At 36.5% G+C, this 261,321-nt stretch overlaps 2 protein-coding genes across 3 annotated transcripts; one reads left to right on the forward strand and one right to left on the reverse strand.

Annotated features, from left to right (window-relative positions):
* Nucleotides 1–6,746: 6,746 nt before the first annotated feature.
* LOC150094420 (BET1 homolog) lies at nucleotides 6,747–68,744 on the reverse strand. Its single transcript, XM_090411898.1, has 4 exons — nucleotides 68,453–68,744; nucleotides 55,254–55,348; nucleotides 41,096–41,152; nucleotides 6,747–6,907 (listed from the first exon to the last, which is right to left on the reverse strand). Exons 1-4 carry the CDS (start codon nucleotides 68,472–68,474, stop codon nucleotides 6,752–6,754), a joined length of 330 nt encoding a protein of 109 aa, XP_090268024.1. The 5' UTR covers nucleotides 68,475–68,744; the 3' UTR covers nucleotides 6,747–6,751.
* A 112-nt stretch (nucleotides 68,745–68,856) lies between these two features.
* LOC150094421 (pleckstrin homology domain-containing family J member 1-like) lies at nucleotides 68,857–206,697 on the forward strand. 2 transcript variants are annotated; one of them, XM_090412248.1, is made up of 7 exons: nucleotides 68,857–69,181; nucleotides 91,534–91,619; nucleotides 105,373–105,451; nucleotides 127,489–127,579; nucleotides 128,036–128,099; nucleotides 175,071–175,164; nucleotides 206,172–206,697. In XM_090412248.1, the coding sequence occupies exons 1-7, from the start codon at nucleotides 69,088–69,090 to the stop codon at nucleotides 206,228–206,230; spliced, it is 567 nt and encodes a 188-aa protein (XP_090268374.1). In that variant the 5' UTR covers nucleotides 68,857–69,087; the 3' UTR covers nucleotides 206,231–206,697. The 2 variants fall into 2 exon arrangements, with proteins under 2 accessions (XP_090268374.1, XP_090268375.1); XM_090412249.1 differs by lacking the exon at nucleotides 206,172–206,697 and adding an exon at nucleotides 193,704–193,764.
* The last annotated feature ends 54,624 nt before the right edge of the window (nucleotides 206,698–261,321 follow it).

Raw genomic sequence — 261,321 nt, forward strand, 5'->3', positions numbered from 1 at the left:
AGAATGGATAGATAAAAATATGACACTATATGAGGGTCAACATGGCTCTGTGAAGGGTCTATCATGCCTTAGTAATTTACTTTTTATAATAAAGTAGCAAATGGCTAAACAATGATACTGCTGAATTTTTCAAAGTCATTTGACAGAATATCACATGGAACTCTGTTATACAAATTAGAACAAATGGGGATGGATATGACACTGGTTAAGTGGATAAGAGGGTGGCTGCAAAAAGTGGTGTATGGAGAGGCAGAATCAAGGCAAAAACAGGTGACTAGGGGTGTGTCACATGGTTCATAAGGGGTCCATTGCTGTTTAATTTGTACATAAATGATATAAAAAATAACCTGAAAGGAAATATTCAGTTGTTTGCTGATGATGCGAAATTAGGTACAGTAATAGTTAATCAAGGTGATGTGAAGATCTTGCAAGATGATTTAAATAGGCTCAGTATGGACAAAAGTAAATGGGTGTCAGTTTAATGTTGAGAAAAGTAAAGTTATGTATTTTCAGATAAAGAGATTAAAAGCCAAGTACCACATTAATGGCACTGTACTCCAGGAAATAGATGAAGCTAGAGATTTAGGAGTGATGGTAGACAGAGAATTAAAGTTTAGAGGACATAATGCTAAGGTAGCTCATAAGATTACAAGGTTACTGAAGAACACATCACCAAGTAGAGATAAGTAAGTTCTCATTCCTCTTTATAAGGCCTTGATACGTCACATATGGATCTCTGTGCTCAAGTCTGGTCCCCTGAATTTCTTGGATGGGGAAGTGGTGAAGATGATTCAGAGCCGAGTGACCAAGATGATGAGTTGCCTGTGAAATGTTCGTATGAGGATGGATTGAAGATGTGTGGATTCCATTAGTTTATTTATAGGAGAAAAAGAGGGGATATGATAGAAACATTTAAGTTGCTTAATGGGTTTTACAGGAGAGATCCAGGGAAAATTGGCTAGAGGGACCAGAACAAGGGGACATCCCTGGAAGCTGAATAAAGGTGTGGTTAGTAGGGGTGTGAGGACTAGATTTTTTGCTTGGAGAATTATCAATGAGCGGAATGCATTGCCAGAGTCAATTGTGACTGGTCATCATCATATTCCTGATATATATATACCCTCAAGGGGTGTACAGGATATGATAGTACTACATGAAAAATTACATCATTACTAAATTCCTATCTACAATTTTCCTCCAAATCAGTCTGTTACCTGTCAAGACTCGAACATTATCAGATCTTATATTTCAATCTTCTAAGGCACTTTTTACTGTATCAATCCACCTATACTTGGTCTTCCTCTGGGTCGTTTTCCTGCCAGCCTGGCAGAGAACACCTGTTTTGCTAATCTTTCCTCTCCCATTCTTTTTAAGTGACTATACCACCTGAGATTAGCTCTGCTAATGCATTCCTGGATGTTGACAATGTCAAGTTTTTTCCTAATATCCTCATTTTTAATATGATATTGCCATTGATGTCATCTGTTCAAGCCCATAATTTTTCTCAGGACTCTCATATCTGCAGTCTCTAGTCTTTGGTCAAGTGTTTTACTTCTGACTCAGCTCTCAGATCCATAAATTAAAACTGGTTTAAACACAGTCTTGTATACAGCTAATTTAGTGTTCCGACTAATTTCTCTCTTATTCCATATGAATTTATCAATTGACTTCCTATCATGCCAGCTTTGTTCATTCTGTTGTCTATTTCCATGTTTAATTTACCATCTTCGCTAAAAATCGTGCGTAAGTAGCTGAAATATTTTACTTGTTCCACAGGTTTTCCGTTCACAATGCAGTTGACATTTTCAAATTCTGCCTATTTTCAGTGTCTTTTTATTGCTGACCTTCATACCATATCTCTTACAACAGTTACTCAATTTAGTCAGGGAATCTTGCAGACTTCTAGCGGATTTATCTAGAAGTATAGCATCGTCCACATAAAGCGAAGAGCTGACATTAACATCTCCAATTTTGATATCAGATTTAATACCACTTTCCTTCATAATGTGATCCATATAGATAATGAATAAGAGCGGGGATAATGTACATCCTTGTCTGACACTAGATTTAACATTAAACCATCTCCTGTACTTCCTTCAATTCTAACGGCTGACCTACAACTCAAATAAAGACGAAGTATCGTTTGATATAATGTCCCATTAACACCATATGACTGTAGCATTTGGAATAACTTCTCTCTTGGCACCTTGTCATATGCATTTTCCAGTTCTATAAAACTTAAATACAGATCTTTGTTATATTCCATTGAATTTGGCCTGAATCCAGCTTGTTCTTCACCAAGCTTCTCTTCTACAATCCTTCTCAAGTATACTTACATATATCTTACCAGTAACACTCATTAATGAAATCCTCTGTAATTCTCACATTCAGTTTTATTTCCCTTTTAATATATGGGTACTATGAGAGCTCTACTCCAATCATTGGAATTCGTTCCCCTGTTCAGGCTTTCTGAACTATGCGGTGCAGTCACTGTACAACTTTTATATCTCCATACTTGAGCATTTCTGGTCGAAAATATTATCTACTCCTGCTGCCTTTCCACATTTCAGGCTTTTTATGGCCTTTTCTATTTCAAGTATGGATATGTATTCCTGACTGCATGCATGGTCAGTGTTTTTTACCACTGTGCTGTCACCACTGCTTTTTCATTTAGCAGTTTTTCAAAGTAATTACTCCATACTTCAAGGATATCGTTTTCTCCTGTTTTCGTGTCACTTTTATTATCTTTAATTCCTTTTACAGCACTGTTTCCTCCATTTCTGAGCTTCTTCAACAACTTCCAGAATATCTTGCTGCTTCTTGATATTTATTTTCTATGTTCTTGCCAAAGTTCTCCCATGACTTTTGTTTAGCCAGTTTTACACGGAGTTTAGCTTTCTTATATTTGTCTCTGTATTCTCTAAGAGCACAAACTGATTTATTTGCCAGGAACTTTGATATGCTTTCTTCTTTTCCTTCACTGCCTCTTTAACTTCCTGTGTCCACCATGCAGTTCTAATTTTTCTATCCTTGCAGACAACTTCACCACATGCCTCTCTAGCTGAATCAATCAGGGTTTTCTTCAAGGCTTGCCACTGAATCTCCAAAGTTTGGTTTCTGCTCTCAAACTCTTTCATTTTTTCTTAATAATGTTTGTGTATTTTAGTCCACAGTTCACCGCTGAGAACTGCTCAACTTTTATTCACTTTAAAACTTTCTTACATGTCATTCTTTTCAATATGAAATTCAATTTTATCCTGCTCAAGACTAAATAGTGATCGCTTCCCATTTCAAATCCTCTGTATACTCTGTCCTCACCAAGGAGAAAATATCACTATCAACAATAACACAGTCAATGAGACTTTTCTTATTCCTTGCCACTTCTCTCCATGTGAATTTGTGCACATTTTTATGTTGGAACATTGTGTTAGTAATAATCAGTCCACGTCCTGACAACAGGTATTTGCTATTATTATTAGCTTTGCTCTTTTCCCCAAATTTTCCCAAAATATTTTTGTATGTCTGACAATCATTTCCTACTCTGCTATTTAGATCCCCAACAAGGACCAACTTTTCCTTTTTCATTATGTCAGTTGCTTTTCTAAAGCCTCAAAAAATTCCTTTTTTGGGGATTACAGAGTACAATTTAGTCGGCTAATTCCCAAATTGCCAGCCCATCCTCATCCGTTCAGTATCCAGGTAGATACCTAACAGGGTGCACTACGAGAAGATGAGGATTAGACATTAGGTCAGAAGCCAGGGCTTCTGACCTAATGTCTAATCCTCATCTTCTCGTAGTGCACCCTGTTAGGTATCTACCTGGATACTGAACGGATGAGGATGGGCTGGCAATTTGGGAATTAGCCAATTATGGTCCCACAGAAAAATTCCTTTTCTGTGGGACCATAAATTCCTTTTATGGTCCCACAGAAGGTTCTACCTTAGTAGAACCTTCTGTGGGACCATAGGCACAAATAAGTCTCATTGTCCAGTTCCCATTCTCATATTTACCCACATCACACTATTTGAGACTGACTGCCATTCAAGAAGATTAACTTCGTATTTAGTGTTGAATACTATGGCTACTCCTTCTTTTCCTTGATTGTCATTGCCTGAATATAACATTTTGTATTTATTGCTCAGAAAGATGTCACCAGTTTTTGTCTTTTTTGTTTTAATCACTCCTATTATGTCGATCTGGTACTTATCCAATTCCTCAGCTAGCTCCATTTTTTTGCCATTCAGGCTTCTTATGTTGATGGTACCGATCTTTAACTCTGGGGATGTTGAGTTTTGGTAAGTTTTAGGATTTGTTCCAGTAGCTAACTTTTCACTGTTTGCCTGGTTTCCTGACAAAAACAATGGGGGGGGTCTCGTTTAACCGGGAAATGTCCCAGCCGGCATGAAATTCTGTCATGTTGTATCATCATTGCTTAAGAGGTGTTTAAGGGTCAAAGCTATATAACTGATAGGAGACCTCCACATAGCCTTCAAAGGAATGCAGAGAACCGACCAGGGCTTCTGACCTAATGTCTAATCCTCATCTTCTCGTAGTGCACCCTGTTAGGTATCTACCTGGATACTGAACGGATGAGGATGGGCTGGCAATTTGGGAATTAGCCGACTAAATTGTACTCTTATTGGTGTAAAGCAAAATTTCAAATGATGATGATGATGATGATTGTGGAATATAGATTGAGAATTTATTCTTTCCCCATTCTCCATGAAATGAAAAATGGAATTTTTCATTTCATGGAGAATGGGGAAAGAATGCAAGGGCTTCCATGGAAGTTAAAAATGAATGTTCAAGAAGGAGTTTAGGGCAAGATTTTTCTCTCATAGAGTGGCACATAATTGGAATGGATTGCTGTTAGATATTGCATGTGTAAATAGTGTGAATGAATTCAAGAACAGGTGTGACTGCATGTATAATTAGTATGGCCTCCCTCGATGAGTTCTTGACCATCGAGGTTCTTACTGATATTAGTGAAGAGATGTTCAGGAATCATTATAATAAAATTTAAAACAAAAAAGATATGAAAAGAAAGGCATGTGTACATTGTGGATAAACATGCCATCCACAAAGTTAAAAAATTACCGTATTTTTCCGTGGGGCAGATCGGTTAGCTAGTGGCTGTGCGCTTCGCAGCCATATGCCTGGGGAAGGAGTGGCCTAGGTTTGATTCTGGTCGGTGATGTGAGGAGCTGAAGGATCTTCCTCAGCCATAGCCAAGTTAGCTGGTCTTGGGTGTGGACAGTAGGGTTTTTTCCCCCCAGTTTATCCTGGGATTTTTTATCCCGCAAAGCAGCCTTGAGAACTCAACACTATGGACAAGGGATACACCGGGGCATAGGGCTGACCACCTTATCCTGTGAACAGTTTGAGGTCCGATGATAAATAAACCCTTGACACTGCAAGTTAAAAGGGAGATGAGATTTTTCCGCGTATAAGACAAACCCTACTTTTTCAAACCCAAAATTAAGAAATCAATATTTTAAACATAAAACAGAACACAATTTGATATTTTTTTAAAATATTCAAAGTATATTTAGTAATTAGGCAATATTTTTAAGATACATACTAAGATGCATTTTCTGGGCTAACTTGGTTGGTGTTCTCATGGCCAACCCTTCTCTCCTCATGAAGTTAAAGCACCATTTTGCCTTTCCTGTGAAATCGACAATGTTCATTTCTCTTTGCAAACCTTTTTGCCTCATATCGAATAAGCTTGGTTGACACATATCCCACTCTGGCACTGCTCCATAATCCAAGTCTTAAGCCTCTGATCCAAGTTTAGCCATTTTGCTGGTTTTCCTCTTAAGGCCCCTCTTCTTTTTTGACATGTTGAGTAGTTGTTCTTCCTGTTTTCTCCACTAATCATATACTCAGTGGGAGGAGGTCCAAACTATCTCTCCGAAGCTTTATTTCCATGTTCTTTTGTGTAATTGATGACTTTTAACTTGAATTTTGAAGAATATGACAATCGTTTTTTATTTTCGGACATTTTTATGGGCTAGTGCTCAAAATATGGTTAATGCATTAACTTAGCTCACCAATGAGTTGCAGACGAATGAATGCTATCAGAGCTCTGAATAGTTTATTTAGAATCAGCCATTAATAATGTCAATCGACAGAGTTTAAGAAAGGCTAATGATTGGCGGAAGTTGCGGAAACAAGGTACTGGCAGTTTTGCCATGGCAACCGTGCCTCTCTCAACCGGTTACCCCCCCCCCCCCCCTCCGTGTATAAGGACCCCCAATTCTTGGTCTAAAAATTTTAGAAAAAAAAAGTATCATCTTATACACAGAAAAATACGGTATATACTGTACATATGTGGTGATGATGACGGTATGCATCAGCTGCTTTAATCATACCATCATTGAAGAATTTCCTATTTTTTTTAAATATGTTATTGGACTACCTATAACTTAAATGATCATCATTCATTTTTTTTTTTTAATTTCATAACTTTTAATTTTATCTGATATGTACAAAACTAAGACTTCATTATATATATAGCTCCAGTAATATGGCACTAGAGTATACAAGGCACTTGGGTGGTAATGATTTGAATTCTATATCACTCTGAACATATATGGAGGGCAAGAAAATTATTTTACACCTGTCATTTATTGCAGAAAATGCCAAATGTTTATCTAAAGGTGTGAAATACTATACAATAGTAAGTTTGATTGTAGCATCATCTTGCAGTCTTTCAAAGGTCAGTATTTTATGTTTCAAACTCTTCTTTTACTTGAATTTTAATATAAGATATATAACAAAGAATACAAACAAAGAAAATAGCAAAAGATACAATATATATCTATTATGGCCAGCTCTAGACATTTTTCTCAATCTTCCCATTGTCGAGGAAAGAAAACCTCCTGAAGCATCAAAGTCATCATCCTGGTTTAAATAAAAATAAAAAAATAAAAAAAAGTAGCTAAGACATTAAAGTGTTAGTATTATTCATTTTAAAACAAAAACTTAATTCAGTTAAAATGTTTAAAAACTGAATATGAGCAATCATAATCTTGTGTAATATGAATTCAAAATGGTTTTATTTTCCAAACTGAATATGTAATGATGTAAATTTTATTCCATCTTCATTTCTTACTAATGCAGGTTAAATATAATTCAGCATCCTATTCTCTTTCTAAACCAAGAACTTCATTAGATATGTAATCAATGGATATTAAAATGTGAATGGGAATAAAATTAAAAATTGTATTCAAGGTAAACAAGAAAGGGGAAAAAACGAACAACTAATTTCTAAAATACAGAGCCAAAACTTAATTCAGTTATAATGTATAAAGACTGTCTATGAGCAATCATAACCTCATGTAATTTTTTGATAATGAATCCAAAATGGTTTTATTTTTATTTTACAAACTGAACAGATAATGATGTAAATCATTATCTCATTTCTTTCATTTAATTTCTCACTTTTGCAGGTTACATATAATTTATGCATGCTATTACTCTTTCCATCTGCTGGCCAGGGTTATCAGACTATGAGACATTTTTATGAGTTGCTGCTTTCCTTTTTTATCACTGCAGAAATCCATAAATTCATTAGATGCATAATAAACAGATATGAAAATATATAAAAATTCACTGTCAATCTCTTAAAGTCATTATCTACATGGACCACATTATGAAGGAAAGTGGTATTAATTCGAGATGTTAATTTCAGCTCTTTGCTTTATGTGGACAATGTTATACTTCTAAATAAATCTGCTACAAGTCTGCAAGATTCCCCTGACTAAATTGAATAACTATTGTAATAGATATGGTATGAAGGTCAGCATTAAAAAGACAAAGACAATGAAAATAGGCAGAAACATTGAAAATATCAACTTTTTTAGGCACAATTTTTAGTGAAGATGGTAAATTAAATATGGAAATATACAACAGACTCAACAAAGCTAGTATGGTAGGAAGTCAACTGAATAAATTTATATGGAATAAGAGAGAAATTAGTCAAAACACTAAATTAGCTGCATACAAGACAGTGTTCAAACCAATTTTAACTTATGGATCTGAGAGCTGGGTCAGAAGTAAAACACTTGACTAAAGACTAGAGACTGCATATATAAGAGTCCTGCGAAAGATTAGGGGTGAATAGATGGCATCAATGGCAATATCATATTAAAAATGAGGATATTAGGAAAGAACTTGATATTGTCAGCATCCAGGAATGAGTTAGCAGAGCTAATCTCAAATGGTATGGTCACTTAAACAGAATGGGAGAGGAAAGATTAGCAAAACAAGTGTATTTTACCAGGTTGGCAGGAAAAAGACCCACAGGAAGACCAAGATATAGGTGGATTGATATGGTAAAAAGTGCCTTAGAAGATAGAAATATAAGATCTGACAATGTTGGCGCCTTGACAGGTAACAGATTAATTTGGAGGAAAATTGTAGACAGGAAGTTAGTAATGATGTAAATTTTTCATGTAGTACTATCATATCCTGTACATCCCTTGAGGGTAAATGTCAGTAATTTGATGATGATGGTCTATTAAAGATAAACAACAGGAAAAGAAAACGGCAACAAAAAATTACTAAAAGTTTTGAAAAGCCAAAAGGCTTTTCGGCAATTATACATTGTCATCGTCAGGAATCACAAAACAATGATATGTGCATGCAGACACTGACACTAAGCAAATGAGGCTGAAGAAAGGAAACTGAAGTTGGTCCTAGAGAGACATAAAGGTGCCCCCCCTAGTGAGAAAATTGGGTTGTCTTGGCTCTTGGGCTGATGTTCTTTGAATACAAGCTTTCCAAATTTGAGGCAGTCTCATGCACACAAATTTGTTGAGGTTTGGGAAGTTTTTCAGAGGTGAGGTTGATTCAAGGAATAATCTTTTATATTTGTACTTGCTGCAGTGTAATAAAGTGGCCTTCTTCTAGCACTGCAGCAAGTACAAATATGAAAGATTATTCCTTGAATCAGCCTCAACAAAAATATCAGAGGTCTCCAGTCTTTGATCGAGTGTTTTATTTCTTACTCAGCTCTAAGATCAATAAGTTAAAATTGGTTTGAGCACAGTCTTGTATATTTACGAGGTGGTATCAAAAAGTTGAGACTAGTTTTGTAACGCCAACAGATGGCAGCACAAGGCTGCACACACAGTCACACGGAGCATTGATCGTCATAAGTCAGTGTGCCAAAAGACATCATCCTGTGCACATCGGGAGTTGTGCAACTGGTGCTATTCTGACCACATGCGTTACCACACATCTGCAATTTAATTATGGACAGCAAGTTAGAACAAAGAGCGAATGTGAAATTCTGCATGAAACTGGCAAATCTGCCACAGAGATGTTTGACATGATTTGGCAAATTTACAGCAATGCTGCAATGAGTCGTTCAAGGCGTTCTGAGTGGCATGCGTGCTTCAAGAGCGAAAGAATATCACTGGAAGACGACGAGAGATCAGGAAGACCTTCGAGCTCAACCCCTGAAAATGTCGAAACCATTCGGCAACTCGTGCATGAGGATCGTCAGAGAATTCCACAACATTGCTGCCATTGTTGGTGTGTCATACAGAACAGTCCAGGTAATCCTCACGTGTGATTTGAACATGCGCTATGTTGCTGCCAAGTTTGTTCCCAGGCTGCTGACCCAGGAGCAGAAGGAACACCGCATCAAAGTCTGCCAAGAACTCTGTCAGCATGCCGTGGATGACCCGTCCTTCATGTCGAGGATTATTACTGGTGACGAAACTTGGGTATACGGGTACGACCCTGAGACAAAGCAACAGTCTTCACAGTGGAAGAGCCCATCACCTCCACGACCGAAAAAGGCGAGGCAGGTCCAGAGCTCTACTAAGTGCATGCTCATAGCCTTTTTCAACATTCACGGCATTGTGCATCGAGAATTCGTCCCCAGGGGCCAGACCATCAATAGTGAGTTCTACTGCCAGGTTTTAAGGCATCTGAGGGAGAACATTTGGTGAAAGCGACTGGATCTATGGCGCGCAAAAAACTGGATGCTCCACGATGACAATGCACTGTTACTGAGCTCTCCTCTCACGAGTTTCTCACCAGAAACAACATAATCTCACTTCCGCATCCACTTTACTCGCCAGATTTGACTCCTGCAGACTTCGCCCTCTTCCCGAAGATGGATCCAGCTCAAAGGTCATACGTGTTGACCCCATTGCGGAGATCCAGTACAAATCGCAGAAGGTGCTTGACATGCTTCGAAAAGAAGACCTCCAGGACACATTCTAGAAGTGACAGGAATGCTGGAGCGCTGTATTGCTATGCAAGGGGACTATTTTGAAGGTGATAGCGTGTAAAGTAGATAAATAAAGTAATTTTTCGTAAAAAGAGCTAGTCTTGAAACTTTTTGATACCACCTTGTAAGTTTTAGTGTTTTGATTAATTTCTTTCTTATTCCATATAAATTTATTCGGCCAACTTCCCACCACACCAGCTTTAATAATTCTGTTGTCTATTTCCAGATTTAATTTACCATCTTCACTAAAAACTGTGCTAAATAGCTGAAATGCTTTATTTGTTCGATAGGTTCACCATTTGGGATACAGTTGATGTTTTCAACGTTTCTGCCTATTTTCATTGTCTTTGTCTTTTTATTGCTGATTTTCATATCAAACCTATTACAGAAGTTATTCAATTTCATCAGGTGGTACGTAACGGAGGGTACTAAGGATGAAGGGTATTGAATTTGATCATCTCATCAGATGATGTTATTATAATTCGGGTGTCAAATCTTCCATCAATTGGTGAGAGTGACCAGTCATTTAAGGACGTCTATTAGAAAGGGGTATATTTGGAATTATAAGGCTGCTAATTATGAAACGCTCACAAAACAGCTTGCGCTAATAAATTGGAAAGAGGAACTGGATGGAAAGGATATCAATGCTGCTTGGGAACTACTCAAAAACTATTTGGTGGAGGCAATATCAGAATGTATTCCAAAGGTTAAGAGGGTAAATATAGCAGGCGCAAAATGGATGAATCAAGAGATAAGGTATGCCATCTGGAAGAAGGTATTATGGAAGAAGTACAAGATGAGTAGTTATAACAACCAGCTGCATGAGAAGTACAAAGAGCAGGTGAGGAAGGTGATCTGCTTGGTAAGGGCAGCAAAAGTGCTGTATGAGCGGCAGTTAGCTAATGCAGCTTAAAAAAAATCCTAAGGAATTATTTCGATATATGGCCAGTAGAAGAAAGAATGATTATGGAAGGATGAGATTGATTGGTGAAAACAGAGGAATGGTAACCACTGTGAAGGATATTGTTGAGATATTTAATGAGGTATTTCATTCTTACGAATGGGGCATCATGCGGAACTTGAATGCAGTGGGAAAGGAAAAGGAGGAATAACTGTTAGAAAGTGAATAGGAGGTATATGAGATATTGAATAGACCTGATGTAGATAGGGCTGTAGGACTTGATGCTACTTCACCATGTGTTTTGAGAAAATGTTATGGAGAGTTAACACCTTTTGCATATCTTTTCAACATGAGACTTGCACTGTCAAGTTCCAAAGTAGTGGAAAGAGGACAAAACTGTTCTGATTCATAAGGGAATTGATAAGAGCAAGGCTTTAAATTATAGACAGTATGTGTGTCTGGAGTTGTGGTTAAGGTGTTAGACAGGTTAATTAGGACAAAGATTCAGAATTGGGTTGACAACAGAAAAATACTGTTTGGCAGCCAGCATGGATTTGTTGAAGGAAGATTGTGTTTTAACAATGTGATTACTTTTTATAATAAAACGACGAATGCATTGTATAAAGATGTTGCATATCCAGTGTATTTTTAGATTTTGCAAAGGTGTTTGATAAATTGTCACATGACAAGATGGTAATTAAACTGGAAGGAATGGATCTGAAAAGTAGATTAGTTCACTGGATTGCAGATTGGTTGTCTGATAGGTATTAGTGAGTTGTCTATGGAGGAGTGATATCCCAAAAGAGGAAAGTTACTAATGCTGTACCTCAAGGGTCTGTTTTGGGTCCATTGCTATTTATTTTGTATGTAAATGATAATGGGAGAGGCCTGAATGGTGATATGCACTTGTCTGCATATAATTCAAAGTTGGAGAGAGCTATCAGGAGTAGAGTGGATACTGTGGCTTTGCAAGAGGACTTGAATACAATGGGTAAATGAGTGGAGATATTAATTCAATGTTGTGAAGTGTAAGGTTTTGAAATTTGGGAAGCAGAGATGGGATGTAGAGTACACAACTGGAGGAAATATCTTGAAAGAGGTAGAGAAGACCTGGGAGTGATTGTAGACAAGGATATAAAATTTTGTTGCGATGTTAGTAAAATTGTGAGGACAGCAAAGCAGATAATGGGCATGATGCGGAGGCTTATGCTTCCCTTGTATAAGGCTTTGATCATGTTACATATGGATTACTGTGTGTGCAGATTGGTCAGCTGGCTTTTAAAAAGATGAAGATATATTGGAAAAGGTTCAGAGATGATGGACTAAGGTGGTTTCCGGTCTCTGGAATGTTGAGTATGAAGACAGATTGACAAAATGCTATTTGCAGAAATTGGTAGATAGGAAGAGGAGAGGGATATGATTTGAGACATATAAGCTGTTAAGAGGTTATTACTAGATTAATGTTGAGGAGGTTTTTCATAGAATGGGTGAAGATAGGAAGAGAACAAGAGGTTGCACAGAGACAGTGAACATATTTAAGGAGCGGTATGATAAACTGCATGTGTGTGCAACAGTGGACCGTCCGTGAAGAGTCTTTGACTCCATGGAGGGTTTTTATAATAATAATGAAGTTTTTTTTATGTTGAGCCTTTTATATGAGAGGTTGGTTGATCGATCTATAGTAAATTCATATATGGGTAGTGGGTTGGGAAAGGAAAAACTTGTTTACATCTGATTTAAAAGCCTGTATATTGTATTCCTTGGGAAATACATCAGGGGGAAGACTGTTCCACAGTACAGCAGTAGCTGGAATGAAGGAGGAGGAAACAAAACTTGTTCTGTGGGTTTCAAGGTGTACTGTAAAAGGATGTTGGGTGGCAGCTGTACGTGTTCTAATGGGCTTAGTACTGAGTGTATGTCGGAGAGATTATTGATGCTATTTCAGATGAACATTTGCTGTGGAAATATTTATAGAATACACAAGTTGCAGAGATCAAATGTCTGTGTGAAATGGGGGGGGGGGGTTAGTTGGTAAGAGAAGGGTCATTTATCAATCTAATTGCTCTCCTCTGTAATGAGTCATTTTGAGGGAGCTTTTAAAAGCTCCACTCCAAATGTGAGAGCAGTATTTGATAGGCAGATTTGTGATTTGTATAAGGTAAACAGTTGTTCAGAGATGAAGTAACATCTAACATCTTGAGAAATCCTAGTTTTATTGAAAGCTGAGGATGTAATGGTTGTGATATGTTTATGCCAGGAAAGGTTTGATGTCAGGGTAATTCCATGAAGAGAAATCTCATCTTGTCTAGAAATTTGATTGTTATCAAAAATAATACTGGGGGAAAACAGTTCTTTTATTTTTTGTGAGAAATAAGACAGAACTGGGTTTTATTAGCATTGAAACTGACGAGGTCATCTGAGCCCCACTGGAGGATGGCTTGGAAATCAGAATTGAGGGCAGTGGTGGTTGATGTTCTGTAGGTTGAGGTGAGTTGTGTAGCTTAAGGTTTATCAAAAGAAAGGGGGGGAGTGCAATGTGCTGTCATCGGCAAAACTGTGTATTGGATTGGAGGCCAACTGAAGTAGGTCATTGACATACAGAAGGAAGAGGGTTGGTGAGAGGATAAGGAACCATCTACTATCACACAGTGTGCACCCAGACAGAAAGCTGGCAATCCAAATGCAGAAGTCCTGAGACAGTCCAAACGATGGAAGTTTGCTTAGCAAGCATTTGTGCAAGACCAGGTCAAAAGCTTTGGAGATAAAGTGCAACCGCTTGAGATTTGCCAAATTTCTCCATGGCATTTGTCCAGAGATGGGTGATATATGAGAGTAGATCTCTTGTTGATTGGCAGTGACAGAATCCATACTGTTAGTTGCTTAATTGTTGAGTGCCTTCAAGTTAGTGTAGGAGTTGAGAATTGATGGTATTTCTCAATAAATTTAAAAAGAACTAAGGTGAGTGAGATGGGGTGATAGTTAGATTGCAGTGATTTGTCGCCCATCTTGGGAATGGGTTGAATATAGGCCAATTTCCAGGCTGTGGGATAGATACCAGTGGAGTAAGAGAGTATATACAGGAGGCATAGGATAGGAGTCAGTTCTGGTGCACAAACCTTCAAGACAAATGATGTCGGGAGCCAGGAGACTTTGTGTCTAATTTAAACAATATTTTTCTGATCTCTTTCTGGCAAAAGGATATAGGAGACATTGTATGTTGGGAAGCTGGAAGGTTGGGGGCTTTTACCATTGTCAATTATGTGTGCATTGGAGAAGTGTGAGGCCAGGAGATTAGCTTTTTCTGTGGTTGATAATGCAATAGAGCCATTTGGGTATGATGAGGTGGCAACAGTGTTGGGCAAAAGATACAACCAATTGCTTTGGAAAGAGACCAAAAGGCACGGCTTCCATTTGGGCAGGCTGCAAGTTTCCTGCTTTTCACCCATTCAAATTCTTTTTTGGAAGTATCGATAGTTTTCTTGCATCTATTTTGGGCTTGGGTATAAAAGCATTAAAGGAGGAGGAAGTTATTGATGTAAGTCAGTTGTGGTATGATTGATTTTTCATTTGTACAGCCTTGGCACATCTTTTGGAGAACCCAGGGTTTAGTTAGGAGACAGTAGTTCAGAGAAGTGTGGGGAATGTATGTTTCCATGTCTGTGAGGATTACTTTGGTGATACGTTTCAGTGCATATGCTTGAACTAGAAGACCAGAAACAATAGTCCAACCATGATGGAAATGCGGCACAGAAATCACAGAGGCTGTCCCACTTGGCATTGTTAGAATGCCAAACTACTCTTTATGGTAGTGGCTGTGTAAGCATTGTTGCATGGGGAGGAAATGAGCACAAGATTGTGGTTGTAATTACCCAGAGGCTCACTATATTCAATGTGTATTTGGAAGGGTCATTGGTGAGGAAGAGATCTAGGGTGTTTGAGGAGTGGTTTGGGTTATCTGGTATTCTGGTTGGCATCTGAACAATTTGTGTAAGGTTTTAGTGATGACACTTTCAGCATCTCTGGCTGCAAGATCTGTACAACTGGAGAAGGAAAGCCAGTTGGTCTTGTGGACATTAAAATCTCCTAAGAGGATGATTTAGCTGTTAGGAGAGTGGGACTGGAGAAAATTAATTTTTAAGGAGAGGAAATTAAGGAACATAGAGTGGTTGGTGGCATTAGTAGAGCAACAGAGACAGCAAATGAATTTTACTGAATGGGAAAAGGAGTATTTTCAACCAAAGAAGGTCAAAGTTGCATGCTCTCTGGCAAGGTATGTCAGAGTGGATATGTGTGCAGATGCTGCCCTTGGGTCGAAAGGAGTTAAAGAATGTGTAGTTTGGAAGGTTGAGATGGATAGTGTTGGGGGGAGGTGAGATTTGGGTTTCTGCTAAAAAGAATAGGTGGGGTTTTGTGGACTGAAGATGGTAGTGGATAGTACTTTACATCATGACTGATGTAAAGAATGAAGAGTTAGCTGCAATGATGGAGATAGCTCGGTTGTGGAGAGTGATATACAGGGTGAAATGGGAGCTGGATGGAAAAATGTCTGGTGAGTGGGTCAGCTGATAACAGAAAGAAGTGTGAGATAAGAGAAATGAGGGCTTGACCAAGAGAGAAAGAGAGAGAAAAATCAAGGAATGAGTTTTGTACAGCAATTCAGTCATACAAGGTGTGATCGACAAGAGGCTAACAAAATTCGGGGTGCAAAAATTAATGATGTTAGTGAGGCTATTACAGCACAAAATGGTAAGGTGAAAGAAGTGATTGTAATGGCTGGAACGAATGATTTAAAAGGGTAAAAGTATGGCATGAGAGAGTTAAAATAGTATGTTGCCACGGTATGACAGATTAGAGCTGAGGAGGAGGTCCATAATAACAAATGACTCAATACGTAGGTTATGCAGAAGTGAAGTGAAGTTTGGATGTATGAAGCGAGGTTTGATGGGTGAAAGGACTTTTACAAGGAGGATGGTTTGCATCTGAAGATTTGGTGTTCAGAGAATGGAAAAAGTGTTGCTGAATGAAATGAAAGTGGATGTGCAGAATCAGGAAAACTAGCAATTTTAGGGGGAGGGAGAGCTGTTGAGTGGATATGCAGATATCAGTGAGGCAGTTGTTCAGTGTAAGAATGTGTATAATATGCCTAAGTTAGTACCACTCGTAACAAACTGGAATGGGATAGTTAGTATAAAGTGTGAGGATAGTGGTGGACCTAAGGGACTTCTGCACTTTATGTACAGTAATGCCAGGAGTATTCGGTACAAGCAAGAAGAATTTTTGGTATTGGTTGGCTTATCCTGGCCAAAGGTTATTGGTATCAGTGAGACATGGCTAACAGCAGATGATACATTTAGTGGGATAGAATGAATGAACGATATAGTGTGTAATAATGATCCCTGTATAGAAATGATACAGGAATCATTATTAAGCTGGAGCTGCAAAAAAAAAGAAACAATTGTGGAGGGAATTTAAAGAGAAAGGTGACTTGCAGGTTCATGAAGAGTACAGGGTACAGGCCAGAAGGGTAACCAGTGAGGTAAGAAAGGCAAAAGGAGATTATGAAATGAAGTTGGCAATGCAGGCTAAAGAGAATCCCAAAAAATTTTTTTGATATGCTGAAAGTAAAAGAAAGAATATATATGGCAGAATGATTTTAATGAATGCCAATAGTAGGGAGGTAACTGAATCAGTCTAAATAGTATAATTACTAAGTGAACACTTTGCAAGTATATTATCCAGGTGATGATATTGCAGGAACGAGAGAGCCAATGGCTTATACAGGAACTGAGGTAAATGAAATGGAGGTTTATAGCATATTACAAAACCTTAATGTGAATAGAGCTGTAGGATTCGATGGTATACCCAAGATTTTACATGAGGTGAGAAGGAAATTGTCACTGTTGTTGACAACATTGTTTAATCTAAATTTCAGCTGTGGGTTAGTCCCAAAGGGGTGGAAAGAGGGGAAAATAGGTCTGTTGCATAAAGGATGTTCCAAGACTGATGTAGAAAATTACCGACTGATCAGCATATCAAGAGTTGTTTGTCGAAGTAGGATTCGATGGTATACTCAAGATTTTACATGAGGTGAGAAGGAAATTGTCACTGTTGTTGACGATATTGTTTAATCTAAATTTCAGCTGTGGGTTAGTCCCAAAGTGGTGGAAAGAGGGGAAAATAGGTCTGTTGCATAAAGGAGGTTCCAAGACTGATGTAGAAAATTACCGACTGATCAGTATATCAAGAGTTGTTTGTCAAAGCATTGGAGAAGTTGGTCAAGAGCAAAATACAGGAATTTGTAGACAGAAATGGGATACTGTATGGGGGCAGCATGGTTTTGTGAATGGTAGGTCACGCCTCAGTACCTTGTTCATGATTTATAATACAGTCACAGCTGAGTTGGATAAAGGTAATGACTATACAGTGATACTGCTAAACTTCGCAAAGGCCTTTGACAGGATATCACATGGAATTCTAATCAGTAAACTGCAGAACATTGGAATGGATATAGGGTTGGTGAGATGGAGAGATGTCAGAGAGTAGTTTATTCAGGAGTAGAGTCCAAAAGAAAGCATGTGACTAGTTGTGCTGCAGGGTTCTGTTCTTCTATTGCTACAATTTAATTTTATTAATGATATAAAAGGGATCTGAGAGGAACTGTTCAGTTAGTTGCTGGTGATGCAAAGATGAGTAGAATAATAGTTAATACAGATGATGTCAAAATTTTGCAGGATGATTTGGATAGATTGGCAGACTGAGCAAAGGAGAATGGATGTCAGTTTAATGTGGCAAAGTGTAAGGTTATGCATTTTGGTATGAAAAGATTATCAGCTGTATATCACATTATATCACATTGATGCAACTGTACTCCAGGAAATTGATGACGCCAGAGATTTGGGAGTGTTAGTGGATAGAATGTTAAAGCTTAGGAGGCACATAGCAAAAGTGGCTAAAGCAGCTTGTCAAAGAATACTTTGATGAATAGAGACAAGAAGGCTATTGTTCCTCTTTATTGAGCCTTGATAAGACCCCATCTTGACTACTACATACAGATCTGGGCACCAGGGTGTCTTGGTGATGAGAAGATCCAGAGGTGAGTGACCAAGATGCTAGCAGGTCTATGGAATAGATTTTACAAGACCAGATTGAAGATTTGTGTGTTACAGAAACTAGTTGATAGGCGGAAAAGGGGTGATATGATTGAGGCATCCAAATTACTGAAAGGTTTTCACGAGATTAATTCAGAAGAAATTTTTCAGAACAGGTCTGGTGTTGGGAGAACTAGGGGCCATCCATGGAAACTGAGTAAGAGTATAGTTAGCAAGGGTGTTAGAACTATGTTTTTTGCTTGGAATAGACTTTACGAGAACAGGTTGAAGATTTTTGGGTTAGAAACTAGTTGATAGGCAGAAAAGGGGTGATATGATTGAGACATCCAAATTACTGAAAGGTTTTCACAAGATTAATTCAGAAGAAATTTTTCAGAACAGGGCTGCTGGTGGGAGAACTATTGGTCATCCATGGAAACTGAGTAAGAGTTTAGTTAGCAAGGGTGTTAGGACTATGTTCTTTGCTTGGAGATTAGTGAGTAAGTGGAATAGGTTGTCAGAGTCTGTTGTGGATGCCATGACTGTGAATGAGTTCAAAGCAAAGTATGATAGATACTGCACAAATGTTGGACAGTTCTTATGCTGTTTAGACTCACTTGATGAGTCTAAGGACTCCTTAGAGTTGCCTGTAATAATAATGAATAACAGTAGAGATAATGTGCATCCTTGTTGCACACCTGATTTTACTTCAAACTGTCTTCCTGTACATCTCTCAATTCTAACTGCTGATTTACAACTTAAATAGAGTCTACGTACTACTTGATTTAATGTCTCATTTACACCATCTAACTGTAGTGTTTGAAGAGTTGTTTCCTCTTGGCACCATGTGATATGCCTTTTGAGATCAACAATATTTAAATACAGATCCTTGTTTTATTCCCAAGATTTCTCAACTATTTGTCTTAAATTGAAAATGTGATCCTGAAAACCTCTATTTGGCCTGAATCCAGCTTGTTCTTCACCAAGCTTCCCTTCCACATTTTTTCTTAGCTATTTCTCAAGTATACTTGCATAAATCTTACCAGGAACAAACCTCTGCAATTCTTACATTCAGTTTTATTTCCTTTATATAGATGGATACTATAAGAGCTCTGTTCCAATCCCCTGGAATTCAACCATTTCATCAGGCATTCTGAATTATTCAATGCAGCTAGTGTAAAACTTTTATGCCTCCATATTTGAGCATTTCTGGCAGAATTTCATCTACTCCAGCTGCCTTTCCACATTTCAGGTTTTTGATGACATTTTCTATTCAAGTATGGATATGTATTCCTGACTACGTTTCCATTGGGAGTTTTCTACCATCATGCTGACACTGCTTGTTTCATTTAGCAGTCTTTCAAAGTAATTACTCTAGACATCAACAATATCGTTATCTTCAGTTTTCATGTGACCTTTATTATGTTTGATTTTTTTGATACTACCTTTTCCTCCATTTCAAAACTTTTTCAATATCTTCCAGAATATTTTGCTACCTTCCTGATATTTAATTTCTATATTCTTACCAAAGTCTTCTCATGACTTTTGTTTAGCTAATTTTACACAGTGCTTCACTTTCTTACATTCTTCTCTGTATTCTCTAAGGGCACAAGCTGACTCACTTGCCAGGAACTTTTGAAATGCTTCTTTATTTTCTTCCTTCACTGTAGCATTTTGAATTGTTTCTCCTTGGTCCCTTGTCATATGCTCTTTGAGATCAACAATACTTAAATGCAGATCCTTGTTATACTCTCAATATTTCTCGACTATTTGTCTTAAAAAAATCTTTAACTTCCAGAGTCCATTATGGAGTTATAATTTTCCTATCAATACAGAGAACCTCACCACATGTCTCTCTGGTTGAATCAGTCAATGTTTTCTTCAGCATTGCATTTGCCAACGAATCTCTAATTTTTTGTTCTTGTTTTCAAATTCTTTCATGTGTTCACCTCTGGGAGCTACTCAACCACGATTCATTTTAAAACTTTCTTACACACTCTTCATTTGCAATATGAAAATCAATTTTATCTTGCTTAAAACTAAATTTAATTTTATATTTGTTTGTATTTTTATTTATTTTTTACATAATGTAAAAACCCTACTGTAGAGACCAAACATAAAATTTTTCAAGCCACTTCAGGCCTCCAAAAAGCAGGATGGTGGTTTCACACTAGGTGATGAAATTTGTCTCCCAATCATACACATCCATGCCTACAGCATGATTTCAACATGCAACCTGTTGATTGAAGAGTAGCTTATACTAACCACTTAAGCTGGCAAATATGAAAACAAATATCATCAACAGAAACATGCATCCGAACAATCAGTGATACTTGTGGGACTGTGCATACGTACACACACAGACAACACACCAGATGTGCATGCATGCATGCATGCACAGCCAACTCTCACTATGAGAAATCTGTAAGAAACAGGAGCAAAAAAATATATATATATATAGTTTGTTATAGTGGAAGGTTTGCTATTGTGAATTTTGTTTAGCAGCAATGCAGTTCTAGTCAAGACTCTTCAGGTGTTGAGAAATTTCTCTATATTCTTCAGGGGATCATTTCTAGTGACCATAGAGAGTGGCAAACCTGAAGTATTTGACGTTGGACCAAGCCCTTTACTTCACAAAATGTACATCTCTTTATATATAAGTGACGTCCTGTGTGCATTTAGGTTGGGTTTGCATTTTTATTGATATACGAAAGTTTTAAGAGTGCACAACACATCAGTGCTCATCTTCATTGATCCAATGCAACTAATTGTAAAATAAATTGGAATGCTTTAATTTATCAATTAATATAATTTCAAATATGGAAAGCATAAAGGGTTTACTCTTCATGGTGAGATTAGATTATGATTGGCAAATATTAGAGTGAGACATGAGTAATTTGAATTTTGATACAATTTTTAAATACAGGCATATAATATGCAGAGAAATCAGAAAAAGTAATCAGTTGGGAAATTATTATTTTTCTGTATTGAACCAAAGAAAGGCTGAAATAACTAATTTTTTCTTACTTATTTATACACAAGTTCCAACTCTCTTTGACTATAATCATACAATCCATGAAAGCTCTAGTGGAAAATGGGATATTTAGTGGATTGTCAACACTATTTCCCATTATAAATATAGGCAAAAAAAAAAGTTATAAATTATTTATAGAAAATTATATATTAAAACTTGTCTATATCACTGTCATAACACGTCAATTCACACTTCACGCACGTAAAACAGATGAAACTCAGGAAATAAAAACAGCAACATGCGACAATTAACAACATTCAATTGGACTAGTTGACAAAATAACTAATCACAGCCACTGATTTCTGGATGCTATTATCTCAGAGCACACTCTGCCTTGCCTTACCTTCTGGATGGTTTAAAACCATTGGAATGCTATGGTTTGACCTGCAGCACCATCTGTAGGTCTGTTCCAAGGGTTCAAAGGTTCAAATTAATGCGAATGTGATGCAATGTTGATGCATCGAAAGGCTGAAATAAGTCATTTTTCTTACTTATTTATATACAATTTCCAACCTCCTTTGACTATAATCATACAATCCATGAGAGCTCTGGTGGAAAATGGGATATTCAGTAGAACATTAACGCTGTTTCCCATTGTAAATGTGGGCAAAAAAGTCATAAATCATTTATAGAAAATTATATGTTAAAAACTTGTCTATATCAGTGTCATAAACATGTCAGTTCATGCTCGTAAAACAGATGAAACTCAGAAAATAAAACTCATGGCAAATGACAATGAATGTGTTAGTATATTGTGTTTTTAATTTTAGGAATCACTCGGAGCGTGGAAACAATTAGGGGAGTCTTTAACAGGAATAAATGCAAAAATATAACATCTTGATATTGCTATGCCATGGATGTGCACTGCACACCTAGAATATACGCCCATGATTATATATATATATTATTCCCATACACAAAAGGCAGAAGGTTCAATAGCAAATACACTGCTTGGAAAGAAGTCAACAGACACCCTGCCCCTCGCAGGCAAGGCGCATTGCGCCATGTAACGAGTCGTGTTTGTAGCCAGTATAAATTGGAGGAATGTAAATTAAAGATACCAGGAAATTATATACTTGGTTTAATCCTTTATCCCAGTGTAAGCAAACAAAGTTTGCACATGAAGTATTTTCAGGACTGGAGCAAATCATATTAAAGGTAGTATGACTTCACATCACTTGCTTTAGTATCCCATAATGCAAAGCACATCTTGTGGACATGTATAATGCCTAGACCGTTTACACTTGGATAAAGGATTAAACCAAGTATATAATTTATCCAAGTGAAAAAATTTCCAACAACCTTTCTCTAATCCAGAGTAATTTAATAATAATGTGTAACACCTTTCGGTAACTGGTATAGGAAATATGACTTCTGCATTACTTCAACCTTGGTATCACCACTGGGTCTGGCTCCCACTGAAGAGACCTCAATAAAGGTTGAAACCTGTCTGGATAGTGACCCTTCTCATAATGCATAGCATTATACATGTCAGCAAGATGTGCTTTGCATTATGGGATACTAAGGCAAGTGATGTGAAGTCATACCACCTTTACCACGAGTTGCCCAGGTCCTGAAAATACTTCAGGTGCAAACTTTGTTTGCTTCTTGGATAAAGGATTAAACCAAGTATATCATTTCCTGGTATCTTTAATTTATAGTATAACCAAGTGAAAAAACTTCCAACATTGGAGGAATATGATGCTCCCAAGTGAGGGGAACTATGGGTGAAATGGCTGCGAGAACTAACAGAGTTTGAAAGCGACGTTGTGATAGGATGCAACGTTACAGGCCTATCTGTTCATCAAATTTTTGACAAATTGGGCACTTCTACACAACATGGCCAACAACATGGGTTTAGATGGTAGGACCATAATATGTAAGCCCCATATTACCTGAACCAACATGCAGCATCATCTTCAGTGGTGCAAAGAGCTATGTTAGGGCATCACTGGGGAAACGAATCATGCTACATCCTCTAACAAGTAGATGGATGGGTATGGTGAATGGTGTACATTTCTTACCAGAGTGCATAACCCAAACTATGAAATTTGGAGGCACAGGTGTGAATGGCATGATCCTGTTTGTGGTGCCACAAATATTGAACTCCAAGAGGTATCCGAAGATTCAAGAAAATGCAATGCTTCCTACTTTGTGGCATTTCTACAGAACTGACCAGCAAGATAATGCACCATGTCATAAGGCTGCTGCTGTAACTGCATGGTTTGTGGACATGAATGTGATCAAATTTGACTGGCCTCCACAGAGCCCTGATCCCAACCCTAATGAACATCTGTGAGATAAACTGGAGTGTCAGGTGAGTTCAAGGGACATCTGCCCCACAACAGTTTAGGACCTCATTACATGTCTACAGGAAGAATGGTCAAAAATTCCCATTGACTGCTATTGCACACTTGTAGAAAGTATGATCCTGTAAAATTGCTACAGTCATCGCAGCAAAACGAGGTGCTACATCTTATTAAGATGGGTGCTAAGGCTGTTTATTCTTCACACATTGGTGTCCACTGACTTCTTTCCAAGCAGTATAAATGGCATGTGGACAGGCATCAGCAGTAGAGTAATCTGTTGATATTCTTCTAGCACTGTTAGTGATTGTAGTTGATTGGAAATGCTTTGGGGGGGGGGAGGCTGTTCCATGGAATTCAGGCAAGCAGAATTAAAGATAACTGGGAATAGTAGTAGGTTCAGTGAGTATGCTGTTCATCTGTAAAGTGATGATGAGCAGATGTTGCTTGAGTTCCTGCAGATCCAGTAGAAATGAAAGGCATAATGGATGTCAGCTCTGCTGAACAATGGTTATGGAAATATCTGTAGAAGAGACATAATGCAAAAGCTGATCTTCTATTGGGAAAGTGGATGAAGAGAGAGAGTGTAAGAGATGTGTCATTAGTCAAGCGAACTATTCTTTTCTGAACAGTATCAAAAATTTTAGGAAGGTCTTTGGTGTACCATTCCAAACATGAGAACAGTATTCCAAGGTTGGTTGGATCTGGGATTTATACAGAGCAAGTAACTATTCAGCAGAGACATACTGCTTTGAACGGAAAAGGATGCTCGGTTTTTTTTTTTAGAAGCTGTTGATGATATAGAAATGATATAATTATGTCAGGAATGGTTTGAAGTAAGAATCAGTCCAAGAAGAGAGAGAAATCTGGTCTTGACTAATGAGCTGGGCATTATCAAAAGTAAGTGGAGAGTCTTCTCCACTTACTTTTGATAATGAGGTCTTTTTTGTGTGAGAAAACAAGAAAAGCAGTCTTTTGGAAGCACTGAAGTTGACTAGGTTGTTTTCACCCTAATCAAGGATACTGTTGTAATTAGTGTTAAGGGCACTTAATACAGATGATCTTGAAGATTGAAATGTTTGAGCACTGCAAAGTTGTCATATGAGCAGGATGTGTGGATATGCTATCATCAGTAAAACCACGAGTAGGATTTACAGTCAATGAGAGCATTTCATTTATATAAATCAGGAAGAGGCGAGTAAAAGACAGAGCCCTGAGTGACATCAGCATTAACAGAAAAGCATGAAGAGAGAACACACCCACCATTACACATAGGGATTGATCTGAGAGAAAACTGGCAATCTAATTACACAAGAATGAAGGAAGTCCAAATGATGGTAACTTGTTGAGAAGCCTTTGATGCCAGACCCTATCAAAAGCCTTGAAGATGTCAAGAGCAATCGTACAGATTTCTCCAAACTTTTCCATGGAATGGGTCCAGGGATGCATGATATATGCCAGGAGATCTCCTTGTGAGTCTAGATTGACATAATCCATATTGGCGGTGACTAATTCGATGACAGTTCTCTAAGTGTTGAAGAAGTTGACTTTTGATAACCTTATCCATTACTTTAGACAAAACTGAGGTGAGAGCAATAGGTTGACAGCTTGATGGCAAAAACAGATTGGCTGAATGATAAAGCAGACAAATGTACAGAGGCCTATTTAGATCACAACTACAAATTTCTCTACTTTACAGTTAGAGATTACCAAAGGCTGCATTCCTTTATTACTAAAGATTTTCAAAACAACATAACTGGAAATATTAGAGAAATAGAACACATCTGGCAATTACTTCTCTATTATCTTTAAAGCAGAAAGCTTTCACCTATATATACACTGTAGTGAGAAAGATACAGTATCGATAATATAGGGTGGCTCATGGGTCACAAAGGGGTTCAAAATGCGAATAACTTTTTTGATTATTAATTTTTTCATTTTATTTATTTATTTATAATTTCACAAAGATCTTCAATTAATTGACCATCACATTCTCCAGATTTGATGGTTCTCAACTTCTTCCTATGTAGTTACCTGAAGAAAAATGTGTGAACAAGCTCCAGATAATCCAACAGCTGAAAGAGAACATTCATGCTGCAGCCAGAAACATTGACAGCTGTCATAGAAAATGCTACAGAAAGGATCCATTTTTGTGAAGCTGAAAATGGAAGGTATTTGTGCAATATGGGTTTTCATAGCTCATCAAAAAAAAATCTTCAGGTTTTTATAATCTTCAGGATTTTATTATGACAAAAATAAAAAGAATAAAAATAATTAATAAATAAAAAAAGTAATTAAATGTTTAACAGAGATCATAAAGGGATGAAAATGATTAATTAATCAACCAACAAAACTGTTCAATAATATTGTTTTCATTGGGACCATCCCAAACAACTGGAAATTAGGCAAAATCATGAATAAAAAAAAAGATGTTAAAAAATGTAATAATTATAGACTGATTGGTAAAATCTTTGTAAAAATAATATAGAATCATCTAAATAACGTTTATGAACAACTAATAGAAGAAGAACAAGCTGGATTTAGAAAAAAAGGTGAACAATTGACCCTCCTATCTTTACTCTTCGTGATCTGGCAGACATCGCATGAGTCTAAGGGAGAGACTCTAGTGCTATATTATGGATTTTAAACAGGCATTTGATTACATGAACAGAGAAAAACTTATTCAAATATTAACAATGAAAAACACAGACCCTGAAACACTGATTTCTTTCAAAGTACTATCAGAATACAAGTGCAACAGTTCAACATAAAAATATTGCAACTAAAAAACTTGAAATCAAATTAGGAGTTATACAAGGATGCCCACTCTCATTATGCCATTTTATTCAAGAGCTTATTAAAGAAGCATTTCCCCAACAAAAGGAGTGAACATCAATGGTAGACCGATCACACAGATCACATACACAGACAACGCAGTAATTATAAAGAATAACAAATAGAGTCTCTGATACCAGCATGCAAAATCACAAGAAACCTGCAGAATTTATAATATGACTGTAAATTCAAATAAAATAATGATAATAAAAATTGGAGGACACCTGGACGATCAATTTGTTCTTTGATTTCCTGATTAAGTGCTATCTATATATCTTCCAGGTGTCCTCCAACATGAAATTTAAATGACCTGGCAACAACGAAACACAGACTCTCCATAGCAAGGTCAACAATGAATAAACTTAATAAAATTTAGAAAAACAAAAATCGTACAACTCTAACAATAAAATTCTATAAAAATATAATACTATCAATAATTTTCTAGAAAACTTGGACCTAAAATAAAAAAAAGAAGCAGCAGAGAGGAAATTGTTGGCTTTTGAAATGAAATGCTTCAGGAAAATAAATAAAACTCAATGGACAGAACATAAGACTAATACACAAGTGCTACAAGATTTATAAACCTCTAATTCAACAATTCTTAACACAGTTAAAAAACATCAGTTCTGTAGTTGGCCACTTTATAAGAATGAAACCAGAACAGACTTACTTTCACATGGTGTTTGGGTACATAAAGGGTACAAGATGTTAAGGAAGATGGAAATTGATATGGCATAGAGGCCTTAGAACTGCATTGGGCTTTAAGTCGTTATAATATGAAAGAGCTTGCTTTGGACAGAGAAGGATGAAAGGCTCTTATCCATGAGGGACTCGACCCATCTTGAGGATGCAAGAGAAGAAGAAGAGAGAGTTAAAATCTCAGCTTGCTGGGGAATAGCTTCTGTTATGGGTAAACCAAAAACGTTCCACAGGGATTTTGGATCATGCAAGCAGTTGAATTCCTACTGTGAAAAGTTTGTTCCAATTCATTTAAAATGTGCAAAGTGGGTTGAAATCATTGAATGAGCAGGCTGATGAAGTAAAGTTGCCATTTCTGATTGATCTGTAACATTTGACATGACACATTATTTGCCAAACAGATAAAGTGTAAATATGAAGTTATGCATGTACCAGAAGGATATAACATTTGGACGTCATTCTCTTGGTATCATGTGACTGCCAATGGGTGGATCTTTTCTGGTTTAAAAAGTCCTACCTATTTTTTGGTCTGAACAGTAGGTTTCTGGATTAGCTCATCCCTTGGCCTACCTAAGGTAGTAATGCATTACAGGTTTGCAATATTTTGTGGGTGGGATTTACATTAAAAAATTTATTAGTACAAAATGTGTTTATGAATATTCTATGGAAGTTCTCTTGATACTGCAATGGCAATCATACTGTGGTCATAGCTATAAAAGTATATTTGTATTGCAATGCAATACATAGGTACTAGAAGCACAGTACAACATTCATAATATGCTCATAGTATGACTATCAATAACGGTATCATCATTACTCCATTATTTTTCATACATGTTAACAGTTTTTGTTTCATTAAACCACACTTGTTCAGTTGCTTTATACAGCCTAGAATAGACATGACACTGTGTCTGATTAAGTGGTGGATTTCATGGGTGACTGGGATATACCAAATAAAATGACCACATGAAATCTGAATTTCTGCTCATTCATTTAAGAAGGGATCACCAGATCTCACATAGTGGTTTTATGACCTGGTGTGAGATAACCACTTTACTTACCTGAAACTTGAAAAAATACCATGTACATGGTTCTTGAATTATCTAAACATTAGGACCTACCCTCATGGTACTAATGCACTATAGATTTTCAACCTTTTGAAATTAGGTTGTCAGCAAAACTGCACTGATTTATTAGTCATTTTGGAAGATCTGTCATAGTGCTGAAGTTTTATTATTTGGACATAAGCAGATAAAAATCCATCTCATAAAGTCATTTGTTCATGCACTTTGCAAATTTACAATAATCGACCTTGCAGGTGTAGACTTCTGTGGCTAATTGGTTCAAAAGATATATTTCGGTGATTACACCACATTTTTTATTATTCAGTTATACAAAATACTGAAATAATAGTTCCCGACAAGTTTCGTAAATCGTAGGATTTACATCTTCACGGGGTAAATAGTATAACTTAAAGTTTAAACAAGAGAACTAATAAATACAAATCACAACCGTCTGCTATTCATAAACTCAAATAACAGAATGCAGATATAAAATGTTATTGACGTTGAACAATACTGGACGATGTCACGTGTTCTTGTTCTCGTTCATACAGTCCAAGCTCAGATTGAGGTAGATTTTTTATTAGAGCTGACCCTTGATTTTTATTGCATTGGGTTGGGTTTTTTAGCATATTACCAGCTTCTTTAAATTTTCTTATATAACTGTTGTTTTCTATGTATGACATAGTCGTTTTTTGGCAGAGTACATCGTGTCCAGTGGACGTGGTATGGAAAGCAAGACCCGTTTTTTGTTCTCTTTTGTATTGTACATCTTTTTGGTATTCAGCAATTCATATTTCTCCAGATCTTCCTGTCTGTCCTACGTAGCAAATCCCGCAAGAGCAATGGATTTTGTAGACTCCTGGTTTTTTAAGAGGATGATGAGATGGTTTTGGTGGATGTAGGAATCTTGAGATTTTTTCCATAGGAAAGGCTACTTTTATGTTGTGTTTGTTCATTAATTTGGCTAGCTTATCTGTAATATTTTTGATATAAGGAAGCAAGATTGCGTTTTTGTAATCCTGTTTTATTGTGTTGTTAGTTGGAGGCATTTTAAGGATTCTCTTGATGGTTTTTGTTTCATATCCATTCTGTTGGAGGATTTGTGTTAAGTATTTTATTTCTTCATTACATCTTTCTTGTGTGCTGGAGATATTGTATGCTCTGTCTCGAAGAGTTTTAATTAAGCTTATTTTTTGTGAAGGATGGTGGTGTGAGGTTGCATTTAGAAATCTTCCAGTGTTTGTTGGCTTCCTATATACTGAGAAGGGGAGAGTTTACTTTCTTCATTAACTTCTAATAGAATATCCAGAAAGGAAGTTTTTTATTTTCTTCTTGTTCTAAAGTGAATTTTATGGTGTTGTGCAAATTGTTAAGATAATCTTTGAAATTGATAAGTTTATCTGTTGTTCCATTGAATATGATGAAAATATCGTCATTATGACAATATTTTTGTCATCCTTTAACTTTTTAAGGCAAGCGTATTCATTGTAAGGTAGATTCCTACGAGGTAATCTGCTTTTTAACAGTAAAGCTGTACTACTTTCTATATGGATAAGATCTGCCGTGTTGTCCGGTAGATTTCTAATTCCTTTTTCTATTTGTGCTATGATATCAATTTTTGGTAGGAAACGTGGGGTTAAGGCAAAGTTAAAACCCTTAAGTAAAAGGTTATTCTCCTCTTTTGTTAGGACTCTCGAAGAAAGGTTAATAACTACTTTTGAATGATCTAGTTGTTTTTTTATGTATTTCCTTCTTCTGAAGGAGTAAGTTGAACTTATGAATTAATGTATGTTTCTTCTGTTCTGAGATCGCTATTGCTTTGTTGAATGTAACACTATCAATGTTGTTCCATAGGTAAGATGGAAGAGATGTGACCAGTTCATTATGAAGAGAAAAAGTGTTATTACTAATTAATACTAATTCAGCTCTAGTGACTGTAATTCTTTCTCTTAGAAAAGCTAGTTCCATTTTATGATAAATTCTGGAGGTCTTGTTTGTATGGAATATGTGTTTGATTTTGATGAATTTTGGGATGACTTCATTATCTCTGCATTGGATGAGGAAAATTAGATGGTTAAAGAAGTTGAGATGTTTAATGTGTAGTTTCTCTAGTTGTATAACTTTGTGCCAAAATCACTCACTGTAAGTTTGTAATTGCAGACGTAGTCTTCTGTGGCTAATTGGTTCAAAAGATATATAATGGACCTGTTAACACTGCCTTCTTATTTGACTAGAGAAAGACAGCAGACTTACTGAATACAAAATTTTTAATCTTTTTTGTTAGGTAGTTCTTCTAATCATACATAATGCTTTGTTACTTGGAGCAGAACTACCTAACAAAAAGATTACAAATTTTGGATTCAGAGTGTCTGCAGCATGAGCCATTTATTATGTCCAGCACAGTAGAATGCAATCTGAAGTCAAGAGTACAGCATAATTCCTTCAATATCAATAGTGTGCAATCATATAAAAATGAGGAATAAAAGAATTTGAATTATAAATCAACAACCATAACAATCTGAGCAAGTGAGGTGGTGAGAAGCTGGATATACTGGTGTTCGGTGAAGGAAAGTGTTTGCTTAGACAGGGAAACAAGAACTGGGTAGTAGGTTTTTGAATGTAGGCACTGAAGGATAATTGTGGGGGTGAATAGTGGTGGGATGTCTGATGGGGCTGTAGGAATGGTCTAAATGACATAGTTAAAGGTATTGTATGATTGTACGAGAGGGTGAGAAATTGTGGAGATATGAAGGAGGGTTATTCATGAGTGCTTGAGTGTGCTTATTAAGATGGGTGATAATCAAGTTTTATGAGTTGTCTGAATTCTCATTGGGCTGGTTATTGTGCATGTTCAACTAATGCAGGAACCATCACAAATAAATGTAAGGAACACATTATTACTAATAGAATTGTCTGTCACCAAGGTCTCACTAATATTAATAATTTTTTGGCATTAGCAAGACCTAGTTGACAGATAAGTATATCCTTATAGATATAAAATGTGATAGGTGTACAACATATTAAGTAAAGTCAGGAAGAATAAGAAAGAAGGGGAAAGGAGTATTGCTAATGATTACAGATGAATTGCAGTCAACTAGAGCAGACATTGAGAATGATGAAGAAGATAGGGTGAATAGTCATCGACCAGCTTCGAAGCCTTTGGCGTGACACAGAAGTCTGCAGGACAAAATGCATGACTAGATACTGCTATCAGGGGCAAATGAAGAGTACTTGGAAGTGTACAGACAAATTAACCGCATGGCTATAAGAAGGGCTATCATTATGGATAATTTTGATTATGAGGATATAGACTGAAGGGAAGAGAAAGTATGCAAGAGGGAAGAGAAAAGAATTACTGAAGGACAACTTCTTTAAGCAGAGCATTATGTAAGGGACTCAAGGTGACAAAATATTAGATCTAGTAATAATATCTGGAAATCTGACTGTAAATGACATAAATGTTTTGTGTCCAACTGGAAAGAGCTCAAGCAGTTTTGTTTTGGAAAGTGGAATCTTGCAATGCATGCAAGATCTTTCACTAAGAAGGGACAAATGTGGAACTATAAAGTACGTGATTATGACTTCAAAGGCAGTTTTTAACTGTATCATGATATGAGATATTACATGGTAGAAGAATTAGTAATGCATGCGAAATGGTCAAGGGATGCCTGACAGAAACTATAAATGATTGTGCTCCCAGAGTCAGAAGAAGTAATCATAGGAGTATGAAATGGATGAATAAAACTTTAAAGTATGAGCTAGATACAAGAAAATGTTATAGGATATATATTGGGTGAAACAAGGATAAGTATTCATATTAGGAGTATAAAGGGAAAGCCAATGACCTTGATATGAAAGTTGAAATATCAATTGTTATTTTATCTTAATTTTAAGCAAAGTAATTGTACCAGCACAGGAGTTTCTCCCCATAATTCTACACAATAAATGCTGACCACTATGTAATTATGAAAGAAAGCATCATGCCTTTAGTTAAGACTATTACAATACTTTGAATTGCATGGTAAATGAAAAAGAAAGGAAGCCATGTTTTAAAGCAGGGATGGGGAAAGTCCGGCCCACGGGCCATATAATGCCTGGCCCTGCCAAGTCAACTGCAGGCAGGACTCAAAATTCAATAAATCTAGGAGCTTTTTTCATAGCAACATAAATTTATATTAAGTGAATCATAATAATGACATAAATTTTGAGGGACAAGCAAGAAACATCCATTACGGGATAGACAGGACACGTATTGACCTCGAGAGTCGATGGTATGAACATTGAATATGTTCCAAATCCAGAGGCAAATGCTGGTCTTGAAATTCACACTTGCTCTTGTTATCATTCAGGAAATGAGAGGTGTGATTGAACACTGATTAGCAGAATAATGAATTACTGACCATTTAAAACTATGTACAGGTAGCCCTCGTATAATGCGGATGTTAGGTTCCGCAGAAATGCCGCGTTATATAAATCGCGTTATGCGAGTCTCAGATCACATAGAAAAAGTAGGGTTATGTTCCGAAATTGTTTTTTTTTTTAAATTATATAAACAACAATTACATATCCAACAAAAAATATATTTTTATTTAATTCAGGTAATTCATGTAAATTAAGAAAACATATAAACTACGAAACAAATACATACTGCATAATATAAAATTTACAAATTGTACTTAAACTTCATTGCACATAATGCATAAATGTTTTAGGCAAAATAAAATAGTGCATATTTTAATCTTTCATAGCACGAGAATTTGAGGATTGGTTAATTAACACTGGTTTTGTCATGTAATCACCTGATGCATTACTACAAAACAGTAGAGTAATTCTAACTTTGGAAACTTTGAATCCAGGAGCTGATCGTTCATTTTTCGAACCAGAGGTGAGTTTCTGCACTTTTTTCCAATATAACTCTGATTTATCCGCATTGAATACCTGGTCTACACTATAAATGTTTATAAACTTTGATACTTTTTTGTTTAATAAGATTTCCATCCATAGGAATTTTCTTTTGAGGTGCAATCTTCTATCGAAATCATGAGAGATTTCTCCATTTTTCCATTAGAATATCGCGTAGACGAGCATGTGCTTTGCACTCATCGTTGACCCAGCAATAAACACTTTCTCGGATTTTATGTTCATTTTGTTTGATTGTTCAAACTGCTGATTCATTTAAATTCAAAGTCCCTGCAAAAACTCCTGGTTTTTCTCAATTTTTCAACCAATTCAAGATTTTGAATATTTTCCTTCGAGAGAAATTAATTTTGTTTTCAATGTTGGTTTTTCCCTTTCGCTACAGTTTGTGGCCATTACTATAAAAATAATTTTTTTACACAAAAAAGCAAGCATTACATACTGTATGCAACTCACCAGAAAATAAAGTGCTCAGCTTGAGATGAACACACTTATAATTTTTAATGCACTTTCCTGGCAGAAACGAGGACAATTTTCAATAATAAACGTTTTATACAGTAAACAATTGAGGTACATGCGTGCTAAAGGGTATTTCTCCTAATATAAATTCGCTACTTATAATTACATGCAGGATACAGGCAGACACAAATTTAACGAAGATAAAATTTGATTTTTAAGTCACATATGAAAAACATATGAAAAGATAGTACCTGTATTTAGAAATTTATGTACATTTAATCATACAAACACAACATTTATTTTACAAATGATATTCTATCTTTTTCAATTTAGCTACTTGAATACAAATTCTACCCTACAGTTCTTCTTTATGAACTGGTCAATAACATCGTCATAGAAAGTTGGTTGTAACTTAATTTTCCGAAGCAACATGCACACTTGTAAAGGCTGGCTGAAGCTCACTGGCTAGAGCTACTTTGACTGTGTATGGCCCGTGTTTAAGCAACAGGGTGAGATGACGTGGAGGGAGCAGAAACAGCTATGCACGTGCATGAAATCACAGTGCTGAAGCGAGGATCTGGATGCTCCCACAACCGAGCAAGCCAAGATAGCTTGACTAGCGTTGGCCTTCAATACACAACGCAAAGCTCAATTATTGCCACGCAAGCTTAACGCGTCTTCTGTCTACAAAAATAAAAGCCTAAATGGAATGCTTATAAATACATGCATTTATTAACAAATAAATATTACTTCTTTCTCAATTAATGAGCTTGCAGCAAGCATGGAGAATTCGCCACTGTCCAAATCCAAGATGCGGGATTAGAACAGCGATCGAAGCAAAATAATCACGTTGCTGGAGACACACACACACACTGGATAGTTATTAAAATTTAGGTGGTGTGACATCTTACAAATGGCGACTACAAAGAAAAGAAAAGTTGATGCAGAGTGTCGATCTTTCCAAGAGAAATGGACAAATGATTATTTTTTTGTTGAAGTCAAAGGCAAACCTGTGTGCCTAGTTTGTGGCAATGTGTTAGCAGTCATGAAAACAGCCAATCTGGAGCAACATTACAGCTCAAAACATGCTAAACTCAATGAATTGGGAGGCCAAATGAGTCTGGATAAAATCAATGCTCTTCAGAGGAGTTTGGAATCACAACAAGCTGCTTTCACTAGGCCTTATTGTGACAGAGACAATGCTATTCAGACGAGTTATGCAGTGCACGAGCTAATGCAAAGAAGCTAAGGCCTCAGGTAGAGGGAGAGTGTGAAAGAGTGCATGGTGGCTGCTGCAGAGTTGTTAGCACCAGACAAAGCAAAATTATTTCGAAGTGTTAGTTTCTCAGAGAACCATCTCAGATCGGATTACTGACTTGGCAAAAGATATTGAAAAAAACATTCAAGGATTCTGCAGGAGATTTCCAATTTTTCTCTCTGGCTTGTGACGAGACAACGGACATAACAAATACTGCTCAACTGGCCGTTTTCATTAGTGGAATAACTGCAGAGTTTGACAAGCGAGAGGAACTGCTGTCACTGGAAGCCATGCATGACATTACAAGAAGTGAGGACTTGTTTTATCAATGAAAAAACTTGAGCTAATATTTGAAAAGTTAAGTGGCCTTACTACAGATGGAGCTCCAGCCATGGTTGGCTCGCAAAAAGGGTTAATTGCATTTGTCAAGAAAGAACTAAATCGTCTCAGTCTTGATCCAAGTGATTTAATTATGTGCCACTGCATCATACACCAAGAAAGTCTCTGTGCACAGTCGTTGCCTCAACAATGTGATGTCAACAGTAGTGTCATGCATAAATTTTGTCAAAAGCAGAGGGTTTAACAGCTGCCAGTTTAAGGAGTTAATAAATGATCTCGAGTCCGAGTATGGTGATCTTGTTTATTAACTGGTAATTAGCTTATGGAATTAACAACGCATATAAAGGATATTAATTAAAGGCAACTTTAATGAATAACGTCAATATTTTGGCCATTGGGTTGAAGTTTTCATAATGGGAGACTTACATTATGAGAACTTCAGCCCAACGGTCAAGACAACCCAATTAGCCCACCAGATGGCACCATGAGGACTTTAGGAACAATATTAGTTTCTTGCCTTCTTCCTCATTTGCTTTTGTTAGTGCCTGCGTGCACATACCATATTTTTATGTTCATGAAGATGGTAACGTGACATTGCCGAAATATTGAAGTTATTCATTAAAGTTTCCTTTAATTAATATCCTTTATATGTGTTGTTAATTCCGTAAGTTAATTACCAGTTATGTATGACCAAAGTATAAGCCTTGCTACTTGTCTATTACTGTGAAGTGCAGTGGCTGAGTCGCAGGAACATCCTCATGATGTTTTAGAAACTGTGTGATGAAGTCAAGCAGCTCATGGAGATGAAGGGAAAACCTGTCGAGGAATTCAATGATAGCAAGTGGCTGTATGATCTAGCGTTCATGGTGGATATTACCAAGTACCTATCAGAGCTGAATGTCAAGCTGCATGGCTTCAACCAGATTTTCAGCTCCCTGCTTTAAAATGTGAAATTATTTGAAGCTAAATATTGCTTTTGTTAGTTTGGTTCGAGGTTATATCGTAGTGTGTAGTGTTCGTGCAAGCTCCTGATAAGATAAGTATTATTTTCAGTTATTGTTGATAAAATGACCTAATATTGCATAGTTTTGTTTGCCTTGCGTATTTTAGTGCGTCTGTTTGTGTGTTTTTGGTGTGTTATAACTTATAATTTGATAAAACACGTTGCAAATAAGTATAGCACCTGTACGAAGGAAAATGGCGGCCAGTAATGAAGGTTCGCCATCGTTATCAAAGAACGGTAGCAAAAAGAAATGAGTCAGTGTACTAGCTGTGAAATGTACGCTTTGCGGAGTGCGGTCGGAGTGTGGTTAGATGATAATAAAGGATTGAATGTGTGTAGAAAATGTAGGGAGAATGCGGAATTGAAGTGTATTTAGGATCGTGAGTGTGATATTCTTGTCAACCTTCAGAATGAAGGAAATAGGGATATGACAAGAAACGGCAAGGTTGTACATGAAAATTGTGAGAGTGTGAATGTAGAAAGTGTGAATGATAGTATAAATGGTTTCTCAGAGAACAAAAAAGATGAGATAGATGCATTGAGTGAGATCGCGTTGTTGAATAATGCGATAGAAAGAGCAAAACAGCAGCTGGAGTGCATGAACAAAAGTCGACTGAATGAACCAACCAATAATAAAAGGTATGACAAGAAAAATAAACGTATGAATGTGAACATGAACAAAATGAAGGATAGAGTGCTGTATGGAGACTCGTTAGTATGAGGTGTGTTAATAGAGGATTTGACAAAATCGTACCAAACTGGTGCGACCATAAAGGATGTAACTGAGTCTATTAGAGAGCAAAAGGAAAGGGTGAAAGAAATGATTGTTGTGGCAGGTACGAATGATTTGAAAGGAGATAAAATGGAAATGATAGAAGACCTGAATGAATTGTTTGAGGTAGCAAAAGAAAAGAGTGAGAGAGTTAGAATGATTAGTCTTTTGCCATGGTATGACAGTGAAATGTTTAAAAGGAGGGCCATAATTGCGAATGACTTTATGCGTGGGTTATGTATGACGAGTGTTGTGGAATTTGTGGACGTGTGGAGTGAGTTTGATGGGCGAAAGGATCTATATAAGATGGATGGCTTGCATTTGAATGGTTACGGTGTAAGAAGACTTGAGAAAGTGTTGCTGAATGTAGTGGATGTGCAAATTCAGGGAAACTAGATTTGTTAAGGGGGGGGGGGGAGTAGATATACAGTCCTTAGGGAGGCAGTTGAATGTAAGAATGAATATAATATGCCAGAGCAAATAAGGACAACAAATCAGAGTGGGATAGTTAATATAAGGCATCAAGGTAGGGTTGGGGCTAATGGGGGTCTTAAATTCATGTATACTAATACTAGGAGTATTAGGAACAAGAAGGAAGAGTTTTTGGCCATGGTTGGCACTTCCAGACCACAGGTTACTGGTATTAGTGAAACATGGCTGACTGTAGATGATATAGCTAGTGGGATTGAATGTGATGGGTATAGTGTGTTCGGGAATGACAGAGAGAATAAAATGGGGAGAGGAGTATTGTTGATGATAGCTGATGAGCTACAGCCAAGGAGAATAGAAGTTGAATTGCAGGATAGAGAAAAGAGCACATTTGAGGCCATTTGGTGTGAGATTGTGGCTAGCAGAACTAAATATACAATTGGGTGCTGCTATAGACCAGGTGATGGAAAAGATGGTGGTGACAGTATGCACAAGCAAATAGAAGAAATGAGTGGAAGGAGGGTGATTATTATGGGAGATTTCAACTATGGTCGTATTGATTGGAGTTAGGAGAGGACACACGGGAGGAAGGAACTGGATTTTATGCGGTTATTAAGGGATAACTATCTGCGACAGCATGTAATGGAAAATACTAGGGGTCAGAGAGTGCTTGACCTAGTAATTACATCTGAGGATTTGGCTGTAACAAATATGACCACATTGCCACCAATCGGTGAGAGTGATCATAGGGTCTTGACTTGGGAGGTGGCTAAAGGTGTAGAATTTTCAATTAAGACAGGGTACATGTGGAATTATCGGGCTGGAAAGTATGACAAGCTTAGGAGTTTGATTGGTTCAGTGCCATGGCATGTACAACTGCAAGGACTAGAAGTTGATAGTGCATGGGAGGTAGTTAAGAAGTGCTTGCATGAAACAATGGCTGACTGTATACCTAGAGTCCGAATAATAAATCAAGTAGGGATTAAATGGATGAATAACACCATTAAACTTGAGCTGCAAAAAAAGAAACAACTATGGAGGGAATTTAAGGAGAAAGGTGACCGGCAGGCACATGAACGGTATAAAGCGTAGGCCAGAAGGGTGACGAATGTGGTAAGAAAAGCAAAAAAGGATTACGAAAGAACATTGGCCATGCAGGCTAAAGAGAATCCTAACAAGTAAAAGGAAAAATGTACATGGCAGAATGATTTTAAAGAATGCCGATGGTAGGGAGGTAACTGAATCAGTTGAGATAGTTGAGTTACTGAGTGAGCACTTTGCAAGAATATATCATTCAGGTGGTGACATTGCAGAAATGAATAAACCAGTAGATTATACGGAAAATGTGGTGAATGAAGTGGAGGTGAGTAGTCTATTGCATAATCTCAATGTCAATACATCTGTGGGATTGGATGGTATACCAGCTCGTGTTGTACGAGAAGCAGCTAAAGAATTGTCAGTACCCTTGACCATTTTGTTTAATTTGAGTCTCGAGTCTGGGTTAGTCCCGAGCAGGTGGAAAGAGGGGAAAATAGTTCCACTGCATAAAGGTGGTTCCAAGACTGCTGTTGTAAATTACCGACCGATTAGCATATCAGGAATCATTGTCAAGGTCTTAGAGAAATTAGTCAAGAAAAGAATACAGGATTGGATAGATGAAAATGGGATATTGTATGGGGGACAACATGGTTTTGTGAAGGGTAGATCATGCCTCAGTAACTTGCTCATGTTTTATAACACAGTGACGACTGAACTGGATAGGGGTAATGGGTTTACAGTGATACTACTGGACCTTGCCAAGGCCTTTGATAGGATACCACATGGAACCCTAATCAGTAAACTGGAGCAGATGGGGATAGATATAGGGTTGGTGAGATGGATAGGAGGGTGGTTGAAGGAGAGATACCAGAGAGTGGTTTATTCAGGAGTGGAGTCTAAAAGACATCTTGTGACTAGTGGAGTGCCGCAGGGCTCTGTTCTTGGACCACTGCTTTTCAATTTGTTCATCAATGATATTGGAAAGGATTTGAGAGGAAGTGTTCACTTGTTTGCTGATGATGCAAAGTTGGGTAGAGCAATTGTGAGTGCACAGGATGTCAAAATTTTACAGGATGATTTGGATAGTTTGGAGAACTGGACTAGGAAAAATGGATGTCAATTTAATGTGGCAAAGTGTAAGGTTATGCACTTTGGGGTGAAAAGAATAGCAGCAGTATATCGCATTGGTGGAACCGTACTCTAGGAGATTGATGAGGCCAGGGATTTGGGAGTGTTGGTGGATAGGGAGTTGAAGTTTAGGGGGCACATTGCAAAAGTGACTAAAACAGCTCACCAAATCACTTGGCTTCTGAAAAATACTTTAACATGCAGAGACAAACAAGTTGTTGTTCCTCTGTATCGAGCCTTGATAAGACCCCATCTGGACTTCTGTGCCCAGTTATGGGCACCAGGGTTTCTTCGTGATGGGGAGGAAATGGAGAGGGTCCAGAGACGAGTGACCAAGATGATAGCAGGTCTGTGGAATGAACCTTATGAGAATAGGTTGAAGATTTGTGGGTTGCAGAAATTGGACGATAGGCGAAGGAGGGGTGATATGATTGAGACATTCAAATTACTGAAGGGTTTTTATAAGATTGATCCAGAAGATATTTTTGAAAATATGACTGGTGGTGGGAGGACTAGGGGCCATGCATGGAAGCTGGGCAAGAGCGTGGTTGACAAGGGTGTTAGAGCTAGGTTTTTTTACTTGGAGAGTGGTGAATGAGTGGAATAAGCTTCCAGAGTCTGTTGTGGGTGCTACGACCGTGAATGAGTTCAAGGCAAGGTATGATAGATACTAAGTGAATGCGGAATAGTTGTTCTTGACATGATGTTAGGGCCTCCCTCGATGAGTCTGTCGACTCCTTGGAGTTGCCCGGAACAATAATAATAATAATAAATTAAGGCTGTGAAAAGTGCAACTCAGAAGTCATAATACGGTGCACTTCCCTACTCTGGAAGGACAAAAGCCTTCTACGACACTTGAATATGCTGGTGAGTGTGCAAAAATAATTGAGGCATTTAATGAAAGATTCAAGGATGTGAAAAGTAAACAAATGGAATTGAACCTGTTTGCTACACCATTCAATGTGGAACCAACTGATGTGCCTGATAACCTACAACATGAAATCATTCAGTTGCAAAGTGATGATGAGCTGAAAGCTAGGTACAACAACCTCCCACTGCTTGAGTTCTATAAACGTTACATAAGCAATAATGAATTTCTGACTTTGAGGAGACATGCATTGAAATATGCATCTTTGTTCGAAACAACTTACTGCGAGCAGTTCTTTTCAAAACTTACCATCACAAAGAGTCGACTGTGCTCTAGACTGACCGATGCAAATCTGGAAAAGCAGTTGCGAGTAGCAACATCATCAATACCAGCTAATATCACATGCCTCACCAAAGAGAAGCAGTTCCAGCCATCACATTAGAGGCAAGTTAATTAAATGTTTGACCAAATATAGCAGGCTAATTTTTAAGTTGAGAATTTTGTATGGCCCACGAATGATGTTATAAATATCCAAATATTTATAACAGGCAGAAAAAAGGTTCCCCACCATGTTTTAAAAGATGCAATTTTTTAATTTTTTTTTTTTTTATTTCTGCTAAAAGTGTCTAATCTTTTGATACTTATAAGCTACTGGGTATGGGTGTGTATATTTGTTTTATATATATATATATATATATATTACTTACCATTTCTTTGAGCATTTTATTCTGATTTCGAACTTCATGACCAATATCAATGGATAACTGTAAATCAATAAAAATCGTGACATGTACAATATTGGTCAACTTACTTGACACAACTACAGCTGAAAACACTAGTTGTCTTAGATTATCTTAAAGTCTAAATAATAAGTATATTAAATCTCTCAGAGATTATTTATAATCTAGAAACATAAAGCTAGATAAATATTAAAAATTTTGGCTAAGTTTCATAGTCATTGTCAATACAGTTACAGGAAAACTCTAAAAAGAACAATTTAATTGAAAGCATGTAGTATTATGTGCACTATAGGCTGCAGGAGAATAGCTCCACCTGCATTAATAGATATTCAAAATAATAAATTACAATACAGTAATTTAGTTAATTTTTAAATATAAGCAAAATTTAATTACAATTAAGAAACACATGAATGCTGACTATTAGTTAATATAACTTTGCAAAATTATATAGCTTTTGTTCAGGTTCAGGTTGTGAATGTGTTCTTCATAGCTTTCTTTGTAGTCTTTCCAGAAGAAAGTAACTTTTGTGTAACATTTTAGTTTTGTTCTGAATCCTGTGTTTTGTAGATAAAGTTTAACTTGCTAAACTGGATTTATTGCATTCTTTAAGAGAAATGTATTCTTATGTTCTTCAAGATGAATCTATGTAGATCGACCAGTTTGTCCATAATAACATAAGCCACAATAGCAGGGAATTCTGTGAACTCCAGGATAAGATAGAGGAGGATATTTATTTGTCTTTTGGTGGGATAAGGAATGTATTAAGTTTGTAAACTGGATGGAAAGTGACTTACGTTAATCTGTTGAAGTAATCTTATTATTTTTTCTGAAAGTCCCTTAACATAAGGAATATAATTCTGGTAATTTCTACTTGAGGAGAGTTAGAACAATGCCCATAATTATTTACTTATTATTTTTTGATAGTTTTTTTCATTATAACCATTAGCAATAAAGGTAGGTCTGATAATAAAGTTCTTTACTTAGAAGAGAATCTGTAGAAAAAATTTTAAGAGCTCTGTCAACTAAGGATTTGATTACACCATATTTCTGACAAGAGTGATGATAAGAGTTAGAATCAATGTATTTACCAGTATGAGTAAAAGACTAAGTTCTCAAAAATAATTATTCTCATCATGAATTACTTCGGATTTTCAGATCATGAATTTCTTTGGACTCAGCTAATAAAGTTTTTTGTCAGTTAAACAATGTCATGTTCAGGCCATCCTTTATCTAATGACAAAATATCAGTTCTATTCATAGGATTAGACCAGTGTTTCTCAAAGTGTGGTACGCGGACCCCCGGGGGGTCCGTGAGGGGTCTTCAGGGGGTCCGTGGCAATTTTCGGCTATGCATCATTAATGCATGGAATAAAATTTAAGTTTGAGATCATAAAACGTTCCTATTGTATCATTGAATAAAGTACAGAGACATCTGCAGGCTGTGTAATATATTTCTCAACAAACAGTGCAATTAGAGACAACTGGGATAAAAAGTACTAACTAATGAATCGCATGACCCCTCCAACATATAATGCTGTATAGTAGACAATCAAAACCATATGGTGCACCGGCAATATATGGTTTTGTTTGAGTGAACGTGTTAAAACTAAGAAATATATAATGAACGTGTTTCAGATATCATATAAGGAATTCGGTTGAAGAGAATTAGCATTTCAACTGAACTGTCGGCTTGCCTTTGTCAATTAGTAGCGCGATCTTTTGTTAATACCTCACCAATCATATGAACTTCTTCATAGCTGCTTTATCTCTACAATTGCTGTCTGTTTCGAGTTCTGCTTTCACTAGCCATTTGTTGAAGGACTGTTCGTTAAATACGGTAATTTTTTTTTAGCTTTCAAATTCTTAAGTATGGATCACTGGTTAATGACTGGATTTTTAAAATGTGCAAAAGAGAGGAACATAGTAGATACAAGTAGCTGTCAGCAACAAGAAAATGGTGATACTGTATCTGGATCAAGTGAAATTGATAAGTATGTGTCGCCTGACATCTCTAAAGAACCAAATAGGAAGAAGATGAGAAAACTTTGTCAGTATGATATAAATTACTTGAAATGTGGATTTTCATGGACGGGAAATGAAGAGGAACCTATTCCATTATGTGTAATTTGCGGTGAAACAACTTTAAAAAATGAAAGCATGAAACCATGTAATTTAAATCGTCATTTTGAATCGAAACATAATCAATGCAAGGACAAACCTGTCGAATTTTTTTCAAAATAAACTAAAAAATTTAAAAGAATCTCAAATAGTGATTTCGATCGTGTCAGGAGGTGAAAACATGAAGGCTTTAGAAGCTTCATATCGTGTGTCGCTATTAATAGCAAAAAGTGGTGCAGCAGAAACAATTGGTGAAACTTTGGTCAAGCCTGCAGCAAAAATAATAGCGGAAATTATGATCGGAGATAATGCAAAAAGATCTTTTGATCGGATTTGCCTTTCAAATAGTACCGTTCATCGAAGAATCACTGAAATGGCTGAAAATATAAAACAAACATTGTTATCCGATATACATAATAGTCGTTATTATGTGTTGCAGGTAGATGAATCCACCAACGTTACAAATTTTGTAAATCTTCTAGTGTCGTTAGGTACGAAAAAAATCAAAATATTCATGACGACCTTTTATATTGCCAATCCTTGCCAGAACATACAACAGGAGAAGAAATATTCAACAGTATAAATACCTTTATGCATCAAAACAAGCTTGATTGGAAAAGTTGTGTTGGAATAAGCACGGACGGAGCGAAATCCATGGTCAGATCTAAAAAAGGGCTTGTTTCAAGGATTCAAGCTGTTGCACCAAATGCAAAGTCGACACACTGCTGCATACACAGGGAGGCTTTGGCTACACATATGATGTCTACAGACCTAAGAAAAGTTCTTGATGAAGCTGTAAAAATCATAAATTATATTAAAGGCCGTCCTCTTAACGCCAGACTTTTCTCTCAACTTTGCAAAGAAATGGGAAGCAACTATACACAACTTCTTTTCCATACTGATGTTCGTTGGCTTTCTCGTGGAAAAGTCCTTACTCGTTTATTTGAACTTCGGAATGAACTACAAGTTTTTCTTGATGAAAAGTTTGAATTGAAAAAGCATTTACATAATTGGAAATGGCTCAGTCAATTAGCATACCTGGCAGATATATTTACTGTATTAAATAGTCTTAATTTATCTTTACAAGGCAAGGAAATTTCTATATTTCATGTCCGAGATAAAGTGACCACCACGTTGGCAAAAATGAAGTTATGGCAAAAGCGGGTTGGTAATGGAGAATTTGATGCATTTCCATCGCTTCATGAATTGCTCGCAAGTTCAAATGAACAAATTGATGATGATGATGTGAAAATTACCATCATGTAGCATTTAAAAAGCTTACAAATGAATCTAGAAAAGTATTTCCCTGAATTGGACATTAATATTGAGTGGATAAGATACCCTTTCAATAAAAACAAATTTATGCCAATGGGTCTATAGAAGAAGAACAACTTTTAGAACTAGCTTCTGATGGTTTGCTAAAAAATAAATACAGCGAGAATACGTTATCATCATTTTGGCTACAAATAGGGAATGAATTTCCTGAATTAACAGATAAAGCTCTAAGGTTCATTTTTCTATTTCCAAGTTCATATCTGTGCAAAGTTGGATTTTCAACCCTTGTAGATATTAAGACGAAGAAGAGGAATCGCATTATAGATGTTGAACCGCACCTGAGATTGAAATTAACAACTATAGAGCCAAATTTTGCTGAAATTTTATCTCACCATAAGCAATTTCACTCCTCTCATTGATGATAAATTATTTCAAGTAAGTAAAACTTTATAGTATCTTTATAAAGTTTGTTCTATTAAAAATAAATCATATTTTTTGTTTACATGAACATATAAATTCAAATAAAATAGATATTTAATTTTTTAATATTTTAAATTAATTTATTAATTTATTTTTTAATTAACTAATTAGGGGATACTTGGTAATAATGAAAATTTAAGAAGAGGTCCGCAGATATATCTGAAGTTTTAGAAACATTGGATTAGACTATGCAATAGTACCAAACACCATTCTGATCATGGACTTCATGTATAATATACATAAAGGCCTTTGCAACTGTTCACATAATTTAGTGAGTAAAATTAGATTTCAATCAGCGTATATGCCGGCCTGGTTGGTCAAGTGATTAGCGTATCCGCTCTCCAGCCAAACAGCTGCGGGTTCGAATCCCGCCATGGGCATGGATGTTTTTGATTGTTTGTGGGAATACTAGTGATGGTGGTGATCGGCGGTAGATGCCGTTGGTGTAGTTGTGGTTAGTCATAGTTGGTGGATTTCAGTGGTGGAGACAGAGAGTTATTGAGTAGATGCCCTCTCTCAATGAGTCTTTGGACTCCCTGGAGGTGTTATATAATAATAATAATAATATATTTTATTTAAATCCATACCTGCTGAATATAATCTATCTAACAAAGAATTTCAACCCTTATCTGCTCTAAAATATAATAAAAACCTAATTACTAAAGCCAACAAAGGTCGAGCAGTTGTAATTCATGAAAAGAATAATTATTTTAAAAAACTTAGTCTTCTACTTTGAGATCATTCTATGTACAGAAGCACTGATGAGACCCTACTCAATTGCAAATCAATAAACTCAACAGCCTCTTGGATGAAGTTCATTCTTGGGATGAAAAACAGTAAAAAAAGCTAAAAGTTCATCATGCTTTTGCTCATAGACTACATGACCTTCCTAAATTGCATAAAGAAGATGTGCTGTTAAGACCTATTGTGAACTGCATAGGATGACCTATGCATAAAGTCTTAAAATAATTATCTAATCTTCTTTCTACATTTACTAGAAATTCTGCTCCCTTCATAAAAAAAAAATTCAATAGATTTTAAGAATAAAATTTCATAATTATCCTTACAACCCAGATATCTTCTAGTAAGTTTTGATGTAAACTCACTCTTTACAAATATCCTTCTGACAGATACGACTGAACTTTCCTCCTGATACTGTAAAATTATTCGACTTTTTCATTAATGCAGGATACTTCATCTGTTTATACAGTTTGTTTTGACATCTAGAGAGAACAGCTATGGGGTTTCCCCTTTCCCCAACTCTAGCCAATTACTTTATGGAAGATTTCGAACAACATATTCTGGACGTTTTTTTCACACATTCACAACCTGAACTTGAAAAAAAAGCTATTGTCTAAAACTTTCTCAATTTTAGGAAATTACATTAACTAATACTCACCATTCGTGTGTTTCTTAATTGTAATTAAATTTTGCTTATATTTAAAAATAATTAACTAAATTAATTTATTTTGAATATCTATTAATGCTGATAGAGCTATCTCCTGCAGCCTATACACATAATATCACGTGCTTTCAATTAAATTGTTGTTCTTTTTAGAGTTTTCCTATAACTGTATTGACAATGGCTATGAAACTTTGCTGGAAATTTTACAAATAAAAATATCAAACAAGTGATTCTGGTATTAATATTTTATGATGAATTATTAAATATTTATTAATAAATGTATGATACTAAATTATACTACTAGTAGTACTATTTGTAATAAGTGAGTCTCGCAAGAATCTGTATGCACTTATTCATTTCATTTGGTCTGTTTGTCTGATACATATAACAACTCTGCTCTGACTGAACAGATTTCTATAAAATTAAGTTTTTACATTTTTTTTTTTACAAAATTATCAACTTCCCTTAGTTTTGATATATATCAGATCACTCTGGAAAGAAAAATACATAAAAGAATACAAATTTAAATGTTATTATAGTATTACTAAGAAGAAGATGAATGATTGTAATGAGTCAATGAAAAGACTGTGTAGGAAGAAAGGATGTTTATAGATGTATGTAGTGACCATTCACTCTTAGCAATGAGTACAGTAAATAACAACACTGCATGAAATCCCTCATGTTGAACTCAGTGAATAAATAGGATTTTAGGTTTGAAGAAGATGGTTCATTTGATGCTGTATGATGTGAGATAGGGGTCAACAGGACAAATATATTGTTGGCTGCTGTTATAGACCAGGGGTCCACAAAAAGATGTGGATGTGATACATCAGCAGATTAGCACAATGAATGTAGGCTAAACAATTATTATGGGGGACTTCAACTAAATTAGAGGAAGGAAAGGCATGACAAAATAGATATGGAATTTATAAAGTTACTAAGGGATAATTAAGTGAAACAGCATGTCACAGAGGGGATGTGTTAACATATCCCTGTTAATTTTAAAATGCTTTTATCCAAGATTTGCTTATAAATAAATTAACAGGTTATTTTTTGTTATTAATTTCCTGTTATTTTTAACAAATTTTGGCAAATAGAACATCATATGTTGGAAAAACACTGTAGTAATTTAGCCAACATAAATGAGTCACCGTTCATAAAACATGTTCGGCGAATGATTAGGACATGATCACACCAATCACACTGTAATTGGTTCTTTTGTTGCGTGGCGTCATTTTCTGTGGCAGTTTTATTACATGCATTTTTGTAATTTTAGGGAGTTAATTATAAAAAAACAGCAGAATTCAAAAGTTCAAAAAAAACAAACAAAAAAAACATGATAGTTTTTTCAAAGCAGGATTACCTAAACCAAATGCCTCAACATTGAACATTAACTTATCTAAGAGTGTGTGTAAAACAATTTTTTTTGTTATTACAGTGCTAATATTGATAAAATTGCAGTATAATATTACTGATATTTTTCTTTTAAAAAATTCGCGATTTAACGGCCATCCCTTAGCCCCTATTAGTCCGTTAAATTGAGGGTTTACTGTATGTGGAATTCAATTTTCAGTCAAGAAATAGTTTATGTGAAACTACAAAGCTGGTGATTATGACAAACTTAGGAAATAGCTTGGAGCAGTGGTATGGCTAAAGAAGCTACAAGTAAAGAATGTCAATACTGAATGGGAAGTAGTGCATAATATACTGGTTCTCCAACCTGTTGGTTGGAGAACCAGTATATTATGCACTATACTGGTTTGAGTCCCACCACAGGCATGGATGTTTGTAAACACCTGCTCTGGACAAGCTTATATAGCTACTTGAAGTTTAAAGTTTTGTTGTTGTTTTTTAAATTAAAGTGGTAAGGGATTGTTTGAAAGAAGCAATATCAGACTGCATAGCCAAGATCAGGAGGACAACCAAATAGGGATTAAGTGGATGGGTAGTAGTTAAAATATTGGGAAAGTTGGTTAAAGGTAAAATCCAGGAATGAGTGGATAGAAATATGATACTCTCTTGGAGGGAAGAGGAAGCACAGATTTGTCAAAGTAGGTCCTACTTTAGTAATTCATTCACATTTCATAATAAAGTGACAGCTCTTATAATTTGGAGCATATGAAAGTGGACATGAAACTGGTGGCAAAAATAGGGTGAGCTGAAAGAAAGATATTAGAAAGTGGAATATGGTAAATGGAATCTAAGAGAATGAGGGTGACTAGTGAAGTGCCCCAGGGCTCTGTACTAAACCACCACTCTTTAATTTGTATATTACTGATATAGAGGATGATTTAAGGAGGTGGAGAGCTATTTAGTTTTTTCCCAATGATGCAAAACTAGAGAGGGCAATAGTTGATGAAGGTGATGTAGATATCCTGCAGGATGATGTAAATAAATTGTCATTGTGGACAAAGAATAATGGATGTTAATTTAATGTTGCAAAATGTAAGGTTACACACTTTGGGATACAATGATGATATACTCTGTATCACATTGATGGTACTGGACTGCAGGAAATGGATGAAGCCAGAGATTTGGGGGTAATGGTGAACAGAGAATTTAAGTTCAGAGAGCATATTGTAAAAGTTACAATATAACTCAAAGGATTAGTTGGATATTGACATACACTAACAAGTACAGAGAGGGAAGGTATTATCCCTCTTTATATAAGGCTATGATTTGGCTGTGCATCTTGACTACTATGCACATATCTGGTCACCTGGGTTTCTTGAAGACACTGAGGTGGTGGAGAGGATCCAATGATGCATGACGAACTGGTGACAAGTCAATTGCTATTATTAGTTGACAGGCAAAAAAGAGAGGACAAAAATTTACTAAAAAGTTACTAAATGAGTTCTATAAGATTGACACAAAAGAAATTTTTTTTTAATATATGGCAAATAGAGAACTACGGGTCTCTCCTGGAAGCCACGAGGGTTGCCCGAAAAGTTCTTGGCCTAACAATGAAAAAAACGAATTCATAATTTTAAATAGAAATTATATTTTTTTATTTTTCAACATATTCTTCCTTAAGACTATTCCAGCAATGCTCCAGTGGTTCTCAGTAAGATCTGCAAAATACCCCTCTACAGCTGCAATCACCTCTTGATTTGAAGAAAAATGCTGACCAACAAGGAAGAGTGTTAGTTTTGGGAAGAGATAAAAGTGAGGGAGCCAAATCTGGGAATAGGGTGGATATTCCAACAATTCGTAGTGCAGATACCTTAATTTTCCCACTGCCAAAACACTTCATTGTCCGGTTATTGTTTTACCCTTTTCAAGATAATTAATAAACAAAATGCCTTTAGCATCCAAAAACACCGATGCCATGCCCTTTCCTGCTGATGGAACTGATGGCACTGTTCAGAGATTTTCATGAGAGAGTGTGTTTTTGATCTGCTGTGAGCAAGCACTGCACCCATCTTGTGCAGAACTTTTTCATATGTAATTCTTCGTGCAAAATATATCCTACACATTCTTTTGAAATGCCTTATAGTCTCAGCAATTTTACACACTTTGACTTGCCAGTCATCCAATACCACATCGTGCACTTGATCTGATTTCTGGTGTTTTTACACTATGGATGTCCTTCACATGGATCATCTTCAAGGCTGGTACGCCCATGTTTAAACTCAGCAGCCCATTTCTTAATTGTCAAAAACGAAGGAGAAGAGCGCCCATAAACTTTTATGAACTTCGAATGAATTTCTTTTGGCATGAAATCTTCTTTTACAAAGAATTTTATAACCACACGATACTCAATTTTCTCCATTTCAAGGGATATAGACAACGCTTTTGCTTCAGACAGCTATATAAAACAAAGTACTTGATAGAATGACTTGCAATTTCACATGGATGCTTACAACAGATGTACCAACTTTGAAAAAAAAAAAAAAAAATCTTGATGATAGCGTTGCGATCTATGGTCGAGGCCGAGAACTTTTCAGACCACCCTCCTATGTAAGAGTGTGGTTATTAAGGGTGTACAGACTAGATTTTTTGCTTGGAGAGTGCTGAATGAGTGGAATGGATTGGTTGAAATAGCTGTGAGTGCCACGACAGTCAATATGTTTAAGGAGAGATATGATAAATATTGTGTGTATAAGGTTAGTGTGATTTTTTTCTGCAATGAGACTTGTGACTTCATGGAGATAATTACACTAATCACTGAAATTTTTGTGACTGAATGAAGTGTGAAATTGCTGTATTCATGAATGAATGGTGTGACTCTGTATAATCATGAATCATTCAATTATCCATTAAACTTTTTTTTTTTCCATTTTTCAATAATTTGCATACTTATTTTTTGTGATTTTTTCCTCATAATCAGAACCAATTAGAAATGTCATTAATACTAAATTTTTTGTAGCTTTGAACAATATCAACTAAAGAAAAGAGAGAAAGGGATTGGAGTACTTGTTAATCAATTGCACTTGGTAACCAAAACTAAAAAAAAAAAAATTGTTTATTGCAGAGATTTCAAAAAATATTCTATACTGGTTGAAACATTTACTTTGCAATCTGAAACACTTGGATTCTTAGATAATCATACTGCTGAGTGATCTGAAAGGCAGACTGCTTTCCTTTCATGTGAACTGAAAACTTAACATAGTTTTACCCTGAAAAATTCACTGTGCATCAGAATAACTAAAAGCATATAAGAGGAAACAACTTATTTTGGAAAGGTAGAGAAGAAAAGGAAACAGTGATTGCTATTAAAAATTGAACTCATAAGGTAAGCTATTTGAAGTAATGGTTGTTGAAATGAACAAGTATCTCATGACCTGAAGTTGACCAGGAATCAGCAAACTGTTATTATCACTGCATGTTCCTCCCTCCCCCACAACCCTGGATGCTTACAACTCAAACAATTTTTATGACAAACTAGACATGATCTCATGTAACACAGCATGATTCTTTCTGGTGACTTTAATGTCAGAGTTGGGTAATGCTCAACAATATGGCAGGAAACTACTGGGAAAGAAGGTGTTAAAGAATTGCCAGTAGAGATTAAACAGTTTAGTCTCCTGTGATCTACAATTTGAAAAAAAAAAAGAAGAAGAAGAGGATAAGTTTAGATATTAATTATTAGTGATATACTATAACTTTAGTCTGATTTGGTTGTGACTGAGTGTGGTGTGGCTGTGTTTGAAAGTTATTCAGTTTGAAGCACTTTTACAAAATGACAGTTAACAGAGGTAAAAATGGCAGCAAGAACTATGTAATCCAGATGCACGGTGTGAAAATCAAGAGTGTTGAGTGTTGTGCATTTTACTAAGATAGTTTGTTGTTGGGAGTGTAATATTTTTGTGTTGGTGAATGTGGCAGATGTGTTTTTTGAAAGAGTAAACAAGAGAAGTGAGAGAGTGAGGGTCTGTAGAAAAGGTGATATGTTAATAGATTGTGGTGATTTGCATTAAAGTTGGAAACTAAAAGTGAATCATTGCCTTTTGCCTGATTCATTCTTGTAAGACTAAGAATGACATCCAGAAGAGTGAGTGTGAGAATATGAGAGTTGAGAATGTGACCGTGAATATAAAAATGATTAAAAAGGAAAACTGGGTGTAATTACCTGACTGATGAAGTAAAATCTGGTATGACTGTGGAAATGGAAAGAAATCTGATTGATGAATACTTCACTGTTGGCTGTGTTTGGAAGTTATTCAGTTTGAAGCACTTTTACAAAATGACAGTTAACAGAGGTAAAAATGGCAGCAAGAACTATATAATCCAGATGCACGGTGTGAAAATCAAGAGTGTGTTGAGTGCTGTACATTTTACTAAGATAGTTTGTTGTTAGGAGTGTAATATTTTTGTGTTGGTGAAAAATAATAATAAAAAAAAAAAGAATAACAAAAATAAGAGTTAGTTTTTTTTAAATTTTTTTATCGTTTTTTTTTTACAATTTTACAAAGTTTTGTTTTTTACTTGCACTACACTTAAAAAATGAAAACATGAAACGTCACACTAAAAAGTTATTTTTGAAACAAACACCTCACTCTTACATGATTCAATAACAAATGAAGTTAAGAAGCAACCAGGTGAAACTTCCTATCTCGGCAATGCAATTAGTTTTCATGACCTTGAAGCTGTCAACAGCGCCGTGCACCGACATTGGTAATGAGGTTTAATTTAAAGCGTAGATAGCGTGCGCTGTTCAAAATACAAAGCTTGTCAACTAGTGCCGACATTGGTATTGCGGCATTATTTAAAGCATAGATAGTGCGCACTGTTCAAAATACATATTAAAACGTAATAATTGTTTTGAAAAAATTTTCGCTTAAAATAATCCAGATTTTTATGATGTTTACTGAAAACATTAAAGGAAAATATCTTGGCTTGGGAGGCCCCTAGGCACATGCCTCATTGCCTTAACGGGTAATCCGCCACTGACCTCAACTATATCCTCTGAAGTTACTAATTCATGCATTAACATTATTTTATTATAATTATTCTTTCTTCTACTTGCTAAACATTGACAGTGCCCTAGGATTTTCTTAGCCTTTGTTGGCAAATCTCTACTCATGCTGCACTTATCAGCTAAATAACCTTCCTGGTCTGTTCTTTATATGATATTCTTGATTCAACTGATTATTACCAGTAATGGAGTAATTCATAATGTTTTGTGAACTCTGTCTGCAAAGTCTGATAATCATGTTGAAAATAAGTGCAATGTGTTTCATTCCTTTTTTTTTTTTGTCATAAATTTTTTCTTCCTTACACAGATGCCAGTATTATTATTATTATTATTTGACACCTCCAGGGAGTCCAAAGACTCATCGAGGGAGAGTGCGCCAACAGCATCGAATGATTGGTCCCCTTCCAACTACTAACCACGCTCAAACTTACTTAACTGAGCCATTAGTAGCAAAGGCTCTACCAATCGACCAGTATACTGTACAATTTTTTTTATTTTTTTATTTTATATATATATAATGTGGATCATTATCAAAGTTTGTACAATGATAATGGAATCAAGAAGAATATTACTGGCAACTATCAAAATTAACACACATTACACTTGTATTTTTAGTAATCTGAAAATGTTTAATGCTACTTTAACTGCATCCTGTTCTAATATAAATACTTATTACCTTAAATGTTAAATATTAAGACTGTATACCGGTGGTTAAATTCAGCTGGGCTCTCCGGTGACCGGCCCCGGAACTTTTTTATGCACCAGACCTTGAACTTTTTTCTATTTACGGTAATTAAACCTAATGTGAAACAGACAGCAATGGCAGAAGACGTGCATATGACTGGTGTGGTATTAACAAAAGATCCCGTGACCGAAAGATAAAAGCATAGCTGACAATTGAGTTGAAATGCTAACTCTTCAACTGAATTCCATATGTTGAAACTGCCATAACAACATTCACTATATATATATATATTTCTAAGTTTTAACACGTTTGGTTGAATTTTACTGCTGTTTTGGAGCAGGCGAACTCACACACACATCTAATTATAATAACAATAGTTAGATACTGTATTTCCAGGTGCAACATATGGTTTTGCTTGAGCCTATACAGCATAGTTTCTGTATGAGGGAATGTGATTCATTAATTAGTGTCGTTTTTATCCTAGTTATCTCTAATTACACTATTTGTTGAGAAATATATCACACAGAGAAATATATTACCTTATTCAATGACATAATAAAAGTACTTGTTTTTCTTGCCTCTGCAGTATAGTGACTGTTGGGGAGGGCGTGTTGTTTACTGCTGCAAGCGAGTTATTATCACCCGACGTAAACATATTTAAGTTTTTTTTCATGTGCGAGGTATATGCAAAATTTTTTAATTTCTTTTTTTGAAAACTAAAATCATGGGTTCGAGTTATATTCAAGCAAATATGATATTTCAACTATGGATAAGTACACTGATACCTTCTTTAAATGGAAAAATAGCTCGGATGACAGTGATAATACAAAACGAGTTTGTAATGATAGTTTGTGTGTAGTTTCTGAAGAGAAAGAGGTATGTAACGAATGCACAGACTTCCCATCAGCTGCAATGAGATAATATTAATACACTGAACGAAAGGAAAGATTTGCTGACTTGCTGGACACTCGATCAATGGATCATATTCAAAGGTAAATACAATTGTTTTCTTTTCTTTCATGCTTACACTGTGATCAGAATACATTATGGAAAATTATGGAGACAACTACCGTGTTAGAGCAAAACTTTAGTTTAATATAAACCAAAATGAAAACTCGATGTTTCAACCTTCATATCAAGGTCATCATCTGGAGCATACACATATATATACAGAGAAACAAGCACTACAATTACATGGTTTGCTAAAGTTACTGACCAACCATTACAACAATTATTGGCCTGACCTCTGGTGGAAAAAAAAAACCCTTTACTACATCAAAGCTAGAGTCCTATTATTATTATTATCTGTTGGGTTACAAAATTAAATTGGGCTGGAGAGCAACATGTTTACAATTGGTTATTTTGTAGGAACATTTTTCTGTTTTTGTGACTTTTCTTCCTTTATGATAATTATGCCTACATTATTGTCTTATTATTCAACAATTGTTTACAGTTTTCAATGTGTATAGAAAGTCAATATCAACAGTCGCCTGATTATGAACGCATGATGCAAGGGACAGGGAAGTTTGGAGTTTCCCCAAATAGCATTCAAAGGTAAATACAATTGGTTATTTTGTATAGGGCCCCGGAACTTATTCATTTAGAATTTAACCAACAAGTACACTGCTGTATACTTGTTAGTTTCAGTTTGTAATAAAACAAAAGCAAGTCAAATAATCTTAATTACATCAGGTATATTAATAAAAAAAAATCTGATTTGGTAATTTTTAATCAAAACACTTACGGATTTCAGGGTGGAAATTTTAGTCTCAAGACCATCCACAAGTTGCTCACTATCACCTTCAACTGTATCTCTAGAAGAACCAACTTGGGCTCCATCTGCAGGTTATTTCATTTTAATTAATTATAAAATACATGTTTCAACAAAGCTTCAGCTATAGCAATTTATGGTTAATAGCAAGATTATAAGATAAAAGAAGTCTAAATCATAACATCTCAGCTTGTTAATATCGAAATCCAAGTGATCATAGAGATGTGTTAATGTTACATTGTATAGTGATCTCTCAATTATTTAACTGTGAAATAATCAGCCCTTGAATAGGTATGTTTATCAATCGAATTCTGGTACAGTAGTACGTAACTGTATCTTCAGTTAATTGACTCTTCAATTATCCTACCTACAAATTCACTTACTACTGCAGCAGCAAGTGAATTTTCAGGTGGAATGACAACAATGCAATGTGATGGAATGATAACTCTCTTATCTCTGCATGTCAGCGTCCTTCTCAATATAGCAGCAATCCCCTGGGTTACCTTCATCACCTTTGCTGTATGTTCCCTGAATTTCAAGTTTCTATCAATCATCACCTGCCCCCCCCCCTCCACAGATCACCTGCATCCCACTTCTTCCAGTACAGTTCCTGATTTATCCCAAACTTCAAGACTTTACATTTAGCTGCATTAAACTGATACCCCATTCATTTGCCCATCTATTAATTTATTGAAATCCTCTCACAGAGCTACCACATCTGCACTATTACTAATAACTCCTCCCAGCTTCACATCATCTACAAATAACTGAATATCTCCCTGCAATCCATTGACAATGTCATTAATATTGCCCTGTGAGATCCTACCTGTAACCTTCTGCTTCCCTGCAAGGAATTTCCAGAAAGTCGATATTTATTTATTTCATATCCAAACACAAGTGGTACAGTAGTAAGCGGTACAACATTATTTACAACAAAATAGGATACATTACAAATGAGAACAGCTTAAATTGGTAGGTGAATTATACAGAGAATAATAATTAAATATAAAAAAAGGAAACTATACATAACTTATATATACAATAAATATGGTCAGATGTTCCTCCGTATCTTGCACAATCAACTGCTCTTTCTGTGCAGGATATAAGATCCTCTTTTGTGCAAGGTGATGGAAGAAAGGGAAAAGAAAGATGTTCCATGGACTGGGTTGTCCCACACTCATAGTTATCTGGGCCAGTGAGGTAGCCCCATTTTATGAGGTTTTGTTTGCAGTGTCCTTTCGTTCGAAGTCTGTTGAAGTTTTACCAAGTATTCCAGTCCAAGTGGGCACCACGTGGAAGATTCGGCTGTTGGAATACCAGTATTATTTTCAGGATATAGTGCAAGCCATTGTTGAAGTCTTGTCTCTGGGAGGTTTTTAGGTGGTTCAATAGTTGCCAGGAAGCTATGTGGGGATCTTAGTCTTTGGGGCACTGCGGTCTGGTCGAATAGTGGGTGGCGTTCATCATTCATTTGTCTGCTTCTTTCGTCATTTGAGAATGCAGATCTTCGAATTGAAGAAGGTGCAATACCAGCCAAAGTATACAGGTCTTTTAGTGGTGTAGGTTTCAGGCATCCTGTAATTAAGCGGCAGCTTTCATTCAATGGTGAGTCAAGTTTTTCAGCATGGCAGGATCTGGATCATACTGGGCAGGCATATTCAGCAGAAGAATAGCCAAGGCAGAAGATCTCAGTGTGCTAGGGTCTGCACCCCATTCGAAGGAGGTAAGCTTTCTTAGTATATTGTTTCTTGCATTCACTTTTGCCTTTGTTTTTTCTGTGTGTTTTATATGAGAGGATGCGATCGAGAGTCACACCGAGTTAGATTGGGTTCCAGGAATGTTCTATATTAGAGCCTTCCCAAGAAATCTGTAGCTTCCTGTTGACTTCCTTATTGTTAAGGTGGAAAAGGCTTGTCTGGGTTTTCAAGGGATTTGGTTTTAGTTGATTGCTGCTATAATATGTGGTTAGACTATTTAAGGCAAGTGATACAGTAGTTTCAATGGACTTGAAATTTTTTGATTGAGTAGCTATGGCAAAGTCATCAGCATATATAAAATTTCTAGTTCCTGGAAAAATGGGGAGATCGTTGACATAGATGTTGAAAAGCAATGGTGATAACACAGTTCCCTGGGGGAGGCCATTTATTTGGAGGTGCCAGTGGCTCTTCCTACCCCCCCCCCCAGGTCCACATAAAAGCATTTGTTTTCTAAAGAGTGATTGGATCAGGCCAAGGTGATAGTCTCTAGTTATTCTGTATATTTTATTTCTGATTGTGAGATAGTTTATGGTATCATATGCTGCAGTTAGGTCTACAAAGACTGCTCCGATGGCTAGTTTTTGCTCATAACCATTTTCTATATATTGAGTGAGGTTGAGAATTTGTGATGTTCAGGATTTGTCTGGTCTAAAACCAGCCTGTTCAGCACTAATATGTGGTTCGATTAGGAGTTGTAGCCTATTCAAAATTAATCGTTCATAGAATTTAAAGTAGTCGCTGAGTAGTGATATAGGTCTGTAATTTTTTGCTTCTGTTGGAGTTTTCCCTGGTTTCAGAAAGGCCACCACTTTGGCATGACTGCAGATAGTTGGTATCCTTAGGGTTCTGAGGCAAGTGTTGTATAGGTTTAATAACCACTCTTTAGTCCTGGTTCCAAAATGTTTAATCTGTTCATTACAGATCATCAAGGCCTGCAGATTTTCTAGGTTTTAATAGTTTATGGCAGCATTGCATTCAATGATGGTAAAATCTGAGTTAATCACATTTTGTTCCTCACTTGGGGTACTAAGTAGCTTATTTTTTGGGTGCTTAGGGAATTTTCCATTTAGCAGCAGCTGGTGAGCAATTTGATTAGCTGTTACCTGCAGATGCTCATATGGCTTAGTGAAATCCTTTCTAATTCTGTTGATAAAGTTCCATACCTTTCTGCTTCTATTTCTTTTTTCCATGAGGAACGCCTTTCCCCTGCCATCTTGGAGCATAATTTTTCTCCTGCTTGGATAGTCTCTTCTGAGAAGGGGTTGGTGTTGTAAAGTTGTATGTAATCAGCATACTGAGCTTGTATGTCACTGGAAAGGGCTGGAATGCAGTTTGTGCAGCATCCTCGGGGAATGTGTTTGGTGGAGATTTTCCTCAGTATTTTTATGAATTCAGGATACTCTTGAGGGTTTGGAGGGACTTGTTCTATGGAGCGGTCGAGATCTTCCATAAAACCCTTCCAATTAGCTTTTTAGAATGTTGAAAGTTTATTTTTCACTAGGTTAGACTATAATAAATTTAGTTTAATCCTTTATCCCAGTGAGAGCAAACAAAGTTTGCGCCTGAAAATATCTTCAGGACTGAATATAGTGTCGTGACGTTGTTCTCTTGATGTTCGAATCTGCCATCTTGTTAAAAGTCACTTTCATAAAATAAAAGAAAACTAATTGTAAATTGATTACTAATCTATGGGTAGAGAAATTTCTATTATACTGCGCCACTCTATCCTTAGATAAGTCTATATGAAATAGTAGGATCAATTCAAAGTTAATAAGCAGTCTTCTCATTCATTCAGGCCGAAGTATTTATTTTCTCTCTTTGGGATTCCCGCTAGATTCGAATTTTTGTGAACGGTGCAGTAAAAAGAATTTCAGGCAAATACAACAGTTAGGTTAACAAATAAAGCATTTAATATAGGTCTTATAACACTTACATAAATTTTACTGATAATTTTAAACAATAGAAATAAGTCAAACATTAAGTCAAGTCAATTACATTAGCACAATCTTCCAAGTCTGCACATACACCTTCTTAACTTCTGGGTTATAAAGTCTTTACACTTAAATGAATATAACTGAACATCCAATCTAATTAGTTTTCACACATTTTTCAGTCATGCTATAAGTTCAAAATATTACAGGATCTAATAGCTGAAAATATCTTTCAAACAATTCTTATCTCCAACTCTCAATCACGAAGGGTTTCCACAGTTAAAGTTAATAATACACTATGATAGACCTTACCGGAAATGGTTCCTAGAACATCTATTAAGTTGTGAGCAAACTTCTGGAATTTATTTATCACACTTAAAGAATAAAAAACACATCTACAAAACTTATCCGCAGTTATACTTAAAGCATTATCAATTACGCTTCAGAATTCTAGACATCAATTACAGGGCACTTCAACCATCCTTATTACCACTCATAAATTAATTAAAACACTGTGAGGTTCTCTTTAAGGCAAATCGGAAATAAGCTGCAATACTAGACCAGCTGGGTTTATTCAGAATTCTTCCTTGAACGTTCAGCTTTTTATTTTGTCCGTTTGTAGCTTTAATTTCCCTTCTATTATTACTGCTGATTTCACTTTCAGCTAACTATAAAATTCGTTACGTTCTCCCTCACTTGTAAAAATTATCCACTTAACTCCTACCCTTAAGAACCTTTTATTTACTTCTACTTCTTTATTTTATCACCCTGCTTCCTTTCACTTCCAAGTTTCCGTCCCAACTCTCTCACTTCGTATACATTTCCTCCTCTCTATTTAGTCCACGCTCTGTTCCACTCACGCTCGTTTATTTCACGCATCTCTATGACAACCGATAAATGTAAACATTCTCGCGAATGTTACATTAGGCTATACTACTACATTGATTTATTACATAACATTAAGCTTTCACAAAATAGGAATAATTAGAATATTTGCTTTTCAATAAATGCGTAATTAAATTACAAATATAAGTTCTTACAATATTGACATAACAATAAATAAAACAGCTTAACAATATTTAATATATAATCTTATTATCATTAACATATTCCTTTGATTAAATATTTAAATATTTGTTATAATTAAGGTGGTTATATGATATCAAATTATAATTTATATTATTTACATTAAATAATATTTACAAATGTAGTTCTTGTGATGGAAAATCATGTTGGATTCTGAATCAAATAACATTTATTCTAATTTCCAAATAATCAGAATCCAACAATACTGTTGTACTATCTTACCTGTGTAAGTAGTGCAACACCAGGGCAACTCATAGCAAAGGTGGAGCAAGCTACCAACACTCCTATCCCAGTATCTCCCATAATGCAAAACACATCTCCTTGTGGATATGTATACTGTTATGCATTAAGGGATTGGATAAATCTAAGAAAGCTAAACACTGTATAAAACTGGCTAAACAAAAGTCATGGGAGGAATTTGGCAAAAGAACATAGAAAATAAATATCAAGAAGGTGGCAAGATATTATGGAGGTTGTTGAAGAAGCAGCTCAGAAATGGAGGAAAGAGTGCTGTAAAAGGAATTAGAGATGACATGAAAACAGGAGAAAAAGATATCCTTGAAGTATAGAGTAATTATTCGAAAATTGCTAAATGAAACAAGCAGTGATGACAGCACAATGGTAAAAAACACTGACCAGGCATGCTGTCAAGAATACATATCCATACTTGAAGTAGAAAAAGCCATTCAAAAGCTTGAAATGTGGAAAGGCAGCAGGAGTAGATGATATCTGACCAAAAATGCTCAAGTATGGAAGTATAAAAGTCTTTACAGTGGCTGAACTGCATAGCTCAGAAGGCCTGGACAGAGGGACGAATTCCACATGATTGGAGTAGAGCTCTCATAGTACTTATATATAAAAAAGGGAAATAAAACTGAATGTGAGAATTACAGAGGTATTTCATTACTGAGTGTTCCTGGTAAGATATATGCAAGTATACTTGAGAAATGGTTGAGAAGGATTGTGAAAGAGAAGCTTGGTAAGCTGGATTTAGGCCAAATAGTCCGTCAGGATCAGATTTTCACTTTATGACAGATAGTTGAGAAATCATGGGAATATAACAAAGATCTGTATCTACAAAGATATGTTTTGTAGAAGGTGCCAAGAGAGAAGCTATTCAAAATACTATAGTTATATGGTATGGGGCATTATATCAAGCAATACTAGTCTCTATCTGAGTTGTAAGTCAGCATTGAAGTTAGAATTGAAGGAAGTTCAGGAAGGTAGTTTCATGTTAAATCTGGTGTCAGACAAGGATGTACATTACCCTCTCTTATTCATTATCTATATGGATCACATTATGAAGAAGAAAATGGTATTAAACCTGATATAAAATTTGGAGGTGTTAATCTCAGCTCTTTGTTTTATCTGGATGATGCTATACTTCTAAATAAATCCGCTACAAGTCTGTAGGATTCCCTGACTAAATTAAATAACTGTTGTAATAGATATGGTATGAAGGTCAGCATCAAAAAGACAATGACAATGAAAATAGGCAGAAACATTAAAAATATCAACTGCATTGTGAATGGAGAACCTGTAGAACAAGTAAAACATTTCAGCTACTTTCATCTTCATCTTTTTAGTGAAGATGGTAAATTAAATATGGAAATAGACAACAGAACAGAATCAACAAAGCTATATGGCAGGAAGTCAACTGAATAAATTTATATGGAATAAGAGAGAAATTAGCCAAAACACTAAATTAGCTGTATACAAGACAGTGTTCAAATCAATTTTAACTTAAGGATCTGAGAGCAGGGTTAGAAGTAAAACACTTGACCAAAGACCAGAGACCGCAGATATGAGAGTCCTGAGAAAGATCAGGGGCATGAACAAATGGCATCAATGACAATATCATATTAAAAATGAGGATATTAGGAAAGAACTTGATATTGTCAGCATCCAGGAATGTGTTAGAGAGCTAATTTCAGGTGGTATGGTCACTTAAACAGAATGGGAGAGGAAAGATTAGCAAAACGAGTGTTCTCTGCCAGATTGGCAGGAAAAAGATCCAGAGGAAGACCAAGATATAGGAGGATTGATACAGTAAAAAGTGCCTTAGAAGACAGAAATATAAGATCTGATAATACTGGAGTCTTGACAGGTAATGACTGATTTGGAAGAAAATTGTAGATAGGAAGTTAGTAATGGTGGAAATTTTTCATGTAGTACTATCATATCCTGTACACCCCTTGAGGGTATATATCAGGAATTTGATGATGATGATAGAGTGGCACATGATTGGAATAAATTATCACTGGAGGTGGTGAATACGTGTGATATGTGGCCTCTCCCAATGAGTCCGTGACTCCCTGGAGGATGCTTCAAATAACGATAATAAATCAATTCTCATAGTAGAGAAAACCATCAGAAACCTGAAATGTATAAAAGGCAGCAGGAGTAGATTTGTAGTAAATATTTGATAAGAAATAGTCAAAGATGGAGGTATAAAAATTTTACAGTGTACATAGCATAATTCAGAAGGCTCTGGACAAAAGGTTGAATTCCAAATAGCATAGGGTTCTTATAGTACTAACCATAAGAAGAGAAATAAAACTGAACATGACAATTTTGGTAAAAGTCTAAGAAGAAGAAAAACCAGGAAAATTTGGCCAATTCAAAACAAATAAAGGTTGTTAAGATCAGACAAATTTAAAACAAACAGTTCGAAAATTTAAGTTTTATAGATCTACAACGGGCATATGATAATGTGCCAAGAGAAAAGTATTTCGAAACACAGCAATTATAGGGTGTAGATGGGACATCATAATACAAAGCAATCTTGAGTTTATACTTAAGCTGTATGTCAATAGTTAAAATTAAAGAAGGTACAGGAAGATGGTTTGATGTAAAATCGGGTGAAAACCAAGGATACATGCATTCTTCTGTACTGTTTAATCATCTATATGGATCACACATTATGAAAGTGGAATTATACCTGATATGAAAATTGTAAATATTTAACTCAGTTATTTAGTTTATGAAAATGAAAAAAAAATGTTATATTCCTAAATAAATCCAGTACAAATCTTGTACTCTAAAGTGCTGTAACAAATTTGGTATGAAAACTGGTAAAAGGACACAAAATTTGAAAATAGGCAAGAATATGGAAAGTAACTGCATCAGCAGAGAACCTATGGATTAAATAAAATACTTTACTATTAACCATATATTTTCCATATACTAGCAGTAAATTGGTGTCTTCTTCTTTGGTGCATCAATCCGAAAATTGGTAAATATAGCAGCACATCACAACATCCTGTCTTGTGACTTCCTTTTTATCTCTTCATAACTCTTAGTGCCAGTTAGCATCATTATGTTATTTATATATGAAATTCTTGGTCTGCCTTGTGGCCTCTTTCCTTCTACAGTCCCCTCCATTATTTCTGTAATCAGTCCCCCATGCCTCAAATGGTGTTCAATTAGACTTTTTCTTCTCTTATTGATGTGTTTCATTAATGACCGCTCTTCATGAACTATATTCAGAACTTCTTCATTACTTTTCTTTTCTGTCCAACTAATTTTCATCATCTTTCTCCAGCACCAAATTTCAAATGCCTCCAACTTTTTCATGTCTTGTTTCAGTCCAGGCCTCACAATCATATAATGCAATGCTCCATATGTATGTTTTCACTAGCCTTTTTTTTTGAGTTGGATGCTAAGTCCTTTACTGGTAAAAATGTTTCTTCTGTTATAGAATGCTTTTTTGGCTAGGATTATTCGTGCTTTAATATCTGATTGGTTTCTTCCATCTTCTGTGATAAGACTTCCAAGATATTTAAAAGAGGATACCTGTTGTAGTAGGTTATTATTTATTTCCGGTTTATTTTCATTGGATTTGCTTTACTTGTAATTAATAATTTTGTTTTCTTATAATTAATTTTTAGGCTGTACTGTGTGAAGATTTCTTCCATCTTTGTTAGGGTGGCTTTCAGTTTTTTTTCATTATCAGCTAAAACTGCTATATCATCAGCAAACCGTAGCCAGTTAATATCAATTCCATTTATCTTAGTTCTTTCAGTTTATTTATTGCATCTTCAATGTACAGATTAAACAATATGGGTGAAAGAGAGCACCCCTGTCTTACACCTCTACGTATTTTTGCTATTGCGGCTTTTGTTGTATTGCTGGCTGCTTCTATTAAAGCTTCTTGATGCTTGTAAAGATTAAATATGAGCCTTCTATCTCTCCGTATCACTTTATTATTGAAATACTCAGGACCAGAGAAAGTTATAGAAAGCTTTCCATTTAGTTACAAATTGATGCAAAGTCAACAATATATTCTGAGATGATAACAACAATCTCTGTATACAAGTCTATTCATGGAATACTTCATGTGCAAATTATATAATATAATGCAATATAATTATATTATTGTTAAATCCTTTACCCAAGTGTAAACAAACAAAATTTTCACATGGAGTATTCCATGACTAGGCTACTTATATACAGAGACTGTTGACTTTACATCAGTAGCCTCAGGATACCAAGGTAGATTCAGTCTTGGTATCTTCCTGGTAAAGAATTAAACAAGTATATAATTTACTTTGTCCTCAAGGGGGGGGGGAAGGACTTTTTACCACTGATTCAACCTCAATAAAGGTTTAAGCCCATCTAGGTAGTGTCTTTCCCATAATGTTTATGCATTATGGGTTACTAAAGCAGCAATTAATGTCAATAGCCTTTACATACAAGTAACCTAGTCATAAAGATACTTTTAGTGCAAACTTTGATTGCTTATACTTGGGTAAAGGATTAAACAAGAATATAATTTCTTATGTAATATAATTTATCTTGTAATGAGTGAAAATGCTTTCTGCAACTGGCTCTGAAACAATGATGCAATTAAAATTAAGGCAATTTTCACCAGAACAAGTACATTTGTATGGATTTTCCATATGCAAATCTCACTGTGTGTGTTCTTGTATACTAAATCTGTCTTTTCTTGTACTTCAACAACAAAAATTAAATAAGAATAAGCAAAATAAAGAAAATAACAAAAAGAAGTACATTGAAAACAGAAAAATAAAGTTATTACTAACACAGTCACATGCTATAATTTAAACCGTGTTGTCAGTACTGAAGAGTACAGTCATTATTATTTTATTTTTTTAAATATAACTTAAGTGAACAGTTATAATTTTATCATTATTGAATTAAATTCTGAACAAATGGAATATCTTATTTAAAAAGAAACCCAAATAATCAAGAGAAAAAATTATCATGTTTTCCAATGTTTAGAGGAAATGAAAAATTCAATGAATAATGATTTATAAATATTTTGCTCTGATAGCTGCACTTGCTTGCACACTGTTGTGTTATACTTCTAAATAAGTATAACACAACATCAATAATCAATGATCTATTCTATATACATACTGTATATAGAAAGGTTAATCAAGCCCCTGTTACTGACTTCACATAAATTTTTTTACATGTGGAAAAAAAAAAAAATAAAAAATCAGCAACCTGGGCAAACAGTGAAAAGTCTGAAAAAACTGGGAGAAACTCAAACTAAACATTAGGTTACATACAAATGTCTTTCTGACTCTATAACCTTTTGTCATTAGATATGGCAGTAGAATAGGTACCCACAGTTCTTTAATTAAAACATTTCAGATTTAATTAAAGATGGGCACTATCAATGTTAGAAATATTAATGAAAAAGTGGAAGTGGCAAAGGGATTAAGGAAGTACCATGTTGACATAATTGGTGCTACCAAAACAAAGAAGGCAAAAACAGGCGATATTCTGAGATGATAACAGGCTTACTAACTCACAATACAGGTTTGTATTGTCAGGCAGTACTGTACATGGGAAATGACTGAGGAAAGCAACTACCTATGGCTACATCACAGCAAATGTTTGAAATAGATTCATGTGCAGTAATACATATCATGTTGTACCATGTGATATGTATTACTGCTATCCACATTTGATAAGTTCTGGAATATACTGCATTGTCATACAACTATTCAGGATCTTTTAACAAAGAGCCAGTTCATTAAGCACTGTTGCAGCATATATACATCAGCCTTCAGCTGTCCCCATACAAAGAAATCCAGTGGCATCATATAGGGAGATTATGGTGGCCAACTTGATCTATCCAATGGCTAGGATAGGCACAATCAATATGTTCCCTAACAATTAAATGAAAATACACTGGCTCTCCATCATACATGCACAAGTGTGGTGCTAATGACACGTCCTCTAACAACTATTGTAATTCTCCCTCGAACAAGTGTTGTTACTGCCAGTCGTTGAGCAGCATCAGCGGCAAGAACTGACTAGTGAGGTGTTCCCGTATGATGCCAATCCAAATGCAAATAATGTTTATTTTCATAACGCTGTGCCTACTGCCAAGTTTGCACACAAGGGACATTGGTTAGCCTAACTGCATTTTGACTGTATTTATGTGAACTTTTTTTTTTTGTCATCAGACTTTACAGTAGAACAGGCACCCACAGTTTGCCCAAACATTTCAGAAAGATTCTGTGTGTGTGTGTATTTTTTGTGTCCAGCCAACTGTGCAGTTGTCTGTACATTTCATCTAGCGATGCATTCGATACCCCGACAGCATACTACATCTTTGTAGGAAAGTCTTTCTGACTTTGTATGTAACCTTTTGTCATTAGATATGGCAGTAAAACTTGGTGCCCACAGTTTGACCAAACATTTCAGAAAGATTCTCTCTCTCTGTATTTTTTCCCCTTTATCACTCCCACAAAAATGTTGTAAATGTATAGCAAATTAGTACTGCACACAAGCTAAGGATTTTATTATTTTTATTTATTAATTTTTTACATAATATGTAACTCTGCTCTAGAGACTCACATGGAACTTTTTCAAGCCACTTCCAGTCTCCAGTAAGAAAAATAGTGATCTTGCACAAGGCAACAAAATTCATCACCACCTAAAGTTAATCACAAACATCAACGCCCAAGCCATGATTTAAATCTACAGCCTGTAGGTTGGAGGGTTGGTATGTTAACTACTTGGCCAACCAGGCTAGCATCACGGTGCTGAGAGAAAAGCTGTTCAGAATGCTACAGTTATATGGAGTAAATAGAACATTACCAAGTACCAAGCAATAAAGTTTAAGTTACCAGTTATAAATGAAGAAAGCAGGAAAATAGTTGAATGAGAAATCAAGTTTGAGTACACACTATTTCCACTGTTATTTATTATCTACATGAATGACATTTTGAAGAAAGGTGAGATTAAATCTTCAAATTATAGATGTAAATTTCAGCTTTTTACTTTATGCAGATGATGTTATTAGCTAAAATAAATCTAGTACAAGGATTCATAACACAATACTTAAATAAATTGAATAATTACTGTAATTTTTTTTTTTTTTGTGTTTTGATGGTATATTAAGTTTTGAAATTAATTGAATAAGCATAACTTGTATGGTGGATAGTCAGATGAATAAAATTCATATGGAATATGAGAGAAATTAGCCGAAACACAGACAGCTGTAAACAAGATGGTGCTCAAATTCTAACGTAGTGATCTGAGAGGAGGTTAGAAAAAACAGTTATTCAATGGCTAGCAACGACAAATATGTTTTGGAGAAATCTGTGTGAAGTGAACATGTCATACTAATATTAAAATCTCATTAAAAGTGAAGACATCAGTAATAAACTTGATATTGTTGGCGGCCAAACTAAGCTAGTATAGTCATTTAAACAAAATGCAGAAGAAAGTTTAACAACTGCAGACTGGATACCAGAATGGCAGAAAGAGACTAAGCAATATAAAGGTTTAAGTGGATTTATGCAGTTGGAGGTACCTTGTTAGACGGAAAGACGAGATCTGACAATACTGAAGTCCTGACAAATATCAAATTTGGTGGAAAACTGTCGATAGGAATTTGATTTTTTTTGTTTTTGTCGGGGAGGGGGGGGTGCAGTGCGCAACAATACGGCATACAGGAACCTTTAACAGTTGTACGTGACATAAGGATGCGGCACAGTTTAATTGTCAACTTTTCCTGCTAGTAAAGAATGCGAACCGGCACCTATTATACAACAAAAAAGTGCTCAATTTAATAATGTACACTTAACATGTAGTACTTAGTATCTTGTACATCCCTTGAGTGTGTGTATATCTATCTATCTATATATATATATCGATAATTTGATCATGGTGATTCATTCTTATCACGGTAATTAAAAAAAATAAAATAAAATAAAATAAAATAAAAGAAGGCATCAGCGAAGAGCTGCGGATTCCACAACAGTAATGTGGGGAGGGGAGGAAATGTCGCTTTCATTACACTGCGTATTACAGATTAATGTATATTTTAACATGCTGATAGAGTATATTATACATGAAATGATATAAACCGGCGGAATATTGTCGTATCTTGCCGAGTTAAAGAAAAACATACTTATGTGATAGCTTCGTCTCATTTTCTTAGGAATTCGATAAACAGAAAATTTAAATTTTTAACATATGTTTCTCCCAAAGAAAACTTGGCGAATCCTCGGGCTTCTCAGGAATGTTTGATAATTCGGCTAGAATGTATTTAAGACAAATACATACATTTTCACAAATATCTCGATGATAGGTGCCGCATATTGCACCAGTACTCTGATTGAAATTCAAATTATATATTAAAAGAAAAATATTATATTACTACTTATAAATATCCAAACATCACCACAGAAACACGTAACAAATCAACTTGAATTATTATTACTGAAGCGACCTCTTTAATGAATAGCGTTCCGTTGTTAGGTGTCGTTGTAAATTAAATGCTGTTATTGTTAGTAGGTATGTGGTGCTTTTAAAACAAGTTTATAAATCTTCAATACGTGTGACATAGCGATGCTTGATGTGATGTTAATTAGGTGCTGAAGTTAGTTATTTTACTTGAACGAAATGTAATAATGAAAATAACCTACGCCTATCTATGTGTCAGATATTTTCGAACCATGTGTTCCTCATGTTTAATTAAGGCATTAAATCTATAACTGTGTTTTCAAGTGGTATATAATTCAGAAATATAACAGGCCGAAGAAAATGAGATTTAATGATAAAGAACTACTTTCTTTGGCTCTTAGCAAAGCAGATAAAGAAGGCAGGATGAATCATAAAACTCCAGGTTTTAGAGAAGGTATGTACATAATATATATTTTAGAGAAGGTATATGCGCATAATATGTGTGTGTGTATATATATATATATATATATATATATATATATATCATCATCATTATCAACAAACATGGGTCCAATGCGCGTAGGTGTCTGATGCCATCTTGATATGATTCTTCCATTGCATTCTGTTTTGTGCAAGATGACTCAGTTTCTGTATAGAGTTTCCGCACCATTAGACAATGTCATCGCCCCATTCTGTTTGGTCTTCCTTTTGTGTTCTTTCCTTCAATCATCCCAAACAGCGTTATTTTTATTTTCCTCTCATCTACATATATGGCGAAAGAGTCGTAGTTTCCTTTTGATTGTTTTCTGGATCAGGTTTTCTTTTGGTTGTATTCGTCTGTAGATTTCCTCATTGTTCACTTTCTGGATCCAGTTTATTCTCAAGCTCTTTCTATAGCACTTCCTCTTAAATGCTAATAATATCCTCCTTTCAGATTATCTCAGGAGTACCCAGGCCTCACATCCATAGAGCATGCTGCTGAATATACAGGTTTCTACAATGCACAGTTTAGTTTGCATCTTTATAGCTCACTCTTCCATATTTTGTCCATGGCTTTTAAAATAGTTGTTGCTCTGGCTATTCTAATTTTTATCCCTTTTTTTGGGTCCAAGGCATGCATCATGTGGCATCCAAGATATGCGAAGTGTTCCACATTTTCCAGTTGAAATCTGTCTATGGTAACGCTCTTCAGTAATCTGCATCCTGTTGTCCAAATATCATTGTTTTAGTTTTTTCAAAGCTGATTTAGTCCATATCTTTTTCCTTCTGTGTATAGTGTTTTCAATGTCTGTTCCAGCCTTGCTGCATCTTCTTCAATTAGGATGATGTCATCTGCAAAGCAGAGGTAGTTTATTCTCATGCCATTTACACAAATATCTCGATGATAGGTGCCGCATATTGCACCAGTAGTCTGATTGAAATTCAAATTATATATTAAAAGAGAAATATTATATTACTACTTATAAAAATTTATTCTCTTGTGTCTTGACTAGTGGCAAACCAACCCCCAGTCACACCTGCTATTCTGATTTTTGCTTGTGCTTGGCTGTTTATATCTTTCAGCAGGCAGATCAATTTATTGTCCACACCATAGGATTTCAAGACAGCCCATGTTATATTTTGGTCAATATTATCAAATGCTTTTTTGGAAGTCCACGAAACAGCAGTATATCTTTTTGTTCTTTCTTTGAGCTTTCTCTGCTATTAGTCTATGTGTGAGTATTTGTTGCACTGTACTTCGATCTTTTCAAAATCCGGCTTGCTCATCAGGAAGATGTGCCTCCATATGACCTTTCAGGCATTCTGTTAGTATTTACATCAACACTTTGCCAAGATGACTCAGGCTTATACACTGGTTAAACATGATAACTAATAATTAAGGAATTGACAGCGTACACTAGACATATAAATTAAATAAACTTTAATATATACTTTCCGATATTTCAGCAAACGTCACGTTGCCATCTTCTTGGGAACTTAATACAAAGACAAGTGCATACAAGTACTCCATAACTCCTAAAGTCCTGATGGTGTCCCCTGGCGGGCTATATTGGTATTTCTTGGCCTTTGGGCTGATGTTCTTCTGATAAATGTTTCCCAAATTTGGGGCAGTCTCATGCATCCAAATTTGTTGGGGTTTGGCATGTTCTTAAGGGCTGAGGCTGATTCCATGAGGCTGATTTCATATTTGAACTTGCTGCACCATAGCAAGTTCAAATATGAAAGACTATTCATGGAATCAACCTCAGCCCTTAGGAACATGCCAAACCTCAACAAATTTGGATGCATGAGACTGCCCCAAATTTGGGAAACATTTATCAGAAGAACTTCAGCCCAAAGGCCAAGAACTACCAATATAGCCCACCAGGGGACTTTAGGAAAATGTTAACTTCCTAGCTTTGGTTCTCATTTGCTGTTATGTAGTACTTGTGTACGCTTGTCTTTGTATTAAGTTCCCTAGAAGATGGCAACGTGACATTTGCCAAAATATCGGAAAGTATATATTAAAGTTTATTTAATTTATATTTCTAGTGTACACTGTCAATTCCTTAATTATTAGTTATCATGGTGCATTCTAAAGCACTGCCTTTCTTATGAAGAACAACCAAGACCGATTTTTTCCAGTCTTCTGGGGCATACCCTGATCTCCATATTTCATTACATAGCATATGCATTTCTTTTACAACTGATTCTTCCCCATATTTTAGCATCTCGCCTATTACGTTGTCATCTCCAGGACTCTTGTTGTTCTTAAGATGTTTTATAGCCTTATTCACCTTCTCTTCCAAGATGTCATTTTCAGAGATCTCTGCTGGTGGAGAGATTGCTTTTAGTTCTTTGATTATTTCTGTTGCAGTATTATTTATTTGATTTTTATATAGTTTGCTGCAATATCTTGTCCATCTGTGTATGATTTCGGTCTTGTCCATCAATACTTGATCATCTTTGACTGCTCATGATCTTGTTTGCCACTTCCTATTGACATTTCTTATAAGTTTGTAGACCTCTCTAGTTTTGTGTTCTCCATAGTACTGTTCAATGTCTTTGCACTGGTACTCCAACCATTTGACTTTATCAGATCTTGCTGCTTTCCGTACTTCATTGCATTTTTAATGGTATAACTCATCTGCTGCCTCTGAATTATCTCTTTTAAGTTTTAGTTCTCCTTTCTCTTGTACCAATTTTAGGGTTTCCTGAGTTATCCATTTCTTGTTGATCTTTTCTCTTTCATGAATTACTTCCTCTACTGCTTTTTTTTAGCACTGTAGTCGGTCGTTCTGCTCTTATATTTATATTTTGTTTTCCACTTGGGGTCTTAAGCTTAGTTTCCAATATGTTCTGATATGCTGTTCTTAGTCTGTCTTCATTCAGTTTTGAGATGTCTCTAGCTTTTTGGAACTTTCCTTTGTACTTCTGTTTCAGTTTTAGTCTTATATTCCCAATCACTAAGCTGTGGTCCGAATCAATATCAGCTCCTTGGAATGATCTGCACTGTTGAACTGAGGTTCTCCATTTCTGGTCTATTAATATCAGGTTGATCATATTCCTGTTTTTGCCATCGAAGGAGCGCCATGTCCATTTACGACAATCTTTTTGTTGGAATTTGATATTGCAAATTTGGCGCGCACACGAGCGGGGGGGGGGGGTGTCTGGAAAGTTCTGATAAACACCAAACAAAAATTATATTAAAGCACCTGATATACCACAAGAAAGGACATATCTTAAAACCTTTTAACCTCCATGTTTCATCAAATTGTAATAATTTTTCTTTTTCTTTTAGGATATATAAGAAGACAAAATTTATGTTTGTTCTAGGTGTTTATCAGAACTTTCCAGACTCCTCCATCGTGTGTGTGTGTGTGTATATGTATGTGTGTGTGTGTGTACACACACACATTAAAGAAGGTATGTGCATAATATATATATGTAACATACATATATACCCATACACACACAGGTGTATTTATTTATACTTGCACTCAATGTGCTATTGGTAGGTAAAAAACAGTTTGTAACATCAATTTATTTAAGACATTAAAAAGAAAAGAAAAAAGAAACTTGTTTGATCAAAGAAGGCAGAAGAAGGTTTAAATTCTTAGTCTGGTGTGTTTTAACTGGATTTCATATTCAGTACAGTACTGTATTGCTGTTATTATTTGGGTATCTCTGTGAAGTCAGAAGTCTCATATCAGGAGTCCCACTGTTTTGACACACTAGGTAGTAGAGGTATGATAGGTATTATTAATACAATACCTGTCATTCCCTCCTTAAACTCATTCACAGATATAGCACTCACAACCAACTCTGGCAATGCATCACACCCTACAAACAAAAAATCCAGGCATAAAACCCTTGTTTAACTACACTTACCTACACTGTACTGAAAAAAGACTGTCAATCATATAAAATTCCTTTAATTATATGTTTCTATCATATGTTTCTATCTGGTGTGTTTTAACTGGATTTCATATTCAGTACAGTACTGTATTGCTGTTATTATTTGGGTATCTCTGTGAAGTCAGAAGTCTCATATCAGGAGTCCCACTGTTTTGACACACTAGGTAGTAGAGGTATGATAGGTATTATTAATACAATACCTGTCATTCCCTCCTTAAACTCATTCACAGATATAGCACTCACAACCAACTCTGGCAATGCATCACACCCTACAAACAAAAAATCCAGGCATAAAACCCTTGTTTAACTACACTTACCTACACTGTACTGAAAAAAGACTATCAATCATATAAAATTCCTTTAATTATATGTTTCTATCATATGTTTCTATCTGGTGTGTTTTAACTGGATTTCATATTCAGTACAGTACTGTATTGCTGTTATTATTTGGGTATCTCTGTGAAGTCAGGAGTCTTATATCAGGAGTCCCACTGTTTGACACACTAGGTAGTAGAGGTATGATAGGTATTATTAATACAATACCCGTCATTCCTCTCCTTAAACTCATTCACAGATGAAGCACTCACAACCAACTCTGGCAATGCATCACACCCTACAAACAAAAAATCCAGGCATAAAATCCTTGTTTAACTACACTTACCTACACTGTACTGAAAAAAGACTGTCAATCATATAAAATTCCTTTAATTATATGTTTCTATCATATGTCCTCTATTATGCCTATTAGCTAGATTTTGGAGCCCACATACCTTCAGTCCATTGCCATAGGTAGCATTCCACAGACCTGCCGCAATCTTTGGCATCCCCCCCCCCACCTTCCTGAATCCTCTCCACCACTTCATTACTAAGGAATCCAGGTGACTAGATCTGTATGCAGTTGTCTAAACATGACCATATTAATGCCTTATAAAGTGGAACAATAACTTCTCTATCCTTGCTTGTCGTTGTGTTGTTTCAAGAACCATATAATTTAATGTGTTGTTTTGGCCACTTTTGTAATGTGCCCTCTAAACTTCAATTCTCTGTTCACAATCCCCCCCCCCCCCAGGTTCCTGGTTTTGCCAACTTCTTACAGTTCAGTTCCATCAATATAGTACAAAGCATGTAATCTCATCCTCCCCAAACTGCATCACCTTACACTTGGCTACGTCAAACAGGCAGTCATTTACCTTTTCCCCATACTGCCAGCTTATTTAAGTCATTCTGCAAAATCTGCATATCACTTTCATTGACTATAGATGTTCCCAGTTTTGCATCATTAACAAATTATTATTATTATTATTATTCGTGACACCTCCAAGGAGTCTAAAGACTCATCACGGGAGGACACCTACTGTACAACTCTCCATCTCCACCACTATACCGAACTTCTGTTACCAATCATTTACATCAACGCCATCTACTGGCCACCAATCACCTTCAATTGAAAAAGTCCATATAAAAATTCCTGACGTCATGACGAGAATCGAACTTAGGCCTTTTCCAATCGAAGGGGGCAACGTACTGTTGTTCTTCCAGTTGCGCTACGAAGGCATTAAATAACTGGATATTTCCCATCAAATTATTTCCTATATCATTATGTACAAATTAAACAACAGACTTTAAATTAAAGATACCAAGAAATTATATACTTGGTTTAATCCTTTATCCAAGTGTAAGCAAACAAAGTTTGCACCTTAAGTATTTTTTTTTATCACCTGTAGGTCTGGCTCCCACTGGCGAGACCTCAGTAAAGGGCGAAACTGGTCTGGGTAGTGACCCTTCCCATAATGCATAGCATTATACATATCCATAAGGATAAGTGCTTTGCATTATGGGGTTACAAAGGCAAGTGATATGAAGTTATTAGCTTCTGCATATGAGTTGCCCCAGTCCTGAAAATATTTTAGTCACAAACTTTGTTTGCTTACACTTTGATAAAGGATTAAACCAAGTATATCATTTCTTGGTATCTTTAATTAATAGTATAACCAAGTGAAAAAACTTCCAATAAACAACAGATGACCAAAAACTAAGCCACCTGCCTTCTTCTAGAACTCAACTCCTCCATAAACTATTCTTTGATATCTGTCCAACACCCACCATCTAATCCAAATCATGTTTCAGATCCATTCCCATTTCCTCCAATTTATGCAACAGGATTCCCTGTGGAATCCTGTCAGATGGCTTTGCAAAGTCCAGCAGTATCACTGAGTAAGCATTTCCTTTATTCAACTCCACTGTTACCTTATTATGGAAAGTAAGTAAATCACTATAGCAAAACCTATCCCTCACAAAACCATGTTGATCCTTATAAAGTACATAAGGATCAACATGATTGATGTCAGAATTCAATCCTGAATTCTGACTTCTATTAACTTCAAAACCTTACTCATCACACCTGATATAATTCACCTATAATTTGCAACTTCTCACTTTATGCAATGGAATTATTTTGCCCTTTTTCTGCTCCATTGAAACCTTACCAGAACTGAGGCTTAAATTAAACAGTTGGTCAGAGGAGTTGCTAATTCTCTTGCACATTCTTGTAACACAATGGCTGATATGCCGTCTGATCCCATCGGCATGTTTGCATTAAGGCTCTGCAATATCCTAAGCACATCTCTTTCTTCCATCTCTATTCTCCCATCAATCAGTGATGCGTGTGGCATTGCAGTGTCACAATTAAGATGGTGCACTTTTGTAAAATGATCACTTAGTAACTCAACTATTTGCTTCTGTTACTTCCTTACCATCAATAACTTTTAAAGTCAACTTTTTATAGTCATTACTTTTTTGCTTGCGACATAGAGAAAAAAAACTCTTTAAGATTTCTTTTGGCCTCATCAGCTAGCTTCCTCTGATAATTAACTTTGGCCTTCCTTGCCATACAGGTCACTCTCCTTGCTTGTGCCTTGTACTGCTCATTGGCATGCTGATCACTTTTTTTAAAACTTTCTCCACAAATTTTTATTTGCAACTCTTGCTTGATAATGCTATTCATACATCTTACCTACTTGATTTATCCTCTTTACTCTGGATATAGAGGCTGATACTGCTTTGTTTAAAAACTCCTTGACCATCTCCTATACATCTCCACCATTTATTCCCTCAAAATTCTTATGACATGGCACTCCTGAAAGCTGACTCAGCTTGTCCTAATGACCTGCTTACATATACACCTTCTTGGAGCCTCTGTAGCTCAGTCAGTATAGACGAAGCCCCTTTGGTCGAAAAGACCTGGGATCGATTCCCTTCAGTGATGTGTAGTAGAGCTCTCGTAGTACCCATATATAAAAAGATAAATAAAACTGAATGTGAGAATTACAGAGGTATTTCCCTACTGAGTGTTCCTGGTAAGATTTATGCAAGTATACTTGAGAAACGGTTGAGAAGAATTGTGGAAGAAAAGCTTGGTGAAGAACAAACTGGATTCAGGACAAATAGCGGCTGTCAAGATCAGATCTTCTCTTTATGACAAATACATGAGAAAGCATGGGAGTATAACAAAAATCTGTATTTAAGTTTTGTCAATCTGGAAAAGGCATATGACAGGGTGCCAAGAGAGAAGCTATTCAATATGCTATGGTTATATGGTGTCAAAGGTTCATTATATCAAGCAATACTTAGTCTTTATTTGAGTTGTAAGTCAGCAGTTAGAATTGAAGGAATTACAGGAAGATGGTTTAATGTTAAATCTGGTGTCAGACAAGGATGTATATTATCCCCTCTGTTATTCATTATTTATATGGATCACATTATGAAGGAAAGTGGTATTAAACATGATATCAAAATTGGAGGTGTTAATGTCAGCTCTTCGCTTTATGCAGATGATGTTATACTTCTAAATAAATCTGCTAGAAGTCTGCAAGATTCTCTGACTAAATTGAGGAACTGTTGTAATAGATATGGTATGAAGGTCAGCAATAAAAAGACGAAGACAATAAAAATAGGCAGAATCGTTGAAAATGTCAACTGCTTGTGAATGGAGAACCTGTGGAACAAGTAAAACATTTCAGCTACTTAGGCACGATTTTCAGTGAAAATGGTAAATTGAATATGGAAATAGACAACAGAATCAACAAAGCTGGTATGGTGGGAAGTCAATTGAATAAATTCATATGGAATAAGAGAGAAATTAGTCAGAACACTAAATTAGTTGTATACATGACGTGTTCAAACCAGTTTTAACTTATAGATCTGAGAGTTGGGTCAGAAGTAAAACACTTGACCAGACTAGAGACCGCAGAGAGTCCTGAGAAAGATTAGAGGTGTGAACAGATGGCATCAATGGCAATATCATATTAAAAACGAGGATATTAGGAAAGTACTTGACATTGTCAGCATCCAGGAATGCGTTAGAAGAGCTAATCTGAGGTGGTATGGTCACTTAAACAGAATGGGTGAGAAAAGATTAGCAAAACAAGTGTTCTCTGCAAGGTTGGCAGGAAAATGACCCAGAGGAAGACCAAGATATAGGTGGACTGATATGGTAAAACGTGCCTTAGAACTGATAATGTTGGAGTCTTGACAAGTAACAGACTGATTTGGAGGAAAATTATAGATAGGAAGTTAGTAATGATGTAAATTTTTCATGTAGTACTATTTTGTCCTTTACACCCCTTGAGGGTATATGGCAGGAATTTGATGATACTGAAGATTTACACAAAGGAAATTTTTCAATACACGGGGAGTAAGGGGAAAATGAGGGGTCGCACTTGGAAGTTGTCTGAGAGTGTGGTTAGTAGAGTATGTGGACTAGGTTCTTTACTTGGAGTAGTGAATGAGTTGGGATTGCCAGAGGTGGTTGTGAGCACCCCCAACAATGAATAGGTTTAAGGACATGTATGATAGATATTTTGTTAATGGATAGAGTAGATCTCCCATGATCATTCTTTTGACTCCATGAAGTACCCATGTAAATAATAATAACATGGCCTCAGTAGTTTGGAAGCAGGCCACATCACTGGAAGATGGGATTGACTTGGCAGAGAGAGGCTGTATTTTGCATCACCTGCCCATTAGACTTTCTTACATTCCTATATGCTCTGTACTCTAATTTGTTTAACAGTATCCTGTCAAATGCCTTTTGCAAAATCTAATTATATCACAGCATAGTTATTTCCCTTATCCAACCTTGCTGTCACTTTAATATACAAAGTGAGTAAATTACAAATGCAATGCCTATTTTCACAGTGTTTTGCAGCCTCATCAGGGTATTACTACCTACCAATCTTTCTTGGATGTTCCCTTAAAACAGATAGATTCCCATGTATCATGCCTTTATCCTTTAATTCCATATACACCCTACTTCTATATGCTATTCAAAGAATAACATATAGAAGTAAGGATGTTATGGTTCCATTGTATCAGGCTTTAATCGGGCCACATGGATTATTATGCACAGATTTGCATTATCCAAATTAGTGGGGTTGTAAGTTCTGTGTTGCAAAATGTAAGGTAATAAAATTCAGGAAGGATAGATGGAATGTGCGGTATACAGTTGATAAGGATATCTTAGAGGAGATGAGAGATCTAGGGTAATGGTGGACAAGGACTTGACATTTCAGTCAGACTTCTAAAATTGTGAGGACAACACACAGGATTATAGCATTGATTCAGAGAATAACATATAGAAGTAAGGATGTTATGATTCTGTTGTATCAAGCTTTGATCGGGCCACATGGATTATTATACCCTGATTTGCATTATCCAAATGAGTGGGGTTGTAAGTTCAGTGTTGCAAAATGTAAGGTAATAAAATTCAGGAAGCATAAATGGAATGTGCGGTATACAGTTGATAAGGATATCTTAGAGGAGGAGGAGATGAGAGATCTGGGGTAATGGTGGACAAGGATTGGACATTTCAAGCAGACTTCTAAAATTGTGAGGACAACACACAGGATTATAGCGTTGATTCAGAGAATAACATATAGAAGTAAGGATGTTATGGTTCTGTTGTATCAGACTTTGATCGGGCCACATGGATTTTTATGCATAGATTTGGTCACCTGGTTTTCAAAAAGATGAAGTGATGTTGCAAAAGGTCTAGAGATGATTGACTAAGGTGGTCTCTTGTCTCTGGAATGTTGACTATGAAGACTGATTGAGGGAATGCAATTTGCAGAGTTCAGTGAATAGGAGGGTGGGGATACAATTGAGACATAAGTTGGTAAAGGTTATTGCAAGATCAATGTGGATGAATGTTTCATAGGATGGGGGATGACAGGAGAGGACAATAAGGAGGGTATGAGCAGGAGAGAACATTGACCAGGTTTTTTTTACATGGAATGGTGAGTGATAGGAAGGTGTTGTTTGTTTTAACATATCCAGTCATTGTCTGAGTTGTATTTGAAGTTTTTCATTGTGAACTTTGAACTTCAATTTTCTATCCTATTTTTTGTACATTGAGTACAAGGATAGTAAAAGCATGTAAGGCATGGTATGATGAGCTATGTTTGTGACAATGGGATCTCTCATGATGTATCTTTGTACTCCATGCAGTTCTGATAATGATAATAAACTGTTAAAAAAATTAATTAAAAAAAAACATGATGGTGAATTATCCAAAAAAGCATTTGATATCTCTATTGAAATCAGTTACATGAAGATCGAGTGTAAGGTAACAAGTATCCTTGTAATATGTATGAAATGTCCATGTCAATGTAAATAAGTAAAGACAATGTCCTTACTTGTCGGTGTTTATCTTAACATTCTAGTGAGATGTATTTGAAGTTTTTGCAATGTAACCTTTGAACTTCAATTTCCTATCCACCATAATTCCAAGATCCTTAGACTCATCAGTTTCTAATTATATAATCCCACAAGTATAATATGCTGTTGGATATCGTATCATGACATACTGCATAACTTTACACTTAATAACATCAAATTGATACCATTATTGTTTACCTACACTTCCAGTCTATTCAAATCACTCAGTAAATGTTGTATATCAGTAGCATCTCTGATTACCCTGCCTATCTTTGCATCATCAGCAAACAATTGAACATCTCTTGTCGAACAATGATCCAAGGACTGATCATTGAGGAACATCATTGGTCACCTTAAATTTGTAGATTCACACCCACCATATACCACTTTATTGATATCTGTCTCTGTCAACCATCTACTTTTCCAAGTCAAGAGCTTATATTCCAAACCTATATTCTCCAGTTTATGCAACAGCCTTTCATGTGGTATGTGGTATTCTATGAGATGCCTTAACAAAAACCAACAGCATCATAGTTTATCCATTTATTTTATTCAACTCATCAACTTACTATTATAAAATATAAGCAAATTGCTAAAACATGACCTCCCTTTAGAAAACCCATGCATGTTCTTTGCAAGGTATAGACCCATTTCTTTATGCAAGTTCTTACCAATTCCTTTAAAATTTTCAACCCCACTCCAGAGATATTGATATGTCAGTAGTTAGACACATCGGTTTTTGCATCGCTCTTATACGCTCTTTTTCATTCTTTTGGGTTCTTCCCTGAGATATCAAGCATGAAGCCAGTTTGCTGAATAATGCTTTGGTATGCATGCCGATATCCAATCTGGCTCAGTTGCTGAATGCATATCCAAGTTATACAACAGCTCTTGAACCTCATTCTCATGCATCTCTTCATCAAATGTAGTGGGATGTGCACCACATGTTACATATGCCTGGTTGATAAATCTTAGTAAAGCAAGTACTTATGTAAACAATCTCATTTGCTTCTGACTGCCTGCATTCAGTAAAGTTGTTCTTCCACATTCATTTTTTAATTTACTTGGGGTATTGTGATAAAGTTCTTTTTACTTGCTTTAGTCTTCATGGACAATTTCTTTAATTTGCACAGACAATTATAGCTTTCCATACAATTATACATGTCCGACAGGGGCTGTGTGTGTTGCGTTATGGAATACTAAGGCAGTTGATGTGAAGATATTAGTCTCTATATACCAGTAGCCCAGTCTTGAAGAAACTTCATGTGCAAACTTTGTTTGCTTACACTTGGTTAATGGATTAAATGAAGAATATACTTTCTTGGCATCTTTAATTTATAGTATTACCAAGTGAAAAAAACTTCCAAAACACACACACACACACACACATGCTACATGCTCAAAAACAAACTATCTTTGAAAAATTCACACCATTCACCACATTCAGTTCTTGTGCTCCCTGTTTGGTTGTCTTCATTAACTGTAAGTTGTATTACACATAATTTGCTACAACACCTAACAACTTCCATCATTATTATGTATACAGTTTGTCACCAATATTAAATAAATAAGACCATCTTTGGTGGAGCAGTTTTGGCAGCCATCTTCTTCTGACAGCACTGAGCACCACTCTTCTTTATGTACTGTTCATACTTTTTCTGTATATTATTTAATGCATATTATAATAATTTTTAGTTTGTCATATAAGGTAGTTGAAATAGTAGATGAGAGTTTATTTTTCACTTGATTAGACTATAATAAGTTTAGTTTAATCCTTTATCCAAGTGTGAGCAAACAAAGTTTGCACCTGAAAGTATCTTCAGGACTGGGGAAAGGTAGTGCAACTCGTTGCAAAGGTGGAGAAAGCTCTCATTACTCCTATTTCAGTATCTCCCATAATGCAAAGCACATCTCCTTGCGGATATGTGTAATGCTATGCATTAAGGCAAGGGCCACTGCCTATACCAGTTTTGACCCTTTATTGAGGTCTCGTCAGTGGGAGCCAGGCCCAGTAGTGGAGATACAAAGGCAGAAGCAATGAGAGGTCATCCTAACTTATAGGAGTTGCCAAAGGGTGTGCAACCTTATTATCAAATTACTCCAGATTCAGGGAAAGTATCTCTCCGGATTCAGTATCTCCCATAATGCAAAGCATATCTCCTTGCGGATATGTGTAATGCTATGCATTAAGGCAAGGGCCACTACCCATACCGGTTTCGACCTTTATTGAGTTCTTGTCAGTGGGAGCCAGGCCCAGTAGTGGAGATACAAAGGCAGAAGCAATGAGAGGTCATCCTAACTTATAGGAGTTGCCAAAGGGTATGCAACCTTATTATTAAATTCCTCCGGATTCAGAGAAAGATGTTGAGAGTTTATTTTTCACTTGGTTAGACTATAATAAGTTTAGTTTAATCCTTTATCCAAGTGAGAGCAAACAAAGTTTGCACCTGAAAGTATCTTCAGGACTGGGGAAAGGTAGTGCAACACCAGGTTGCAAAGGTGGAGAAAGCTCTCATTACTCTTATCTCAGTATCTCCCATAATGCAAAGCACATCTCCTTGCAGATATGTGTAATGCTATGCATTAAGGCAAGGGCCACTACCCATACCGGTTTCGACCTTTATTGAGGTCTCGTCAGTGGGAGCCAGGCCCAGTAGTGGAGATGAGAGGTCATCCTAACTTATAGGCGTTCTCCACTTTCTCCACCTTTGCAACCTGGTGTTGCACTACCTTTCCCCAGTCCTGAAGATACTTTCAGGTGCAAACTTTGTTTGCTCTCACTTGGATAAAGGATTAAACTAAACTTATTATAGTCTAACCAAGTGAAAAATAAACTCTCAACATCTTTCTCTGAATCCGGAGGAATTTAATAATAAGGTTGCATACCCTTTGGCAACTCCTATAAGTTAGGATGACCTCTCATTGCTTCTGCCTTTGTATCTCCACTACTGGGCCTGGCTCCCACTGACAAGAACTCAATAAAGGTCGAAACCGGTATGGGTAGTGGCCCTTGCCTTAATGCATAGCATTACACATATCCGCAAGGAGATATGCTTTGCATTATGGGAGATACTGAATCCGGAGAGATACTTTCCCTGAATCTGGAGTAATTTGATAATAAGGTTGCACACCCTTTGGCAACTCCTATAAGTTAGGATGACCTCTCATTGCTTCTGCCTTTGTATCTCCACTACTGGGCCTGGCTCTCACTGACAAGACCTCAATAAAGGTCGAAACCGGTATGGGTAGTGGCCCTTGCCTTAATGCATAGCATTACACTATATCTGCAAGGAGATGTGCTTTGCATTATGAGAGATACTGAGATAGGAGTAATGAGAGCTTTCTCCACCTTTGCAACAAGTTGCCTGGTGTTGCACTACCTTTCCCCAGTCCTGAAGGCGCAAACTTTGTTTGCTCACACTTGGATAAAGGATTAAACTAAACTTATTATAGTTGAAATAGTAGTATTTTTCAGTTTTTCTCTGATGGTCGAGATTATTTGATAGGTTTCTTATTGAAATGTATTATTGTTTGGGAACCTGTAGTATATTAGTATGACTAAATGGTGGCATAGGCACGTATACAGTGGTGCCTCGAAATTCGACATCTCTCGATTCAACGATTGAATTTTGCAGGTCGGTGCATGCATGGAATGGTGTGATGTTATTTGTCTTTTCTTGTTGGGCTGCATTGGTATTTGCTCATGTTGTTTGTGCTAATTTTCAATTCTGCATTTTTCAGAAAGTAAAAATTTTGTGCATCCGCAGTTATTATTTTTTTGAGTGAAGTTTAAGAATGGGTCCAAAGAGAAGTGAACAGAGGAATAATTGAGGAAAGAAGCACACTTGGTTGAGCATAGAGAATAAGAAAGAAACTGTAGATAAAGTGCAGAAAGGTAGAACAATTACAAATGTAGCTCAAGAGTATGGCATTCCTAGGTCAACTGTGGCAACTTTTTGGCAACAGAGAGAGAAGATTATGGGTGCTAGGGTGTCTGCGTGCAATGAAGATTTCTGACAAGAATAGATCTTCAATCAATGAAGAGATGGAAAAGTTACTTATCACTTGGATTAGAGAAAGACAGATGAAGGGAGATCCAGTAACTCAGGCAATGATCTGTGAGAAAGTCTTAATAGTCTAGGTTAATTTTCGAAGAATTGCAGAAGAAAACTCCAGGATGTACCTCAGATCAAACTGAGGAATTCAAAGCAAGTCGAGGCTGGTTTCACAGATTCCAAGGTAGAACAAGCATCCATAGTGTTCTCAGACAGGTGGAAGCTGCAATTGCAGATAAAGAGGTTGCAGAAAAGTTTGTGAAAAAATTTGATGATTTAATCAGGAAGAAGAGCTATCTGCTACAGCAAATTTTTAACGGGGATGCTGGGTTATTTTGGAAGCACTTGCCAAATCGAACTTGCATCACGCAAGAAGAAGTGAACCTCCCAGGACATAAGCCTATGAAAGATAGGCTTACCTTGTTATTGGCAACAAATGCAAGCAGAGACTTTAAACTAAAGCCACTTCTGGTCTACCACTCAGAAAATTCCTAGTGCTTTGGGAAGAAAATCGTTAAGTCCAAACTGCCAATGATGTGGAAATCCAATGCAAAAGCCTGGGTAGATAAGCAAGTTTTCAAAGATTGGATTCTTGAGGTGTTTGCCCTGAGTGTGAAGAAGTTCCTCACTGATAACAATTTGCCTTTGAAAGCACTGCTGATCCTTGACAATGCTAATGTCCACCCTCAAGACTTAGAGGACATTCTTGAAATTGACTTTGACTTCATCAAAGTCCAGTTCTTGCCTTTAAACATGACATCACTGATCCAACCCATTGATCAAAAAGTGATTGCGTGTTTTAAAATACTTTACACCAAGGCTTTGTTTTTACAGCTTTTCAATGTAACTTACTCTTCTGACAAGACACTGAGCTTCTGGAAGACCAAGTTCAACATTCTCCATGCCATTTCCTCTATTAAAACTGCCTGGGATGGAGTGACACAGAGAACCCTTCTTGCATCATGGAAGAAACTCGTTCCTAATTTTTCTCAGGATTACAACAGTGCAGACCAAGCAGCTGCAGCCATGCAAGAGATCATTTCGACAGCAAAGAATCTCAACATAGAAGAGATTGATGTAGAAGAGCTTATGGAGGATCACGATGACGAACTAACCGTGGAAGAAAAACAGCAAACAAAGGAAAGAGAGAGAGGAATTTCACCTGAAGAAGAGGCTGGCAGGGAAAAAGGACTGATGCCAACAGCTGCCATTAAAGAAGTTTTATTCCATTGGGAGAAGGTGTAGTCTGTTTGTTTTGAATGGCACCCCAACACTGCTGATGTGAGCAGAATGACAGACTTGTTCAACAATACCATTATGCATCACTTCAAAACCATCTTCAAAAAGAGGGAGAGACAGTCCACCCTTGATCAGTTCTTCATCCCTGTTCAAGCAGAGAGGAGACAAGAAGAGGTAGAACAGGATAAAGAAGACTCCCTTCCAACATCTAAGGCTCAATAGATTGTATGTATTGTGTATATAATACAATAATGTATTTTGTAATTTAGTGTGTTAGACAATAGTAAAATACGTAAAGTAAATAATATGGTGTATTTTACTATTGTCCGACAATGAATTAATCTATTTTCCATAGACTTATATGGGAAATATGGCCTGCAATTCGACATTAGTTCAGCAATGGATTAGTGTCGAATAGTGATGAACCACTGTACCAGGAAGCCTGCTTTAGAGACAACGCTTTTTTCTTTTTTTGTCACTTCAGTCATCATATAAACCAATAGATGGTGATGCTATCCCACTGAGTGATGAAAATTATGTACTACCTGACAGTTAATTATATATTTTGGATAATTGGATGACTTGAATCCAGTTGGAGTTGAGACCTATGAGTGTAATACTACTACTAACAGTATTTCTTGTAGCAATGAGTTTGAAGCCATCTGGTGTGAGGTGGAATCTAACAAGATCAATTACATAGTGGGATGTTGTTACAGATCTGAGGGATCGGTTGTTAGTGATGAAGAAATGCATCACCAAAGAGTAATCATAATGGGAGAATTTAATTATCCAAATATTAATTGGGTAGCAGTAGAATGTCATGAGAAGAATGAAAATGCATTATTGAGCTGTTGCGGGACAACTTCCTGAAGCAGAATGTGACAGAGAGAACTTGAGGTCAAAGAGTGTTAGATTTGATTACAGTGTCAGAAGGTGTTTCAGTTAAAGATTAACTATTCTACCTCGAATTGGTGGCAGTGATCATGCTACTCACTTGGGAAGTGACTAAGTTTATGAATGTTCCGTTCAGAAAAGGTTACATGCTGAACTATAAAGCAGGAAATATGGCCAACTAAGGAGTATACTAGGTTCAGTGGAATGGGATTAATCGATGGATGGGAAGAATATTGACAGTGCATGGGAAGCATTTAAACAATACTTAAATGATGTGATATCAGTGTGTCCCAAGAGTTCGAAGAATAAATAGGGTGAGAGTCAAATGGATGTGTAATTTTATTAAGCAAGAGATTCGTAAGAAAAGGGTGATGTGGAAGGAATACTGTGTGCATACGAAAATTATAAGCAGCAGGCTAGAATAGTCACAACTGTTGTAAGGAAAGCAAGAGGTTGTTCAACTAATGAGTACCCATTTTGTTAACAGCTATCAACCTGGTGTATGCGACATCGAGCTCACTGCTACCTTTTCACTGGATTAAGAAACTCGGGTTATGAGGATGAGGTATTAGAGCTGTTGCACAAACTGAATAAGAATTCAGCAATAGGGACTGATTGGATATCAGCACATGTGCTAAAAGAGTGTTCAACTGAACTGGCTATTCATTTGACCAGGCTCTTTAATGAGTCTCAGAACAAGGAAGGTTCTGCAGGAATGGAAAGAATGTATGTAATTCCATTGCACAAGGGCAGTGCAAAGACCATTGTATCCAACTCGACTAATTAGTATCTGAGGAGTGGTGGTGAAGATTTTGGAAAAATTGGTTAGAGCTCGTATTCAGAAATGGGTTGACAGTGAATCTCTACTTTGCAATGAGCAACGTGGGTTTACTAAGTGAAGGTCATGTTTTAGCAACTTGCTCACATTCTATAACAACATTATCATTGAACTAGACAAGGGGAATGGATACATCATGATACTTTTGGATTTTGCTAAAGCTTTTGACAATACAGCATGGTAGACTGTTGCATAAATTGGAGTTTTATAGAATTTTAGCATGGCTGACTGACATCAGAAAGTGGTATATGGGGGATGTGAGTCTGCAAGATTTGGGAATCCGAAGCATTGTTGTCTTGGCTTGCATATCCCTGAGACACTTCGCAAGTGCAGCCTCCTAGGGACGATTCTTGGACAACTTCGGGTGACTTACTGGCTTGCTACGCTATTCCTTCCTTCCAGGATTAGCAGCCCTGGTGGGGTTAAGTTTCCTCGCTTGCAATAACTCATCAGATGAAGACTCCGACTCTTATAGGTCGGAGCCAGGAAACTCGTCAAGTGTGAGTCCAGATGTCTGTTTCTTGTTTGGAGGTGATCCTGCCGCCCATTCCCAGTGGCGTCTTCATGAAGAAAGTTAAAAGAAAGCTCTACAAAGACTGTCATCAACCCATTTATTCAAGTTCTCATCATGCTTGTTCGGGCGGTCAAAGAGTTCCCAATCTCAGACACTTCATATGTCAGTTCTGCAATCGTGCATTCTCTACTGCAGTTGGCCTTGGTGTGCATCGCACCTCGAAACATCCAGCCGAAGCCAACGCTGCAATAAGAACAGAGCGCGTTGGACTACCTAAGAAGAAAAGATCCTCGCCACTCATGAGATTGAGTTGATGGCTTGAGGGATAAAGAAAATCAATGAGGCTTTATTTAAAGTGTTTCCATTAAGATCCTTGGATGCCATCAAGTGTCATAGATGGAAAGTCAGTTACAAAGCCTTACTTCAAGAATTGGCAGCCCATCTGCCACAGGTAGGGACAGGTAATATCTCCATATTTCCTGTCCCTGCCTCTCCATCTTCCAGCCACCATTCTGCTGTTGAAGAAGAGGCTTTGACTCTCAGACTGACATCATCTCTAGATGATCCTCCTCTTCCAGAATATAACCATCAAATTCTTAAATATCTCATCCAGACTCACCTTCTGGGAATGGATATTACAGATCAGTTGAATGACTACTTCCACGTTGAATTCTCTGTACACTTCACGTCAACATCAGCCTACGTCTCATTCTACAATGACTTTGTCAAATAGAAAGCAGAGGAAGATGGCCTATGCAGCTATGCAGGCCCTCTATAAAAAGAATAGAGTGCCAAAACCATCCTTGACGGTGCTTCCTCTCCACCTCTATCGAACTTACAAGCTGATTTTGTCAAATTCTGGAGTACAGTCTTTTCTGCTCCACCTCCACACTTCCTTGATTATGATGACCAACTTATGATATTGAGGTCCATTCCTACCCTTCAAATATACCAGCCTGTCTCTATCCAGGAGATTAAAGCAGCTCTTCCATCCAATTTCTCTGCCTCCGGACCTGATGGCTTTCCTGCACCTTCCAAAGCCTAGAGGCTTTGGAAGGTGCCATTGAAGATTCTTCAAGACTTAGTGGACATTCTCCTTTCTAGTAAAGTAATACCACCATACTTATATGCTTCAAGAACTGTTTTCATTCCAAAGAATGAAACTTCAAACTGTGCATCAGACTTTAGACCTATTACCATCTCCCCTGAGACTTATAAAATATTAGTTAAATGACTTCAGCAACATATACAGCATGATTATAGACAGAAAGCTTTTGTCCCTTCGGATGGCTGTGCCGAGAATATATATCTTCTTTCTTCTCTTCTCTCTGACTCCTGACGGTACCTTAAGCCTCTATATATGTCGTCACTGGACCTCCAAAAGGCCTTTGATAGCATCTCCCTACCTGCTCTCCTTCGAGCTCTGTCTATTGCTGGATGTCCAGAACTCTTTCTTTCCTATGTTATGGAGCTATACTTGGGTAGCTCCATCACTATCACTACAGGGTCCCATGCAATTTCTATTCCCACAGTGTGGGGTGTTCACCAGAGTGATCCTCTATCTCCCCTTTTCTTTAACTGCGTCATAGATGAGTTTCTTCATTCTCTTCCTAGCCATATACGCTACTCTCTAGGTGCTTCTTCCTTTAATGCTATGGCCTAGAGTTGACTTCTCTATTCGAGGCCTTTCTATTAATGTAGAGAAGTCCTGCTCTTTAGCTCTTGTCCTCTCTTGTCGTGACAAGAAGCTTAAAGTCAAGACTATAGAGTTTTCCCTGCACGGGAGGCTGTTGCATGCTTTGACCATCCTGAAAGAGTGGAGATACCCCGGTATCATGTTCACTCCAAAGGGAAGGTCTTCTGTCCCTTCTATCCTAGAAGCTGGGATCACTTCTTTGAGGAAAGCTCCTCTCAAGCCCCAGCAAAGACTGTTTCTCCTTTCCCACTATCTCCTACCTCACTTTTACCACAAGTTGGTGCTTGGTAGGACATATATCTCAGTACTGTCCTGAATGGACAGGGCTATTCGTTCAGCCGTGAGATCATGGCTCCGACTGCCGCCTGACACTCCTACTGCATATTTCCATGCGAGGGTGAAGGATGGTGGGGTTGGGGTTCCATCACTTAGATGGCTGATCCCACGCCTGCGGCTGTCAAGAATCGCGCAGTTAGAACTATCTTCTTCCCCCATCTGCAGAGGCTTTCTATAGCCCATTAATACAAGAAGACTCTAGGCGTGCTAAAGGCTGGTCCCATTATCAAGGTATTTTAATCGAGTCAGCAGCACCCACAGAACACAAGAGATGGGCATCTCTATTGTACTGTTCTGTAGATGGTGCTCCTTTAAAAGAGTCATATCTGGTGCCTCCCCAGCATGATTGGGTAAGGGATGGCACCAGACTCCTCCCTGGGTTTGGGTATATTGAGCTTATCAGGACAAGGATCAATGCCCTGCCTACTCGAGTCCACACAGCTCAATGGGGTAGTGATGACTCCAACTGTAGGGCTGGCTGCCACTACAGTGAGACATTGTCTCATATAGCCCAGTGTTGCTTCTGCACCCATGGGGTCCGTGTGAGGGGGCATGGTGCCGTGGTCTCCATTCTGAACAACCGCTTTAAGAACAAAGGTTGGGAGACTGCAGTGGAACCACACGATAGGACCTCCACGGGTTTGCGTAAGCCAGACTTAGTGAGCCCAGGTGGTGTGAACAGGGTGCCCACTAGCCTATAGCCATAATAGTAAAGTAAATTATTATAAAAATAACCACGATCTAGTTAGTAAGATATGGGAGGAGCATGGGGAAACTCCGAGGTTTACCAGCGCCACTATATGGAGTGCAGATAGTTATAAGGACTTAAAACAGCTTGGGCTTATGCAGAAGGATATAAAAGTTCCTTCCTTGAGGGCCCTACAGGGCACAATGGTGGCATGGCGTTGCCACCATAGAATGACTACAGTGATAACTAGAACAGGCATAGGGTAAAAAACTTGTAAAGGCTTAGGCCTATATCAAGTCTGGACATGATGTAAGGGTAGTACTGCCCATAACCAGTACAAAAATTAATTTAAAAAAAATAGCCAGTGGTGTACTACAAGGATCAGTACTTGGTCCACTGTTATTCAATCTATACATTAATGATATTGGGAAGGATTTGACAAGTGACATACAGCTATTTGCTGATGATGCAAAGATAGGTAGGATAATCAGGAATGCTGCTGATATGCAGTACTTGCAGAATGATTTGAATAGGCTAGAGTTGTGGGCATGGGAAAAGGGATGTCATTTCATTGTTAGTAAATGTAAAGTCATTTACTTTGGTGTGATTAGAGATTCAATGTCGTATTATATTGGTGGAATTATGCTTGAAGAAATTTCTAGTGATCTTGGAGGATAGGAAGTTAAAGTTCAGGAGCCATGTAGCAAAGATTGCAAATACAACTCAAAAGATAATTGCAATGCTGAAACAAGCATTCACAGGTAAAAATATAGATGTCATTTTGCCTCATTACAAGGCATTGATAAGACTTCACTTGGATTATTGCATCCAGTTCTGGTGTCCTGGTTTCCGTTCTGATTCTGATATATTGGAGAGAGTGCAAAGGAGAATGTTAAAAATGATATCAATATTGTGGAATACTGATTATGAAAATAGATTGAGAATTTGTAGACTGCAGACACTAGCAAACAGTAGAAAGAGGAGTGATATGATTGAGACTTACAAACTTCTGAAAGGGTCATACAGGATTTCAATTGATGGTATTTTTTCAATTTATGGAGGGTGGGGAAAGGAAAAGAGGGCATCCTTGGAAGCTGAGAATGAATGCTGCTAAGAAGGGGGTGAAGGCTAAGATATTTTCTCATAGGGTGGTGCATGATTGGAATGGATTGCCATTGAATGTTGTGAGTGCAAGCGGTGCAAATGAATTCAAGAATAAGTATGATAGCTGGTGCATGTAGTATGTGGCTTCCCTCGATTATTCCCTGACTCCCTGGATGTCTCTCTTAATAATAATATAATTTTATTTCTGCCTTTATTTATGATGTTTATCATGTTTCTGTAATGCTGTATGTAAGGGGGAAAACGTTATTTCAAATTTACAGAATTTATAATATGGTGTTCATGTTATTTTTGTGTTTTTTAATTTTTCAGTTTATAAACAAAGATGGTTTAAACTTAAAGGAAATCTCTTGTTTTATTTTCGGCTAAATGAATATGGAGCTGTTTATGAAAATGAAGTAAGTAACTTGTGCATATTCCTTTTTTTATGTCAATCCTTTCTACTAAAGGTTGGAAACTTATAGCACATTAGTACCTTGAGTGGGTAACAGCAGCTATTGAACAAAGTTAATGATTTGAAAAAAAATAAAATAAATAAAATAAAATAACAGAAAAAAAAATTGCTTGTTTATTTTGGTCTTTGAAAACTTTAATTTGAAGTTTTTGTGTAATTTATTTTCATATGTTAAAAAAATGTTGTGAATTTATTTATAAATTTGCAAGATTCAAAAGGCTTTTATCCTTTTTATTTGCACTTTTATTTTATAGTCTTTTCCATCAGGATTGATTTTCCATGAAACTAGCTTCATAAATGTGAATTTATTATAAATCTTTGGGGAAGGTGATATTTTTGAGCTTAAATATATCAATACCAGAATAATGCGTGTGCGTGCGTGCGCATGTGTGTGTGTGTGTGTGTGTGTGTGTGTGTGTGTGTGTGTGTGTGTGTGTGTTGAATGACAGCATACCCTCAACAAAATATTACTAGTTTGACACTTTATTTATAGACCATAGAAAAGAAATGTAAATGGAGAATTATCCAATAAATAACAATCCTGTTTTCCCCTTTTTCTTTTGTTGGTGGAGTATGCCATATAGACTGATTTATTAAAAAAAAATGAAATGTTTTTCTTTACATGATATATGTCATACAAACACACTGATTTAGCTAGTATTGGCGTCTCCAGATTTTCAACATTGCCAGCCTTTTGGAGAGTAAATATTATCTCTTTTGTCTATCCAGTAGTCCATAGCTTCAGATTCCACTGCAGAATAGATGTTTTTGCATAAAAGGTGGTAGATTTTGTCAATACACTTCTGACTCCTTACCTGCATCCCAAACATGTCACTAATGTGCTTATAGGTTCTTCAAGCTCTGAAAACTAAGTTATTTAGCTTTAAAAAAATAGTATTATCAGTTTAAAAAATTGTGTTAGAATTTGATTGTATTATGGAGTGAATTAACAATATTTAAGTTTTGTCTTAAATATTGTTAATTTAGTCTTTTGCATTGTAAGTTATGTAGCCTAGCACATGGCAGCTATGGGAAGCAGAACAATGGTGTCCAAGGCACCACTGTTTAAAGAATTTAATCAAATTGACTTTGTGCAGTGCAATATCTGTGAAATGTATGTATGCATTACCAAAGGCAGCTGGAATTTGGTTTGAAGGCAATAGTGATGGGAAAGTGTGGTGAAAATGCTATGAGAGTGAGGATCAAAAATGTGTTTCAGGTCATGAGATTGAAGTAGTGGATGGAACTCAGAATAAGATTGAAATTGTGTGTGATGTAATGCTAGATAGGACCGAGAGTGAGATTAAATGTGACATGATTGAGAGAGAGAGAGAGAGTAAAAGTGTTGAGCGAAAGAATAGTATGACTGATGTAAGGAATGAAGAGTTGGCTGCAATGAAGGAGATTGCTTGGTTCCGTGGAGTGATACACAGAATGAAGTGGGAGCTGGAGCAAATGCAGAAATGTCTAGTAAGTGGGTCAGTTGATAACAGAAAGAAAGAAGTGTGAGATAAGAGAAATGAGGGCTTGACCAAGAGAGGGAAAGAAAAATCAAGAGTGAGTGTTGTACAGCAAATCAATCATAAAATATGTGATTGAGGAGAGTTTGATAAAATTGTGCTTTCTGGGTGTGAAAATTAATGATGCTAGTGAGGCTATTAGAGCACCAAAGGTGAAAGAAAACGATCGTAGTGGCTCGAACGAATGATTTAAAAGGAGAAAAGTATGGCAGGGGAAAGAGACCATGAAAGGATTATTGGAAGTAACAAAAGAAAAGAGTGAGAGAATTAAGATAGTGAGTCTGTTGCTATGGTATGATGGAGTAGAGCCAAGAAGGAGGGCCATAATAGCAAATGCAGGCGGATTGGTGTGGAGTGAGTTTGACGGGCGAAAGGACTTATACAAGAAGGATGGTTTGCATCTGAATGGATTTGGTTTTCGGAGACTGGAAAAAGTGTGCAGAATCAGAGAATATGCCTAAGTTAGTATTACTGATAACAAATCAGAATGGGATAGTTAGTGTAATGCGTCAGGATAGCAGTGGGCCTAAGGGGCTTTTGCACTTTATGTACACTAATGTCAGGAGCATTCGGAACAAGCAGGAGGAATTTTTGGCATTGGTTGGATTATCCTGGCCAAAGGTTATTGGCAATAATGAGACATGGCCTAACAGAAGATGATATAGTTAGTCAGAATGTGAAGGATATAGTGTGTTCAAGGAGGATAGAGAGAAAAGAATAGGAGGGAGGAGTGTTATTAATGATAGCTGATGAACTGCAACCAAAGAGAGTAGAAGTTCATCTATAGGATAGTGAAAATAGCATATTTGAGGCTATCTGGTGTGAGATTGAGGCCAGCCGAACAAATATATAGTTGGATTCTGCTATAGACCAGAGTATGGAAGAGATGATGGAGATAGTATGCATCGGCAAATAGACTCAGTGAGTGGAGGACAGATAATTATTATGGTGATTTCATCTATGGGAACATAGATTGGAAGGAGGAGAGGACACATGGAAAGAAGGAAATGGAATTTTTGCAGTTACTAAGGGATAATTACCTGAGAGAGCATGTGATGGAATATACTATTAGTTCAAGACTGCTCGATCTAGTAATTTCATCTGAGAATTTGTGTATAATGAATATGACTACGTTGCCACCAATTGGAAATCATATTTCCAATTGGTGGCAACAATTGGAATGAGAGAGCCAAAGGCTTAGGCATATTTCAGAAGCTGAATGTGAATACAGCTGTGGGATTAAATGGTATACCAGCTCAAGTTTTACATGAAGTGGCAAGGGAATTGTCATTGCCCTTGACCATATTATTTAATCTAGGTCTCAGTGCTGGGTTAGACCCCGAGGGGGTGGAAAGAGGGGAAAATAGTTCCATTGCATAAAGGAGGCTCCAAGACTGAGGCAGCAAATTACTGACCGATCAGCATATCAGGAGTTGTTGTTAAATTGGTAAAGTTGGTTAAGAACAAAATATGGGAATTTGTAGATGGAAATGGGATATCAATATGGGGGCAGCATGGTTTTGTGAAGGGGTAGGTCATATCTTAGTAACTTGCTCACATTGTATAATACAGTTACAGCTGAGTTCGATAAAGGTAATGGGTTTACAGTGATACTTCTGAACTTTGCAAAGGCCTTTTACAGGATACCATTGAATTCTAATCAGTAAACTGCAGCACATGGAGATGGATAAAGGGTTGGGGAGATGGATAGGAGGGTGGTTGATTGAGATATATCAGAGAGTAGTTTATTCAGGAGTAGAGTCCAAAAGAAGGCCTGTGACTAGTGGCGATGGGAAATAATTTATTAATGATATAGGAAAGATCTGAGCGGAAGTGTTCAGTTATTTGCTGATAATGCAAAGTCGATAGAGCAATAGTTAATATAAATAATGTGAAAATTTTGCAAGATGATTTGGATAGATTGGCAGACTGGGCAATGGAGAATGGATGTCAGTTTAATGTGGCAAAGTGTAAGGTTATGCATTTTGATATGAAAATATTACCAGCTGTATATCACATTGGTAGAACTGTACTCCAGGAAATTGACAAAGCCAAAGACTTGGGAGTATTAGCGGATAGAGTGTTAAAGTTAGGGTATACACATGGCAAAAGTGGCTAAAGCAGCTTTTCAAAGAATACTTTTATGAACAGAGACAAGCAGGCTATTGTTCCTCTTTATTGAGCCTTGATAAGACCCCTTCTTGACTACTACATACAGATATGGGCATCAGGGTGTCTTGGTGATGAGAAGGTGGTGGAGAGGATCCAGAGGCGAGTGACCAGGATGCAAGCAGGTCTATGAAATAGACTTTGAGAACAGGTTGAAGATTTGTGGGTTACAGGAACTGGTTGATAGGCAGAAAAGGGATGATATGATTGAGATAATCAAATTACTGAGGGCTTTTTACAAGATTAATATAGAGGAAATTTTTCAGCACAGGTGTGGTGGTGGAAGAACTAGAGGCCATCCGTGGAAACTGAGTAAGAGTATAGTTAGCAAGGGTGTTAGAACTAGGTCTTTTATTTGGAGAGTAAGTAGTGAGTGGAATAGGTTTCAGAGTCTGTTGTGGGTGCCATGACTGTGAATGAATTCAAAGCAAATTATGATCGATACTGCGCAAGTGTTGGATAGTTATCGATATGATATTTAGGGCCTCCCTCAATGAGTCTAAGGACTTCTTGGAGTTGCCTGTAATAATAACAATAATAATTATATATATGTAGAAAGTTTTTTACCTTGGGTGTAATATACATTAAAGATACCAAGAAATTTTATATGCTTCATTTTAATCCTTTTCCCTAGTAAGCAAAACAAAGTTTTGCACGTGAAATATATTTACATCTGAGCTACTTGTATATAGAGGCTAATGACTTGCCTTAGTATGTATCCCATAATGCAAAGCCCCCCCACCTCTTTCAGGCATGTATAATACAATGCATAATAGGAAGGGCCACTATCCAGACCGGTTTCGACCTTTAATTAGGTCTCTTCAGTGGGAGCCAGACCCAGGAGAGATACCGAGGTTGAGAATACATATATCTCATATACAAGTAAACAAAAGGTGCTCGACCTTCTTAATAAAAATCTCTGGATGAGAGAAAGACGTAGAAAGACTAAAACCAAGTATATAAAATTTCTTGGTCTCTTTAATGTATATAACACCTAAGGTAAAAAACTTTACATCTTTCTCTCATCCAGGGATTTTTATTAAGAAGGTCAAGCACCCTTTGTCTACTTTTATATGAGATATATATATGACTTCTGCATTACTTCAACCTCGGTATCTCTCCTGGGTCTGGCTCCCACCGAAGAAACCTCAATAAAGGTCGAAACTGGTTGGAAGCTTGGGCGATGAATGGCAATGCTGTAGCCCATCAAGTTTTAACTGAGGCTCAGCTGTTGCTGTTACCCAGGTCCTGGGTGGGGGTGGAGTAATGAATGGCAATGCTGTAGAACATGAAGTTAACTGAAGCATGGCTGTTGTTGTTACCCTTCAGATGAGATATGAGCAAATGAGCGGCTCTGCTCGGTGGTGGGGTGAGCCTGCCACGGTGTAGAGCCAACTGGTTCTGAGAGTTCTCAGTGGCAGGGTGAGCCTGTTACTGAGGAAAACAACGCTGAGTTTTTGGTGTTTGACCTGTACTTGAACATTCAATCAAGGTCGAAACCAGTCTGGGTAGTGGCCCTTCCCATTATGCATTGCATTATGCACACCTGAAAAGGGGGGGGGGGCTGCATTATGGGATACATACTAAGGCAAGTGATATGAAGTCATTAGCCTCTATATATAAGTAGGTCAGATGTGAATATGTTTCATGTGCAAAACTTTGTTTTGCTTACTTGGGAAAAGGATTAAAACCCAAGTGTATAAAATTTCTTGGTATCTTTAATATATATATATATATATATATATATATATATATTATGTGTTTTGTTAGTCACATGAGATCACCACTGCTCTTTTTGTTGGAGATCTGCAGTCGGTTTGATAGTCCTATAATATGGATAATCTGCTGGATTCTCACATTATTTAATGTGTAACATAATCACATTTGTAAATGTGCTATAAGTTGCCATCCTTTTTTTGCAGGGTTGGGGGGGGGAGACATAAATACTCATTAGAAAGTTTGGCACACCTATTATCAGTATCTGATCTAATCTAAGTTTCATTTCTGGTATTTATGCTTAGGTGTTGGTTTACATTCATGTTGCACTTTAATGGAATAATTTACAGTACAAAGAGAAATAATTAAACACAACTTAATAGTTCCAATCTTCTTTTGAAGCATCCACACATACCTCAAAATAATAGCAGTATTTCATGTGTCACAATAAGTGGAAGATGTTAGACTAGAAGATTAAAGTTCTTAGAGGTATGCCTTCTGTGGGTGCTGGTATATAGCCTTGACTGTTGGATGGGAGATTTAAGAATTAATGCTTAATGGTTATGTTTAACTTCCAAATCTTTGGAAGTTAAACACAACCATATTTATATAGATTAGATTATTTTTTAAATCTGTTGCTTATTCTTAAAAGAAGTCATTAAGTGTATATTTGCTGTAGTGACACATATTTGTTGCATTTTCCAAGGTTTACAAGGCACTATGGACAAACTAAGAGTTATGCAATTAGAAGAACAGTGTAATATTGCACCCTTTGACTGGAAAAGACCTGGGTTTGATTCTTGTCATGGCGATGGGAATCCTTATATGGGTATTTTCAGTTGAAGGTGAGTTAGCCAATCTCATATGGGGGTAGTAAGGTTTTTCTCCTGGAAATTCAGGTTTTTTAATCCTACGTTCAGAAAAATCTGCCTTCAGAACACACACAATTTACAGACAAAAAATACTGTTGTTGGTGATGATGGGCGGTAGTTAGGTTTACATAACTCATAGTTTGTCCATAGTGCCTCCATAGCGCATTTGGAAGAACAGTGTGACATTGCACCCTTCGACTGGAAAAGACCGTGGTTCGATTCTCGCCGTGGCAAGGGGAATCCTTATATGGGCATTTTCAATTCTCATATGGAGATAGTAGGGTTTTTCATCCTTCATACAGACAAATCAGCCTTCAGAACACACACAATTTACAGACAAAAAAATACTGTTATTGGTGATGATGGATAGTAGCATCGTAGTAGGCAAATTAAATGGTAGTGGAGAGGGTGAGATGCATTTAGCGAAGTAGAGTGCCATCCCACGATGAGTCCTTGGACTCACTGGAGGTGTCATGTAATAATAATAACATGACAAGTTGCAAGAACAAGGAACCTTGTACTTGCCTTGGAGGAATCTTGTTTAGGAGAGTGTATATGGGTAGCCAGCTTCAGATGAGCTTTGAAAGCAGTGCAGTGATTATATTTCTTAAAAGTTCTGGCCATTTTTAATGAGGTGTCCTGAATGTAGGGAATAGTAATAGCATCTATAATTAGTATGTTGAGATGGATGTGAGTTGATAGATGGAACAACTATTTTGTTAATATTTTTGCCATTGGAAAGGACATTATTATGAATAAAGAAGACTTCAGCTGTAAGGGAAGTCTAGCTGAAACACGGATTGCAGGCTGTGTTAACAAGGGTTTTTATAATACTATGTTATTGGGATGAAGGGTGTTAAGGAGTTGGGCAGACAAACCCTTTTCATGTGACACATATATTGGACATAAACTTTCAGCATGTTCCTCATTCACAGAAGTCTCCAAAGCAAAACTATCTTATTTATTTTGTTCTTTTGGTGGTGTGAATTATGTTGCAAAGTCTAAGCTAAAATTGTTTCAAAAACGTATTAATCTCTAGAAACTAACCCTTTATTTCATGGAATGTAGCAAATTGATATTTTATGCAAAGTATCATAGTGTATTATTTGTATGGTACTTAATGCGTACATGAGGTATGATGGCCTCATGAAAGTTGAGGAAATAAATGCTGGGAAATTCTAATACATGCTGTTAGTGTTCTGTTTGCAAAGTTATGCAAAGAAAAAGTATTTTGTGTGTGTTGCTATTATTTCTTTCTTTCTTTTCCTTTTTTTTTTTTTTTACTTGGTATTAGTGATCATTTGTTTCTCATTATCATCATTAGTTTCCTGAGACATACCCTCAAGGGGTGTTCAGGCTACTATGACAACACTGCATAATTAAGTTTATATTCAAAAGGCTTAGGTGTTGTTCATTATCCATAATAACGGTTAACGGCATAACGAAGAGGAAAAACATTTATTAAACTCACTAATATTTTGCTTTTTCTACCCAGCATCTTCAGAGCACAATGAAACTGTGACAGGCACATAGCACTAAATCAAGTAATTGTAGCAACAAATTTAAATTGTAACTGACACCTAATGTCCTTACATGGCATCCTTTGTGGGTCACATAACTTCAAAGTTAATTCAGAGATGTCCAGTTATTAGGTCTTAAAATTATAGTCTCCCAGATAGTTGGTAAATTAAATCAACCATATTCGTTGAGGTTGCGAGAGTGCTTCATAGCTGATTCTGATTCTAAGAATAGTCTCTCAGACCTGTAATGACTTCTATGTAATTAAGATATTTTTCTCCATCTGATCCTATGTGAAGGAGTATCCACAGCATGGTCTGCCAATCCCAACTTGCCATACAGATGATCTCGGATGTAATTTTTATGTTCTTCAAGGCATATATTTACTGATCTACCAGTCTGTCCAAAGTAGACTAACTTGATAGTACAAGAAACTTTATACACTGCAGGATATTCAAGAAGATGTAGTCGATCTTTAGGAAAACATATAAAAGTAGCTAGTTAAATGAAAGATTTGAAAGTGGTATGAAGATCATATTTGCAAAGAACTTTGTCTATTTTTTCTGATGTACTCTTAACATATGGAATGGGAATGGTTTTGTTAAATTTTATGTAATTAAATAAATGTCTGTGCCATTGTTAAATATTTTCTTAATTACCATATTTATTTTATTTATTTTAACTTATTAATATTAACTTTTTCTAATTTAACTTTACTCTGTTCAAACTCACTAAGTTAAGACTATCAACTGCAAAACTTCTCAAAGTTAATCTTACTGTGACCAATTTCTGTCCCCCCCCTCGCTATTAAATAAACTTTGTATTATAAGTTAAGTTAGGGTGAGGAAAAACAGAAATTAATCACTAAATATGTCCAAATTTTCTATATGCAAGTCGTGACTATTAGTATCTTATGTCCACAGGTTCACATTTTCATTTTTTTTTTTTTTTGGAGATAGTGCATTACTCAAAGAACAGGTAACCACTTCCTGTAGTTACAAAACATTTATTTTTACTAGACAAGAAGTACATTTACACTAGAGAGATTTTGCAATTATCACACTTAACCCTTTTCAAACAGGTAATGCAATCTGTATGACAAAACTCACAATTACTGAGTGAACTCATTTAACATAAACTATGTACATACTTGCACACTGCGTAAACAGATTCAATAAAATCGTTCCCTTAAATTCTGGCATAAATATAGCCTGACTATATATCAATTCTTAATAGTACAGTTCCCAATATTAAACTGAGTGCACATTCACAGTCTTAACAGACAAGTTCTCTAATTATATTCCTACAAAACTTTGTGACTTAGTTACTGCCTTATATATACATACTTTCTCATAGGCGTATTCATGAACCCGAGATACATTTTCTAACTAATTACAAAAATATTACCTACTTACATATTCACCATAAACAAAGAGTCAAAATACAGCATACTTCTTCAGGACTTTAGCGTCTTCTTTTGGTAACCTTCCTGGCTGCTTGGACATCATAGGCTGTTGCTAGTAGATCTTTCCTCCGTCGAACATTCAATATGGAATCAGCTGTAGTTACTGCTGGGCTGGCATGTAACTGCCAAGGAAATCGGTCTGTGACGATCTGGAGATGTAGGTCCTACAGCATTCGATGGGAAAAAAGCCTTGGCGACGAGTAGAGGGAAGAGGCCTGAAGACGACAAACGGTAAAAAGGCCTGACGATGACTGGAAGAAAAAGGCCCGATGACGACCGGAAGAAAGCATCCTGAGCCAAGGGCCACAATCTCCTTTTATGCAAAATTGTCATTTTGTTCTCTGTTGCTGTCTTTTCGGGATTAGCCTCTAGTGATGACATCAATTCTGCCCGAACGGTCAATAATGGTTGACCTTGCAACCTTTGGTTGGTGTTTCACCATCACTAATCTGGCATAATCCCTACTTACAGCTTTATATATAGTCAATGTACATGCACTTTTAGTGACACTTTATTTAGCACATTATATTGAGAAAGAAAAATATGTAAAATTGATTGCGAACAATTAGCAAAGCAAAAATTATTCCGCAAAAGATTTTACAGTTTTATTGTGATCCTGGGTGTAGGAGGAAATTCTATCATTATTGCTGCAAGTAAAAGAAAGAATGAATTTGAAAGAATAACTCTGCTGAATGCAGTTGGTATGCAGTTGATTGATGTGATTGTTCAGCTAATGAGCAGCCATTTTGCTAAAAGTTATCAACCTTGTATATGCAGCATTGAACTCACCGTTACCTCTTCACTGTATGAGAAAACTCATATGGATGAGGAATAAGTACTAGAGCTGTTGCACAAACTGAATAAGAATTCTGCTATAGGAACTGATGGGATATCATCACGGATGCTAATTGAGTGTTCAGCTGAACTGGCTATTCCCTTTACCAGGCTCTGTAATTTGAGTCCCAGAATAGGAAAGAATGTATGGTAATCCCATTGCACAAGGGTGGTGCAAAGACTAATGTATCCAACTATTGACCAATCAGTATCTCAGGAGTGGTGGTGAAGATTTTAGAAAAGTTGGTTAGGACTTGCATTCAGAAATGGATTGACAGAGAATCTCTACTTTGCAATGAACAGTATGGGTTTACTAAGGGAAGATCATGTTTTAGCAACTTGCTCACATTCTATAATGATGTTACCAGTGAGTTAGACAAGGGGAATAGATTACACCATGATACTTTTGGATTTTGCTAAGACTTTTGACAGAATGCAACATGGAATACTGTGTCATAAATTGGAGAATATAGGATTGGATTATAACAGTCAATCAAGGATTAGTCCTTGGTCGACTGTTATTCAATCTGTACACTAATGACATTGGGAAGGTCGGCATGTGACATATAGCTATTTGCTGATGATGCAAAGGTAATTAGGATAATCAGGAGTGGGAGTGCTGCTGATATGCAGTACTTGCAGAATGATTTGAACAGGCTGGAATTGTGGGCATGTGAAAATGACTGATTTCAATGTTAATAAATGTAAAGTCATGCATTTTGGTTGATTAGACATCCAATGTTTTATTATATTGGTGGGATTATGCTAAAGAAACTGATCAGGCTAAGGATCTTGGAGTTCAAGGATCATATAGCAAAAAAAGTAAATACAACTCAGAGAATAATGGCAATGCTGAAAGGAACCTTCACATGTAAAGATAAGGAAGCCATTTTGCCTATTTATAAGGCCTTGGTAACACCTCACTTGGACTATTGCATGCATGTTTGGTCTCCTGGTTTCCATGGTGATTCTGATACAGTGGAGAGAATGCAAAGGAGAGGATCAAAAATGATATCAGGATTCTAGAACACAGATTATGAAGACAGATTGAGAATTTGTAAGCTGCAGATACTAGCAAATAGGAGAAAGAGCGGATGATGTGATTGTGACTTACAAACTTCTGAAAGGGTTATACAGAATTTCAGTACATGGAATTTTTCATTTTTTGGAGAGTGGTGAAAGGGTGCGAAGGCATCCATGAAAGTTGAGAATGAATGCTCTCAAGAAGGGGGGGATTAGGGCTAGATTTTTCTCTCATAGATTAGTATGTGATTGGAGTGGGTTGCTGTTGGAAGTTGTTTGTGCAAATGGTGTGAATGAATTCAGTAACAGGTATATGACAGCTAGTGCGAATAGTATGGCCTCCCTCGATGAGTTCCTGACTCCCTGGAGGTCTCTTAATAGTAATAATATGCACTGTAGTCATTGGCTAAAAAAAGTGTTCGAAGGTTCCTAAGCTCAGTTTGTTTTGCTTCGTGGTCCAGATACATTTTTGGTGCATCTTAACAGCCAACATCCTAAAATAAATTTCACCATAGAAAAAGAAAGTAACGTAGTCTTTCCCCCCCCCCCCCCCCATTGGGAGACTATTGTCACTAGTGACATGACTTCCCAATGGCTCATTATCCTTCTGTATTTAAAAATTTAATTTGAAATAAATGTAATTAAAAATTCTCTGAATTTTTGGCATTGGTGCTGTCTCTACCAAAGACTGTATCTCAGAAATATGAGGTATCTTGAACCATGTTTATTGGGACCTTTTTTTGTTAGTTTTGAGGTGTATGATATTCTTTTGAAGTTTCATTGTAATGTGGAATCACTCTCTAACCCATCCCATCTTCCCTTTTTTGTTCAGCTTATTGGCCTGTCACAAGTTTATAAGAAGCCAGGTTACTTGGCTTCTTATAAACCTGCTTACTGCATTTGATAGGGCAGTTAATCCTATCTGCATTATCTGGTACTACCTGTAAATTTGCAGGGATAAAAAAAGCATGTGTTTTTGTGAGGCCACCTCTATTGGACTGGTTCATTCACCTTTAGTTGAGAAGCCCTGATGAAGGTTCTTTGTGTCCTAGATTCAGACCAAGGACTTTTTATCTGAAGGGCATTGTTGATATCATCTGGGCTACAGAGGCATCACTTGTATTTGTGTACATATTTAATGTATTTGATGTATGTAATAAAAAAAATTATTATTTTTTATAAATATTTGTTTTTGTTTATTGATAATTTAATTTTCTTGATTCAAGGAGAGTGAATGCTTGTTTTGTTTTTAATCCTAGTTGAGTGCTAATAATACATTTCCTGAACCAGATATGAACCTGATTTTGATTATGGCAAATATGTTCCAGAATTGATATTGAAAAATCATTAAAAATTATAGTCAAGGAAGAGAATATACAGTTCATAAAGTCAAGTAGAAGGTAAACTCACAGCTTATCTTTGCACAGTCACTGACTTATTATGAGGAAAGTATTGAAATGAAATAATTTTCTTAGACTATCAGAGTATCTGATCCATTTCTGATAAGTATTTATTATTATTATTATTACTTGACAATTCAAAGGATTATAGACATTAGTCTAGAAGAATAAAATATTCGTATTTCTTTAGCAATCCAGATGAATGGCAGTGCAGAGAAAAGTTTCTGATAGTGATAGATCATTATGGTATTATGCATGATAATGCATGAAAAGAAATGATTTTGATTTGACTTTAATGGAGAATGTGTGCATTTCAAAGAAATTTGTTTTTGGTTGGATGAAGCTTTGATGAGAAATCTTGCATGAGCAAAGTGCTTTTTATGTTATGTACATATGTGCTTGTCATAAAGAATATATTTTACCTACACCTTTATTTCTACATTTTCTATTAGTTTAGTGCTTATGTTGTCTGTTTTATTACCATTTACCATTTTTATCACTAAGACTTTTTAGTAATAAAATAACTCATGGCTGTTTTAGGTTCATTATTTGTTATATTAGTATACTAAATATCACTCTCTGATCTTTTCCCATGCTTCGTTCCTCCCCTACAATAAAAAGCATAGTAAAAAGATAAATAAGAACACAGGGAAATAAAAACTTGGTGAAAATATTGTAGGAAGTTTTTTCATTTGATTATAAAGTAAATTAAAGATGCCAAGAAATTATATTCTTTATCCAAATGTCAAGAAAATTAGTTTGCTTAATAATGTGTTAAACTTTTCACTACTTGTATATGGGAAATATGTGACTTCTGCATTACTTCAAACTTGATATCTCTTCTAGGTTTGGCTCCTACTGATGAGACCTCAATAAAGGTCAAAACTGGCCGGTATGGATAGTGGCCCTTCCCACAATGCATAGCATTGTATGCATGCAAAATATGTCCTTTGTATTATAAGATACTTTTAATATGAAGTCATTAGCCTCTATATACAAGCAGCCTAGTCATGAATAACTCAAAGGCAAACTTTGTTTACTTACACTTAGATAAAGCATTAACCAAAAATACAATTTCTTGGCATCTTTAATTTAAGTGAAAATGTAAATAAGAATAGAATGTTATTTGCTTATCTTTGGTAATGATAATTGTTGTAATGATCTTTATTTTTTATTTTAGCCTGTAGGGCTGATTGTCATTGAACAGTGTCGAGTCCAGCAGGAAAACTACACTGAACTACCTTTTGCATTTTCTATCAGTAAGTTCATTTTTTTTTTGAAATATATTTTGCATAATTTTATATAAGGATCATTCTCTGTGAAACAGTTGATGAAACAGAAGAAAAAATTGTTTATAATGGCTGGTTGTTAATCGTAAGTTTCAAAGATTGGGAAGGAGGGTGGTAGGGAATAAATACTAGAATTTAATCTGTATTGATTAATTATTTTAAAAAAAGTTATTTTTTTACTGTTGTTGTTTAAAATCATTCGAATTTCAAACATTGTGAGACCTTGGTGAATAAGTGTATAAACAGTGAGGAATTGGCAGAAGTTCACAGCTCAAGGCATTTGTATGGAAAATTTTGAAGCCTGCATGCTGCAGGATTTGTCAAGTGGAAGATTGGAATGTACTGTTGTGAAAGTACAAAGCCCTGGGGCACCATGACATTGATAGGGAAATCTGAAGAGAAGAAGCTGTCCACTATAACATCACGGGATAGCTATGTTCACTGCCCAATAAGATAGCAAACCTTTCCATAGTGCATGCTCAGAGGGGTTATGCAGGCCTGGAGATCCACTTTGGATTGGGAATAGCGGAATCCATACTCACTCACTGACTTAACACTATTGCCAACCACATTAGTACACAATTTCCACAGGTAACTACCTCATTCTCTCTCTCTCTTCCTGCCATGTACTCAAAAAAATTCTTCAGTGTCAATCCTGTAAAACCCCTTTAATAACTTGTATGTTATCATGTGTTCCTCTTTTTCACCTATCAGCTAATTCTTGAAGCTAAAAGACCTTCAGTGTATTCTCATAGGAAACATTCCATAGACCTGCCACAATCTTGTCACCTATCTCTGGATCCTCTCCACCACTATTTTATCTCCACAAAATCCAAGTGACCAGATCACCATGCAGTAATCCAGATGTGGCTTTATTAAAACCTTATAAAGGGGAACAATAATCTCCCTATCCCTGTCTATCAGTGTGTCAGTTGATGTGTTGTTTTGGTTACTTTTGAAATATTTCCTTTAAATTTTAACTCTCTATTCACAATCATCCCCAAGTCCTAGTCTCATCAGTGTCTTGCAATTCATTTCTATCAATATAGTGTACATTTGGTGATCTTTTCTTCCTATAGTGAATCTTAAGAGCCCTGCATTTAGCCAGGTTAAACTGGAGCCATTTACTTTTGCTCATTCATTTCCACTTCATTGATGTTCCTAATACTGAGGTTTACATTAAACAGTTTGGTAAGAGGAGCTGATAATTCTCGTGCATATTATTGTAATACACAGGCTGATATGGTATCTATAGCTATGTTTGCATTAAAGTTCTGCAATATCCTAGCATATCCAGTTCTTAAACCTTTCTCCCATCAGTCAGCATCATATCTGGCATTGCAATATCACTACCTAGATAGTACATCCTTGCAAAGTGATCACTCAGTAACTCAATTATTTGGTTTGCTTCTGTTATTTCCCTACCATCAGCACTTTTTAAAGTCACCCCACTATAGTAATTTATCCTTTTACTTGCCACATAACAAAAAAAACTCTAGGATTTCTTTTGGCCTCACCAACTAGCTTCCTATCATAATTAGCGTTGACCTTCCTTACCATATAGAACACCCTTGTTGTCTGTACATTGTGCTTCTCATGGGCATTCTGGTCAAAAAATGATGGTACAACATGACAAAATTTCATGCCGACTGGGGCATCGCCCGGTTAAACAAGGCCCCCGTTGTTTTCGTCAGGGAACCAGGGCGAATAGCGAAAAGTCAGCTACTGGAACAAATCTGAAAACACACCCCAACTCAACATCACCAGAGTTAAAGATCGGTACTATCAACATAAGAAGCCTGAATGGCAAAGAAATGAAGCTAGCTGAGGAATTAGATAAAAGTACCAGATTGACATAATAGGGGTGACTGAAACAAAAAAGACAAAAACTGGTGAGATCTTTTTGAGCAATAAATACAAAATGTTATATTCAGGCAATGACAATCAAGGAAAAGAAGGAGTAGCCATAGTATTCAACACAAAATACGAGGCTAATCTTCTTAAATGGCAGTCAGTCTCAAGTAGAGTAATGTGGGCAAATATGAGAATGGGGAACTGGACAATGAGACTTATTTGTGCTTATGGTCCCACAGAAGGTTCTACTATGGTAGAAGTGGAGGAATTTTTTGAGGCTTTAGAAAAAGCAACTGACACAATGAAAAAGGAAAAGTTGGTCCTTGTTGGGGATCTAAATAGCAGAGTAGGAAATGATTGTGAGACATACAAAAATATTTTGGGAAAATTTGGAGAAAAGAGCAAAGCTAATAATAATGACAAATATCTGTTGGATTTCTGCTCAGGACATGGACTGATTATTACTATCACCATGTTCCAACATAAAAATGTGCACAAATTCACATGGAGAGAAAAGTTAAGGAATAAGAAAAGTCTCATTGACTATGTTATTGTTGATAGTGATGTTTTCTCCCTGGTGCAGGACACCAGAGTGTACAGAGGATTTGAAATTGGAAGCGATCACTATTTAGTCTTGAGCAGGATAAAATTAAATTTCATATTGAAAAGAATAACATGTAAGAAAGTTTTAAAGCGAATAAAAGTATTATATATCAAGCAATACTTAGTCTTTATTTGAGTTGTAAGTTAGCAATTAGAATAGAAGGAAGTACAGGAAGATGGTTTAATGTTAAATCTGTTGTGAGACAAGGATGTACATTATCCCCTCTGTTATTCATTATCTATATGGATCACATTATGAAGGAAAGTGGTATTAAACATGATATCAAAATTGGAGATGTTAATGTCAGCTCTTTGCTTTATGCGGACGATGTTATACTTCTAAATAAATCTGCTACAAGTCTGCAAGATTCTCTGACTAAATTGAATAACTGTTGTAATAGATATGGTATGAAGGTCAGCAATAAAAAGACAAAGACAATGAAAATAGGCAGAATCATTGAAAATGTCAACTGTGTTGTGAATGGAGAACCTGTGGAACAAGTAAAACATTTCAGCTACTTAGGCACGATTTTTATTGAAGATGGTAAATTAAATATAGAAATAGACAACAGAATCAGCAAAGCTGGTATGGTGGGAAGTCAATTGAATAAATTCATATGGAATAAGAGAGAAATTAGTCGGAACACTAAATTAGCTTTATACAAGATAGTGGTGTTCAAACCAGTTTTAACTTATGGATCTGAGAGCTAAAACACTTGACCAAAGACTAGAGACCGCAGATATGAGAGTCCTGAGAAAGATTATAGGCGTGAACAGATGGCATCAATGGCAATATCATATTAAAAATGAGGATATTAGGAAAGAACTTGACATTGTCAGCATCCAGGAATGAGTTAGCAGAGCTAATCTCAGGTGGTATGGTCACTTAAACAGAATGGGCAAAGAAAGATTAGCAAAACAAGTGTTCTCTGCCAGGTTGGCAGCAAAACGACCCAGAGGAAGACCAAGATATAGGTGGATTGATATGGTAGAAAGTGCCTTGGACGATAGAAATATAAGACCTGATAATGTTGGAGTCTTGAGAAGTAACAGACTGATTTGGAGGAAAATTGTAGATAGGAAGTTAGTAATGATGTAATTTTTTCATGTAGTACTATCATATCCTGTACACCCCTTGAGGGTACATGGCAGGAATTTGATGATGATTCTGAAACTCCTGCTTAATGATGCTGTTCATCCATCTGATTCCTACATGATTTATCCTCTTTACTTTGGGTATACACTGCTTAGAAAGAAGTCAGTGGACAACCCCATGGGCAAGGTGCATCATGCCATGCAAAAATTACATGTTTGTAGCCAGTATAAATTGGAGGAATATGAATCTCCCAAGTCATTGCAACTATGTCTAGGTGAAATGGCTGTGAGAAGGGAACTGACCGAGTTTGAAAGAGGTGTTGTGATAGAATTCTATGTTACAGGCCTTTCTTTTCAGCAAATTGTTGACAAATTGAGCCATTCTAGTTCAACCATCAGTAATACCATACTGAGATGGAAGCACAGGGAGTCAACTGCATTGGAAGACCCACCAGACTCACTGAATGTGACTGCAGGGTGCTGTGAAGGATAATATGTAAAAACTGCCATTCGTCAGCTGACACGCTGAATGCAGAGTTCCTGGCATCAACTGGAACATGAATCTGCACAAAAACATTCAGGATTGAGGTGCACAACATGGGTTTCATAGTAGGACTGCAAATGCAGGAGATACATTACCTGAAGTGACATGCAGTGTCATCTTTTGTGGTGCAAAGAACTTGTGGAACATGGAAGCTTGGAAAGCTGTGTTATGGAGTGATGAATCATACTACACCCCTCTACTGAGCAGATGGATGTGTGTGGCAGATGCCTAGTAAACATCTCTTATCACAGTGTATAACTCCAACTATGAATCTGGTGGTGGTATGATGGTATGGGCCTGGTTTGCCTCGGATCTCTCTCTCTTTGTGGTGTCATGAACATTGAACTCCGAGAGGTATCTGAACATTCTGGACAATGCTGTGCTCCCTACGTTGTGGCATTTCTATGGAACTGACCATTGTCTCTTTCAGCACCACACTTGACTGGCCTCCAAAGAGCCCTGATCTCAGTCTGTTGAGCATATGTGGGATGAACTGGTGCATCGGGTGGGGTCAAGAAATGTATGCCCTACAACAGCCCAGGATTTCATAACATTCCTACAGGAAAAATAGTTCAAAATTTCCATTGATTGTTATTGTATGCTTATGGTAAGTATGCCCCATAGTATTGTCGCAGTCAAGAAATATCTTATGAAAGTGGGTCCCATGGCTTATGTTCCTTACACTATGGTGTTCATTGACATCTTTTCAAGCAATGTGCATTCTGATACTGCTTTCTTCAAACATCTCTTGTTCATCTGCTATGCACTTCTCCCTCAAAATTCTTATGCTCTGGCACTGCTGAAAGCTGACTCCTCAGCTTGTCATAATCACCTGCTTTATATTTCTGCGTAAACCTTTTCTTGACAGAAAATTCTGAATGCCTGGCAATCTCCTATTTGAAGACCACACAATTGCTTTCTTCAAGCAGAGGGTGCATATCCAGATTGGTTACTGTTCAGTTCTCTGAAGCTATGACCAGATCCAGCACTCTAGAACCTTGTGTTTCCATTACCTACTTTTCAGGTAATTATTTCTTAGTAGCTATATAAATTCTATTTCCTTCCCTCACTGTGACCATTCCTCCTACCAATCTGTGTCCCCATAGTTGAAATCCCCCATAATAATTACCTGAACTCCTTGTGCTAATTTCCAATACAAGCCATTTACATTCTCCCTTATATTCCCCTAGGATTATAGCAGCAACCAGTTATATTTCATCCTCTTGGCCTCTGACTCACACCAGGTGGCTTCAAGTGAACTGTCCTCTGCATTTCCTGGTATACCTCTCCCTCTCTCTCTCTCTCTCTGTTTTCAGTTTTTCTGCTATCTTTAGCAATCCCCTCCCATCCTGTTTTCTGTCTTCTCTTGAAAAAACTATATCATTGGCATTCTATCCCTGTTACTGTATCATCCTCAGCCAACCAAGTCTCACTAATGTCTATTACTTTTGGCCAACTTAGGGTAACCAGTGCCCAAAACTGGTTACCCTAAGTAACCAGTTTTGGTTACTTTGGGTAACCCTTATTATAACTCTTTGCCCTTATTTCATAATACAGTAATGCCCTGCTTTATGATGATCTGCTCATAAAATGCTTTTCAATTATACCTATTTTTATAATGCTGCGTTTGTTCATATGATTGTTTTGGCAACATAACACTCCCACAGTTTGCACTTTTGCATGAACTGTTTGTTTATGTCATTGCTCATTATATATAAGCTGTAAGTAACTATTATTTTATTTTATTGTTATTACATATTTTATGTATTGCTATAACATCCATGTTCACAGTGGGATTTGAATTTACAATTGTTGCCAATACATGAAGCATCAGGATCAATAACGAAGAGTGTTTGGTATTATTTAGTTGACCAAAAGAAAATAAATTACTAAGACTAGGTGACAAAGGAGGATATTTTTTGCACACACAGAATGTCATGAAGCATAGTGTTTCCGGGAAGAGGAGCGAGAGAAAGAAAGAAAGAACAGGCTGGGAGAGGGATATTGCTGATGAAAGTAGATGAACTGCAACCAGCAAACAGTAGTAGAAGGTGAGCATTAAATTATTGTTGTCGGTGCATATGAGGCTGTCTGGTGTTTGAGAAAGTCAACGGAACAAAGTATATAGTTGGTCTCTGTTACAGGTTATGGAAATGTTAAGAAGATGAAGATGGCATACATTGGTAAATTAGTAAGCACAGAGCAAGAAATTATTTTGGAGCATTTCAACTATGGGAATATAGATTAGAAGGGGGGGGGGGAACAGCACAAAGAAAGGAAATGGAATATATACAGGTACTGAGAGATATATAGCATGTGTTTGGAGTGAGGGTGAGTTTGGAAAGTGGTGATAAATTCATTAATTCACCACTATATTTGTAATCAAAAATCAGGCAACCTAAGCTTGCAGATAGCAAGATAAGACCTTTTGCCAGTTACAAAACTTTTGCAAACTGTGTCATAAGCAGTCTACAAGGATTTGAGAAATACTTCCTAAAAACAGTTCAGTCCTCTAATTAAAAAAAAAAGTAAGAAAAAAATTTTTAAATCAAATTTCAGCAACCTTGAATGTTAATTTTAAAACATGGTATAGCTTTAATTAAAACTTATTTATTCTTATTAAATCTCATTATTTCTTGCTTCGTAATGTTATTTCATTGTCATATCATTTGGAAAAGTTTTTCAAGGAGGTACAACACAGAGAAAGGTGTGTTGTTTCACCCCCCCATTTAAAAAACAAATCACTTTTAAAATTTTAACCCTGATCTACGAAACTATTCTGATAAGAATCTGTACTTTCCTAGTATGATATTTTCTTCAGAGATGATGCTTGCAACTTAGAGGTATGGTATTGCTGTCTGGCTTTTCATCATTCACAATTATGATATATAATTTTGACATAACCTTCAATAATCTACATATATACAGGTAATCCTCATATAATGCGGATGTTACGTTCCACAGAAATTCTGCTTTATATAAATCGCGTTATGCAAGACTCTGATCACATAGAAAAAGTAGGGTTATGTTCTGAAATCGTTTTATTAAATTAGATAAACAGTGACATATCCAAAAAAAAAAAAAATGTTTATTTAATTCAGGTATTTCATGTAAGTTAAGAAAACATATAAACTAAGAAACAAAATGCATAGTATAAAATTATAAAAAAAATTATAAATTGTACGTAAACTTCATTGCCCATAATGCATAAATGTTTTAGGCAAAATAAAATAAAGCGCATAATTTAATCATCATCACTGTCTTCAAAATGAACATTTCGTAGATGTTCTTTATTTACGGGTGGCTGGACGTCGTCATCACTTGAAATCTCTTGGACATCATTTGTATAATTCTCATTGGCTGGTTTAGTTATCAAAAAGGCAGTAATAAGACCTTTGCTTACCACTATGTTGCAATTTTTTAAGTTCATAATATGGAACTAAACAAATATCCAATTGTCTTGTGAATTTTCTGGAGGGCTCCATTGAGGGATCATTATCCATAAAATAACTTCCTAACTTTCTTGCCAAGTCCAATCCTTCTGCTACTTTCTTTAAACTGAATTCTTTAATGGATTCATCACAATCAGAATCTTCGGCAGAACTTTCCCCTCCATTTGGTTCGACGTCATCTATTAATTGTACCAGTTCCTCCTAATTTAAATCTATTTCTCCATCAATTAATTCGCTAATTTCGTTTTTAACAATATCGCAAAAGCCCTCTATGTGGCCATTACTATAAAAATAAAATTTTTACATTAAAATGCATTACATATTGTATTTAACTTACCAGAAAATAAAGTGCTCAGCTTGAGATTAACACACTTATGATTTTTAATGCGCTTTCCTGGCAGAAAATGAAGACAACTTTCAACAATAAACACTTTATACAGTAAACAATTGACAAACATGCGTGCTAAAGGGTATTTCCCCTAATATAAATTCGCTATTTATAACTACATGGGCAATACGGGCAGACACAAATTTAACAAAGATAAAATTTGATTTTTAAATTATGCGGTGAAAAATATATGAAAAGATAAAGTGTTACTACAATTTGTAGACCATGTTATATCGAAACTGTGTTGTATAAGTACCGCATTATGCGAGGGTTACCTGTAGTTTTATCTTTTCTTATACAGCCATTGTTATCATTTTAAATTATTGTAACTTAATTATTAAAAAATTAAAAGATGACAGATATTTAACACTTTTCAGTGTTTGGCACCATAGGCAGTTTGCATACTGTTGGAAGTTATTTCCCACTTGGTTAGACCTATAATAAATTTAGTTTAATCCTTTATCCAAGTGTAAGCAAACAAAGTTTGCACCTGAAGTATCTTCAGGACTGAGACAACTCGTGGTAAAGGTGGACCAAGCTCTCATCACTCCTTAGTATCTCTCATAATGCAAAGCACATCTGCTTGCAGACATGTATAATGCTATGCATTAAGGGAAGGGCCACTACCCAGACCGGTTTCGACCTTTATTGAGGTCTCGTCAGTGGGAGCCAGACCCAGAGATGGTGATACTAAGGTAGAAGCAATGGAGAAGTCATATTTACATATATGAGACTCCTTTTGGCACTTGTATAGGTAAATATGACTTCTATCAACATTGAAAGTGACCATTGCATGGTACACAGTAAAATCCAAATAAACTGCCAAAAAGAAAGAAGAAAAATGTTTGCAGATCAAAGCAAAACATAGATGTACACAAACTCAACATTAAAAAAAGATATATTCCAACACGAACTAAATAATAGATTTAAACATCTTATTATAGATGACAATGCTGATCTATCAGAAAGTAATGACATCATTACCCAAAACCTTTTACAATGCTCAGTTGAAATGGCTGGTACCACAGAACAGAAACAAGACAAAATTTTTGAAGAAACAAAACAGCTTATGAAGAAACGAAGAGAAATGAAACAATCAGTTAACATACAGAATAAAATATAATATACTGAATTCTGCAAAACAATTCAGAAAACATATCACAGAAGAAATAAGAAAATTCAATTGCAAATTCGTACAACAAACAATTGTACATCAACTGCTGTTCATGAACAGCAATAAACAGATGGTTGCAGTCAAACTACAAGATGGGACCATCACCAGATATAAATATTCTATAGCAAAAAGAGTTGAAGAATTTACTCAATATTATATCAGGATGATGAATTAAATGAAAAGAAGACAACTACGAAACAGCTGGAGAAATAATCTACAAACTCTTAGCAAAACTATTTACTTTATGCATGAGGGAAAACGATGTACCAAGAACATCGAAGAAGGCTACCCTAATTCTGATACATAAAAAAGATAAGGTAGAAGACGTGATGAATTAGCGACCTATCAGTGGTCTACAAAGTGTTTTTACAACACTTTGTAGACCACTAACTCGTAGGCTTTGTGCGACTCTAGACTTAGCACAACCAAAAGAACAGGCAGGCTTTCGAAGGGGGCTTTAGTGCAATGGAACGTATTCAAGTTGTACAACAGATTATTGAACTGTGTAATGAATATCGATTACCACTATGTCTTTTTTTTTTATTGAATTGGTAATTGTGCAATACTTAAATCATTACGAAACCAACAAGTGGAGGAGCCATACATCTGGACCATCAAATCAGCATACACCAATGCCACAGCAGCAATTCATTTCAGTGGAAACATCTCTGATGTGGAAATGCAGAGAGGTATAAGAAAGGGTGTAAGACAAACAAAGATTAATAACAGCAGAAATGAAGTTTATGAGAAAAACTGCAAAGTATACCTCTATTTGATCACAAAAGAAACAAAGAAATTATGAAAGAATTAAAACAAGAACCAGTAATAGAAAAAATTAAAAAAATATAAACATAAATGGATGGAACACATTCAAAGAATGAAAATAGAAAGATTACCAAAACAAGCCTTAAAGTACAAACCATTAGGAAACCAGGACGACCTCTTAAACGATTCAACGATGACTTCTAAAGCCAGAACAGGCCACGCTAGGCCTAAATCCTTGATATGCATGATGATGATGATGATGATAAGACAATGTAACACAATATCTCCAAAATTATTCACATGCTGTGAATAATTTTGGAGAGAAGAATTCACAGCATGCCAAGAAGAAATATTCAAACTTTTTGATTGGGAAGGGAGAGGTCTGAAGATAAATGGAAGATATTTAAGCCATTTATGCTTTGCAGATGACATAGTTATCTTTACTTCAACTGCGCGTGAATTACAGACTAGCATCCATGAACTCCAAATTGCTAGCAAAACAGCTGACCTAAAGAAGCTTTATGTCCAACCAGAAATAATAAAAATCAATAATGAGGAAATCAAACAAGTACAGTCGGGTCTCCTTTTATGCGGTAAATAAGTTCCACAGAAATCTGCACAAAAAAAGACATAACTTACGTTGAAAAATTAGGGATGCATTCCATTATTTTCTAAAAATTCATAAAACCCATGCAATGAATTAAAATAAACCTAAAATCTCATAAAAAAGTTTATAAAAATTCATGAAAATAAGAATGCCTAAGTTTGTTTTAAAGCTTTATTCATTTAATTTTATGGAGAAGCATAATTTTTTTTTTTTCATCATCAGATTTATTGTCGCTATTAGACAATATTCGGCAACGTTTGCGAGCTGTGCAAAATCACTTTCATCACCAGAAGAGAGTCAGTTCATCAGATCTGTATGGTAAAGGCAATGGTTCTTCACAAACAGAATTAGCTTCACTCTCATCCTGTCCTGATTTTTTTATTCTGACAATGTAATCAGTGATTAAACTTTGCGATGATGATTTTACTCATTTTTTATACAGCTCGCGATATCCAGATATACAGTTCTTCAGTCAGGTTGCAATTTAAAGGCTTGTTTAGAATTTGTGTCATGAACAAAAAAATGATTTTCAGATTTATTTCACAGTTCAAGACCTCCTTGAATTATATTTGCAGTGAGGAGGGACAGGTTTTTCTTCCGTTTCACTATTGTTTTCTAGATCTTCGACGATATCTATAGTTAATCGATATCCAGTAATATCATCGTTGCTTTAGGCATTATCCACAAGCAATTTGTCTACATTATTCTGGCTAAATGTATCAAAGTTAGAGGTGCATGAGAATGAGGTTGAAGAGCTGTTGAATAACTTGGATAAGAATTTGCCAATTTGGACAGATGGAAGATCAACATGTATACTAAAGGAATGTTCAGCTGAATTGGCTAGGCCTTTCACATGTTTGTATAACTTGAGTCTCAGCTCAGGAATTATATCACAGGAATGGAAGCAATGTATGATAGTTTTGCTATACAAGGGTGGTGCAAAAACTGATGTGGCTAACTACTGACCTGCCACTATCTCTGTTGTGGTAGTAAAGATCTTAAAGAAGCTGGTAAGAACATGCATACAAACATGGATAGACAGGCAAGTTGTACTCTGCAAGGAACAGCCTGGGTTTGCTAAAGGAAGGTCGTGTTTTAACAGTTGGCTCATATTTTAAAACAATGCTATGGTCGGATTGGATTAAGGGAATTCATACACTATAATAATGTTGGATTTTGCTAAGGTATTTGATAGGATATCACATCAAAGGCTATTGCATAAACTGGAGAATATGTGATTGAAATATAAGCTCTTGACTTGGATAAGTGAATGGTTGAAAGACAGATGTCAAAAAGCATACCAGTGGGTATCAAATGCCCACTGGTATACAGTGGGTATCAACATACCATGCTGAAGGTGACCAGTGGTATACCTCAGGGTTCAGTCATTGGACCATTGTTGTTCAATCTATACATTAATGACCATTAAATATCCAGAACTTACAGAGTGATTTGAATAGGCTGGAAATTTGGACAAATGAAAATTAATGTCAGTTTAATGGTGTTGTAAGTGTAAAGTTTTGCAACTTGACAATATCTTCACACTGGTTGAGATAAGAGTATACACAGTATTTGAAATAGGAAATGATCACCATTTATTTTTGAGCAGGATAAAATTGAACATCATATTGAAAAGAACTGTGTAAGAAAATATATTACTTCTAAAATTTGGTGCATTCAAAATGTATATTATCTCTTTCTGGATAAATGTTGAATTGCTAATGCCCATTTCATCACTGTTATCACTCATTAAATTACAGGGCTAAGATAATAAGTTCAAAACTCAGTGATACTCCTAAACACAATAAGCTTGCTGTTATATTATATGAAGTGTGTAAGAAAGTTTTGTCAAGTTGAGCAGCTTTCAGAGGCAAAGACGTATTATTCAAGAAAAAAATTAAAGGATTTGAAAACAAGAACCTAATCCTAGAGATTCAGTAGCCAATTCCAAAGCAAATGTTGATTGATTCAGCTCAACTTGACAAAACTTTCTTACACACTTCATATAATATAACAGCAAGCTTATTGTGTTTAGGAGTATCATATCACAGTTTTGAACTTATTGGCTTAGCCCTGTAATTTAATGAGTGAGACTAACAGTAATGAAATGGGCATTAGCAATTCAACATTTATCCAGAAAGAGATAATATACATTTTGAATGCATCAAATTTTAGAAGTAATATATTTTCTTACACAGTTCTTTTCAATATGATGTTCAATTTTATCCTGTATATATAGGTGTGAAGTTGTCCGCAAGGATAGAAAAATCAGAATTCCATGGTGGTCTTAGGCAGTCAAAAAAAAAAAAAAAAGCATATCAAAAAGTTTCTGGCAAGTAAATCAGCTTGTGCTCTGAGAGAATACAGAAAAATATGTAAAAAAGCGAAGCATTGTGTAAAACTAGCTAAACAAAAGTCATAGAAGACTTAGGTAAGAATGTAGAAAATAAATTAGGCTGGTAGTGGCAGTATACACCCTCTGTCCAAAAAGAAACCCAACTTTTCAAAAATAGAAGAAACTAGTGGCACGACCTGTTGTATCTTTTTGTTGTCGAAAGCGGCAAATTTCATTAGTGTTGTGTCAACTGTTTATGATATTTGTTTCATTAGAAGCTGAGTTATAGTGCCAAGAGCGACAGTGTCTTTTGACGAACATTTGGAAAATGAGTTTCAAACAGAGCTGCGATTGACTTTTGTATTAAATTTGGTAAAAGTTTATCTAAAAAGAATATTATCTTTAAAAGAATGCTTATCCCATACTCAAGTTTACGAATGGTTTAAGCGATTTCAAAGTGGTCGTGAGACGCTTGAGGATGACAAAAAGCCGGGCCTTCCAAAACTGGACTGAGCGAAGTTAAGATCCAAAAAGCACGTGATTTCATCAAAGACAACCCGCAATTGTCTATGAGATTGATTGAAGATGAATTGGAGATTCCAAAATCAACTGTGCACAACATTTTGACTGAGAGTTTGGGCCTTCGTATATTGAATTCACGATTTGTTCCCCACAAGTTGACTGATGACCAAAAGATGTATCGAATTGAACACTGCAAGGACCTCATTAAAACCGCTCGTAATGACACAAACTTCCTTGAAACGATTGCTACTGGTGACAAAACGTGGTGTTTTGAGTATGAGCCCGAAACAGAATGCTGAGTGGAGACCACCAGAAGAGGGGCATCCAAAAAAAAGTCACTTGGAGAAGTCAAAAGTAAAGACAATGCTGATTTGTTTCTATGATTCCAAGGGCATTATCCACAAAAAATTCGTTCCGCCCTGCCAAACGGTCAATGACGAGTTTTATCTCGAAGTTTTGAAGCGATTGATAGTGAGAATTCATCGCGTACGGCATGAATAGCATGATGCAGGCAGCTGGTCACTTTTGCACGATAATGCACCATCTCATCATTCGAACATTGTGAGCCAGTTTTTGAGCAAAAACCAAGTTTGTGTGTTGGATTAATCACCGTATTCACCTGATTTAGCACCCTGTGACTTCCTTCTCTTCCCTCAACTTCATTTGCCGATGAAAGGAAAGTGATATGGCACAATTGAAAGCGTTCAAGCTGCAGTAACCACGACTCTCAACAGCATCCCAAAAACCGATATAAAAAACTCATTTAATGAATGAATTGACCATGCAAACGCTGTATCGAAGCTGAGGGAGAGTATATTGATTGAAATAAATGATTTGAATAATTATAATTGGCCTGTGTTTTATTTTCCATCAAAACTTTGGTTTCTTTTTGGACAAAGGGTGTATTCTGGAGGCTATTGAAAAAACTTAGAAATGGAAGAAGTACTGCAAAAGAATCAGAGATGATAAAGGTGACATGAAAACTGTAGATAAAAATATTCTGCATGTCCAGAGTAATTACATTCGAGCAGAATTCAGTCAGGAGTACATAACAATACTTGAGGTTGAAAAAGGCCATGAGAAACCTGAAATGTGGGAAATTGGAGTATATGATTTTTGACCAGAAAGGCTCATATGTAGAGGGGTAAACGTTTTACAGTGGTTACACTGCATAATTCAGAAGGCATGGTTAGAGGGTTGAATTCCAGATAATTGGAGTAGCACTCTTATAGTACCTATCTTTAAAAAGGGAAATAAAATCCATGTGAGAATTACAGATTTTCCCTACTGAGTGTTCCTGGTATAATTCATCTAAGCTTACTTGAGAAAATGCTAAGAAAAATTGTGGAAAGTAAGCTTTGATGAATATAAGCTATATTCAGGCCAAACAGAGGTGAGGTGGTCAGGATCAGATTTTCACTTTAAGAACATTAAGAACAAGTAGTTGAGAAATCATGGGAATTTAAACAACAATTTATTTAAGTTTTGTGCATCTGGAAAAGGCATATGAGTAGATGGCAGGAGAAAAGCTGTTCAAAATGCTACAGTTATTTGGTTTAAATGGGACATTATGTTGAGCAATACATAGTCTATATTTCAGTGTAAGTCAGAAGTTAGAGTTGAAGCAAGATGGTTTGATGTTAAATCAGTGAGACGAGGATGCACATTATCTCCACTGCTATTTATCTACTATATGGATCATGTTATGAAAGAAAGTGGCATTAAGCCTGATATCAAAACTGGAGATATTAGTCTTAGCTCTTTACTTTATGCAGATGATGTTGTACTCCTAAATAAATCCAGTACAATGTGCAAGATTTTCTGCGGAATTGAATAACTGCTGTAATAAATTTTGTATGAAAATGTGCAATACAACCACTATGAAAATAGGCAGGAACATTGAATACATCACTGCATCCTGAATGGAGAACATCAGCACCAGTAATAATATTTCAGCTATTTAGTTCAGTTTATAGTCCTAATCCTGTGGCTTCCTCTCATGTGAGAGGATCGCAACTAATTACTAGGGAGATAGTTATGAAGTAAGGTGGTTTCCTGTTGCCTTTCTTGCCGTAAGTTGTGACTGTAGCTGTGTGTGTTCACGGGACCTGTTTGCCTGTTTTGAGGGATGAAAAACCCAAGTTACTGGTAACAAAAACCCTCCAGCTCCTTATGAGACCTGTTAACTCACCTTTAGTCGAAAGAGACCATATAAAGGTTCCTCACATCATGGACGGGAATCGAACCCAGGTCTTTCCTACCAGAGGACTTCATCTTTACTGACTGAGCTGTGGAGGCTCTCAATTTATAGTGGAGATCACATATTAAATTGTGCACAGGTTTGATCACCAGGTTTTCAAAAGGATGAAGAAATATTGGAAAGGGTTCAGAGATGATTGACTAAAGTAGCTTCTGGTCTCTGGAGTATGAAGACAGATTGAGAGAAAAGGAAGACAGGGAAAATGATCAGGACATAAGTTGGTTAGAGATTATTACTGGGTTAATATGAATCAAATTTTTCATAGAATGGGTTTTATAAGTGCCTTATAAGACAAAAATATAAGAATTGATGATATTGGAGTCATGACTAGTAATAGGTTAATTTAGAGAAAACTGTTGATAGGAAGTTAATGATGTAAACTTTTCACGTCAATACTGTCATTATAAGGAAGTCGTCATTTAGCATATTATAAGGAAGTCATCATTTAGCAGTTGGCTTATCAAAGTGACAAATGTATTTGACAAAGGAGATGCATATACAGAGTCCATCAAAAAAATGTATACACACTTCAGCAAAAGAAAAACCTATATAAAAATTGTAATACTAAATTTATACAGACATCAAGGGATAAATACAAGTTACCTTTGATTTTTACAATTATATGAGGTGCTCAAAACGGTTACTATTAGCGTCCAGACACATATTATTATTATTATTATTATTATTATTATTATGGCGCACTACTGATTGGGCAACGCTGGCCAAAGTGTCCAGTGGGATTGCTGTGCATACCATTTCAATTTCTTTCTGAGGGCCACCAGTGTAACTGGTTTTCTATGATACACTACATCCTTTAGAGCCTTGTTAACCTGTGGTCCATGGACTAGTGTCGGTCAGCAGAAATTTCCTGGTGGTCCATCAAAAATTTCTCCACAATCATGTAGTGGCTACATGATTCGAGTGCTGTTGTTGCAGGGTGAGTGGGACGCTGCACGTGACAGTGTAGCACCCGAAGTATAGGCAAAGTGTGTGACTGTCCAATGCCAGTATTGTGTCAGCTCGCCTGTCGACGACACGTCGTAAAAATTGTTATTTTATTGCGCTTGTCCATATTGTTTTCTAATATTGTATTGTGGTATTTTGGAAAACAAGTTATTTCTTTCGTAAAATTTGAAACCCTACAAAATGGAGACAAAAAAAGTCAAACAGCAAAACCTTTTAACCTTCTTTAGTAGAGGCAAGGACAGTATTCAGGAGCAAAGTAGTGATGGTACCAAAAGTATGCCAAGTACTAGTGCTTCTAGTTTAGAAGAAACAAATAGAAAGAAATATGTTGATATTTCGGAATGTGCAATACAAAACCAAAAAAAAGAAAAGGAAACTTTGTTAGGCATTTCGACAAGGACTATTTAAAGCTTCATTTAATTGTAGCCCCTCGCAATGAACTATCAACATGGCCTTTGTGTGTAGCATGTTCCGAAATTCTGTCAAATTACGTTATGAAACCTTCCACAGTTGCTCGTCATTTGCATTCGAAGCATAGAGATTTTATTGATAAGCCACTGGATCTTTTTCAAAGATTACACGACCAGATGTAAAGTCAGAAAAGTGAAATGAAAATGATGGACTAGTGAAAATTCGCTGCTTCGAGTGTCTTATTTAGTTGCTCTTCGAATAGCTAAAACGCTTCTGTTGGTGAGGTGAGGAGTTAGTAAAGCCTTGCATCTTAGATGTCGTACGAGAAATTTTGGGTCCTCAAGCCACTAAAAAACTGGAGGCTGTATCGCTTTTGAACACCACCATTCAGAGGAGAATTATTGATATGGCCACCGATATTCAACTTGATGAATCAACTGACGTGAGTAACCATGTTATCCTACTTTGCTTTGTGAGGTATAGTGAAGATGAAGACTTAAGGGAAGAACTTCTTTGTTGCCTTGACTTACCTGGATGGACCACTAGTTCAGAGATATTTAATGCTCTTGACAGGTATTTTCAAGCGCAGGGCTTAGACTGGAGCGAATGCGTCGGAGTGTGTACAGGTAGTGCTGCAAGCATGACTGGATGTCGCTCAGGAGTAGTTGCAAAAATAAAGGAAGTCACGCACCCAGAAGTTTTGTCCACTCACTGTATGATCCACCGGGAGCACCTAGATGCAAAGAGGCTTTCTACTGAACTAAACACCGTGATGAATGACGCAGTGAAGATCATTAATGAAATTTGTAGTTGAGCTATGAACTCCAGGCTGTTCACGACACTGTGTGAGAATATGGACTCACATCACCAACCTCTCCTTCTCCATGCAAAAGGTGAGGTGGTTATTGAGAGGAAGGGTTCTTGCACGCTTTTCGAACTGAGGGAAGAAGTAAAGCAGTTTCTGCGAGAGCGAAAATCTGACCTAGTAGAGCCTTTGTTGAATGACGAATGGATGGCTAAGCCTGCATATATGGCAGACATATTTAGCCTTCTTTACGAACTTAATATTTCTCTTCAGGGTCTTGTACAAATATTTTTACACTGAGAAATAAAATGGATGCATTCAAAAAGAAGCTGGCTCTTTGGGATAGTTGCTTACAAGAGGAAGATATAGAAATGTTTCCACTTTTGGGAGAATTTTTGATTTCTGCTGATGTCAACAAGAAATCATAATCAACATAATAAGTCAATATTTAAGGGCATTAGCTGAAAACTTTGATAATTATTTCCCTGAAAATGAGGATCCTCATAAAAGTAACCTCTGGATTAATAATCCCTTCTTGGAAGATATAAAATTATGCGCACTTGATCCTTGTGAAAAAGAAACGCTGATCGAGTTGATGTCATTCTGGTGTCCAGACATAAGATGCAATCATTGTCTCAATTTTGGATATCACTCAGAAAAGAATATCCATCTCTGAGTTATAAAGCTATCAAATTGTTGGTCGTTTTTTCGACTTCCTGTTTGTGTGAAAAGACTTTTTCAGCTATGTCAGTAATAAAAACCAAACAGAGAAATCGAATGGATGTTATTGCAGTGCTTCGTCTCTCAGAAACAACGCTCCAGCCACGTATATCAAATTTTCTAACCTCTAAAGAGCAGCAGATGTCGCACTAGCTAAAAATTGTAATTTTATAACATTGGATTTAATAAATAAAATACTATCTACATTGATTTATGTTTCTGTCTTATCCGTCAGCTGGTCCGTGAAATATTTCTCCTATTTTCCCTGGTCCGCAGGTGTAAAAAGATTGAAGAATGCTACTTTCGATTACCCCATAGGTAGAAGACCAAGGGTGTTAAATCAGGAGACTGGGAGGGGAGGGGGGGGGAACTCAACTGCACCTCTTCGTCCTATCCATTGTCCTTGCAAACTCTCATCAAGGTAAGCTGCAGAAGCAGGACTTGTTGCTGTGTGAGGCCTCCGATATCTTCCCTTGTGCCCATCACACACGGTACTATGGGTTTCAAACTTATCACGAATATGTGCAATTGTCAGGCGTGTTGGAGGTTGTGTTGCAAACTCACGACTCCATTGTCGTTGAACTTCACCAACATTCTCAAATTTGAAATACCACTTTAAAATGGTCTTGCGTTCCCCAAACAACAATCGTGCCCTGTTGACTGTCCTACCAGTCATGTATTGGTGCTAGTATTCATGTCAGTAATGACATCTTTTGAGAGAACATCATACTACACATTGTTGCCGTAATTTGATCCAACTTCGAAAAAAGTCCATAGATGACATCTGTTAAAGTGTGTATATATTTTCGCGACAGACTCTGTATAAGAGGTGCACTTGGATTTTTCTAAGGCCTTGGATTGATTGCTACATGACTAGCTGGTGACTAAATTACAATGGATTAGTTTGGATAATAGATTGTTGAGCTGGATTGGTGATTGGATGGGCGGTAGGTAATGTGTGTAAAGTAGGTAAAGTAGTAATGTGTGCTGCAGGGATCTGTTTCAGGTTGTTATTTTTTAACTTGTATATTAATAATATTGGGATAGCTTAACTGGAGATATGCAGTTGTTTGCAAATGAATCTACAAACAGCTACTCCTCAGAGTCTCTTCAGAGCCAGTAGGATCGTGCCCTGTTGACTGTCCTACCAGTCATGTATTGGTGCTAGTATTCATGTCAGTAATGACATCTTTTGAGAGAACATCATACTACACATTGTTACCGTAATTTGATCCAACTTCGAAAAAAGTCCATAGATGACATCTGTTAAAGTGTGTATATATTTTCGCGACAGACTCTGTATAAGAGGTGCACTTGGATTTTTCTAAGGCCTTGGATTGATTGCTACATGACTAGCTGGTGACTAAATTACAATGGATTAGTTTGGATAATAGATTGTTGAGCTGGATTGGTGATTGGATGGGCGGTAGGTAATGTGTGTAAAGTAGGTAAAGTAGTAATGTGTGCTGCAGGGATCTGTTTCAGGTTGTTATTTTTTAACTTGTATATTAATAATATTGGGATAGCTTAACTGGAGATATGCAGTTGTTTGCAAATGAATCTACAAACAGCTACTCCTCAGAGTCTCTTCAGAGCCAGTAGGATTTGAAGAGACTCTGAGGAGTAGCTCAATCTATTATCCAAACTAATCCATTCTAATTTAGTCACCAGCTAGTCATATGGCAATCAATCCAATCATATGGAATGCAATTTTCAGAGCCTAGTGAATAGAAGGAATATGATATTATGACACTATATGAGACATAGTTGCTCTGCAAACCATGTCTCATATAGTGTATTCCTGTTCAGTTTCTCATTTCTTGGGAGACTTACATCAGGCTACAAAGGAAGTGATGCAATGGTTGTTGAAAGGTTTAAAACTTTATTTGTAATAGATGTAAATAGCCCTATTTTGCTGTATTTGACCATACAAACAAATAAATAAATAAATAAATTCACCAGATTAATATAAAGGAGATTTTTTTATAAAGTAGAGGAAGATGGGTACAACAAGAGGTCTTGGGAGTTGTATAAGGAAGGTTAGAACAAGGAAATGAGAAGCACGTTCTTTGTATTGAGAGTAGTTGGTGAGAAGAATGCATTGCATGAGTGTGTGGCAAGTGTGGAAACTGTGAATTGATTTAAAACACAGTTCATTGATCTTATTGCATGAGAATTTGGACCTTTCCTGAAGAGTACTTTGATTCCATGGAGACTGATTTTAATAAACGGTAACATCTGGAATAACAAAAATTGTCACAGAATCAAAGTATTAATTTAATGATTAACTTTATATTACTGTTTATACCATAATTTTAATTACATTAAACATGTTTATTTTGACAGTTTAAAAGTTTATTTTATTAACAGTTTACAAAAAAAATCTTTACCCGAATTTATTTACTTGGAATTTATGTTTCTAACATGTTAGTTTGAATTTTGTAACAAACCTGGCTTTTATGTAATTTGACATTAATGTACTTGGTCTCTGATTTGGGTTGTGCCTCATGGATGTTACTGCTAAATGGTATTTTAACATATGATGTTTATCATTGCTAGCCGTTCTCTTGTTCAACTTGGAATTCTTCCAGTTTAGGTGGATTGCTAGTTGAATGCTCCTATTTCCTTGAAGAGTATTGTGGTTATTTGGTTGGAGCAGGAGTTTGGAGGGTGGTAACAGTAATAAGACAACGGAAAGGAGAATTGCTAAAATAAAAATGGCAATTTAAAACTTATTAGTCACCCTTGTATTTTTAATTAGTGATTATCAGTCAAGGACATTTGTTATTAATGTTTCCCTGTAAGTTTAAAATTGCATTTTCCTGAAAAGCTGACATTGCAAAGTCAGTTTTATTTTATGCCCATTCCAATGGTAACCTGAGCTGGCATGCTTACGCATTTGTGTTGCCATTAAACCATTTTAAAGAAAGTTTTTGGTTAAAGCATTTCATAGGTACCAGTGTCTTTTAGAACTGCACACATTTTGTTATTGTTTTGGGTATCTGTTATTGCATCATATTGTCTTTATATGCTATTTGAGCATCTTAAATCACCATTTTTCAGCCCCTTAAATTGCTTAACAGGAATGTTAAATTTATTGAATTTAGACATTTTTTTAGAGTTAACAGAATTTTATAAAATAGAGGCAGTTCTTAACAGATTGATGTTGATTGACAGAAATCTCTCACCGATTCAATTCACTTTCACATGGATCTACAGATGTTCAGTTTTCTTATCTTTTTTGTAAAAATTATGAATAATTCACAGTATGCTAATATTGCCTTATTAAAAATATTCTACATAGAGTCATTGACAAAAGAAAAGGAAAAAAAATGCAGAAATTTTTTATTGTTGAATTTGGGATCCTTGTGCAATCTAAACATGTGATATAAAATTATTACTTCACTGTCAGTTAATTGCTGCTTAAATGACTACATTTTGTGATGAGATTTTTATTGAAACGTTTTTAATTTAATTTTTTTTTTGTATATTTCTTACGATTATAGCATTCGAAGATGATAGAGAGCGAAGGCACTATTTTAGTTGCACTACACAAAGTCATTGTGATGAGTGGATTAATCACTTGAAGGAGGCAAGGTAGGAATGTTAGTAGTGAGTTAAGGGTTTAAATTTAATGAAATATTTTATCACAGCTAAAATATCACAAGTATTTCTACAGTAGCATCTAAGAAGCTAGGCTTTCTCTTTTACACTAGGCATTACTTTATTTTTGAGTATCTGTTAACCCTACACATCAGGCCCTAAGCCTTTCATTTCATCTGTGTCACAACTCCATCTGCCTACTATTATGTTCATACCTAGGATGGTGTTTTTCCTAAAAGTTCCAAAAGAGTTATCATTATAGAAGAGAGTAAATTACGTTGATTGACAGAAATCTCTCACTGATTCAATTCACTTTCACATAGATCTACAGATGTTCAGTTTTGTTACAGTATGATGTTTTGATAAATTAAGTGATAAAATAAATAATTTGATAGATATCAGATCTACCACATTTTCTGATTAATTAATGTTGAAATTTTCTTTTTATAGTTATGAATACCAGAGAAGTAAACTTCAGTCAATGCAAGCAAAATTATTAAAATTAACTGGAAAAGTAAGTAATATGATGGAAAATTTTGATAATATTCAGCTTCTTTCTTTATTGTTTATTTATATATGTGTGTGTGGGTCATTAAATAATGACAACTAAATACAGTTGTTGCTTGCTTTAGCAAGCACTATTATCATGACATTGATGTGTGCTGTAACAAATAACTGAGAAAAATCCAACCATAGCAGTAATTCTATTTATATCTTAATATGGCAAGCAGAGTTAGGTTCAAAAATTCACTGAGATGATATCTCTGTGCACAAATAATTTATCTATTAAGTCATTTAACTTAAACTATTTAGCACAATTAATTTTGTTAGGTACCTGTATTGCAATAGTGACAGATTCAAGAAGAGGCCACTCTGTTTAGATGAAAGTATCTACTCCTGATGTTCACATTGATTAATTACTAAAGTCCAGCTTCTTGGAATATATTTTAATTCTGGGCAATTTTGGTTGTACTGCTGGAAGGGCATTTTATAAAGATTTAATATTGTAAGCCAACACATATGGTTAAATATCACACAAAAGGTTTTGTTAGGTGCTGGAATGAAGCCTAGCTTTTGCTGCTTAGGTAAACTCTGCAGGTTTGATTGGAACCAACAGCCTAATCCTTAAGCAGCACATGCATCAGATTGCTTTAAGTTTCAGGTTCCCCTTTGGTAATAAAACCTGTGATCCTAAGTACAAATTCCTAAATACATTTCTTATGCCAACATGGTTTTTTTTTGAGTGAATATTGTCTTCACAACTTGGATCCAACATAAAAATTAGTTGTCATTAGTACACTCAAAAATAGAAGGAAAGGAAATTTGTATAAAACTTATAATATGAGGTTTTTTTTTTTTTTTTATTATTATTATAATAGCAAAACATAATGGCTATAGCAGGAAAACAATCAATAGAATTCTTAACAAGAATAATCCTCCCCCTACCAAAACATAGCAATAAAGTCATAGCCATTCCTTACATACAATACTACATGTTAAGGCTGCATTTAAAGCAACTTCAAATTTAAAAGTTGAGTCAGCTTCTCTATAGATCCCCTCCTCTCCCACCTTTGTCCATCCAGATGCACAAATAATTCATCTGTTAAATCATTTAGTAAACTATTTAGCGCAACTGATTTTGTTGGATAGCTCTGTTGCCATAGTGACAGATTCAAGAAGAGGCTACTCTGCTTAGAATGACCTCTTCTTTTGTGTTATTTTCTTACTGGGATTGTACCTCCTGTTTTCTTATATAGTGTAAGGGGAAATAGGAGGCACAATCCCAGTAAGAAAAGAACACAAATGATACATCTAATCCATAATTATGTACAATCAAGCCTTTTTGATTGTGCACTTAAAACCTGTCATGTTAATTGATTGGCACCATTTCTTATGTTTTACCAGAACTTAGTACTACATAGCCTATAATTCATCCCTGTAATTTCAAGAAGAATGATGGTTGAAGAGTCTCAAGGATATGGATGGTCCATCTGCAATCCACATAACATCTAGTGAAAAAGGAAAATAAAAGAACCAGACTGTAAAACTCCAGCAATTCCCAAATGCTAGGACTCTAAACATAAATTATTATCCATGTATTATATACACAATCTATCAAGAACACAACTATATATCAATGTTTAACTGGTGGTCTTCAAGAAAGGTAATAGGACTTGAAGACAAGAGAATTCCAAGAATTAAACTCTAGCCATGAGCTATTTATGTTGTTCCAGTTATTTATTTATTTTATTTTATTTTTTTATGTGACTCCCACTCATGAAAGGTTATAAACCCATATTACATGTTAGTACTGTGAGTGTGGCTAAGGATATTTTTATTAATTTTAGATGTTTTTTACACATAATCTGGTAACCCTGCTCTAGAGACCAAATATGGAACTTTTGAAGCCACTTCAGGCCTCTGGTAAGTGGGACTGTAGTCTCATACTGGATGATGAAATTCATCTCGTGCCTAGAGACTATCGCGAACATTCATACCTGTAGCAAGATTTGAACTTACAGCCTGTTTGTTTAAGAACAGATACAATAATCATTTGGTCAACCTGGCTGGCAAAATATATAAATAAAAATAAATGTAAAGTTATTTATGAATTTATTGTTGTTATTATATATATATATACTAGGGGGCTATGCTCCTATGGCACCCAACCCCCGTGTTCCAGACTGGTAGGCTGGTTCTACTTGAATTCTGATGAATCGAATTTTGAAGAGTCGACACTCAGGGTAGCCCCTGAGTTTCAAAATGTTTCAAAAAACGTGACATAAAAAGCTCTACTCCAATCATCATCAAATTCCTGACATGTACCCTCAAGGGGTGGATAGGATATGATAGCACTACATGAAAAATTTACATCATTACTAACTTCCTATCTACAATTTTCCTCCAAATCAGTCTGTTAATTGTGAAGACTCCAATATTATCATTATCAGATCTTATATTTCTATCGTCAAAGGCACATTGTACCATATCAATCCACCTATATCTTGGTCTTCCTCTGGGTCATTTTCCTGCCAACCTGGCAGAGAACACTTGTTTTGCTAATCTTTCCTTGCACATTCTGTTTAAGTGACCATACCACCTGAGATTAGCTCTGCTAATGCACTCCTGGATGCTGACAATGTCAAGTTCTTTCCAAATATCCTCATTTTTAATATGATATTGCCATTGATGCCATCTGTTCATGCCTCTAATCTTTCTCAGGATCTCATATCTGCGATCTCTAGTCTTTGGTCAAGTGTTTTACTTCTGACCCAGCTCTCAGATCCATAAGTTAAAACTGGTTTGAACACTGTCTTGTATACAGCTAATTTAGTGTTCTGACTAATTTCTCTCTTATTCCATATGAATTTATTCAGTTGACTTCCTACCATACCAGCTTTGTTAATTCTGTTGTCTGTTTCCATATTTAATTTACCATCTTCAGTAAAAATCGTGCCTAAGTAGCTGAAATGTTTCACAGGTTCTCCGTTCACAACACAGTTGACATTTTCAAAAATTTTACCTATTTTCATTGTCTTTGTCTTTTTAATGCTGACCTTCATACCATATCTATTATAACAGTTATTCAATTTATTCAGGGAATCTTGCAAACTTGTAGCGGATTTATTTAGAAGTATAACATAGTCCGCATAAAGCAAAGAGCTGACATTAACATCTCCAATTCTGATATCATGTTTAATACCACTTTCCTTCATAATGTGATCCATTTAGATAATGAATAACAGAGGGATAATATACATCCTTGTCTCACACCAGATTTAACATTAAACCATCTTCCTGTACTTCCTTCAATTCTAACTGCCAACTTACAACTCAAATACAGACTAATGCCCCATTGACACCATATACCTGTAGCATCATGTTGGAGGCTTAATGGATTTTTTACAACACTCAAAAAGAATTAAAATAGAATTTAATACTTCCTATATTTCGTCCTAGTCACTAGGACATCTACAGGGATTACAAAAACAATTAATGTAACATGCACACACAAATCTTACGATACTAAGCCAAACCACGTGGGTGACACTAAAGTCCTATCTAGGTAGAGCGCCCTCTAAGGGCGGTAGTAGGTGGCCTGGAATGTAAGGTGGGACCTCTGGTGATGAGTGTTTCCCAATTCTTCGGAAGCTTAATGCAACCATATTTATTAAGATTTGGTTGGTTTCTGAGACCTGCTGCTGCTTCTAAGAAAAGTCTCTCTTTCTTGAATTTGCTGTGGTGGAGCATGGTGGTTTTCTTCCATGATACTCTGTGGGTGGTGTCCAAAACACGGTCAGCCAAGCCTGAATGGCCACAGTTGTGTTTACACTTGTGTTCCTCCAGGCGGATGGATGCTGCTCTGCCTGTCTGTCCAAAGTATGCCAGCTTACAGGAACAGGATACTTTGTAAACTCCAGGCAGAGAGAGAGGAGGGAGCTGATCTTTCGTAGAATGGATAAGGGTAGCAAGTTTGCGGTAGGGCTTATATGCTGTGTGTAGGTTGTACTTTTTTAGTATCTTGGCTATTTTTTCGGATGTGCCACGGATGTAGGGTATGGTGATGGCATTTTTAAAATCTTGTTGACGAGAAGGACGGGGAATGGGGGAGGAACTGATTATTTTTTTGATACTGTGTTCGCTGTAGCCATTGGAGAGGAAAGTGCTGTGTATGTGGTTAAGCTCAGTTGTAAGGGCGGTTCCACTGGAACAAAGATTGTGGGCTCTCTTGGTAAGAGTTTTAATGAAGTCATATTGTTGCGAGGAGTGGTGGTGGGAGAGTTTGTGAATGTATCTGCCTGTGTGTGTGTGTGGAAAAGGAAAAGAACAATTGTTTACCCTTCCTAGACACCTTAGTCACATGCCTGCCTAATGATACACTTGCCTTCACTGTATACAGAAAACCCACAAAGCGAGTGCTCTATGTACCAAAGTCTTAGTGGGGCTAGATTTTTTGCACTTAGGATGGTGTGAAAGCGGATGAATGTCCACTATGTGTTTTCTTTCTGAGAAATTAATACTACCATTTATTTGATAAAGTACTAGATTTAAAAAGGCAATCTGATTGTTCTCTTCTAACTCAATAGTGAACTGGATATCATGGTGAAAAGTATTGATCTAATTGTTGAACTCTTGTACGTCTCTACGGGACCCAAGCCAAACTACAAAAACATTATCAACCCGTGTGTAGAGGCTTAAGTGCTGTGAGGACATCATGTTAGAGGCTTAATGAATTTTTTACAACACTCAGAAAGGATTAAAACAGAATTTAATACTTCCTATATTTCATCTCAGTCACTGAGACGTCTTCAGGGATTACAAAAAAACTAATGTAACATAAACACAAATAACAAACAAATCCCACCCTACATTCCAGGAATGTAGGGTGGGACCTCTGGTGATAAGTGTTTCCCAAATCTTAGGAAACTTAATGCAACCGTATTTATTAAAATTTTGTTGATTTCTTAGAGCTGCTGCTGATTCTAAGAATAGTCTTTTTTGAATTTGCTGTGGTGGAGCCTGGTGATTTTTTTCCATGATATCCTATGGGTTGTATCCAAGACATGGTCAGCAAGGCTTGACTGACAATAGTTGTGGTTACAGATGTATGACTTGTGTTCCTCCAGGCAGATGGTTTCTGATCTGCCTGTCTGTCCAAAGTGGGCCAGCTTACAGGAACAGGGTACTTTATAAACTCCAGGCAGTGAGAGGGGAGGGAGCTGATCTTTTGTGGAACGGATAAGGGTAGCAAGTTTGCGGTGGGGCTTAAATGCTGTGTGGGTGTGGGTTGTACTTGTTTAAAATCTTGGCTATTTTTTTGAATGTGTCATGGATGTAGGGTATGTTGATGGCATTTCTAAACTCTTTCTGACGAGAAGACCACGGGATGGGTGAGGAACTGATTATTTTTTTGATACTGTGATCTCTCTAGCCATCGTAGAGGAAAGTGTTCTGTGTGTGTGTGTGTGGTCAAGTTCAGTTGAAATGGCAGTTCCACTGGAACAAAGATTGTGGGCTCTCTTGGTAAGAGTTTTAATAATGCCATATTGTTGAGCAGGGTGGTGACGGGAGAGTTTGTGAATGTATCTGCCTGTGTGCATGGGTTTTCTATATACAGTGAAGGAAAGTGTACCATCAGGAAGGCGTATAACTAAGGTGCCTAGGAAGGGTAAACAATTGTTCTTTTCCCTTTTCATTATAAACTGGATTCTTGGATGTAAGCTGTTGAGGTGACTGAGGAAGGAGGCTAATGTGTCTGGGCCATGAGGCCAAATAGAGAACAAATCATCACCATATCTTAGCCAGATAGAAGGTTTGAGAGGGGGCTGAGTCTATGGCTCGTTATATATAGAAAACCCATGTACACAGGCAGATACATTCACAAACTCTCCTACTCATGGCCCAGACACATTAGACTCCTTTCTCCGTACTCAACAATATGGCATTATTAAAACTTTTACCAAGAGAGCCCACAATCTTTGTTCCAGTGGAACCGTCCTTACAACTGAACTTGACCACGCACACACAACACTTTCCTCTCCAATGGCTAAAGTGATCACAGTATCAAACAAATAATCATTTCCTCTCCCATCCCCCGGTCTTCTCATCAGAAAGAGTTTAGAAATGCCATCACCATATTCTACATCTGTGACACATCCGAAAAAATAGCCAAGATTTTAAACAAGTACAACCCACACACAGTATTTAAGCCCCACTGCAAACTTGCTACCCTTATCTGTTCTACAAAAGATCAGCTCCCTCCCCTCTCACTGCCTGGAGTTTATAAAGTACCCTGTTCCTGTAAGCTGGCATACTTTGGACTGACAGGCAGATCAGCAACCATCCACCTGGAGGAACATAAGTCATACATCTGCAACCACGACTACGGTCAGTCAGACCTAGCTGACGATGTCTTTGATACAACACATAGGATATCATGGAAAAAAATCACCAGGCTCCACCACAGCAAATTCAAAAAAGAGAGACTATTCTTAGAATCAGCAGCAGCTCTCAGAAATCAACCAAATTTTAATAAATACGGTTGCATTAAGCTTCCTAAGATTTGGGAAACACTTATCACCAGAGGTCCTGCCCTACATTCCAAGCCACCTACAACTGCCCTTAGAGGGCATTCTACCTAGTTAGGACTTTAGTGTCACCCACTTGGTTGGGCTTAGTATTGTTTGTTATTTGTGTTTATGTTACATTAGTTTTTTTGTAATCCCTGAAGATGTCTCAGTGACTGAGATGAAATATAGGAAGTATTAAATTCTGTTTTAATCCTTTCTGAGTGTTGTAAAAAATCCATTAAGCCTCCAACATTAATCAACATATCTGTACCATAAGGATGGTTTAGGAAGGATGCTATTCAGTTGTCAAATTTTTCCATGAAGTAGTTAGCTAGTATGTGAGAAAGATGGCTACCCATTAATATGCTCTCAGTTTATTGGTAAAGTTTGTTTTGGCATGTGAAGTAGCCAGAATTAAATGATATAGTCAAATAAGTTGACAATCTGTGCCAGAAAATTTTGCTCTTGAAGAAGTTAAGTGTTTCATCTGAAGGAACATTTGTGAATGAAGACACAATATCTAGACTGAAAAGGAGATCACCTGGGCAAAGATGAAACTCTGATTTCTTTGTTCATTTTAGAAATTATGGACTTTACAACTGTGTTATAAATAATTCTTTTAATTTCCCGACATTTCTATCTTCATATTAAGATCATCATCTGGAATATATACAAATATACAAGGAGAAGCTGAGTTACGTTACACATAGTAAGCTAAAGAAACAATGATTTGATCACCGGTTATTCTACTGGCATGACCCCTAGTGAAAAAAAATTGCATACAGTTCACAACTGAGATTGAGAAACAGAACATGCTTCCGTTTCTAGATACACTTGTCACACGTCTTTCTTCTGGCAGTTTTTCCTTCACCGTTTACCAGAAACCGACACATACTCGCCAATATATACACATAAACTCCTACCACCAACCAACACAAAAACCAGGTGTCATTAATACTCTAAAAAACAAGGCTTTGAAGATCTGTTCCAACGAACATGTGCTGAATGTTCGTTGGAGCAGAATTTAATTTAAAGTATGAATTTAAAGTTATCAGTAGTACTCTTCAAAAAAATGGTTACAGCCAAAACACTATTAACAAAATTTTCTACAAGACCTCAATAAAAAACAAAGATAAACCAGACTAGAATAAAACTATAACCATTCCTTACATTAAAGGGACATCAGATAAAATAAACAAAATACTACAAAAATACAACATCAAAGCCACCTTTAAACCTCCTGCAAAATTAAAAAGCTTACTCAACTCATCCAAAGACCGACTCCCTCCGCTGGCCCACCTTGGAGTGTACTGCATTTATTGCACCTGTAATATGGGGGAAACAGGACGCACAATTCCTATCAGACAAAAGGAACATAAACGACACATTAAATATAATAACTATGGTGAAGCTGGCCTTTCTGATCATGCCCTGAACACTTTACATAGAATTGACTGGAAAAGCACCAGTTGTTTACATCACACCAAAACATGGTATGAATGCAAATTTAAGGAAGCCTGTGAGATTCTTATCAACCACCCCAATCTGAACAATGATGGCCTAAAAATCCCGAGCATATGGAAGGTACATATTCTACCCACGGAACCTTTCTCTCTAAGAGTTAACTATAAACAGGACTGTAGATAATCCAGAATCCTAAATCTAAAATAACAATTGTAATGTTAAAAATAGGACATCATTGTTACTGAAAGAAGACTGGCTATAAGAAAGGATATTTTTCTCCTTTCTTATAGACTGTCTATAAGAAAGATGACATTTTTCATGTTATCTTAAATAGAATTTAACTTTGATGTGGTTTCTAAATAATTAATTAATTTTTTTTTTTTTTTTTCACTAGAGGTCATGTCAGTAGAATAACCGGTGATCAAATCATTGTTTCTTTAGCTTACTATGTGTGATGTAACTCAGCTTGTCCTTGTATATTTGTATATACTCCAGATGATGATGATCTTAATGTGAAGATCGAAACGTTGAGAAATTAAAAGTTATTTATAACGCGGTTGTAAAGTCCATAATTTCTAAAATGAATGCGGATCACCATGCAACACTAAAAGAAAGGATTCTGATTTCTTTGATTTTTTGTTCCTGTGAACACAGACCAATTTGGAAAGGTGTGTTGCAATTTTTTAACATGGAAAGCCAATGCAGTCCACCACAGGACATAATGGATTTCGTTTTATGGATTTTTGGTAGTCCACATAAATGAGGGCAATGTCAATGGTAGCACTTGAGTTTCTTCTTGGTTTCCTCGTCTCAATTAGAAACATTGTCAATGTTTAATTTCTTGAGTGCTTAATTTCGTAATCTGGGTGATCATAGGATCATTAGGCAAGAGGACGATATGTAGAATAATCCTATAACATTAATTTTCTGTAGTATTCATTTCGATCTTGAACTAGTAATGCTTTCCTTTTGTCTGAATAAGACAAATTCAGAAGAGGAGGTTTGGCTTTGAAAATTATTTGAAAAGCTGGTTATTGACATTTCAGGAAATATCACATAGTACTTTGTCAACTGCTAGAAGAAAAGTCCATTATTGGAATGAATTTTGGTGCCAACATGAAATCTGGACCTTTAGAAAGCACATTTAAACCCACCCTGGAGTGTGTATCAAATTCCTTGTCAGTGTAAATTATCATACTTTGGCCAAGCAGAAAGATCAGCAGCCATGCATCATAATGAACATTTAGACCGTGCTGAGTTCCATGAGCCAGAGCAGTCAGGACTTGTGGAGCACATTATCACCACCCCATATTGTGTTCTTTGGAAGAAAATTAAGGTTCTGAATAAAAGTAATAATCTCCTGGAATGTCTATACAAAGAGAGTTGTGAGACCTTACTACATAAATCGATCTACCGTGTTTTTCAATAGATAACGCTTGCGTTATCTATACAAAAAAAGTCTAAATTCATTAAAAATAAATATGCATGGTATGCATTAGAAAGGTATGAGAGGTAAATCAAATGTAATAACAAAACTAAGGTAGAAGTATTACTTAATATTTATTGAACATTACACTATTCGAATCTAAAAAATTCTTTATCAGACTCAATATTGAAAGAATCAATTGCGTTAAAAATTTGTTTTGTTTTTCTTCAGCTTCATAATCATTGTCACCGGACACCACTGCATTCCCTTGTGCTTTAATGAAACCATTTCTAACACAGTTTTCACTTACAGCAGTCCAAACTTTCTACAGTCCACATAACTATATCTTTATATGATGTTCTGTTCATCTGCCCTGTTTTGTTATATTCATGGATGCCATTCATCATCCAGTCTTCCCACTTAGCCCGCAAATTGTCTTTGAATGGTTTATTTACTGCAAGATCAAGGAGTTTGGAGTTTTTTTTTTTTTTGTTAAACCACCTGGAATGATTGCCAATTTGGAATACTTACAATTGTTTTAACTTCTGCTGTTGTGTGTGCCCTACATGAATCCAACACTAACAAAGATTTTGGTTTGAAAAATGCCATTTTTCTCTTTCACCACAAATTCTCCAACCAAAATTTCATAACCTCTGAATTTATCCAACCTTTTGGAATAGTCTTTCTTCTGAAAAACACCATCGGTGGCAGTTTGGAACCATCTGCAGTTACACAGAGTACCACAGTAAAGTTAGACCTTTTATGCCCTGTTTTAGCAACTGAAACCTCTTTTGCTCCTTTCAGATTCACAGTCCTAGAACTAGGTATGTCAAAACTTACAGGAACCTCATCCATATTCCCAAAGTGACAAGCATCAACCCCACACAAGTTTTATCTCAGAAACAAACGAAAAGGAATGTTTACATACATTTCCTCGTATGTAAACATTTCAGGACTGTTTCAGCCTTTCAGCATTCACGATCACTACTTTCTCGAACACTGAACAATCTACCAGCTTCATGATTCCCTTTTTCCTTGCTATTTCTACCACTTCAAACTTGAACTGTGCTGTGTAGGATTTTCTCCGAGAAGTACTTCTGTTGTCTTCCATGGGTAATTCAGATCTAATAACAAAATATAAACAAATAATGATTTACTTTATGAAATATTTTAAACAGGATGTACGGAATAATCGACCACTGCTACTAGCAATGCATGTGCTTTTAAAGAATTCCTCTGTCCTCTGTCTGTACTTCCTAACTCTACCGCTGGTTCGCACATGCGCATAACCTATACATCAAAAGGAGCGATAAAAATGTTGGGGATGTGCGTTATCTATCGAAAAATGCGGAATGGAAATGATGGACTTAAATTATCTCTCTTATGGGAAATAGTTCTTCACAAATTCTAGAATTAACTTAAATTTAATTATTTGTTGTTATCTTTAATATTTAATTATATTTTTTATTTGTGATTAAATCTTGTTATTTTTACTAGGATCTTAATATAATTAGACCACAATACTCGGCATCATGTACATCCATTTCGTGTATGTCATTGTTGAATATACAGGTTTCTGTATTTAATTCAGAAATCATACTGAAGATGTCATTGATAATAGGGTGAAAATTTTATACTAATAAAATATATATACATAAGTAATCTATTTTATGTTATTTATGATACACAAGAATTGCAAACTATAACATATTAGCACTATGCGGGAAGAGAAAAAAGATCGTATTAATGTTTTGTCTGGAGGTTGAAATATAGTGTATAGTGTTTTATAAAAAAAATAGTATAAATAAAGCTGTTGTGAGGAAGAGCTCGGCTATATTTAAAAGCCTGGTTGGCTGAGTTAGTTGCGTCTCTGCCCCCCAACCAATAGGTTGTGGGTTTGTATCCCATTACTGGCATGGATGTTTGGGAATGTATTTAGGTAGAATATGAATTTTATTGCTTATTGTGGAACCTCTTGATTATATGAATCTGAAAAATTATGGGAATAAAATCTTTTCTTTTTTTTTTTTTTTTTTTGTGGTGAGAGGGGGGGGATGTTAATGTTGAAAAAAAAAAGTGAGAATGGGTGTGGCCAGTTCAAGGGAGCGGTGCCCATTGAAATATCTTTGGGGGAAAAAAAGCATAAACAATGAAAAATGGAACATTTGCAAGAAAGGGTTTATCTGTTAAGTGAATGCCTTTTGGATAGTATCAAATGTTTTCAGATTCTCTCTTTGCAGATTCTATGATTGAGCAGATTTGGAGCAGTGTAAGAAGTTGAGCAGAAAAGGATATTTAGTTTATGAAGGCTGAAGAAACTATTGCTAATATGTGATTAGCAATAGTTTCTAATCACGTTTTAGCAGTAATTTACTCTGCCAGTAAAGGATAGAAGTATGTCATCCCAAGAAGAACAATATGACTTTAGTTTGGAGATATGTGTATTAACAGGTTGAAGGGGTAGTGAAGTGCATTTTTTCTTGCAAGAAGTAAAACATAACATTGAAGTTCAAAAACTTTGTAAAATAAAGAAGAGAAATGGAGCATGCTGTCATCAGCAAAATTATCATAGGATTTGAGGATCATTTATATTTAAGATAATCATGGGCACTAGCCTTTGAGTACTCTGGCATTTGTGGAGAAATATAAGAAGAGGAAACTGGAGATCTATCTATAAAGATTAGAAGGTAGATCAGAAGTTTACTGTTGTAGCACACACCCAACTTCAGTAGTAGCCTAAGATATCTATGATGCAGTAGTAGTTTGATTATTGTGGTTGCCAAGGGATTTTGCTGATCACATTTTAGAAATATATAAATTATTATTATTATTTTTTTTTTAAAAGTTTCTCAGTGGGGCCACTTGAGGGTCAAAGCCAAATAACTAGGAGGGGACCTACACGTTGCCTTTCAGGAATGCAGAGAACTGACTGGACTTCTGACCTAATATCTAATCCTCATCTAGCTATTTGGAACTTAGCAGACCAAATTGAACTCTCTGTTGGGTTACACCACAAGTGTATATGATGGTACAACATGATGAGATTTTAAGCCAGCTGGGGTGTTGCCTGGTTAAACAACATCCCTGCTGTTTTTATCAGGGAACCAGGACAAACTGTGAAAAGTCAGCTACTGAAACAAGCTCCAACTCACCATGTAGAAGAAAAATAAACCAAGTGCCAGAAGAACTAAAGATAGGAACCATCAATAAAAAGAGTATTAATGGAAAGGAAATCAAACTTATAGAAGAATTGGAAAAGTACCATGTGGACATAACTGGCATTATTCAGACAAAAGATGAGATCTTACTAAATAATAAGTATAGGATGGTATATTCAGGCAATAATGATCAAGGAAAGGAAGGAATAGTAACACCAAACATGAAGATAAACTTCTTGATTGGAAGGTTTCGAGTAGACTTATGTGTGCAAACTTCAAAATGGGGAAATGGACATTGAAACTTATTTGTGCCTATGAAGTGGAAGAATTTTTTGAGTCATTAGAACAGGCAGCTGACATAAAGAAAATGGGAAAGTCTTTGTTGAAGATCTGAACAGCAGAGTATGAAATGAATCCCACCAGGCATATAGGAACATTTGGGGAAAATTTGCAGAAAAGGGTGAAGCAATAATAATGGTAAGTATTTGCTGGACTTCTGCTCAGGACATGGACCAATCATTACTAACACCATGTTTTAACATGATGTGCACGAGTTCACATGGAGAGAAGACACACAAAAAATAAGAAAAGCCTCATTGACTATGTTATTCTTGATAGTGATATCTTCATGCTGGTTCAGGATACAAGAGTGTACGGAGGGATATGAAATTGGAAGTGACTGTCACTTAGTGCTAAGCAGGATAAAAATGAATATCACATAGAAAAGAACATTATGTAAGAAAGTTTTAAAAAGTATTAAAGTTGAGCAGCTTTTAAAGGTAAACTATAGACTCAACTATACAAACATTACTGAAGAAAAAATGAAACAGATTGAAAGCAAGACCAAACCTTGGAATCTCAGTGGCAAACTCTGAAGAAGACATTGATTCAACTATGAAGGTATGTGGTGAAGTTGTCTGCAAGGATAGAAAAATAAGAAACCCCATGGTAGACAAAAGAAGTTAAAGAAGCAAGCATACCAAAAATTCCTAGCAAATAAGTCAGCATATGCCCTCAAAGAATACAGAGAAAAATGTAAGAGAGCTAAGCTACATGTTAAAAGTTAAAAGTAACTAAACAAAAGTCATGGAAAGACTTGGGTAAGAATATAGAAAATATATATCAGGAAGGCAAACTGTTCTGGAGGCTGTTGAAAAAAAAACAACTCAGAAATAGAGGAAAAGTACTGTAAAAGAAATCAGTCATTAGTCATCATTAACACCATGTTCCAACATAAATATGTGCACACGTTCACATAGAAAGAAGACAAAAGAAATAAGAAAAGCCTCATTGATTATGTCATTCTTGATAGTGATATCTTCATGCTGGTTCAAGATACAAGAGTGTACAGAGGATTTGAATTTGGAAGTGACTGTTACTTAGTGATAAGCAGGATAAAAATGAATATCACATTGAAAAGAACAAAGAAAGTTTTAAAAATAATTAAAGTTGAGCAGCTTTTACAAGTAAACTGTAGACCTGACTATACAAACATTATTGAAGAAAATTATCAAACAGATTGGAAACAAGAACCAAATCTTGCAGTCTCAGTGACAAACTCTGAAGAAGACACTGATCGATTCAGCTGGGGAGGTATGTAGTAAAGTTGTCTACAGTGATTGAAAAATAAGAACCCCATGGTGGACACAAAATGTTAAGAAGCAGTCCTGGACAAGAATAAAGCCTGCTGTGAAAGTTCCTAGCAAATAAGTTGGAAGATTCCCTAAAAGAATACAGAGAAAAATGTAAGAGAACTAAGCTACATGTAAAAGTAGCTATACCGAAGTCATGGGGAGACCTTGGCAAGAATGTAGGAAATAAATATCAGAAAGATGGAAATATGTTCTGGAGGCTATTGAAAAAGTTTAGAAATGAAGGAAAGAATATTGTAAAAGGAATCAAAGATAAAGGTGACATGAAAACTGAAGATAAGAATTTCCTAAATGTCTGGAGTAATTACTTTGAAAGACTGTTAAAACCAGACAAGTAATAACAGAACAGTGGTAGAAAATTTTCAAGAGGAATGCAAACAGAAGTGCATACCCAATATTTGAGGTAGAAGAAGCTATGAAACACTTGAGCTGTCGTAAGACAGCTGGAGTAGATGATATCTGACCAGGATAATGCATAATTATCCTGGTCAGAAAGGCACATATTCTACCCCCATAACCTTTCTGTGTACGATTAATTATAAATTGAACTGTATGTAATCCAGGATCTTGGCTCTAATATAATAACTCTCATGCTAAATTAAGACACCAGCTGTAATAAAACTCTCTATATGCAATTGTCCTCTGATGATGTTATAAATAGAATATAGCTTTCATGTAGTTATTTTATTTTATTTTATTGTTCCACTAGTGGTCAGGCCAGTAGAATAACTGATTAAATTATTGTCTCTTTGGCATGTTTGAAATGTAATATAGCTTGTCTCTGGGTATGTATGTATGTGTGTATGTATGTATATATATATATATATATATATATATATATGTAGAAAGTTCTACATTTCTTTCTACATTTATATCTCCTCCTGAGATTTTTATTTAATAAGGTTAAAACACCTTATGGTAACTTGTTCTGGTGAAATACTTATAAGCTCTGTATTACTAAAATCTTGATATTTCTAGCCTGGCTCCCACTGATGAGACCTCAATAAAGGTCGAAACCGGTCTGGGTAGTGGCCCCTTGCCTTTAATACAAAGCATCATACATCTCCTCCAGGAGATGTGCTTTGCATTATGGGTAAATATTAAGATTAGTGATCAGAGCTTATTCTACTTTTACCATGAGTTACTTTGGTCTTGCATTACGTGCAGGCGCAGACTTGACTTATTTGTCTGTTTGCTTACTTGGGAAATGGAGTAAAACCAGGTTTAAAATAGCTTGGTATCTTTAACATATATGTAGAAAGTATTTTTACCTTGGGTATAAATATGTTAAAGATACCAAGCAATTTTAAACCTGGTTTTACTCCATTTCCCAAGTAAGCAAACAGACTAAAAGTCAAGTTTGCGCCTGCAATTGATGCAAGTCTAACTGATCCCACAGGTAGTGCAAGACCAGGGCAACTCGTGGTAAAGGTGGAACAAGCTCCGATCACTAATCTTAATATTTACCTTTAATGCCAAAACACATCTCCAAGAAGGGGATGTATGATGTTTTGTATTAAAGGCAAGGGGCCACTACCCAGACCTGTTTCGACCTTTATTGAGGCCTCATCAGTGGGAGCTAGGCTAGAAATACCAAGATTGAGTAATACAGAGCTTGTAAGTATTTCACCAAAACAAGTTACCATAAGGTGTTTTAACCTTATTGAGGCACTTCTGACCAAATGCTTCCGGTGGGCATGGCTTTTCCCTGAGGGTATATGTGTCAATGGCTTCAGCTTGGAGGTTCTGACCTAATGCTTCCGGTGGGCGTGGCTTCCTGACGTCATTGTGAGTGACGTCATGAGTTTGAAATTTCCATGTGGGCAAGTGTGTGAATGGCTTCAGTTCTTGTGTTTTGGTTCGCGTATGGGATAATACAAAACATCATACATCCCCTTCTTGGAGATGTGTTTTGGCATTAAAGGTAAATATTAAGATTAGTGATCGGAGCTTGTTCCACCTTTACCACGAGTTGCCCTGGTCTTGCACTACCTGTGGGATCAGTTAGACTTGCATCAATTGCAGGTGCAAACTTGACTTTTAGTCTGTTTGCTTACTTGGGAAATGGAGTAAAACCAGGTTTAAAATTGCTTGGTATCTTTAACATATTTATACCCAAGGTAAAAATACTTTCTACATTTATATCTCCTCCAGAGATTTTTATTTAATAAGGTTAAAACACCTTATGGTAACTTGTTTTGGTGAAATACTTACAAGCTCTGTATTACTAAATCTTGGTATTTCTAGCCTAGCTCCCACTGATGAGGCCTCAATAAAGGTCGAAACCGGTCTGGGTAGTGGCCCCTTGCCTTTAATACAAAACATCATACATCCCCTTCTTGGAGATGTGTTTTGGCATTAAAGGTAAATATTAAGATTAGTGATCGGAGCTTGTTCCACCTTTACCACGAGTTGCCCTGGTCTTGCACTACCTGTGGGATCAGTTAGACTTGCATCAATTGCAGGCGCAAACTTGACTTTTAGTCTGTTTGCTTACGTGGGAAATGGAGTAAAACCAGGTTTAAAATTGCTTGACACACATACACACACACACACACAGGGTGGTTCAAAATTCTACGTACAAACTTTGAGGGGAGGCAGAGAACATCAAAATCAACCATATTCACATAGGAAAGCATGACCCAAACCGCCACCGGAAGGTACTACAGGGACACAAAGATACAGAAAGAACACAAGGCTGCAAGTCGTGTAAAAAACTTTATTAGGCATAACTGAACAGTTCAATAGTAGTTGGATATATAATATGGTAAACGAGGTGCATATCTGCCATCTCAGCTTCGTAAAACTACGCATGTTCTTCATGCGACGTCGAAAACTTGAACGAGAAATCCCCAATTGCTCACCTGGAGCGCTAGCAAACAGTGTCACCTATCACTTTCGGGTGATGTTTCCAGTCATGCTTTCCTATGGTTGACTAGGAAAGCACGATTTTGATGTTCTCTACCTCCCCTCAAAGTTTGTACGTGGAATTTTGAATCACCCTGTATATATGTGTGTGTGTGTGTGTGTAGACTCCAGATGATGACCTTAATATGAAGGTGAAAGGTCAGGAAATTAAACTAATTATTTCTAACATGGTTGTAGTCTCCATAATTTGTCTGAAATGAATGCTGATCACTGTGTAACACTAAAAGAAAGAATAGTTTATATTTAACTTGTCAGTAAGCAATTAGAATTGAAGGAAATACAGGAAGATGGTTTGATATAAAATGAGGGGTAAGACAAGGATGCACATTATCTCCACTGTTATTCATCATCTATATGGATCACATTATGAAAGAAAGTAGCATTAGGCCTAATATTAGAATTGGATGTCAAACTTAGTTCTTTGCTTTATGTAGCTGATGTTACACTCCTAAACATATCTAGTGCAAGTCTCCAGCATTCTTTAACTAAATTGAATAACATCTGTAACAAATTTTGCGTGAAAATCGGCAATTAAAAGATCAAAACTATGAAAATTGGCAGGAACATAGAAAACATCAGCTGCATTCTGAATGGAGGTCCTATAGAAGAAGTAAAATATTACAGCTATTTAGGCACAGTTTTTAGTGAAGATGGCAAGTTATATCTGGAAATAGACTACAAAATAAACAAAGTTGGTGAGTACCCAGCTGAATAAATTTATATGGAATAAGAGACAAATTAGCCAGAGTACTGCCAAACTAGCAGTATACAATACAGTGTTGAAACCAGTTTTAAGTTATGGAAGGGTTAGGTTAGAAATAAGCACTTAATCAAAGACTAGAGACCACAGATATGAGGGTTTTGAAAAAAAACTAGGAGAGTAAACCGATGGCATCAATGGCAGAATAATATTAAAAATGAAGATGTAAGAAAGGAACTTTACATTGTTAGCATTCAGGAATGTGTCAGCAGAGCTAATATAAGGTTTTATGCCACTTAAATAGAATTGGGGAAGGAAAGGTTAGCAAAACATGTGTTTGATGGCAGGAAAAAGACCAAGCAGTGAATTGAATCAATTCACCAAGGTCTAGGTGAATTGATTCAATCAGAAGTGACTTAAAAGCACAAAATGTTAGATATGACAATATTGGAGTGACCACAAGTAATACACTAATTTGGAGGAAAATTGTTGATATGAGATTAATGATAATGTTGTAAACTTAATCATGTGGTGCTGTCAGAGTAACCTGAACACCTCATGAGGGTACATATCAAGAAATTGATAATGATGAAGTTTCTCAGTAGCTGTTACTATTTTGAATTAAAGCTAAATCAGCTAAGGCTTTGCAGTCAGCATATTGTGTCCATAAATTATGTGTTCCTGTTTTTCATGATAAAAGCTCTAGTTTCTGAGATGATAAACTCTTCTACCTCTGTATGGGACAGGCTAGCACACTACTATCATCATCAGATTCCTGATATATGCTCTCTGGGGGGCGGGGGGGTACATGTATATTTGTTAGTATTCTACATAAAAAAGTTACATAATTACTAATTTCCTATTGATGATTTCCATCAAATTAATCTGTTATCTGTCTAGACTTCAATATTATCAGGTCCTATATTTCTCTCTTCTAAGGTACTTTTTACTGTATCTTAGACCCAGAGAAAGACCTAGATATTGGTCTTTTTCCTATCTCCTGGCCAAGAACATTTGTTTTGCTAACCTTTATTTTCCCATTCTATTTAAGCGACCATACCAGCAGAGATTAGCTCTGCTAACATGTTGAATGACATATGTATTCTTTCCTGTTCTTTCTCATTTTTAATAATGATACTGCCATTAATGCCATCTGTTTACTCCTCTAATTTTTCTTGAAACTCATATCTGTGGTCTCCAGTCTTTGATCAAGTGTTTTATTTCTAACCCAGCCCTTAGATCCATAAGTTAAAATTGCTTTGAATACTGTCTTGTGTTTGAGGTGTGGCTATTAAATAATGAGACTGGTTGCAAAAATGTGGTGTATTATTACAATTGTACAACTTAATTGTTATCCCCTTCAACATACTCCCCTCCTCTATCTATATACTGTTGCATACGAATTTTCCATTGTTGAAATCAGTGCTGCAAATCATCAGGTGCTGCTTCAGTTATCCGCTGCCGTTTTTTCCTTTATCTCATCCACTGCCTGAAAATGGGTGCCCTTCAATGCAGATTTCAACTTTGTAAAAAGGTAAAAGTTGCATGGAGCTAAGTCCAGCGAGTAAGGTGGATGGTCCAACACTGGAATCTTCTTATCAGCCAGATACTGCTTTACAGACAGTGCACTGTGGGCTGGAGCATTGTCCTGATGGAGAATCCAAGAATTGTTCTTCCACAGATCAGGTCTCTTCTTACTCACGCATTCTCTCAGCTTGGCCAGAACCTCAAGATAATAATGTTGGTTAACTGTCTGACCCTCTGGTACCCATTCAACCATTACCACGCCATTGATATAAAAAAGAACGATCAGCATTGCCTTCAGTTTTGACTTGCTCATTCTTGCTTTTTTTCATTCTTGGTGATGGATCCCAGTGTTGGACCATCCACCTTACTCACCAGACTTAGCTCCATGAGACTTTCCTTTGTCCAAAGTTGAAATCCGCATTGAAGGGCACCCATTTTCAGTCAGTGGATGAGGTAAAGGAGAAAAACAGCAGCGCTACTGAAGCAGAGAACACCTGATGACTTGCAGCACTGCTTCCAACAATGGAAAATTTGTATGCAACAGTGTATAGATAAAGGAGGGGAGCATGTTGAAGGGGATAACAATTAAGTTGTACAATTGTAACAGTAAACCACATTTTTGCAACCAACCTCGTTATTTAATAGCCACACGTCATATAGCTAGTTTAGTGTTTTATCTAATATCTCTCTTATTCCATATACATGTATTCATTTCACTTCCTTCTATACTATCTTTGCTAATGATGTCTATTTCCATATTTAATTTGCTATCTTCACTAAAAATTGTGCCTAAATAACTGAAATGTTTAGTTTATTTAACAGTTATAATTCATAACACAAGAATAATAAGAAAATAATTATTTATTTAACCTAATTCCTGATATTTCACCCAGCATCTTCAAAGCATAAAAACAGTTTGTCACATGCGACAGTCATTTTGTTTAAAAAATTGTGTGAAATACATATGCTTGTATGTATGTAACTTTTATACACTGGTGTCCAAAAGCTAAGGATTAGCTACATGTTTACCTGTATATGAAAAATATTCATGACTGCAGCCAAATGAGGATATAAATTTATTGCCAGCATACTGATAAATTATTTGCTAAAATAAAGAGCCAAAAGGCTTCAGTTCGATGATGTAAAATTGCATCGGCAAAGTGGATATTAGATCCAGCATTATTTCAAAGCCGAATGCAGAAACTATGAAAGTTTCATAAGTTGATCAGAGAGCTTGCGGGAATGCATTCCTCGGTATTCCCGAATTGCCGTAATATGGACTACTTAAAAGACACAAGTGCTGCTCAACCATCATCCATATATTCTTACTAAGTAGCTTAAGGAAATTACAACGTGCAATAGAATATACATTAAAATAAATTTTAATACACTTCCAAATTTCCTCCCGATATCACAGCCCTATTTCAGTTCATAATGAACTCAGGCTATTTTGTTTGGTAAGGAAAATTCTACAAACAAATAGAAGGGACAGCCATGGGTTCTCCACTCTCCCCACCCTTGGCCAACCTTTATATGGAGACGTTTGAAGAAAATGCCTTAAACTCTGCCCCACAAAAACCAACCATTTAGCTTCGCTATGTTGATGATGTGTTCGCTATTTGGCCACATGGCTCCGATGCACTCCTCTCCTTCTTAACACACTTAAACAACCAACACCCCAGAATCAAATTCACCCTGGAAGAGGGAAAAAACAAATGCCTTCTTTTCTTAGACACACTAGTCACCCGCCAGCCTGATGGAACCTTGGTTTTCTCAGTCTATAGAAAACCCACCCATACAGGCAGATATATTCACCAACAATCCCACCACCCCTCCTCGCAACAATATGGAGTCATTAAGACACTACACAACAGGGCTAAACCTATCTGTTCAAATGACAATGCCCTAACCACAGAACTAAACCAAATTCTCAACACTTTCCCAGCCAATGGCCCCCCCCCCCAAAATCCAAAAAATATTGAAACCAGTAAACCTCTCCCCCTCACAACAAGGATTACTCTAAATTCATCACCATACCCTATACCCGAGGCACCTCGGAAAAAATCACAAAAATCATGACTTAACTGCTTGTTACAAACCTTATAAAAAATTAGCATCCCTTATCCGCTCCACTAAGGACCAACCTTCTTCCCCCCCCAGACCTACCTGGTGTAAGCTGTCCTACTTTGGCCAAACAGGCAGGACAGCCAATATCTCAGGATCTCATAACACAAGGACTACATCTGGTTTCACCAATACAGCCACTCTACTCTTGCTGACCACGCACTGGATACCTGCCATAGAATATGGTGGAAGAAAGCCACAATAATACACGTAGTAAATACAAATATGAAATGCTTTTCACGGAATCCGCTTCAGCCCTAAGAAACAATCCAAACGTCAACAAATTTGGCTGCATGAGACTGCCTCAAATTTGGGAAACCTACATCAGAAGACCTTCAGCCCAATCGGCCAAGAATACCAACATTGCCTGCTAGGGAGCACCATCAGGACTTTTAGGAGAAAGAATAGCTTCCTGCTTCATTCCTCATTTACTGTGTGTGTGTGTGTTGTACTTGCGTGCACGTGTCTTGTATTTAAGTTCCTGTGCTAATGGCAACGTGACGTTGCTGAAATATTGGAAGTGTATTAAAATTTATTTTAATGTATATTCTATTGTACATTGTAATTTCCTTAAGCTATTTAGTGAGAACGTATAACCAACGTCTAAGCCTTTCCACGAGAACATCGTCCATATATTCGCCTTTTGTTAGTCCATTTGATAAAGGTTTCAACCAGTTTGAAAATGGACTAATAAAAGGCAAATATATGGATGCTTGAGCAGTGCTCATGTCTTTTAAGAAGTCCATACTAAGGCAACTTGGGAATACTGAGGAATGCATTCCCACAAACTCTCTGGTCAACTTACAAAACTTTCATAATTTCTACATTTGGCATTTGAAATAATGTTGGCTCTAATATTCACTTTGCGTATGGAATTTTACATTGTTGAACTGAAGCCTTTTGGCTATTTATTTTAGTAATTACTTTTACTCATTGACTGAGAGTTCACTTGCGGGAAATATATTTCTCTGACATTTCAAGTTCCTTAGAGAATTTTTGCTTGCTTAAGGTTTCTGCCTAGTCTCTGAAGAGAATCAACTAGTTTGAAACAGCTGTCAGGCCAGTGAAACCTTTATCAAATGAACTAATAAAAGGCAAATATATGGACACTTGGGCAGTGCTCATGTCTAATAAATTATATTACAAAAAAAAAAAAGTTATAAATATCATACAAATTAAATTGCAATATATTTTTGGCAAAAGTTACAGATTTCCTATGGATGTAGTTAAGGAATTAGTGTACAGTACTTACAGAAAACTGTGCAGAGAGATATTTTGGTATGGAATATGTTCACTCCGAACTACAATGCAGCTCTCTTACAATGTCATACCATGCTTAGCAGCAAGTGATTCAGGAGTTCTTGAGGCAAACTCCCCTCTAGAAAACAAACATTGTTTGTTTTCTGAAGGGGAATTTTGAGCAGCAGTGCATATCCCTATTGCATCCCAAATGTGTTCTATGGGGTTAAGATCTGAGGAGCATGCTAGCCACTCAATTCGATTAATATCCTTGGTCTCCAGAAGTGTCTCCATTGTCGATGTATGATGTGGTGTGGCACTGTCATCCATAAAAAAAGGAATTTGCACCACAGAACAATCAAACATGATATCGAAGAACTTCTTTGCAATATCAAAGACTATTCACCGGTAATAGTCCCTTTTTTTTCCAGCACTTGTAGCTTAATGCATTCATTAAGCATAATGTCTCCCCACACCATTTCCCAGCACTGTTGTATCTCTCCCTTTCAAGAACATTCCTGCAACAGTAAGCTGTACCACTTTCACGTCGGATCAAGTGATGACTAGAATTGGAGGAAAGACTAAAACAACTCTCATCTGTAAACAGTACATTAGCCCATTGGTGTCACGTCTAATTTTTATGGATACAACACTACTGAAATTGTGCTCTACGATGAGCTGTGGATAAAAGGATGCAGACTAGAGGCCTACTTGTTGCAGACGTTTTTCCACTTTGTCTAGATATTTCTGTACCTGTACTTGAATGGAGCGAACTTGTGAGTTGACCTGCCATGGTGCATCAATTATGTTTTGCTGTTATAACCAAAAATCTGTCTTCATGCTCCATGATAGAGCTATGGCAACCTCTTAGCAAATGTCTGAAACACATTCCATTGATTTCAAATGCTGCGCAGAGCCTGGATACAACACTATGGGAGATTCCAAACTCTGTGGCAATATCAGTAATTCTGTGGCTTCTTCAAGCTATCCAATAATTCTTTCCAGGATGAAATTATTTAGATGATGTCCTTGAGACATTGCAAGACATCCAAGTTTGCAACTTTATTCCTTCACAAAAAGAGCTTCCTTCAGACACAGTCCATTTAGTGAAAATTTAATCCTGACAACCAGTATTTATTCTAAATCCAACTTGTTCTTCTCCAAGCTTCTCTTCTACAATTTTTCTTAGCCATTTCTCAAGTATACTTGCATAAATTTTACCAGGAGTACTCAATAGAAAAATTCCTATGTAATTCTTGCATTCAGCTTTATTTCCTTTTTTGTAGATGGTACTATAAGAGCCTTACTGTAATTATCTAGAATTCAACCATCTAACCCTGCCTTCTGAATTATGCAGCATAACCATTGTAAAACTCTTCCACCTCCACATTTTGAGTATTTCTAGTCAAAAATCATATACTCCAGATACCTTCCCACATTTCAGGTTTTTGATGGCTTTTTTTAACCTCTAAAAGGTTGGTCGATTGGTAGATCCTCTGCTACTAATGGCTCACGAAAAAAGTTAAGCAAGTTTGAACGTGGTTAGTAGTTGAAAGGAGATCAATTGTTCGATGCTGTTGGCACACTCTCCCTTGATGAGTCTTTGGACTCCCTGGAGGTGTCAAATAATAATAATAATATGTACTCCTGACTGCATTCTGCTTGAATGTTTTTTACCACCATGCTGTCACTTTTACACGGTGCTTTTCTCTTTTATGTTTTTTTCTGTATTCTCTAAGATTGCATGCTGACTTCTTTCCAGGAACATTCGACATGCTTTTTTTTTTCCTTGACTGGCTTTTTAACTTCCAGATTTCACCATGGAGTTCTGATTTTTCTATCTTTGCCAGACAACCTCACTGCATTCCTCTCTGGCTCCAGTTAATGCTTTACTTAGGATTTGCTATTGAATCTTCAAGGTTGGTTTTTGTTTGCAGTCTCTTTCATTTTTTCTTGAATAATGTTTGTGTATTTTACACCTCTGAATGGTAAAATACACAAACTGTCAACTCTAAATAGTGATTACTTCCTGTTTCAAATTTGTTGTATATATGTTTCAAATATGTTGTATACTTTTGTGTTCTGAACCTGTGGGAAAATATTGCTGTCAACAATAACATAGTCACTGAGACTTTCTTATTTCTTGCATCTTCTTTCCTGTGAATTTGTGCACATTTTTATGTTGGAACGTCATGTTAGTTGAGGACATAGTGACTTAACAAGTCCATGTCCTGGACAGAAATCTATCAGGTAGTTACCATTATTATTAGCTTCGCTCATTTATCCAAATTTTACCAGAACATTTCTATATATCTGGTAATCATTTCCTCCCCTGTTATTTAGATCTCTGACAACCACCAACTTTTCTGTTCATTGTGTCAGTTGTCTTCTTTAATACAATGAAAAATTCTCCCACTTCTACTTGAGTAGAACCTTCTGTGGGACCATATGCACAAATAAGTCTCATTGTGCAGTTCCTCATTCTGATATTTGCCTACATCACTCTTCTTGATATTGCTGCCATTCAAGGTTTATCCTGATATTTAGTGTTGAATGCTGTAGCTACTCCTTTTTTTTCCTGATTGTTATTGCCTGAAAATAACATCATGTATTTGTTGCTTAGAAAGACCTCACCTTTTTTTGGTGTTCTTTGTTTCTGTAACACCTATTATGTCAATCTGTTACTTATCCATTTGTTCTGCTAATTCCATTTCTTTTCCATTGATGTTTCTTATGTTGATGGTACTAATCTTGAGTTAGAATTTGTTCCAGGAGCTGTTTTTTTTGCTGTTCATCCTGGCCTGATGTGTGATGTAAACAATGGAGCCTTGTTTAACTGGGTGATGCCCAGCCAACATGAAATTTAGTCATGTTGTACCATCATTTTGCATTATGATTTAAGTCAGTAAGAGTACAATTTGTTTGGCTAAATCTCAAATTGGCAACTCATCCTTGTTCACACAGCATTCAGGGAGATCTTTAATAGGGTGCACCACAAAAAAGGTGAGATTGGTTCTCTGCATTCCTTAAAAGGCTACTACATGGAGATCTCCTCACAGTTATCTAGCTTTGACCCTTAAGCACTCCATGGAGGTTTAAAAACTCATATGGTTTGTATGTATTCTAGACAGGATTCGAAGCCAATGTCCAGCCCAAGGGCATTATCAGTGACTGAATTATGGAGGCTCCCTCTCAGTAACATCTGCTACTTCCTTGAAATGTCCTTATTGATGCTTCTGATATATACCAATTTATTATACTCACCTTACTTAGCATAACTTTTTATTCACTGACTCTGATCTTACTTAATATATCCATGAATGTATACATTTGGATGCATAATAGTGGAATAAAATCTTTTGAAGTGGGGGAAAGAAAGTTGCCAAGTTTTTCTTGGCATTTTTTCTGGTTTTCCTTTATGTGATAAAGTTATGGATACCTATTATTTTCAGGTTAGGATCAGGACGAGAATTTGAGGGCTGACTTAACTTATAGCCATTGCTGAGAAATATATATATTTTTAAATTCAGCCTATTTTATAAGCCTGGTTTAAAGTTAGGGTTGTATGTAGATCTGGATTTGTGCTTAAGAATGTTAATGACATCTTTTTTTTGAACTTGTTGTTGATGTGACAAATCTATGTGTAGATTTTCAGCACACTTTGAAGGAGAGTGCACTAGAGAAAAGGCAAGTAACTTTTTTCCAAAGAATGGCAATGAACATACAGCACTAATAATTTTACCATATTCCTCAGTATTAGCATACATACACTTATATACACACATCCAAATTATCAATGTAGCAATCTAAAACATCATTACTGTGTTCTTTCAGATTGCTATATTAATAATTTAGCAAATTAGTTCAGTTGGAACAGTTCTGCATTGTCAAAAAAAAAAAAAAGTGCTATAGTGCATATTTTTACATAATAGTTCTACACACATACAAATCCAAATCATGCATGTTGTAAATAAACTTGTTTAATTTCATTCCACACTTGGAACACAGAAGCTATTAATGAAATTTGTAAGCTTTAACTAAAAGTTTTCTTTATCCCACATCAGTTACCTTTTCAGACAAATGAAAACTGATGTAATATATATGGTGCCAGCCTGGTTACCCAAGTAGTTAGTGTATCCACTCTCCAGCCGAAAGGCTACGGGCTCGAATCTCACTGTGGGCATGGATGTTTGTGATTGTCTGTGAAAATACTAGTGATGGTGGTGGGCATTAGATGCCATTGGTGTAGTTGTGATTTGCTGTAGTTGGTGGATTGAGTGATAGAGACAGAGAGTTGTAGAGTAGGTGTCCTCCCTCGATGAGTCTTTGGACTCCTTGAAGGTATCACATAATAATATATTCCAGGTGACTGCATCTATTAAAAAAATGTCTAATTTTAATTACTGATTTACAGTAATTAAAATTAGACACTTTCATAAGTTAGATTTTAAGCTCATGTTAGCTTGTTCACAAATAAGCTGATATGACCTCCCTCTCTTTCAATACATTTTCTCTAATGCTTAACATATTTTTTATTATAATTGTAGTAAAACTCTTCAGGGTTGTGGGAATCAATTTCTGCTTTGATTTTGTCATTTTAAAAATGGATACCTTTGATAGGTTTCTTCAGTTTAGGAAATAATCAGATGTCAAGCCTACAGGGAGAAAGCTTCACAACTTCAAATATCTCTTCAGCGACCTTGCATTATCATGATCAGAATCAGCATTGGCTGTTTTTCAGTATTAGCATGACTAGTTTGATGTTTCAGTATTCTCACGGTTCTAGTGATACTTTGTCTTTATCAAAAGACAGTGAGCATTCATTTTGCATCATACAACGTCCTTCATATGCTGAATTTCATTTTAGATATTACCTTTCTTTTGGCTATGTTGAAACAGTTAGCAGTAAACTTCCAGTCTCATCTGTTTCATTTTTCTAGTTATCTGACATGCACCCAGTGTAGGCACACTTTTAATGTATCCCAATTCTGCAGTGATTTAGTTGACATTGCTGCAATGTTTAATTTCAGTGCTAGTGATCTCTGACTTATTCAACAATTTTTCTGAATATCAGTTGTGCTTTTAAGCCACCTACTACATGATCAGCAATCATTAATTTAAACTCCACCATTATTATTTATTTCTCTTTTTCATGCCCAGGAATGCACAGTATTTACATCAGTATCTGCCATTTAATCATCAGGAAATTTTGATAGCACTTGCATTTATGAGCATCAAAAATTCAATTTTGTGTACAGTTTTACACACTTCAAACTTGTAAAAGACTCATCTTTTTACATTTGATAAGAAATGCAAGTTTGATTGTATAGCACTGCACATGCCATACTGTATTATTATTATTATTGTTGTTGTTGTATGTGCACCTCCATGGAGTCTGAAAACTCATTGCAGGAGAGACCCAAGCTATCCACACAATCTTTCATACCTTTCCTTGAACCCATTAACAGACAAAGCACTCATAACTGATTTAGCAACACTCATTCACAGCTCTCCAAGCAAAAAATCTAGTCCTCATTCCCCCACTAACTACACCTTTATTCAACTTTTAGGGATGACCGCTTGTTCTGAACCCTCTAGCCAAGTGCTGAAACATTTCCCTTGCATCAATCCTATAAAACCTTTTAAAGCAACTTAAATGTTTCCTCACACTTTCAATTTATCCTCATTTCTCAGACTACTCGCCATCTTGGTCACTCACCTCTGAATCTTCTTCTCCCCCAAGAAACCTAGGAGATCAAACCTAAGCACCTAAGCACAGTGATCCAGATGTGGGCATATCATAGCTTGATAAAGAGGAATAACAACTTCCTTATCTCTACTTGTCGGTGTGTTCTTCAATAGCCAAGTAATCTTATGGGATACCTTAGCATTATGTTCTCGAAACTTTTAAATCTCTGTCTACTCCCCCCCCCCCCTCCATATCTCTAGCTTCATCTGTTTCTTGGACAACAGTTCCATCGATATGGTACACAGTTTGTAATCTGTTTATCTCAAAATGCATAACTTTAGATTTCTCCACATAAACTGATTCACAAATGTACCACTAATAGAAACCTTCGATCTACTGAAGTCACACTTCCCCCCTGATATATTTGAACTATTCAAATTCACAATATGCAGGATATTTCACATGGAAAGGGAAAATATATAAACAAATAGATGGGACAGCCATGGGCTCCCCCCCCCCCCCAGCCAACTCTTACATAGAACACCTGTTAAAACTAGCAATCAATACAGCCACTCTCAAACCAACACTTTGGCTACGCTATGTTGACGATGTTTGCTATTTGGCCACATGGCCCAGAGACATTGGAAACATTCTTAGCGCATTTAAATAGCCAACATCCAAAAATCCACTTTACAATGGAACTGGAAGCTAATAACTGTCTGCCCTTCCTGGCTACACTTATCACACGTCTTCCAGATGGTTCCTTATCATTTTCAGTTTTTAGAAAACCCACACATACAGGGAGATATTTACACAAACAATCACACCATCACCCTTCTCAACAATATGGCATTTTTAAAATGCTAACCCACACAGCGAGAGCAATCTGTTCCAATGACAATGCTCTTGCTGTTGAACTGGCTCACTTATGCCACACCTTCTTGGCCAATGACTATAATCCCCATCAGATAAACAAAATACTAAACACTCTAAGAAATCCCTCCCACTATCCACCACAGAGAACTACAACAAAACAGTCGCCATCCCATACATTAAAGACACATCCGAAAAAATTTCTGGAATTCTTAATAAACATGAACTACGCACCACATTCAGACCTTGCGGCAAATTAGCAACCCTTATCCGCTCACCCAACATTCCCCCTTTATGACATCCAGGAGTCTATGAAGTATCCTGCTCATGTAATCAAGCCTACTACGGTCAAACAGGAAGAACTGTGAACATCCGCATCAGCGAACACAAAAGATACATCCGGCATTATCACTATGGCAAGTCGGGCCTAGCAGACCATGCTCTGGATATCCCTGAGTCACAGGATCAACTGGAAGAACACAAAAGTACTGCACAGAAGCTCTTACAAGTCGGAGAGATTGTTCTTAGAGGCAACAGAAGCCCTGAAACAAGAGAACTCCAAATCTCAACAAATATGACTGTATAAATTTACCTGGGAGACAATCATCTTAAGAAAAAACTAGTACCGTTTTTTTTTCTCTGTTTTGGACTCTAGTTTTATGTTGATAGCTGCAATTTTTTTTTTTTTTCAGATAGAGGATGCCAAAATCAGGACTCTAGTCTTTGTGTTGCTGCTACAGTTTTGTTTAACTAGTCCGTTGATTACACCATGTTGTTATAATCTCGCATATTGTGACAAACTGTGTTTTTGTGCTCTGAAGATGCTGGTTATAACACCAGCGAAATATCAGCAATAAGTTAATAAATAATTATTTGCTTATTATTCTGTGTTCTAATTTATACCGTTAAAAAAAATAAACAACATGTACGACAAACACATAAGCCCGTCCACATGATACCCAATATCTTTTGCCAATACTGACAGCCAATTGAATTGTCCTGCAAGCACTCCACATCACCTTGATTAACTATTACTCTACTTCATTTTGCATCATTAGCAAACAACTGAATATTTCCTTTCAGATTATATCATTTATATACAAATTAAACAGTAGTAATCCCAGCACAGAACCTTACAGCACACCACTAGTCACCTGTTTTTACATTGGATATCTGTACAGCAGCTACCCTCTTATTCACATAACCAGTGGTAATATCCATCCCTATTTGTTCTAATTTGTGTAACAAAGTTCCATGTGGTATTCTGTCAAATGACTTTGAGAAATTCAGCAGAATCATTATGTAGCCATTTCTTTTATCCAGCTCAGTTGTTACTCTATTATAAAATAATTAGTAAATTACTAAGGCATGACAGATCCTTTACAAAGCTATGTTACCCCTCATACAGTATCTTATCCACCCATTCTTGAATTCTCTTTTTGACCAATTTTTCCAGTACTTTTTACCATCAATCCTGAGATACTGATTGGTCTGTAATTTGTTACTGCAGTCTTAGAACCTTCCTCATGCAAGGGAATCATTTTGCACTCTTTCCACTCCCTTGGAATTCTACCAGAGCTGAGACTTAAATTAAAAAGCCTAGTCAGAGGTATTGCCAGTTCCCATGCACATTCTCGCAAATCCTGAGCTGATATCCTTTCTAATCCCACAGCCATATTTACATTGAGATTCTGCAGTATCCTAAGAACCTCCAATTCATTCACCTCTGTTCCCACATCAGTGTCTGTCACATATGTTAAAACAGTAAGCTCACTTGGATGATATACTCTTTTATCTGCTTCAGTCACCTTGTGACCATCATCACTCATTAAGGTTAGTCCTCCATAGTCATTCTTCTCACTTGTCACGTAATGAATAACTCTTTGGGATTTCCTTTGGCCTGCTCGGCTAGATGCTTCTTGTAATCTGATTTTGCCTTCCTTGCCATGCTGATCACCTTTCTTGCCTGAGTGTTATACTATTCACGAGTTTGCTGGTCATCTTTCTCCTTATATACCTTTCACAGCATTTTCTTCTTCTGCAGCTCATACTTAATATTACTCATCCGTATAACTCCTATCTGATTAACCCTCCTTAGGTGTACAATTGAATACTGCTTCCTGTTGATGATCCTTAACTATATCTCATGCACTACTCCCTTGCAGTGTTTTATGCCTTGGTGGCACAGATTCAAGCTTCCTCCTAAGCTTGTCATAATCACCTGTCTTGTACCACATATATTCCTTCTCAACAGAATATTCCTCATGTTTTACAATCTCCCAAATCAAGACTGCATGGTTTCTTTTGCCAATTGTAGGCAGTGTGGCCACCTTGGTTATGGATAGCTCTTCTGATCCTATGACCAGTTTCACTACTCTCATGCCTAGTCCCCTCCTTCACATGCCACCTCATGTAATTATCTCTCAGTAGGTGTATAAATTCCGTTTCCTTCCTGTCACATAATATTTCTTCTTTCCGTTCTATATTTCCATAGTTCAAGTCTGCCATAATCATCACTCGACCTGTACTCATTGTACAGGTACTAATTTGCTGATACGTGTCTTCCAGATCATCTGGGGAACTCCCAGGCCTATTGCAACAACCAGCTGTATATTTTGTCTTACTGTCCTTGATCTCACACCAGACTGCTTCAAATGAACAGCCGTCCTCCTCTTATCTCCTATTCTTTATGGTTTCAATCATCTGCTATCTTCAACAGTACTCCCCCCCCCGCCAATCCTATCTTCTCTATCTTCCCTGAAAATACTAAACCCTTCACGTTCTATCCCTGTAACTACATCGTCTGGTGTTAGCCAAGTCTCACTAATGCCTATAACTTTTGTTGAAGATGCACTAACCAATGCCAAAAACTCCTCCCTTTTATTCCTGATACTTCTGGCATTAGTATATAGAAACTGCAGCATCCCTTTAGGTCCAATCCACCTTTACTTTCTGAATTGACTACCCTTTTCAATATTTTTGCTTGAGAGACTAGATTCTGCTCTTGGTTATTCTCACACTCACTCGCATCATTGGTGCCTTCACCCAAACTCACCTGCTTCCACCTTAAGTTTTCCTGAATGTGCATTTCAGCATGTTCAGTGAAAAAAGCTTTCTTTAGACACCTAATACGAAAACCATTTAGATGCAGTCCATTGGCATTATACAAATCCTTTTTTCCATGAAACACAGACTACAGATCCACAAATCTTATGTCATTCCTTTTGCACAACCTATGTATATTCATTTGCTACCAATGCCTTCCTCCTTAGTTTGCCTTTATCATAACTTGCGTGGCAGGAGACTTGCAATCTTCACCTTCTTGCTCTTCAGTTTTGCTTCTTCTAACAACTCCTTTACATCTTCCCTGATTGAATACTTCTCACCTCTCAAATCATTTGTGTCAATCAAGACAGTTAGTTCTTAATTTTTTTGCACCAGGGAAACACAATTTTGTTCCACTTTCATTAAGTACTCCCCTGATCATTGAGTCTCTGTACATAATTTTCTTCTTGTTTTTCTTGTTTGTTTGTTTGATCTTTATTATTACTTCACACCACCTGCTTTCTGTTCTCAGCCCTGCTAATCTCTTGCTGCTTCTGCAATTTTTCAGTTTCACGTTTTGTTCTGTGAAGGATAACATTTAAGCGTGCTATTTCTTTATTTATGTCTTTTCCATTGTCCTCTTTTTCCATGGCCACATGTTTAATATTAATTCTGACATTTTCCATCCCACCATTGATAACGTCCACTCTACTAACATTTGCTTTGTTCTCGTCACCTAATGGGCACTCACTTTTGAAACATTTAATACACACTTTCTCTCTAATATCAGTTTCTTTCCATATATCCTTTAATTTTTGTGATGAATACATCACTGCACTGCACAAAATCCTGCAAATTCAAATCACCTGACAATGTGGTCTCTGTCGCCATTGTTATACCACACATTGACACCATACAGACAATATTGTATTTAAACAAAAAAATGCAAGGCTTACTTACAAGCTAAATAACTCAGTCAGTTACAATCCATTTAAAACAAAAACTACAATAAGTTAACCTAATATTATGAACTAAAATATGAAAAAATCACTTTTCCTTCAGGAAAAACTGCTTCTTCAGGCACACTAATAACCATGCAACACACGCACACCCTACCTAATCGCATCATCCATTAGAGGAATGAAGGAATAGAACTAGATTCCCAGTGAGTGAATAGCTTGAATCACATTTCTATACCACTCACTCATACACATACAAAAATCATTACTTTCGGACCCACCCCTTTTAACTTCACTTTCTCTCTTTGGTTCTTCTCACTCCATTTACATCCAGATTGATCAACTTATTACCTAGTCTAAAAATAAATAAATTTTATTTTTAGAAAGCTAACATGAGATTTTTTTTAAGTCACAGATATAAATGACTAAATTAATAATTCCTTTTCAGATTTGTTGCTTATAAAAAGTCTCTCATTATTATGAAGATTTGTTCTCACATTTAAATGCTTTCATAACTATGTACTTAATTTCATCTCAAATTGGCTTCTTTCTTTTCTTTTTATATATTATATTCTAGTGATGCCCTCCTTGTTTCTATCACCATTTTTGTAACAACTTATTACCTAGTCAACAGCTGTTCTCAGTCATGTAATGAAGAATTGCCTGAGTTTTTTCCCAGTTAGGTAAGCATCACTCTCAGATTCAAAACCTAACCTAACAGTCAGCAATATGAAGTGTGGTGGTGGTCATATAATGTGCATTTCTCCTCTCTTCTTTTTTGATATTTTATATTTTCATGGTTAGTGCTGTGCTGCTGGGATTTATTTTAGGTAAAGGTGCATTACCAGAAAAAACCAAAAATAGAATAAAATTTTCGGAGACTGTTGCTGTATTGAAATGGCATCAACAGTCTCCAATTATTTTTTTTTATGAGAGATTAAGTTTCATGTTTTTTTTTACTTTTTATTTATTTATTTTATTTCATTCTATTTATTTACTTATTATAATTATTATTGATTTATTTCTGTGGTCAAGAGAACTCTATTGAATAAAAGGCATACAGATGCTCAAGAAAACCAAAATTTAAATCTGCATATTGTAACCAGTTAAATCATAAAATTGAGACATTACATTGATGAACTGGACTACAGGGGAAATTAATGAGGCTGGGGAATTGGCATAATTGAGACAAGATTGAACTTTAAAAGGCATATTGCTAAGTCAACGAATGAGCTCACCAGATCACTTGGATGTTGTTAAATACATACAAGTAGATATAAGGAGGTTATTATTCCTTTTTATGAAGCTTTAATAAGGCCACATCTGGATTACTGTTCACAAATCTGGTTGCCTGGATTCCTTGGAGATGAGGAGATGGTGGAGAGGATCCAGAGACAAGGAACTATGATTGTGACATATCTGTGGAATGTTGTCTTGAAGACAGATTAAAGATTAAAAGGTAGGAAGGAGTAGATATAATAGAAATGTGTAAGTTACTAAAGGTTTTTTTTAGAATAAGGGAGGGGATATCACCACTTGAAATTTTGTAAGAGTGTGGTTAGCAAGGCTACTACAGTTTTTGGCTTGATGGGCAGTGGTGTGGTTGCCAGAAATGGTTGTGAGTGCTTAGTTGGTGAATGAGTTCAACGAAAAGTATGATAGTTATTGCAGAAATAATCTTTAGTATGGGCCTCCCATGAGTCTCTGACTGAACAGTGATGCTTGAGAAAGTAATAATAAATTATTATTTCAGCATGTTTTTCTTAATTGTCATAGGTACAGATCTATTTAGTAACTGATGACTTTCATTCAGATATACCTTCTTCTTCCAGTGTCCTCCCCTAGAAGGAGGTTGCCAACCATCTCACAGAATTTTTTTCTTTCTTTTGCTGCTCTGGAACATTTATGGTAATTCAAGCTAGTCCAGTCCTTAATGTCTTCAAACCACATTCTCCTGGGTCTACCTCTCCCTCTTTTTCCATCCAGTTTCCCATCATCATCATCAGATTCCTGATATGTACCCTCAAGGGGTATACAGGATATGATAGTACTACATGAAAAATTTACATCATTACTAACTTCCTATCTACAATTTTCCTCCAGATCAATCTGTTATCTGTTAAGATTCCAACATTATTAAATCTTATATTTCTATCTTTTAAAGCACTGTATACTGTATCAATCCATCTATATCTTGGCCTTCTCAGAGCTTTTTCCTGATTAATAATATCCAATATTAATTTCTTGGCAGAGAACACTTGTTTTGCTAATCTTTCCTCTCCTATTCTGTTTAAGTGACCATATCACCTGAGATTCCTGGATACTGACAATGCCAAGTTCTTTCCTAATATCCTCATTTTTAATATGATATTGCCATTGATGCCATCAGTTCATGCCCCTAATCTTTCTCAGGACTCTCATATCTGCAGTCAAGTGTTTTACTCGTTTGGTCTTTGGTCAGAGTCCCAGTTTCACTGTCGTAGAGAAGGCTTGATGAGATATAGTGTTATCTTAATCTTTTTCTTGTGTCTGTGTTAATATCTGGATGTTAGAACAGTTTTCATATCAATAAAGGCTTTTCTTGGTATCTGTATTCTTCTTTTTATTTCTTTAAGGGAATTTTCTCTATCTGTAAACATTTGTCCCAAATATATAAAAGACTGTTCAATTTTCTTTCGTATTCATAGTTAGGAATTTGTAGAGACACAACACGTGCTAAAATAATTACTTTACTTAATATTAGGAAAGTAACATACGTTGAATATTACTCAACCTCTGTATTGAGATCATCATCAGGAAAATACACATGTATAAGAACCAAGATACATGCTACTGCACTATGCAAAGGTAAAATTAATCTAATTGTTCATTAATCTTTTACCCAGCCTGACCTCTCGTGGAAAAACTAAATTAATAATATTAAATTGAAAAAAAAATATAAATAGAATACAAAAATTAAATAAATAAAAACACATAATTATAATAATATTAAAATTGAATTAAAATAAAAAATAAACATAAAATATTTTTTAAAAATAAATTAAAAACAGAACTACACTAAACATTTCTAAAGTCCTCTCGTATTGAGATTTTTTTCTGGGTTTGTTCCAGTTGCTATAAGGGTTGCAGATGGGTCCTCCACATTCTTGGAATGATTAATCCGTCATTTTTGCTCAGGAATGTGTTTTAGCATTTCAAAGGCTTCTTTGAATTTTCTCTCAAACCAGGTTTTGGTGCGATGTAGGGACTTGGTGCCTTTCCAGTCAATTCTATAGTATGTTTGGAGTGCATGGAGGCCTGTTTTCCATAATGGAGGTATTTGATGTGTTGTTTGTGTTCGTCTTTTCTGATTAGGATCGTGCATCCTGTTTCCCCTATGTAGGGTAGGTTACATGTACATTGGATTTTGTAAACCCCTGGATGGGCCAGGTATGGAAGAGGATCTTTGGAAGAACTGAGTAAATTTTTTAATTTTGTCCTGGGTTTGAAGGTAGTCTTGATGTTGTATTTATGTGGTATTCTGTCTATTTTTTCTGAAATGCCTCTAACATAGGGTATGGCTATAGCATTCTTGTAATCTTTTTTGTTTTTAGTGGTATTTTTGTGGAGGGTCTTGTTCTTTGAGCTTGTTCATTTTCACTTGAGCAAATTGTTAATGCTCTGTGTTTGAGGGTGCTTATGACTCCTAGTTTTTGTGTTGGTGGTGGTATGAATTTTTGTGTATATATTGGCCTATGTGTGTAGGTTTGTGGTAGAGAAAGAAGGGGAGACAGCCTGAGGGAAGACGTGTAACAAGTGTGTCTAGAAAAGGAAGAGAGTTGTTGTTTTCGATTTCAGTGGTGAATTTGATACATCTGTGTTGTTTGTTTGGGTGGCTAAGGAATGTATTTAATGTTTCGCAGCCATGGGGCCAAATGGCAAAAATATCATTGACATATCTGAGCCAGATTTTGGGCTTTAAGCTGGCTGAATCTAGAGCTCGTTGCTCGAAGGTCTTCCATTTAAAAATTAGGTATTGGGAGGGGGAGGGGGAAGTGGTGAACTCATGGCCGTACCTTCTTTTTGTAGGTAAAAATTGTTTTGCCACATGAAATACTTGGAGCGGAATACGTGAGCAAAAGGGCCGTGATTTTTGGTGGAAAAATGTTCTGTAGAAGAATAATAGTATCATTGATAGTGACATAGTGAAAAAAGGATTATGTTAAAGCTGACTAATAAATCTTGGTCATTGAGTGTGATTTTTTTTTTAATTTGTTTATAAAATGTGTATTTTTTATGTAGGAGGGGGAAATGACCTACCAACTCTTTGAGGGTGACTGCTAATTTCTTGGCTAAGTGGTAATTAGGGCTGTCGATTCCTTCAACTATCGGCCGTAGTGGTGTGTTTGTTTTGTGTATTTTCGGCAGGCCATAAATTCTGGGAGCGCAGACGTAATGCGTTATTAGTTTTTTGGTTATTTCTTCTGGCCACATGATCATGGATTTGATTAATTCTGTTGTTTTCTTTTTGATGCATTTTGTGGGGTTGTAGTTCACCATTTGTATGTGTTGTGGTTGGATACAAAGGGTTCATTTTTTCTAGGTATGCTCTTGGATCGAGGACAACGGTAGCATTATGTTTATCTGCTTTCGTGATTATGATGTCTTTGTTATTTTTTAAGGATTTGACTGCCAATTTTTCTGCTTTGGTTAAGTTGCAACTTAGTTTTTTATTTGAGCTTAATATGTATGATGTTTCCTTTTGTATTTTGTCTGCTAAATTGGAGGGGAGGGTCTTAGATCTCTTTCAATATGATAAATGAAATCTAATTTGTTAACTGACCTTGGTGCAATGGCATAGTTCAAACCTTTTTCCAGCAGTGAAAGTTCTCCTTGGTTAAGGTTGTAGCTTGATTTGTTGATAACTTGGCCATGGTCTGTTTGTGGTTGGTTGTTCTTGACTTTGCTTGTGGGTGATTGGTTGCTCCTTTTTTTTAAAATTTAATATTATTAATTTAGTTTTTCCACAAGAGGTCAGGCTAGGTAACAGACTAATGAACAGTTAGATTCATTTTACCTTTGTATAGTGCAGTAGCATGTATCTTGGTTCTTATACATATGTATTTTCCTGATGATGACCTCAATACAGAAGTCTAAACATCGAATGTTACTTTCCTGATATTAAATAAATTAATTATTTTAACATGTGTGTTGTGTCTCCATAAATTCCTTACTATGAATGCTGATCACCGTGTAACCTTAAAAGAAAGAAACAATATTCTTTTGGTTAACAGTTATATTTAGTTTCTTATTTACTAGTTCTTTTGATATAATCATGTACTTTGTTTTCTTCAGGTTAATAATTAATCTCACAGATCAGATACACCAGAATACACCATAATCAGGTACACTGCATTTCAGTTATTAAGCAAACTTTAAATTGGAAAGAAATTGGGATAAATAAATGTACATTTCTTCTCCCACTCATGCATTTACTATAATGTAGTAGTTTCTTTTAATACTCTATTATGAAATTTAATTTAGCATTATAATTCAATTCACTTCTCTTTGTTTGTAAATTGAATATAAAAAGTATGTACAGTAAGACCCGTTTAAAACTACCCCAATTAACACAGATTCGCTATATAATTCGTTTTTTTTCCAAACTCTAAAAAAGTGCTAAATATTCCATGATTCTATATAACTTGGTTCTACTTAAAGCATAAAAAAGTGCTAACTTTACACTGATTCAATTTATCACTGTATTTCCTTTGATTCGTATATAATACGATTATTACCGAACCCAGACCAATCAGTGAAAGGTGACATTTCATTGTAACCCTGTAATTCCCTTAAATCCTAAATCTGTTTGTCCCATGCATATGTTTTCCCTGCACATTTTATAGTTGTTCATTGGCAGTGAAACAGTATCCACGCTATCAATATGATTTGGAGTGCTGTGTAAAACGTTATTTATGTGCTGTAATCATCGATATTATTGACCAAGGGAATCAACAAAATTCTATTTGTTCATTAAAAATAATCATTACTATCATTTTCTAAATTATTCATAATGAGTGAATGTAAAGATGATAAAACAAAATTGATATGAAAAGCATTTTGCTCGACGTTGATAAGGTGATTAGAAAAAGGTGAACATCAAGTTGACATTGGAGCCGCTTTAAATTTATCTACTACTATTATATGAACGATTCTAAAAAACAAGGACAAAATTAAGTGTTCAACAACCACAATATTTTCTCCAACAAAGTTAACCCGATCCAGAAGCAATGTTTTAGAGGAAATGGAGAAACATATTTCTATTTGGATTGATGATGAAACCAAATGTAACATACCATTAAGTCAGGCAATAATCATGGAAAAGGCCAGGTATTTTTAATCATATTCAAAAACAAAGAGAGGATATGAACGAAAAGTTTGCAGCTAGCAGAGGTTGGTTTGATAGATTTAAAATGAAACCTCCGACAATTGCTTAATGAGAGAAAAAGAAAACGAATTACACTAGATGACTTCATCAAGAATTTCAGAAAAGCCAGAACCTTTGACAGCACAAAAGTAAACTTTATATTTCTGTGTATGTATGTTTATGTGTTATGTAAATTTTGCAAGTTAATATAAAAATAACTTAAAATTAAAGTAAAACTTGTTTATTCTTGGTCGCATATTCCCCATCCCTATTTAACATGTGTTAAAATGACCCCATTTAATCCATTTTGTTTAGTGCTTTGTTTTCTAGGAACGCATCCTGAGCATTAATTGGGGTATTACTGTAATTTGTTTTGTAAAATATTGTGCATGTGCAGTATTTGAGGCATCAGCACAGCTAAAGAACAGCTGTTCATGTTAAAATTAGAGATTGAGAGGAATATGGATTCCGTTTAGGGAGGAGAAAGAGTTATAGGAATGTATTTGGAGACTTATAGATTTATCTGAAGTATTTATTCTTTCAAGTGGTTTATGACCATTGTAAGATAAAATCAATACTTCAAGTTTGGGAAGAGCAAATTTCAGTACTAGTTTTGATCTAGTATTTATTTATTTAACCCTGCATTTTTTCCTTTCAGCAGATGTAACTGAAGACAGAATATTTTATTTTAAGCAGAAAGTTATGTTTTTCTTCTAAACTGTGTTGTTCTTCATGATAGTGGTGTATTACAGAAAGTAGAAAACTATTATTCAGACAAAGAAAGGAATAGAATTCATATAATGAAGATTCATTTAGAGAACTGTAAAGCCAGCAGTTTACTCCAAGTATTTTCTCTTCGTGGATAAGTTTCTGGAGCAGACTAATTTTTCTGAAAATTGTTTACACTGCAGCTACTGAGGTAGATAGTAGCTTCAGTGTAAAGCTTCAGTAACCATTCTTTATTTGGAAAGAATGGTAACTTTGAATCAGAGTGAGATGACACTTATTTGGGAAGTGATTGTATTGGAAGGGCAAAGTTATAAAATCCTGGAAAGGATCTGCAAAGAAATTTGTTTTGTTTGTTGTTATAGAATTTTTTTTTATTATTTCCTGAAATTAAATGTGTAAGAGATAATGCATCTCTTATGGATTTCATTTAAAATAAATATTATGTAAATAATTATTTATATAGTTATTTCAATTAAGCAATGTTTCTTTTCTATTACAATTCCCTTTGTATAAAGGGAATTGTAATAGAAAAAATAAAATAAAAATCAAGGGTATCCTTTTTCAGTCTTCCATTGCTAATTCCATGAAATTTCTGCTCAGTCTTCACATATTGAAGACACAATAACACAATTTTTCTTCTACTGTGTTCCTTTACTATTCCCTAAACAGTTGAATGCTTAGCAATATTTGATAACATTCTTTTCACTTCTGTGCATGCCTGGAAATACATTAGAATAACTTCTGCTCCAGTACTGTATTGCATGCTGCTGTTACTGTTTCAGCACTGTACTTGAAGCAACAATCTTTTCATAGTACAGGAAAGTTTATTTCATTATAATTTCGAAATGAAACAGCCAGAATTCATAACAGCTCTTCATTTTACAATCTTTTATATACTAGGGTAAGTTCACTTAATCACTTTCACAATGTGAATTACAGCAGTAATTTTCATTTCCTTGTAATCGGCAACATTTTTGTAAACAGTGTTTGTCTACATACAAACAGCACAAACATTTTGAAATGTTGTGAAAGTGTTTAGATGAACTTACCTCAGTCCATAAAAGATTGTAAAATGAAGAGCTGTTATAAATTCTGGCTGTTTCATGTTAACTACTTTTATAAAATGCCTTATTACTTAATTCTAACTTTTGATTCATTTTTATATTTTTAATTTGTGGAATATCTGAATTTTAATACAGATATCCCACAAATTAAAAATATGAAATAGGATCAATAGTTAACCAACAACAATACCGTAAGTACAGTGGTACCTTGGTTTGCGAGCATAATTCGTTCCGGAAACTTGCTTGTAATCCAAAGCACTCGTATATCAAAGTGAATTTCCCCATAAGAAATAATAGAAACTCAGATGATTCGTTCCACAACTCAAAAATATTCATATAAAAATGATTACTGTAATACAAAATACATAAAGTAATTGAATTTATTAATTACATTACAGTCACATATTACAGTAAATACAATTAATTGTATTAGGTAGGACGACTTTCATTGTCACTAACGGAATCACTGCTATCTGTTGACTCTTTTTCTTTTTGTGCGACTTTAACAAGGAACCTATCCAATGACACTTGCTTTTGCCTCTTTTTGAGGATATCACGGAAATATGACATTGCATTGTTGTTAAACAGATTCGTCACTCCCACTGCCATAGCCTTACTCGGGTGGTGCTTTTGTACAAAATTTTGCACTGTTTGCCACATTTTATACGCCTCCCTAATCTCATTTGAAGAGAGGGATGTCTCCATCTTTTTCTCCTCCTCCTCATACCAGATCTCCTCCATAACCTCTTGCTGTTGCTCGCAATGCACATCCATCAGTTCGTTGGTGGTAAACTCCTGACCATGTTCCTCCGCCAGCTCTTGAATGTCGTCCTCATTCACCTCCAGTCTCTGATGGTCTTCCCCAAGGACATAATTTCATCGACAACTGGCAGCTCCTGTTCATGAGCAAACCCCTCGATGCAATCAGACCACAGTTTTCTCCAAGCAGAATTAAGGGTTCTCTTGGTGACCCCATCCCAGGCTTTATCGATAATCTTGATGCAGTTTACGATTGGAAATGATTTTTCCAAAACTCTCGGAGGGTAAGGTTAGTTCCTTCGGTCACCTCAAAGCATCGCTGAAATAGTGCCTTGGTGTAAAGCTTTTTAAAGTTTAAAATGGCCTGCTGATCCATGGGCTGGAGTAATGGAGTAGTGTTGGGAGGAAGAAACTTGACCTTAATGAACTTGAATTCTTCCAGTAAGTCGTCCTCAAGGCCTGGAGGATGAGCAGGAGCATTATCCATAACCAGCAAGTCTTTGAGTGGCAATTTTTTTTCTAAAAGGTATTTCTTCACTGCAGGAACGAAGACCTCGTTAATCCACTCAACGAACAAGGTACGAGTGACCCAAGCCTTGCTGTTGGACCTCCACATAACGTTTAACTGGCTCTTCTGCACCTTGCATTTCAGAATGATACATGAGCAGGGGCTTGACTTTGAAATCACCGCTTGCATTAGCACACAGCAAGAGGGTGAGACGGTCTTTCATGGGCTTGTGACCGAGCATTGCATTCTCTTCTGCTGTAATGTACGTCCTCTTTGGCATCTTTTTTTTTTCCAAAAAAGCCCCGTCTCACCGCAATTAAAACTTGCTGCGGCAGGTAACACTCGAAAACCATGAGCTTCTGAAACTCTGCAATGAACACCACAGCTGCCTTTGCATCTGAACTCGCAGCCTCTCCGTGCCTCACATCACTATGGATGTCACTTCTCCTCTTAAAGTTATCAAATCATCCCCTGCTTGCCTTGAAGCCTTCTTCGTTTTCTGTAGACGTACCTGGCAGTTTACTTACGAGGTCGGCGTACAAGGCCTTTGCCTTCTCACAGATCAAGTTCTTGGTCACAGTATCACCTGCTAGTTGCTTCTCGTTTATCCACACCAAAAGCAACTTTTCTACATCTTCCAGAATACGTGGCCATTGCTTTGATACTCTCATGACCCCTTTTGCCACATCTGGCCCCCTTAATTCTTCTTTCTTTCTTTAATACTGTGCAAATCGTTGACGTAGACTTCTTATAAAATCTTGCAATGGCGGCCACTTGCTTACCTTGTTCGTGCTTTCTGATGATTACCTTCTTAACTTCTACCGTAATCATCTCCTTCGTCTTACCGCCTTCCTTTTCAACCCTTTTCTTCATTGGGGCCATTGTCATAGTCTTCATTCAGCATGTCATCTAGCATTGTTTTCCTTACTCTTCCTCTGGGTATTTTTTCGTCTATTTTTCCTTCGATGGCATCTCTGATGATTCTTACTTTATTTTTACTTTAGTCTTCAAAATGTCCTTTGAACTGAGTAAACATGGGTGAGAATAAAAAACCTATTACCTCTCTTTATTTGATTCTGTATTTCCACTGGTTTGCTTTGTTGGCTAGTTATCATTTCCCCTAAATATTTAAGTCATTCTGTTTTTTCTATTTTAAGGTTCCCAATTTTCAGACTTGCATCACTTAACTGATTTTGCCTGGTATCATTATTTTGGATTTTTTATTGATTAATTTTTAACCATATCTCTTATGCTAATTTTTCGAGTGTAAATATGTTTGTTCTGCTTTCTGTTTCATTCCTTGACATGATGTCAATATCATCTGCATATATCACTGATTTGTTTATTAGAGTGTGTTTAGTATTTGCTGGTATCAATTGAATAATGTATTTAAAAGCTAAGTTAAAAAAGTATTGAAGCTAGTCTATCACTTTGTTTATGTCCTTGAGTCATTGGAAAGGGATCTGTTAAATCATTTTGTATTTGAACACATGCTTTTGAATTTTCCATTATTAACCTTGTAAGTCATACTTTATCTGGTATTCAAAACTGTATCATAATCTCATATGATTTTCCTTTATTAATGCTGCCATATTTTCATTGGAAATCAACAAAAATCTGATGAATAGTTATATCAAATTTCCAAAATTTCTCTAATAATTTTTTAGATTTATTTAATTAATTGTGGATTTTTCTTCTCTGAAACTTCTTTGGTAGACACCAGTTATCTTCTCCATAAATAGGTTAATCTGTTCTTCAAATAGAAGTAAATACTTTATATGTTGTACATTACAGAAAAAATACCTCTATAATTTACACATACTTGTTTTGTCATTCTTCTTCTTTTTATGTATCAGGCAAATCAGATTCTTTCTCCATTCATTTGGCATTTGCTGTTTCTTTCATATGGTTAAAATAAATTAATATATTTTGTCTTCTAGTTTCCTTCCTCCTGCTTTCAGTAACACTGCAGGATTTGTATCTATATTCCTGGGGATTTGTTGTTCTTGAATGCAGTTGGATAATTGCATTCAAGAACAACAAATAATGCGCTTTAAGATCATTCTTGTTGTGTTGTGCATATCATTATATTAAGGGCTTGTCTTTTCTTCCTTTGACAAATTTGATCTGCCTCTTGTCTTGGTTCTTTATATTTTCCTTCTTTAATCCCATTTGGTCTCGTAGTAAATTCTTTGTATGCTTTATTTCTTTTTATTGCTGCTTGAGCACATTCTTCATCAAACCAATCTTTTTTTTTTGCTCAATTTCATATCCCAGATTTTCTTCTGCAATATTCAGAATCTGTTGTTTAATGTGTATCCAGCTTCTTTCTGTATCTAGTTCTATATCTATATTTTCATCTTCTATTTTTTCTTTAATTTTGTTCTCGAAATTGGTTTTAACTTTCTTTAAAATACAATGCACTAGTCTGCACTTAGACTAGTGCATTGTATCCATAAAGTAATCACTGACATGGTAATTAAAATCATATCATCGGTTCTGTTGCAACAGAATTGATAGTTTGATTTTCTAATATACAGCCTTATCTTCCCATTATCAACAATTATAGAAAATCACCATGAGGAACACAATTCTCTCCTCCAGCTTGAGGCATGTGATGTGATATTATAAACTTGACAAAACATCAGCTTATAAATATTTGAACATTAAATTATTTATTTATATTCTTGTTCATGTAGTTTTTCCCCTCCAGAAAACTTGGACATTAGCGAATGAAAGAGCTGTGGAAATTTTAATATGGGTAACAGTAACTAGCCACTTTATCAGAGTCTAATTGAAAAGGCAGTACAGTGCTTTATTTAACAAAATGTTCATACAAAGTAATATATGAGTTCATTGTAATGGTTGAGAAAACTGTTGATCATATTTTCGCAATATGGATTAATTCTTGTTTAATTAATCCATTTTTCAGAATATGTGGTTAATATTACATATATTAGATGATTAAGTTACATATGTAGATTGCGTGATTTTGACAACCAAGAAAGTGGTTAAAGGTTTTGCCCCATTTGACTTTTTTCAATTTTGACATTGAAATCGTCCTTAAGTTATAAGGAGGTAATATTTAAATTCACATATTAGTCGCAGGTATACTATTAAACACATATTTATTAGATACATGATTAACCATCGTTAATTAGCACTCTTGTAGCAGTAAAAATGTGATTTATACAAACTAATTTTTATGGCTTTCATTAATGTAAAACTGTTTATTGTTACATGCTTCACTCTTTTTTTATTATTATTTATTTATTCTCTTTTTGAAATATTCAGGATATGATATTGTTATATATAATCATTTCTGGTTTATTGTTTATCTGAGACAGATTTTTAGGGATTTCAGTTTATAAAAATTCCCTTGCATGTAGTAAGAGTAACTGACATGGAGAGAAAAATCCATAAATCAGCTTCACCATGGATGTGGTGGTTGAGTTAACATTTGGCAAAACTGGCACTGTTTGAAACTTAATTTGTTCGAATATCTGACTCATTCAAATAATTGGTATATTTCAAGGCTAAATTTCCAGCTGCTTTCTGCAACTCAGCTAAATCCATATTAGTAAGTGCATAAACTGATAATAAAATATCACGCTCTTTCAAAAAATATCCATCGGTTTTTCATGAATTATTAAATTAATTGAAAGGAAATCTTTTTTATCTTTTGGCTCCCTTTGTTTAGTCTGAGGTGAGTGCCTTGTTCCCTGCATCCTCACTCCAACTCTGGTGCCCTCACTTTACTGTTTAGGCTCTTTCCACGTTGAACTTCAATAAGAAATTTGTGTTTTAAGATCTTTCTAAAATTTACATGTTTAATTTTAAAGCAATATAATTGTTGGCCTGGTTGGCTGAGTGGTTAGCATATCTGCTCTCCAGCCAAAAGGCTTCAGGTTTGAATCCTGCTGTGGGCAAAGATCTTTGTGATTGTCTGTGAAAATACTAGTGGTAGTTGGTGGATTGAGTGGTGGAGACAGAGTTGTAGAGTAGGCGCCCTCTCTCGATGAGTCTTTGGACTCTCTGAAGTTGTTACGTAATAATAATAATAGGTATTTAAATTACGAATAAATTATTATGATTTTGATGACTGTTTTAAGATATTGAGTTATCTGAATTCTGCTATTTTTATGATCTATAATAATATTTTTAGGACCCTTTGGAAGCACTTCCTGAAAGGTGGCACGTTAAATCTGAGAATGCTCTCACCCAAGCGAATGACAAAAAACAATTTAAGCTGTATTCAGGTAATACATTTGATATCATTTTACTTTTAATCATTTCAGTGGTATACCAACAGTACTGCAGCTTGTTTATCTCTGTAAAGCAGTATTGACATAATTTTAATTTACTTATCACAACTTCTTTTTCATTTAAATCATAGTTAAGAAAATATTGAAAATAATATAAAAGAAATAAAGAAACATTAAGAAAATACTGGGGGTGGGGGTTGACGAATTCTGTATCTTTCGTTCTGCCCAGCTGTACTCTGTCCGTTGCCTTGCCTTTTTAACAAATTTAAAACAATACTAAGGCCATGCATTATACAAATAGAATATATAGCATTTTTTGTTGTGTGGTCTTTGTGTGCTGTCTTTGAATATGATGGACCCATGTTTCACTCAGGATTTCTCCATGAGTGCAGGTCACAAAGATGCCTCCAATGATCTTGATCTTGAGCCTCTCTCTTCCATGTTATACCCATAGATTTCACTAGTGGATCTTCCCATCTTGTAGGTGGTCTTCCTGGTTGCCAGTTGAGTATTCTATATGTCCATCTGTTATCCCTGAGTCTGGCTATGTGACCTGCCCATCTCATCTTGCTTTCATATATTGCAGTTACCACATCTTTTATGCCTGATCTCTTTCTTAGTTCCGTGTTTCTAACATGTTCCATTCTGCTGATGTTACAAATCCTGCGTTCTATTGCACGCTGAGTTATTCTGAGAGTCTCTTCTTTTCTTGTCGTGTTCCATGTTTCTGATCTATATGTGTGTGATGGTAGAATATCACTATTAAATAGTTTTGCCTTCGGAGAGATGTCAAGATTTGGATCAGCAAGTGTTTCTTTTAGTCTGTTGAATGATAACCATGCAGCTTTCTTTCTTTTTGCTAGTTCTTCAGATAAATCGTTATTCATTTTTATTGTTTGTCCCAAGTACTTGTATGAGTCAACTTGTTCTATAGGGATGTTATCAATACATAGGTGACTGTCACTTGTGTAGATGTTTTTGATCCATTTTGTTTATTCTAGATTCATTTCTAAGCCTATCTTACTGCTGTTTGTGTATACTTTTTCACCCATTTCTTCTAGGTCTTTTGGGTTGTGGGATATCAGTACTAGATCATCAGCAAACATAAGAATTTGTAGCTTTTCACCTTCTATGCTTATTCCTCCGTTTAGGTCTATTTTTTTCAGAATGTATTCTAAAGTGCTGGTAAATAGATTTGGGGAGATCACATCGCCTTGGCAGACCCTTCTCTTTATATCTATATTTATAGGTTGATCAAATAGGGTTATTTGTGTGGTCTGATTTTTGTTAATTTCTTTTATCATGTGGATATAAGTAAGATCCACATTTATTTCCAGTAAGGCACTGATGACTGCATTGTGTTCTATGGTATCAAATGCTTTTTTAAAATCAGTAAAGAGGAAACATAGAGGGATTCAGTATTCTCTGCATTTTTCTGTTAGTTGTGAAATGACCTGGATATGATCTATTCTGGAGAAGCCTCTTCTGAATCCTGCCTGCTCTCTGCTGGAGTTGTCTTCTAGAGTGTTTTGGATTCTGTTCAGTATTACTCTGTTCATGATCTTATATATGTGAGAGAGTAGACAGATTGGATGGTAGTTTTTTTGTCTTCCTTGTTCCCTTTTTTGAATATTGAGGTTTTCCATTCCTCTGGAATCTTTCTTTCTTTAAAGTACCACGTAAATCTGGCCAAGGCTTTGAAAATAATTGGTCCACCTTGTTGGATTTGTTCAGCCTTAACATGATCAAGTCCTGAGGCTTTTCCGTGACTAATTTTCTTAAGGGCATGTTCTATTTCTTCTGGAAGTACATCTGGTATATTGCTTTGAATATACCAGATGTCTTTGAATACAATTCATGCAATGTTTAAAGGTGAAATTAAAAATTTTTTTTTTTTTTCTTTTATGTCAACCTACACAGAAAAACTGCAAAATTACCTGCCACTACACAGTAGTGTCATGTGCTAGTATCTGGTTGGGGGGGGGGGGGTTTGGAATCTGTTGACATTGTTTCTTGAGCAGTTGGAGGCTGCATTCTTTTGGAACAGTATTATGAGCTAAACTGTTTCAAAAGAATGAAAGTGGATAGAATAAGTGATTACTAGAAATTGATTTGGTAACTGAATTTGGATAGTAAATGGATATATGAAGAGTATGTAAGAAAGATTTAAAAAGAATAAAGATTTGCAGTTTTAACAGATGAATTGTAGTCTGAACTATACAAATATTATTATTTTTTTTTACTACATGATTTAAGGAAATTACAATGTCAGCTAGGATATACATTAAAATAAATTTTAATATATTTCAATATTTCGGCAATGTCACGTTGCCATTTTCAAGAAACTTAAGAACAAGACGCTTGCACGCAGGCACAACAAACAGTAAGTGAGGAAGAAGCAGGAAGCTATTGTTTCTCCTGAAGTCCTAATGGTGTCCCCTAGCGGGCAATGTTGGTATTCTTGGGCGATTGGACTGAGGTCTTCTAATGTAGGTTCCCAAATTTGAGGCAGTCTCATGCAGCCAAATTCGTTGAGGTTTGGATTGTTTCTTAGGGCTGAAGCTGATTCCATGAAAAGTCTTTCATATTTGTATTTACTACGTGTATTATCGTGGCTTTCTTCCACTGTATTCTATAGCAGGTATCCAGTGCTTGGTCAGCAAGACCAGAGTGGCTGTATTGGTGAAACCGGATGTAGTCCTTGTGTTCTGAGATTCTGATATTGGCTGTCCTGCCTGTTTCACCAAAGTAGGGACAGCTTACAGCTGCAAGGGACCTGGTATACACCAGGTAGGTCTAGGGTGGTCTTTAGTAGAGTGGATAAGGGATGCCAATTTTTTATATGGTCTCTGTAACAAGAAGTTAAGTCATGTTTTTTTAGGATTTTTGCGATTTTTTCCGAGGTGCCTCGGATATAGGGTATGGTGATGGATTTAGAGTAATCCTTGTTGTGAGGGGGAGAGGGGGTTGTGGTTTACTGGTTTCAATATTTTTTGGATTTTTTGGGGGAGTAGCCATTAGCTGAGAAAGTGTTGAGAATGTGGTTTAGTTCTGTGGTTAGGGCATTGTCATTTGAACAGATAAGTTTAGCCCTGTTGTGTAGTGTCTTAATGACTCCATATTGTTGCGAGGAGGGGTGGTAGGATTGTTGGTGAATGTATCTGCCTGTATGGGTGGTTTTTCTATAGACTGAGAAAACCAAGATTCCATCAGGCTGGCGGGTGACTAGTGTGTCTAAGAAAGGAAGGCAGTTGTTTTTTCCCTCTTCCAGGGTGAATTTGATTCTGGGGTGTTGGTTGTTTAAGTTTGTTAGGAAGGAGAGGAGTGCATCGGAGCCACGTGGCCAAATAGCAAACACATCATCAACATAGCAAAGCCAAATGGTTGGTTTTTGTGGGGCAGAGTTTAAGGCTTTCTCTTCAAAAGTCTCCACATAAAAGTTGGCCAAGGGTGGGGAGAGTGGAGAACCCATGGCTGTCTCCTCTATTTGTTTGTAGAGTTTTCCTTACCAAACAAAATAGCCTGAGTTCATTATGAACTGAAATAGGGCTGTAATATCGGGAGGAAATTTAACTTGGATTAGCTCTAAGGATTCTTTGAGTGGGACATTTGTAAATAAGGAGGAGACATCAAAACTGACCATTATGTCAGTGTGTTTGAATGTAAGGTTTTCTATACTGGCTTTGAAGTGGGCTGAGTTTTTTGTGTGTGAAGGTGTGTTGCCAGTATAGTGTGAGAGCGCTTTGGCCAAATGTTTAGCTAGTTTGTATGTGGGGAAATCAATGCCATCCACTATGGGATGTAATGGCACATTTTCCTTATGTATCTCTTATGTATCTTTGGGAGTCCATAAATATGAGGGGTATGGAGTTAAATGGTTTTAATTTGTTAATGATTTCCACAGGCCAAGAAGTGTTGGGGGGGTATGGAGTTAAATGGTTTTAATTTGATAGTGATTTCCACAGGCCAAGAAGTGACCTTCTTAAGGAGCCTGTGTAGTTTTTTAATTTGTGAGTTGGTGGGATTGTACTCGATATGATTAAATCTCCACTGGAATTAAAGAAAAACAAGAAAATAATAATCACCAAAGCTGATAAAGGGAACGCCACAGTACTGCTTAACCAAAAGGATTACACAGGCCAAGAAGTGACCTTCTTAAGGAGCCTGTCGAGTTTTCTAATTTGTGAGTTGGTGGGATTGCACTCGATAGGGAGGTAAGTAGCCCGATCTAACAATAGAGATTTCAGCTTACCTGTGTAATCCTTTTGGTTAAGCAGTACTGTGGCGTTCCCTTTATCAGCTTTGGTGATTATTATTTTCTTGTTTTTTTTTTAATTCCAGTAGAGATTTAATCATATCGAGTACAATCCCACCAACTCACAAATTAGAAAACTACACAGGCTCCTTAAGAAGGTCACTTCTTGGCCTGTGGAAATCACTATCAAATTAAAACCATTTAACTCCATACTCCCCCCCCCCCCCCCCCCCGTATTTATGGACTCCCAAAAATACATAAGGAAAATGTGCACCAGTACGTCCCATAGTGGATGGCATTGATTCCCCCACATACAAACTAGCTAAACATTTGGCCAAAGCGCTCTCACACTATACTGGCAACACACCTTCACACATAGGTGTGTGAAAAAACTCAGCCCACTTCAAAGCCAGCATAGAAAAACTTACACTCAAACACACTGACATAATGGTCAGTTTTGATGTCTCCTCCTTATTTACAAATGTCCCACTCAAAGAATCCTTAGATCTAATCCAAGCTAAATTTCCTTACGATATTACAGCCCTATTTCAGTTCACAATGAACTCAGGCTATTTGGTTTGGCAAGGAAAATTCTACAAACAAATAGAGGGGACAGCCATGGGTTCTCCACTCTCCCCACCCTTGGCCAACTTTTATATGGAGACTTTTGAAGAGAAAGCCTTAAACTCTGCCCCACAAAAACCAACCATTTGGCTTCGCTATATTGATGATGCGTTCGCTATTTGGCCACATGGCTCCGATGCACTCCTGTCCTTCCTAACACACTTAAACAACTGCCTTCCTTTCTTAGACACAATAGTCACCCGCCAGCCTGATGGAACCTTGGTTTTTCTCAGTCTATAGGAAAACCACCCATACAGGCAGATACATTCACCAACAATCCCACCACCCCTCCTTGCAACAGTATGGAGTCATTAAGACACTACACAACAGGGCTAAACTTATCTTGTTCAAATGACAATGCCCTAACCACAGAACTAAACCACATTTTCAACCCTTTCCCAGCCAATGGCTACCCCCCCCAAAAAAAAATCCAAAAAATATCGAAACCAGTAAACCACAACCCTCCCTTCCCCCCCTCACAACAAGGATTACTCTAAATCCATCACCATACCCTATATCCGAGGCATCTCCGAAAAATCACAAAAATCATAAAAAAACATGACTTAACTTCTTGTTACAGACCATATAAAAAATTGGCATCCCTTATCCACTCTACTAACCCCCCCCCCCCTAGACCTACCTGGTGTACACCAGGTCCCTTGCAGCTGTAAGCTGTCCTACTTTGGCCAAACAGGCAGGACAACCAATATCAGAATCTCAGAACACAAGGACTATATCCGGTTTCACCAATACAGCCACTCTGGTCTTGCTGACCACGCACTCGAATACCTGCCATATGAAAGACTTTTCATGGAATCAGCTTCAGCCCTAAGAAACAATTCAAACCTCAACAAATTTGGCTGCATGAGACTGGCCTCAAATTTGGGAAACCTACATCAGAAGACCTCAGCCCAATTGCCCAAGAATACCAACATTGCCTGCAAGGGGGCGCCATTAGGACTTAAGGAGAAATAATAGCTTCCTGCTTCTTTCTCACTCACTGTTTGTTGTGCCTGCGTGCACGTGTCTTGTTCTTAAGTTTCTTGAAAATGGCAACGTGACGTTGCCGAAATATTGAAGTATATTAAAATTTATTTTAATGTATATCCAAGTTGAAGTTGTAATTTCTTTAAATCATTTAGTTAAAAATGCATAACCAACATCTAAGCCTTTCCACGAGAATTAACAAATATTATTGGAGAAAAAATGAAACAGTTCAAAAAAAAAATCAGACCTTGGAGTCTCATTGGCAAAACCTGAAGAAAACATTGATTTGGTTCAACTAGGGAGACATGTGGCGAAGTTGTCTGTAAAGATAAAAAAAATAAAAACACAATGGTGGATGGACACAAACAACTTAGAGAAGCAGTTCTTGAAAAGAAGAATGCATGCCAAAAGTTCCTATCAAAAAAAAGTTAGCAGGTATCTAAAAGAATACAGAGTGAAATGTAAGAGAGCTAAGCTATGTGTAAAAAGTAGCTAAACAGAAGACACGAGAAGACCTAAATTCTATAGAATATAGAAGATCAGGAATGTGGCAAAATATTCTAGAAAGCTATGAAAAAAGTTAGAAATGGGAGAAAGACTATTATAAAGGAATCAGAGTTGATAAAAAGTGACATGAAAACTGTTCTGGATCTTCAGAGTAATCGCTTGGAAAGATTTAAATGAAACAAGCAATCGATAAATTGATATGTACTTCGGTTTGCATTCCAAAAGGAATGCAAACAGAAGTACATATCAATACCTGAGATAGAAAAAACTCCCAAAAGCCTGAAATGTGGAAAGGCAATTGGAGTAGATAAAATTCAACCAGAAATGAACAAATATGGAGGTATAAAAAGTTTTTCACAGAATGTCAGATTCCAGATTATTGGAATTAGGATTATTATTATTTATCTCTATAAAAAGGAAATTAAAACTGAATGTAAGAATTACAGAGGAATTTTGCTCTTTTTACTAAGTGTTCCAGATAAGATTTATGCAACATACTGAAGAAGAACAGCTGGGTTCAAGGAGGCTAAGTAGAGATTGTCAAGAATCGATTTTCACTTGAGAAATCATGGGAATCTATACTTAAGTTACATGGATTAAGTGCTCAGAAAAAAAAAAGGGGGGGTGGTTTAAAAACACTACAGTTACATGTGGTAAATACGAAAGTACAAATATTTCATACTGAAAATAACAGTACATCATAATCAGTGTGTGTAGAAACAAGCAAATCAAAGAACAGGAATACAAGATACATACGATAATCGGTTTATTAATTAAAAATGGTTCTGTGAGCTAGACATTAATATAATAATATATAATATTAAAACTATTTCTGGTTTTTGGGAGATTCTCATTTCATGAGAATCTCACAAACTTTTGGGAGGAAGATAGAGAGATAATCGTTCTGATTCAGGTTAGGCTGATGTAAAAGGACTTCACAACTTTTTTTGAAAAGGTATTCATATTTAAAAAATACTTCTATAGAGAAGATGAATTTCATCCCACCAGATACTGTATTTAGTCATTACTATTGATGTTCATTGATTCTTTTTTCCACAGAATGGCCTGTCTACCCAAAGTATGTCAAATTACATTCACAAGAAATCTGGTAAACACCAGCCTGTGATAGAGGTGACAGTTTGTCATTTGTAGATGGTAACAAATGAGAAATTTTGTTGATAGGAAGACATGAGGGAATAAGATGATACCTCTTCAAATATCTCTGAACCTATCTACCGATAGATTCAGAAATACTAGAAATGTAAGGGATTGGAACCCTGTAGTCTGTTGAAGAATCCTTAGGTGTTGGGACATAGGACATTATCTGCTGAATTTGATGAGGGTTGTAACCATTTAATTCCATTAAAGTTTTGATAGAAATTCTTGTTGTAAGCTTGAGGGAGAGCAACATACATCATATGCTCTATTAATTAAAGACTTGATAACATCAATTTTTGAGAGGTGTGATGAGCAGACTTTTGATGAATGTATCTGGTTGACTGTGTGAGTAAGAAGGATGTCCAAGAATGGTAAGCTACTAGCATTTTCTTTTTCCATGGTGGATTGAATGAAGGCTATTGATCCTTTGTAGGAAAGTCATAAGTTAATTTTCAGAATGAGGCCAAACTGCAAAAACATAATCGATGTAACAAAACCCAAGACAATTCAAAAAATATTTTGCCAAAGGTGTAGACAAAGGGCTACCCATGGCTGTGCCTTCCACCTGTCTGTAGTGGATCTAGTAGATAGGCTTATCGGTTGGTAACACATGACTATTAAATTCTTTAAGGAATTTACAATGTATACTGGAATATTAATTAAAAGAAACTTTAATAAATACCTCCTATATTTCAGCAGTGTCACATTGCCATCTTCATGGGACATAACAACTATGACACGTGCATGCAGGCACTACAAAAAGCAAATGAAGCAGGAGAGAGAGAGAGAGAGAAAAAAAAACTAATGTTGTTCCTAGAGTCCTAAAGATGCCCCCTAGCAGGCTATATTGGGTTGTCTTGGCTGTTGGACTGAAGTTCTCAAGATGCAGGTTTCCCAAATTTGGGCAGTCTCATGCTCCCAAATTTGTTGAGGTTTGGAAAGTTTTTTAGAGCTGAGGCTGATTCGATAAATAATCTTTCTTATTTAAATTTCTTGCAGTGTATTTATTAATGTGGGATTTCTTCCAACGTATTCTGCGGTGAGTATTCAGAGCATAGTCTGCAAGCCCAGAGTGTCTGTACTGGTGAAACCGGCGTAGTCTTTGTGTTCCGAAATCCTGACATTTGCTGTCCTGCCTGTTTGGCCAAAGTAGGACAGTTTACAGTTGCAAGGGACCTGATATACCCCAGGTAGGTCTAGGGGAAGTGATTGGTCTTTGATGGAGCTGATAAGGGATGCCAATTTTTTATATGGTTTGTAACAAGAAGTCAGGTCATATTTTTTTAAGATTTTGATTAACTTTTCAGAGGTGCCCTGGATATAGGGAATGGTGATGGATTTAGTGTAATCTTTGTTATGGGGGGGTGGGTTGGTTAACTGGTTTTAATAATTTTTGGGGTTGTAGCCATTGGCTAAGAAAGTGTTAAGGATTGGTTTAGTTCAGTGGTTAGGGCATTGTCATCTAAACAGATTAATTTTGCCCTGTTATATAGTGTTTTTCTTCCTGTTATATAGTGTTTACCTTTGAGATGTGGCTATACAGAAGAATGCTAAAGATATCATGGACAGAAAAAATTACCAATGAAGAGGTCTTAAAATCCATTGGCAAAGCTAAACATCTTGTACAAATAATCAAGAAACGAAAAACATCATATCTTGGCCACATCATGAGAAACAGCAAATACCAACTTCTACAAACTATTTTGGTAGGAAGAATTGATGGCAAAGGAACTACAGGAAGAAAAAGAATATCATGGTTTGACAACATCAAGACGTGGACAGGAAAGAGCAGTGCACAACTGCTCAGATTAGCACAAGACCGCAGTTTGTTCGCCAAGATGGTCGCTGTCCTTCGATAGAAGATAGCACAATAAGAAGAAGAAGAATATAGTGTTTTTATAACCCCATATTGTTGTGGGGGAGGATTGCTGGTGAATGCATCTGTCTGTATGGGTGGGTTTTCTGTAAATAGAGAAAACCAAGGATCCATCAGGCTAGCGAGTAATTAGAGTGTCTAGGAAAGGGAGACTATTTTTCAAGGAGTCTGGGCTGTCATCATCATCATCAAATTCCTGCCATGTACCTTCAAGGGATGTACAGGATATGATAGTACTATACATCATTACTAACTTCCTATCTATAATTTTCCTCCAAATCAGTCTGTTACTTGTCAAGACTCCAACATTATCAGATCTAATATTTCTATTGTCTAAGGCACTTTGTGCCGTATCAATCCACCTATATGTTGGTCTTCCTCTGGATCGTTTTCCTGCCAACCTGGCAGAGAACACTTGTTTTGCTAAACTTTCTTCGCCCATTCTGTTTAAGTGACCATACCACCTGAGATTAGCTCTGCTAATGCATACCTAGATGCTGACAATGTCAAGTTCTTTCCTAATATCCGTGTTTTTAATATGATAATGCCATTGATGCCATCTGTTCATGCCTCTAATCTTTCTCAGGATTCTCATATCTGTGGTCAAATGTTTTACTTCTGACCCAGCTCTCAGATCCATAAGTTAAAACTGGTTTGAACATTGTCTTGTATACAGCTAATTTAGTGTTATAACTAATTTCTCTCGTATTCCATATGAATTTATTCAATTGACTTCCCACCATACCAGCTTTGCTGATTCTGTTGTCTATTTCTATATTTAATTTTCCATTTACTGAAAATCGTGCCTAAGTAGCTGAAATGTTTTACTTGTTCCACAGGTTCTCCATTCACAACACAGTTGACATTTTCAATGATTCTGCCTATTTTCATTGTCTTTGTCTTTTTATTGCTGACCTTCATACCATATCTATTACAACAGTTATTTAATTTAGTCAGAGAATCTTGCAGACTCGTAGCGGATTTATTGATAAGTATAACATCGTCCATATAAAGCAAAGAGCTGACATTAACATCTCCAATTTTGTTATCATGTTTAATACCACTTTCCTTCATAATGTGATCCATATAGATAATGAATAACAGAGGGGATAATGTACATCCTTGTCTCACACCAGATTTAACATTAAACCACAATTCTTCTCAACCGTTTCTCAAGTATACTTGCATAGATCTTGCCAGGAACACTCAATAGGGAAATACCTCTGTAATTCTCACATTCACTTTTATTTCCCGTTTTATATATGGGTACTATGAGAGCTCTACTCCAATCATCGGGAATTCGTCCCTCTGTCCAGGCTTTCTGAACTATGCAGTGCAGCCACTGTAAAATTCTTATACCACCATACTTCAGCATTTCTGGTCGCATGTCATCTACTCTACTCCTGCTGCCTTTCCACATTTCAAGCCTTTGATGGCTTTTTCTACTTCAAGTATGGATATGTATTCCTGATTGCATGCCTGGTCAGTGTTTTTTACCACTGTGCTGTCATCACTGCTTGTTTCATTTAGCAGTTTTTCAAAGTAATTACTCCATACTTTAAGGATATCTTTTTCTCCTGTTTTCATGTCACCTTTATCATCTCTAACTCATTTTACAGTACTCTTTCCTCAATTCCTAAGCTTCTGCAACAACCTCCGGAATATTTTGCCGCCTTCTTGATATTTATTTTCTATATTCTTGCCAAAGTCCTCCCATGACTTTTGTTTAGCTAGTTTTACACAGTGTTTAGCATTCTTGCATTTGTCTCTGTATTCTCTAAGAGCACAAGCTGACTTATTTTATAGGAACGTTTGATATGCTTTCTTCTTTTCCTTTACTGCCTTTTTAACTTTCTGTGTCCACCATGGAGTTCTGATTTTTCTATCCTTGTAGACAACTTCACCACATGCTTCTCTAGCTGAATCAATCAGGGTTTTCTTCAAGGCTTGCCACTGAATCACCAAGATTTGATTTTCCTGTTCTCAAACTCTTTCATTTTTTTTTTCAATAATCTTTGTGTATTTTAGTCTACAGTTCACCGCTGAGAGCTGCTCAACTTTTATTCGCTTTAAAACTTGGTTACATGCTATTCTTTTCAATATGAAATTCAATTTTATCCTGCTCAAGCCTAATAGTGATCACTTCCAATTTCAAATCCTCTGTACACTCTGGTGTCTTGCACCAGGAAGAAAACATCACCATCAATAATAACATAGTCAATGAGACTTTTCTTATTCCTTGCCTCTTCTCTCCATGTGAATTTGTGCACATTTTTATGTTGGAACATGGTGTTAGTAATAATCAGTCCATGTCCTGAGCAGAAATCCAACAAATATTTGCCATTATTATTAGCTTTGCTTTTTTCTCCAAATTTTCCCAAAATATTTTTGTATGTATCACAATCATTTCCTACTCTGCTCGTTAGATCCCCAACAAGTACCAACTTTTCCTTTTTCATTGTGTCAGTTGCTTTTTCTAAAGCATCAAAAAATTCCTCCACTTCTGTCTTAGTAGAACCTTCTGTGGGACCATAGGCACAAATGTCTCATTGTCCAGTTTCCCATTCTCATATTTGCCCACATTACTCTACTTGAGACTGACTGCCATTCAAGAAGATTAGCCTCGTATTTTGTGTTGAATACTATTGCTACCCCTTCTTTTCCTTGATTGTCATTGCCTGAATATAACATTTTGTATTTATTGCTCAGAAATATTTTACCAGTTTTTGTCTTTTTTGTTTCACTCACCCCTATTATGTCGATCCTGTACTTATCTAATTCCTCAGCTAGCTCCATTTCTTTGCCATTCAGGCTTCTTATGTTGATAGCACCGATCTTTAACTCTGGTGATGTTGAGTTGGGGTTTGTTTTCAGATTTGTTCCAGTAGCTGACTTTTCACTGTTCACCCCGGTTCCCTGGCGAAAACAACGGGGGCCTTGTTTAACCAGGTGATGCCCCAGCCGTCATGAAATTTTGTCATGTTGTACCATCATTTTTTATTTTGGTTTAACCAATAAGAATACAATTTGGTCGGCTAAATCCCAGATGACCAGCCCATCCTCGTTCATTCAGTATCCAAGTAGATAACCAACAGGATGCACCAGGAGAAGGTGAGGATTGGACATTAGGTCAGAAGCCCTGGTCGGTTCCCCGCATTCCTTTAAAGGCTATGTGGAGGTCTCCTCTCAGTTATACAGCTTTGAACTTTAAGCACCCCATTCTGGGCTGTTGGTTGTTTAAGTGTGTTAGGAAGTAGAGTGTATCTGAGCCATGTGGCCAAATAGCGAACACATCATCAACGTAGTGAAGCCAAACAGTGGGTTTTTGTATGGCTCAGTTTAAGTCTTTCTCTTCAAAAGTCTCCATAAAGAAGTTGGCCAGGGGTGGGGTGAGTGGTGAAAATAGCCTGAATTTATTGTGAACTCAAATAGGACTGAGATATCGGGAGGAACTTTGGTTTGGATGAGCTCTAAGGTTTCCTTGAGTGGGACATTTTTGAATAGGGAGGAGACATCATAACTGACCATTATGTCAGTATGTTTGAGTGAGAGGTTTTTTATACTGGCTTTGAAGTGGGCTGAGTTTTTTATGTTTGGTGTATTGCGAGTATAGTGTGTGAGCATTTTGGCTAAATGTTTGGCTAATTTGTATGTGGGGGGAAGCAATGCCATCCACTATGGGACGTAAGGGCATATTTTGTTAATGTATTTTTGGAAGTCCATATATTTGGGGGGATCTAGAGTTAAAAAGTTTTAGTTTGTTGGTAACTTCCACAGGCCAGGAGGTGATCTTCTTAAGGAACCTTGGGAGTGTTCTAATTTGGGAGCTGGTGGGATTATACTCAATAGAGAGGTAGGTATCCCGATCTAACAATAAAGCATTAAGCTTACCTGTGTAGTCGGTTTGGTTGAGAACAACAGTGGCATTTCCCTTATCTTCTTTGGTGATTACTATTTCTTTGTTTTTCTTCATTTCTTGTAGAACTTTATATTCTGCTTTGGATAGGTTGGTTTTTGGTGGTCTTGCTTTGGGGAGAACACCAGCTACATCCAGTCTGATATTGTTTGCGATATGGTTTTTAATTTTGCAGATACTACGTTCTATCTGAATCATTATTTCTTCAGCAGGTATTTTCTTAAGAGATATGGCGAAATTGTGGCCACGTGCCAGTGCATTGAGTGACTCAGAAGAAAGGTTGATTACAGTGTTAAGTGGTTGTTGAGGTTCGGAGGTAGAGTCCTTTTTCAAGTTTTCAAATTTTTTGATGTGCTGACTTAGTATCTTTTCAAATTCTTTTGCTGCCATAGCGCACGAGACGTCGTAAGAATCGTTCAAAGGTTGTGGTTCAACGTGTCAGAAAGCTCCTCCTTTAGCGCCCGAATAGCTTTGCTGATGTCGGCTAGGAGAACGCGCACGTAGTGGTAATTTGTTCTCGTAGTAGGGTGAAGCTAGCATGGTTATAAATGCGGAGAGCCTTCTGTGAATAGAAAAACGGTGCTTAAATTTTACACAATTTGGAATTACCTCATTATCCCAGCAGCGTTTTAAGAAGGTCGAACGAGTTAGTTGCCTCGATATCTTCAGCTTTAGTTTGCCGTATTGGCGGTCCTTGAGTGTGATAGAATCTCTGTGGAAGATCTTAATTCTTGTAGATAGGCTTACACATTGGTAACACATGTCTATTAAATTATTTAATGAATTTACAACATATGCTGGAATATTAATTTAAAGAAACTTTAATAAATACCTCCTATATTTCAGCAATGTGACATTGCCATCTTCATGGGAATATACAACTATGACATGTGCACGCAGACACTACAAAAAGCAAATGAAGCAGAAGAGAGAAAAATACTGTTGTTCCTATGCGTGGATAGGCTTATGTGTTCATCAGACATGTTGTAATAGGGTTCATGGTATGATAAGAACACAGATGGTTAAGAAAATAACTATTTATTAACTTAAAGCTAATATTTCGCTGGTATTATATCCAGCATCTTCATAGCACACAACACAAAGTTTGTTACAAATGTAAGACAACCACAATCTGGTGTAACAGTGGGGGCTAGTATAAGTGATTGCAGCGTGCAACGCAAGACTAAAGTCCTAATATGGCGCCATCTAGGTTAAAAAAAAAAAATCATCAAAGTTTTGAAATAGTAGTCAAAAAAAAATTCAAATTGAAAAAATATAAATTAAAAAATATTAATTTGGTCTTAGGATGACTGTCTCCCAAATCTTTGGCAGATTTATACAGCCATACTTGTTAAGGTTTGGAGTATGTTTTAAGGCTTCTGTTGATTCCAGGAACAACCTCTCTGACTTGTAGAAGCTTCTGTGCATTACTTTTGTTTCTTTCCAATTGATCCTGTGTGCAGGGGTATCCAAAGCATGGTCTGCCAGACCACCCGTTTCGTGAGTTGGTGGGATCTCGAGATCCCACCAACTCACAAAAGAATAAGGTGTGCAAGTTACTGAACAAAATCACTTCCTGGCCTAAAAGAAATTGTCAAAAAACTCAAACCCATGCACATTAAAGCACCCAGAATATATGGTGCTCCTAAAATACACAAACAAGGTACACCTTTGCGTCCTATTGTAGATAGTATAAACAGTCCTACATATAAACTAGCTAAACATTTAGCAAAATTACTAACCACTTACACAAACGATTCTCCCTCTTTTGTTAAAAATTCTACCCACCTGAAAAGTATTTTAGAAAACCACACCTTAAATAGTTAAGACCTAATGGTGAGTTTTGATATCACCTCATTATTCACTGATGTACCACTGATTGAAACACTTAACTTACTAAATTCACAATTTCCCCCAGATATATTTCAGCTATTTAAATTCACAGTACAGGCAGGTTATTTTACATGGCCCAGCCACATTGAATAATTAAATATTCAATGTGGCCAATATACAAACAATTAGATGGGACAGCTATGGGTTCACCCCTTTCTCCCCCCTTAGCCAACTTCTACATAGAACATCTGGAAAAATTAGCTATCAACACAGCCACTCTCAAACCTAGTCTCTGGCTATGCTATGTTGATGATGTGTTTGCTATTTGGCCACATGGCCCAGCCACATTGAATACATTTTCAGTGCATCTAAATAGCCAGCACCCTAAAATCCACTTTACAATGGAACTAGAAGCCAATGACTGCCTGCCCGCCCTTCTTGGACACACTGATCACACGTCTTTCCAGAAGGTTCCTTATCATTTTCGGTTTATAGAAAACCCAAACATACAGGGAGATACTTACACAAACAATCACACCATCACCCTTCTCAACAATATGGTATCTTAAAAACACTGACCCATAGAGCTAGAGCAATCTGTTCCAATGACATTGCTCTCACTGCTGAACTTTCTCACCTATGTCAAACCTTCTTAATCAATGGTTATAATCCCCACAAAATAGATAACATACTAAATACTACCCATAAATCCCCTATATCTACCACAGAAGACTACAACAAAACCATCACCATCCCATACATTAAAGGCACATCTGAAAAGATATCTAGGGTGCTTAATAAACACCAACTATGCACAGTATTTAAACCTTATATAAAATTAGCAACTCTCATCCGTTCACCTAAGGACAAATGCACTCCTTTATCACATCCAGGTGTCTATGAAGTGCCCTGTTCTTGCCATCAAGCCTACTACGGACAGACAGGAAGAAATGTGGACATCTGCCTCAGTGAACACAAAAAATATATCCGACACTTTCGCTATGGTAAGTCGGGTCTGGCAGACCATGCTTTGGATACCCCTGCACACAGGATCAATTGGAAAGAAACAAAAGTAATGCACAGAAGCTTCTACAAGTCAGAGAGGTTGTTCCTGGAATCAACAGAAGCCTTAAAACATACTCCAAACCTTAACAAGTATGGCTGTATAAATCTACCAAAGATTTAGGAGACAGTCATCCTAAGACCAAATTAATATTTTTTAATTTATATTTTTTGAATTTGAATTTTTTTTTTTACCTAGATGGCGCCATATTAGGACTTTAGTCTTGTGTTGCACGCTGCAATCATTTATACTAGCCCCCACTGTTACACCGGATTGTGGTTGTCTTACATTTGTAACAAACTTTGTGTTGTGTGCTCTGAAGATGCTGGATATAATACCAGCGAAATATTAGCTTTAAGTTAATAAATAGTTATTTTCTTAACCATCTGTGTTCTTATCATACCGTGAAACCTATTACAACATGTTGTTCCTAGAGTCTTAAAGGTGCCCCCTAGTGGGCTATATTGGGTTGTCTTGGCTGTTGGGGCTGAAGTTCTCAAGATGCAGAGCTTTCCAAATTTGGGGCAGTCTCATGCACCCAAATTTGTTGAGGTTTGGAAAGTTTTTTAGAGTTTAGGCTGATTCCATGAATAATCTTTCATATTTAAATTTGCTGCAGTGTATTAACGTGGCTTTCTTCCAACATATTCTGTGGTGGATATCCAGAGCATGGTCTGCAAGCCCAGAGTGGCTGTACTGGTGAAACCAGATTTTCTAGCTGAAATATCCTGATTGCATAACAAATTCAAAAAATCTTCACAACATCAGGAGGGAAATCATGATATAGTAAACTAATAGTGTCAGATAACAAAATATTGGTAAAAAGAGAAACAATGTCAAAGCTGACTAACAAATCTGATTCTTGTATTTGAATATTCTTGATTTTTTTTGAGAAAATATGTGGAATTCTTGGTGAATGATCTGGATTGTCCAATATGGTCAGTTAATAAACGTGAAAGAAATTTAGCAATTCTGTAGGTGGGAGAGTCAATACATTTCACAATGGATCTTACTGGACAACCCCCTTTATGAATTTTTGGGAGACCATGTATACGAGGGGTCCTTCCAGAATACACAATTTATCCAAAGTATTTTGATCCCAGCTAACTTCATCAAGGAATTATTTAAATGTTTGATTTGTGTTTTTGTAGGGTTATAACAATTTCTTGATAGGTGGAGGTATCCTGTATAAAAGGCAGTCTATCTTCCTTTCATAGTTGGCCTTATCGTTTACTATTACAGATTTTCCTTTATCTGCTTTCGAAATAGATGTATGATTCTTTTGTCATATAATGAAAACAACACACGGATTTTAGTGCTAGATAATTACATGGAGGTAATTTGCTTTTAAAGAGTAAAGCAGCAACTTCACTTAAAAATCCCGACAGATGGTGTTTGATATTATGCAAAACATTAGGATATGGAATGGATACCACAGCAAAATCATGGCCTTTAGCCAGCACACTAGTCTCAGCATCAGACACCAGGCATCCAGAAATGTTCATTTATTAGTAGAAGTGTTGTCAGAATGTATAAATTTATATTATATATTTAGTTTAATCCTTTATCCAAGTGTAAGCAAACAAAGTTTGCGACATTGTATAATGTCGCAAACAGTCTCCTTGCAGACATGTATAATGCTATGCATTATGGGAAGGGTCACTACCCAGACTGGTTTTGACCTTTATCGAGGTCTCTTCAGTGGGAGCCAGACCCAGAGGTGATACCAAGTTTGAAGCAATGCAGAAGTCACATCTGCGAGTTGCCAAAGGTGTCACACCTTATTAATAAATTACTCTGGATTAGAGAATGATGTTGGAAGTTTTTTCCCACTTGATTAGACTATAAATAATATATTGGGGCAGCTCGTGGCAAAGGTAGATCATACTTCATGTGGGCATTATGCATGTCTGCAAGGAGATGTGCTTTGCATTATGGATACTAAGGCAAGTGATGTGAAGTTTGATCCACCTTTGCCATGAGTTGTCCCAGTCCTGAATATGCTTCAGGCACAAACTTTGTTTGCTTACACTTGGATAAAGGATTAAACTAAATATATAATTTATAGTCTAACCAAGTGGAAAAAAACTTCCAACAATGTATAAATATAAATAATAAAAATATAAATTTTTCCTTATGATATAATAATTCACATTTTTGTATCAGACTTGTAAAAATGCCTTCCATAAGAGCGGGCTGAAGATTGTTTTGAAACACGTAGAGTGATATCCAGTAATTTGTCATCAAGAATAGCTGAAAACCTTCTTTCAAGATCTAAAATAGACTGAATATTAGATGCTAAATCTTTTTTTAGTTGCCCAAAGTTAGTTCCATATCAAGGAAAAACTTCCACAAATATAAATTGTGTGAGCTCCAGGCAACCGAATAGTCTAAATCTGGCAAATGTGGGAATAACTTTTGTATCTCGACATTTTTTGAGAAACGCAATCCAAGCATGAAGTCTATCTTGTAAAACAGGTAATTTTTCTAACTTGCTTGTTAGCTTAGCAAATTTTCCATGAATAATTTTTTAATTGGTAAACCGATTGTTGTATGTACCTTGTATTCCTGTTCTTTGATTTGCTTGTTTCTGCACTCAGATGATGTACTGGTATTTTCAGTATGAAATATCTGTACTTTCATTAAAGTTAATTACTGTTGTTATCATGTAATTTGTTGTTTATAGTTATGCCACAGGTACCTTTAAAGATTAAAGCAATACATAGTCTGTATTTAAGTAGTACGTCACCAGTTAGAACTGAAGGAAATGCAGGAAGATGGTTTGATGTAAACAGATATAAGAAAGTATCTATTCATCATCTGTATGGATCAGATTATGAAAGAAAGTGATGACATCAAACCCGATATTAGGTGCAAGGCTAATTGCACTAATTACTAAAAGAGGGTGAAGGACAATAAATTTACTACGATGTTTTCCTGAGGTTATTGAAGAGAGCCTCTGTAGCTCAGTCGGTATAGACAAAACCCTTTGGTTGGAAAAATCTGGGTTTGATTCCCATCCAAGACGTGAGGAACATTCATCTGGTTTCTTTTGACTGAAGGTGAGTTAGTCTTATATGGAGGTTCCCCCCCCCTTCCCCCTGGAAACTTGGGTTTTTTGTCCATCAGAACAGGCAAAACCGGTTCCGTGAATACACTTCTAGAGACAAAATACCTTTCCCCCAAACATCAGGCTCTGCGACAAGTCGATTGGGATTGCATGCATAAAGTCGCATCATGAAAAAGACATAAGAGGAAGAAGAGAAATTTTCCTGAGGTTGTTGATGCTTGATAGCTAAGTTTTTTTTAATACATTTGTAAATGTATTGATGTGCTTTTTATTTTCTGAAATTCTTTGGCTGCTGATGTGTTGGGGATATCTGAGAGGATAGTCCATAGATCGGTGTTTATTCAGTGATGCAACAAGCCTCTCATCTACTGTCAACAAGTACAATGTACATGATGTCAGTCTGTTCGCATAAAAGGGCAAAGCTGGTGTGCTTGTTATATGAAGAGTGCCTTTGGTGAACTAAAGAGATGTTTTTGTTTAACACAGTTTGGGATGACATTATTATTCTAGCAGTATTTTAGAAAAGCTAATCTGTTTGGTTGTCTGGAAAGCTTCAGTTTTAACTTACCGTATTGATGGGTTTTGCTCCTATACATCAGTAATCTTCTGTTGCTAACTTCGATTTGTATTTATAGTTTTCATTGATGACATATACTCTGTTTGTCTTCATTACACAATGCCCAGTAGTACTCAGATGACTCAAGTTTCGAGATCTTCTATAGTCAATGACTTAAACACTGATTATCTTGACATGTTCAACTGGTATGAAGATAATTTAGTAAATTTCAATACTGATGCTACCAAAACACTATTCTCTGTTATTTGTGAGAAGTAAGATGATACTTCACTCTTCCTTACCTATGATAACAGTCTGCTTGCCACGCAAGATCAGTTTGTTTATTAATTAACAGGAGTGGTAGTAAAAGTATTGAAAAAGTTGGGCAAAACAAAAAGAGAATTCAGGAATAGGTGGATAAGAATGTGATACTCTATGAAGGGCGTCATTGAGCACTTGAGAGGATGCTGCATGGAACTCTTTTATGCAGATTGCATCAAGTGGGGATGGGTAATGGACAGATACCAAAAAAAGTAGTATATAGGGGGTGCAGAATTCCAGGAGAAGGCAGGTGACTAGTGATGTGATGCAGGGTTCTGTGCTTGTATCACTGCTGTTTAATTTGTACATAAATGATATAGGAAATAATTGGAAGTGAGATATTCAGTTGTTTCCTGATGATGCGAAGTTGGATAGGGTAATAGTTAATTAAGGTAATGTACAGAGCTTGCAGAATGATTTAAATAGGCCGACAGTATGGGCAAAACATAATGGATGTCAATTTAACATAGAAAAGTGTAAAGTTATGCATTTTGTGATACACAGATTACAAGCTGTGTACCACATTGAGAGAACTATCCTCCAGGAAATTGATGAAGTCAGAGATTTGGGTGAGAGTAGTAGATAGAGAGTTGAAGTTTAGAGGGCATATTGCTAAAATAGCCAGGGGGTTAGTCACAGGATTACTTGGTTATTGAAGAACACACCAACAAGCAGAGATAAGAGAGTTATCATTCTTCTTTATATAGGAAAGTTTCATCACTTGACTACTGGGGATATAATAATAAGAGGTAATCTCTGGAAGTTGAGTGTGTGTGTGTGGTTAGTTGGGGGGGGGGGATGTAAAGACTAGATATTTTGCCTGGAGAATGGTGAATGAATCGAATGGGTTGCTGGAGTCAGCTGTCAATAACCTTGTCTGTTAATGGGTTCAAGGATAGGTACAGTAGATAACATATGGATAGTTTGGTCTCCAAGAATGAGTTTTTGGACTCCATGGAGGTGCCCATGCAATAATAATAACTAATCCTGTTATGGACTAATCCATCTAATAATATAAATGTATTTTCCCCTCTCTGACTTCTTCTGCTAGCTTTACTGAATTAGTATTTGGAATGAGTCCATTAATGAGAGCAGTCATCAAGTTAACTAAACTACTCTCTTCTGGATGGTAGATGAATTTTAGGGAAGTTTTTGATGCACCACTTCAGACAACTAACTTAAATCGAAAAAATGACCATTTCAGGTTGTTATACCCCTCCTTTATAGTACATACTCTGAGAACATATAGTTGCATTGTCATACATTTAGAAGTGTTGTTGTATGTTGCCTTTTGTTAGCCAGTATTTGGCTCCTCCATAATGCATTTGGACAAATGACAGGACATGTCCTTTGATTGGATAAGACCATGGGGTTTGGTTTTTGTCATGATGTGACATGACTCAAACCTTTGGAGATCTTTTCCAATCTTTATATGGGCTTTTCAGTTGACGGTAAGTTAGCCAGTATCATACAAGAGATAGCAGGGTTTTCCCTCCACACAAACAGAGAAAACTGATCAGAGAAAACACACACACACTGCTACATCATTTGAAATATTGATGGTTTTGATACCATTTAATGTAAGCTGAATATGTTGGTTAAATTAAATAATAGCATCAGAGCACATTAATTTGGAAAAAAGAAAAGAAAAAACTTTCATGAAATCTTTTTATGAATCCCACCTATAAAATATTGCAAACTTATAGTATATTAATACTTTGCCTGGGTGAAGGGTTCAGAAAATCTAGATCAAAAACTTGGGCAAACCACTCAGACCTCCAATAAGCATAGTGGTAGTTTTATATTAGGTGATTGTTATATGTGAATGTCTTTCACCTGAAGACATTCATATATAAGAATGTCACCATGGGATTTGAAACCACAGACTATTAGGTCTAGGCAAAATATTTTGGAGGTTTTTGAAGAAGCTCAGAAATGGAGGAAAGAGTACTGTAAAAGGAGTTAGAGATGATAAAGGTGACATGAAAACAGGAGAAAAAGATATCCTTGAAGTATGGAGTAATTACTTCGAGAAATTGCTGAATGAAACAAGCAGTGATAGCACAGTGGTAAAAAAACACTCAACAGGAATACATATCCATACAAGTAGAAAAAGCCATCAAAGACTTAAAATGTGGAAAGGCAGCAGGAGTAGATGATATTCGACCAGAAATGCTAAAGTATGGTGGTATAAAAGTCTTGCAGTGGCTGCACTGCATAGTTCAAAAGGCCTGGACAGAGGGACGAATTCCTGATGATTGGAGTAGAGCTCTCATAGTACCCATATATAAAAAGGGAAATAAAACTGAATGTGAGAATTACAGAGGTATTTCCCTACTGAGTGCTCCGGGCAAGATTTATGCCAGTATACTTGAGAAATGGTTGAGAAGAATTGTGAAAGAAAAGCTTGGTGAAGAACAAGCTGGATTCCGGCCAAATAGAGGCTGTCAGGATCAGATCTTCACTTTACAACAAATAGTGAAGAAATCATGGGAATATAACAAAGATCTCTCTATTTGAGTTTTGTAGATCTGGAAAAGGCATATGATAAGGTGTCAAGAGAGAAAGTATTCAATACGCTACAGTTATATGGTGTCAATGGGGCATTATATCAAGCAATACTTAGTCATTATTTCAGTTGTAAGTCAGCAGTTAGAATTGATGGAAGTAATGGAAGATGGTATAACTGTTGTAATAGATATGGTATGAAGGTCAGCAATTTCACCTACTTAGGTACGGTTTTTAGTGAAGATGGTAAATTAAATATGGAAATAGCCAACAGAATCAATAAAGCTGGTATAGTAGGAAGTCAATTGAATAAATTCATATGGAATAAGAGAGAAATTAGTCAGAACACTAATTAGCTGTATACAAGACAGTGTTCAAACCAGTTTTAACTTATGGATCTGAGAGCTGGGTCAGAAGTAAAACACTTGACCAAAGACTACAGACCGCAGATATGAGAGTCCTGAGGAAGATTAGAGGCACATGAACAGATGGCATCAATGGCATTATCATATTAAAAACGCCGATATTAGGAAAGAACTTGACATTGTCAGCATCCATCAGTGCGTTAGCAGAGTTAATCTCAGGTGGTATGGTCATTTAAACAAAATGGACAAGGAAAGATTGGCAAAACAAGTGTTCCCTGCCAGGTTGGCAGGAAAACGACCCAGAGGAAGACCAAGATATAGGTAGATTGATACGGTACAAAGTGCCTTAGACGACAGAAATATAAGATCTGATAATATTGGAGTCTTGACAAGTAACAGACTGATATGGAGGAAAATTGTAGATAGGAAGTTAGTAATGATGTAAATTTTTCATGTAGTACTATCATATCCTGTACACACCTTGAGGTGTACATGGCAGGAAATTGATGATGACTATATGGTAGAGAACAGAGATCATTTAGCGTAATGGAGGTGTGGACAGACTTATGTGTTCGTCGAACATGTTGTTTATTATTTTAACGGTATAATAGAACACAGAAACTAAGTAAATAATTAATTTATTAACTAGATGCTGATATTTCGCTGGTATTATAACCAGCATCTTCAGAGCACAAAAACACTGTTTGTCACAATACGCGAGACTAAAACAACATGGTGTACTTCAACAAAACTGTAGCAGCAACACAAAGACTAGAGTCCTGATTTTGGCACCCTCTATCTGAAAAACAAAAAAACAAAAAAAAAACGCTATCATATATTACTAGAGTCCTAGAAAAGTGCTAGTTTTTTCTTAATATGACTGTCTCCCAGATCTTTGGCAAGTTAATACAGCCATATTTGTTGAGATTTGGAGTGTGTTTTAGGGCTTCTGTCGCCTCTAAGAACAATCTCTCTGATTTATATGGGTTTCTGTGTAGCACTTTTGTGTTTTTCCAGTTGATCCTGTGTGCAGGGGTATCCAGAGCATGGTCTGCTAGGCCCGACTTCCCATAATGATATTTCCGGACGTATCGTTTATGTTCGCTGATGCGGATATTCACAGTTCTTCCTGTTTGACCGTAGTAGGCTTGATTGCATGATCAGGGTACTTGGTAGACTCCTGGATGTGATAAAGGAGGAATGCTGTCCTTGGGTGAGCGGATGAGGGTGGCTAATTTGCTACATGGTCTGAATTTTGTTATGGTAATCTGGCTGTTGTCGTGTAGCTCTTTTATAGCAATGAATTCCTTATGTGGGATATTATTTTTTGGAGGCTTGGACTTGATTAGGATGTTGGCCACATCTAAACGTATGTTGTTAGCTATTGTTGGAGGCAGGTCGTAAATTCCTCGTTCGATGGACGCCATTATTTCGGCTTTTGGAACTTGCTTGGGAGTTATGGCAAAGTTGTGCCCTCGACTTAAAGCAGTCGTGGCTTCTTTGCTTAATGTGAGTGACGATAGATTCACGACGACGAGGTCTTGTTGTAATTGCAGTCGTTGTATGGTGTTCCGTTGTTGTAGATTTTCGAACTTCTTTTGGTGCCGGTTTTTGACTCTGTCGAATTCTTTTTTTGCCGTTGCGTCGGTGATGTTCTCTAAGATCTGCCAAAGTTCCGTATTTAGAATATTATACAGTGATTCTCATAATGCGCTGATGGTTGTATTTGCTTGTGCTAATTCCCGGCGAGTGGTGTTAATTTGTTCGCGTAAAAGCGCTACACTCGCTCGTTTATAGATGCGTTGGGCTTTGGCCGAGTGGAACTTGTTTTTGATTTTAAAACAGTTCGGTATTAATTTGGTGTCTCGGCACCTCTTTAAGAAGGCTAACCTGTTTAGTTGCCGCGCCAATTTCAACTTCCACTTACCATATCGTCGTGTCTTGCGTACGATATCGTCTCCGTGAAGAATCCTTAAACGTGTGGACAGACTTATGTGTTCGTCGAACATGTTGTTTATTATTTTAACGGTATAATAGAACACAGAAACTAAGTAAATAATTAATTTATTAACTAGATGCTGATATTTCGCTGGTATTATAACCAGCATCTTCAGAGCACAAAAACACTGTTTGTCACAATACGCGAGACTAAAACAACATGGTGTACTTCAACAAAACTGTAGCAGCAACACAAAGACTAGAGTCCTGATTTTGGCGCCCTCTATCTGAAGAAAAAAAAAAAAAAAAACGCTATCATATATTACTAGAGTCCTAGAAAAGTGCTAGTTTTTTCTTAATATGACTGTCTCCCAGATCTTTGGCAAGTTAATACAGCCATATTTGTTGAGATTTGGAGTGTGTTTTAGGGCTTCTGTCGCCTCTAAGAACAATCTCTCTGATTTATATGGGTTTCTGTGTAGCACTTTTGTGTTTTTCCAGTTGATCCTGTGTGCAGGGGTATCCAGAGCATGGTCTGCTAGGCCCGACTTCCCATAATGATATTTCCGGACGTATCGTTTATGTTCGCTGATGCGGATATTCACAGTTCTTCCTGTTTGATATGACCACAAAGATGTGGCCAACATCCTAATCAAGTCCAAGCCTCCAAAAAATAATATCCCACATAAGGAATTCATTGCTATAAAAGAGCTACACGACAACAGCCAGATTACCATAACAAAAGCAGACAAAGGAAATGCAACCGTGGTGATGGACACAACTGAATATGAAAACAAAATGCACACATTATTACAAGATCAGTCAACATACAAAATTATAGATCGCAATCCCACCAACACACAAAAGAATAAGGCACGAAAATTATTAAAAAAAGTCACTTCCTGGCCCAAAGACACAGTTAACAAACTCAAACCCTTCCATGTTAAAACACCTAGGATCTATGGATCACCAAAAATTCACAAACCTGGCACACCCCTACACCTAATTGTGGACAGTATAAATAGTCCCACATACAAACTAGCTAGACATTTAGCAAAGCTACTAGCCACTCTCACTAACAATTCTCCCTCCTTTATCAAAAATTCAGCACACCTAAAAAGCATCTTACAACACCTCACCCTAAAAAGCTCAGACTTAATAGTAAGCTTTGACATCACTTCACTATTCACAAATGTACCACTAATAGAAACCCTCAATCTACTGAAGTCACACTTCCCCCCTGATATATTTGAACTATTCAAATTCACAATACATGCAGGATATTTCACATGGAAAGGGAAAATATACAAACAAATTGATGGGACAGCCATGGGCTCTCCCCCTAGCCAACTTTTACATAGAACACCTGGAAAAACAAGCAATCAATACAGCCACTCTCAAACCAACACTTTGGCTACGCTATGTTGATGATGTGCTTGCTATTTGGCCACATGGCCCAGAGACATTGAAAACATTCTTAGCACATTTAAATAGCCAACATCCAAAAATCCACTTTACTATGGAACTGGAAGCCAACAACTGTCTGCCCTTCCTGGATACACTCATCACACGTCTCCCAGATGGTTCCTTATCATTTTCAGTTTTCAGAAAACCCACACATACAGGCAGATACTTACACAAACAATCACACCATCATCCTTCTCAACAATATGGCATATTAAAAACGCTAACCCATAGAGCGAGAGCAATCTGTTCAAATGACAAGGCTCTTACTGCTGAACTGACTCACTTACGCCACACCTTCTTGGCCAACGGCTACAATCCACAAAAAATAAACAAAATACTAAACACTCCTAAGAAACCCCTCCCACCATCCACCACAGAGAACTACAACAAAACAGTCACCATCCTTTACGTTAAAGGCACATCCGAAAAGATCTCAAGAATTCTCAATAAACATAAACTACGCACTACATTCAGACCATGCAGCAAATTAGCCACCCTCATCCGCTCACCCAAGGACAGCATTCCTCCTTTATCACATCCAGGAGTCTACCAAGTACCCTGCTCATGCAATCAAGCCTACTACGGTCAAACAGGAAGAACTGTGAATATCCGCATCAGCGAACATAAACGATACGTCCGGAAATATCATTATGGGAAGTCGGGCCTAGCAGACCATGCTCTGGATACCCCTGCACACAGGATCAACTGGAAAAACACAAAAGTGCTACACAGAAACCCATATAAATCAGAGAGATTGTTCTTAGAGGCGACAGAAGCCCTAAAACACACTCCAAATCTCAACAAATATGGCTGTATTAACTTGCCAAAGATCTGGGAGACAGTCATATTAAGAAAAAACTAGCACTTTTCTAGGACTCTAGTAATATATGATAGCGTTTTTTTTTTGTTTTTTTGTTTTTCAGATAGAGGGCGCCAAAATCAGGACTCTAGTCTTTGTGTTGCTGCTACAGTTTTGTTGAAGTACACCATGTTGTTTTAGTCTCGCGTATTGTGACAAACAGTGTTTTTGTGCTCTGAAGATGCTGGTTATAATACCAGCGAAATATCAGCATCTAGTTAATAAATTAATTATTTACTTAGTTTCTGTGTTCTATTATACCGTTAAAATAATAAACAACATAATGGAGGTATTATTTTTTTCTGAATTGATTGGACCCTTGAAATTTTTTATAACAGAATCAGAAATGGAGTCTTAAGAACGGGTCTTCTTCTTGAGCTTCTTTTCATCCATTGCTGAATATAGGCCTACCTCTTAAATTTTCAGTTCTGTCTGTTTTTAGTCAGTGTCCACCATTTCATTCCAATATTTGTATATTATCCTTCCATCTTGTTCTTTGACGATCTTTCCTTTACTCGGTATCCACCTTTCATCTGGCAGTTGACTAGTATGGCCAGCCAATCTCCACTTACATGCCTTACAACACTTCACAATATCATCAACTCCAGTCATCTCTCTAATTCTAATATTTCTTATTCTGTCCCTTTTTGCTATGTGGAGCATTCTTTTTACACGGTGGTCAGCATTGATAGTGAAGAATTCATGGAGCCACAACACACGTTTTAGAATAATTACTTGATTTGACATTAGGAAAGTAACATTTGACGTTTCAACCTCTGTATTGAGGTCATTATCAGGAAAAATACATATGTATAAGATACAAGATTTACTCTACAAAAGTAAAATGAATCTAAATGCTTATTAATCTTTTAACCTAGCCTGACCACTTGTGGGGGAAAAAAAATTAAATTAAATTAAATACAAATAAATTAAAAACGGAACTATATTAAACATTTCTAAAGTCCTCTCGTATTGAGATTTTCTTCTGGGCTTGTTCTGGTTGCTATAAGGGTTGGAGATGGGTCCTCCACATTGTTGGAATGAAAAACCAGGTTTTGGTGCGATGTGTGGGGATTGGTGCCTTTCCAGTCAATCCTGTGGCAGGTTTGGAGTGCATGGTTTTGTAGGCCCCTGTTTTACCATAGTGGAGGTATTTAATGTGTTTTTTGTTCATCTTTTCTGATTGGGATGATGCATCCTGGTTCCCTTATGTAAGGTAAGTTACAGGTATATTGAATTTTGTAAACCCCTGGGTGGGCCAGGTATGGAAGAGGATCTTTGGAAGAGATAAGTAAATTTCTTAATTTTGTTGAGGGTTTGAAGGTAGTCTTAATGTTGTATTTAAGTAGTGTTCTGTCTATTTTTTCTGAAATGCCTCTGATATAGGGTATGGTTATGGCATTCTTGTAATCTTTTTTGTTTTTAGTGGCATTTTTATGGAGGATTTTGTGGACTGTTTTTTTATTGTAGCCATTTTTTACAAATGTTTGGTTAATGATTTCGAATTCTTAGTTCAGAGCTTGTTCATTAGAGCAAATTGTATGGTTCTGTGTTTGAGGGTGCTTATGACTCCTAGTTTTTGTGTTGGATGGTGGTATGAATTTTTATGTATGTATTGACCCGTATATGTAGGTTAGGTTGCAGTTTAGTTGCAATCTAACCAAAGCAGAAAAATTGGCTGTTAAATCCTTAAAAAATAACAAAGACATTGTGATTACAAAAGAAGATAAAGGTAATGTCCACAGTCAGACAGCATACCTAGAAAAAACGAACCCTTTGGTATCCGATCACAACACTTACAAATGGTGAACTACAACCATACAAACCACATCAGAAAGAAAACAACAGACTTAATCATATTGGTGATCATGTGGCCAGAAGAAACAACCAAAAAAAACTATTCCTGCCTTTATGCCCAACCTCCCAGAATTTATGGCCTTCTGAAAATACATAAAACAAACACATCACTATGACTGATAGTTGAAGGGATCGACAGCCCTAATTATCACTTAGCCAAGAAATTAGTGGCCACACTGAAGAAGTTGGTATGTCACTCCCCCTCCTAAATTAAAAATACACAACACTTTATAACCAAAATTAGAAACATCACACTCAACAACGAAAATTTATTAGTCAGCTTTGACATAACTGCCTTTTTCACTAATGTCCTGATCAGTAATACTATTATTCTCTTACAGAGAATAATTTTCACATGACATCACAGCCCTCTTTGCCCATGTACTCTGTGCTGAGTATTTCGTGTGGCAAAATAATTTTACCTACAAGAAAGAAGGTATGGCCATGGGCTCACCACTCCCCAATAGCTAACTTTTACATGGACAACTTCGAGCTGTGAGCTCTACTAGATTCGACCAGCCCAAAGTCTGGCTCAGATATGTCGATGATATTTTCACCATTTGGCCCCATGGCCACGAAACTTTAAATACATTTCTAAGCCACCTGAACAAACAACACAAACATATCCAATTCACCATCGAAATCGAAAACAACAACTCTCTTCCTTTTCTAGACACACTTGTTACACGTCTTCCCGGACCAATACATACACAAAAATTCATACCAACACAAAACTAGGAGTCATAAGCACCCTCAAACATGGAGCCCTTACAATTTGCTCTAATGAACAGGCTCTGACCAAAGAATTCAAAATCATTAACCAAATATTTGTAAAAAATAGCTACAATAAAAAAACGGTCCACAAAATCCTCCATAAAAATGTCACTAAAAACAAAAAAGATTACAAGAATGCCATAGCCATACCCTATATCAGAGGCATTTCAGAAAAAATAGACAGAACACTACTTACCTTCAAACCCCCAACAAAATTAAGACATTTACTTAGCTCTTCCAAAGATCCTATTCCATACTTGGCCCACCCAGGGGTTTACAAAATCCAATATACCTGTAACCTACCTTACATAGGGGGAACTAGGATGCATCATTCCAATCAGAAAAGACGAACACAAATAACACATTAAATACCTCCACTATGGTAAAACAGGCCTATCAGGCACACTCAAACCTGCCCACAGGATTGACTGGAAAGGCACCAATCCCCACACATCGCACCAAAACCTGGTTTTTCATTCCAACAATGTGGAGGACCCATCTACAACCCTTATAGCAACCAGAACAAGCCCAGAAGAAAATCACGACACGAGAGGACTTTAGAAATGTTTAATGTAGTTCAGTTTTTAATTTATTTGTACTTTTTTTTAATTTATTATTTTTATTATTATTTTTTTCCTACAAGAGGTCAAGCTAGGTTAGAAGATTAACATTATATTCATTTTACTTTTGTATAGTGAATCTTGTATCTTATACATATGTGTTTTTCCTGATGATGACCTCAATACAGAGGTGAAAACATTGAATGTTGCTTTCCTAATATTAAGTAAAGTAATTATTCTAACAAATGTGTTGTGTCTCCATAAATTCCTCACTATGAAGGATATTATTATTATTATAATAAGTTAACTTTTTTTTAAGGGATTGAGTGAGAAACAATGAAAATCATACTTATATTTTGCTAGTTTTAGGTTTGGTTAGGCATGAAAAATTTTTACTTAAAGGTAAATTAATCCTGTAGAATTCATTTGTAAATATTGTTTCACTTTTTGAAGAGTTTTTATCAAATGGAGGAATGATGGCAACTTTTTTTTTTTTTTTTCTTTCAGTACCTCAAGATGCTTCTCTTATCAGTTTTGAGAGTGATGAAGGAGATGATAAACATTAAAATTTAGGAAAATATGTGAAGAGTTATAATAGAAAACTGTAGTAATAAGTAATATGCTTTAAGTTGTGTGGCAAAACTGTTCTCAGGAAATTTTTAGCTAGGTGCATAAATGTAAATATTTTCACTGATACTATAATGTTTCTTATATATTTAAATGTGAAATGTAATGAAGGAGAACCAGGTTTTATAAAGGCATTGGCATGTATAGAAACAGGGAGTATATCAATGTATAAATATTTTGGATAAAATATATTCAAGATTTACTTAGGCCAGTCGGGATACTCAGTCATGCTTTTTATAAATGAGATTCATAGACCCATATTCTTTTAAAATATATGCCACCTCTTTCATTTCTTAGAGGCATTTTGATAATGTTAGTTTTGTATAGCATTCCATTACTTTGGACTGTTGTGTACTATATTTTAAAAACACTGGTCAAACTAGAAATAAAAAAGTGAACTCCCTCACCTTAGCATGTTAGGGTTCTTTATTACAAGTATGCCAGATATAAGTTTGAGTAAGTATTTATTAAGTTAAAAAAAATTAAAAATACACATGCATTCAAAAGTGCTTATAAGTGCATTGTTTCCTTTCATGTTGTCTTTCATACTTGCATTCCATTTTCCTGATGTTATTTACCATTCACTGCATCCACCCAGCTTTTCAGGAAAGAAGTCCAAATGAGAATGAAAGAAATGAACTTTCAATGATATTCTAGCCTCTTCTTCAGATTTGTTGTTGCCTCTAAAACCCTACACAGTATTTCTTAATAATCTCCTGGTTTCTGGTTCTGTATTAGTAAGACTTAATACTCCCTTAATTTTAGGGCCAAAAGTTGGCAACTGAAGTTTTTGAAAATCTTGCAGTTATGTACTAGAATATACTGTAGATGTGAAGAAGTGAAGTGCAAGAATCGACCTGTATTGGTTGGTTTGCGATAGACTGTAAGGCTGATGCGTCCATCTGTTTATTTCGTAATTAAAGTGTCCAGAAATGGTAATCGGTTTTCTTTCTCAAGTTCTAAAGTGAATTTAATTTTGTGGTGCAAAGAGTTGATCTTGCTTAGAAAATCGATCCTTTTCAGTGTTTTTCCAATCAATAAAAATGTCATCCACATATCTCCACCACACTGCAGGTTTAGGGTCTAGTTGAGATAAAATTTTACTCTCAAATTTCTCCATGAAGAGATCCACACAAGGTGTGAAAGAGGGCTTCCCATTGCAAGGCCTGATAATTGTTGATAAATAGTTTTATTCCATAGGAAAAAGTTGGATTTTAATCAATGATGATACAGAGAAGTAATGTCTTGGGGAAAGAGGCTTCTTAAAATGTCGATTACCTCCTCTACTGGAATGTAATCTGGACACTTTAATTGCAAAACAAACAGATGGATGCATCAGCCTTACAGTCTATTGCAAAACAACCAATACAGGTTGATTCTTGCGCTTCATTTCTTCACGCCACATTTCTCAGAAACTTAGCATTGTACACATGCTAAAGACATCAAAGATGAACTCTCCCTGATATCAAATAACCTTACAAAGAATGGTTATCCTAGAAAATTGATCTACAAGATACTTTTCTGTGGACCCCCCCCCACACACACACACAAAGACAACCTGAACATATATGTTATAATTCCACTATCGTAATTCCGTATACTGGGACAGTTCCCATTAAGATTGCTAGACCTCATTTATGCAAAATGCATAAATGAGGAGGTTTTGCATTTATTGTCTGTTTCAGTGTAGGCTGAGTATAAAGCTGGAGTTCTTGTTGCAAGCCACTTGTAATATGCTGAATGTTTTCCTTGAACTGCTATTATCACCTGTTATTGAATTTTGGATGAAATGGGAAATTATGGCCTTCACAGTGACGAGAATAATTTCTGATCATGCAAACTTTGTTTGCTTACACTTGAATAAAAGATTAAACAAGAATGTAATTTTTTGGCAGGTTTAATTTAGAATAATTTCTGTGACTAGTTCAGAGCAGTTGTTTGAATCAGAATGGTGGTGCCAAACGACACAAATTTAGGAGATTCTGGAGGAAGGGACATTCTGTGAGAATGTCCCTTCTCATAGAATGTGTGAGAGGGAAACTTGCACTGGATTGTTGTCTGAGTTATGAAGAAGAAAGATGCCTGTATGGTATACATGGAAAGAGAACCGGTTAAGAAAAGTTCGAGGTATCAGGAGAGCGAACAGAATTATTAGGTATTTGGGTTGCATGATTTGCATTAGGTCTGGATTTAAAGATGTTCACAAGCATTTGCCAGTTGGTTAGCTGAGTGGATAGTGTGCCCACTCTGCAACCAACAGGCAGCAGGTTCAAATCCTGCCATGGGCATGGATGCTTGTGAATTTCTTTAGGTAAGAAATGCATTTCATAGCATGAAGAAGTTTCATTTTTGATCTCTGTAGCTGGATTTCTGGATTATATTTAAAAAAAAAAATAAGAAATACATATAAAAAAGAAAGCTTAGCTCATCCATATGTTAGTCATAATACACACATACCACAGTAGAATTCAAACTCGTAATTTGTTGGTTGGAGAGTGAAAATACTGTCTACTCAGCCAGTCCTTTCCTGAGAGACTAAGCACCTTTTTTCAGCTGCTACTTCAAGCTTCATTCCAGACAACTGACCAGTAGAATTAGATGCTGTGTAACTTACTTTAGCTCTGCTAAAGATTTTTAAAGTGTTATATCCATTTTGCGTTTATTCTTAAGGAATTTGTTTTTCATGATCATGCCAGTTCAAAAGATACTTATTCATCAAACTGAATTTTTTCCAGAACATATCTCTTTGAAATTATTGTTTGTTCATGCTGTTGTTTTAATGTTAGTAATATTATTATTATTATTATGGGCGACTCCAGGGAGTCCTTAGACTCATCGAGAGAGGCCCTAAACATCATGTCCACACAACTATACTATATTCTCACAGTATCTGTCATAGCACCCACAACAGACTCTGACAGCTTATTCCACTCATTTACCACTCTAAAAGTAAAGAACTTAGCTCTAACACCCTTGCTAACACTCTTGCCCAGCTTCCATAGGTGTCCTCTAGTTCTCCACTCTCTCTAAACATATGTTCCACTCTCTCACTATAGTAAACTGTAAGAACCCCAGGAATAGTAGGTCATAGTGAATTTCCTTTAGAGTAGCATTCTGCCTACATATATGAATTTGCTCAGAACTTTTAGTTTGTTATATCTGGTGTTTTCTGTAGTAAGATTTGACTGTGGTCTGTTGTAGCCTATAGCTAATCCCTTTCTCACTTTTTTTTTAAAATGCTGCATATCTTATTAAGTTGCATTATTTAAAACCACATTATGACATGATTTCATCCTTTATTATGATATTTTGTACATACCTTCAACACATAATATAGCATACTCCTTACAGAAATTTCATAACATTATGAAATTAACACTATAAAATTACTCTATGAAACACAATAATTAATATTATCCTCAATATTATGCTCTATCATTGTGGTATGCTGATATGTAGATATGAACATTTAGACATGTGTATATCTACATAAGACTAGCAGTGTAATTTAATTGTACCTTATAAAAATAGAATCAAGTTACATATGAATAGTAGCCTTACATGTAGTTCACTTACTATAGTCATATAGTACCTAAAAATATACAGTACATTAAGGCTGTAGTGCAAGGAATGTGTGTAGACTGTAAACTATGAGATATAATTGCCTTGTATCTCATAGTCTTTGCTCCCCTCCTCCTCTTGAAGAACAGTATGAGGACTTCATAGAGTTCTGGAAAACAGTGTTCTCTACTCCACTTCCTCTTCTTCCAGATCAAGATCAACCACAGGTGCTCCGGTCCATCCCTATATCTTCAATATATCATCCAGTGTCTACAGAAGAAATTAAAGCAGCTCTCCCATCTAGCTCATCTGCCTATGGACCTGATGTATTTCCAGCATCTAGGCTATGGAAGGTGCCTTTGCAGATATTGCAAGATCTACTTGATACCCTCTTATCCTCCAGAAATATTCCTTTATATCTTCGCAGTTCCAGAACTATATTTATTCCCAAGAAGGACACAGTCACTAGAGCAGTAGAGACTACAGACCAATTACAGTTTCCCCCATGATTCTCCATTTATTCCATAAAGTTTTGGTTAAGAGACTGCAACAACATATTAAGCATGACTTCCATCAAAGAGCCTTTATCCCTTTGGAAGGCTGTGCCGTAAACATATATGTCCTTTCCTCTCTTCTTGCTGATTCCTGTTGCTGCCTTAGGTTTCTCTACATGGCGTCCCTGCACCTCCAAAAAGTCTTTGATAGCATCTCCCTTCCTGCTATTCTCAGAGCACTATCTATTGCTAGATGTCCAGACCTCTTTCTTTCATATGTATTGGAGCTTTACTCTGGTAGCTCCCTTTCTATCACTACAGGATCCCGTGTGACCTCTATTCCTGCTGTTCGGGGAGTTCATCAGAGTGATCCTCTATCTCCTCTTTTCTTTAACTGCATCATCGATGAGTTTCTTCACTCTCTTCCTAACCATATTGGTTACTCCCCTGGTGCACACCCTTTTAATGCAATGGCCTTTGCCAAAGACCTCATTCTCATGGCCTCTACTAAAGTAGGCCTGCAGGAACTGCTTGACTGGCAGGTCAATTTCTTTCATGTCAGAGGCCTTAATATTAATGTAGAGAAGTCCTGCTCTTTAGCCCTTGTCCCTTTAGGCTGTGGCAAGAAGCTTAATGTTGAAAACATCGAGTTTTTTTTCCTGCATAATAGGTCATTACATTCTTTGACCATCCTGGAAGGGTGGAGATACTTGGGTATCTTCTTCATTCCAAAAGGAAGATCTTCTGTCTCTTCAGCCTTGGTCGCTGGGCTTACTCTTTTGAGGAAAGCTCTTCTTAAGCCACAGCAGAGGCTCTTTATTCTGTCTAACTATCTAATCTACTTCTAAGGTATTACCATAATTTGGTGCTCGGAAGAATGTATGTTTTGTTACTATCCTGAATGGATAAGGCTGTTCACTCTGTGGCGAGATCATGGTTCCGCTTTCCTCCTGATTCCCCCAGTGATATATTTTTATGCTAGAGTGAAAGATGGAGGGCTCGATATTCCATCTCTTCGCTGGTTGATTCCTCGTCTACATTTCATCCGGTTAGCAAAGCTTGAAGCTTCCTTCTCTCCCATCTGCAGTGAGGCTTTCTATAGTTCTATTATTCAAGATGATTACAGGTGCACTAAGGGTTTGGACGTACCAGGGCTTCCAGATAGTGACAGCATTGGCAGAGCATAAGAGATGGGCATCTCTACTTCATGGCTCTGTTGATGTTGATTGTCCCTTTGTGAATCTTACAAGGTGCCCCCCCTCCCTCAACATCAGTGGATTAGGGATGGTACCAGATCACTACCAGGATATGAGTATACCCTGCCCACAAGGGCCCGTACAGCTCGCTGGGGCAGAGATGACATTAAGGGCTGCCTGCCGCTACAGTGAAACTCTATCTCATATCTCTCTGTGTTGTTGTTTTAGAACTCATGGAATCTGTGTACGAAGATATGATGCCGTGGTCTCTATGTTAAACAACCATTTAAGAAATAAAGGTTGGGAGACCATGGTAGAACCTCACTTCCGTACAGAGGTAGGCATAAGGAAACCAGATTTGATAATAAAGAAAGAAAAAGAAGAAAGAAGTGTGGGTTATTGATGCCCAGGTAGTGGGTACTGGGCACCCACTCACCTCTATAGTTCGCCCACCGATTTGAGGTCCCTCGAAACTACTGCGCATGTCAGAAAAAGGAGAATCCATTCCGATAATAGGGTAATCAGTCTGTCTTCTGGGATGTAATAATAAACAAACTGAGTTTGTTTATTATTACAGGTCGGAAAATTTAGCTTTTCTTTTATGAACATTGCTGTTTTTAAAGTGTAACTATTTTGCTTGTATAACAGTTGGAAAAATGTACGTAGAGTGTTAATACATGCAAATACTGCGTTCTACATAAAACAATGTCACTTTGCTCCATGATAAGTTTCCTTTTATTCTGGGACTTTTTAAAACAAAATCCGATTTCATGAAGTATTTTCCTTAAAGTTTCTCTTTTCCAAGGAAAATTAATTTTTTCTTTAAGCACAGGAATCAATTTCGGAACAGTTGGCACTCTTTTCTCGAATACGTAAAATTCGTGAATAGCTCCTCTTATAACGTCTACATCAAAATCATTCAAAGCTACGGTTTCGATGGTTTTCTTTGCTTTGGCGCTTTTTTTTTTTTTAGGAGATTTAAATTTTGGCTTACCTTCACCTTTTGATTCCCTACGAATTCTTTTAACAGTCGACCCCGATACGCCCGCAATTGCACTTGCACGTTTTATGACTTGAGAAAGGGGAACAAGAAGACGGCCTTCTGACGATTCTTTTTCGCAGAATGTCAGCACATTATTCAATATTCTTTTGCAAGAGCTACTGAAACGTGTAACAATAGAACTTGTTGACTGTACTGGATCCATCATACAAATTAATAATAAAAAAATAATGCAAAAAGAGAACAACAAAAATCAAGCTAGTACTAGTACAGCGACAGACAAGAAAGCACGTGATTTCGCATGTTGGCGACCAATTCGTACATCCTTCATTTCTTTCTCCCCTTCAGCATGAATCGACTATTCTTGGGACCTAGAAGCCAAGAAGGGACCTAGAAATGGTGGGCGAACTATAGCTATCTTAACAAGGTACAATACTACAAGCAGAACCAAGACCTTGTAAGACTAATACAAGAGGAGTTTGGGGCAACTCCTCACTTTACCAGTGCTACTGTTTCTTTTTATGGAGTTTGGTGCTCTGCTTGTAGCACCAAACTCCACAAAAAGAAACAGTAGATCTCTCTTTATTAAGACTGTCATATAGAGACTTTAAAATTCTGTCTTTGTGTGCTCTGCAGGGCATGCTATCAGCATATCACTGTTAGGATGCTTCGTGCTGGAATCGGGTGATCTCTTGTAAAGGCTCCAGCCTAGTAAGATTTGTATGTGTAATACTGCACTCTCAGTATGAAGTTAATAAATAAAAATAATAATAATAAAAATACAACTGCCTTGTATCTCATAGTCTACATTTCACTTATTAGCTGGATTATTGTATTTATTTTAATGCTAACTGAGTTAAAAAGAAAAACAAAGCAATCCCTATTTTATTATTCTGCATATATTAAAATATTTTAGAAAAACTAATGCTGATTAGATAAAACTTATACTTCCCCTTACTTATTACTAAACATATACTGACTCACTATAACAAACTCACTTTTTACAAATTACCAAAGAGTTCTACCCAAAGTTATGCAGTAGTGCTATTCCAAAGGACATTTTCTGTGGTAAATCTTTTACTATATTAAAGCTGTTTTCTTTGGTCCCTATGAGTTCACTGTAGTGAGAGTTGAATATACCATGTTATTTCAAGTGACCTTATGATCTCTAAATGTCTTCAGTGAGAGCTTAAAAGGTTTTTCATTTAGCCATATGTTATACCAAGCTGTCAAAGATCATGACTAACTTCAGTTTCCAGGAGGAAAACTTCTTGCCTTCATGAGAAGACTAACTTTCCTTCAGTTGAAAAGCCCTTATAAATGTTCCTTGCATCCAGTCTATGTGTATTTGGAGTCTCTAATATAAAGAAACAAATACAGGCAGTCCCTTACTTCCAGATAACTTGCATTCTGGAATACCATTCAACTGTAAGTTCAAACTTTATCTGATAGAAGTTTACCATATATGCTAGAAATGTTTATAATGTAATGTTGAGTTGCTAAAAAAAGGAAATTTAAAATAAATTTTTTATGGTAAACAGTATAAATAAATAAAGTCAAATTTAAAACATTTTAAAGTACAATATTTGTAAAACATTTATAATAGTGGATTTTAATGATTCAGATAATTTAAAATACTTTTTAATGCAAACTCACACTATGTAGGCAGTTTAAAATAATCTGGTAGGCTTGCATTGCCTTAATCACTTTTGTATTTCTTTGATCTTGAGATGAAATTAATTATCATAGTCTTAATATGTTTACAAGTTGGTGCACTGCTCATATTACTTTGTCTTTTACTTCCCTTATTTAACCCTGTAAATCACAGTACAATAAAAATAAATAAAAACTAAAAGAATGATGTAGCTATCTGCTCACTGGAAACGTTGTTCGTTGGATGATATGCCACCAGCACACTGTCTCTGGAGCATGCAGTTTCATTTGAAATTTTGTTGAGACATAAAGTCTCACTGAAGCTTTCCCAGCATTGTCTTTAACTCTGGATCAGCATAAGTAAGGGACTATTATCCTACAATGGACACTCATATATCGTATTACGGATCCCCCCCCCCCCTTGGGGGGAATCCGGAATATTATGATAATAATGGTGTATGTCAAATTTTTATGTGGTGCTTACTTCTTATCAATTATTTTCCTCCAGTATAATGTTGTCTGTCAGGACTCCAGTATTGTTAGATCTTATATTTCAGTCTTGCACAAGGTGAGTGAAAAGTCGGTCATTCAAAACTTACACAATTATATTATATCCGTCCATTTCATACTTATGATGATTAGACTATGTAGATATTAGCCCTATTACAGTTATTTTTTTGACAATCAGAAAGAGTTTCATTCAATAACCCAAAGTCATAAGCTTTGTCTACAAGAATAGACACTTATGCTGTATGTGTTTGTTCTTCCAGCACGTTTTCCACAGTATGTCAGGTGTGTGTGGGAGGATTTCTTAAATACTGCTGTGATATCACTGTGCAACTATTGATTAATAACAGGCCTTTTGTGTACCCACAGATTTTTTTTTTCTTTGACTCAATAACAGTTAGTATTATCACATGAATGGTGGAATGGGCAGAGTGGATAGGTGGGTCTATGCATTGAAAAGAACATGTAAACACTGACAAGGACCTGTGTGGTAATGCTTATGCTCATCTCATCTCATCATATATATTTTAATTTATAGTAATACCACTTTTGATAGTAATTATTGTTACTATTACTATCAGTTCAATTGATAACAATAGTAGAGGTTTTATTCAGTGATGATATTTTGAGACATTATCTGAGACTTATAGCGAATTACGAACTCATTAAAGGACACCACGCATGCAAACCAGCTGTCATATTTTCTCTTTAAACTCATTCACAGAAGATGCACTTACCACAGCAAACTGTTCCATTCACTCAGTGATCTGTGAGAAAAATATCTGGTTCTTAACAACATACAAATAATTTTCATGGATGCCCACCTTCCATATAATGAAAAATTTAGACCAGTTCAGATTATAAAAGATTTTCAGACCTCTATCATATTTTTCTCCTGTTTACCAATATCTGCAGTCCATATACTCTGTCTGTTCTTATAATCCCAGTATAATCTTTATAACTTTGCACCTGTACCAAAGCTTCTTTATTCCCTACAAACCCAGGTGACCAAATCTGCACACAGTCCAGATGAGTCATATACAAGGCCCAGCCTTGTAAAGAGGCAAAATGACTACTTTATCCTTGCATGTCAGTGTTCATTTCAATGTCACAGTTATCTTACGTGCTGTGTTTGCAGTTTTTGTTATGTGACCCATAAACTTCAAATTCCTGTCCACCATTACTCCAAGATCGCTGGACTTTCCAGTTTCTCCAAGCATAATCCCACTAATATAATATGCCGTTGGATATCTTGTCATGCTAGCATGCATAACTTTAGACTTACTAACATTGAACTGATAGCCATTGCCATTTGCCTACATTTCCAGTCTATTTTAAAATCATTCTGATATCAGTAGCATCCCTGTTGCCCTTCCTAGCTTTGCATTATGGGCATCTCCTGTCAGATTCTTCCCAATATGGCTATTGTATAGATTGAACAACAGTGATCAGTGGGATACACCACTGGTCACTTTAAATCATATTCACACCCTTATACCATTTCTGTCAACCACACACTTATCCAAGTCAATAGTTTATATTCCAATCCCATATTTTTCAGTTTATGCAATAGCTTCTTGTGGTATAATATCAAAGTCCAACAGTATCATAGTAAATCCATGGTGTTTCTTGCAAAGTATGGCTCATTTTTCAACCTGTTCCTGTATGTGAGTTCTAACCAACTTCTCTCATATCTTCAGAGTCACTCCAGAGATACTGATAAGTCAATAGTCACTCATCAGTCTTTGCACCATCCTTATCCAATGGGATACATGCTGATACCATCTGTCTATTGCTGAATTATTATCTGGGTTATGCAATAGCTCTAGAACTTTATTGTCATGCTCTTCTATCTCCTCATTTAATATAGTGGCAGCAATGTGCAACCTAGTGTATGTAACAGCAATGTGTTAGATACACTAGGTTGATGGCAAATGAGCACTCATTATTGAAACTCATCAACTTCTGACAATTTGCATTCAGTAAAATTTTTCTTTCACGTTCATTATTTCTTTTACTTGCAGCATAACAATAAATTCTTTTGGATTGCCTTTAGCCTGCACAGTTAATTTCTTTTTGTATTCTAATTTGGCTTTTTGCACACAATGCTCACAGCTTTTCTGGCATGCACTTTTATATTTAAGCACTCTTTTTATTCTCATGATATGATTCTCACATCATCATCTTATGGATCTCTTGTTTAATGAGGTTCACATACTACCCTATTTACTAATCCTGTTTGTTTGTTTGTCAGACTCTAGGGATACATTCTGATACTGCGTCAATTAATCACTTTTTTCAGACTCCCATACATTGCTGATATTTTCCATTCAATAACTGATACCATGGGACCAAAGATAATATTCTGCTGAGTTAGTCATAATTTTTGGTTTTCTAATTTAGCATTGTTCTATAACTTGTTCTGATTGGAATATCAATAATAATTAGTTACTTTCCAAGAAAATACTGCATCATTACTCCTTCATTCATATAAATTCTCCTTCATTTATATCATGAGATTTCTCTTCTATGCAATCATTGTTTGGATAATTTAAATTACCCATAATGATAACCCATTTAGTACCCATTAGCGTAATTTGGTGATGCATTTTGTCCCTAGCACTGAACTAAGGCTGGCAACAATCCACCTTATATTTCATCCTATTATGCTCCACTTCACACCTGATAGTTGAAACTCACTGCTAGTTACAGTTATTGCTTTCACTTGTTTCTACTATAACCAGACTCAAATTATCAGATTTCATTAATTTCGACACTACTTAAGTCTTGTGTCCTTCCTAAAAATACTATACCTTTTATGCTCAATCCCAGTTACAACATTTGACACTCTGATAGCCAGGTTTCACTAATGCCAACAATCTTAGGCCACAACCTAAGGGTTGAGTTTGTCACCAAACTTGACTGCACTGTTCCCAATGCTCCTAGCATTCTGCTTGACAACTTTTCCTTTTCTCTCCTGAAATACACTCTAAGAGTCTGAAGCATACATTTCCATTGCCATTCTCAGTGACATTTCTATTGTTATCAAATTTGCATAATTGAACTTACTTGTACATTCTCACCATTCCTCCTATGATCTAGTTTCCTTGGCTCTCTGCATTAGTTATTTGCAGATCAGTTATGTGCATTTTCCAATTAAACAAGCTTTTTTTTTTTTTTTTACTATCAAACTCACTCTACATATCCAAAAACACACACCTTTCTTCTACACAGTCTTTACACTGTCTTTACATTGATTAATTTGCTATCATAATCAATGCCCTCCTCCTTAACTCATTGCTGTCATATCTCAGTAATAAGCTAACAATTTTAACTCTCTCACTTCTTCCAGCTGTCCTTTCACATCCTCTCTCATAGTTTTTAATTTTGACACTACTTACGTCATTAGTTCCAGCAAGCACTACAAGCTCTTTTATTTTCTCTGTTACATGACTCAAATCATTAGTTTATGCCTCTGGGTATTTTGAAGTAGTGACACCTTTGGTAAGTGCAAGTGTCACGATCGAATGCCATACCATATTACTTCTTTTTTCTTATATTCTAATTGACTAACTTTGTTGCTATTATTATTTTTTTACAGTGTGCTTTCCTGCGTCATACATTATTTTTCTCATATTGTCCATATTTGTTTAAACATTAGACTTTTCTAATTCTGTGGCAAGGTTGAGTTGTTTTAAACAGGATATTTCACATGTCAGTATAAACCTCCGTATATATTATTAACATTGGTGTTGCAGTGCTAATGCATAATTGTTTAAAGAAGACAAAGTATTACCAATCTGACTATGCTATACAGTTAAATAATATAACATATATTTTTTTAAATTTTAGCAAGCATTTTTATGTCAATTAAAGAGAGATGCATATATTAGAATTTAAAAATTTTTCATGACGTGATAATTTGATCTGCTAGCAGTTGTATCCTTAACTTTGCTAAACATTAAGACAAAGGCTCCTAGTTTTAGCTGCATTGTGACCTGCCCTCAAGTATCTGCTGTTATAGAAAGCTTGTTTCTCTTATTCTTCATGGCAAGCCTAAAATGCACTAACGTGTAATGCAGTCCTAATTGGGTTAAAGCTTTTACAAGAACTGGCCAGTGATTTTTCTTAAGGCAATTGAACGAATGAACGAATATACACACACAAAATGGTTCGTTACAAACATTCATTTCTCTATGTGGTCTTTCAGACTTAGATCAGATCAGGTGTTATCAAAAACCCCAATTTCCTTCTAGCATAGAATGTTATGCAAATAATATGTTTATTTTTCAAGTAAACAAATAAAGCCTAGCTGTTGCCATTATTTATTCATTTTTCATGACTTTGAGTGTTGTTTCTTGTGTGAAGCAGTATTATCTAATTTAATCTGTACGGTAGACCCTGCTTGCTTTAGAATACATAAAAATTCTCCATTATAAATGTATGAAGTGAAGTGAGTCTAATGTGTGAAGCCGTATTATCTAATTTAATCTGTACGGTAGACCCTGCTTGCTTTAGAATACATAAAAATTCTCCATTATAAATGTATGAAGTGAAGTGAGTCTAATTTGGATGCATATTCTGCCTAAGGTTGCTAACTGACTGAAATCTCAATACACAATAATAAAAACATTTTGATTAGTATGAATTATTTCTAATAACTGAATCAACATGGTGGGTTTTATTATGTCTATATATCATGATATTTGTATTTAAAAAATCCTCGAAGAAGTATGAAAGTTTTAGTCTTCAATAATCTGGAATGAAATTGCTTCAAGTTTCATTTGTCTCATTCTGTAATAAGCACCATCATAAAGAATAAACAAAAAAAGTTTATATTATATTACAGAATTCAAATTACATGCAGGAATATAACCTGCATATAAGGTGATTTTTGATTTCCTGTAGGCTCAACATTTTTTAAAGAACTGTTAAATTTTTCAGTGACTTCTTTTCATGGCTTCTCCTGCTCCCATATTTTATCATCTCTAGTCACTAAGTGTGTTAGAATAGTAAGCTATTATTGACAAAAGAACTTATATACTTACAAATTTTTAGTATTTTAAAAAGTAAATTATATTTATATTCCTAACCTGTAACTGTTCATTTATTGATTCTGAATACCATAAATGCCTTGAATTAATACAAGCGACTCTCACTACAGCAAACTCTTATGGGACCACACAAGTAGGTTGTTGTAATGCATTTCTTGTATCATAGCAGTGTACTGTGTTTGAATTTTTCACTAGTTTGTTATAGTGTTGTTTGCTATAGTGAGAGTTGACTGTATTCTGTATTTTACATATCTGAAGAAGCCTTACATGAATACTGACTGATAGATCTATTTTTTATGATGCTCTTTTTTTTGGGTTTAAATCTTAACTTATTCTAAATAGCTTTTAATAGTAATACGTGTATGAGTCTCGAATAAAATGTTAAGAATATTCAGGAAGCATATATGCTGCTTTGTTAGTAAAAGTTGAAAAGTTTCATAAAACTTCTGCACAGTTATGTTTACATGAGGATAGAAAAAAAATTTCTTACAACATTTGCTACTTATATATAGTTATGTACAATTTGATCACTAGATTGATTTCTCTTTGAATTGCTCAAAAAGGTTATTTATTCTATTGATTATTTTTAGATATGCTGTGAATGTGGTCTCTGACATGGTGTACCAATTTTTAAATTAAAAAAAAAAAAAAAACCTGCAATTTTTGAAGTGTATATTGAAGTTCTTGACTGTATACAGCATCTCATCATACATTGATTATATTCAATCTGACAAAATGAAACATTAATATTCAGTGAAGAAGTGCCCCCCCCCCCCATTGCTAATCCTATTGCAATAGGATGTTAGTTTTTAAGAAATTTCTTAAAAGTAACTTCATTTAACTTTTTTCCACCAGAAATCTGCTAATATCAAATTATTTAGTATAGTTAACCCCGATTATCAGAACTTTAATTAACAGAGACATCTATAATTTCAACTTAATGCAATGTTCCCATTAACCTTTTTTTTTGTTTTGTGCTGTTTAAAGTCTGACAATTACAACCTTTTTTTTTTTTATTATTTTTCCCCCCCCCCCCCACCCCCCCCCCCCCCCACCCCCCCCCCCCCCCACCCCCCCCCCCCCCCACCCCCCCCCCCCCCCACCCCCCCCCCCCCCCACCCCCCCCCCCCCCCACCCCCCCCCCCCCCCACCCCCCCCCCCCCCCACCCCCCCCCCCCCCCACCCCCCCCCCCCCCCACCCCCCCCCCCCCCCACCCCCCCCCCCCCCCACCCCCCCCCCCCCCCACCCCCCCCCCCCCCCACCCCCCCCCCCCCCCACCCCCCCCCCCCCCCACCCCCCCCCCCCCCCACCCCCCCCCCCCCCCACCCCCCCCCCCCCCCACCCCCCCCCCCCCCCACCCCCCCCCCCCCCCACCCCCCCCCCCCCCCACCCCCCCCCCCCCCCACCCCCCCCCCCCCCCACCCCCCCCCCCCCCCACCCCCCCCCCCCCCCACCCCCCCCCCCCCCCACCCCCCCCCCCCCCCACCCCCCCCCCCCCCCACCCCCCCCCCCCCCCACCCCCAGTAATTGTTATGAAAGTTCATTTCTTTGATGTTTAATGATCTGATAAAAGTTTTCCAAATTTCTGGTAAAATTAGACCTTGATTCTTGTTTAGGTTTTCAGTTTTACGGGCTACTGTAGCTGCTTCTTTAAAGGTTCTTGAATGGTAGTTATCTTCTATGTATGGCATAAGGCTCTTATCCCACTCAATATGATGGTTAGTAGAAGCAAAGTGGCATGAAAGGCCTGAAATGTCTTGTCTGTTATTTCTGACATATCCTATGTGTTCTTTCTTTCTCGTTTCAAAGCTTCTTGAGGTCTGACCTGCGTAACTAATACCACATGAGCAAGGTATATTATATACTCCAGAGTACTTGTAGAATGGGTGAGGATCTTTCGGTGATCTTAAAAATTTCCAAATAGTGTTGATTGGTTTGAATGCCACTCTGATCTTATGCGGTTTTAAAAGGTTAGCTAATTTTTTGGAAAGGTTGCTGACAAAAGGAATCGTAATTGTACTGATGTATTGGACGTCATCACGTTGTTGATGTGGTATATCAGTAAAGAGAATCTTGTTATAGAGTCTTTTTGGGTAGCCATTTAAAGAAAGTTCTCTGGATATTGTGGTTAATTCCGTTAGTAGGTCATCCTTGTCTGTTGTATACTGTATAGCTCTTTTCTTGAGACTATGGATAATGCTAAGTTTCTGAGCTATGTGATGAGCTGAGTTGAAATGGAGGTAACGTCCAGTATTTATAGGTTTTCGGTATACAGATAGGTTGATACTATTATTGGATTGTTTCTTTATTAAAATGTCAAGGAATGGCAGTTTTTTATCTTTTTCCATTTCTAATGTGAATTTGATGGTATTGTGGAAACTATTTGTTATTTCTGACAGGATATGTCAGAAATAACAGACAAGACATTTCAGGCCTTTCATGCCACTTTGCCTCTACTAACCATCATATTGAGTGGGATAAGAGCCTTATGCCATACATAGAAGATAACTACCATTCAAGAACCTTTAAAGAAGCAGCTACAGTCGCCCGTAAAACTGAAAACCTAAACAAGAATCAAGGTCTAATTTTACCAGAAATTTGGAAAACTTTTATCAGATCATTAAACATCAAAGAAATGAACTTTCATAACAATTACGTAATGAACCATAACGAATAAATCATGTTAACGAGACACGCACAATACCAATTTTTTGTATGAATTGGAATTATCAGTTATAACCTAGTCTGTAACCTTCATTTTAGCTTACTAGTTTGTATTCCCTGAGGATGCCAATAGAAAAGGATTGGCGAAACATGTAGGAAGATAAAATAAAGCTACTTGACAAAGATTATAAAAAAAGTGTAATAGTCTTATGAATAATTGTCAAGAAAAAAAATTCAACATAGGTAGTTAGTGTGTTGCCAAGGTACGATAGTGATGAAATGAGGAGGTGAGCAGAGATTATGAATAATATGTTAGCATAGTTATGTGAGAAGAATGGAGTGCATTTTGTCAATGTGTGGGAGGAGTTGGAGGGGCAGATGGAACTGTATAAAGAAGATGGGCTACACTTAAATGGTTTTGGTGCGAGTCGGCTGGAGAAATTGTTGCTGGCAAGAGAGATAATGACTGTAATGAATAGATCTCAGGTGGTGCGAGGTGATATGAAAGCAAAAAAGAAGGATAAGGAGAGGTATTTGCTCACTTGCAAATGAGAGGTGAATATCATGAATGAAGTAAATGAAAAAGTGGAAGCATAACACAAGCAGGGAAATGGTGGGGGGGGGGGGGGAGTCGGGGTGGACAGCTATACACTTTATGAAATGTGGATGCTAGATTCAGAGTTGAATGTTCGAGCGGGCAAACATAGATTGGGATGGGAGGAAAGAGTTTGGGTGTGAGGAAAGTTGTAGAATTGGTGGTAATATAGAGGAAGGTATTGAAGAGTCACATCAGAGAAGTGATGTTCATAGGACTTGTAGAACCAGAAATGATTTCTTATGGTTACAAATGCTAGAAGTATTTGAAATAAGGGGAACAAAATTATTGCATTGATTGAATTTATTCACCCCAAAATTGTTTGTATAAGCATGACGTGGTTAGATGATGATGACATCCTGACAGCAATATTGATGAACAGATATGATATTTTTCATGAAGACAAACAGGAAAGAAAAGGAGGAGGAGTACTGTTGATGGTAGTAGATGAGTTCTAAGGTGGATTTGCAAGGTGCAAATAGTGGCCACGGTTTTGAGGCAGTATAGTGTGAGGTGGAGGTAAACAGGATGAAATATTTAGTTGAGTGTTGCTATACACCTATATATATATATATATATATTATATATATATATATATATATATATATATGTATGTATGTATGTATGTAAATTATTAAAAATTTTTATTAAAAATAAAAACACCTTGCTGCAACTTGTATAGGTAAAGTTGATAAGGCTCTGTAATACTAAAACCTTGGTATTTAGGGTCTCTAGCTACTCACTGAGGAGACCTCAAAAAAGGTTGAAACTGGTCTGGGTAATGACCCCACCCATAATGTATTGCAGTATACATCTCTTAGTGAGATGTGCCTTACATTATGGAAAATACTAAGAATAGTGATCAGACTTTACCCACCTTTACTATGAGTTGCACCACCTTTAGACTTGAACTATGTTCAGGTGCAAACTTAACTGTTTGCTTACTTGGGATTAGGAGTAAAATAACTAAGATTATAAAATTACTTAGGAACCCTAATATATATATATGTGGAGGGTAATGAGAAGGAAATATGTAGGCAAATCAGCCTAGCTAGCAAAAAACAAGTGATCATTATGGGTGACTTTAATTATGGTAATATAGACTGGAATAAAGAGACTGCATCTGGGGGGGGGGGCAAAGAAAATGAAATTATGGAGTTTTTGAAAGACAATTATCCTAGCCAGTACATAACAGAGGATACACAAGGATCGAAAGTATTGGATTTGATCATCTCATCAGATGATGTTATAAATGGGGTATCAAATCTTCCACCAGTTGGTGAGAGTGATCACTTCAGGGTGACCAGTCATTTGAGGACATCTGTTAGAAGGGATATATGTGGAATTATAAGACTGGTAACTATGAAAAGCTCAGGAAACAGCTTGCAGTAATGAATTGGAGAGAGGAACTGGATGGAAAGGATATCAATACTGCTTGGGTCCTACTCAAGGACTGTATTTGGTGGAGGCAATATCAGAATGCGTTCCAAAGGTTAACAGGGTAAATAGAGCAGGTGTGAAATGAATGAATCAATAGATAAGGTATGCAATCTGGAAGAAGCACAATATGAGCAGTTATAACAACCAGTTGCATGAGAAGTACAAAGAGCAGGCAAGGAAGGTGATGCACTTGATAAGGATAGCAAAAGTGCAGTATGAGCAGCATTTAGCTAAAGTGGCCAAAAAAAAAAAAAATCCTAAGGAGTTTTTTCAATATGTGGCCAGTACAAGGAGAAAGGGAGGAATGATAACCCCTCAGAGTATATAGTTGAGATATTTAATGAGTAATTTATAAAGGTATTTCAGTCTTATGAATGTGACATGCAGAACTTGAAAGCAGTGGGAAAGAAGGATGAGGAACTGTTAGTAAGTGAACAGGAGGTATATGAGGAATTGAATAGACTTATGCTGTTTCACCAGTTGTTCTGAGGGAATGTTCCAGAGAGTTAACAACAGCTTTTATGTATCTTTTCAACATGTCTTTCAATGGGTCAAGCCCCAAGTTTAAAATTGTTCCAATTCATAAGGGAGATGATAAGAGTAGGGCTTTGGATTAAAGACCAGTCTGTGTGTCTGGAGTTGTGGTTAAGGTGTTAGAGAAGTTAGTTAGGACCAAGATTCAGAATTGGATTGACAACAGAAAAATACTCTGGTGGCCAGCATGGATTTACTAAAGGAAGATCGTGCTTTAGCAATCTACTTAATTTTTATAATAAAGTCACAAATGCATTGGATAAGGGTGTTGCATATTAGATTTTGCAAAGGCGTTTGATAAATTGGCCACATGATATGCTGGTAATTAAATTAGAACTGATGGAGCTGAACAGTAGATTAGTTCGCTGGTTTGGAGGTTCGCTGTGTGATAGGTATCAGCGAGTTGTCTATGGAGAAGAGTTACTAGTGGTGTACCCTAAGGGTCTGTTTTGGGTCCATTGCTGTTTAATTTGTATGTAAATGATATTTAGAGAGGTCTGAATGGTGATATGCAGTTGTTTTGAGATGATGCAAAGTTCGGGATAACTATCAGAAGTAGAGCGGATGTTGTGGCTTTGCAAAAGGATTTGAATGCACTGGATCAACATTGAAACTAGAAGTTTCAATGTTGCAAATTGTAAGGTTTTGAGATTTGGGAAGCAGAGATGGGATGTAGAGTACACAATCGGTGGAAATATCTTGGAAGAGGTAGAGGAGATGAGAGATCTTGGAGTGATTGCGGACAAGGACCTAAAATTTCGGGGGCCTGTTAATATAATTGTTAGGACAACACAGCGGATAATGGGAATGATGCGGAGGGCACTCACTTGTAATAGTTAGGATGTTATGGTTCCCTTATCACTCTGTCCAAAAAGAAACCGAACTTTTCGAAGAAACTAGTGGCGCCACCTGTTGTATCTTTTTGTTGTCGAAAGCGGCAACCTTCATTAGTGTGTCAACTGTTTATGACATTTGTTTCATTAGAAGCCGAGTTATAGTGCCAAGAGTGACTATGTTTTGACGAACGGTCGGTCGTCACGATATCCATGCCGTACGCGACGAATTCTCGCTATCAATCGCTTCAAAACTTCGAAATAAAACTCACCATTGACCGTTTGGTCAGGCGGAACGAATTCTTTGTGGATAATGGAAATGCCCTTGGAATCGTAGAAACAAATCGGTATTCTCTTTACTTTTGGATTCTCCAAGTGGCTTTTTTTTTGTATGTCCCTCTTCTGGTGGTCTCCACTCAGTACTGGCGCTTTGTTTCGGGCTCGTACTCAAAACACCACGTTTCGTCACCAGTAACGATCATTTCAAGGAAGTTTGAGTCCTTACGAGCGGTTTTAATGAGGTCCTTGCAGTGTTCAATTCGATACATTTTTTAGTCGTCGGTCAACTTGTGGGGAACAAATCGCGAATTCAGTTTACGAAGGCCCAAACGGTCAAAATGTGCACAGTTGATTTTGGAATCTCCAATCAGGGGTGCGCCAGTAGTGTCCGGCGCCTGTGTGCAAAACTTTAATTGGCGCCCCTATACATCCCCCAATAAAAAAACACTTCATAAATACATTATTTTTAATATTTGATCCCAATAAAGTGAGTATTTCATTTTGAATTTTATCTCCTAAATAGGAGGGCATATTTTTGAAGTCAGGATCATTAGCTACACGTTGTGTGTGTTCCGATATAAAAGAGGGATCAAACTTTTCTAACATCTTAATGCATTTTAAAAATTTGCCATTGTTGCGATCGTAAAGTTTATTACTTTTACCACGAAGAGCTAGATTTTGTTTACCTAAAAACTGTACTACAAAAATTATTCTTTTTATAACCTTCATACCAACGTTTCTTTTCATTATCTAAAACTGTTTGTTGCAAATGATCAATAAAAGTTTTATTTTTTCAGGATGTAATTAATTCTGTCCATTTTTTGTAATTGTTCTAATGATTTAAATTTTTCTCATGACGATTCAGCTACATAAAGAATAAAGTTAAAAACTGGAGCAGATTTTCTTATATATATATGTTTAGAGCAAATGCGAGTGTGAAAAAGATTAAACAAATTCAAACGCGCGTCATCTTGTAAACAGTAAACTCACCCAAGTTGAAGTTTTTACTTGTTTATGCTAAACTATTAGTTAGAACTAGGATCAGAATAAAATAAGATCTTAAGGAATAATAACAAATATGTGATTATAAATAATTTGTTTAAGACATCTATAAAATATAATTAAAATTTAAACAAAAATGTAATTTATTTTGATATAATTAATGAATAACATATTTTTAAAGTATTTCCTCCTCGCCTGAAATCTTTGGCGCCTGTGTGCGTCTTACATATTGCTGGCGCGTCCCTGTCCCCAATTCATCTTCAATCAATCTCACGGACGATTTCTTGTTTTTCTTTGATGAGATCACGCCCTTTTTGAGGCATTTCCTCGGCCTCAATCGTCTCACTACCACTTTGAAATCGTTTAAAACCACTCTTAAACTTGAGTACGCGATAAGCATTCATCACCGTATGCTTTTTGAAGCATTTGATGCGTTTCGGTAAAACTTTTACCAAGTTTAACACAAAAGTCAATCGCAGCTCTTTGAAATTCATTTCCTGACCGTTCGTCAAAACACAGTCACTCTTGGAACTATAACTCGGCTTCTAATGAAGGTTTCCGCTTTCGACAACAAAAAGATACAAAATATGGCGCCACTAGTTTTTCTATTTTCGAAAAGTTCGGTTTATTTTTGGACAGAGGATGTATAAGACTTTGATCAGATCACATATGAATTACTGTGCATAGATTTGGTCACCTGGTTTTTAAAAAGGTGAAGATGTGTTTGAAAAGGTTCAGAGACGATTGACTAAGGTGGTTTCTGGAATCTCTCTGAAGACAGATTGATAAAATGGCATTTGCAGAAATTGGTGGATAGAAGGAGGAGAGGGAATATGATCGAGACATGCAAGCTGTTAAGATTAAGAGATTATTAACAGATTAATGTCAGAGAGGTTTTGCATAGAATTGGTGAAGAAAGGAAGAGAACAGGTCATCCCTGGAAGCTGTATAAGGAGAGTGTGTGAAAAGGGTGAGGAGCAGGTTTTTTGCGTGGAGAATGGTGAGTGATTGGAATGCATTGCCCGAGAGTGTGGTCAGCGCAGAGACAGTGAACATATTTAAGGCGCGGTATTATAAACTATGCGTATAACAGTGGACCTCCCACGATGAGTTTCCATGAAGATTTTTTTTATTATAATTATAATAGGCTTGAAACAATCTCATATTTTAAAACATTCACTACTGTTTCTTATAAATTAAGTTTGTGTGTTGTTTATTCATAGTCTTAGTTAAAATTACTTCAAAAAATTTTATATAATTTTTTAGAATTCCTACCATTTTCTCACTGAATTGCTGATTACGATATGAAATAGAAAACGTGTATCTACTACGATCTCCGCGTAACTTGCAACTAAAGCAGTATTAATAAATGTCGTATCATTATTTTCGATGTTCATTTAGAGCGAAAATAGCAATTCAAGTTAGGTATAATCAAGTTATACCACAATTCAAACCGTTGTTTCATCTACATCTTAAATGGTCTTTAAACTACCTTCATATATCTGAAGTTACAATAACTATATGATTTACGGAACTAACCATTTTCAATAGGTCTTTTTTTTTTTTTAATTTGACTTTAGCGATAAGCAAAATGCAACGAAAATCAAAATAGCCAACTCGTTTCTGTAATTGACGTCTACGCAAACTGAAATACTGATACCTAGCAAGCAATTTAATATTTGAATTTCTTTATTTTATTTCATGTTTCGCGTAGAGAGAAATCCTCCAACCTTCGACAAAGACAGAATTTTCGTCCAAAAGTTTATTTATTTATTTTATTTTTTATTTTTTGGTATTGTCGCATTAGAACTTAGAATATCGATAATATGAGGTATGAGTTTATCTTTACCCCGCCGTACTGCACAGGTAAGTGCATTTCGCTTTTTAGATGATAAAAATAAAAATGACAAGATAGATATTCGGTTAATTTTTTTTAAAATATAATTTCGTCCTCGAATATTCAATTCTCGGCTAATGAATCTAATGCAAATTACGTTTTAATACAATTCTGTAAACATATCAGAAATCCATAATATTCCATTAAAAAAATGAATTTAAAATGAAGCCAGCACAAGGTCATTATGCAAACAAATTAATCCGAACACTCATATTTTAAAGAAAAATTTTAATTTCGCAAGAAATAAGTACAAAAATTAAACTCCAGCTTTGCCTAGTAATTATAATTATTCTGAACAGAGGAACATAAGTTAATTCGCTTAGGCATGGACTGATTTTTCACATTGTTCTTATTTCTGCATCTCGAAACCATACTTTTATAATGGTTTGTGTTAAGTTATCAATTTAATTTTACAAATTTCTATTGGGCAAATCCCAGTAATGAATACGACGCCTATTCTATATTATTGAGTTTATCGCAACTCACTCGAGTAACATGGGATCAAGGCCAAGTGGAAATTTCTAAATATTAGTTCCTTGTTTATCACCTTCATTATATACTTCTTAAACTACTTTCATCATATATCTGAAGTTACAATAACGATATGATTTACGGAGCGAATCATTTTCAATAATGAAATTGTTTAAATTGATCTTATTTTTAATTTGATTTTAGCGATATGCGAAATGCAACAAAAATCAAAATAGCCAACTTGTTTTTGTATAAACTTTGAAAATCCCTTGCCGCTGAAGCATTTTGAAGTGATTTGAGGAACTATCACTTTTTTTGAAGAATGGCACGGAGCGAGATCCTGTTGGATCATCATATCGTCAACAGGCACAAGTGATCCTGGACCGTTATGTGTAAAACAACCCTGTCGCTGATACTCACTCTCATCTGAGAATATGACCTTCCATTTCTTAACAGTCCAATCTTTGTGCACTTATGCCTCCAATCTTTCTGCATAACCTCCGTCAACAGTTGTTTCTTCTCTTTTTTTTGGTCTGTGGTCCCTGCTTCCAACAATATTCGACGGACTGTCATGTCAGATGCATTAATCCCACAGCAGACAATCTTGGATTCATTTTGCTGTCCTAACTAGTAAACGATCACCTTCAGTAAGCAGTTTTCCTTTTCCGTCGGAAGAAAAGGTACGTTTCCCCCTAAACGTCTTTAAAATCATATTAGCAGTACCCAAACCAACACCACATTCAATGGCAACTTGTCTTTGAATCATGGATGTGTGCTGAGAAAGAGTATGAGGGTGGTCTGAAAAGACCACCCTCACACTCTCGGCATTGACTATAGATGGCAACACTATCAGCAAGATTTCTTTTTCTAAGTTGGTACATCTGTCATAAGCATCCATGTGAAAATGCAAGTCATTCTGTCAAGTGGCTTGTTTCATACAGCTGACTGAAGCAAGAGTGTTCTCTGTATCCTCCCTTGAATTGGATAAAATTGAGTATCGTGCGGTTATAAAATTCTTTGTAAAAGAAGGTTTAACGCCAAAAGAAATTCATTCGAAGTTCATAAAAGTTTATTGGCACCCTTCTCCTTCGTTTTAGACAATTAAGAAATAGGCTGCCGAGTTTAAACGTGGCCATACCAGCCTTGAAGATGATCCGCGTGAAGGACATCCAAAAAGTAACAACACCAGAAATCATTGATCCAGTGCACGATATGGTATTGAATGACCGGCGAGTCAAAGTCCGTGAAATTGCTGAGATTATAGGCATATCAAAAGAACGTGTAGGATATATTTTGCATGAAGCATTGCATATGAAAAAGCTTTGCACAAGATGGGTGCCTCGCTTGCTCACAGCAGATCAAAAACATACTCGCATAAAAATCTCTGAACAGTGCTTGGAGGGTTGGAACAAGAATAAAACTGATTTTTTTGCGTTGATTTATTACTATGGAGGAGACCTGAATTCACTATTACACACCAGAGTCAAAACAGTGAACAGTGGTTTTGGGGTGCTAAAGGCATTTTGTTTATTAATTATCTTCAAAAGGGTAAAACAACCGGGAAATATTATTCCGATCTTTTGACCCGACTAGACGAAAAAATTCGCGAGAAAAGACCCGGTTTGCAGGAGAAAAAAAATCGTCAGGACAGTGCACCTGCCCACAAAAGTGTTTTGGCAATGGGAAAATTAAGGGATCTGCATTATGAATTGTTGGAACATCCATCCTATTCCCCAGATTTGGCTCCCTCTGACCTCTATCTAAAATGGATACATCTCCAAGATGTATCCATTTTAGAGCTATACAAAATGGGTGGGGGGGGGGGAGAGTTGACGAATGTCAACTTATTTACACTATTAATAAACATAGGCGAGACAGTTAAAACGCGCCGCACTCAACCAAAATTATTGTGAATTGAAACAAAAACGACAATTCAGCTTGTTCAGATTAATTTGTTCGCTACTGTCTGTGTGTATACATATATATATATACACACACACAGTCGAACTTGGTTATAACAACAAAAGTTTCTCGTTATAACCATCATTCACTGTATCAGTTGATGAGTTAAATCTACCTCTTATTTTTTATCAATAAAATATATATATATATATATATATAAAAAGTATTCTTGTTTCACATCCGTCAGATGACGGGTTGAGAAAAAAAGATAATGTTCGCTACTGTCTGTGTGTATACATACACACACACGAATGTGACCTTTCCTTCAAAGACTTGACTATTCTTTGAAAGGTGTCCAAACCATCTTAACTGCTGTTTAAAATTATGGTTGTGATATATTCACTATAGTTTAATTCGTGTTTGTTTTGCGTTATGACCAATGAGGCTTTTTTTTTTTTTTTTTAAGCATTTCATTTCCAGTGCTCTGATTTTCCGTATTTCTTTCTGATCGAGTGTCCAAGTCTTGGCTCTGTATATGTTGCTGTAGGTATAATAATGGTTTTTATGGAGTTTGAGGCATTTTGAAATGCTTATGTTTTCATATTAGATAATCCTTTAAGCCTGTATTTTACTGTTTCTATGTTTGTGTATGGTACTAGTTAATGAGACTGCCAAGGTATGCAAATTGCGTTATTATTATGTGACACCTCCAGGGAGTCCAAAGACTCATCGAGAGAGAGAGTGTGCCAACAGCATCGAACGATTGATCCAACTACTAACCGCGCTCAAACTTGCTTAACCTTTTGCGTGCGCCATTAGTAGCAGAGGCTCTACCAATCGACCAACCTTTGGCTACTGATCTTTTACTGAATAAGACTCAAAGATGAAGCGGATGGCCTGTGTTCAATGTAAGTAAATTTTAAAACTGTTATATTTAGATAGATATTAAACTTTCGTTATCTTGAAATTCTCGAGCGTATTTAGACTTAATTAGTGGAATGAGTAGGTTAAGTGACATGTAGTTTTGTGGCAAGGGTTCTAATTCCATAATACTACACTGCCTGAAAAAAAAAAAAGAACGTTATATGTTTGGTTTTTATCACCGAGTGCAGGACCGTTACTTGTTCAAGTATGTGATTTTCTAATTTAAAATTTTTTCCTTAGATTGATTTTCATTCCAAAAGTCATTTTTTCCCAAAATTTTTATTATTTTTTCCAGTTATTCTTTAGATTCTGCATATTTCATGCGGTTGATATTCGTGCCATTTATTTATAGACCTGGTTGGTTCTTCAGCTTCGATTTGCATATTTCTTCAAGAAAGATAATATATTTGGTGCGAGTGGGCACCTTTATGTATGACTCTTTTTTCCTTGTTTTCTCCCTACTTCACTCTTATGCAAAACTTCCTACATTAATCTGGTAATAACTTCTTAACAGCTTATATGTCCCAATCATATCCCTCTCTCCTCCTATCTACCAATTTCTGCAAATTACATTTTCTCAATATTCCTGACGCCGGTCAGTCATCTCTGGACTTTTTCAATACATCTTTTTGAAAACCAGGTGACAAAATCTGCACAGTAATCTATATGTGGCCTGATCAAAGCCTTATACAAGGGAACCATAACATCCTTCTACAAGTGAGTGACCTCCGCATCATTCCCATTATCCGTTGTGCTGTCCTCACAATTTTAGCAACACTTTCCCGAAATTTTAGGACCTTGTCCACAATCACTCCCGGATCGCTCATCTCCTCTACCGATAGTATACTCTACAATCGATGATGTAAGTTATGACAACTTAGGTCATCACAGTTAACAGCTGAAGGGAACATGTTTATTTATCGAATTATACAGTTTAACGTGAAGAATTTAAACATTTCTAAGTAACGATTCTACAATTAAAATTCATCACAATGTTAAAATAAAAGGTTTACTTGTACGAAATGTCTCAGAAAGCTGCACTTGATTTCCAATAACACTATTTTTTCATAAATCATTAATTGGTCTTTTCTTTGAAACTACTCCCCCCCCCCCCTCCACACACACACAGTTTGCTCATTCAGATTCGTACTTGAGCATTAGACTTCATACTATCAACATCTGTGTTATCATGAAAATTTCATTCCGCTTAACTATCAAAGTGCTTTTATAGTTAAGCAGTTCTGCGCATCTTGGTATATTACACCAAGACGCGCAGAATGTAATTTACACTTAGTTTAGTTATGGTTACAGGAAGGAGTGTAGTCCTAAAAGAAATAGTGCTAGGGCTCTACTTTGGAAACAAAAATCCAAAGCACGAAGTGTGGCATTATTATTAGTGTTATTATTGTTGCGACGGGTATATGACAGGGAATTTCCTTGTTTTCTGAAACGAAAATGACAAGAGCAGCAAGCTGCTATTTTTTGACCGAAAGCTGGAAATGTATTATCATTATTATTCCTGACACCTCCAAGGAGTCCGAAGACTCATCACGGGAGGACACCTACAACTGTCTCAACCACTACACCGAACCGTTACTACGAATCAACGCCATCTACCGCCCACCTCCACCACCACAACTGGTATTCTATGTCTGTAAATTGCGTGTGTTCTGAAGGGCCGATTTGTCTGAATGCGGGATGAAAAACCCGAGTTTCCGGGAGAAAAAACTCTGCTATAGTATAAGTCTCATTATTATGATTCTTATAATTTATTATAATGAATTTAAAAATTTTGATAGTTTTAAAAAAGTACTAGGGCGTCGCCTTGCTGCGCCCTGGCCCGATTACACCCCTGGTTACAGGTGTTCAAGAGAAGAACAATAGCTAAATGACATTTCCTCTCGACTCCAGACATGACTGAATTAAATAAATTCGCTTCGAAGGATTGCTCTGCCATCTGCTGGTAACAATACAAACTATTATGTATACTAAAATATAATATATATATATATATATACCAAGATTATCAAAATACATCCAACTTCATAGGGTAATAGCTCCAGATTTGTGTCGTTAAATGATATTTTTCAATGTAGACGCATCGGTATTTTTCTTCTTTAATGTGGGAAGAAATGTGGCACTTCTAATTGTTATATATGATTTAATAGGGTTTACTGGGTGGGTGCGTGTGTGTGTGGGAGGGTTTCCCCCTTCACAGCCTCGGCCCAAGATCGACTAACTTGGTATTAAGAGTACTGTAATTCGAACCTAAGGTAACTTGATTTACTCTAAGTTGTTTCTCCTAGCAAGCGTACTCCACCGAGGCCCTGTAGATCTGTGATTTCGGTTATTTGAGCTTGAACAAATACCGACGAAAATAGTAGCTCTCTGTGTTTCACGAGAAGCTATCCAATTTTATAATAATACTTGACTGATGTCCATAAATCCTTGTTACGTTCCTCACTACGCTTTCGTTAAACTCTATTAAAAATGCTTAGCGATTTTCTACCATGTATGAAAAAAAGTATATCTTCAAACAAATCACCTGGTACCTTGAAATCAAGTGTGTGTGTATATATATATATATATATATATATATATATATATATATATATTGTGTTTCATTCCAGCTCAGAATACTTCTCTGTTCGTAACTTTTATAATGTTCTATCTATACTGGAACGAGAATTAAATGTCCAAATAACTTCATTTGTCTTTGATATTTATGAGTAATGTCATTTAAATTAAAATGCCTGTTTCAGTAGAAAATAAACTGCGGGTCATTTACAACATAAGGCGCGCAAATGTTTTATAAATTTTAATCGCTTATAACAAAATAGGTTATGCATTTCCTATTTTCACTGTAATTTTGCTGTATAAGTGCAGTAACCAAATATTAATAAATATATATTTTTAACTAATGACCTTAGTGTTCACTTCTACAGTTATATTATCTGGAATACATTATATAAAAAGATTAATAATACATGCCTTAATACTCATTCCTGAAAATTTTTTTTAGTATAGTATAGTTAGATTTTAAAATATTACGATCATTATTTAGTGAAAATGTTTTCACATGGACCAGTGAACTACGTGAGTGGGACAGTGTAAACGGTACCACAAATTTGGACTACTCGTATGGAGTCGAAAGCCATCACGGGCGATACACAATACCTAATCATACCGCTCCTTATATTAATTCACTGTCGGAATACAACCGGCCCTGGTAATTCAGTGCATTCATTCACTACACTTCTAGCAAAAGTGTAGTCTGTACACTCTTACACTACTTCTAGGGGGTTTCCCCTAGCTCTCGCCGTCATGTATTGAAATTTTAGTTTTATGTCAGTCTTAAACCCCCCCCCCCCCCCAAAAAAAAAAACCTTTACTAAATGATATGCTTCTATCCTGTTCGCACCTTTCCTCCTGTAAACTTTGCAACCTGCACACCTCCAAGCTATTCTCATAGAGAGCATTTTGTACTCGCGTGAGAACCTTGAGGACTGAGGTGGAGAAAAATTTCATCTGGACAGCAGTTGAACATGGGTCAGTCGGTCCTAAAGGATAGGACAAATCCTTTCCGACGCGGAACGTTATAATTTTCACTTCCTATGAGAAAAAAACTGGTCCTGTCGACAGACCGAAAGGGAATTGGGTTAATATTCCCGGACACGGAGATCGGCCCCTCTGGGGCCAAGTGTGGTAACGCAACCGAGAAATTGACGGGAGTCTCGGAGAGAGTTGTCTTTGTAAGGCTTTGGCTCCCTGGAATCAGTTCGTCCGGAGGTAGGGATGCTATCCGCGCCTCCTCCTAAGGTGTCTGGAGCGCTCTTGTCTACCCTTGGAAATCCGAGTTAGAGCGATTTTCATGCCGGACCGTACCCATATCCCCAGCAGGTTTCCAAGGTGAACAACCTCTAGTCCAGTGATGGCGAACCTTTTTACCCAGGTGTGTCAAACTTTTTTTTTTTTTGAAATATTGACGTTGTTGATGTGCCACTTGCATACATGCATTATAAATGTAACTACATAATCATAGATGGTGACTTAAACATATCATATTAGGCTATTTATTTAATAGGCGATTGATATAAAACTATGAATTCATATTATACAATTAATTTAATAAACTGAAATTACAAACTTACATTACATTTAATGACTTTTCTGTTGCTGAGTACTGGTAGAAAGTTCTTTCAATGAACAAACCTACCTTCACCTATCTTACATGATTTATCACAGTTTCACCAGAATACCAATATTTTTCAACATCCAAGGTGTGTCACCCGAAACCCTCAAGTGTGTCAGTGCTGACACGTGTGTCATAGGTTTGCCATCACTGCTCTAGTCGATAGAGTAATGTAGGTATGGGAAATCGGCAAGACTAATCCGTAACTTCGGGACAAGGATTGCCTCTGAGGACTGGAGTCTGAAGCATGTATGGCACTGCACCACTGGGCGAAACTGTCCATTGATGGAACGGTTGAGCCCGGACCAGCATCTCGGCCTTTTCGTGGAATGCCTTAGCTGTGCAGAATGCCAGTCTGTCGCGACATTTTCGGCCTGGGAAATTCGACTGTCTAATTAAAGCAAAGCAGTTTGATGGGGGGGGGGGGTGTACTGCCATGCTTTCTAGCCAGTGATCTGAATATTTACGTGAAAGAATATCAATGAAGGTCGGGAGTAAACACGCCCCTCCTTGAGGTGGACGCCTGTCAAAGCTCTAGATCAATTAAGCCTGTGTTTGTAATTCCTGGTAGGCCAGGTCCAACACACCTCTCTGAAGAGCCTTTAGAGAGAATGCTGAGTGCTACTCTTAGAAATGTGGGAACTTTCCACCCCACCCGCACACCGAGTTAAAAAAATCCTGTACTTCCGTATGAGACCGGCTAACTCACCTTTAGTCGAAAGAGACCAGTAAAGGTTCCTCACATCATGGACGGGAATCGAACCCAGGTCTTCGTCTATACCGACTGAGCTACGGAAGCGCTAACAACTGAATATCCCTCCTTAAATTATTCCCTATATTATCAATTTGCATATTAAATAAAATAAAATTGGTCATAAACTGTGCCTTGAGGCTCTCTGCTGTCGCACTCATTCTCGTTTCCACTTCCCTTACTCTATCCATGCCAACGACTTCTTTTCTATTCCCATTTGTTCAAATTTATGCAATGCTTTTCCATGTGGTATTCTGTCAGATCTCTTTGCAAAGTCTAGAAGTGTCATGGTATGGTCATTTCCTTTATTTAATTCTCTAATTTGCTACTTCTATATAAGGAAACTATCTTCTCTTCTTTCTAATCCTTTGGAACCTTCCCACAGCTGAGACGTAGATTAAACAACTTCGTCAGAGATATCGCCAGTTCTGTTGCGCACTGGCCGATACGCATCCCATCCGTTCTCACTGCTGTATTCACACATTCTTAATTTTCAATATGCTAAGCACCTCCGTTTCACCTATTTCAATTCTAATAGCGTATCGGTGTCTGTCAAATCCAAGTCCCAAAGTGATCGCATAGAAGCAGAAGCTGGTTTGTGCCAGTTTTTCTCAAATTTGCCTATCACTACCATAATCATTCATTTTTCTTATTTGCGACATATAAAAATGAAATCAGCGTTCACGGTATATTTATATATTTTTTTTTACTTAAAATATTATTATCAAAGATGCTTGCATGTTTAAATCTCATGCCTCCCCCCCCCCCCTAAAAAAAACGTTTATTATTTTACAGAGTTTTTAGAAACAATATAAAAATGTTTTAACTCTATCTTAAAAAAAAAAGTCCTCGCCTTTAACTGATTTTATATATATATATATATATAACAATTAATCCAGCATTTCGAACTGAGGGATTATCCCTCAGGGATACGTATACTGACTCTCCATATTTGAAAGCTGTTAATCATATAATCTAGTTTCCGCATTCCAGGGTGGAAAGAGGTTTTAACATAAAATATGTGATGAATTTATTTTTACATAATTCCCCTGGTTTTACAGCTTTAAATGAGAGAAATGTAAGTGCAATTATAGGCTGAAATGATTGAAATTTTGCACCTGTAAAAGGTGCACAGGAGAAAAACCCAACCTTGTCCATGATAATTTAATAATTTAGATTTAATTGCTGTCTTAATAAAAAATCAAGATATCGACAATTAACTTCAGCTGAATTCACTACCCTGATACACCCAGTTGTTTCGGAATGTATGTGACATATTTCTTTGCCTAAAAGAAATTTTTTTAAATGTTTATCTCTTACCTAAATACAGTTTTGACCGGAATGAACCCTTTCATTGGACAGGGTCAAAGTAGCTAAATTTATTATTATTATGTGACGCCTCCAGGGAGTCCAAGGACTCATCATTTAGGCTGCAGCCATTATTATGCCTATTAAATACGTTTATTTCACGAGAGGAAAAACGATGCCCCACTATCAGATCAAGTAATCAATGGTTCCTGATATCTTGAAAGGGATCTAAACTAAGGTCTTTTCAACCGAATGCCAAATGTCGCATTTCACGAGGAATGCTGTTACATGCGTGCAAATAATATTCTCTATGCTCTATTCCACTTTAATATTGCAAAGCGCTCACTGCTTGCCCCCATTAACAGATGTTTTGATGAAAATAGCAACCCCCCCCTCTCATCTTGTTTGCTTTTAACAGTTGTGTCATTCCATGATCCGTCATCCGATAAAGCGTTCTTGTATTTGTGGCAGATCGGGATCACTGTTGATTTCAACAGTCAGCTCAAACTGAACAAGCATGAATCTTTCGGGAATGGCACACCGAATAAAGTCCTGAAATCTTAGCGTCGAGTGCATCGCTCTGTATTGGCCCGCTTTTATGGGTGTTTTCAGCACGTATGACCTCTTTTTTTTTTTATCGGCTTTCACACTTTCTTTCTGAAACACCAGTCAGCTCGCATCTTCCTTCCCATAAAGGCTCATCAAAATTTGGTTTGACTGATTCGTCAATATTTTCCCATGAGAATTTTGAATAAAAAAAAGTCTGGAGTCGCAATCGAAACACCAGTCTCGTCCGGCAATTAGAACAAATTGTTCTAATTTTAAAATCGTGGTGTGACCACGGAGCAATGTGATTGGTTAAAACAATCAGCTAGCTTATTTAGTTATTTTTGTGTGCGTGTCTTTTTTTATTTTTTATAGTAGTACTAATTTTTACACATTGTTTTTTTTAAAAGACTAAACACGCTCAAAATTTTATGTCCAAACGATATTTTATTTTAATTGCTTCCCAAGATGCTACTACTCTGTGTGTGATATAAGTAAATATAACTTCTACAAAAGAAAGAAAAGTGTGGTCCGTAGCGCAATTGGAAGCACGACGGTACATTGCGCCCTTCGATTGGAATAATAATCTACGCCACCTACCGCCCACCTCCAACACCACCACAACTAGTAATTTTTGTCTGTAAATTGCGTGTGTTCTGAAGGGCCGATTTGTATGTATGCGGGATGAAAAACCCGAGTTTCCGGGAGAAAAAACCCTGCTACCTCCGTATGAGATCGGCTAACTCACCATCGATTGAAATCGACCAGATAAAGATTCCTCTCGTCGCGACGAGAATCGAACTTAGGCCTATTCCAATCAATTCGATTGGAATAGGCCTAATTCGATCACTCTAAAGCAGGCAGCTACTGAAGACATTTGTGATGAATAGCCAGCCACAACTGATCCAGTGCATGAAATAACAGCACTGACTTTACTATCCTAGTTAATAAGCACACTGTGTTATGATCTCAGAACACTATTGCCACGTTTTATTTTATTTTATTTTTTGCGAGAGGGGGGGGATAGTTGATGGTGTTTCCACATCATGGATGCATTTTTTTTCCCTTTCCCCACTGTCACCTGATGAAACTTGTGTGTTCCCCTTTATAACAATGACTCTTATGAACTACATTCTTTTGTCACATAATGAATCAAATACATATTATCTGTGAGTTCATAATGTATATGATTTTTATGCATACACCTAGTCATATGCATCAAACTTTCTGTAGTCAAGATGACCATAAATGATGAGTTTTTGGTCATTATCCCTCAGTTTAATATTTTCTTCTCTAATTGCAACATCTGTGCAAAAATCTAGAGTGAAAATTTCATCTGATTCAAAAATGAATTGTAGTCAGTTTCATTGTTGTGATTCAGAAATATGAGCAAATTGTCTCCTTTCATTAGAATGATTTAACATTGTCTGTCATGAAGCAGGCCACTACTCTGCTTAATGGAACTCTGAAGTGGCTGGACAAAGGTTCTTTTTTTCTATAGTTGGAAGTTTATTTTGCACTTGGTTAGACTATAATAAATTTAGTTTAATCCTTTATCCAAGTGTAAGCAAACAAAGTTTGCACCTGAAAATATCTTCAGGATTGAGGTAAGGTGATACATCCCTTGGCAACTCGTAGCAAAGGTGGACAAGAGATGTACCACCTTACCTCAGTCCTGAAGATATTTTCAGGTGCAAACTTTGTTTGCTTACACTTGGATAAAGGATTAAACTAAAGTTATTATTTTCCTATAGTAATGTTTCCAAACTAATCTTAAACCTGCTCTGCCACAAGTAAACTTAGGTTTACAACTTTTGGTTAGTGGGACTGTCATAAAAAAATATATATATCAAAGCATATTTTTTCCAAGAACATTTTTTCTCGCTAAGATTTATCTGGTATTCAATACTTTGAAGTATTTTGAATCTTTCAAAGTGGTTCAAACTTCCTTTGCAACTTGACACACTAGTATTCATGTCATTATCAAGAATGTCTGCAGAACTCCTGCATTTTGAACTCTGATGTATAAACATGCATCCCCCCCCCATCAATTAATCGAATACATTTGTTTTTAGTGCCAGCTGTTTTATTGGGAGTGAGGTTTGGTGGGGAAGTTGCAGGGTGGTGAATCTGGGGAGTACCAGAAGTGTGGAAGAATAGTTGTAGCTAAAAATTTGTGCAAAGACAGAGCAGAATAAGCAAATGCATTACTTTGGAGAAACCAGTCTCCAAAATAGCATTTCCTTACAGTGTGAGATCTGAACAAAAATGCTTGGAACAAATTGATATTCCATTATTTTTTGAAATGTGATTATCTGGTGTAGATGTTCAGCTATTACTACTCATGTTGTTTAGAAAGAAAACAGGTCTAGGGATAATAATTAACTAAATTTATTTTTCTATTAAATTATAGACAAGTAACTTGCCTAGGTCACCCAAGGCAGTGTGATCTATCTTCATGGATACAAAAAAGAAAAAAATAAGTATATGCACACCAGTAACCAAGGCAAACACAGACTGATTGTAACAAGATCCAACAGTCCTAACTGGTGACCTCTTTGGGTGCAGTGATGGAATCTTGCTGAATCTTTTAAAATACAAGGAGTATTAGGAATAAGGGTGCAGAGTTTGTTGCCTAGATATTGTTAATCCATTAAATCATTGGTGAGACATTGTTAATGGAGAATGATGTACTCGCAGGAATAGAACTTGAGGGTTATAGCATTTTTCAAGACAGAAAGGATAAAATAGGAGGTAGGGTATTAATGATTTCAGAATAGTTGTGTCCTTTCAATATGGAATTTGAAAAAAGTAGTAATGATATTGGCTTCAAAGCCATTTAGTGTGAGGTTGAGAGAAGCACAAATTTTAGATATTTATTGTGAGATGATTCTGAAATGTTCAGACAGATGAGTGACAGGAGGGTGATAATAATGGGTGACTTGATACGGAAGCATTGACTGGAGGCACTGGAAATAAAGTGCAAGTATGAAGATTGAATTTCTTGAGCTCCTAAGAGACAACCATCTTATGCAGCATGTGGGACTCGACTGTTATATTTAATAATATAATATCATAAAGTTATAATTGAAGATGTCACCATGATGCCACCAACTGGGGAGAGTGATCATGTAATTTTGATGTTTGGAATGGCTAGGTAGGTACAAACTTCATGGGGGGGGGATGTGTGGAATTACAGAGCAGAGGAGAGAAATCAGCAGTGTTTGAGCTTTTGAGAAAGAGGATGTTATGGATCAGATATAAATAATGGGGAATCCCTAAGCTGCACAAAGAGTATAAGGTGCAGGCTAGGAAGTTGATGAGAGTAGCGACACCTCAAGAATGGAAAGTGTTTAGAATATTGAGTAATCTTGATATTAACAAGGCTGTGGGACTGGATGAGATATCACCATGTGTATTATGTGAATGTGTGTGAAAGATCTAGCAGTATCCATTACTTGGTTGTTCAACAATAACAGCGTATAAGGTGCAGGCTAGGAAGGTGATGAGAATAATGAGGAAAGTGAAATTGGCATGTGAAAGTAGATTGGCTGAAGCAGTAAAAAAAAAGTAAGCTGGCAAAAGGAATAGTCTCAGAAGAATGAAAAGAAGGTAAAATAGTGCCACTGCATAAATGGAGAATCTATGTCAGCAGTGTCAAACTATAGGCTGGTGTGTATATCAAGTGTAGAGGTGAAGATGTTAAAGAGGCTGGTTGGTGACAGGAAATCTTTCCAGAATGGCATAGATTTGTTAAGGAGAGTTCATGCTTTAATGAGAAAGTCCATAAGGTCTGCTATCCAGGGAGTAGAATGGGTAAGATAATTCATGCTTTGGACATGAGAAGGAAACAAGCAAGAGAATTAGTGGTGGTGGTTGTGGGAACAAATGATTTAAGTGGACATAAGCATGGATATCAGGTTATTGAGGAGAGTGAAAGATAATAGTAGTGGGAAAGACTGTCGATGTGTTGGTGAGTTGAGACGGAAAACTAGAATCATGAATAGTATGCTGGCAGAGCTATGTGAGAAGAGAGTGCAGCTTATGGATGTATTTGATGGAGGAATGGAATTATGCAGACTTGATTGATTGCATTTAGATGGCTTTGGAGTGAGTGAATTGGAGAAATTGCTGGTAGATGTAAGTACATTGTGTGATACAAGCATGAGATCAGAAGTAAAAGGTGAAGTGAAAGATCAGGAGATGGTATGGAAGAGACTGAAGTGCTTCACAATGGAAACAGTAGTACTGTGAGAGATGAAGAGAAAATAGGAATGCAAGAAGAAGAGGGAAACAAGGAAGCCTGGCGCAGGGAGAGTGGATATTGGAAGTAGTAGTGAATGCATATATGGGGATAAGCAGCATAGAAGTGGAATATATTAGGATAGTTAAGACTGAATGGATATATATATATATGGTAAACATCAATAAAGGTGATGGCTGGTTATAGACCTAAAAGTAAAATGCTGTGTTTATTTACAAATGCCGGGAGATGAAATTTCACTGATTGATTTATACCTCCCCAAAATCATCAGAATAAGTGAAACATAGTTAAATGATGATGGTATCCTAATGGGAATAGAAATGAAAGTACAATATTTTTTTTGCAAGGGTAGAAAGGACTAGAAGGGAGGTGGGGGAGTGCTGTTGATGACAGCAGAGGAATTATGTACACATAGGATATTCATGAAAGAGGGGAAATAGCAGCAATGGTCTTGTGGCATGAAGTGGAGACTGATAGAAAGAGATATTTAGTTGGATGTTGCTATAGGCTAGGGTATGTGAAGGGTGGTGATGAAGAAATGTATAAGTAACTTGGGTTAGTGAACAAGGGAAGAGTGATTTTCATTACAGTATAGACTGGAATGAAGAGGTAGCATTTATTCCTAAAGAAATAAGGAAAATGAATTTCCCGAGTTCTTGAGAGACAAATATCTCGGGCAGTGTGTAAAATGATCCAACGGCTAACTAAGGTAGGTGTAAAATGGATAAATGAGTGGATTAAGCATGAAATCTGGAAGAAGGCACTTTGGAAACAGCACAAGATTAATAATGGTAATAATCAGTTGCACAAGGAGTATAATGAGCAGGCCAGGAAAGAGATGACTCAGCTGGTAAGAACAACAAAAGTTCAGTATGAGCAGAAATTAGCATAGCAGGCGAAGAATAACTCATGAGTTTTTTGATATGTGGCAAGTATCATAGAAAGAATGATTATAGTAAGACAATGTTAATGGATGAAAGTGGGAGATTGGTAACTGCTGCAGAAGACATAATCAAGATATTCAGTGAATGGTTCATCAAGATTTTTCATGCTCAGTGTGAAATCAGAAGCTCAAGTGTAGAGAATGAAATGAGAGAAGACTTAATGGTGAGCAACCAAGACATATATGAGGAGTTAAGTAAAACAGATGTCAATAAAGCAATAGGACTTGATATGTCTTAAGGGAAATGGATGAAATTTCCATGGCGCCTTGGCCTACCTGTTTACCCCTCTCATGCATAAGGACCTAATATGAGGACACATATATTTTCCCTCATAATAATTATTCATTCATAATTTAGTGCTACTGTATGCATGTAGTCCTTATCTGGGGAGACCAAAGTGTTCTTAGAAACCACACCAGATGGCAAGCGTTTCAACAGAGTTACAGGAATACCAATCTCTCTGCAGTGCTTGTGGTATCACGGAGGAAGTGAAAAGCTGCTGTTTTGGTGATTTTATGAGTATTCTGGAAAGGTTAGTATAGTTTTATATATTGTTATACCTTGTAGATGAAGTGTGAATATTTAATTTGTTCATGTTTATTACCATATTCATAAAATAAACTTGAAAACAACTTGTACTCACATGAGGACAATATGTTTGTAAGGTAATCTATGCGGCAAATAGTTTGAGGTTAGAAAGTTCTTGTACAATATTTTTATAATTTTATTTATTTTATTTTTGCAAACATAAATTAATAGTAAGTGTGTTAATTGGCATTATCATCTCTTTTACAGATGGATAAGCAAAAGCCAGGTCCAACAGGCATAAAAAAGATCTTCATGTTTATGAATTTAGGGACACAAAACACACACATTGAAATGATTATTTTACTTATTATTAATAAAATAACACGACATTTCGACCCCTGTATTGAGATCATCATCAGAAACATATATGTGTATAGGAAAACAAGCTACATGCTCTTGTACTCTATAGCTACTTGATTTCCAATACACATGTATCTTTCTGATGATGACTTCAATACAGGGGTCGAAACGTCAAGTGTTATTTTATTAATAATAAGTACAATAATCATTTCAACAAGTGTGTTTTGTGTCCCTAAATTCGTAAATATAAATGCTGATCACCGTGTAACCCTAAAAGAAAGAGATAAAACAAGAGAGGAGATTGAAACTGTTGGAGGAATCTGAAGATAGTTTGGAGCTGAGTGATTCTGATGATGATCCTACAGAGAGCGACAGTTCAAGTGAAGATAGTGATGTTCAATATCCTTCCACTGTTGGTCAGACTCAGAACGTTCCAAGTCCAGCTAGTGTGCAAAATACAACTGTTGCTGATCATGTGCCATTGCAGAGACAACCAGTGTGGTTTAGTGAGAAAGATAATTCCTTTAGATTATTTTTCACAGCTGTTTCCAGATGAAGTGATGGATGAAATTTGGAAACAAACTAATCTGTACACATGTCGTAAAGGCAAAGATAATTTAGCACTTCCTGTGACTGAACTCAAAATTTACCTTGGAATTGTATTTGTCATGACATACATAAAATACCCACGTGTAAGGCAGTATTGGTCTTCTGAACATGGGCTGTGCATGGATGTTATAGCTGATGCTATGTCAGTGAACAGATGGGAGGACAGATGGTGATATTTGCATTTTGTTGATTCAGGCACAATACGTATAAGACCAGTGCTGCAAAAGTTTCATGAAACATTTCATGCTGCTGTCAACCCAGAAGAATTTCAGAGTGTAGATGAGATGATGATTCCATTCAAGGGACGTTCACAACTCAAACAATATTTACCTAAGAAACCAAAAAAATGGGGTTTCAAAATGTGGGTGAGGGTAGGCATTTCAGGCTTTGTATATTGTTTTGATCTTTATGTGCATGCAGATCCTGTAGACAAAATTCAGACTCATTCAGTGCAAGTAAAAATATAGTACTTTATTATTATTCGTGATACCTCATCGCGGGGGGGGTGACACCTGCTATTATACAACTGTCTCAACCTGGTCCTACACCGAACCTCTACTGTCCATCTCCACCACAACTAGTATTTTTTTGTCTGTAAATTGTGTGTGTTCTGAAGGGGCAATTTAGCTGTATGCAGGATGAAAAACCTGACTTTCCGGGAAAAAAAACCCTGCTGGTGAGATCTTTCTGAATAATAAATACAAAATGTTACATTCAGGCAATGACAATCAAGGAAAAGAAGGAGTAGCCATAGTATTCAACACAAAATACGAGGCTAATCTTCTTGAATGGCAGCCAGTCTCAAGTAGAGTAATGTGGGCAAATATGAGAATGGGGAACTGGACAGTGAGATTTATTTGTGCCTATGGTCCCACAGAAGGTTCTACTAAGGTAGAAGTGGAGGAATTTTTTGAGGCTTTAGAAAAAGCAACTGACACAATGAAAAAGGAAAAGTTGGTCCTTGTTGGGGATCTGAATAGCAGAGTAGGAAATGATTGTGAGACATACAAAAATATTTTGGGAAAATTTGGAGAAAAGAGCAAAGCTAATAATAATGGCAAATATCTGTTGAATATCTGCTCAGGACATGGACTGGTTATTACTAACACCATGTTTCAATATAAAAATGTGCATAAATTCACATGGAGAGAAGAGGCTAGGAATAAGAAAAGTCTCATTGACTATGTTATTGTTGATAGTGATGTTTTCTCCCTGGTGCAGGACACCAGAGTGTATAGAGGATTTGAAATTGGAAGTGATCACTATTTAGTGTTGAGCAGGATAAAATTGAATTTCATATTTAAAAGAATAACATGTAAGAAAATTTTAAAGCGAATAAAAGTTGAGCAGCTCTCAGATGTGAACTGTAGACTAAAATACACAAAGATTATTGAAGAAAAAATGAAAGAGTTTGAGAACAGGAACCAAACTTTAGAGATTCAGTGGCAAGCCTTGAAGAAAACATTGATTGATTCTGCAAGGTTAAAAAATCAGAACTCCCCGGTGGACACAGTAAGTTAAAGAGGCAGTGAAGGAAAAGAAGAAAGCATATCAAAAGTTCCTGTCAAACAAGTCAGCTTGTGCTCTTCGAGAATACAGAGACAAATGCAAGAATGCTAAACACAACTAGCTAAACAAAAGTCATGGGAGGACTTTGGCATGAATATAGAAAATAAATATCAAGAAGGTGGCAAAATATTCTGGAGGTTGTTGAAGAAGCTTAGGAATGGGGGAAAGAGTGCTGTAAAAGGAGTTAGAGATGATAAAGGTGATATGAAAATGGGAGAAAAAGATATCCTTGAAGTATGGGGTAATTACTTTGAAAAACTGCTAAATGAAACAAGCAGTGATGACAGCACAGTGGTAAAAAACACTGACCAGGCATGCATATCCATACTTGAAGTAGGAAAAGCCATCAAAGGCTTGAAATGTGGAAAGGCAGCAAGAGTAGATGATATTCGACCAGAAATGCTAAAGTATGGTGGTATAAGAATCTTACAGTGGCTGCACTGCATAGTTCAGAAAGCCTGGACAGAGGGACGAATTCCCGATGATTGGAGTAGAGCTCTCATAGTACCCATATATAAAGAGGGAAATAAAACTGAATGTGAGAATTACAGAGGTATTTCCCTACTGAGTGTTCCTGGCAAGATCTATGCAAGTATACTTGAGAAACGGTTGAGAAGAATTGTGGAAGAAAAGCTTGGTGAAGAACAAGCTGGATTCAGGCCAAATAGAGGCTGTCAGGATCAGATCTTCACTTTACGACAAATAGTCGAGAAAGCATGGGAATATAACAGAGATCTGTAATTAAGTTTTGTCGATTTTGAAAAGGCATATTACAAGGTGCCATTAGAGAAGCTATTCAATACGCTACAGTTATATGGTGTCAATGGGGCATTATATCAAGCAATACTTAGTCTTTATTTGAGTTGTAAGTCAGCAGTTAGAATTGAAGGAAGTACAGGAAGATGGTTTAATGTTAAAACTGGTGTGAGACAAGGATGTACATTATTATTATTATTATTTCAGGCTACGCCAGGGAGTCCTTAGACTCATCAAGGGAGGCCCTAAACTCCATGTCCACACAACTATTTGACATTCTCACAGTATCTATCATACCTTGCCTTGAACTCGCTCACTGTCATAGCACCTACAACAGACTCTGGCAGCTTATTCCACTCATTTACCACTCTAATAGTAACGAACTCAGCTCTAACACCCCTGCTAACCACACTCTTGCCCAGCTTCCATAGGTGTCCTCTAGTTCTCCCACCACCACCAGTCCTGATCTGAAAAATATCCTCTGAATTAATCTTATAGAATCCTTTTAGCAATTTGAATGTCTCAATCATACTCCTCTTTTCTGCCTATCAACTAGTTTCTGCAACCCACAAATCTCCAACCTGTTCTCATATGGTTCATTCCATAGACCTGCTATCATCTTAGTCACTTGCCTCTGGATCCTTTCTACCTCCTCCCCATCAAGAAGGAACCGAGTTGACCAAATCCGGATCCAGATGAGGTCTTATCAGGGCTCGGTACAGAAGTACAATAACTTGCTTGTCTCTGCTCGTCAAGTTATTTTTCAACAACCAAGTGGGTTGATGAGCTGTTTTTGCTACTTTTGCAATGTGCCCCCTAAACTTCGTCTCCCTATCTACCAACACTGCCAAGTCCCTGGCCTCATCAATCTCTTGGAGTACAGTTCAACCAATGTGGTATACTGCTGCTAATCTTTTCACCCCAAAATGCATAACCTTACATTTTGTCACATTAAATTGACATCCATTCTCCTTAGCCCAGAACTCCAATCTATCTAAGTCATCCTGCAAGACTTTGACATCTTCTGCATTCACTATCACCCTACCCAACTTTGCATCATCAGCGAACAAATGAACTGTTCCACTTAGATCCTTCCCTATATCGTTAATGAACAGATTAAACAGCAGTGGTCCAAGAACAGAACCCTGCGGCACACCACTGGTCACAGGCCGTCTTTTGGACTCCACTCCTGAATAAACTACTCTTTGATATCTCTCCATCAACCACCCACCTATCCATCTCACTAACCCTATATCCATTCCCATATGTTGTAGCTTACGGATTAGAATTCCATGTGGTATCTTGTCAAATGCTTTTGCCACGTCCAGCAATATCACCGTAAACCCATTTCCCTTATCCAGTTTTGCTGTCACCTTGTTATAAAACTTGAGCAAGTTACTGAGGCATGATCTACCCTTACAAAGCCATGCTGTCCCCTGTACAGTATCTCATTTTCATCAATCCATTCCTGTATTTTTCCCTTGACTACTTTCTCCAAGACCTTGACAATGACTCCAGATATGCTGATCGGTCGGTAATTTGCCACCATAGTCTTGGATCCTCCTTTATGCAGTGAAACTATTTTCCCCTCTTTCCACGCCTTCAGGACTAAACCAGACCCGAGACTCAGATTAAACAACACGGTCAAGGGCACTGATAATTCTTTAGCCGCTTCATGCAAGACCCGTGCCAGTATACCATCCAATCCCACAGATGTATTCACATTAAGGTTCTGTAATAGGCTATTACCTTCCCTTCATTTATCACAATTCCCGTATAAACTAATGGTTTCTTCATTTTTTCAATGTCACCACCTGGATGATATACTTTTGCAAAGTGCACGCTCAGTAACTCCACTATATCGACTGGTTCAGTGACCTCCTTACCATCGTCATTCCTTAAAATCATTTTGCCATGTACATTTTTTTCTTGCTTGCAGCATATTGAAAGAACTGTTTGGGATTCTCTTTTGCTTGCATAGCTAGTTTCCTTTCATAATCGGCTTTTGCTGTTTTTACCACACTCGTTATCCTTCTGGCCTGCAGGTCACCCCTTTCTTTAAATTTCCTCCACAGTTGTTTCTTTTTTTTGCAGCTCAAGCTTAATGGTGTTATTCATCCATTTAACCCCTACTTGTTTTACTATTCAGACCTTAGGTATAAAATCAGCCATAACCTCCTGTAAATGCTCCTTGACAACTTCACATGCACTATCGACGTCCAGCCCTTGCAGTTGTACATGCCATGGCACTGATCCAAGCAATCTCCTAAGCTTGTCATACTTGCCAGCACGGTAATTCCACATATACCCTGTCTTAGTCAAAAATTCCACACCTTTAGCCACCTCCCAGGGCAAGACCTTATGATCACTCTCACCAATAGGTGGCAATATGGTCATATTCATTACAGTCAAATTGTGAGATGCTATTACCAGGTCAAGCACTCTCACACCCCTAGTATTTTCAATTACATGTTGTCTCAGATAGTTATCCCTTAATAATTGAATAAAATCCATTTCCTTCCTCACATGTGTCCTCTCCTCCTTCCAATCAATGTTACCATTGTTGAAATCACCCATAATAATTACCCTCCTCCCACTCATTTCATCAATTTGAGTATGCACACTATCTCCACCATCTATTCCATCACCTGGTGTATAGCAGCACCCAACTGTATATTTTATTCTGCCAGTCTCAATCTCACACCAAATAGCCTCAAATGAGTTCCTTTCACTATCCTGCAATACAACTTCAATTCTCCTTGGCTGCAGTTCATCAGCTATCATCAATCACACCGCTCTCCACATTTTATTCTCTCTGTCCCTCCTAAACACACTATAACCTACATATTCTATCCCACTAACTATATCATCTTCCGTCAGCCATGTTTCACTAATGCCAATAACCTGTGGCCAGGAAGAGCCAATCAAGTCCAAAAATTCTTCCCCCTTGTTCCTAATACTCCTGGCATTAGTATACATGAAATGCAGTGATCCCTTTGTCCCACCCCTATCTTGATGTGTTATTCTAAATGTCCCATTCCCATTTTTTGTCCTTAGTGCTGGCTCGGTTACATTATATTTATTTTTACACTCAACTGTCTCACTGAAGTTTGCATATCCACTCACCCCCCCCTCCTTGGTAGTTCTAGTTTCCCTGGTTCTGCACATCCATTTTCACTTCATTCAGCAACACTTTTTCCAGTCTCTGCATACCAAATCCTTTCAAATGCAGGCCATCCATCTTGTATAAGTCCTTTCGCCCATCAAACTCATTCCACATCACACCATCTGCATAACCTGCACATAATGGCATTTGCGATTATGGCCCTCCTTCTAAACTCCTCTCTGTCATACCACGGCAACAGACTCACCATTTTAACTCTGTCACTCTTCTCTTTCGCCACCTTTAACAATACTTTAAAGTCCTCACTCATAAAAAATTTATCACCTTTCAATTCATTCGTACCTGCCACAATTATTAATTCTTTCACCCTCTGTTTTTGCACTCTAATACTCTCACTTACATCCTTAAATTTCGCACCTGGTAAGTACGATTTAGTTACACTCCCATCTATCACTCCTCTTAATAACGAGTCACCATACAACACTCTTTTCTTCATTTCAGAAACCCTCCCACTCTTACGTTGTTTATTTATGTTAGCCGAATCACTCTGGAAAGAGTTTTGCAGGTGCTCTAATTGCCACTGCGCATTGTGTATCACTGCGCACAACCTAGCGATCTCACTTCCTACAAATAATTGCTCATTTTTTTTATCATTCAAACCATTTTCTCTTTCTGTATAGTTGCTCACATTGCCATCTTGTACATCGCAATTCCCAATCAAGCCACTATTTTCACTCTCATTCTGGCTTTCTTCAACCATAACTGTCTCGCACCCTGACACATATTTCAACTCCTCACTTTGCTTACACTTTCTGCACATTCTCCCACCACTATCACTTTCAATCCAAACTCCAGCCTCATTCAGGAATGCATACATTCCACACACATCACATTGGACAAATTCTTTCACATTATAGTTTTTGAACAATGCCGTCCTATTTTTGGATGCCATTATCTTACTTCGCATTGCCGCCATATTCAAATCTATGAAACGCATCGTTAAATACTGAATTAAATAATGAAATTCACACCAAAATTAGACAATATTACGTTATGATTTTAACCTATATTCTAATTTTCATTCAAAATTGTACTTAGCTTTCGGGAGCTCCCTGAAAATACGACCGACCATCTGGCCCTCTCAATTACCCTCTGTTATTCATTATCTATATGGATCACATTATGAAGGAAAGTGGTATTAAACATGATATCAAAATTGGAGATGTTAATGTCAGCTCTTTGCTTTATGCGGATGATGTTATACTTCTAAATAAATCCGCTACAAGTCTGCAAGATTCTCTGACTAAATTGAATAGCTGTTGTAATAGATATGGTATGAAGGTCAGCAATAAAAAGACAAAGACAATGAAAATAGGCAGAATCATTGAAAATGTCAACTGTGTTGTGAATGGAGAACCTGTGGAACAAGTGAAATATTTCAGTTACTTAGGTATGATTTTTAGTGAAGATGGTAAATTAAATATAGAAATAGACAACAGAATCAGCAAAGCTGGTATGGTGGGAAGTCATTTGAATAAATTCATATGGAATAAGAGAGAAATTAGTCGGAACACTAAATTAGCTGTATACAAGACAGTGTTCAAACCAGTTTTAACTTATGGATCTGAGAGCTGGGTCAGAAGTAAAACACTTGACCAAAGATTAGAGACCATAGAAAGATTATAGGTGTGAACAGATGACATCAATGGCAATATCAAAAAAACGACGATATTAGGAAAGAACTTGATATTGTCGGCATCGAGGAATGCGTTAGCAGAGCTAATCTCAGGTGATATGGTCACTTAAACAGAATGGGCGAAGAAAGATTAGCAAAATAACCCAGAGGAAGACCGAGATATATGTGGATTGATACGGTACAAAGTGCCTTAGACGATAGAAATATAAGATCTGATAATGTTGGAATCTTGACAAGTAACAGACTGATTTTGAAGGAAATTGTAGATAGGAAGTTAGTAACGATGTAATTTTTTTCATGTAGTACTATCATATCCTGTACACCCCTTGAGGGTACATGGCAGGAATTTAATGATGATGGTGTGTGTGGGTTTGCAGAAGTTAGCTGACAAGCAAAGGAGAGGGGATATTATGGAAAGTTATTAAAGGTATTCTATAAACTTGACAGAAAAGAAATTTTTTGATACATAGGGAGTAGGGGGAAAACAAGGGGTCAACTTACTTGTTTGGAAGTTGTCTAAGTAGTAGCAGGTAAAGAATCAGAGATTCTTCACCTGCAGAGTGGTGAATGAGTGGAATGGATTAGCAGAGGTCGTTGTGAGCTCCCCAACAGTGAATGCATTTAAGGAGATGTATGATAGGTATTGTGTTAATGGATAGTGTGGGTCTTCCACAGTGAGTCATTTCATGCCATGGAGTACCTGTGTAAATAGTGATAACAATAAATTAGGGTGTTCCAGCCAGAAACATTAACAGTTGTCATGGAACCTGTCGTAGAAAGATTCAGTCTTTGGGAGGCCAAAAATGAAAGGTATTTACATGATGTGATTTTTCCATAAAAAAAAAATCTCCAGATTCTGTATTTCATTATAACAAAAGAATAAAAAGTCATTAATTGTTTAAACCCCTTTGCGATTTATGGGCCACCCTGTGTATCAGTGGCATCACGTGCACATTTAGGTTGGGTGTGCTGTTGTGTGGCTTATGCAACCTGCACTACAAAATTCACAATAGAATTGCATTTTTATTGATGTATTAATGTTTCAAGAGTGAATAGCACATCAGCGCTGATTTTAGTTGGTCAAATGCAATTAACTGTAAGATAACGGTGAATACTTTAATTTATTAATTAATATAATTTTAAATATCGAAAGCATAAAGGTCAAATGAACAATAGCTATGCTTCATGCATGCCATTCATTGAATAAAATCACTTTGGAAATTATTATTTTTCCAGATTGAAAACCAAATTTTTGAGTCTGCAATAACTGAAATAACTAATTTTACTTATTTTTACATAAGTTCCAACCTCCTTCGACTATAATCATATAATCCACAAAAGCTCTGGAAGAAAATGAGAAATTCAGTCAATCATCAACATTGTTTTCTATTGTAAATATGGGCAAAAAAATTATAAATTATATATTAAAAACTTGTCTATATCGGTGTCCTAAACACATCAGTTAACATTTCACACACACAAAACAGATGAAATTCAGAAAACAAAAACAGTGACTCATGAAAACATTCAACTGGATCGGTTGACACAGCCACTGATTTCTGGGGTTTAAAACCACTGGAATGCTAAGAATTTGACCTACTGTGTCATCTGTATGTCTGTTCAAAGGTGTCCATATTTCTGACTACACATCCTGGCTATTAACATGAATGTGATGACATGTTTGTGTCAAAAAGTGTCCTGTTCATGAAGCATTAGTATATTGTGTTTAATTTTAGGAATCACACGAAGCCAGGAAACAATTAGGGGAGTTTTTAACACAAATAAATGCAAATTTATAATATCAGTGATAATGCTATTCTGTGGGTGTGCACACCTAACACATCCTGAATATACACCCCCGATATATATATATATGTGTGTGGCAGTAGACCAGAGCTGAAGTTCAATAAAAGACACAACTTTTTTTTCTTACTTATGTTCAGGTGTAGAAAAGAAAAAATAAACAAGAAAAAGATTATAATGATTGTCATCTTACTAGATGACAATCATTATAACCTTTATGTCTAAGTTATGTCTAAATATGTGTTACATTGTGTAGCATGCTTACATATTTGTCTTTCTAGGATGCATTATAACAAGTTAAACACTAAGATTCATATTTAAGTGTTTGGGATATAATACTGTTTCTAATAATTCCCAAATTTTTCTTTTATTTTTGTCAACAACAGCTTAACAGTTTAGACTCATTCCATAAGACCGTGAAAGTATATGTGATGACAGAGCAAGCCTCATTTCTTTTGTGTTCGATATCTCTAATATGTTTTCCAACAGATGTCTATGTCTGTTTGTAGCGTGGTGTCCTGCAGCTACATCACAATCAGTAAATCCTTGAATATCTCTTCTTGAGGGGGGGGGGGGGGGATTTTGAGATTTGAGAGTAATGATTTCATCCTGATAAAAGGAGTGAATACTGTTGTGATTTCATGTTCTCTGAGACTGATGGAAATAGAATAAGGAATAAAAGCTTTGATCTTCCTTAGATACTGGAAGTATCTTGAGTGGCGTCTTAGTTAAGAATTCTTGAAACAGCATGCTCATTGTATCTGTTTTGGAGAAAGGAGAGTTTTTTTTCACAAATTGAAGTTCTTTAGCTAGCTCATTCTCATCAGTAATGAGACAGCAAGTTCTTGCTCCCAGTATTGAAATGATGCCCAATTTTTGAGTCTGCAATGGCAGAAAGGGTCATGTAGATATCTGTCAGAATGGGTTGGTATTTGAAAGACAGAGATCTTTAATTTACTAGATTTCTTAGTTGAGCTTAGATCTAACAATGGAAGTGAACTATTAGATTCCAGCTCATAGGTAAATTTTATCTTAGGATTTTGATTATTGAGTTGGTAAAAGAAATTCAAAAATAAAGGTTGCACATTACTCCAGATTAAGAAGCTATTATCAGCATGCTTTTCCCATAATTTAGGTTTGCAATGTCCCATGTAGCAGCAAGTTTGAGGCTATCTGATGCGAATGGATGATAACGTTAGGAAATATAAGGTGTGGTATTGCTACAGACTTGGTGGTTCAGCTGCTGGGGAAGATTGAAATGATCCTGATGGGTACTATGTGAATAATCAGTACTTTAATTATCCAAATGTTGATTGATTAACAGAAATTTCATGAGCTGTTATGGCACAACTTTCTCAAGAGGCCATGTCAAAGAAGGAACTTGAGGTCAAAGAGTATTAGATCTGATCATTGCATCAGATGGGATACCAGTTAAGAATGTTGACTGCTTTTCTGCCAGTTAGTGACAATGACTATGCAGTACTGACCTGGAAAGTAGCCCACTTTTATGAATTTTCTAGTAAGGACAGGATACATGCTGAACTACAAAGCTGGATATTATGACAAATTCAAGAGAATACTATCTTTAGTTACTATCAGTTACTGAATGGCAAAGAGGCATGTCATCAGCAGTGCATGGGAAGCTTTGAAAATAAATGAGGTATTATCTGAATGTGTCTCTAGAGTTTGAAGAATAAATAATGTAGAAGTAAAATAGATATGCAGCATGAGATCTAGATGGATGTGGAAGGGATATTGTGAGAGAAGTTATGAAACATAAGGCAACAGGACAGAAGAGATATGAGTATTGTACAGAAAGTTATGCTGGAGTATTGAAAGAAAAAAAAAAAAAAAAAAAAAAAAAACTGGCTGCACAGACTAAAGATAACCCAAAAGAATTTTATATCATTATGCTGCAAGTAAAGGAAAGAATGAATGTGAAAGAATAAATTCACCTTTGTGTCAGAAGCTGATGTAATTTTTCAAATAATGAGTCTTCACTTTGTTAAGATCTATTAAACCTGTTGTATGTAATACAGTGCTACCATTACACTGGATGAAGAGAGGACAGAGGTGCATGAGAAGGAGATTCTAGAACTGTTTCATAGCCTGGATAAGAATTTAGCATAGGGACAGATAAGATATCAGCATGTATGCTAAAGGAATGTTCACCTGGCTATGATATGCTTGTATCATTAAGTCTCATCTCAAGAAAGATCCCATAGGAATGGAAGAACTATGTAATCCCATTGCATAAAGGTGGTCAAAGACTGATGAGGCCAACTATTGACTTATCAGCATCTATGGAGTGATTGTGAAGACTTCAAAAAAGTTGGTTAGAACTGGCATATAAGAATGGGTTGAAACACAAGCAAGTAATACCATGAATTTACTAAAGGGAGCTTATATCTGAGCAGTTTGCTCTTATTTTATATTAGAGTTATGGCTGAGTTGGATAAGAGCAATGGATAAACTATATACTGTTAGACTTTGATAGGATGGAAATGGAATATAAGCTGTCGGTATGGATAAGTGGGTGGCTGATGGTCAGGTATATGGGGATGTGAATTTACCAGATTTAAGGTGACTAGTGGTTTGCACCAGAGATCATTGGACCTTTGTTTTTATATTAATGATATTGCAAAGGGCCTGATGGGAGATGTTTAATTGCTGGCTAATGATGTAGATTAGGCAGGGCAATCAGAGATGTTACTGATATACATCATGAAGAGGATGATTTGAATAGACTGGAAGTGTAGGCAAACAATAATGACTATCAATTCAATGTTAATAAAGTCATTCACCTTGGCATGCGATATCCAATGACATATTAGGTGGGATTATGCTTGGAGTAACTGACTAGGCTAGCTATAGACCTTAGAATTATGGTAGATAAGAAGTTGAAATTCAGAGGCCACTTAGCAATATATAAGTCAGAGGATAATTGCTGAAACATACATTGACATGGAAGGATATAAACATCATTTTGCCTCTTTAGAAGGCCTTCATGCAACTGTATCTGGCACTGTTTGCAGGGGACAAAGAAACTGCAGAAGGCTCTAAGAAGAGTTAGAAAGATATCGGTATTATTACAGATTAAGAGAATGTGGATAGGAGAAAGAGGAGTGATACGATAGAAAGCTATAAACTTCTGACAGGATGTTACAGAATACCAGTTGATGAATGTTTTGATTATATTGAAGGTGGGGAGAGGACCAAGAAGTATCTGTGGAAGTTATGTTTGTGTGTGTGTGTGGTTAAGAGAAGGGTGAGAGCTTTTTTTTTTTTTTCTCTCAGAACCACGAATGACTGTTGCCTTGTTGAAGCAGTGAGCACATCTGCTGTGAAAGAGCTTAAGAGAAGGCATGAGCTGGTGTGGGTGATGTATGGCCCACTCAAGTTCTTGATTTCCTGGAAGTCGGATAACAATAAAGATTCACTAAAATGCAAGAAAGAGGACTGTTCATGGCTAATCCCGAATTTTGTTTGTATACAGAATCATTGTACTTCAAGTACCCAGAGAAAATACAGTGTTTGAGGAATGTCATGATTTTTCCTGGAAAATTTATTTTATTTTATAGTAGTGGTAGTACAGAAAGCTCCTTGGCTGGGACTTTGGTGAAAGAGCAACTATATCAAAGCTGGTTAAAATGTACTGTTCATCAAGAACAATGTTTATGGTGGAGACAAAGTGCTGAGAGTTTTAACAAAGGATGGCAATTGTTCTCAGGACTTTTAGCAGTTTAGAAACATGCTTATCAAGAAGAATCTATACTTTCAATCATACAGAGAGGGACATGCCTTTCTTGTGAATTTCAGTTATGTAGGGGTGTGGGAGAAAAGGATGCAGAGATGTACGCACTAGTTCGGTATCTCTGTTGAACTTATGTTTTCAAAAGGTTGTTGATGCAAGTTTGAAGCTTTCTAAGATCATAATCCAGTATGTCTATGTTGAGATTCTGTCTGATTTTGTTGTTATACTGTTCTGTATTGAGAATTATTATTATTATTACGTGTCACCTCCAGGGAGGGCACCCACTCTACAACTCTGTCTCCACCACTCAATCCACCAACTACAACGCAATTACCATCATCATCTACACCAATGCCATCTAAAATGACAGCAGCAGCATTACCTTTATCTGCCATTAAGATTACGATTTTGGCATTGTTTTTAATTTTTTTTTAGAGCAGCCTGTGCCAGAGCTGTAAGATTGTCTGTTGGAGGTTTTGCAAATTTATTGCAATGCTGGTGTAAGCTGAGTTAAGGAAGCCTTATGTGGAGTTAAGAGTGAAGTAGCATGTTAAATTTTTGTTAATAATTTTTTTTTTTTTGGGGGGGGGGGTAGTAGACTACAAAGTTGCAGCCTTTGCTAAGAAAAACTTGCTCTGCCATAGACAAAACATATTTTGACTGATGAGGTTTGAACATGTATATTTTTTTCAGTTATTGAGCTATCAAACTTTCTAATCAGATTGGGTTTGTTCCACTCATAAATTCTATATGCTTGTGTGTTGAGAACAGAAGTAATATTCTCCATAAAGTTGCATGTGCATATTGAGAGTTTATTTTTCACTTGGTTAGACTATAATAAGTTTAGTTTAATCCTTTATCCAAGTGTGAGCAAAGAAAGTTTGCACCTGAAAGTATCTTCAGGACTGGGGTAAGGTGGTACAACAACCAGGCAACTCGTTGCAAAGGTGGAGAAAGCTCTCATCACTCCTATCTCAGTATCTCCCATAATGCAAAGCACATCTCCTTGCGGATATGTGTAATGCTATGCATTAATGCAAGAGACACTACCCATGAGAGCTTTCTCCACCTTTGCAACGAGTTTCCCGGTGTTGTACCACCTTACCCCAGTCCTGAAGATACTTTCAGGCACAAATTTGTTTGCTCACACTTGGATAAAGGATTAAACTAAACTTATTATAGTCTAACCAAGTGAAAAATAAACTCTCAACATATTTCTCTGAATCTGGAGTAATTTAATAATAAGGCTGTACACACTTTGGCAACTCCTATAGGTTGGGATGACCTCTCACTGCTTCTGCCTTGGTGTCTCCACTACTGGGCCTGGCTCCCACTGACGAGACCTCAATAAAGGTTGAAACCAGTATGGGTAGTGGCCCTTGCCTTAATGCTTAGTATTACACATATGTGCAAGGAGATGTGCTTTGCATTATGGGAGATACTGAGATAGGAGTGATGAGAGCTTTCTCCACCTTTGCAACGAGTTGCCCAGTGTTGTGCCACCTTACCCCAGTCCTAAAGATACTTTCAGGTGCAAACTTCATTTGCTCACACTTGGATAAAGGATTAAACTAAACTTATTGCATGTGCATCTTTATGGAGAATGTTACTGTACATCTACTTTCATGTACATTAACCAGATGGCGTTTTCTTTCTTTTAGTATACCTCGTAAATGCATTGCATTTACGAGTGTGGTCTGAAAGGTTCTCGGCCTCGACCATAGATGGCAACACTATCAGCAAGTTTTTTTTTTCTAAGTTGGTACATCTGTCATAAGCATCCATGTGAAATTTCAAGTCATTCGTTTTATACAGCTGTCTGAAGCAAAAGTGTTGTCTGTATCCCTTGAAATGGATAAAATTCTTTGTTAACACCAAAAGAAATTCATTCAAAGTTCATAAAAGTTTATGGGCACTCTTCTCCTTCATTTTCGACAATTAAGAAATGGGTCGATGAGTTTAAACGTGGCCATACCACAGCCTTGAAGATGATCCATGCGAAGGGCATCCAAAAAGTGTAACAACACCAGAAATCATTGATCAAGTGCACGATATGATATTGGATGACCAGCGAGTCATCCAATATCATATCTTTGTAACACCAAAAGAAATTCATTCGAAGTTCATAAAAGTTTATGGGCACTCTTCTCCTTCATTTTCGACAATTAAGAAATGGGCTGATGAGTTTAAACGTGGTCATACCAGCCTTGAAGATGATCCACATGAATCCGAACAGCAGTCAAAATAGTGGACAGAATCTGGTTGTTCAGCACCAAAGAAGACAAAGTCGATTCCATCAGCAGGGAAGGTCATGCCATCAGTGTTTTAGGATGCTGAAGGCAGTTTTTTATTAATCATCTTGAAAAGGGTAAAACAATAACCGGGGAATATTAATCTGATCTTTTAATCAGACTACACAAAAAAATTCGTGAGAAAAGACTCAGTTTGCAGAAGAAAAAAATCATCTTTCATCAGAACAATGCACCTGCCTACAAAGATGTTTTAGCAATGGGAAAAATAAGGAATCTGCACTATGAATTATTGGAACATCTAATTCTCCAAATCTGGGGAATAGGGAATACTCTATTCCCCAGATTTGGGTCCCTCTGACTTCTGTCTCTTCCCAAAACTAAAACTTTTCCTCACTGGTTAGCATTTTTCTTCAAATCACCTTCGAGAGGTGATTGTAGCTGTAGAGGGGTATTTTGCAGATCTTACTGAGAACCACCACAGGGATGGATAATGGTGCTGGAGCATCACTGGAATTAATGTATTAGTCTTAAGGGAGATTATGTTGAAAAATAAAAATAATTTTGAAA

The sequence above is a fragment of the Typopeltis vanoorti genome, chromosome 22, assembly GCF_054136105.1.
Source record: "Typopeltis vanoorti isolate ZY-2024b chromosome 22, IOZ_Tvanoo_1.0, whole genome shotgun sequence".
Classification (NCBI taxonomy): Eukaryota; Metazoa; Arthropoda; class Arachnida; order Uropygi; family Thelyphonidae; genus Typopeltis; species Typopeltis vanoorti.

What these genes read in the sequence shown, in the direction of transcription:
- LOC150094420 (XM_090411898.1), bottom strand. Translation starts at nt 68,474, where the DNA reads ATGAGACGAAGCTATCACATAA. An exon ending in GAGACGAAGCTATCACATAA is followed by an intron (nt 55,349 to 68,452) that starts GTATGTTTTTCT and finishes AATAACCTGCAG; the next exon opens with ATGGAGCCCAAGTTGGTTCT. An exon ending in AAATTTCCACCCTGAAATCC is followed by an intron (nt 41,153 to 55,253) that starts GTAAGTGTTTTG and finishes ATTGATTTACAG; the next exon opens with TTATCCATTGATATTGGTCA.
- LOC150094421 (XM_090412248.1), top strand. Translation starts at nt 69,088, where the DNA reads ATGAGATTTAATGATAAAGAACTACTTTCTTTGGCTCTTAGCAAAGCA. An exon ending in GAGCTGTTTATGAAAATGAA is followed by an intron (nt 91,620 to 105,372) that starts GTAAGTAACTTG and finishes TTTTTATTTTAG; the next exon opens with CCTGTAGGGCTGATTGTCAT. An exon ending in ACAATTTAAGCTGTATTCAG is followed by an intron (nt 175,165 to 206,171) that starts GTAATACATTTG and finishes TTTTTCTTTCAG; the next exon opens with TACCTCAAGATGCTTCTCTT.